Source organism: Canis aureus, chromosome 7, assembly GCF_053574225.1.
Source record: "Canis aureus isolate CA01 chromosome 7, VMU_Caureus_v.1.0, whole genome shotgun sequence".
NCBI classification, from domain to species: domain Eukaryota; kingdom Metazoa; phylum Chordata; class Mammalia; order Carnivora; family Canidae; genus Canis; species Canis aureus.
Window position 1 is genome coordinate 68,896,314 of NC_135617.1, and position 285,980 is coordinate 69,182,293.

At 44.7% G+C, this 285,980-nt stretch overlaps 4 protein-coding genes, 1 long non-coding RNA gene and 1 other non-coding gene across 15 annotated transcripts; 4 read left to right on the forward strand and 2 right to left on the reverse strand.

The window, feature by feature from the left end:
* The first annotated feature begins 29,930 nt into the window (after positions 1 to 29,930).
* Positions 29,931 to 36,221, forward strand: RPS10 (ribosomal protein S10). 2 transcript variants are annotated; one of them, XM_077904379.1, is made up of 6 exons: positions 29,931 to 30,090; positions 30,887 to 31,036; positions 31,264 to 31,435; positions 33,240 to 33,317; positions 35,281 to 35,336; positions 36,130 to 36,221. In XM_077904379.1, exons 2-6 carry the CDS (start codon positions 30,887 to 30,889, stop codon positions 36,169 to 36,171), a joined length of 498 nt encoding a protein of 165 aa, XP_077760505.1. In that variant the 5' UTR covers positions 29,931 to 30,090; the 3' UTR covers positions 36,172 to 36,221. The 2 variants fall into 2 exon arrangements, with proteins under 2 accessions (XP_077760505.1, XP_077760506.1); XM_077904380.1 differs by lacking the exon at positions 29,931 to 30,090 and adding an exon at positions 30,112 to 30,322.
* Positions 36,222 to 63,698: 27,477 nt separating this feature from the next.
* NUDT3 (nudix hydrolase 3) lies at positions 63,699 to 191,130 on the forward strand. 3 transcript variants are annotated; one of them, XM_077904374.1, is made up of 5 exons: positions 63,699 to 63,832; positions 125,583 to 125,693; positions 173,957 to 174,001; positions 179,493 to 179,577; positions 182,729 to 191,130. In XM_077904374.1, exons 1-5 carry the CDS (start codon positions 63,734 to 63,736, stop codon positions 182,905 to 182,907), a joined length of 519 nt encoding a protein of 172 aa, XP_077760500.1. In that variant the 5' UTR covers positions 63,699 to 63,733; the 3' UTR covers positions 182,908 to 191,130. The 3 variants fall into 3 exon arrangements, with proteins under 3 accessions (XP_077760500.1, XP_077760501.1, XP_077760499.1); XM_077904375.1 differs by lacking the exon at positions 63,699 to 63,832 and adding an exon at positions 64,174 to 64,282; XM_077904373.1 differs by lacking the exon at positions 63,699 to 63,832 and adding an exon at positions 98,457 to 98,504.
* Positions 90,270 to 108,624, reverse strand: LOC144317663 (uncharacterized). Its single transcript, XR_013383668.1, has 2 exons — positions 107,940 to 108,624; positions 90,270 to 90,832 (listed from the first exon to the last, which is right to left on the reverse strand). It is a non-coding gene; the product is annotated as an uncharacterized LOC144317663 (long non-coding RNA).
* A 12,592-nt stretch (positions 191,131 to 203,722) lies between the features above and the next one.
* LOC144317974 (U6 spliceosomal RNA) lies at positions 203,723 to 203,824 on the forward strand. Its single transcript, XR_013383837.1, has one exon. It is a non-coding gene; the product is annotated as a U6 spliceosomal RNA (small nuclear RNA).
* Positions 203,825 to 210,154: 6,330 nt separating this feature from the next.
* On the forward strand, positions 210,155 to 212,954 carry SMIM29 (small integral membrane protein 29). Of its 3 annotated transcripts, none has more exons than XM_077904377.1 (5): positions 210,367 to 210,505; positions 211,580 to 211,763; positions 211,961 to 211,986; positions 212,324 to 212,429; positions 212,585 to 212,954. In XM_077904377.1, the coding sequence occupies exons 2-5, from the start codon at positions 211,653 to 211,655 to the stop codon at positions 212,648 to 212,650; spliced, it is 309 nt and encodes a 102-aa protein (XP_077760503.1). In that variant the 5' UTR covers positions 210,367 to 210,505; positions 211,580 to 211,652; the 3' UTR covers positions 212,651 to 212,954. The 3 variants fall into 3 exon arrangements, with proteins under 3 accessions (XP_077760502.1, XP_077760503.1, XP_077760504.1); XM_077904378.1 differs by lacking the exon at positions 210,367 to 210,505 and adding an exon at positions 210,512 to 210,781; XM_077904376.1 differs by lacking the exon at positions 211,580 to 211,763 and having other exon boundaries at positions 210,155 to 210,505.
* A 178-nt stretch (positions 212,955 to 213,132) lies between these two features.
* HMGA1 (high mobility group AT-hook 1) lies at positions 213,133 to 222,653 on the reverse strand. 5 transcript variants are annotated; one of them, XM_077904370.1, is made up of 6 exons: positions 222,495 to 222,653; positions 222,135 to 222,248; positions 218,412 to 218,557; positions 216,538 to 216,621; positions 215,899 to 215,953; positions 213,133 to 214,512 (listed from the first exon to the last, which is right to left on the reverse strand). In XM_077904370.1, the coding sequence occupies exons 3-6, from the start codon at positions 218,511 to 218,513 to the stop codon at positions 214,205 to 214,207; spliced, it is 549 nt and encodes a 182-aa protein (XP_077760496.1). In that variant the 5' UTR covers positions 218,514 to 218,557; positions 222,135 to 222,248; positions 222,495 to 222,653; the 3' UTR covers positions 213,133 to 214,204. The 5 variants fall into 5 exon arrangements, with proteins under 5 accessions (XP_077760496.1, XP_077760494.1, XP_077760495.1 ...); XM_077904368.1 differs by having other exon boundaries at positions 218,379 to 218,557; XM_077904371.1 differs by having other exon boundaries at positions 214,324 to 214,515; positions 215,903 to 215,953; positions 218,379 to 218,557.
* Between the last annotated feature and the right edge of the window lie 63,327 nt (positions 222,654 to 285,980).

The window sequence follows — 285,980 nt, forward strand, 5'->3', positions numbered from 1 at the left end:
TCCATTTAGTATGGAAGCCTTCAAGGGGGAGGTGAGGTTTTGAGGAGTTTCTCTACACTCACCACATCTCTAGTTGGAAAGGAAGAACAGGGAGTGTGTCCCAATTTTGGCAGAGCAGGACTCTGAAGCCCAGAGAGGAAAAGTGACTCGTCAAGGTCACACAGCACATTGGTGACAGAGCTGGGCTAAAAACAGATCTCTTGACTTCTGGTCAGGTGCTGTTGTCACCAGATGCCTCTACCTCCCCCGCAAGGTTGCATGGAGGTGGGGCAGGACCTGACGGGGAAAGCCATTGGCCCAGTAGCCCATGGTGTTTTATTTTCTGAGCTGCCTCCCAACAGCATGCATGGAGGTGAGCAAGAAAGCCCAGAGGGACAAAAGTACTTTAAAAACAGCCTCACAGCCCCCTTCTGCCCTCTCCTTATCTTCTCACCAGCTGGCTTCACACTTGCAAATTGGTTTCTGTCACCTGCCTGGTGGACAGAGGCTGTTTGTTGCCAGCTGCACCCTGAATCCAGAGACCAGGGTGTCGGGAGTTTTGGAATTGTAGCTTTCTCTGTCCATGACTCATGCCTTGAAGACCTATTGTCTTGACAAGGTACTCAATCTTGGGAGGTGCCCAAATTTAAGACCTAGACTATACATGAGAGAGGGTTCGCCCTAGGACATATGTAGACAGTGGCAAACTCAGAGCACTCTTCTTGGACCAGGTGCTTTCTAAGCATTTTAAGCATATGAACTATGGGGATAGGTATGACTACTAGCCCCATTTACAGACAGGGAAAATGAAGGCCCAGAGAGGTTAGGTAACTTGCCCAAGGCCACACAGCTGGTAAGTAACAGAGCTGGGATTCAAACCCAGGCAGTCTGGTTCTAAAAGCCAGATTCATGTCACTTAGCTAGGAAAGAAGCAAACACTTACTGAAGGTCTTTCTGTGCACAGGAGGATTTTACGTGAACTCATCTAGTGCTAGTATCCCCATTATACAGATGAGGAAACAGGCCGAGCCCGGTCCTTCAGTGAGACCTCTCTAACTATTAAAAAGAACTTCCCAGATGGTCATTGGGGTTTGTGCTCAGAGCACACCGCAGTGGTCTGGACACCATCGCCACCTAGTGGCACTGTACCTTCAATGCAGGTAGACTGTCTAAGCAGATGCTGGGTATCGAGTTCAACACCCCACAAAGATTTTGTGTTGTGGTTTTTATTTATTTATTTTTAAAGATTTTGTTTATTTATTTGAGAGAGAGAAAGCGAACACAAGCAGGAGGAGCAGCAGGCAGAAGGAGAGGAAGAAGCAGGCTCCCCGTAGAACAGAGAGCCCGACATGGGGCTTGATCTCAGAACCCTGGGATCATGGCCCTAGCTGATGGCACTTAACCAACTGAGCCACCCAGGTGCCCCTTGGCTATGATTTTTAATTTCTGTGTCCTGAACAACAGAGAGATGTGGCTCACTAATAATCTTACATTGAAGATGTGGTAATGGGCAGAGTTCACCTTTTTTTTTTTTTTTTTTTTATTCATGAGAGACACACAGAGAGAGAGGCAGAGACACAGGCAGAGGGAGAAGCAGGCTCCCCTCAGGGAGCCTGACGTGAGACTCGATTCCGAGTCTCCAGGACCACACCCTGGGCTGAAGGCGGCGCTAAATCGCTGAGCCACCCCCCCACCCCACCCCACCCCACCCCACCCCCTCCACCCCCGGGCTGCCCGAGTTCACCATTTGTAATACCAGCCTCAAAATGAATACCTAGGGGAGAGGAATTTAAACAGTGTGTTGATTTTTTAATTTTCCAAGAGCTGTCATATAAATTATCTCATTCGACTCTTACCACATCTGGTAATTTTAATGAGGGAATGAGACCAGTCAAGGGTGCCTTGACTGAGCCTCCAACACTGAGTTAGTGTTGGAACCTATTCCCAGTGGCTCCAGAACCTGGATCTTGTTACTGGAGAGGCCCCAATAGGTCAAGCTCCCAACTTCTAGGCCCAGGGAGGCTAGGTGACTGGCCCAAGGATCCCATGAGTCAGTGACAGGCCTGGGTCTTGATCCCAGGTCTCCTGAATTATAGGACTGGGTTCCTCTCCACCCGGGGACTGTGTTCCAGCTTCTACTTCCTCCAAAGCAAACCCTACCTGAAGAAACAACAAGGCGCATGTAAGGGCTCTGCCATGAGGCTCGCTGCTGCAACACACCCCCTGCGGCCCATGATCTCTGCTTGGCTGCTTTCCACTCTGAGGTCTGGGGTTTTCCATCCAACCGGTTCTCTTTCAGCATGCAGCCAGTGTTAGGCCAAGAAAGAGAAAAAGACCACACTGATGGATTTGCCTGTGCACCACCCCCATGCTCCAGCCACCTGTCCCCTTCTATGCTGCCCACCGCCTTTTCGTCCCACCCCGATCCCAGAGCCAGGAGGCCCAAGCCAAGATGAGATGAGGGTGCAGAGCCAGGGGACTGGAAGCTGATCTGGTTCTGCCACCACCTGGCCTTGGGGCCTGGGCTGGGGACGTGCATTTTGCCTCTCAAACCTTGGTCTCCTCACCAACACAATGAATATGGATCACAGCACAGTGAGTTAGAGCTAACTACTGCAAACCAGCAAAGTGCCCTTCCGCAAGGAGTGCATTAGAAGCACCACGGCACAACCACACAATGAAATGGATTTTTTCTTTTTTCTTTTTTCTTTTTTTTTTAAGTAGGCTTCATGCCCAACGTGGGGCTTGAACTCACGACCCCGAGATCAAGACTTGCGTGCTTGGGGAACCTGGGTGGCTCAGTCAGTGAGCTTCCAACTCTTGGGTTTGGCTCAGGTCATGATCTCAAGGTCGTGAGATTGGGGACTGCGATGGGCCTCAGGTCAGCTCCACGCTCAGCATGGAGTCCGCTTGCAATTCTTTCCCCCTCCCTCTCCATCCCCCTTTGCTCCTACCCCTGCTCTCTCTCTCTCTCGCTCTCTTTCTAAAAGAATTTTTAAAAAGAAAGAAAATGGTGGTGGAAGACTATATACCCATGTTTGCTTATAAAATGGAGAGGGTATTTTGGTAGGACACAGGACCTGGAAAGAGTGGCTGCCTCCCTGAGAAGAAAGCAGGTGGCTGGATACCAGGCAGGGAGACTCCGCTCTGTGGACTCACATATTCCTTTTTGATGTATGAACTATTTCAGCATATCATCTATTTAAAAAATTAAATTGCAGGGACACCTGCGGTTGGGCATCTGCCTTCGGCTCAGGGCGTGATCCCAGGATGCCTGGATCAAGTCCCACATCAGGCTCTCTGCATGGACCCTGCTTCTCCTCCCTCTTCCTACGTCTCCAGCTCTCTCTGTGTCTCTCATGAATAAGTAAATAAAAATCTAAAAAAAAAAAAAAAATTCCTTAAAAAATAAATAATTAAATTACATATCTTAAAGATAGAAATAAATACAGTGGGGGAGTAATAATCATCATCACCACTCACATGGGCTTGCTTTCTCTTTGACACTATTCCAAGTGCCCACAGTTAATACCTCTCTTATTTCTCAAAATGAAGCTATAAAGCGAGGCATCCTTATTACCCATTTTGCAGATGAGGAAACCAAGGCTTAGAGAGGCGAAAGAGTTTTCCTAAGTCATCTTGGAAGAGCAGTGCTCTGGCCTTCGCTGCTGTACTGCCTCCCAAGCCCTGTGGTCCACATCCCCCACAGAAATCGTGATGGGCGTGGCCACGCAAGCTCTTTGAAGAGTAGAGAGTGCTCTGCTAAAGTGGGAAACTTCTGTTTATCTTGGCAGAGCCCCACCTCAATGTCTGAGGCTGTGACAGAGTGTATTTCCCAAAGATGGCCCCAATGGCACTTCCCACCCACGTGCCCTTCCACATGTCTCTCCAGGAAGAGATGGGGTCTGTTTCTCCACCAGCCTTCAATCCAGGTGCCCAGTGACTACTTGGACCAATATAATGTGGCAGGAGTGATGCTGTGTTAGTTCCCAGCATAGCCCTTCACCGACCTGCATCTTCTGATCCCTGCTACATGAAGGTGTTCCAGCCAACAGCATTGGCTGACAGCCAGCACCACCCAGCAGCTCTGAGAGAGAAAGCCATCCTGGACTTCCAGATCAGTCAGGCCTTCAGATGACTCCAACCCTAGAGCAATCTGACTGCAAACACCCAAGAGATCTCAAGTGAGTAAACCACCCAGCTGAGCTGAGTCAACCCACACACAGAGTTGGGAGAGAGAATAACACACTGTCGTTTGAAGCCACTAAGGCTTGGGAAGAGGTGGTTCATTACACAGCAATGAATAACCAGAATGGAGTCCCTAAGGGGAGCCTACTCGTTGTGGAGCCCAGTTCTTGACTGTGGTTCGGTTGCCCCATAGTGTTCAGTTGGCGGAATGGAGGGAGAGAGGCAAAGACCCTGGCCAGGCTCCTCGGTGACAACCTCCAGTGACAATAGCCATCACAAGATGTAGGCTCAGCTGCTGTCAAAGCTGCTGTCAAAGCTCCACCTCCTTGTCTCTCCTTTTGCCCTGATGGTCTGGCTAGCATCAGGGCAAAAGAGGGGGAAAGCACCATTTCCAGTCGTGCTGACACATGCCTTGCTGCCCCTAAGCCATAAGTCACCACTTGGAGTAACAGTAAATCAAACAGTGGAGCAGAGACTGCTTTGTTGGTTATCTGTCTCCCTAGCAAAATTGGAAGCTCCTTGGAACTTAGCTCATCCTCAGTAGAGTAGGATGGCTTGGCCGCATCACTGGGGCCTGGGACCCTTCTCAGTCCTGCACTGTTTCTCTCTTACCCTCTGCCTCTTTGTCTCCAAAGGTTCCCCATGGTTTTACTCATGGGTTATGAGACAAATACAGACCGGCAGTGTTCTATCCAAGCCATACTTCATTACTTCATTCATTCCAAGTATTGAGGGCCCTCTGTGTCCCAGGCACTGTTCTGTGTGCTGGGAATATAGCCGTGAACAAGTCGGGCAAAATCCTTGCCCTCATGAGGCTTGCAGCCCTGTGGGGAGAGAGATAATAAGCAGATAAATAAGTATACAATCATGTCAGGTGGTGATAATGCTACGAAGAATAACGAGACTCAAGAGAGTAACAGGGGATAGGGATAGTCTTTACGAGGGAGGTCAATGAACATTCCCAAGAAGTCATCAAAATAACATAAAAATGACCCAAAGAAAGAAGCAGAACTTCTTGACAAAACTCATATCTGTAAAATCTGATCAGGGAAATAATACTTGATAGAAATATGAGCACAAAGAAAACTCACAATCTTAGGAGCTCTAGACAGTAAAACTTGATATGTACTTTCCCTCCACAAAAGTCAATAAATCACATGGGATTTTTAAAAATTATTAGTGAAGAATTGATCCCAGTGGCAAAAATCTCAATAAGGTAAAAATTAAAATGGGCAAAATTTTACCATATATTTTAGAAAATTGGTCAAGGAATTATCTTCATATCATTCACTCCAGAAAACATTTTCTCAGTGAAAATTGATAATGGGAAAAATATGATTTAAATGTTATATTAAACAATGGAGTCCATAAGCGAATTCATGCAGACAAAAATTAGATTAGTGGTTGCCATAGGATGAGGAGAGGGATGAATGGAGAGTGACAGCTAATGAGTGCTGGACTTCTTTTTGGGGTGTTGGAGATGTTCTGGAACTAGATAGTGTGATGGTTGCACAACATTCTGAATATACAAAATGCTACTGAATTGTGTGCTTTAAAATAGTGAATTTTATGTTCTGTAAATTATTTCATATCATTCATTATATCATGTGAATTACATATCAGTAACAAAATTTAAAAAACAGAATCAGACTTTTCACTGGTCTCTTGATAAAGTCCTTTGATGCACACAATCTTTAATTTTTATGAAGTCCAATTTGTCCATTTTTTCTTTTGTTGTCTGTGTTCTTGGTCTTATGTCCAAGAGATCTTGCCAAATCCAATGTTGTGAAGTTTCCCCAATATTTTCTTCTAAAAGTTTTCTAGTTTTAGTTCTTATGTTTAGATCTTTGATCCATTTTGAGCTAATTTGTGTACATGGTGTGAGGTAGGGATCCAGCTTCATATGTTTGCATGTGGCTGTCCAGTTTTCCCAACACCATTTATTGAAGAGAGTGTCCTTTTTCCATTGAGTAGTCTTAGTACCCTTGTCAAAACTCTTTTGGCCATACACATAAGGATTTATTTCTAGGCTCTCTATTCTGTTGTATTGATCTGTCTTTTTGCCATTACCACACCATCTTGATTACTGTTTCTTTGCAGTATGCTTTATTTTTTTAAGATTTTATTTATTTATTAGAGAGAGAGAGAGAAAGAAAGCAGGGGGAGCATCAGAGGGAGAGAGAGAAGCAGGCTCCCCGCTGAGCAGGGATCCTGATGTGGGGCTCAATCCCAGGACCCTGGGATCATAACCCAAGCCAAAGGCAGACTGAGCCATCTAGGTGCCTCACTTTGCAGTAAGTGTTTTTTTTTTTTTTTTAAGATTTTATTTATTTATTCATGAGAGACACAGGGAGAGAGAGGTAGAGACACAGGCAGAGAGAGCAGGCTCCATGCAGGGAGCCCGATGTGGGACTTGATCTCAAGACCCCAGGATCACGCCCTGGGCCAAAGGCAGATGCTCTACCACTGAGCCACCCAGGCGTCCCTGCAGTATGTTTTAAAATCAGAAAATGTGAGATCTCCAACTGTGTTCTTTTTAATTTTTTTTAAGATTTTATTTTTAATTAATCTCTACACCCAACATGGGGCTTGAACTTATAACCCCAAGACCAAGAATCACATGCTGTACTAACTGAGCCAGCCCAGCACTCCCAACTTTGTTCTTTTTTAAAGAGTGCTTTATCTAACAAGTGACCCTATCTATTTAGGGTCATTTGAATTTGATGATGAGTTTTTCTATTTCTGTAAAAAAAAAAAAAAAAGGCTATTGGGCTCCTCATAGGAATTGCCCTGAATCTGTTCATTACAAAACCCCTTTTCTTACTTCTGAGGCTACCTGGCCTGCCCAGGGAAAGCCTGCAGAGCCTTGGGCCCAGGCATTCTTGAGCCCCGACCCAGGCTCTGCCACTTGCTGGCTATGTAAGAGTGAGGCTGGGCCCAGGCTGAACCCTTGGGCTCACCTTTCCCATCTACAACATGGAGCAAACAGTGGTCACTTTGGAATTGTTGTCAGAGAGACTACCAATAATGTGAGGACGTGGTGGTGCTCCATGAAGGGATTGGGGAGACTACTCCACTAATGGCATAGCGTGTCCACTTCTTGAAGGGAAGGATTTTTTTCTCCTGGAAAATCTGGATCTTGACTGAGAAAAAGAGTTTGGCACTTTTTCCAGAAAGGAGACCCTTCATTCTTCTCCTGCTCCTCTTTGGCTCTGGGTCCCCGTCCCAGAGAACTGAATCTGCATTTGCCCTGACAGGAGAAAGCTGGGCAGGCCACATCAGCTCTGAGCCCCCTTCTATCCCCACCACCCCACTCTGTCCCCTTCGCTCTGCCGGCAGTGGAGCAGGCCAAGGCAGGAGCTGAGGACCAGGTCTGCTTGTGAGCACACCCTGCCCCTGCCCACATGCCATGAACTCCATGAAGGAAGAAGGAAGAAGAGAGGCATGGTGACTGCGAGATGCTCATCCATGAGCAGAATCTCTGTCCCATCCCCCAAAGCTGCAACCTTTACTCAAATTATAATACAGCCCAACGCCCCAAGCCTCCCAAGCCCTGCCACAGAGCCTAGCTGGCACCCGGCCCCAGAGACAACACAGGGCCATGGACTGAGCCCCACACCCACCAGACCCCAGAGACCAAGCATGCCTCTGCGCCTTTCCACTTCCTTCATTCTGGAGTTGGGCCTCCTCATTCCTCACCCTGCACCAGGCTCCCTGGAGGGACCTCAGTGTATGCACATCCTTCAGCAAACTCATGCAACAGACACTGCCTGGCATCTTCACTGAATGCAGCCCCCTTGTTTTATAGTCTCTGTCATTATGCCCATTTCACACATGAGGACACTGGGACTGAGACAGTAGAACACCTTGTCCAGGATCACACAGCTAGTTGGTAACGACCTGAGATCAGAAGATAATAATGATCACCCACCTCACCCCTCCTTTCTGCTGATCTCTGTGGAGTAGGCAGAAAGGTGGCCACTTCACCCAAAGAAGTCTACATCTAAATCCTCAGAACCTGTGAATATGTTACCTTTTGTGGCAAAAGGAACTTTCCAGAAGTTACTAAATTAAGGCTGTTGAGATGGAGAGATTATTCTAGATTATTTGGGTGGACACAATGTAATCACAAGGGTCTTTCTAAGAGGGAGAGACTTCTGACTACAGAAGAGAGGAAGGCAGTGGGATGACAGAAGTAGAGGCTGGGGTGAGGTGGCCTGTGGCCAAGGAACACAGGCAGCCTCTAGGAGCTACAAGAGATAAAAAATAGATTCTTTCTGGGGCACCTGGGTGGATCAGTCAGTTAGGTATCTGCCTTCTGCTCAGGTCATGACCCTGGGATCCTGGGATGGAGCCCCTCATTGGGCTCCCTGCTCAGTGGGGAGTCTAGTCTGCTTCTCCCTCTCCCACTACCCCTCCCCCCACTCATGCATGCACTCTCTCTCAAATAAATAAGTAAAATCTTGAAAAAAAAAAAAAAAAAAGAATAGATTCTCTCCTGGAGCCTCCAGAAGAAATCAGCAGTGCAGTCATGTCTTTAGCTCCATAAGGTTCATTTTGGATTTCTAAGCCACTAAATTTGTGTTAATGGCAGCCATAAGAAATGAACACGCTCCACTTGGCCCTCACTCTTATATCAGCCTTACAGGATAAAGATCGTTATTGCCATCTGACAGATGGAGAAACTGAGTCTCAGAGAAACTAGGACGTTCCTAAGGCCATGCAGCCAATGAGAAACATAGCTGGGACTTGGACATGGTCTACTTCAACAGACCCCACTGGCCCTCTTCATGGAGCGAAGTGGGACCCAGACCCAGGGCTCTGTAACCACCCAGGCTACTTCCACTTTAACTGTGTGTCTCGGGATGAGTTAGGTAAAAGCTTGTATGTCTGTTTCATCATCTATAAACTGGGATCATAATCATAACAGAGCTAGGCACACAGTAAACAGGCAACCCATTTTCTCTGTCATCGTTTTTAGTGTTCTTTTTAAAAAGGGTTTTATTTATTTATTTGAGAGATGGAGTGAGAGCATGAGCAGGGTGGAGAGGGAGAAGCAGACTCCCTGCTGAGCAGGGAGCCCAATGCGCGGGACTAGACCCCAGGATCCAGATATCAATACCTGAGCCAAAGGCAGACATTTAACCAACTGAGCCCCTTAGGGACCCTCACTGTTCTTAGTGTTCTACCAAGCGGCCATTAGGTTGCATTTGCTGGTGTGGTCACATAAGACCAGGAACCCTCCCAAGATGCTGTGCTGTCCCATCCCCTGAAGCCAGGGAGTCAGACACAGAAAGCCCAGGCATTGATAATAGGGGCCCACTGCTTCATGCCAGCCCACCCACAGCACCCCAACCATGTGTCCATGCTTGTCTAAAACAAGCTCTCACTCTATCTGCCAGGGAAATGGAACAATGTGGGCTCACCTTGGAGGCATTCTGGGGAAACACAGTGGTGTTCGAGAAAGGGCTGAGTTCCTCTCTAGTCTGAATGTAGTGATCAATCCAGTCTCCTGGCCAAGCCCTCAGGGACTGAGATACAGGACAGCCCATCTGGCAGGTGAACGTGTTCGGTGACCTGAGAGGTGGCCCTACGTTGAGGACTAAGCTCAGACAAGGCCTCTTCCTTCTCTAGGCCTCACATCCACTTGGACAAAAGGAGGTGCTTGGCAGTCATATGTCCATGTCAAATGCTTTGTGACGGTTAACTAATTTAATTCTTACAGCACTCCTATCTGTGAGTAGGTGTCATCATTCCCATCATACAGATGAGAAAACTAACGCACTGAGAACACAAATTTTTTTTCTAGGGTCACTTTAGTTGCCAGGCAGTTTAGTTTCAGCACCTGTTTTCCTAATCATGTTATCTAAGACAAGAAAAGGTACTGGGTTTAAAAATTACCTGAGGACTGGGGTGCCTGGTTGGCTCAGTCAGTTAAGCGTCTGACTCTTGGTTTGGGCTCAGGTCATGATCTCAGGACTGTGAGGTCAAGCCCCACATTTGGCTGTACTCTCAAAGCAAAATCTGCTTGAAATTCTCTCACCCTCTACCTTTCCTCTGCTTTTGCATGTGTGCATATGTGTGTGTGTGGGCACTTGCACACACACTCTCTCTCTAGATAAATAAAATAAGATCTTTAAAAAAAAAAAAAAAAGAATTACTTGAGGGCTGCTTAAAAAGCAGCTTCCCACAAAAAAAGGGGGCAAAAAGAAAGGCAACTTTCTTTTTTTTTAATTTATTTATTCATGAGAGACAGAGAGAGAGAGAGAGAGAGAGGCACAGGCACAGGCAGAGGGAGAAGCAGGCTCCATGCAGGGAGCCTAATGTGGGACTCGATCCCAGGATTCCAGAATCACGCCCTGGGCCGAAGGCAGGCACTCAACCGCTGAGCCACCCAGGGATCCCTGAAAGGCAGCTTTCTGAGCCTCTTCTGTAAGGATTCTGATTCCAGAGGTCTGGCAAAGCCCAGGAACCTGCATTTTAAAAAATTGTTTGCATTTGCAAATGAAAATGAGTCCATTTTTTAAAAATTGTTGTTTAAAAAGAAAACATGCAGGAGTGCCTGACTGGATCAGTTGGTTGAGTGTCCAACTCTTGATTTTGGCTCAGGTCATGGGAACAAGACCTGACATGGATTCCATGCTTCATGGAAGTCTACTTGGGATACTTTCTCTCCTTCTCCCTCTACCCACCCCCACAACCTTGGTTCCCAAGAGTTTTTTCTCTCTCTCAAATAAATGAATAAAACTTAAAAAAAAAAAAAACACACAAAACGTTACATTTTCTACCTTAATTGGGGCACCTGACTGGCTCAATCAGTGAAGTATGCAACTACTGATCTCAGGGTGGTAAGTTCAAGCCCACATTGGGTGCAGAGATTGCTTAAAAACAAAATCTTAGAAGAAAATTCCATCTTAACTACTTTTAAGTGCACAGTTCACTAGTGTTAAGTATATATATATATTTTTTTTTTAAGATTTATTGATTTATCTTTAGAGAGAGGCAGAGAGAGAGTATGGGGGGTTACAGTGCAGAGGAAGAGGGAGAGAATCTCAAGCAGACTCTCCACCCAGCATGGAGTCTGACCTGGGTCTCGATCTCATAACCCAGAGATCATGACCTGAGCCAAAATCAAGAGTTAGATGCTTAACCAACTAAGCCACTCAGGTGCCCCAAGTATATTTAAATTATTGTCCATAGATGTCTAGAACTTTTTCACCTTGTAAAACTCTATATCTATTAAACACTAATTTTCCCTTTCCCTTCCCACAACCCTTGGCAACCATCTATTTCCTGTATAATATTTTTTAAAGATTTTATTTATTTATTCATGAGAGACACAGGGAGAGGCAGAGACACAGGCAGAGGGAGAAACAGGCTCCGCTCAGGGAACCCTATTCGGGATTCAATCCCAGGACCCCAGAATCAGGACCCTAGTCAAGGGCAGACGCTCAACCTCTGAGCCACCCAGGCGTCCTTGTTTCTATAATTTTGACTACTTCAGGTACTTCAGACCAGTGCAATCATAACATATTTGTCCTCTTTTGGCTGTTTTATTTAGCTTGGCATAATGTCCTTGAGTTTCATCCATGTTGTAGTGTGGGACAGGATTGCCTTCTTCTTTCAGGCCATGTACTATCCCTTGTGTGTGCATATGCCACATCTTCTCCACCTCTTCATCGAGCCATGGACATTTGAGTCACTTCTGCCCCTTGGCCACTGTGAACAATGCCTACAATGAACACAGCATGCGCAAATGTCTCTTGGAGACTTGGCTTTCAGTTCTTTTGGTTATATACCCAGAAGCGGGATTGCTGAACCTGCTTAGTTTAGCAATTCTTCTTTGAATTTTTTAAAAAAACTCCATAGCACCATTTTCCATTTCTGCCAACAGTGCACAGGGTTCCAATTTACCCATGTCCTTGCCAAGATATGTTGTTCTCTGGGGCTTTTGATAGTAGCCATTCTAATGTCTGTGAAGCATTATTTCATTCTCCTTTGATTTGGATCCTGACATTTTCTAAAGCTCCTCAAGAGACTCCCACGTGGAACCAGGGCTACACTTTGAGAATCAGAGCACTGAGATGTTTCCTGATGACACCAAATACGGGGCGGGGGACGGGGGGTGCAACCTACACCAAGACATGACAGTAGCAGGGGGCTCCACACTCAGCCTGGCTCATTTTGGCCCCCTCTGGTCCGCCTGACACCAGAGCTCACCGTTAGCCCCACAGCGAAGATAAGTGGGGCGTTCTGGTGGGTAGGACTCCCTGTCTCCGATTCTTAAGGAGGAAAGGGTCAGTCTGTAGAATCTGATGTGAGGCAGAAAGTCAAATCTTCCCCTGAAAGGGAAGAGCCAGGCACAGGAAGCAGCTGGAACATGGCTCGGGGCCTGCTCTCCAATTTGCAAAAACCTACTCGTATTGCTGAGGAAGTGGAACTGCCATATGGCATCAGCCTTGCTGGCACTCCCAGCCAGCCCCAGAACAAAAGTTGAAGCATCAGAGAGTAAAATGCCCTGCCCTCTCCTCCCTCAGAATGCCAGGGCTCCTGGCGGTGACTTGTCTTCACGTTCAGCCGGGAGGCTCAGTCCCACGCACAGAGGAGCAGCAAGGCAGGAACAAAATGATGACTTTGGGGGGTGGCCCTGACTTGTCACATTATCCGCCCTCCCCTTCAGCTGTCCTCGCCCTGCAGGCTGCAAGGAGCTATTGTGCCAAGCTGCTCCACATGCAGTCTGAGGCCAGAGGTGCTTCCAGGATACTGCAGAACCGCGCAATGGGCCTGCAGAGCAGCCACGACACCCAGGACTGTTATTTATGGTGCTGGCCATGCTGGCTGGTCGGTGCCTTCTTCCCGTTCCATCTGGCCCTTCCTGGCAGGGCTCCCAGCTTAACTTACTACCGGCAGGGCCATATGTCCTGCCAGCCCTCAGAGGGCCTATGAGTGCCAGGGGCGGGGAGGAGAGATGAGAGCTAATTTCTTCCCTTCTCACAGTGCTGGTCCCTGGAGACAGAGGGCTCACCCATCCTGGTGCCTCCCCAGAGCCCCGGGTGGAAACTCCAAACTAGGTGGAGTATGGTGGAGTTGGGTGGGACACCAAGATTCCCTTCTGGAACTGGAGGCCAGGAGCCCCCTTCCCCCAACCCTTCCCTTCTTGCCTTACCCCTTAGTGACAGTGACTGGCACAGGCTTCTGTGGGCCCCAGGGTTGGGGATGGTGCTTGCTTGGGCTCAGGGTCAGACAAGCTAGAATTGGGATCTCCAAAGATGGCCCAGTCCATCCCCTTCAGGGTGAAACTGCTGCTCCTCCTTTCATAAGGTGGCGTCTGTTTCTCTCTCCTTGCATCTGAGCGGGACTTGTGACCCACAGAATGCAGTGGGGGTGACCTTGAGGAGACCTAGCAGCTTTTTGCTTATGCCGATTGAGGGTTTTTTGGACCTTCCAACCTAACCCAGCCACCAGCTGAGTGAGTGACCCTAAGCTGTCACCAAAAGCCACAGACAAGGTTTACAACACAAGTGGTGACAAGCTGTCTCCACGGAGCCTAAAATGCAAGTGGATGAGGACAAATTGCAGACGGCTGCAAGACTCGCATCTGTGGGGGAAGAAGCAGAGTGAAGCAATCGGGGTAGCATCTGGTGACCTGAAAACAGGAGAACCCCAAAATAAGCAACAGATATTCATGGAAAGCACAGCATCCAATTTGAGAAGAGCAGCTGACATTAGAGTGTGACCAGATGCGAGGTGCTTGAAGGGGCTGGGAGGTGCAACTCCCATAAAGTCTTGGAGAGATTAGCCAAGGCTCCCTGCCCACGGGACGGGACCCCCACACTAGCGAGACACTGCTGGTCATGAAATTAAATTGAGCCATGGGACAGGGACATAGAAATGAAGGAAAGAGAAGGGCCAGGAAAAAGAATGAGTGTGCCTATTATTAATTTATTTGCCTCCCAGCAACAATACCATGCTTCTTCTCCATATCAGATGAGATCCCAAGGGATTATATAGATTTTTCTAGTCCATCCACCAAAAAGACCAGAAGCAGTGACCAACCAACTCAACAGCAATGAACTTCCTGAAAGCCCAGATTGTGGTCCTGAAATATCATTTCCCAAGAACATAAATCAAGCTTCTTGGAGAAATGCCTGGTTTCGAGTCTGGAGCAGGAAGGTACTAGATGCAAGGCACACAACAAGCCTTGATGCAGCAGCTAGCAGGAAGCTCTCGAAGACTAACAGGATCATGTCAAAAAGACTCAGGAGCCAGTTTGAAGAGGCTCCCACTGGATCCTGAGAGCTTCAATAAGGATAAGAAATGCAATGGATTCAAATCAATCAAATATGCTGAAATCTACGGGCTCACAAATAATTGGCCATGCCCCAAATCTTGGAACGACCTGACCTTGCAGATCTCCAGCCAGTTTGGGAAACTCCAAAACTATGCTGTTCCATTTCTCTTGAAAGTTTACGCCAAAGAGGGGTTGGGTTTTTGCCATTTACAGGGTTGGGACACAAAATAACTGAGTGGTAACAGCTCTGGGAATAAAAATGGAGTGCCCCCCCCAAAAAAATAATTGGCCACCTGGATAGGGAATCAATTTATTGTCTTGGAAATTGGTAAATAAAAGAAATGACTCAACCATTTATACTGCCTTCCCTATATGAACTATGCCACTGGATAACCAAGTAATAGATGAAGGAAAGAATCTCTTTATAAAAGTGTTGCAACCAATAAGTTCAATAGTAAAAATAGAACATCATCTTTTCACCACACCCTGTGAATTAACTGATGTAGGCATTGTCAATGACTGCTAACATCACAAAGAGAGACAGCCAGACATCATGTGCCTCCTGAGGGAATATCACATTGCCACCTAAATGTTGCCAAAGGGATCTAACCTGAGTCTGGTCAATCCTCTGAGTCCAGTTACCAGTTTGCCAGAAATACAGGAGACAGAAGAATATGTTGAACTGCACTGTGTGTGAAATCAGAATATCTAGACTGAAGTGAGCCTGGGTGGCTCAGTCGGTTGAAGGTCTGACTCTTGGTTTTGGCTCAGTTCATGATCTCAGATCGAGCCCTGCCATCAGGCTTCATGCTCAGCAGAGTCTGTTTGAAATTCTCTCCCTCTGCTCCTCCCCCTACTCATGCACACTCTGTTTCAAATAAATAAATAAATAAATAAATACATACATACATACATACATACATAAATAAATAATTTTGTGAAAAGAAGGAAAATCTAGACTAGGAAACTCTACAGTAACAGCCCAGTACCTTAACAAATTAACTCAAGAAAAAAGTGGGTGCAGGGATGCCTGGGTGGCTCAGGGGTTGAGTGTCTGCCTTCAGCTCAGGGTGTGATCCCAGGTCCAGGGATCGAGTCCCACATTGGGCTCCCTCTGAGGAGCCTGGTTCTTCCTCTGTCTATGTCTCTGCCTCTCTCTCTCTGTCTCTCATGAATAAATAAATAAAATCTTTAAAAAAAGAAAAGAAAAAAGTGGGTGGAGAGTGTGATGCACATATCCTAAGTGACTCCCCTACAAGTCATGACCTTGAACAATCCCTTCCTTGTGAGTGCAAGTGTGACCTGTGACTTGCCCCAAGCCAAGAGAATATGGCAAAGATGATGGGCTGTCACTACCATGGCTGTTTTGTTATGTAAGACTCCATCTACACAAGAAGTAGAAATTCTCTTATTCATTTGGAATAAGAAAACAGCCATGCTATGAACAGCCTATCGAGAGGGTCACATGCCAAGAAATTTGGGGCAGCTCTTAGAACCTAAAGGCAGCCTCACTCAACAGGCAGCAAACAGCTGGGGCTCTCAGTTATGTAACCGGAAGGAAATGAGTTCTGTCAACAACCTGAATGAGCTTAAACATGGATTCTTCCCTAATTGGACAACCAGACAAGAATGCAGCCTGGCCAACACATTAATTGCAGCCTATGAGACCCTGAGCAGAGGACCCAATGCAGTCATGCCCAGACCTTTGACCCACGAAAGCTGTAAGATAATAAATGTGTGTTCAAATTAAAATCACAATGGGAGGCCGCCTGGGTGGCTCAAGCATGATCCTGGGGTCCTGAGATCGAGACCCACATTGGGCTCCCTGTTCAGCGGGGAGCCTGATTCTCCCTCTGCCCCTTACCCCACTTGTGCGCATGTGCTTTCTCCCGCTCTCTTTCTCTCTCTCACTCGCTCTCACTCTCTTTCTCAAATAAATAAATATAATTTTTAAAAGAAAGAAAGAAAAACACAATGAGATTTCACACCTGTCAGAATGGCTAAAATCAAAAACACAAGAAATAACAAGTGTTGGCAAGCATGTGGAGAAAAAGAAACCCTCTTGCACTGTTGGTGGGAATGCAAATTGGTGCAGCCACTGTGGAAGACAATATGGAGGTTCCTCAAAAAATGAGAAATAGGGGCAGCCCGGGTGGCTCAGCAGTTTGGCGCTTACCTTCGGCCCAGGGTGTGATCCTGGAGACCCAGGATCAAGTCCCACATCGGGCTCCCTGCGTGGAGCCTGCTTCTCCCTCTGCCTGTGTCTGTGCCTCTCTGTGAATCTCTCATGAATAAATAAAGAAAATATTTTTAAAAATTAGAAATAGAAATATCATATGATGCAGTAATCAGACTACTGGTATTTACCCAAAGAAAACAAAAACAGTAATTTGAAAAGATTTATGCACCCCTATGTTTATTGCAGGATTATTTACAATAGCCAAGATATGGAGGCAACCCAAGTATCCTTCCATAATGAATAGATAAAGACTTGGTATCTATATATGATGGAATATTATGCAGCCACCAAAATAATGAAATCTTGCCATTAGCAACAACATGGATAGACCTAAAGAGTATAATGCTAAGTGAAATAAGTCCATCAGAGAAAGCCAAATACCATATGATATCACTTCTACATGGAATTTAAGAAATAAAACAATTGAGCAAAGGAAGAAAAAACAGAGAGACAAACCAAGACGCAAACTGATGTTATTAGAGTCAGTGGGGGAATGAGGGAAATAGGGGATGGGGCCTACGGAGTGCACTTGTGATAAAAAACAGTATGCTTGTCCTGATGAGCACTGAAAAATGCGCAGAATTGTTGAATCGTTGTATTGTACACCTGAAAGTAATTCAACACTGTATATTAATTATACATCAATTAAAAACATCTTTTTTATGATTTACTTATTTATTTGAGAGAGGGCGTGCATGAGTGAGTAGGAGGGGCAAAGGGAAGGATGCTTGGGTGGCTCAGGTCGAATGCCTGCCTTCAGCCCAGGGTGTGATCCTGGGGACCCAGAATTGAGTCCCACATCGGGCTCCCTGCATGAAGCCTACTTCTCCCTCTGCCTGTGTCTCTGCCTCTCTCTCTGTGCCTCTCATGAATAAATAAATAAAATCTTTAAAAAAAAGAAAAGAAGGGGCAAACGGAAAGAAGATCTCAAGCAGTCTCCCTGCAGACTGTGGAACCTGATATGGGACTCAATCCCACAATCCTGAGATCATGACCTGAGTTGAAATTGAGAGTCAGACACTTAACCAACTGAGCCACCTAGGTGCCCCCAAAACACAGTCTAAGATAATAATAATTTTTTAAAAATGTGCACTGTTTTAACCCACTAAATTTGTGACGATGCATTATACAGCATAGAAAAATGAATACACTGGGAAAACCTATAGATTAAAAGACAGTTTAGGGGCTCCTGGGTGGTTCAGTTGCTTAAGCAACTGCCTTTGGCTCAGGTCATGATCCCAGGGTCCTGGGATTGGGGCCTGAGTTGGGGGGTCCCTGCTCAGCAGGAAGCCTGCTTCTCTTTCTCCCTCTGTCCTCTCCCCCCATGCTCTCTCTCAAGTGCTCTATTTCAAAGAAATAAATAAAGCTCTAAAGATAAAATAAAATAAAAGAGAGTTAAAAGACATCAATTTTTTTCTTTCTCATTCTTTTTATTTGTGTCTGTTGTGTGTGTGTGCTACAACACAGATAAATATTGAGGACATTATGCTAAGTGAAATAAACCAGTCACAGGAAGACAAATACGGTGATTCCACTTATTTTAGATACTTAGAGTAGTCAAAACATAGAGACAGAAAATGAATGGTTGTTGCCAGAGGCTTGATGGAGGGGGCAATGGGAAATTATTGTTTAACGGGTATAGAGTTTCAGTTTTGCAAGATGAGAAGAGTTCTGGAGACGGATGGTGGAGATGGTTGCACAACAATGTGAATGTACTTAATGCCATTGAACTGTACACTTCAAAATGGTGAGGATAGTAAATTTTATGTTATATGTATTATACCACAACAAAAAAGTTGGGAGAAAAACATCTACCCCCAAAAGTCATATCCGGTTTTTTTTCTATCTCATCCTTTTTTATTTGCACCTTTTTCTCTTTTTTCAAAGATTGTATTTATTCATTTGAGACAAAGAGATACAGAGAGAGCATGAGCAGGGAGAGAGACAGAGGCAGAGGAAGAAGCAGGCTCCCCACTGAGCTGGGAGCCCAATGTGGGACTCCAGGATCATGACCCTCATGAACTGAAGGCAGATGCTTAACCATCTGAGCCACCCGGGCACTCCTCTTTTTTTCTTTTTTAATAGACCTTATTTTTTAGAGCAGTTTTTTTTTAAGATGTTATTTTTAAATAATCTCTACACCCAACGTGGGGCTCGAACTCACAATCCCAAAATCAGGAGTCACACGTTCCTTTGACTGAGCCAGTCCGGCGCCCCAGAGCCGTTTTAGATTTACAGCAAAATCGCACAGAAAGTATAGTCCTCATGTAGCCCCTGCCCCTCCCCCACCAGATTGGTACAGCTGTTACAATGAGTGTCCGTACATTTAAAAAATCTTTTTCAAAAAAAGATTTTATCTATTTATTCATGAGACACAGAGAGAGGCAGAGACATAGGCAGGAGGAGAAGCAGGCTCCTTGCAGGAAGCCCAATGTGGGACTCGATCCTGGGACCCCAGTATCAGGCCCTAAGCCAAAGGCAGATGCTCAACCACTGAGCCACCCAGGGGTCCCTAAAAATCCTTTTATTCTGAGCTAATTTGAGACCTGGAGAAAAGTTGTAAGAATAGTACCAAGAGTTGTCCTACAGCCTCCACTTTTTTCTCTTGGTGTTCATACCTTCTCACCAAGGATAGGAAGGTAACACAGGTACAACACAAATTAAACCACAGATCCGACTTTAATTTCATGAATTTTGTACTAATATCCCTTTTTGTTTCCAGAGTCTGATCCAGGATCCCACACCGCATTTAGTTGTTATTTCTCCTATTCTCATTCAATCTTTACATTTTTCCTTTTCTTTATGATGCTTATCAAAAAAACTTTTTTTAATGAGCAAACCAAAACAAATTAAAAAGAAAAAAGAACAAAGTTAGAAATCTTGCAGTATCTGATATCAAGACTTTCTGTAAAGCAACAGCATCGGGGAAGTATGGTGCTGGTGTCAGGAAGAACCACAGAACAGTGGAAAAGAAAAGAGTCCAGAAGCAGATCCACAAATTTATGGTCTATTGATTTTCGACAAAGGTGCCAAAATTGTTCAATATAGAAAGAATAGTGTTTTTAACAAATACACTGGAAGAACTAGATGTCCATTGGAAACAAAAAGAATCTCAATCCTTATACCACACACAAAATTCAATTTGAAATGGATCATAGATATAAGCATTAAAGTTAAAACGATGTATAAGACTAAGATTTTATTTATTTATTCATGAGAGACACACAGAGAGAGAGAGAGGCAGAGACACAGGCAGAGGGAGAAGCAGGCTCCATGCAGGGAGCCCCCTGTGGGACTCAATTCTGGGTCTCCAGGATCACGCCCTGGGCTGAAGGCGGCGCTAAACCGCTGAGCCACCCGGGCTGCCCCTTTTTCTCTTTCTTTCTTTCTTTCTTTCTTTCTTTCTTTCTTTCTTTCTTTCTTTCTTTCTTTCTTTTTCTTTCTCTCTCTCTCTCTCTTTCTTTCTTTCTTTCTTTCTTCTTTCTTGTTCTTTTCTTTTTTTTTTTTTGAAAGAGAGAAAGCAAGAGCAAGGAGAGGATCAGACGGAGAGGGAGAAACAGACTCCCAGATGAGCAGGAAGCCTGACTCAGGCTCCATCCCAGGACCCTGAGATCATGACCTGAGCTGAAAGCAGATGCTAACCAACTGAGTCACCCAGGTGCCCCCACGACAAAACTTCTAAAGGAAAACATAGAAGGCTATCCTTGTGCCCTTCAGGTGGACAAAGATTTCTTAGATGGGAAACAAAAAGCATAGTTGTTAAAAAATTAATAAATTAGGGACGCCTGGGTGGCTCAGTGGTTGAGAGTCTGCCTTTGGCTCAGGATGTGATCCCAGATCTGGCGATCAAGTCCCACAACAGGCTCCCTGCGAGGGGCCTGTTTCTCCCTCTGCCTACATCTCTGCCTCTCACTGTGTCTTTCATGAATAAATAATATCTTTTTAAAAAATTAATAAATCAGACTATTAATAATTGATTAATTAATTTAAAACTTCTGGTCTTCAAAAGACATTGTTTTTGGTTTTTTTTTTTTTTAAGATTTATTTATTTATTCAGAGAGAGCGAAAGAGAGGCAGAGACACAGAAAGAAGCAGGCTCCATGCAGGGGAGCCCGACGTGGGACTCGATCCAGGATCACACCCCGGGCTGCAGGTGGCGCTAAACCGCTGTGCCACAGGGGCTGCTCCTCAAAACACATTGTTAAAAAAATGAAAAGACATGCCACAGAGTAGCAGAAAATATTCATAATACATATATCTGAAAAAAGTACTGCCATCCAGATTATATAAATAACTCCTACAATTCAATAAGAGGAAAAGTGATCCAGGTTTAGAAATAGGTAAAAGACTGCCCATATACTTAAAAAGTAGTTAAAATAGTAAGGTTTTTTTTTGTATAAATTTTATTTATTTATTCGAGAGAGACACACAGAGAGAGGGGCAGACACACAGGCAGAGGGAGAAAGGCTCCACGCAGGGAGCCCGACATGGGACTCGATGCTAGGTATCCAGGATCATGTCCTGGGCTGAAGGCGGCGCTAAACCGGTGAGCCACCGGGGCTGCCCCTAAAATAGTAAGTTTTATGGGATGCATACTTTACTGCAAAAAGAAGGGGTTAAAAAAACCAAATGATTTTATATTTTTAAAGATTTTATTAATTAATTAATTGATTGATTGATTTGAAAAGAGAAACAGAGTGTACCAGCGGTGAGGGTGGGGGGCAGGGGAGAGAGAGCAGAGGGAGAGGGAGAAGCAGGCTCCCCACTGAGCAGAGAGCCCACAACACTGGGCTCCCAGGACCCCGGGATCATGACCTGAGCTGAAGGCAGCTGCTTGAGCAACTGAGCCACAGAGGCGCCCTTCATATAAAATTTAACACAGCTCTTTTATTTATGTAACCTACCAATCCCACTCCTGGGTGTTTACCCAAGAGAACAAAGGCATACATCCATACAAAAACCTGTATACTAATGTTCACAGCAGCTTTATTCATGATAGCCAAAAACTGCTAACAACCCAGATGTCCATCAAAAGCGGAGTGTAGGGGCAGCCCCGGTGGCCCAATGGTTTAGCGCGGCCTTCAGCCCTGGGGTGTGATCCTAGAGACCCTGGATCGAGTCCCACCTCGGGGTCCCTGTGTGGAGCCTGCTTCTCCCTCTGCCTGTGTCTCTGTCTCTATCTCTGCGTCTGTCATGAATAAATAAATAAAATCTTTAAAAAAAAAAAACCCACAGAAGCAGAGTGTATAAACATCCAATATATTTGTTCAATGGAATACTACATAGCAGCAATAGGAATAAAATACTGAAACAGGCTAGAGTGTGAATAAATTTTAAAACCATTATGCTGAATGAAAGAAGCTATTCATTAAAAAAGAATATACCATATGATTTCATTTACACAGAAGTTTAGAAAAGGGAAATTTAATCTGTAGTGACAAACCAGAGCAGTAGGGATGCCTGGGTGGCTCAGCGCTTAAGCACCTGCCTTTGGCCCAAGGGCCTGAATCCTGGAGTCCTGGGATCGAGTCCCACATCGGGCTCCCTGCATGGAGTCTGCTTTTCCCTCTGCCTATGTCTCTGCCTCTCTCTGTGTGTTTCTCATGAATGAATAAATAAATAAAATCTTAAAACAAAAACAAAGCAGAGCAGTAGTTGCCTGGACTCAGGAGTAAGGGAGGAGGGTGGAGTGTAAAGGAGCACAAGGGAATTTTTTTAGGTGATACAAATGTTCTTATATCATGATTGGTGGTTACATGACTGTATATATTCGTCAAAACTCATCAAACTGCACACTTAAAATTGGTGAACATTCTTGCATATAAATTATACCCCATAAAGTTAATTTTTAACCTGGGCGAGACTGAACTACAGTGTCTAGAGATGCACACGTAGGTGATAAAACTCCATGGAAGTGAATACTATGAGCCAGGCTGGTGGTCACTGTGGGAGAAAGCCAGGAGCTGTACCTGGGATGGGGTGGTGAGGAGGGGCTGCTGGTTACAACAAAGTTCTAGTTCTTGACATGGATGGTGGTTACAAGTGCATTTGCCTTATAAAAATTCACGAAGCTATACTTTTATTTTCTGTAATAATAAATAATTAAAATAATGATAAATATTAAATAATAAATAAGTACAGTTAATAAAAATAAAATATGATTTTTTAATTTGTTTTTTAAAAGATTTTATTTATTTATTTACGAGAGAGAGAGACAGAGACACAGGCAGAGGGAGAAGCAGGTTCCATGCAGGGAGCCCGATGTGGGACTCGATCCTGGAACTCTGGGATCACGCCCTGAGCTGAAGGCCAACACTCAACTGCTGAGCCATCCAGGCATCCCAAAATACGATTTTTTTTAAAAGATTTTATTTCTTTGAGAGAGAATTTGCACAAGCAGGGGGAGGGGGAGAGGGAGAGGGAGAAGCAGACCCCTGCTGAGCAGAGAGCCCCACTCAGAGCTCCATCCCAGGACCCTGAGGTCACAACCGAAGCTGAAGGCAGATGCTTAACCAACTGAGCCACCCAGATGCCCCTGTTTGATTTTATTTTACAATGAAATAGTAAAATATAAATTGAAAAAATTTAAAATGACACTAACATTTCTTGAGTGCTTCTCATGTGCAAGGCATTGCTCCAAATGCATCACTTGTATGAACTCTTAGAATCCTTCCCACAATTTCACAAGGTTGGTACTATTATTATTTCCAGAAGACAGATAAGGAAACTGAGGCATAGAGAAGCTAAGAGATAGGCCCAAGGCGCCACAGTGATAATGGGAGCACTGGGATTTGCAACAGGCTGAGTAGGAGTCTGTGCTCTCAATTGCAGAGGTAGAGAGAGGCTCCAATGGGGGCCAGAGAGGAACTCTCCAGATAGGGGCATGGCTATCTTGCTTGTCCTGGTGGTCTGTGCTGAGGAAGGAAGCTCATTAGGGAGAGGATATTGAGCTGGGAGTTTCAAAACCAAGATGCATCACCAGCTTCATTTATTAAGAAATCTTTATCGAGCCCCTCATGTGTGCCAGGCAATGTCCCCGGCTGCTGGGATACCCGCTCACCAGCTTCACTTACTGCTGGCAGAAATCCCTGCCCTCGCAAGCGTCAGGTTGTCCACCTGTAAACAGGTACCCAAAGATGTAATTAGTCAGCTAAAAAGAAAAGGAAGTATGAAAAGTGCTCAGAGGTTTATGGGTGACGGGGGATGAATCAGACCTTGACAGCAAGGTAAGATCATCTCTGCAGCAGCAACAAGAGCAGGAATGCAAGGCAACAGATCCAACAGCCTGAAAAGTGTGGCAATCCTTGAACTCTGTCTACTGTTTTCGCCTCAACACTGATCATTATCAAATAAATTGGGGAGGGGCGCCTAGGTGGCTCAGTCAGTTAAGCTTCTGCCTTCAGCTCAGGTAATGATTCCTGAGATCAAGCCCCACATCGGGCTCCCTGCTCAGTGGGGAGCCTGCTTCTCCCTTTCCCTGTGCCCCTTTCTCTCTGTCAAGTAAGTAAAATCTTTTTTAAAAAATTTTTAGGGTTGCCTGGGTGGCTCAATGGTTGGGTGCCTTCAGCCCAGGGCATGATGCTGGAGTCCCAGGATCAAGTCCTGCATTGGGCTCCCTGCATGGAGCCTGCTTCTCCCGCTGCCTGTCTCTCTCTCTCTCTCTCTCTCTCTCTCTCTCTCTGTGTCTCTCATGAATAAATAAATAAAATCTTAAAAAAAAAAAAAAAACTAAAACTAAAAAAGAATTTTTTTAAATGAAACAAATAATTTGGAGAAATAATCATGGCCGCTCCAGGCAGGTGAGGTCCGAGGAGCTGCTCCAAACAATGACAGGCAATAAGGTGATAGTCACTGAGGGAGAGGTTTCCATAATACAGTTCGCCCATGTGGAGGAGATGGTCAGGTTCCACTTAGAGGAGAAATTCCACCGTCAGCCCCATGGCACCAAATGTGGGTGACGCATGCATGCATGCATGCATGTATGCATGCATGCGTGTGTGTGTGTGCACGAATGTGCGTGTGCATGCATGCACGTGTGTGTGTGTGTCCAGGAATGTATCAGCAGCCATTTACCTACATATCACAAACTCACATATGTTGTGGGAGCTATAAATGAAAAATCACAGCACAGATGGCTCTTTTGAGGAGGTTTCTTCAGGAGTGGGAGGAAGTAACAGGCTACAGGATTAGAAAGCTATTCTAGACGTGGTGAAGGGAGATGTGGGGAAATGGTGAGGCCCACGGTGTCTGCTGGGGAGGTGTGATTCTCTGCTGTTACAGCCAGTGCCTCACCCTACCTGGGCCATGAAAGGGCATGTCTGCCCTGTTCCCCGATACTCAGAAATAGAGGCCACCATGCTGGCCATAGAGGGCACTGCTCCCCAATCTCCCTCCATCCTTGCAGCGACACAGATTCTGCTAAAAACTCCAGCACCTCAAAAGGAAAGGAACTGCAACTAGAAAATCTTTACAAGCCATAGTTTACTTATTTCCAACGTGCAGCTCCCAGGGGGCCCCAGGGCCCCAACCCTGACTTCTGCAAGAGTACTCAGGAGTTTAGAGATTTCTCAAAGTTGGCAGTTCTCAAGGCTGGCTGCTTCAGAAACTGCTGCTGCCCCACACCCATGTCCACCAGAACATTCTCGGCAGTTTTACTTACAGTGGCCAAACACTGGAAACAACTTAGATGTCCATCAACTGGTAAGTGAGTAGGCAAATTGTCATATAACTATACAGTGGAACATCACTCAGTAACAAAAAGGAACAAACTGCTGATGCCTGTGATACGGCTTCTCACAGACCTAATGAGTCACGAGAGGAGGGGTAGCCAGACACAAGCAGATACATCGTTGTGCTATCAGGTCAGAATAGGTGGCCCTGGGAGTGGACATGGTGAGTTGACTGGAGACTTCTGGGGTCTGGTCACATTCCATCTGTTGATCTGGATGGTAGTTCACGTGGATTTATCTACATTTATCTACATTTATCTTCACACACACATTGAAATACATTGAGCTGGAAGCTTGAGAGCTGTGCATTTTACATCTATTACACATCAAGAAAAATGGAAAAATAAAATACTGACCCCTGGGTTCCACCCCCAGGGCAACTGACTAAATTGGTCTAGGGTGAAGCCTGGGTGAATGGATTTTTAAAAACCTGCCAAGGGATTCTAACAGGCCACAGGGGTGAGCCCCAATCCCAGGAAGGCCAGAGTCCTTCCTCTCACTGCACTGAGTTCTCCACTCCCTGCCTCTGCCCTTGGCCCCAGCAAAAAGTCCCCATTGCAGAGAGGCAGCCTAAGGCAGCAGTCAGACTCCAGTTCTATCACCTCTTACCTCTGTAACCTAGCAAGAAATATCTATTTCGCTAAGCCTCAGATTCAGGTTTTTGGTTCTTTAGGGTTTCTGCATCTTTAACATGTGGCAAGAGACAAGCTTATACCTTATGCACAATATTGCATGGGAGTAATCAAACGGTATAGATCTTTATAAAGTTAATCTCCTTAAAACATACATCTGATCCTGTCACTACTTTTTAAGATTTTATTTTTATTTTTAAGTCACCTCTACCCTCAATGTGGAGCTTGAACTTAAAACTTTGAGATTGAGAGCCCCATGCTCAACTGACTGAGCCAGCCAGGCGCCCCCTGTCACAACTTCTTGAAACCTGTGGCTTTTTCATTACACTTTAAATAAACTGCAAACTCCTTTCTGAGGCCACTTTAGCCTGTCGGGGTGTGCCTTGTTCACCATGTCCTAGCCACGCTGGCTGCCTTTCAATCCAAGCACTTCTCTGCAGTACAGCCTTTCATAGGAGGAGCCTGTCCCCAGCCTGTTCTCAACTCAAGCTCAACTTCTCCACAGGTTTCAACCTCCTCACTCCCCATTACCTTCTGTCACCACACCCTGGTCATTTTCTTCATAGCTCCCAGCACATAATAGAGGTTGTGTTGCTTGGTGTGGGACTCGTGTGTGCTCCTGCCCCCAATGCTTCCCTACCATCTGGCCCAGCACCAGGTGCTCCATGCCTAACTGCTGAATGGAATTCAAGTGAACCCAAAGATGTACTGTCATCAGAGAAGTCTTCTGTGAAGTCAGAGAGTATTACTGTTCGTCCTCCTTCCCTACTCAATAACCTCTAATCTCTTCTGCTCCCCATGAGGTTGCTGTTTATTCTGGAAACATTTATTAAGTATACCTAACGTGTGAGACATTGTGCTCACTGCTGTAGAGGACACAGAGAGAAAAGCATGGTCCCTGCCCATCAGCAGGCCCTATCCAGGGAAGGAGACACCCACAGGAATACCATCTAAGGTCCCTCCTCACCCTCTTCTCGTTCCACACCCTCTCTAGATGTTCTCATATCCTTACACGTTCAGTTGATCCCTCACCTAATCTAACCCAGCTCTGTCCCACAGGACAACTCCTGAACTCTTTTTTTTTTTTTTTTTTTTAATTTTTATTTATTTGTGATAGTTACACAGAGAGAGGCAGAGACACAGGCAGAGGGAGAAGCAGGCTCCATGCACCGGGAGCCCGACGTGGGATTCGATCCCAGGTCTCCAGGATCGCGCCCTGTGCCAAAGGCAGGCGCCAAACCGCTGCGCCACCCAGGGATCCCCAACTCCTGAACTCTTTATCTAAAATTATACTGGGGTTGGATCACTATACTGCACATCTGAAACTAATATAATACTGTAGGTTGGGGATCCCTGGGTGGCTCAGCAGTTTAGTGCCTGCCTTCGGCCCAGAGAGTGATTCTGGAGTCCCAGGATCGAGTCCCGCATCGGGCTCCGGGCAGGGAGCCTGCTTCTCCCTCTGCCTGTGCCTCTACCTCTCTCTCTCTCTGTGTCTCTCATGAATAAATAAATAAAATCTTTTTAAAAAATACTATAGGTTAACTAACTGGAAATAAAAATTTAACTTTAAAAATAAAAAAATAATACTGGTATTTTCACCAGTGTGTCTCATAGGCACTAATGCAACAAATTCTAAAACTGAATTCATCTATCATAAACAATTTACTGGTATTTTATAGAAATAGAAGCTTAGGGCAGCCCGGGTGGCTCAGCGGTTTAGCACGGCCTTCGGCCCAGGGTGTGATCCTGGGAATCCCCGATCGAGTCGCGCATTGGGCTCCCTGCATGGAGCCTGTTTCTCCCTCTGCCTGTGTCTCTTCCTCTCTATGTGTCTCTCATGAATAAATAAAAAATCTTAAAAAAAAAAAAAAAAGAAATAGAAGCTTAGCTTATTGAGGAAATGATGTTGAGATAGCAGTTAACATTCAGAGGGGGAAAATTTTACATCAGAAAACACTCTAGGAAGATAAAAGATCTAAACATAATTAAGTCACAAAAAAGACAATATTTTTGAAAGTGAACAAGGGAGTCATTGGAGGTTTTAAGCAGGGGAATGACATGGTCTGATATTGTAGAGGGATCACTCTAGCTGTTATAAGGGAAGAGACTTGAGAGATTCAATTTCAATCGAGGGCATTCCATTATTGCTGCTAGGAAGAAAGAAATCCTACCTGTCTTTTGCTTTTTAGATCTTCTCTTTATTTTATTGCTGTTTTTCTCTTTTGTTTTTTGATATGCTGCAATTTCATCATGATGTTTAGGCATAAAGTTATATATATATTATTTTTATGTTATTTGGCAGTTTTTTCTTTGTGGGGATGGATATGTTTTTATGTAATCCAACTTGGATTTGGTGAGCTCAGTGAATCTGAAATGTGCTGTTTTCTAATAATTCTGGAAAATATTCTGAGGGTCTCTCTTATATTCTATATTACTTACATTCTCTATTATTTCACTATGAGACTTCACTTAGACATACAGGAGACTTTGTCTATCATTCGTATCTCTTACCCTTTCTTTCAGATATTCCATCTCTTTTCTTTTTTAAGATATTATTTATTTACTTGACAGAGAGAGAGCCCATAAGCAGGAGGAGCAGCAGGCAGAGGGAGAAGCAGGCTCTCAGCTGAGCAGGGAGCCTGACATGAACTGGATCCCATGACCCTGGGAATCTGACCTGCCCTGAAGGCAGACGCCCAACCATCTGAGGCACCCAGGAACCCCCAAATATTTATTTCTATATAGTAAGACCACAAAAATATTTGAAGAAACTAGGTTAATATTTACATAATCTTGAGATGGGTTAAGTGACTTTTTAAGCATTGTACCAAAGTCTGTAGCCATAAAGATTTGGATATGAAGGAATGTGAAACTTCTACTTCAAAATACCATGAAAATCAAGACAAATGAAAAAATGGGGGAAATTTTTGGAAAAGTATGTGACAAAGGATTAATAGCTTTCATATGTAAAGAGTGATTTCAAATCAGCAGGAAAAAACTTTCAGTAGGAAAACTGATCGTGGAAATGAACGATTTATTAAAGAAGGAATACAAATGCCTAAAAAGAAAAATGTTGAGCCACAGATGTAATCAAAACAAGTAAATTAAAAGAGCAACGAAATTAATATTTCTTATTTATCAGACTGGCAAATATGAATAAGAACATTATCCAATCCCAGCAGGGTTAAAAGGGAAGTGAGCCTTGTTAATAACTGCTGACTAGAATGAAATGGATGATGCCTTCTTGGAAGTCAATGCGGAGTGTGTAAAAAACGTAAAAATGGGTGCTTTGTTACTCAACAATTACAACTTGCAGGAATGCATCCTAAGGAAAATATATTGGGGCAGTTGTGCAAATATGTGTGTAGTATTGTCACCTATAATAGTGAAGGGTCTTAAAATATGTATCCAGTCATAGTGTTGATCAAACTATCCACCAGTGGACTCCTGTCATTACAACCGTAGGCATTAACACGAAAAGACATTCATGAGGTATCGGGAAGCGGAAAAGCCAAGGTCACCAACCACACCTTACATAATGTACGCGCGAAACAGCCCGTCTTTGTTAAATACGTACATGTATGTATTTGCGCGGGTGCATCTGAGTTTGGAAGAGCAGATACCAAAACGTTAAGAGCCATTACATTTGGCCCATAGGATGCTGTTTTCATTCTTTTATTATTGTTATCGTTTTTTGTCTGTCCTGTCTCCGTTCAAAGAACATCACTTCCATAATCACAGGTCATCGGTGGGAGGTCAAGGAGCAGCGCGTTTCCGAGGCGCCAGTCCCAGCACCAAGGCAACCGCCTTCCGCCCGGCACCAGGCTCACGGGTGCCAGCGTCCGCTCCACGTACGCGCGCCGCGGGAGCGCTCAGGGTCCGCGGCGGCCTGTCAGGCACCGCCGAGGCCACCCCAGGCAGCCCGCGGGTCCTCGCGGGGGGGCGGGGCACGCCAGCCCGGAAGAGACGCCGCGCCGCGCCGCGCATGCCCCTTCCTTTCCAGCCCCGGTCCGGGTCGTAGCAGGCGCCAAGGTGAGTTTCTCCGTGGTCCGGCTCGCATCGGCGTCCATCCTGGCTCTCCGGCTGTCGCAGTCGCTGCTCCTCCCCGGGGACGGGGCGGGGGGCCGCTCTCCCGCTCCTAGCACGCCCGTTTTTGAGTAGTGAGGGGGCCGGGGGGCTCTAGTAGGAGAGGACTGGCGTCCCGTCGGCGGAGGCCGAGGAGGGGAGGTGTGAAGCCCTTGTGTCGCGGCCAGCCTCAGGCGAGGTGAGGGAAGCTGCGCCTTGTTTGCCCGCTCGCCGCGGGCCGCCTCCTTGCCCGGCCCTGGAGCTCTAGTTTGAGGGAAGAATGGAAGGGGGTGAAGGTGCGGGCCTCCTTGCTCGGCCCTTTGCTTTTGGGTCCGCGGCCCGCCACGAACGGAGGGCCCTCCAGACCCTCCCTGCGTCCCCGAAAGTGTGCCGCGCCCTTCCGCGCTGCGTACAGTTGCTGATCCTCCCCAAGTGCCCCGGGGTGCGGGGTTTGCGCCCGCGCCCCCCTGGCCCGTTACTCCTCCGTGGGTCTGGAGCGTTCGGGAGCCCTGCCCCTGTTTCTGCTCCAGTGTCACGGCAGCTGTCTTCTCACGCGCCTCTGGGGAGTGGAGGAGGGTCACTGGCGGCGTTCCGTTTTGCAGGGTTTCAAGATCTCCCTGCATGTTTTCTGTGCTGTGGTTTGAGGTTTCAGCCCGTTGGACGGGGTTCGGGGTGGTCGTGCTGGGGTCTTGCACGTAGCTCACCCGGCTGGCCCCTAGCTGCACTGCTTAGAAACGCTCCGGATGATTTTGCTTCATTCCAGATGTTGATGCCCAAGAAGAACCGAATCGCCATTTATGAACTCCTTTTCAAGGAGGGGGTGATGGTGGCAAAGAAGGACGTCCACATGCCCAAACACCCTGAACTGGCCGACAAGAATGTGCCCAACCTTCACGTCATGAAGGCCATGCAGGTAGCCTGGGGGCTGCTGGAGTGGGGTGCAGATGGAGGGATTTTCCACTAAACTAGAGGCAGATTCCAAGGAGAGGTCAGGACAGCCAAGCAGCTTGCTGCCTCCAAGGGCGCTGAGGTAGATACACCGTGAAAACTTGTCTATGCAACGTAGCTTCCTTTTGCACTGAGTTGCTAGATTGAAGTCTCTGCTTGTGTCTTGACGGTGGTTTTCTTTCTGTCTTACAGTCTCTCAAATCCCGAGGCTACGTAAAGGAACAGTTTGCTTGGAGACATTTCTACTGGTACCTTACCAACGAGGGTATCCAGTATCTCCGTGATTACCTCCACCTACCCCCCGAGATTGTGCCTGCCACTCTGCGCCGCAGCAGACCGGAGACCGGCAGGCCACGGCCCAAAGGTATGTCGCCCGAATAAAGACCTGCTCTGCAACTGCTCTTTCTCAGGAACGGTGTATGTGAAACTGCAGAGGGCAAAGGAGGCCTTAGGATACACCATTGGGGTCGGCGTTAGAGGAGCCCTGCATGCAGGACCTAGGCCTCGTCCTGGAGCCTCTGTCCCCTGACATGGGACTTAGACTTGTAATGGAACTGCAGTCAGGTCAGGTCTTCAAACCATCCCAGGAGATCCCATTAAGCACAGAATATAGTCTGTGTCCAGGCACATGTGGTAGAGTATTGAGTAACTGGCAGGACGGGGCAAAACTGTTTGCCACATGTGAGAGAAATGGAATGGAGAATTTTCTAGAATTTCTTGGCAATGGGAGCAAAAATAATCAGAAATCAAATAGGGGAAAACGGATGTGTGTATGATAGTGTGAAAGGATGTGCTTGTGGGGGGATGGTGGATTACGTTCTGGCTCAAGACCATTGCTGGCTCACAATTGTGTTTTCTCAAGGTTATGGTTCTCTTTCCCTAGTTTCTGAAAGAACTTGTTACAGGAGCTTGGTAGTAGTAGTCTGTGGGCTTGGGTGATGAAGTGCAGAGATCCCTAAAAACAGATGATCACCAAGACTGTCTGGGTCCCGTAGGGAGAAGCTTGGTAGCTCAGGAATCTGTATTTTTTATGAATTCTCCTTAGGGGATTCAGGTGGTTAGGTGGTGGGGTTATGTATCTGTAGAGCAGAGGTTCTCTGCTGCATCTTGGAGTCTCTGGGGCAGTGGGATACCATTGTCTGTGCCCCTACAGATTCTGATTTTGTTGGCATAGATGGAACCTGGCATTTATTTTAGGTTCAGTCTTCTTGGGCTGAAAAAATAATAACATAATTGACCTTTGAAACAGCTCAGGGCCTGGGACACCTGTGTCGTCGTCCGTCTCCCCCAACCCTACCCGCCTCATAGTCCAAAATCCATGTATAACTTGATTCTCTGAAAACTACTAACAACTTGCTATTGACCAGAAGTCCGTCTGATAACAAATAGTGGATTGGCATACAGTTTGTACATCTGTTATATACCCTATCCTTATAATAGAGAAAACATTATTAAGAAGATCATAAGGAAAATAGATTCGTTGTGCTACTATAATCTCATTGATCAAAAAGATCATGAACCCATGCATTTCAAACCTGTCTTGTTCAAGATCGACTACAGTTTATGTTCTAATCATGTGGACTCGAAAGTAAAGTTGGCAAGTTTGCAGGGTAACTAGGAAAAATACCAGATTAAATTTCTAGTGTTTATGATAATGTTTTAAAAGTAGTTTATATGTCTGCCTTCATATATATCCACACCCTAGTGAGGTGTGTGGAGAAGCCCAGGGCAACTGGAGGATTCTTGGTGGCCTCTATATTTATACACTGACTACTGGAGTTGGGGCTTTGCTGTTTGCACAAGAGATTTTCCACTTCAGAGTTGAGTCAGGTTCAAAATTTGGGCTATTTAGATGTTTGTGGAAGTGGTTGGATTGCTTAATTTGCCAAGTAATTGGAAAGGGTGTGTATGTTGAGAAACAGTAGAAAAAAGGCAGTCCTTTTGCAGATGGATGGCATTTTCATTATTAATGTCCTCGACCTTTGAGGAGCTAGGGTCAGTGATTGACATTTCTAGCAGACAGCTCAGGATCTAAGAGTTGTGTCCCTTTAACCCATCATAACTAAGTTGCTGCCAGTGAGCATAAGGAGAGCAATTCCACTTTTCTTGGCCTGAAGGCAACAGAGTTCCCTCATCGCCTTACATTCACAGTGTGGTTTAATTTATAGGTCTGGAGGGAGAGCGACCTGCAAGACTGACACGAGGGGAAGCTGACAGAGACACCTACAGACGAAGCGCTGTGCCCCGTGAGTAAAGCATCTCTCTCAGGGGCTTTGGGGGAGAATCTCTGGGTTCTCGGTCACCCTGGCTGGGGTTCAGCCCTTGGAAATGCCAAGGTGACCAGGAAGGATTCGTAGTCTCCAGGCCATCTTTAGCTGGAGTCCTCTATGTCTCTTACCTGGTGCAGGTATTTGATGGATGGGATTAAGAGACAAGCCCCCTCACTGGGGATACCAAAGGCTTGAGTTAAAGACCTTTAACTAGAGCAGCACTGAAAACTCAGGAGAACAACATGCTTTTCTTTGTTTTCTGGTTGTATTCCTGTGTCCCAAGCTCGTTGAGGGCAGGGCCCGTTTACGTTATCTTTGTTGTTTCCTTTCCTTTCCTTTTTCCTTTCCTTTTCTTTCCTTTCCTTTCCTTTCCTTTCCTTTCCTTTCCTTTCCTTTCCTTTCCTTTCCTTTCCTTTCTCCTTTCCTTTTTCCTTTCCTTTCCTTTCCTTTCCTTTTTCCTTTCCTTTCCTTTTTCCTTTCCTTTCCTTTTTTCTTTCCTTTCCTTCCCTTTCCCTTCCCTTTCCCTTCCCTTTCCCTCCCCTTATTCACAAGAGACACAGAGAGAGGCAGGCAGAAGGAGAAGCAGGCACCTCGCAGGAAACCCGATGTGGGACTCGATCCCGGAACTCCAAGATCACACCCTGGGCTGAAGGCAGGTGCCAAACCGCTGAGCCACCCAGGCATCCCTATCTTTGTTTTCTTAATGCGAAAATAGTTAGAAATCTTGTTCTTAAGTAGCACGTGTTTGTATTGACTTGGAATAACAGATGTTTGTTCTTCAGTCAACACGTACTGAGTGTCTGACTTGCCAGGTTGTGTTCTAGGGGTTGGAAAGGCAGTAGTGTGCATAACAAACAAAAGACCTTTCTCGTTGAAATTGTAATTTAGTGGTAGGAAACTGGTAAGCAGAAATGAGTATATACTATGTCCATGGTGTGGGTGCTCCAGGGAAAAATTCAAGTGCAGATGGTGCAATTTTCAGTAGGGTTTTCAGGGAAAGCCACAGAAATGTGATTTAAACACCTGAAGGAAGGAGTCAGCCAGTGGCTCTCTGGGGAAAGAGCATTAAGGCACCTGGCTTGTTAAACCAGAAGACAGCAGGAGAGCAGATGGAGATACAGGTCCCTAGCTCCATGGGCAGACTTGGGATTTTAGAGTCTGTGTCTTTGTTGAGAAGCAGTTAACTGTGTTAAGAAAGCAAGGTATAAAATAAAAGTGAGCACTTGACTATGTTACTGGGTAGTGAGAACAAATTTCTCCAACGATCAGACTAACTTGAGAGAAGGTTAACGGTGGCTCTTACTAGAAGTCCCACATGGGAGTTAGAGAGTGGTTCTCCAGAGAATGTAAGATTGGACCTGAGCCTCAAAGTTCTAAAATGTTATTTCAGTATGTAATCTATAAATACTAAGATACTTCCCATCCTCTGAAGTCTTGAAATGTTAGATGTATTTTCACACACCTCAGTTTGGACTCTTGCCTGCCATACAGGTCAGGGCAGCACTGGGTCTTTCATCTTACTTGTTCTCTGCTGTCGTCACCACAGGGTTGCTTTTGGCTTCTGTGGGCCTTTTTGTCCTTTATCTCTTCCCCTGTCGCTAGATGCTTATCTGAAGCATGTAAGTAACTCGATGGAAGTGAGGGTCTTCTTGGGCCACATAGAAGGGCATATAATCTAGGCTTTGTGGTCTGGGCAGCCTTCCTGGAGGTGAAGGTTTGCGGGTAAGTTTTGAAGGATGACTTAAGGGAAGCTGCCGGGGGTGGGGGGGGCAGAAGTGGTTCATGGGGTGTTTCCCACCCCTGGGTGTAAGTTACTTGTACTTCATGCAGTGTATTTGCTGACATGGCTTTTTCTGCAGAATTAGGCCAGAGGCTTATCTTCGCTTGGTCTGTAATAGATGATATCATATGATGACTGAATTGGTATTTCTCCTTCCAGCTGGTGCCGACAAGAAAGCTGAGGCTGGGGCAGGGTCAGCAACTGAGTTCCAGTTTGTGAGTATATCCCTATTTGCTCTCCATAGGTGGTCACTGTTCTGGTCTCGGCCCTGGGGTCTGCAAGTTCTAGGGGTATGGTATGGTGTGCTGGATCCCACCCCTCCCCGAAAAAAAACCATGTTTCAAGAGCTTTTACATTAAGATACAGTATGCAAACTTTTATAAATACATAAGTTACTAAAATGAGTCCCCCACATCAATACGCTGCGTAGTGGTAGCTGCTTCATTAATGAGCATCATAATTGTAACTCTTAATTTCATGAACTAAAAATTATAAAAATTAGGGTTATGCACGACAAGCTGGAAATTTGAGTGAGCTCTAGGTCCAGGATGGTGTGGGGCCAGGTCCTTCATCTTCTTCAGGGCTCAGCCCCTCCGTGCTGCAGTTTCCTCATCCTGATCGTGGTAGCTCTCTTGAGAACTTGTGATATTAATTATATAGGGTGAGGCATATCACTGTTGCAGCAACAGCTGTCCTGTGGCAGGTTTCAGAGCACACCAGTGTTGTCTGAGGCCTCATTTGTGAAAAGATGTGTGTGGCAGACGGGGACTCGTCCTGTGCTGGGGGTGCGTGCGTGTGTATATAAACACTCTTGAGTGGGTATCTATATTCCCATTTTACAAATGTGGAAACAGGCCTAGAAAGTGAATGTAGCCTCGTAGCCAGTAAGAGGCAGGACTGGGATTTATGGCCTGAACTCATGAGCCCCTATATTCAGGGCCATGTCCTGTGAGAGTGAAGCCTGCTCCCTGGCATGCTGCTAATGCTGATGTATGTTTTTTCTTGCAGAGAGGCGGATTTGGTCGTGGACGTGGTCAGCCACCTCAGTAAAATTGGAGATTGTTTTGTGTTGAATAAATCTATAGCCAGAAAAACATTAATCTTGTGTGTCCTGTTTGGTTTGCATTTTGTGGCCTGAACAGGAGTAAGGATCAGAATGTAAATGGGGCAAGATTGGATCCATTTAAGGAGTTGCCTTCATCCAGGGTGGCATCACTTGGCCACTGTGAGAGCTGCAGGACTTGGCTCAGACGTGGGCTCTCTGTTCCAGCACATGCTGCCCTGTTGAGTCTGATCCAGTGTGGTTACCATCTGGGGGGTGATTGGGGAGAGCAGGGCATCCTCCACTAGGCAGACTGCACTTGTCCAGTGTTCCTGGAGGCTTTTTAAGTGGGAGCCCTGCATGTGACATTAAATGGATGAGCAGTGACATTCCCCAGTGGGGCCAAGTGCCCCCAAGGGCTTTGCTGGGACCGTGCTGGCCCTGCACCACAATAAGCCTGACATGGTGTCTGGAAGTGGCCCTATGGGTGTAGCCCCTGAGAAGTTCAGGGACACCATCCCACAGGTTTCCTGGGTCAGATGCTGGCTTTGGCTTGCAGATCAAACCACAGATGGTGATGGTTACAGTAAATACACAGGACAGGGTCAGCATATGAGGCAGTGGCTCTGGGCCAACTAGTAATGGGACATTTCTGCCAAGTAAGGTTTTTTTTGGTCAGCAAAACTGGTAACTGGATATTAAGGGGATGCAGGGCTTGGGAGTCCTATTTATGGGTTACTTCAGTCCAAGCATTGTGCAGATAAGTAGCCAAGTGAGGTTCATAACATTAGAATCGCAACAGGTGGTTTTGTGCTGGTAGCCACCATGATCCTAGAGTCCTGGGTTTGATCGTTGTAATTTGGACCACAAGGTGGCAGCCGACAGCAACTCCCAAGTGTGCACTTCATACTTCGTTTTGGGAGATGAGCTTTGTATTCTGAGCCACCAGTAAGTAGAAGCTTGCTTTGGCAGAAAGGTGGTGTTTGGGGAAGCTGTTTCAGTGCGGCCTTGGCTGCCTTGTCAAAGATTGCTTTTTATCCAATTTTTCTGCTGGCTCAAGTGATGTCAAGTGGTTTGCCCGTGTTCACACGCCTTGTGATTGTTTAACCTGGATTCCACTGTGAAATGTTAGTAGCTCCTGGCCTTTCTGTTTCCCACCGAAGCCAGCAAGCAAGCAGATGGGTTTCCTCTGTAGCCTTGCTGATTTTTCTGGCAGTAAAAAGTAAGTCTTTTACAAAAAAGTAAAAGTCACTTTTTTGGCTAAGGCTCTTTGCCAGCCCTTTCCTTCGTGATTTAAGTTAGTTCCAGGAGGTATTCTCCAAAATCCCATGGACTCTGGGAAAACCCAAGGAATATACAAGGTAGAGTCATTGCCTGTGGATGCAAGCCAATGGAGGCTGCTCTTCTGCCCGCCAGTCCCCTGTCCTACCTGGGCAGATTGAAAGCCCACTGCCAATCAATAACCATGGATTAGTTGTTCAGGGATCAGTGCTAATATGTGCTCTGGGAAACTGAAGCCTCAAGATCTGCCTTAAAAGACTTCACAGTCTAAGGAAAAAAAAAATAATGCTACACAGTAAAGTTCTGCTTGCCAGGAGCACAGGCTGGTTCAGTCTAGAGCATGTGACTATCTTGGGTCATGAGTTAAAGCCCCATGTTGGGTATAGAGCTTTTTAAAACTCATATGCCAAATACTATATAAGTGATAAATATGTCCAAAGTGAATTTTTTTTAAGATAGTTACTTGAGAGGGGTGCCTGGGTGGCTCAGTTAAGCATCTGCCTTCAGCTTGGATCATGATCCTAGAGTCCTGGGTTTGAGCCCCAGATTGTGCTCCCTGCTCAGCGGCGAGCCTGCTTCTCTCTCCATCTGCTGTTGCTCCCCCTGCCTGTGCTCCCTCGCTCTCAAATAAAACTATTATTATTTTTAAAAGATTTTATTCATGAGAGACAGCGAGAGAGGCAGAGACAGGCAGAGGGAGAAGGAGGCTCCATGCAGGGAGCCTGATGTGGGACTTGATCCTGGTCTCCAGGATCAGGCCCTGGGCTGAAGGTGGTGCTAAACTGCTGAGTCAGCCAGGCTGCCCAAAATTAATTATTTTAGAGCATGAGTAGGGAGAAGGGGCAAAATGAGAAAAATTAAGGGTTTGGGGGATAAAGGTAGATGTTGACTATTATAAGCACCCAGGAATGTTACCCGAAGTGGCTGGTTACAAGGGGCAGTGAGAGGCCTGCATGAGCACAGCCATCAATGGGTGAAAACTCTGGGACAGTTCATCTCTGATTCCCTAAAAGTCCCAACTGTAGATCTTTAAGAAGCTGCTACCATATGCCTATGTTAGGTGCTGGGAGACAATGTTGAGAAGGATGCATCCTCTAGCCCTGAACATGAGGGTCCCCTGGAACACTGCTTACTCAGTGCCTGGCATGGGCCTCCAAGCAGGGCAGCATGGGCTCATCTGGCTAGAATCCCCCATCTCTTGTTTCCAGAAGCCAGGCCAGTTGAGAACTAAAATGCCCACTATGCTCAAACTGTTCTCCAAGGTTTGGGAATACAGCCAGTAGCAGCCCCATAGCATTATTGGGGTCATGAGCTCCTGCTGCTGCTGTATTGCTGAACCCTTAGAATAGATTTATCCTTTTCCTTCCTGGACCTTGGAGAAAGATGGGGAAAAGGAGTCTTATTGATAGCACTAATTAGGACACTCGTTTCAAAGCCCACGGGTGAGGGAGATCCTGATTTGATCACTGTCTTGGGGACAAGGTTTATCTATTTCCAATGAGTGTGAAGCACTCTTGGCTCTCAGAGGAAGTATCAATGACTGGTGAGAGCCTTTTTTGGTTAAGCTTTCAGGACAAGGACTTGGTCTTAGGATGCTGTGGAAGGAAGCTGATGGTCTACTGGCCGGTGGGTGGCTGGGCCCAAGGTGAGAGCAGAAGTGTAACAGATCTCCAGTTTCAAGAACTTCCCTCCCTGCCCATGCCTCAGGCAGCTGATATCTTCCCCAGAACCACTGCAATCCTTTCCTAAGAGGTTTCCTGTCCCCAGCTTTGCCCCGTCATATTTTAGAAACACAAATGTGACCAAGATATTCCCCAGCTTAAAATCTTTCAAAAGTTCTATGTTGCCTTCTAGAGTCTTCTAGAATCTGAACGAATGCCGAACTCCTTGTGTGGCCAGACAGGTCCCTCACAACTTCTCATCTGCCTACCAGAACAAGGCTCCAAATTCCAGAATCCAGCTAACGCAGCTCACTCCCTTGGCTCTTTGCATGCTGTGGTCCATTTATACCTGGAAGCTCTCCCACCCCAACCCACTCAGGGCTCTTCTTCATTCTTCATTCTTCAGATTAAATATCATCTCTGGGAAGCTGTTCCTGACAGAACTCACTCCTACTTCAAGTTAGGCTCTCCTTGTTAGAGCCTGCAGCATCTCTGGCTTGCGCAGGCTGTGCTGGAATGCTTGAACAATTGCTCATTTCCTCTCTGATGCTGAGCCTTGCTCTAGGGGCCTCGTTTAGTGCCTTGTATGCAATGGCTCCTTTTTAATTGTTAGCTTTGTGAATGATGTCCTTAAGGAGTCATCTCTGAGATGCTGTCCCCTTCTGTGGAAAAGAACACTTGTAAAATTAAAAGAAAAAAAAAATCCCTTCAAACCTACATTGGGCCTATGAAAGTAACCGAAACACATCCTTACTACCGAAACTAAGCTCTGCCAGCATAAGGGAAGGCAGACCTGGAAATACATACTAGATGGTAAGTGACCTAGTGGTTATGGGTAGTTGTCTTGGTGGCTTTCTTCAGGGAGGAGGGAGCAATCAGCTCTCCAAGGGAAGGCTACTGAATCTTTGTGATCAGTGGTTCACCATGACCATCTGCACTAAACCTTCAAGTCTGGACTTGTTTTAGTCCAAACTCAAAACAGCATGAGGCAATAATGTGCCTGGCCCAGGCAGTCCCCGTATCAGAGTATCAGAGAGTATCTCAGAAGGCTGGGGCTTCCTTGGCCAAGTCTAGGAATTGTCTTATTTTCCATTCTTTTCTTTTTCAGCTTTATTGAGGTGTCATTGACATAGACTAAAGTGCATGTATTTAGACATACAATCTGATCAATTTTTACATATGTATGTGCTTATGAAATCAAGACACTAAACATATCCATCACCCCAAAAGTCTCCTCCTGTTAGTTTGTAATCCCTCATCCTCCTCCACGCTCATCTCCAGGCAAACAGTGATCTGCTTTTTGTGATACAGAAAAGTTTGCGTTTTCTAGAGTTTTCTAAAAATGGCATAAGAAATCCATTCTTTTGTAGTCTGGGTTCTCTTACTTGACATCACTGTTTTGAGATTCCTTGGTGTTATTCCTTGCCTCAGGAGTTCTTTATTGCTGCGTGTATTCTGCTGTGTGGATATACCACACATTTTTAAGGAATGGAGGCGCTGGGTCATGTGGTAATTCTGCGATTAACATTTTGAGGACTCGCCAAACCGTTTTTCCAGGGTGGCCGCACCATCATCTCACCTTTCCCATCAGCAGTGGACTACTTTTCAGTTGCTTCTCATTTTTACCAGTACTGGGTCTGCTCAGTCTTTTTATTGTAGCCATTCTAGTAGTAGATGCGAAGAGTTTGGATTTTATCCCGGGAGTGCTGATTAACAATATAAAGGTGAGGATTGATGCGACCAGGAGTGCTGGCTGCTTGGGAAATACTTGAACCCCTGCAGCAGGAAATAGTAGGCTGAATCTGGGTCTGCACAGTGACCACACTGGGGCACTGAGTGGTCATGGGTAAACCACTCAGTCAATAGTGACCACAATACACATTCAGCCTGCTAACGGGAAAGGGAGGGGGCAAATCCATCATTTAATTGCTCAGTTTTAGAAAGGGAAACTAGGACAGAATGAGGGCATTAAGGGGGAGAAATGAAAGGAATTGTTTAAAAAGTTACAGCCCATAGAAAGCCTGGAGCCTATTTCTTTTTAAAAGTGCTTTATTGGAAGCCCGTGATAAATGCATGGCACAAATCCAAAAGAACAGCCACTTGAAAAATAAGCCCTGCATGGTTTACTGACCTATCAAAGAGGCCATTGTGAGGGAAAGGGCATCTTTAAAAATAAATAAATATTAAGTGGGAGAGGATACCCAAGCGCAGGGAATAAGGAGAACTTAGAGGGGAAAAAAATAATTGTAGAACCTAAGAATCAAATGGCATTAAAAATTTTTGAGGCATACCAGCAAAAAATGTCAAAGCAAATAGCTCTAGCTTATTTAAGTGCATGAAAAGGAGGAAGTCAATTTGAGACTCCAGGGGCATTGGTTCATTAATGTGCAAAAAGCATCCTGGGGGAATGAGCAGTCAACTGACTCTGTGACATCTCTGCCTCCATCACACAATTTCTCTTTCTATCCAAATTAACAACTTATGGAAAATTTCAAACACATATAAACGTAAGAGAACAGACCACCATACACCAACCACCAAGTTTCAGCAGTCCCCAGCATTCTGCCTCTCGTCATATCCAACCATACACCCACTCCCCACTCATCCCTAACTCAGTTATTTTTTTTTTAAGATTTTATTTATTCATTCATGAGAGACACAGAGAGAGAGGCACAGACACAGGCAGAGGGAGAAGCAGGCTCCATGCAGGGAGCCCGATGCGGGACTCGATCCCAGGACCCCAGGATCCCACCCTGGGCTGAAGGCAGGCGCTAAACCGCTGAACCACCCAGGCGTCCCTCAGTTATGTTTTTAAAGTCAGGCTTATTGAGAGGTGCCTGGGTGGCGCAGTCGGTTAAGCATCTGACTCTTGATTTCAGCTCAGGTCCATGATCTCAGGGTCATGAGATGGAGCGCTGTGTCAGGCTCCGTGCTCACCACAGAGTCTGCTTGAGATTCTCTCTCCCTCTGCCTGCCCCCAGCCCACCAAATAAGTAAAAATCTTTTTTTTTTTTCTTTTTTTTTTTTTTTTTAATTTTTTTATTTATTTATGATAGTCACAGAGAGAGAGAGAGAGAGGCAGAGACTCAGGCAGAGGGAGAAGCAGGCTCCATGCACCGGGAGCCCGACGTGGGATTCGATCCCGGGTCTCCAGGATCGCGCCCTGGGCCAAAGGCAGGCGCCAAACCGCTGCGCCACCCAGGGATCCCAAATCTTTTTTTTTTAAATGAAAAATAAAGTCAGACCTATTGAGGTATAATTTACATGCAATAAAATTCATCCTTTATATGGATACAGTTTTGAGTTTTGATAAACAGGCATAGTTGTATATCCTACACAGTTGTGTTATCCTGTATTGTGGGGGGGGGGGGAGTGCAATCTCAAGGGTCCTTATAAGGAAGGAGGGAGACAGGAGAGTTAGAGATGTGATGGCAGAAGCGGAGAGCAGAGAGAGAGAAGTGGCCAGGAGTGCTGGTGACGTGGTAAATACATGAACCCCTGCAGGAAATAATAGACTGAATTTAGATCTGCACGGTGACCACACCGCCACAGTGTGGAAGACTTGCCATCACCTTAAAGAGATCCCCTGTGCTGCCTCACTGTGGTCCACACCTTGGCAACCACTGTTTTGATCTCTATTATTTTGCCTTTTCCAGAATACTAGATAAATAAATGGAACTATTTATAGTTTTCTGTCTGGCTTCCTTTGCTCAGCATCATGTTTTGAGATTCATCCATAATGTTGCATGTATCAGTAGTTTGTTTTATTTTTGAGTATTCCATTGAGTGGATATATTGCAGTTGGTTTAGTCATTGTGGTTGTTTGTTTTTGTTTTTTTTTTTTTTAAGTAAACTCTATGCCCAATGTGGGGCTTGAACTCATGTGGGGCTTGAACTCATGACCCTGAGATCAGAAATCACATGCTCTGCTGACTGAGCCAGCCAGCTGCCCCAGTCATCTTAATTTTCTTTTTTATGCAGGCATGTTTGGGTAAAGTTGAAACATACAAATTTTAACTCCATCTTTTTTTTTTTTTTTTTTTTTAAGAGAGAGAGAGTGCAAGTTGGGGTAGGGGCAGAGGGAGAGAGAGAATTTCAAGCAGATACTCCACTGTGTGCAGAGCCTGATAGGGGCTCAATCCCACAACCTGAGATCATGACCGGAACTAAAATTAAGAGCCAGATTCCCAATTTAATGAGCCACTCAGGCACCTCCCCATTCTTTTTTTTTTTTTTTTTATTCATGAGAGACACAGAGAGAGAGAGAGACAGAGACAGAGACACAGGCAGAGGGAGAAGCAGTCCCCATGCAGGGAGCCCGACGTGGGACTCGATCCCGGGTCTGCAGGATCACGCCCCAGGTTGCAGGCAGCGCTAAACTGCTGAGCCACCCGGGCTGCCCTCTTTTTTTTTTTTTTTAAGATTTTATTTATTTATTCATGAGACACAGAGAGAGAAACGGAGACATAGGCAGAGGGAGAAGCAGGCTCCCTGCAGGGAGCCCAATATGGGACTTGATCCCAGGACCCCAGGATTATACCCTGAGATGCTCAACTGCTGAGCCACCCAGGCATCCCACACCTCCCCATTCTTTTGATAAATGGGTATAACCATATAACTCACACCCCTAAGAAAGAGAAAAGCAGCCCCTGACATCCAGGAACTGGCCTCACCCTTACAGGTAGGTCTTAGTGTGTTTGAAATTGGCCTGGGAGATACCTGGGTGGCTCAGCGGTTGAGTGCCTGCCTTTGTCCCAGGGAGTGATCCCGCGGTCCTGGGATTGAGTCCTGCATCAGGCTACCTGCATGGAGCCTGCTTCTCTCTCTGCTTGTGTCTCTGCTTCTCTCTCTCTGTGTCTTTCATGTATAAATAAATAAAATCTTAAAGAAAGAAAGAAAGAAAGAAAGAAGAAGAAGGAGAAGGGGAAGGGGAAGGGGAAGGGGAAGAGGAAGAGGAAGAGGAAGAAGAAGAAAGAAGAAGAAGAAAGAAATTGGCCTGGCACTCATAGTGAGGCCTCACCATTTTCCTCTTGGACATAAACAATGCCATCAAACAATAACACCAGACAAGGTCACTTTATGACTCTGATGATGTATACAAAAAAATCAAGACTTATTTTTTTAAGATTTTTTTTTTTAATTTTTATTTATTTGTGATAGTCACAGAGAGAGAGAGAATGAGGCAGAGACACAGGCAGAGGGAGAAGCAGGCTCCATGCACCGGGAGCCCGACATGGGATTCGATCCCGGGTCTCCAGGATCGCGCCCTGGGCCAAAGGCAGGCACCAAACCGCTGCGCCACCCAGGGATCCCTATTTTTTTAAGATTTGAGAGAGAGAGAGCACACATACGGAGGGGTCAGAGGGAAAGAGAGAACCCTCAAGCAGTCTCCATGCTGAGCACACAGGGCTCGATCCCAGGACCCTGAGATTATGACCTGAGCCAAAATCAAGAGTTGGTCACTTAACTGACTGAGCCACCCGGGTGCCCCAAGACTATTTTATAATCTTATCTAAGAACATAAAAACAAGTTCATTGTGAAAACCACCAAAATACCAAAGATCCCCTCTCCCAGTTCATAGGAATAGACTGCTACTTCTCTACCAGTTATAAGTTAAGCCATGTTCATTCCAGACTCTTTCTAAGTAAGATTTTTTTTTTAAGATTTTATTTATTTATTCATGAGATACAGAGAGAGAGAGAGAGAGAGAGAGGCAGAGAGGCAGAGACACAGGCAGAGGGAGAAGCAGGCTCCATGCAGGGAGCCCGACATGTGGGACTTGATCCCAGGACTATAGGATCAGGCCCTGGGCTGAAGGCGGTGCTAAACCCCTGAGCCACCTGGGCTGCCCCTAGGTAAGATTTTTGAAGATACCCAATCACAGAATCACAGAATCATCCTGCTTCCTATTAGCATCCAATCCAGAGCAAAGCCCTGCTTCCTGAAAACCTCCCCCAAATCACCCAACACAGGCCCAAATCCTGTAATAAGTCATTCTTAAGATCTTCTTCCCCAGATACCCTATGCTTCTCCGTGGGAGGTATCCTCCCTCATTTCAATCAGCAAAAAAAAAAACAACAACAACTTTGTTCAACTACAAGTGTGTTCTTGGTCTTTGCCTGGAGGGCATTAACAGCCCTGTCAGATACAGAACATTTCACTTTCTTGTGGACACCTGTGTTGTTTGGTTATTATGAATAAAGCTGCTGTGGAACATTTTGTAAAGTCTTTTCATGAACCTATGTTTTCATTCTTGCTAGGTATATTAGTTTCCCATTGATGCTAAATGAATTATCACAAACTCAGTGCCCTGAAACAACACAAAATTACCTTACGGTTTTGGTGGTCAGAGGTCCAAAATGGGTCAGCAGGGCTGCATTTCTCTGGCAGCTTTGAAGAGAATCTATTTTCTTGCCTTGTCCAGCCTCTAGAAGCCACCTGCAAACAATGGCCCTTCCTCCATCTTGAAGCCAGCAGGGTAGGTAGCATCTTTAAATCTCTCTCTATCTGCTCCCTACTTTGGCCACCACATCTCTCTCTCTGAATCTCCTGTCTCCCTCTTTAGGGACCCCTCATAAGGACCTGCATTGGGCCCAGAAAATACATGATTATATTCCCAACTTGACATCTCTCTCTACTTTACTTCTGCAAAATCCTTTTCCCATATAAGGCAGTGTATCCACAGGTTCTGGGGATTAGGATGTGAACAATTTTGTTGGGGGGGTGGCGGGGGGCTATTATTCTATCACACTGGATAGATACTCCCAGGAGGGGAATTGCCTTGTTATTAAGTAGATAATATGTTTAGCTTTATAAGATACTTTCCTCCAAAGTATTTGTACTATTTTGTGTTCTTGACAGCAGTGTATGAGAATTCCAGTTAATTCAAGATCCTTATCATTTGATACTGCCAATCTTTTTAATTTTAGCTATTCTAATAAATTTATTTTTAAGATTTTATTTATTCATGAGAGAGAGAGGCAGAGACACAGGCAGAGGGAGAAGCAGGCTCCATGCAGGGAGCCCAATGTGGGACTGGATCCCAGGACTCCGGGATCACGCCCTGGGCCAAAGGCAGGCACTAAACCACTGAGCCACCCAGGGATCCCCATGGCCATTCTTTTTTTTTTTTTTAATTTGTTTTTTAAATTTTTATTTATTTATGATAGTCACACAGAGATAGAGAGAGAGAGAGGCAGAGACATAGGCAGAGGGAGAAGCAGGCTCCATGCACCGGGAGCCCGACGTGGGATTCGATCCTGGGTCTCCAGGATCGCGCCCTGGGCCAAAGGCAGGCGCCAAACCGCTGCGCCACCCAGGGATCCCTATTACTATCGATAATAAAATGTGAATATTTTCTCATATCTGTGGCTTGGCTATTTTCTTTCTTTTCTTTCTTTCTTTCTTTCTTTCTTTCTTTCTTTCTTTCTTTCTTTCTTTCTTTCTTTTCTTTCTTTCTTTCTTTTCTTTCTTTCTTTTTCTTTCATAAACTGTACCCTCAACATGGGGCTTGCACTCATAACCCTGAAATCAAGAGTTGTATTCTCTACCGATTGAGCCAGCCAGGCAACCCATGGCTATCCATTTTCTGATTAGCAGAACATTAAAATTTTGATGAAGTCTAATTTATCATTTTTTTTTATTGTTATTGCTTTCTGGGTCCTACTCAGAAATCTTCATTTAACCTCAGGCCCTGAAAATATTCCCTATGATGTCTTCTGAAAGTTTTAGGGTTTTAACTTTTACATTTAGCTTTATGATCTACCCCTTTTTTTGATCCACCTTTTTTTTAATTTTTAAAGATTTTATTTATTTGTTAGAGAGGGACAGAGGGGGAGGAAGAGGGAGAAGCAGACTCCCCATGGAGCAGGGAGCCCAACACGTGGCTTGATCCCAGGACCCTGAGATCATGACCTGAGCTGAAGGCAGATGCTTAACCAACTGAGCCACTCAGGTGCCCCCTTTATGATCCATCTTGAATTAATTGTGGTGGATAGGGGATCCCTGGGTGGCGCAGCGGTTTGGCGCCTGCCTTTGGCCCAGGGCGCGATCCTGGAGATCCGGGATCGAATCCCACATCAGGCTCCTGGTGCATGGAGCCTGCTTCTCCCTCTGCCTGTGTCTCTGCCTCTCCCTCTCTCACTGTGTGCCTATCATGAATAAAAAAAAAAAAAAAAAAAAATCAGTCACTTTAAAAAAAAAAAATTGTGGTGGATAGTGTCAGGTAGGTATCAAGGCTCATTATTTTTCATGCAAATATCCAGTTATTCTAGGACTATTAGTTGAAATATTTCCCATTTCATTGAAATCAGTTGATTGTATAAGTGTGAGTCGATTTCTGGACTCTATTCTATAAAATTTCATGTCTATCTTCATCAAAATCATAGTCTTGATTACTATGGCTTCAGGGTGTTAGATAAGTCCCCCATCATTTTTCTTTTTCAAGATTGTACTGACATTTTATTTTATTTTTTAAAGATTTTATTTATTTATTCATGAGAGACACAGAGAGAGAGAGACAGAGACATAGGCAGAGGGAGAAGCAGAGGGATTCAGTCCTGGGACTCCCGGGATCACACCCTGAGCCAAAGGAGCCTGCTTCTTGGGCAGGCTGAGTGGGCAGCCTGGCTTGGGGCTTGATTCCAGGACCCAGGGATCATGACTCCAGCAGAAAGCAGATGCTCAACCGATTAAGCCATCCAGGCTCCCTGAGAAGTGACTTCTTAACATTGTCAAGCCTCTTAATCCATTCACATGGCATATCTCTGCATTTATTTAGCTCTTCAATCTCAACAAAATTTTTTAATTTTTAAAAAAGATTTAATTAATTTATTTGAGAGAGAGTGAGCATGAACAGGGGAAGAAGCAGAGGAAGAAAGAATCTTAGACTCCACACTGAGTGCAGAGCCCCAGTGTGGGGCTCGATTTCACAACCCTGGGAACATGACCTGAACCAAAACCAAGAGTCAGATGCTTAACTGACTGAGCCACACAGGCGCCCCCCCAAATTTTGTAATTTTTAGGGCAAAGTCTTTTGCTAAATTTATTCCTGAGTCTCTTTGTGATATCTTAAATGGAATTGTTTTATTTTATTTTCCAATTGTTTTTTGCTAGGATATTAAAAGTGATTGACTTTTAGATCTTTTAATTAAGATGTAATAAACATACATAAAATGTACAGATCTTAGATATTCAGTACAATGAGTCTGACAATTGCTCACACCTGTTGAAATACTTCATAAAATGAGAGATACATTTTCAACCCCCTGGAATGTTTTCTTTTGTCTTTTTCCAGCCAATTCCTTCTCCAACCACCCTACAACTCCTATCAGATTTCTTTTTTTTTTTTAATATTTTATTTATTTATTCATGAGAGACACACACAGAGAGAGAGGCAGAGACACAGGCAGAGGGAGAAGCAGGCTCCATCCACGCAGGGAGCCTGACGTGGGACTCCATCCCGGGTCTCCAGGACCACGCCCTGGGCTGAAGGCGACACTAAACTGCTGAGCCACCCAGGAATCCCTCTTTTTCTTTTCTTTTCTTTTCTTTTCTTTTCTTTTCTTTTCTTTTCTTTTCTTTTCTTTCTTTTCTTTTCTTTTTTCTTTCTTTTTCTTTCTTTTTTTTTTTTTTTTTTTTGGTGCCATCACTTGGATACGAATTCTTTTTTTTTTTTTTTTTTTAAGATTCTATTTATTTATTTATTCATGAGAGACACACAGAGAGGGGCAGAGACACAGGCAGAGGGAGAAGCAGGCTCCCTCTGGGGAGCCTGATGTGGGACTCAATCCCAGGACCCCGGGATCACAACCTGAGCTGAAGGCAGACGCTCAACCACTGAGCCACCCAGGCGCCCTCTGTGTTTGTTTCTATATATTAGGTAAATCAGCTATGTCTCTTGATCTTGAAGAAGTGGCCTTATATAGAAGATTTCCTGTGGGGCTCAGAAGTTCAGTCCTTCCTGGTTACCAGAACCAGGTGCCCTAATAAATAGTCAATCCCTTGTGGCTGGGCTGCAACTGCTGCGGGTGCTCTGGTTCGTGAGACTGGCCCCCAGCTGGCTGGCTGTGATGCTTGGATGTAGGTGTTAGAGTGCACTGGTGGGAGACTGGCCCCCCATCCCTCCATGGGAGCCAGTCCAGGCTGAGGCTGTCCACTGGCTGCAGCAGAGTGGAAGCCATTTTGAAGAGGCATCTGCTGGGGTGGGCAGGTTGGGTAGGACAGGTCTGCAGTGGAATACCTGGCAGGGTGCTAGCAAGGTAGATGGAGAGTGTCAAAAATTATGCCCACCAGTGCCAAGCCTGCTAGGTAGAAAGAGGGTGAGATTAACAGTGACTGCTAATGCTTTTATTCCCACAGAAAGTTCCTACAGATCCTTGCCCCTCTGGCACATACCCTAAAATTAGTCAATAAATTTCCTTCTTATATGGCCCAGATGCTTTTTAAATGGCTGTCTCTGTGCTGGATTCAGAGCCAGTAAGTTTGTGCAAGTGCCCTTTAAGAGCAGAGTCTTGGCTTCTTATGGCCCTCTGCTTTCCCAGAGTCAAGCCCTGCTGTTATTTCTGAGTCAGGTATTTTGTGGGCTCATCTTTCTGGTGGAGATCTTCAGGGCAGAGGCGCCTGATGTGGGACATGAACTCTTCACTCTTCAGGGAGGCCCTCTGCATTTGTGATGATATCACTCCTGTTTGTGGGTCACTGCGCTGAGGCTGTGGGTCCCGACCAGACCACATCTCTGCCCCTCCTCCCTTTCCATGTGTCTTTTTCTTTGTATCTTTAGCTGTGGAAGAGTTGTTCTGCTAGTCTTTGGGTCATTCTCAGAAAGAGTTGCTCTACATGTAGCTGTAGCCTTTATCCTGTCTGTGGGAGGATGTGAGCTCACTACTCCATCATCCTGCTCCTTCTCTCTAGTTCATTTTATTTTATTGTTGAGTAGAATTCCATTGAATAAATACACCTCAATTTTTCCATTCTCCTACTGATGCACAGTTGGGCTATTTCCAGTTTGAGGCTGTTACAAATAGGGCTGCTACAAGCATCCCTACTCAAGTTTTTTAATAAGCATTTGTCTTCATTCTGTTGGGTAAATACCTAGGACTAAGCATGTTTTTAACTTGCTAAGAATGTTCTAAATAGTTCTTCACAGGACACCTGGGTGGCTCAGTAGTTGAGCGTCTGCCTTTGGCTCAAGTCCTGATCCTGGAGACCCGGGATCGAGTCCCACATCGGGCTCTCTGCATGGAGCCCTCTTCTCCCTCTGCCTGTGTCTCTGCCTCACTGTGTGTATGTCTCATGAATAAATAAGGTCTTTAGAAAAAATAGTTCTTCAGTGTGGTTGCTTCATTGTACAACCACTATGCAACAATAGTGTGACTGTCTCAGTTGCTCCATATCCTAGCTAGTCAGTATTTGCTGTTGTCTTTTTTATTTTACTTGTTCTAGTGTGAACTTGTGTTTTATTGTAGTTTTAGTTTACAGTTACCCAATAACTAATGATCTTAATTAAGCACTTTTTTAAAAAAGATTTTTATTAGGGGGTCTGGGTGGCTCAGTGGTTGAGAGTCTGCCTTTGGCTCAGGATGTGGTCCTGGAGTTATGGGACTCTGCCTATGTCTCTGCCTCTCTCTGAGTCTCTCATGAATAAATGGATAAAATCTTTAAAAAAAAAAAGATTTTTATTTATTTATTCATGAGACACATATAGAGAGAGGCAGAAACACAGGCAGAAAGAGAAGGCTCCCTGGAGTAAGCCCAATGCAGGACTCGATCCCAGGACCCCAGGATCACAACCTGAGCCAAAGGCAGATTCTCAACCGCTGAGCCACCCAGGCAACCCATTAAGGACTTTTTTTTTTTTTTTTTTAAGATTTTATTTATTCGTGAGAGACAGGGAGAGAGAGAAAGAGAGGCAGACACAGGCAGAGGGAGAAGCAGGCTCCGTGCAGGGAGCCCGACGTGGGACTTGATACTGGGTCTCCAGGATTATCCCCCCGGCTGAAGGTGGCGCTAAACTGCTGAGCCACCCGGGCTGCCCATTAAGGACTTTTTAATGTGCTTGTTGGACTTTTTTTTTTTGCTTCTAAGATATTTATTTATTTATTTACTTATTTATTTATTTGAGAGACAGCATGAGCAGGAGCAAGACCAGAAGGAGAGGGAGAAGCAGACTCCTCATTGAGTGGGGAACCCAACATGGGGCTGGATCCCAGGACTCCAGGATCATGACCTGAGTGGAAGGCCTGCTTTTGGACATTTTTAAAAAGATTTTATTTATGTATGTATTCAGAGAGAGAGCGAGAGAGCAGAGAGCTGGGGAAGGGCAGAGGGAGAGAGAATCTCAGGCTGACTCCACGCTAAGCAGAGCCCAATGTAGGGCTTGATCTCACAACCCAAAGATCATGACCTGAGCCAAAACCAAGAGCTGGGAGCTTAAACAACTGAGCCACCCAGGTGCCCCTAGTTGGACATTTTTATGTCCATCTGTTTAATTATATTTTCCATTTTTTAAGAATTGGGGTGTTTGTTGTATTGTTGATTTGTGTACATTTTAAAATTATTTTTGGATACCAAACATTTGTTACATTTATATATGTATTACAAATGTGTTTTCCAGGCTTGTCTATTTGTTTTCTTAATGGTGTCTTTTGATGAGCAGGCTATAACTTTGGTCAAATCCAATTAATCAGGGTGCTTGGATGGCTCAGTTCAAGGAGTGTGTGACTCTTTATCTTGGGGTTGTGAGTTCAGGCCCCATGTTGGGTATAGAGATTACTTAAGTAAATAAAACTTTTAAAACTCTAATTAATCAAGTTTTTTTCTTTTATGGTTTGTGCTTTTCTTGGCCTCTAAGGCATTTTTACTGACTTTGAGGTCACAAAAATATTCTTCTCTACTTTCTTCTAGAAGTTTTATGTTTAGGTCTATTATCACCTCAAATAAATTTTTGTGTATGGAGTGAGATTGAAGTCAAGGTTTATTTTTAACCAGCATTTTATGAAAATCTAGCCATGTACTGTTAAGTTCTTTATTGAACACTTACATTCCCACCACCTTGATTCTACCATTAACACTTTACATAATTTCTCACTTATCTGTCTTTCTATCCATTCATCCATATATCCATCCATTAACACAACCCACTTTTAAAATACATCTCTGGGGCTCCTGGCTGGCACAGTTGGTGGAGCATGCAGCTCTTGATCTTGGGGTTGTGAATTCAAGCCCCATGTTGGGTGTGGAGATTACTTAAAAACAAAAAAATATTTAAAGAAATAAAAACATGGGCGCCTGGGTAGCTCAGTCAGTTAAGCATCTACTTTTGGTTCTGGTCATGGTCCCAGGATCCTGGGATCAAGTCCCACATTAGTCTTTCTGCTCAGTTAGCGGCCTGCTTCTCCCTCTCCCTCTGGCCCTCAACCCCAAACCCCCACTCATGCTCTCTCTCACTTGCTGTCTCTCTCTCAAATAAATAAAAAATCTTAAAAAAATAAAAGTAAAAATAAAATAAAATACGTTTCCGAATAAATTGCAGACAACAGTACTCTATCCCCTAAAAGTTTTTTTCCCCTAAATGTTTTTGTTTCCCCTAAATGTTTTAGCAAGGATATTATTTAGTTATAGGTCAATATTATTTACACAGATAAGAAACACAAATCCTAAGTGTGCATTCACTGGGTTGTGACAATGTGACCTGTGTAACCCTAACCTCTAAGATATAGAATTTTACCATTTTTTTAGAAAGATTCCTCATTCTTCTTCCCAGTTAATCCCCATCACCCATACCCATAAAGCAACCATTGTTCTCTTGTTTTTTTCCTCACCATAGATTAGTTCTGCTTATTCTAGGACTTCATATAATGGAATTACACAGTATGATTCTGTGTAAGGATTATTTTACTCAGCATAATGTTTCTGAGATTCATCCATGTTAACATGTCTATTAATAATGCATTCCTTTTTTGTGGATGAATAATATTCTATTGTGTAGCTTTACCACAATTCATTTACCCATCCTTCTACTGATGGTTATCAATATCCTTCTGGAATGTTGCTAAGTTTTACTTGATGGATTTACATGATGGATTCTCATGAATGAATGAGAATGAATGTCAACTCTTTGAAAAACACACACACAAATATTTGGTGAATACATATGTATTTTTAAAATTCCCTTGGGTAAATACCTAGAAGTGGAATTATTGGATCATATGATATGTATATTTTCAACTTTTTGAGAAACCATCAAACAGTTTTCAAAAGTGGTTGTACCATTTTACATTTCCACCAACAATGGATGAGAGTTGCAGTTGATCCACATTCTCTCAACAACATATGTTGTCAGTCTTTTTCATTTAAATATTTCAAAATTTAGCCATTCTGGCATATTGCATATGGTTTTATTTTCTTAATTTTTTAATTTTTAAAGATTTTATTTATTTATTCATGACAGACAGAGAGAGAGAGAGAGAGGCAGAGACATAGGCAGAGGGAGAAGCAGGCTCCATGCAGGGAGCCTGATGCAGGACTTGATCCCAGGACCCAGGATAACAACCTGAGCCAAAGGCAGACACTCAACCACTGAGCCAACTAGATGCCTCTGTTGAACACTTTTTAAGGTACACATTGGCTATTCCTTATATATTTTTTTGTGAAGTGTCTGTTAAATCTTTTGCCCAATTTTTAAAACATTAAACTTTTTTCAATTGTACTTCCACAAAGCTGGAAAAAATACAATTGAACATTCAGAAAAATTAATCTTTTAATTTTGAGATATTTGTAAATTTGTATGCAGTTGTAAAAAATAGTGCAGAGTCTGTTTGCCTTCTACCCAGTTTCTCCTAATGGTAACGTCTTGCGAAACTATTATTTTGAAAGTAAAATATCGTAAAACACTATCGCCACCAGAATATTGCTATTCGTGAAGTCAAGGTACAGAGTATTTTCAATACCATAAAGCTCTCTCATATTGCCTTTTAATGTTGCCCCACCCCAATAGCCTCCTGAACCCTTGGCAACTGCTGGTCTGTACTCCATTTCTACAATTTTGTTATTTCACAAATGTTATATAGATGGAATCATACAATATGTAACATTTGGGGATTGGCTTTTTCACTCAACATAAAATCTGGAGATCATCCTAATTGTGTCCTTTTTTCTTTTTTTTTAAAGATTTTATTCATTTGGTTTTTTTGAGGGGGGAGGGGCAGAGGAAAAGCAGGGAGGGAATCTTAAGCAGACACTGAGCCTGAGTGCAGAGCCTGACATGTGGCTTGACCTCACAACCCTGAGATCATGATCTGAGCCAAAACCAAGAGTTGGACATTCAACTAATTGACTGTGCCACCCAGGTGGCCCAGATTGTGTCCTGTTTTGATAGTTTATTCCTTTTTATTGCTTAGTAATAGTCCATGGTATGGATGCACCACAATTTGCTTAACTATTCTTCATTGAAGGACAACTGGATTGTTATCAGCTTTTGGCTATTACATATGCAGCTGCTATAAACATTTATGTACATGGGGCACCTGGGTGGCTCAGCGGTTGAGCATCTGCCTTCCGCTTAGGGTGTGATCCCGGGGCCCTGGGATTGAGTCCCACATCAGGCTCCTTGCATGAAGCCTGATTCTCCCTCTGCCTATGTCTCTGCCTCTCTCTATTTATTCATAAATAAATAAATAAATAAATAAATAAATAAATAAATAAATAAATAAATAAATCTTTAAAAAATTTTATGTACAGGTTTTCAAGAAAACATAAATCTTCATTTCTCTAGGATAAGTCCCAGGAGTATAATTGCTGGGTTGTATGATTGTTGCATGTTTAGTTTTTTTAAGAAACTGTCAGGCTGTTTTCCAGAGAATTTGGTAAAATGTACCAAATTACATTTCCATCAGCAGCATACGAGTGTTTCAGTTTCTTTGCATCTTTGCCAGCATTTACAATTAATCCCTATTTTTAATTTTAGCCATTCTCAGAGGGATGGAGTGAGATTTCATATGGTTTTAATATACATTTCCCTAATGGCTAATGATGCTGAACATCTTTTCATGCACTTATTTGCCATTTGTATATCCTCTTTGGTGAAATGCCTATTCATGTCTTTTCCCCATTTTCTAATCAAATTGTGTGTGTTTTTTAACCAGTGTGTTTTGAGAACTCTTTATTGTAAATACTAGTTCTCTGTCATATATGTGATTTGTAAATATTTTCTTCCAGTGTGTAGCTTGTCTTTTCATTCTCTTCCAGGGTCTTTTGCAAACAAAAATATCTAAATTTTTATGAAGTCTGACTTATTATTTTTTTTATTTTATAGAGCATTTTTTAATATTTTATTTATTCATGAGAGATACAGAGAGAGAGAGACAGAGAGACAGAGACACAGACAGAGGGAGAAGCAGGCTCCATGCAGGGAGCCCGATATGGGACTTGATCCTGGGACTCCAGGAACACGCCTGGAGCCAAAGGCAGATGGTCAACCCCTGAGCCACCCAGATGTCCCTAAAATTAAAAAGTATTAAAATTAAAATATAAATCCCCTAATTCTGTTCTTAAAGACTTTTTTGGCTGTTCTATACCCTTTTCATTTCCATGTTTATTTTAGAATCACTGTGCCTACTTCTTCCAAATAATCTGATGACTTTTTTTAATAGAAATTTCACTGAATATGTATATCAACCTAGGGAGGATGGATTCTTTTCAATACTGAGGTTCTTCATCCACAAACATGGTATATGTTTACATTTATTTAGGTCTTCTTTAATTTCTCTCAGCAATATTTGTTTTCAGTATACAAGTCTTGTGCAATTTTTCTTAGGTTTGTTCCTAGATATTTGACATTTTTTGATATTATCATAAATTATATTTTGTTTAAATTTCATTTTCCAATTATTCATTGATGGTTATACAAATATACCTGATTTTTATGTATTGACCTTGATTCCTTTCACCTTGCTAATTTCATTTATTAGTTCTAATATGTATTAGTATTTGGGTGTAGCCTTTTTTTTGGATTTTTTTACATATACAATCATGTTGTCTACGAGTAGTGATGGTTTTACTTCCTTCCCAATCTTATGCCTTGTATTTATTTTTCATGTTTTATTTCACTAAGTTCTCTAATATAATATTTACTAGTAGTGGTGGTGAGATAGTCTTGCCCTGTTTCTGATCTTAGTGGAGAAGCATTTATTCTTTTACCTTTAGGTATAATGTCAGCTGTTGTTCAGGGATATCCTTTATCAAGTTGAAAAAATTCATTTTTCAAAAAGATTTCACTTATTTATTTGAGAGTGAGAGAGAGTACAAGTAAGTGGTAGGGCAGAGGGAGAGGAAGATATAGGCTTCCCTGCTGAGCAGAGAGCCAACATGGGTCTTAATCCCAGAACTCTGGGATCATGACTGAGGCAAAGGGAGATGCTTAACTGACTGAGCCACCCAGGTGCCCCTTACTTTTTTTTTTAAGATTTTTTTTAAAAGTAATCTCTACACCCAATATGGGGCTTGAACTCATGACTCCAAGGCCAAGAGTCACATGCTCCACTGACTGAGCCAGCCAGGTACCCCCAAAATGTTCACTTTTATTCCCAGTTTGCTAATAGTTTTTATTATGAAATAATAATTTATTAAACATTTTTCATCAAATACTTTTCCTGGATCAAGACGATCATACAGTTGTTTTCTTGTATTATGTTCAGGAGGTTCATGTTATTGTTTGATTTTTGTAAAGTTAAACTCACCTTACATTCTTTTTTTTTTTTCCAAAGATTTTATTTATTTATTCATGCTAGATATATATATATATAGAGAGAGAGGCAGAGACACAGGCAGAGGGAGAAGCAGGCTCTATGCCGGCAGCCCGACATGGTACTTGATCCCGGGACCCCAGGATCGCGCCCTGGGCCAAAGGCAGGCGCTAAACCACTGAGCTACCCAGGGATCCCCTAACCTTACATTCCTGTATTAAACTTCTTTGGTCATGATATATTTCACTGTATATGTAGGTGGATTCTATTTACTGATTTTTTGTTCAGGAGCTTTTTTGTATGTATCTATATTATTAGGAATATAGGTTTGTAACTCTTTTCTTGTAATGTCTTTATCAGATTTTGTAATCAGGGTTATTTTTGCCTTATAATGCAAGTTGGGAAGTAGTCTTTCCTCTTCTATGTCCTGGAAGTTTGTGTAGGATTGGTATTACTTCTTCTTTGGATATTTAATGGATTTCACCAAAAATATCCCAGACACTAGAGTTTTCATTGTAGGAAAGCTTTTAATTTTTTATTAATTTATTATTTTTTAATAGACTTTTTATTTTAGAATAGTTTTAAAGGTGCATGGGTGGCTCAGTCAGTTAAGTCCAACTCTTGATTTCAGCTCAGGTCATGATCTCAGGGTCCTGGGACTGGACCTACACTGGGCTCCTCAATGGGCTAGGCATGAAGCCTGCTTGTGATTCTCTCTCTCTCCCTCTCCCTTTACCCTTCACCTCATTCTCTTTCTTTTTTATCAAAAAATAAAATAATATAAAAAAATTTAAAAAAGAATAGTTTTAGATCTACAGAAAAGTTGTAACAGTCGCTATATAACCCCACTGTTTCTCTTATTGTTGGCATCTTACATTAATATGGTACTCTTGTTGGGGCACCTGGATGGCTCAGTTGGGTGTCTGCCTTCAGCTCTGGTCATAATCCCAGGGACCTGGGATCGAACCCCATGTTGGGCTCCCTGCTCGGAGGGGAGCCTGCTTCTTCCTCTTCCCCCTGCTCCTGCTATCTCTCTCTCTTAAATCAATAATATTAAAAATATATATGGTACCCTTATCACAACCAATATCGATACATTGTTATTAACTAAAGTTGTGAGAAGGCTTTAAGCAAATTCAATTTGTTACATAGATAAGGATGTTCCAACTTTCTATTTTGTTATTTTTGGTAAACTGTTTTTCTAGGAATTTGTCTAATTCCCCTGAAATTGTTGAATTTGTTAAAGTTTTTCATGATATTCTCTTATTACTCTTTTGATGTCTATAAGATCTGTAATGGCATCTCTTTTTTCATTGCTAATATTGGTAATTTGTTTTTCCTCTTTTCCTTTGTATCAGTCTTCCTTATGATACGAACTTTATCAGTATTTTCAAAGAACTAACTTGGTGTTGTTAATTTTCTCTTTTGTTTCTTTTCTATTTCATTGATTGCATCTCTATATCTTCTAATTAAATTGGGTTTAATTTACTTGGTTTTTTTCTAGCTTCTTAAAGTTGGAACTTAGATAATTGATTTTTTTGTCTTCTTTTCTAATATATGTGTTTAAAGCTATATATTTACTTTTAAGCACTGCTCTAGTTGAACTCCACAAATTTTGATATCATTCAGTAATCTCTACCCCCAATGTGGAAGTCAAACTCATGAGGTCAAGACTGGCACACTCTACCAACTGAGCCAGGTAGATGCCCCAGTATCATTCATTTAGAGATACCTTATAATTTTTTCCTGTGATTTCCTCTTTGTTTTATGGGTTATTTAGGAATAGAATGTTTAATTTACAAATATTTGGAGTTTTAAAGATATCTTAGTTATTCTTTAAGTGTTTTTTTCCAAAAAAACATATTCTGTAAGATTTTGATGTTTTTCCCAAAGATTTTATTTATCCATTTGACACAGAGACAGAGATAGCACAGAGAGAGAGAGAGAGAAGAAGACTCCTGGCTGAGCCTGAGAGCAGGGAGCCCGATGGAGGGCTCCATCCCAGGATTGTAGAATCATGACCTCAGCTAAAGGCAGACACTTAACCAACTGAGGCACCCAGGCACCTCAGATTTTGATCTTTCAAAATTTATTGAGTATTGTTTTACACCAAGCATGTGGTCCATCTTGGTGCATGTTCTATGTATACTTCAGTATTTTATTTTATTTTATTTTATTTTATTTTATTTTATTTTATTTTATTTTAATTCTTTTAAATTTATTTATTTTTTATTTATTTTTAAGATTTTATTTATTTACTCATGAGGCAGAGAGAGAGAGAGAGAGGCAGAGACGCAGGCAGAGGGAGAAGCAGGCCCCATGCAGGGAGCCCGACATGGGACTCCATCCCAGGTCTCCAGAATCACACCCTGGGCAGAAGGCAGCACTAAACCGCTGAGCCACCCAGGCTGCCTGAGCCACCCAGGCTGCCCTGCTGTTTAAGTAATCTATACTCGATGTGGGGTTTGAACTCACAACCCTGAGATCAAGAGTTGCACTCCATCAACTGAGCCACCCAGGCACCCCAGTTCATGTATTTTGAAGCTGTTTCATATTTATAACTGTTAGATTTTCCTTAAATGTTTCTCTTTCTCTGATGGTATTCTACTTTTGAAGCAAACAGGGAAAAAAGCTTGGTCAGGTGAGATGAGCTACAATCACATAGTGATAAATATAGTAGCATCAAAATAGATGGAAAACATGGGCCAAAATTTGTCCCTATGGAAAGGATGAGTAAATATGGTCAATTTTGTAATCCTATTAAAAATTTTCCCTAGACTTGCCCTGGGACTTGAAATGTTATTTACTAGATCTTTACCTACAAGACTTTTGGAAAATTGAACATTTTTAGAATTATGTATTTGTTAATTTATTTGAGGGGTGCCTGGCTGGCTCAGTTGGTGGAGCATGTGACTCTTGGTCTCAGGATTGTGGATTTAGGCCCTACATTGGGTGTAGAGATTGCTTAAAAATAAAATCCTTTCTAAAAAAAGATTATTTAAATCTATTATCACCCACTATCATCCTTGGAAGGGTAGCCTATTCTCAAGCATTATCTCTTACCTCCTTCCCCTCTGTTAGGTACACTGCCTGGGATATATGGGCAATGAATGAATGAACTAGAGACCAGGTAAATTTTATATGAGGTGTGACAGGCAGCTTTAACTATGGACCCCAGTGATTTTTTCTTTCTTTTCTTTTTTTTTTTTTTGAAGATTTTATCTATTCATGAGAGAGAGAGAGGCAGAGACATAGGCAGAGGGAGAAGCAGGCTCCCTGCAAGGAGCCCAATGCGGGACTCGATCCCAGATTCTGGGATGAGGACCTGAGCTGAAAGCAGACACTCAACCACTGAGCCATCCAGGTGTCCCGACCCCAGTGATCCTTGCCTTCTGGTACAAGGTATAATCTTCTCCCACACTAAGTCAGGCTGACTAATGTGGTCAATAGAAAGCTGTGAAACTAACAAAGTGTGACTTTCAAGGCCAGTTCATATAAGGCATTGCAATTCATTCAGTTTTTGAGTCTTGCATTGTTTGCTTTTAGAGGAATCTGACCACCATGTTGTGAGGATGCTCAAGTAGCCCTACGAAGTTCACATTAAAGGGCACAGAGCCTCTTCTACCTGTCAGCCATGTGAGAGAGCCCCCCTGGACGCGGGTCCTGCAGCTCGTCAAGTCTTCAGATGACAGTGGGACCAGCCAACACCAGCTTGCTCACCTTATAAGGGACACAGAGCAGGACTGCTCAGTCAAGCCACTCCAGGATTCTTAACCCACAGAAATCATGAGAAATAATAACTGATTCATGTTCTAAGCCACTAAGTTTTGAGGAGATGTGTTATGCATTAATAGGTAACTTGTACAAGAGCAAAGATCAGACCCAGTAGGTGCTCCTGGGGGACTTGAGGGGATGGACAAGGTAGTCCTGGGAGGGAGGAGAGAAAGGCATGTTAAAGGAACAAGACAGAGTAAGGCACTTGTGAAAAACAATTTTCTGGGGATCCCTGGGTGGCGCAGCGGTTTAGCGCCTGCCTTTGGCCCAGGGTGCGATCCTGGAGAACCAGGATCGAATCCCACATCGGGCTCCCGGTGCATGGAGCCTGCTTCTCCCTCTGCCTGTGTCTCTGCCTCTCTCTCTCTCTGTGTGGCTATCATAAATAAATAAAAATTAAAAAACAAAAAAACAAAACAATTTTCTGTATTTTGTTTAACATTTTACCCAAGATCACACTAAAAGTTATTACAGATGATTTCTGACATGTTGGGCCAGGATAATGTTATGTGATCTTCATTCAGAGGACCAGATTTTAGGTGTGTCGTGTGGGGTGTTCCTGTGGACAAGTGATTAAGCTTTATACTCAAGATCAGGTTCTGGACGGGCAGTAGTTGTTCTTTCACTAATAAAATGTTTTCAAGGTTGATTCTGTTAGGTCCTGGGAAAATTGCTGAGTGAAATAAGCAAGGATGAGTGAGACACAGACTCTGACTTCAATACATTTGAAATATGAGATTGGCAAAAAAGAAAGTGACAATGCCATGTGACAATGTGATAAAGCAGGACAAACTCAGGCCAGTAGGAAGCATAGAGGCAGTTATGCAGTCAGAAGGAGGGAACTTTTGAGTTTTATTTATTTATGATAGACATAGAGAGAGAGAGAGAGAGAGAGAGAGGCAGAGACATAGGAGGAGGGAGAAGCAGGCTCCATGCTGGGAGCCCGACGCAGGACTCGATCCCGAGACTCCAGGATCGCGCCCTGGGCCAAAGGCAGGTGCTAAACCGCTGAGCCCCCCGGGGGATCCCCAACTTTTGAGCTTTAAAGGATAAATATAATTTGGCTTCTTCTCTGGGTACGTGGGGAGGGATAATGGAATAGGTGAGGGTATTGGAAGAAGAGCCTAGAGCCTTCTGGACACCAGGGAAGCATGTTCAAAGGCTTACCCTGGTATACTGAGACCTGGAATACCATTTGCAATTCTGCTCTCTCAACCCTAACAAAGTGGCAGATAGTACCATGTAGCTGTCTAGCTGCTGGAATGATTGTACTCAGACAACTTTTCTGGGAAGGCTTTGGCAAGAGGTAGCAAGAGCCATAAATATGTTCCTACCCCCTTGATCTGCCTCTAGGAATTCATCCTAAAGGAATATCTGAAATAGGGACAAGGATTTATATACAGGGACATTCATTACTGTTCTAATGAAACAGAGGACACCATCTAAATTTCTAACAATGAGGAAAATATAAAATAATTGATGGTCATCCCTATGATGGGCTATCAGGTAGTAATTAGAAAGGTATTTTTTTTAAAAAAAAGATAGCATAAGGGGAAAGACGGGGGGGGGGACAGGCTACAGATCTCTATAGAATGTGCTCAAAGATACATGATTTAGTTTTTTATGCCCTCTGTATTTTTCAAAATTTTGACAATGATCATGTTACAGGATTTCTACAGCCAGAACTTTTTTTTTCTTTCCTTTTAGAGACCTAATGGCAGAAGAGAAAATTAGAAAAGCAACCAAAATGACCAAGATTTTGGGAATTCTATTGCATGAAGATTGACCCAAATTAACTGAAATTCCACATTTTATGTGGCTAGGATTAGGTGAAATGCCATTGATATTATTTGCAATGTATTAAGTGACTAATTGCCAGACAAAAAATAGAAGCAAATAAAACATGTAACCGAGATTCCAACAAAGGCTTGGTTTCAAAACCTGATTTTTTTATGTGCTAAATACAAGCAAATTAAAGAAGGGCAATAAGCAACTCACAGACAAATCCCGCACAGGTTTTACACCACGTTCAAGGAATGGGCATGGTATTATGTTTGGTCTGGGCTGCTGGGAATATTCACAGGTTATATTTCATTTTCCCTTGCTCCTGTGTCTTGCTATATATTTTCTCTGGAGAATCTGACGTCCACACTATAAAGTCCTCGTTTAGTGCCAGAAATAAGGATGTTTTACAATTTGCATTATGTGTGTAGAGCACATACACATGTATCTTCCTTGTCTGGCCCTCCTGTTTACCTTAACAGGAAGCATGTGTCTTTGCACCCGTCAAGGGCTGCGGGATGAATACGTTGGTGCCCCGGTGCTCAGGACTCCCAGCGCTCTGGAGGTCCAGGCTCTGTGCACAACGCCCCTCCCTCCAGCCTCCTCTCGCCCGGGGCCGCGCAGTGCCCGATCCTGGGTAAATCCCGTGGACGCTCCACAGCGTTTAACCGCATCCGGCTTTTTCCTCCAAACCTTCCCCTTCCCCGCTCCCAGAGAACCGGCAAGGCCAAGGCGGGCGGCCCGACCTTGGGCAAGTCCCCGCTTCCCCCTCCGCGACCCCGAGGCTAGAGAGGCACCTCTCGGCGGCCCCGGGCGACCCCGCGCCCGCACCCCGCCCTCCCCCGACTTCCTCCGCGCGCGCCCCGCCTTCCCCACCCCTCCGCTCCCGGCGTGGCGGCCGCCTCCGTTCGCACGGCCCTTTCATTCCAGACGCTCGTTTACGCCGCGCGGACTGGGAGGGTGCGATTCCCGGACGCCGCCTGCGCTGCGAGCGCGCGGCCGTCCCGCAGGCCCGCGCGGCCTTACGCTGCTGACGCAGCGCGCCCAAGATGGCGGCGCGGTCGTCGTCGGGGGTGGCGGCGGCAGAGGGGGCGGCGGCCGTGGCGGCAGCAGCGACGGCAGCCGTGACGGCGGCGGCGGCGCGGGGCCTGGGCCGGGGGGAATGAGGCAGCCGTGGCGGGCCAGCGGCCGAGCCGTGTAGCGGAGAAGCGGCTCCCCCTCCCTGCTTCCCTCGGCCGAGCCGGGGACGCGCGCGCGCGCCGCCGTCCGGAGCGGGCTCCCCACCCTCGACTCCCGCGACCCGCACCGCACCCCCACCCGGGCCCGGAGGATGATGAAGCTCAAGTCGAACCAGACCCGCACCTATGACGGCGACGGCTACAAGAAGCGGGCCGCGTGCCTGTGTTTCCGCAGCGAGAGCGAGGAGGAGGTGAGGCTCCGGCCGGGCGGGCCGGGGGTCGCCGGAGCCGGCCGAGGTGCGGGGGGCGCGGCCGCGGGCCGGGGGTGTGCCGGGCCCCGGGCAGGACTGCCCCTCCCGGCCCGAAGGAAGTGCCGCCGGAATTCCTTGAGCCGGAGCGGAGGAGGGAGGAAAGAGGACGGACGGTGGGCGGAGGGGCAGCGGGTCCGAGCGTGGCCCCGCGCGGCCTGAGCACGGGTCAGGCCGGGGGAGCGTGAGAGCCGACCGCCTGTCACGGGGCCGGGGGCCGCCGGGAGAAGGCGGTGGGTGCGGGACAGCGTGTGGCCTCGGGGCCGGGCCTCCGGCGTCGGCTCCAGGAAGGGCGGCCCCGCACTTGTCAGCCCGCACATGTGTGCAGAGGCCGCCGTGCACGAGGCGCAGGCCGGCCCTTTGTGCCGGAGAAATAGTCCACTACCGGAGCAGGTTTGGGGGTGGCCGAGGGGTTACGTGTGTCTGTGAGCCCATGGGGGTGGTTGGGGAGATTTAGGGCGTTGTACAGACGCCAGAGCCAGTTGTTTGTTTATTTTACAATGCGCTGGGTAGCCTTTCTGGTGTAGCTGAGAAGAAAGGACGTTCGATAAGAGAATCTTTATGACCTGAAAATACTTCATTTTAATTGGGAAGCCCAAAAGCCATGTTTAAGATCTGTGCCCTGACATTGCCCTATCGGAAACTCTTAAGGATTGAATTTGCTAGCAAAATGGACATGCTTAGAATCAGTTTCTTTTTTGCATGGAGTACCTAAAAGAAAAAAAAAAAAAAAAAGAAAGAAAGAAAGAAAAGAAAATCTCAGCTTGCCAGAGCCGTTTTTGTGGTGATAAAGGGAATTTAGAGAAGGCAAACGTTTTTGTAAATCCACAAAGAGTAGCTGCTTTGGAAATTCATAAGATGCCTGTGGGAAAGCGTTTCTCTCCTGTGCATGGTGGTAAAATGGCAGTTAAACTGGAAACAATGAAGGACAGTGAAATTCAATATGCTATATTCTGGCATTCAGCAGCGGGCTATAGTGGCAGGGCTGCAAGTACAGTGCATCGTGTTGAAATGGGGGGAAAGGAACTTGACCCGTTAGTTATGAAAAGAAGCTGTGATGAAAGAGACAGATGGATTGCCAAGAGTTGCTGTCCAGAGATGTTTAGGAGGAAGTGGGACTTTAAATTATTGCCTGAAAAAAATTAGTCAAGCAGTAATTGTGCTGTTGAGGGACTATGTGTGTGTGTGTTCCCTTTCAGCAAAACAGAAGGAGAGGGAATTTGGAAATGTATACTTCGTGTTTTATCATATATTTTAAAAGTCCCCAAAACAGATGCATTGTAATGGGGTACTAAGCAGGGCCATGCTGTGAATGATGCAGTTTTGGAATATATACTTGAGTAAAGTAAAATTTTTGGTGGTGTTTACTGCTCCAGAGGCTTTGTTCTTTTCATTATCATATCATATTACAGGAAATCAGATGGGATCACAGTCTGTTTTAACTGGAGGGAAAATTAATTAGCATAATAACATGTCTTACTACAGTACTGTGGTTAAGTCTGTGAGCACCCCAATTATAAGTAGAAGGGTGTATAATTTAGTTGTATGAATGATGCAAGACTATTTGTTTAAAAAAATCATACTGAAATTGAGAACATGTGAGTATTTTGGATAAATTGGAAACTTCATAGATCATAAGCAAACTAAGACTTGATTTTCTATTTTTTCTTAGTTTTGTTATTTACTAACATTAACAGACTTAATGTTAAGACATTTGGCTGATTGTGGAGTTTTCTCTCTTGAATTTCTTTTTGATCATTGGTTAATGAGCAGAAGATTCATGCAAATTTTTAAATTTATTTTTATTTATTATTTATTTGTTTCATGCAAGTTTTTAAAAAATAATCTGAATTTTATTTTTTTATTTTTTTATTTTTTATGATAGTCACACACAGACAGAGAGAGAGGCAGAGACATAGGCAGAGGGAGAGGCAGGCTCCATGCACTGGGAGCCCGACATGGGATTCGATCCCGGGTCTCCAGGATCACGCCCTGGGCCAGAGGCAGGTGCCAAACCGCTGCGCCACCCAGGGATCCCTCATGCAAATTTTTAATTACAGATTCGGTGGATGTTACAGCTAAAGCCCAGAAAGGACAAGAAAATTAATGAAATGCACCCATTTTAGACTTGTTCAGTTCAATTAAACAAGTATGTGTTAAGAGCCTACTATGGGTGCAGCATTCTATAATGTGAGATTTAAAGATAAATATCCCTTTCTGCCCAAAAAAGTTGAGTACTTTTTGATGGGATTCCTTAATTGGGAGGGATTTTGGACCACAAAATAATCTCTAGGGTGCCGTTCAGCTCTCAGATTACATAATTGTGTTAGAAGGGAAGTAATTTGTTAGTTCCGGGAGAACTTTTATGTTCTCAATAGAAGTGCCAGAAACTGGAAGTATTAACTGCCACACATTGTGGGAATGTGAAATTCAAATTCAATAGGACATTCAACCCAATTTTATTTTTTAATGGGAAGCAATGGCTTTAATCAAGATAGAATAGCTTACAGAATACTGTTAGCATGAATACAATAGTAATGTAAGAATAAAGAGAGCCTGGTTAATAAACTTAACTAACCAGTGTCAGGAAACATACATACAATGTAAAGAGAAAGAGATAGAAAATATTGGAATCAAACCTTCGAACATTCTGTTTTTTCAGCCCCAGAAGATTTTATATGCCAGCAGTGACAGTTGAAACACTGATCCAGGTTAGGATGTGTGAACATATTTGGCAAGTTGGCAAGTTTACAGAGCAAGTTTATTGAGATACTGTTACATATAGGGAGTTTAGAGTCTAGAGGGGGCAACAGAAGAACAGGCCCAACAGCATGAACAGAGTGTGTTCCTTTCCGTCAGACCTTGGACTGCTTTTCCTGTGAGTAAACAAGAATCAATAGCAGGAAACTCCCCCCACTTCAAAGTTTTACTAATTGTAATCAACATTTTGATAAATTAAAACCTTTAGGTTTAGGGCATTCATGATAACATATTTATTACTGTACTTTGAACCTACTGATACACAGTAGACAGTCTCTTACCCAATCTCCATTTAAACCAGCTTGGGGGATCCCTGGGTGGCGCAGCGGTTTGGCGCCTGCCTTTGGCCCAGGGCGCGATCCTGGAGACCCAGGATCGAATCCCACGTCAGGCTCCCAGTGCATGGAGCCTGCTTCTCCCTCTGCCTGTGTCTCTGCCTCTCTCTCTCTCTGTGTGTGACTATCATAAATAAATAAAAATTAAAAAAAAAATAAATAAATAAACCAGCTTGGTATACTGAATACCCTTGTTATTCTGTGAGCCACTGGGTCTCATATACACCCCCAACCCAATCAGTCCTGTGCTTACATAGAGTCAGTTGTATTTATTCCTGTATTTGTGTATGTTCATCTTACTTGTTATTGTAATTATGTAGTGTAATTAAATATGATATAAGCATGTGAGATTTGAGTTCAAAAATAATGGTTTTGTGAGTATTCTAAATTCTTTGGAATGACTCAATAATTTCAAGTCATTAAAAGAAATTACTGCTCAATTATATGGATAAGCAAACTGCGAAGGATGGAGAAGAGTCTTAAAAGTCTAAAAGGACTCTGCACATAGATCACTTCATGAATGTTTTCAGGTTTTCGTTTTTCTTTATAGAAACCTGGACCAGAGAGGGCACCTGGGTGGTTCATTCAGTTAAGCGTTTGATTCTTGGTTTTGGCTCAGGTCATCTCAGGGTTGTGGGATCAAACCCCGTGTCTGGCTCAGCAGGGTGTCTGCTGGAGATTTGCCCCCCTCCCCCCATGTTCCCCCTATCCCCTGCATGTGTGCATGAGCACGCTCTTGCTCTCTCTCTCTCAAATACATGAAAATCTTAAAAAAAAAAAAAAAAAAAAAAAACCTAAAAACCTGAACTGGAAAACAGGTCATGCATGATGGGTGTGGTATATGAAAGACAACTCAGCCGTCCAATGATAGATTCAAGACAAGATCTTAGACCTACAAAGATTAGCAAGTAAGTATACATTTGTATTTTTAGTCTGCCTTATCTTCCCAGTTAATGTTTTATCATAAGCAGTATACAAGACTGAAACTGGCTTCTTGAGTAAGATTTTATTCTTCTGGACTGGGTGACAATAACAATCAACTTTGTCATATTGTTTGTCTTTGGTTCTCTGAAAGCACTTCCGGTTGAGATTTTTCCCTTATCCCTCTTTTTTTGAGGCTCTGTGATGACAGGAGGTGAGGGACACTAGAGGTGGGCTTGCTTGTGTTCTTGTACCCTCCCCAGAGTGGAGTGGGGGAGTGGAACAGGCATTTTAGACAGTTGAAATATCTAGCAGTGTGAAATACCCTCCTAGAAAGGCCAGTGACACAGTCTGGACACCAGATGATGTCACAGTGCTTGGGAAAGTTAAAGCTGCGCCTAAGGGTCTATTTTTACTCAAGGTAAAACACGAGTATTGATAGGATCATCTTAGATTTCTCTGTGTATTAAAACTGCTTTTAAAAGGAAAGGATAGATATGCCAGGGTAGCTCAGCTGTTGAGCATCTGCCTTAGGCTTAGGGCGTGATTCTGGGTCTGGGACACTGGGCTCTCTGTGAGGAGCCTGCTTCTCTGTCTTTCTATGTCTCTGCCTCTTTCTCTGTGTCTCATGAATAAATAAATACATCTTTAAAAAATAAAAAATAATAGAAAGGTCAAAACTGTCCTTAAGGGTCTTAGGTTTGTTGGTTGAGCTTTTCCATCTCTTGGCAAGGGACTGCTGCTTCGCACTTTCTCTGAACTCACGAGGGTGGGTGGGGAGATGACTGACATTGAAGATCCTCAGTGGGCAGGGACTCTGGTGGCCTGAGTGTTTGTTAGTAAGAATGTCCCAGAGGAGCAGGTGGACGTCATGGCAGACCACACCTTCTCCTGGGCTCTAGAGAGGAGAGTAAAGCACAGGCAGCAATCCCAGAGGCAATAACCATGACAAAGAGCTTTCAGTAGATCCCAGGCTGGTTGGAGAGTCTTTTTGTAACATATCTCTGGTCATTGTCCAGTATTACATTGTTCTAAGATCATGATGAGTGCATTGATCCAGTCATCTGATTGGACATTACTGATGCTCATTTCTCTCATTCTTTTCCTGGTGGCTTCTTGTGTGTGTGCTCTCTCGTGCTTACGTAGTAATACTGGTTAGTCAGTTAAACATTTTTCCCATTACCTCCTTTTCTATTTCGCTTCCTGAGATGTGAATTCTGGTCTGAAATCATACTGCAATCTCCATTCTTCTTTTCTATTCTTTGCCTTAACCTTTTTTGCTCCTGAGTGATTCTCATTTCTCAGTAAATATCGGGTTGCATATCTACTTTGTATGAAGCAATCTCTCATTTTCTTCATAGCCTAGTCCAAAAAGGAAGGGCCCTTGTTCAAGAATACATTAGTTTACTCATTTTTTGAGGGCCCTATTGTGGACTAGTCTCTGTGCAAGATCCTGCAGTGTATCTTTACACTGGTAAATAAGTCTATGGTCCCTCATAAAGTCAGCTTTTCTATCTGCTATGTATTTGTGCCCATCCCCTCCTGCCAGCCCAGCAGGGGTGGGTGTCCTATGGGCGTCCTGTCTTTCCTGCTTCATTACCAAATCCTTCTCTACTTTATCATTCCCAGCTGAGCAGGGTAAAGTATTTTCCATCTTAAAAGAAATGCTCCCTTACCCCATGTTCCCTCCAGCTACCATCCCATTTCTTTCTTCCAGTTCCCAGCAAAACTTTTCTGTATTCCTTGTCTCCACTTTCCGACTTCCCATTTCTCTTGAACTCATTCCAGTCAGGCACTCTTTTTTATGATTATGCTGGAATCAGTCTTCAAGATAACAAGTTAACAAAACCAGTGGCCAGTTCTGAATCCTTGCTGCCTCATCATTACTTTCTTCTTGAAATACTTTCTTTACCTTGCTTCTAGGACATCTTTCTAGTTCTTCCCCTTCTTATTGGTTATTCCTTCTTAGTGTATTCCTTCTCATTTTCCCGAATTCTTTTATTGTAGTGCACAAGGACACAATCTTTGAACCGGTTCCACTCCCCATACTTCCTACACATGCTCATACAGTAGGTGATCTCATCCAGTCCCATCTTTAACTACTGTATTTATACTGATAACTTTCAACTGTATTTTTAGCCCTAATTTCTCTCTTGAAATCAAGGCTTGACTATCCTGCAAGCTATTTGGTGTTTCCATTTGGATATCTTCTCGGCATCTCAAACTTAGAATACCCAAACTGAATTCTTGATTCCATCCACCAAAAACCAAACAGCAACAGAAACCTGCTTATCCTAATTAGTTGTGCCTCTTTCAGTAAAGGAAATATCCATGCTCCAGGTTAGAAACCTTGGAGCCATCCTTGACTTCTCCCTTTCTCCTAAACTACATCTAATCTTACAGCAGATCCTGCCTAACCTTCTCTCTTCCACCTCCACTGTGCTATTCTAGCCTAACCCATTATTGCCTCTTGCCTGGACTACAGCTGAATCTTCTTAACTGGTTTTCCTGCTTCTGCTCTCACTCTTCTAGTCTTGTCTACCATAGCTGCTGTAGTGATTCTTCCAACATAGATGTCAGATCATGTCACTTCTCTGCCCCAGTGGTATTCTCAGTGAATCCAGTGTCTTAATCATGACCTATTTATTTATTTATTTATTTATTTATTTATTTATTTATGATAGTCACAGAGAGAGAGAGAGAGAGAGAGAGGCAGAGACATAGGCAGAGGGAGAAGCAGGCTCCATGCACTGGGAGCCTGACGTGGGATTCGATCCCGGGTCTCCAGGATCACGCCCTGGGCCAAAGGCAGGCGCTAAACCGCTGCGCCACCCAGGGATCCCTTAATCATGACCTCTAAGGTTCTGGATGTTTGGGTCCCCTGCCATGTCTCTGACCTCATCTCTTATTACTCTCCCTCTTACTCATCCCTTTCTTGCAACCACATTGGCCACTGTGCTGTTTCTCTGTCATATTATCGGTCCCTTTTCTTTGCTTGGTTTTCACCTCATCAGACAAGTCTTTAATGATCATGTTATAGAAAATAATACCAGTCCATTGTCACTGTATCTCCTAGGCTTTTTTCTTTCTGGGCAGCACATATCATGAAGACATGTTATATTCCCATTTGTTAGTTGTATTGTTTTCTCTCACTAGAATACAAGTTAGTTTATGAGGATAGAGATTTTTGTCTCTTATGCACTCCTGTATCCTTGGTGATGAGAACATAGTATATGCTTAATATTATTTCTTGACTATGTGAATGAATGAATGAACACATTGTCCCTGAAGAAGTTTATAGTCTAGGGATACCTGGATGGCTCATTGGTTGAGCGTCTACCTTGAGCTCAGGGCATGATCTCAGGGTTGTGGGATCTTTACAGCTAGTAGAGGAATTGAAAATACCCCCAATACACTGAATGCTAGTGCCTACCAGTAATGGGTTTCAGGGAAGTCTTCTAGCTCTTATTTCCAGTGTCTTAGTGACAGGGTGTTTGATAATAATGTTGAGTATCAGCCCAGTGGGAGTGTATGTGTATTCGGTTGTAAATCTTTTGAGTCTCAGTGGATCCTTTTTCATAATAGGACACTTAGGATTTCTTTTACATGTTGAACTTGTGAGTCTGTGCCATCTTGCAGGATTTGTGTTGGGTAGTTGATAAAATGTACTGATCCTTAACCGTTAGTGATGCAATACCTGAGGAAAAAGGATTTTCATTTTGCTGATAGCCTTTTACTAGTAGATAAGAAAATACATCAACAAACTACCATCAAGTAGTAGATACTATTTTAATGACTTGTCCATAGTGGTTGTAGCCAACCAACAATGTATATCAAATCTGGATTCCAAAGTTTAGTTAGTAGTAATCAATTTGCAAATGAAGGTTGATAAGGATGGTCATAAAAATGTTTTCTGTTGTCATTATTTTATTCTTTATCTAGGTCAAAGTGAAAGAGACACGATGTCAAGTTTGTGAGTATGGAGTCTTGAAGCATTTGATTTATGGTGGTTAATGTATGAAATGGAACAAAGGATCCATCATAGGCGAAGAAGATAATATATAAATAAAAGAAGAATAAGTAATTGAATTTAGAAAAAAAGTCCCCAAACTTAAAATTTAGTAATAAAACATATGCATCCAAAGTCAACTTGCTAAAAAAAAAAAACAAAAAAACAGAAAAAAAAACAAAGTCAACTTGCTGAGTAACACCTTCCAAATACCCAAGAAAACTTCTTGAATCTAGTTTGAGAATTTCTGTCCTAAAATAACATGGAAGCTCAAGGATGTCAACAGTTTTTCCCAGTCTTCTTGAAATCCTTGCTTCCTAGCTTACTAAGCCTTTGAGTGAGGAAAACCCTTCATTTTTTAAAGGTTTTATTTATTGTGAGAGAGAGCACGTGTGCACATGTACAAACAATGGGAGGGGCAGAGGGAGAGAGAATCTTAAGCAGGCTCCATGTGGGGCTAGACCCCATGACCCTGAGACCATGACCTGAGCCAAAATCAAGAGTTGGATGCTTAACTGATTGAGATACCCAGGTGCTCTGAAAAAATGTTCATTCTTATAGTCATTCATTCATTTATTCATTGGTTGTACAAACTTTTTTTTTTTTTTTTTTTTTGGTTGTACAAACTTTTATCGAGTACCTGCTTCTAGGCCAGTTGCTGTTTTTGGAATGCAGTGGTGAACAAGACAGGATGGAAGCTCTTGCTCTTGTGAAGCTTCTGATATCAGATGCAGGGAGATGGTAAATGAGCAAAAATATTAGTGAACTTGATTTTAGGCAGTGGTGATACTGGGCAGGAAACAAATATGTGATGGGACTGAGACTGGGGGTGGGGGTGTTGGCAAATTGGGGTCCAGTAGTCTCTGAAAAGCAAGGCAGAGGGAAGAGACCCCTAATGGCAATGAATTTGGCAAGGAGGAAAAGCAGGAAGCTGGCCAGAGTGGCTGAAGGCCAAGTGGAGGAGAGTGGTGGGAGATGTTGCAGAGGTGGGAGGCTACCATTTCCTGTGGAGGTTTGTTACTCTTCTAGTTTTCCTGGTTCTCCTTTACTCTGCCACCTACAGCAACCCAGCAAACAAACTAGTAATATCCATGAAACCACCTTCTTTCCCTTGTATGTGAGGAATAGAAGTGATGGTGACAGGATGGTAATAGAACAGTAAGAGTTGATTAGAAAAAAACTTGTGCTTAAGAAATGTACAAGTGGAGATAAAAGTATTGTTCTGTAATATTTTATTTTATTTTGTTTTATTTTATTTTATTTTATTTTATTTTATTTTATTTTATTTTATTTTATTTTATTTTATTTTTTTAATTTTTATTTATTTATGATAGAGAGAGACGGAGAGAGGCAGAGACATAGGCAGAGGGAGAAGCAGGCTCCATGCACCGGGAGCCCGACGTGGGATTCGATCCCGGGTCTCCAGGATCGCGCCCTGGGCCAAAGGCAGGCGCTAAACCACTGCGCCACCCAGGGATCCCTTGTTCTGTAATATTTTAAAGAAATAAATCTGAAAGGACCCAAAGACAAATCCCTAAAGTTTCTTTACACTTTATTAGGGTAGTTAGTCAGAAAGGCTACTTTGAATAGGTAGTATATGCACACAGTACAAAATTCAAATGGTACAAAGGATATGGAACAAAAGATTCAGGTAGTTGTTAGCTTATAAAAGATATACTGCAGGGCATTACAAGTGAAAGAATGGGGGGTATTTTTGTTTAATAGAGGTTTTTGCCAGTTTTTCCTAGAAATATATATTTTTTTAATGGCAAATTTTTAACTAACATCTTTATTAGAAATATGTTTTTTTTTTAAAAAGATTTTATTTATTTATTCATGAGAGAGAGAGAGAAAGAGAGGCAAGCAGAAACATACACAGAGGGAGAAGCAGGCTCCCCACAAGGAGCTTGATGCAGGACTTGATCCCGGATCCCGCCCTGAGCTGAAGGCAGATGCTCAACTGCTGAGACATCCAGGCATCCCTAGAAATGTGTTTGAACCCAGGCCATTTAAGCAGTATAGTTTTTGAGCACTTACCTAATTTTATTGAAGTTTGGTTACCTTAAGTGCTGGGGATCCTTCTGGAATGCGGAACTGCTAGGAATGGAGTGGTCTGCATGTGTGCATTAGAATCAGTGTTGGCAGTGGGCTGTGTGTATCAGGAAAGTGCTATGATGTGGAAGCTGCTTGTCTAACTGGCCTTCAAGCCCCTGAAAAGCGGCTTAGCAGTTGTCTGGGTCAAACTGGGCTTGCTGATTTCTAAACTCTCGCTGTTTACACTACGCAGAGTCGACCTTTCAAGCCAAAGTACCTTCCTGGTAGTAGTAGGAAACAGTTCACTTTTAGCCATATGCTTTTGTCCCAGCTGTGGAATGAGTAGGAGGTAGAATTCTGAGTGGAATGGTGACTTTTCAGCTCTTCCTGAGAGACTTGAGGTAATAGAAGGCATGTATTGGTCTCTGCCCCTGGTTCCTGGCACAGAGCTCCTAATATTCTCACTATGTCGGAAGTGATAAGAACACGAGAGCATCTCTTGTTCTAATATTGGTCTTTGACCTCTATTCCTGACACAGGGCTCCTGATGTAATTTCCTGGATGATAGGAGTGTCTTTTGTTCCAGTGAGGCAACTCTGGGTGGGTTCCTGGATGGCTCCGGGATGAAGGCCAGTCACTAGAAAGACCAAGCCATGATTAGCAGCTTGGAATTTTGAGCCCTGCCCCTCATTGCCTTGAGAAGGGAGAAGGGCTGAAAATGGAGTTAATGACCCATCATGCCTACATGATGAATCCTCCATAAAAATCCCAATAGTACAGGGTTTGGAGAATTTCCAAGTTGGTGAACACATTCACACTGGGAGGATGACACACTTCACCTCCATGGAGCCAGAAGTTCCTTGCCCTATGTAGCTCTTGATCTGGCTGTTCATCTGTATCCTTTATCATATTATTTAATAAATTGGCAAACATGAATTGTTTCTTTCAGTTTTGTAAGCCACTGGCAAATTCATTGAGCCCACAGAGGGGGCTGTTGGAACCTCTCATTTGTAGCCAATTGGTCAGAAGCATTGGTAGTAATGGGGGCTTGGGACTGGCATTGGGAAGGGTGGTGGTGGACTTGTGGGACTGAGCTCTTAACCTGTGTGATCTGACTCTGTCTCTGAGTAGAGAGATGATGGCATCCAGAGATAGCGTCAGGATGGAGTAAAATTGTAGGACACCCAGCTGGTTTTGCAGAGACCTGTTTGGTGTAGAGGGAACCCCACACATTCCATGACCAGAAGTATCAAAAGTGATGTATGCTTTGTAAGTAGTGATGGAGGCTCTCAAGAAGGAAGAAAACGAAGATTTTTCCTTCTCCCAGCCTGTGCCTTAACCTTCTTTTCTATCCCCTTGCATCAGTCCCCTAAAATGCCATCCCAGAGCTGGGTATGGGAAACTTGATTGAAGAAGATCATCACAGTGCAACCTCCTTATTTATGAAATAGAAAAGAATTACTAGAATGATACAACCATATTCCAATGTGAGCACGAAAAGTATTTGCAAAGCAAACATGAGTGGGTTGTTTTTTTCTGCTTCTCGACATTTTATCATGCATGTTGTGTGTGCTGCTGCCTGCTGCTTTCTTAGTGCAGTTAACCAGAAGTGGGCTGTGTGCAAATCTGGTTACATATCTGAGGCAGGTAAGATCATATCTTTTGTGTGCTTTATCCAAATATACTTTTAAAAATTCCTAGGCAGTTTAGGACAGTTTTTAATTCTTTTTCAAAACGGGAAATTAATAACTTGAGTAGCATAAAACATTATCTTACGTCTGTGTGTTTTGTGAGCATTTCCAAAAGGAGATAAAGCAGGTGAATTTCAGCTCCACGTAAAGAAAATTATTATAAGGGACGCCTGGGTGGCTCAGTGGTTGAGCATCTGCCTTCAGCTCAGGTCGTGATCCTGGAGTGCTGAGATCGAGTGCCCCATCGAGCTCCCCACGGGAAGCCTCCTTCTCTCTCCACCTATGTCTCTCTCTCTCCCTCTCTCTCTCTGTCTCTTATGAAAAAAGAAAATCTTTTTTTTTTAAAAAAAGAAAATTATTACAAAATAACAAAAACTTAAATCTAAAGCAAGCGGAAACAAATCTGTACAGAAGACAAGACTATTATATACATTAAAAAGAAATGGTCCCTTAAATAGACTTTCTTTGTGTACACTTAGTTCTCGTTGTTCATAGAACAGTAAAGTCCTTTTTTTTAAATTTTATTTTTAAAAGATTTTATTTATTTATTCATGAGAGACATATAGGCAGAGACACAGGCAGAGGGAGATGCAGACTCCCCACAAGGAGCTTGATGTGGGACTTGATCCTAGGACTCTGGGACCATGCCCTGAGCTGAAGGCAGAGGCTCAATCACTGAGCTATTCAGGCTCCCCACAGTAAAATCCTTTTAAAGAACTGCCTGAAGGGGCACCTGGCTGGCTCAGCAGTAGAACATTCTACTCCTGATCTTGGGGTCGTGAGCTTAAGCCCCCCATTAGGTGTAGAGATAACTTTAAAAAAAAAAGAAAGAGTAATGAAAGGATAATGATTTTTCTTCGAATATTCAGGAATTCTAGTGAACTTCTTGAGGCAAAATACCTGCTTTTATAAAACACTTTGTAAATGTGAGTAGCTTGAATTAATGTTTTGAATAATTGGAATTTTAATTACTTAATGTTTCATTTTCTTCCTCTTGGAATAACTTGGTTGTTAGACTTAAAACAATTTAGTAAATTAGCGCTTACTAAATGTGCTGAGCCCTGACTCAGGGCTTTTGCACCTCTCACTGCAGTGCTGATTTTTTTCCCGGGAGGTTTTGCAGTTTAGGTAGACTGCTTTTAATAATAATGAGATGAAACTTTTAGATTTTATTGGTAGAATGAGTCAGAAAAAATAATCCAGAGAGTTTCTGGATTAATTATTAATTATACTTCTATGGTGTTTTCAAAGGTTCAACAACTATTTAATAAGGACATAGCTTGGGGTCATCCTTCTGCCAGATACTAGAGTGATTTTTTTTTTCAAAAAGGAATTTTTTAAAAAAATTACAGAAGTAGTGTGTCTCTAAAGAATACTCCGAACTGAGGAGGTTAAGATGTATGGAATAGGATGTGAGCTCCTGAGGAGCTGTGAGCTGTTGGCAGGATACAGTGTAGAATGTAAAATGCAAGCTAATTAAAGAGGCGATGGAGAGGAGTGTTTATGAGTATTTGGAGGAGTCTGTGAAAATGAACTGGAGTGTCGGAATCGTTTTAGGGAGTTTGTAGGGCCACACCTAGATGTCTTGGTTAGATTTGGGTAGCTGACAAAACTGTATTCTAGATGGAGGACTTTGGGCCAGGTGGGTGACCTCATGGAAAGTCAGAGGCCTTTGGAACCCTGTTTGCCTTGAAGTTTTGTGTGAGGACCACATACTGATGGCTCATGGCTGTGTGTGGGATGAAAGATGATAAAAAGCAATTTAAAAAAATTAGTTGCCAACATTTTAATTTGAAAATTTTTGAATAAGGAATCTGGTCTTTAGTTTTTTTCTTGAAAAACCAGAGGATCTGGCCTCATTACACCAGCTTCCCTATGTGAGGACTGCAGCCAGAGCTGATTGGTGGCCACCCTTATGGACTGACTGCCCACCCCTCTTCAGTGGGCCACAGTCCTTACCATTCCCTGTGGTCCCCTAGATAGAGAGGCCCAGTGACCGCTAACATTTATTGGGGTGGCTGAGGTGTTACCGCCTTCTCAAGGTAGAGTTAAGAGTAAGGTCAAAGATTTCTTGTACCCATGTAAATTTCAAGAAAAATGGGGAGAGTGCATATTTCTTTGTGGAGATGGAAATATTCCTACCTCTTTAGACTAGTCAGTGTCAGAGATTCCGACTGATTTCACACTCTTGTGCACCCTGCCCAGGTCCCATAAAATGGCGTTTGAGTCTCCATGTCTGTAGTGTTGAAGAGCTTAGGCCCTAGAGTCAGACATACCTGAATTGGATCCCTGGCTGTCACACTCACTTGTCTGGTGATCTTGAGCAAATTACTTTACATCTCTTTGCCTCATTTTCTCACTTTTAACAATAATAGTACCTCTCTATTTTATTGTTGTTGGAGGACAAGTGAAATCACTTAATATATAGAACATTTAGTCCAGTGCCTGGCACAAGTTAACATTCGGTGTCAGCTATGTAAATATAAAGCTAAGGAAAAGGCAATTTCTAACTTTATAGCAACCTGGGCTTATAGCGAATTGTGGTAGGAAGAAAGTTATGGGAATTTGTTTGTTAATTAAATCAGTTTGTATCTCTTGAGCTGTGGGTTCTGTGCTGCATTACAGTGAATGAGGTGAACACAGCCCCTGCTTTCACGTTGCTTACGATCTGTGGTGGAGATACATAACTAAGCCAGCAGTTGCAGTACAGTGTGATATTTGAACTAGAAGGCCTTAGAGGACTTCAGTCATTCTCTGTTTTCATCTTTTATGACAATTATAGTGTTAGGAGGGGTGCCAGACAGGGCAGAGTACTTGGTGATGGTGGGCCCTGTTTGTAAGAGCTTGGCACTGTTAAGTGGTCCACCATCTTTCCTTCCCCTTTCCTCAGATCATCATTTATGGAGCATCTACCATGATTTGGGCAAATGTCCAAGCCTGACAGAGAAAACAGAAAGAGAAGCCTTTCTCTGGATAAAGAAAGCTCTTATCCTCAGCTTGCCTCCCCCTCACACTGTCCCAGATCTGTACTTGGAGAAAGAGAAATTAAGAGGGTCCAACCCACCCAGTGTCTGGGAGAGGAATAAAGACACTTCTCATCCTCAAAGACTTGAAAACAAGAGGCTCAAGAGAGAACCCTACCAGTTTGAAACCTTGGAGCTGCCACTGGAACCAGGAAAATCCTTCAGAATTGAACTTACTTTTTATTTCATGATATTAATACTTTGTACCATTAAAAAGTCGTACTTTATAGCATGTCTAAGAATTTTTTTTTTTTTTTTAGATTTTATTTGTTCATGAGAGACACAGAGAGGCCGAGACACACGCAGAGGGAGAAGCAGGCTCCATGCAGGGAGCCAGATGTGGGACTCGATCTGGGGACTCCAGGATCATGACCTGAGCCAAAGGCAGACGCTCAACCGCTGAGTCACCCAGGCATCCCTAAGAAAATATTTTAAATGCATAAAATAAAAGTGATTTATTTTAACACCTTGAATTTTACTTAAAATAATCCCTGTAGCTTGATTTTATAATAAAACTTAAAAATTCTTTAAACTAGAAATATAGTGCTGTGGGAGAAAGAAGTGGGGAGATGAATTCTTTGGCTTAGTAAGGTGCATGTCTGGGAAGGACTTGGCATAGGACCTGGTCAAGGGACCTGGGGGAGGATCTGCTGTGGTCAGATGGGATAGAAGAGGCCAAGGGCAGCTGAGGCAGTGGCATACACATTAGAGTCTCTGGAGAACAGTTTGTGGGCTATGGTGTAGGGATGTAGAGTCTACCAAATGATTGATTTTTCTGGCAGAAAATCAGGGCATAGAATGTTTGTGGAGTCATTCTGTGAGTGACTTTGCAAGTGGGTGCATATCTGTGCGAGGGATAACTGCTTTTTATTTCTAGGGTCTCTGGTCAGCACCTCTTTCCTCAGAGCATTCTTCTTTTATTTTTGGAGAAATCCTCCTTTGGAGAGGAGGAAGGGCCCACCCTAGCATCCCAAGAACTGAATGGGCCAATGTGCTAGCTTCCTTCTCTGGTGTGCCAGTGTGGATGCAGGACTCAGGCTCCATTAGTTGGTGGCTCGGTGCTTTGAGTCTGGGTCCTGAGGACGCCAAAGGGAGAGCAGGGGAAAGACAGCGGCTGTATGCTAACCAGATGTTTGTGTTTTAGTTTCAGGCTGTGGCTTTTGTTTCCAGCCCTGGCATGCCATGATGTGGGCCCATCTTCCAACCCTGGCCTTCCTGTCCCTGCCACTCCAATTCTCTGAGCCTTTGATGTTTCTTTCAGTACATCCCCTTTGGCTACACATGGCCAGTCTTGGTTTCTGTTGCTTGTAGTCCAAGAACCCTGTCTACTGCACCCCCTGGGTAGTTTTTAAGGTAACCTCCTCACTAATGCATTGTGCTAGAAGAAATGTATATGTGTGGAGTCCCGAATTTTTTTTTTTTAAGATTTTATTTATTTATTCATGAGAGACACACAGAGAGAGAGAGAGAGAGAGAGAGAGGCAGAGGCATAGGCATAGGCATAGGCAGAGGGAGAAGCAAGCTCCATGCAGGGAGCCCGATGTGGGACTCCATCTTGGGACTCCAGGATCATGCCCTGAGCCAATGTCAGGCGCCAAACTGCTGAGCCACCCAGGGATCCCCGTTTTTAAAAAATTTTTAAGTAATCTCTGCGCCCAACATGGGGCTTAAACTCCTGACCCCTAGATCAAGAGTTGCGTGCTACACCGACTGAGCCAGCCATTATCCCCAAAAATGTTTTTTAATGATGCAAGTTTATGAAAACCGCAGGATGCTTCTTGAAATACACATTATAGTCTCCTATAAGAGTTTATGGAGTCCTTACCTATATAAAGTACTATTCTAGATGCAGTGGTGATTTTTAAAATGGGATGTGTTCCCTGGTCTCCAGGAAGAATGCTTTTCTAAATTGGTTAATTTCCTTTAGCCATTTCAGTGCAGTTGAACAAGCAACTCTTATGTGTCTTATGTGGGGGCAGATTGAAAAATGGAAGAAATAGGACTTGAAGTACATGGAGCAGTTAGAGAAAGTGTAGAGAGACTGTACTTTGGAGGGACTTCGTGTTGAAGACAAAACACTGAAGTAGTCAATCTTGGGTTTTAGGAAAGGATAGGATTTAGATAGGTGGGAAGGAGGGGAATGGGTATGTGTAGAAGGGGATCCAGCATGGATTTGGGTTGATTAGGATAGGTTTTTAGGAAAGAAGTACATTTTCATCTGAGATTAAAGTGTGGATAAAAGAAAAAAACCTAGAGCTTGAGTTATATTGATGTGAATTTGAGAAAACTTCTAGGTGGCACCATCTTTCTGAGAAGTAAAATGTATATACTGAAAGTGGTCTGGTCATAGGAGTTTCAGAGGCAAGAAAAAGTCTGGCAGACTGGTGGGGTTGGGATCAAAAGGATAGTTTTATAATGTTGGAGGTCGAATGGTGTGTATCCTCACAGGCAGTTGTGGGCCTGCTTGTGTGTAGAGCACTACAGAGGATAAACTATAAGCAGGAAAGTGTTTTATTTTTTTTAATATTTTAATTTATATTTTATTAGCAAGATAAACTCAAAGCAATTCATAAATCAACGTTTCTTTTTTTTTTAAGATTATTTATTTATTTATTTATTTATTTATTTATTTATTTATTCATGAGATACACACAGAGAGAGAGACAGAGAGACAGAGAGACAGAGACACAGGCAGAGGGAGAAGCAGACTCCAGGGAGCCCGACGTGGGACTCGATCCCAGGTCTCCAGGATCAGGCCCTGGGCTGAAGGCGGCGCTAAACCGCTGAGCCACCCAGGCTGCCAGGAAAGTGTTTTAGAATTCTGGAAACTTAAATTCCATCTTCAAGAGAGAGGATAGAATTTATAGTGCTTACATTTTCTGTATTTCCCTATTGCTTTGCATGTAGGAGCTGGAGAGGAAATGAAACAGGAATGTTTCAAGGTTGGGGACTGATTCAGGAGCTATAATGCTTATATAATAATAAGGTCAGGGGAGTAGGAAATTGACCAAGAGTCCGTTTTTTCAGCTGTAAAGTGGGAATATATGGTACCTAATTTATGAAATTCTGTGGAACTTGTATGAGGGAAGATAGCCCTTCCCAGGTACATATTGAGTACTCAAGAATCGTTAGCCATTGTTACTAAGACAGGAACCACTGAAGGAATCCCAGTGGTCAACAGATAATTATGATGTAGTGAGAAAAGTGTTATAAAAGAACCTGGTACAGGGATCCCTGGGTGGCGCAGCGGTTTGGCGCCTGCCTTTGGCCCAGGGCGCGATCCTGGAGACCTGGGATCGAATCCCACGTCGGGCTCCCGGTGCATGGAGCCTGCTTCTCCCTCTGCCTGTGTCTCTGCCTCTCTCTCTCTCTCTCTGTGTGACTATCATAAATAAATAAAAATTAAAAAAAAAAAAAGAACCTGGTACAGAATGCTTAATGAACGAGGTGACTAATGCTGAATCGGAAAGTTGGAAATAGTGGGAAAGGAGTAAATCTGGGTGTTGATGGGTGAGTAGAAGTTTACTGCATTAATACAGATTGTGCAAACCTTAAAAAAAAATCAAATCCTGCTCATAAGGGCCTAATACAGCTGCACAAAGATAGACTTCAGTATGGCATGTGATCCAAAAACCTAGGAAGTGGGAAAGAAGGAATTTAATGGAATAAACTTTAAAAAGTATTTAAATGCAGTAAATGGACCTGTGTGAGTGTACTTTGAAAGGGCGTTATGGAGAGAGGTAAGACCTAAGGTTATAGAATCTTGAAATTTGTAAACCTGGAAGTAACCTTAGGCAGAACCTATCCAACCTTAGGCAGAACCTACCCAACCACTTCAGTGAGATAAGGGAACTGAAACCGAAAGGGCATCCAAATCTGACTACTGTGCTATTTCTGGTGAAATGCGTACAAAGGTAGAAAAGAACACAGGTTTTTTTTTTGTTGTTGTTGTTGTTGTTTTTTGTTTTTTTTTTTCCCTGACAGATCTACAAGAAGGAGTTAAATAAGTGGAAAGGAAGAAATTTGAATAAAAATACATTTCTAAAGCTGACTCCCAGCACCAGCATTCAAAACAAAATAAAACAAAGGTGGATTGAGAGGCTGTGATACAATTATAGAAACATAATCTATACTGACTTTAGCAGCATCCATTGCTTATTGTCACCGTTGGGTGCAGCTGATCACGCATCACAGAGCCAGCACATATGTGTTGTGGGAAGAAAACTGAATTTATCAGAAACATGGATATTTTTGGCAAATTTTGAATGCCAGAGACATTTTTTTGAAGGCAGTTTTATTAGTCTTCTTTCCATTATAAAGAAAGTTCATGCTCACAGTAGTGAATTTGGAAAACATTCCCTCTTTTGCTCCCAGTAGGTTGTAAGTTATCAGAGTTCTAATGTGTCTGTCCTGCTCATAGTTCATCTTCCCTGGTGCCTAGATGGTGCTTTATACATAGCAGGTTCATGGTTGTTGGGAGGTTAAATACCTTCAAATAATTTCTAAAACATAGGGAGGAAATTCTTTAATCGTTATGGTTTTCGGTTCTTAACAAAAATGGTAAAAAAAAAAAAAAGTGATTGACAAGTATAGTTTTATAAACTGTTTTTTCACGTATTTTTAAAGATTTCATTCATTCATTCATTCATTCATTCATTCGAGACAGAGAGAAGGCAGACATAGGCAGAGGGAGAAGCAGGCCCCTCACAAGGAGTCTGATGTGGGACTCGATCCCAGAACTCCAGAATCACTCCCTGAGCCAAAGGCAGATGCTCAACCACTGAGCCACCCAGGCGTCCTGTTTTTCACATTATTATAAACAAATTTTTTTCCTAATCTGAACTTAGCGTAAACATTTTAATGACTATGTGCCCATTGAATGGATGAAAGCATTTACTTAATGTTCTCTGTTGTAAATGATATTGTTAAATCACAGAAGAAGGTAATATTGGCAAACACAGTAATTACTGTTTTATCTTTCTCTGGTTTCAAAAAGTACACATTTTAAAAAATATGACCGCCAACCATCTTAAAGAATTACTGCCCTCAAAAAAAAAAAAAAAAAAAAAGAATTACTGCCCTCCATTTGCTACCCTCTTCCCCCAGTGCTCATTAATCAAGTATTTAGTGAAAAGAGTGGTGGTATTTTACCTTTTTACAAATCTCCTAAATTTACAAATCTCCAAATACCCTTAGATAATTGATAGCTTAGTTTTCATATATGCTATTCAGTACAGATTCTGTGTCTTTTGATACGTTGTTTTGAGGTAGCTGAAGAAAATTGAGTCCCATAGAGAATATGTAGTGAAGTATTTCGTAGATGTTCCTTAATTTGGGTCTCATGGTTTCTCATGATTAGATTGAGGCCATGCATTTTTGGCGGTAATATCACAGAAGTGCTATGTCCTTGTCAATGCATCATAGCATCATACCAAAAGGTACCTGATATCAGTCTATCTTATTACTGGCGATGTTAACCTTGATTGGTTAAGGTGATGTCTGTCTTGTTTCTCTGCTGTAACATAATTACAAATCTTTTTTTCTGATATTGAGAACTTTTAAAATTTACTTTCTTAGCAACTTTAAAATAACTGTATACAATAAAATACTGTTAACTGTAGTCACCATACTGTACATTACATCCCCAGAACTTATTTATATTATAATATAATTATAATATATTATAATTATAAAGTTTGTAGCTTTTGACCTTGTTCACCTTCCCACAACCACCTCTGCCAACAACTACCAATCTGTTCTCTGTTTTTCTTTTTTTAGGTTCCACATGTGAGATCATACAGTATTTGTTTTTGACTTATTTCACTAAGCACCATGCCTTTAAGGTCTGACCACGTTGCAAGCGGCAGGCTTTCCCTTTTCTTTGGCTGAATAATATTCCTCTTTGTGTGTGTGTCATGTTTTCTTTAATCATTCATCCATCTGGTGAACACTTAGGTTGTTCCCATGTCTTGGCTGTTGTAAATAATGCTGTAGTGAATGTGGGCATGCAGATATCTCTTTGAGGTAGTGATTTTGTTTCCTCGGGATATATACCTAGAAGTGCGATTGCTAGATCGTATGGTAGTTCTATTTTTCATTATTTGAGGAACTTCTTTTTTTTTTTTTTTTTTTTTTATGATAGGCACACAGTGAGAGAGAGAGAGGCAGAGACATAGGCAGAGGGAGAAGCAGGCTCCATGCACCGGGAGCCCGACGTGGGATTCGATCCCGGGTCTCCAGGATCGCGCCCTGGGCCAAAGGCAGGCGCCAAACCGCTGCGCCACCCAGGGATCCCTATTTGAGGAACTTCTGTACTGCTTTTCATAGTGGCTGAATCAACTTACATTCTTAACAGCAGCACACAAAGTTTCCCTTTTCTCCACATCCAACACTTTTAATGTCTTGTCATTTAACAGCCATTCCAACAGTTGTGAGGTGATATCTCATTTTGATTTTTCTGCCCATTTTTCTTTTTAGATTATTTATCTGAGAGAGAAGGAGCAAGCACAAGCCAAGGTGGGGGAGCTGGGCAGAGGAGAGGGAGAAGCAGACTCCCGTTGAGGAGGGAGCCTGATGCAGGGCTGGATCCCAGGACCTCATTATCATGATCCAAGCTGAAAGCAGATGCCCAACTGACTGAGCCACCCAGGCACCCTCTTCTACCCATTTTTAAATCCTATCTTCCCCCCCCCTTTTTTTTTGGTTTTTGTGTTATTGAATTGTATGAGTTCCTTGTATATCTAGGGTATTACCCTTATCAGATATCCAATTTGCAAATATTTTCTCCCATTTGGTAGGTTCCCTTCTCATTTTGTTGATAGTTTCCATTGCTCTGCAGGAGCATTTTTTTAGTTTGATGTAGTCACATTTATTTATTTTTGCTTTTTTTTTTCTAAGTAATCTGTACACCCAATACAGAGCTTGAACTCATGACTCCCAAGATCAAGAGTCTCATGCTCTGCCAGCTGAGCCCGCCAGGTTGCCTGTTGCCTTTGCTGTAGTGTCAAATTAAAAAATCATTGCCGGACTGACCGCCTGTGCTTTCTTCTAGGAGTTTTCTGATTTCAGGTCTCACGTTAAAGTCTTTAATTCATTTTGAGTTGATTTTTGTGTATAAGGTAGTGGTGCAGTTTCATTCTTTTGCATGTGGCTGTACAAGTTTTTCCAGCACCATTTATTGAAGAGACTGTCATTTCCTGTTACAGATTTTTGGCTCCTTTGTCATAAATTAATTGATCATAAACACAAGGGTTCATTTCTAGGCTCCCTATAATGTCCTATTGATTTTTTATCTGCCAACAGATTGTATTCTGTCTTATTGATCTTTGTATCTGCCAACAGTTGATGGTAATATCATACTGTTTTGATTAGTATAGCTTGGTAATATAGTTTGGAATTGGAACATGATTTGTTCTTCCTAAGATTGCTTTGGCTATTCAGGCTCATGTGAATTTTAGGAGTATTGTCTTATTCTGTGAAAAGTGTCATTTGGAATATTGGTAGGAATTGCGTTGAATTTGTAGATTGCTTTTGGTAGTATGGAACATTTTAACAATATTCTTCCATCCATAAGCATGGAATAACTGTCCATTTATTGTGTCTTCACTTTCTTTCATGAATGTCTTACAATTTTTAGCGTACATATCTTTCACCTCCTTGGTTAAATTTATTCCTAATTCCTAGGTATTTTATTCTTTTTGATGCAGTTGGAAATGGGATTTTTCTTTCACAATTTCTTTTTCTGATAGTTCATTGTTAGCGTATAGAAATGCAGCTGATTTTTTTTTTTTTTTTTTGTATATGGTGTTTGTATCCTGTAGTTTCACCAGATTTATTAGTTCTAACTTTGGTGTGGAGTCTTTAGGGTTTTCTTTTAAGATTTTATTTATTTATTCATAGAGATGCAGAGAGAGAGAGAGAGAGAGGCAGAGACACAGGCAGAGGGAGAAGCAGGCTCCATGCAGAGAGCCTGACATGGGACTCGATCCAGGGTCTCCAGGATCACGCCCTGGGCTGCAGGCGGCGCTAAACTGCTGCGCCACTGGGGCTGCCCAGGGTTTTCTTATATATAAGATCATGTTATTGGCAAATAGTGTAGGTTTTACTTTTTCCTTTCCAAATTGGATCCCTTTTATTTCTTTTTCTTGTCTAAGTGCTTTGGCTAGGACTTCCAGTACTATGTTGAATAAAAGTGGTGAGAGTGAGCGTCTTTGTTCTGTTCCTAATTTTGGAGGAAGAGCTTTCATTTTTTACCTTTGAGTATAATGTTAGTTGTGGGCTTGTCATAATATGGCCTTCATTATGTTGAGGTATGTACTTTTTTTACCCACTCTGTTTAGAGTTTTATAATGAAATGTTTAATTTTGTCAAGTGCTTTTTCTGTATCTATTGAGATGATCATATCACTCTTATTTTGTTAATGTAGTGTATTACATTGATATGTGGAACTATCTTTGCATCCCTGAAATAAATCCCACTTGATTGTGACATATAAAATATTCAATTCTTTTTTTTTAAACTTTGATTAGTCTCAGAATGATATTTTAGTAATAATATTAGAAAATAGCTTCTTTGTGCGGAGCCATCTGGCTGGCTCATTCAGTAGAGAGTGCTACTCAATCTCAGGGTCTTGTGTTCAAGCACGTGTTGGGTGTAGAGGTTACTTAAGGAAATTTACAAAAAAAAAAATGAAGCTCAAGAAAAAAAATACCTTGTTGGGGCATCTGTCTGGCTCACTCAGAGAATGCTGCTCTTGATCTTGGGGTTGTGAGCTTGAGTCCCACATTGGGTGCAGAAATTACTTAAAAATAAAAAATCTTTAGAAGAATACCTTGTTGCATAAGATATAATAAGGTAAATTACTAACATCTATAAAGCTAGAGGTAGGAAGGCTTCCATCATATTTTTGTTTCTTATTTACAGTTTCATCCAGTTTCCTTGGAGTAGACTCCTCCCTTTCATGAATTCGATAACTCACTGATGTGGTCAGTTTCATCATTTTCAGCATCTTTAGACACGGATGGTGCAACTGTGGGTTGAGAAATCAAATCTCCTAGTCTTTCCTTTTTAAAGAAATGATCCATTCTTAAATATAAAAGAATTATACATTTTCTTTTATTTGAGAATAAAATATTGTTAAAGTCATGTTTATTATTAAAGGCTGTTTAAGTTTTAGATACAATTTAAAAATTTAGAAAAATTTGAAAATTTGAAAAGTTGTATTATAAAACAAGACCACAAAAGGTACTGCTTGTGTTTTTGTGTAGGCATAAGCAAAGCTTCAGAATTAATGAAGTAATAGTAATGGTATATAGGGCAATATTCAGGTTACAGAAATTTAAAGCAAGTGTAAATGGTAATGACTGGTAAAAGCACAGAATGGAGATCAATCTGAGTTAATCTCTGAAAGACATATTTGTACCCTAAAGCATCATTATCTTAGAAAATCTGGATAACGCAAGACTATACAAGCACACATTCCATTAGTGGTTGGAGTGATGGCTTTGTTACCAGTCACGTAGCCTCTGGAAAAATCCACTGTACGCATATGAGAGAATAGGAGTGGAAAGGGCAGATAACATCTTAGTTTTTTTTAACATCTTAGTATTAAGATGACAATAGTGTTGGCCCCTCTGGGGCCTGTGATCCCCCAGGAATCTTTGAGAACTGCTGTTTCTAAGTGATTCTGACTACAGCCTGATGTGAAACTGGTGGAAGGAAAGGCATTAGTCAAGTGCTTTTTGTGCCAGGCACTGTGTTAGGATCTTCACAAGATACAATCTTATTTAGTCAAGGTCTTTGTAATGGTGGCAGTGAAAGTGATATGAGGTCACAGTTGGGTTATATATGAAGATGGGATTTTGTTGAGTGTAAGATGCAAGTCAGGTCAGGGGTGGCCTTTAGGGTTTTGACCAGAGTAACTGGAAGGGTAGAGCTGCCATTTCCTTGGCATGAAGAAAAGTACTGAAGGAGCAGGTTTGGGATGGGGAAGAGACCCACTATATACAGAAAATAGTGTTTAGGGGAGAGGAATGGGCTGGAGGTATAAATTTGGAAGTTGTCAGCCTATCAGTAGTATTTTAAGCCATAGTCTCGGACAGAGTCACAAAGAGCATAAGTAGCTATAGAGGAGAAGACACCTTAAGGACTAAGGCCTCTAACACTGCATGATTTAGAGGCTGAGGAGATAGCAAAGAGTAGCAAACAAGGGAGCAAGAAAATCAGAAGAGTATGTATTCTGGAAGCCAAGGAAAGGTTGATTCAATGCAGAGTGAATGTTACTATGACAAGGGCTAGTGGGTCAAGTGGATGAAGACTGAGTTGACTATTAGATGGGGCAACAAGAAGGTAATTGGTGACTTTGATAGGGGGCAAAATTCTGTTTGCAGTGGGTTCAGGACTGAGTGGGAAAAGAATATATATTAGTATAGACAATTTTACTGAATAATTTAGCTATAAAGAACAGTAGATAGGATATGGAGTCACGAGAGGGTTTGGTTTTCTTAAGGGAGAAATACAGCATGTTTTATGCTAATGGAAATGATCTGATTTGGTAAAGAGGTGAAATGTTAAGATTCAGAAGAGAGAATTGCTGGAGCAGTGTCTTTAAGTAGGACAGAGAGAAGATCTTGTGCACAAATGGAGGGGTTGGTTTTCACTTGGAGCACAGATAGTGTCTTTGTAGGACTGGGAGGAAAGGCAGGGTTTATGGACATGGATGCAGATAAGTAGCTAAGTTGTAGGATGGAAACATGGATATTCTTTTTAGATTGTGTCTATTCTCAGCAAAACAAAAACCAAGAGAGTGAGGGTGGGGCAGTTAAGGGTAATGTGCCACATCAAGTATAGCTGTGAAATGGCAAAGAAGCCATAAAAGGACCCTCTGGGGTATAACAAGAAATAGGCTAAGTGTGAATTTCACATCTGATTATCTCAAGTGAATTCTAGGATTAAGTGTTACAGAGCTTCCATTTTGGTTCCATAGTCTCACTAAATAAGATATATTTACATTTCTTTAAGTTTCTAATGTGTTACCTTTCTTATCAAGGAATATTTTTAAAGTACTGCCTGATTAGTGTATGATATTTTATTTGTACTCAAAGGATTAGCTTTTGCAGTCAGGTTGCCTTAGAATTATCCTTGTTTTAATGGTTATATTATACTTCACAGTTCTTGTAAATAATATACAAAGATGTTAGAAAAACTTAATATTGGGAAAGCAAAAGGACAAAACCAGTTGATTACATCAAATCTATTTTATATGCTAACAACACTAGTGAAATAACATCCATTGGTTATGTAAAATGTGTTTTGAACTTTGATACACAATACAGATCTATGAAACCAATGGCCAGTTGCTTTCTAGTGAAGGAAGAAAACAAATCCAAAAAAACAAATCACATTTTTTCAAGTCGTCCATTCCTAGAACTCTTAAGGACTTTGCCTAATCAGAGTGATTTATTATACATTTGAAAGTATATTGCTTAATAGTTACTCTTTTGTGTGAAACCTAGATTCATTTTCATTATTAAAGTATATAATTGAAGCTTTTAAACAGTTAACTTTAGGAGAAGCAACAAAACAAAAACCAACCATACATCATTAATGTTTTTGTAATTCTTTCTTTGTTCTTGATCCTTAGCGTGGCATATGTATATCGTCATTTTTTTTGTATTTTCAAATGATGCTGTAAACTGGTGTCGTCTTGTATGTAAGTTTGAAAAGACAATACATAGGTGAGTAGCCATTTTCTCACTCTTAATGTGGATAGACTTTGTTGCTATGTGACTGAGTCCAGGATTTGTGGAGTCATCTCTTATTGGTAGCATAGTCCTTCTGAAGTGGTCAGGCTGATCAGCTGTCGTGTTTTTTTCCCTGCCTGCCACAACTCTTAACATTGCTATAGGTCTGAGTTTCAGTGCCCTTAACATGTTTCTTTTGCATCCTGGATTAATGGTTCAGGAGTTTCTTGAGAATGATGATTGCCTTGGTTGTGTATAGGAAGATGACAGCCCATAGTACAGAATTAACACTATATTGTGGACTGACAATAATCCTGAAGATTGCTAGCTGAGACTTACCCGGAAGAATTATGTGTACAGGCAAAGCTTTTCATTGAGAGTATGGAAGATCTCAAAGCTGTCCACCTAATTCCACTTGTAGGCAATAAGCTGAAAGATAAAGAAGTAGAAGACTGATCAAAAAATCTATACACAGGGTGCCTGGCTGGCCCAGGAGTGTGCAACTCTTGATCTCAGGGTCGTGAGTTCAAGCCCCACATTGGACATGGAGCCTACTTTTTTTTTTTTTTTTTTTAAGATTTATAGATTTATTTTAGAGAGAAGTGGGGGAGAGGCAAGCAGGGGAGGGGTAGAGGGAGAGAGAGAGGGAGAAAAGCAGACTCCCTGTTGACTACAGAGCCCAGTACAGGGCTTGATCTCACAACCCTGAGATTGTGAACTGAGCCGAAATCAAGAGTCGACATAACCAACTGAGCCACCTAGGTACCCCTAAAACATAGCTTTTATATACATTGGGAAACCAAAAAACTCATTTGACTCATTTTATGGAAACATTTGCTTTATTTCATGGTCTGGAAACCACACCCTTGATACCTTGGAGATGTACCTGTGTTATGGAGCTTTCTTGATGCATAGATAGATACATAGCATTTGAGTATTCCTAGTGAATGAAGGCCCTCACTATCTAGCTGCAATTGGCAAGAATGATTAGTAGTTAACATGGATTATTTTCATATGAACAAGTGCTTAAGGGTGTTTAAATTTATTTGGACCTTACTGTTGATTTACTTAGCAGGTCATGTGAATAAAAGTTAAATTTGTAATCAGCTCCTCAGTTATAAATTTGGATTAACGTTGTCTGAGTTAATTGGTGAAGTCTGTTCTACATGCTTCATGGAATTTTTGTTTAAAAGATACTTTGATGGGGCACCTGGGTGGCTCAGTGGTTGAGTGTCTGCCTTCAGCACAGGGCGTGGTCCCTAGGTCTTGTGATTGAGTCCCTCTCAATCTGGCTATGTCTCCCTCTGCCTGTGTCTCTGCCTTTCTCTCTGTGTCTCTCATGAATAAATACATAAAATCTTTTTTTTTTTTTTGTTAAAGATTTTTGAGGGCAGCCCTGGTGGCTCAGCGGTTTAGCGCCGCCTTCAGCCCAGGGCGTGATCCTGGAGATCCGGGATCGAGTCCCACGTCAGGCTCCCTGCATGGAGCCTGCTTCTCCTTCTGCCTGAGTCTCTGCCTCTCTCTCTCTCTCTCTCTGTGTCTCTCATGAATAAATAAATAAAATCTTTAAAAAAATAAAAAATAAAAATATTTTTGATAATTTAGTCTCTTGGCCATTTATTTCTTAGGGTCCTAATAGCACTGTAGTTCTAAGAAGTATTGAAATTAATGTTCAAGATGTCACTGTCTAATTATATGAATTGTTACATTAAATGTTAACATGTTCTAATAGAATTATTTAAATCTGATTTAATTTCTAGTTTATTCTGCTTTCTGCCTATCACCCAGAAGTTTTAATAAAATAAAAACATAAACCATATCATTTAATGTCAGTTTACCACAGAGTGCAAATGAAATGACACTGTGATGATGGTTGGATTATATTGCAGAAGGAATGTTAGTGGTGATCACAAGGGAAGCAGAATGGAGTGAAGTCCTGGGGCCTCTGCTGAAGCATTCCTAATAGAAATATGCTTGTCAGCCATCTGGAGCAGGACATGAAGGGAAGTTCCTGGGGTCTGAGAGGGAATTTATCCTCCAGTCCTTTGATCTTGATTTTGGGGAGGGAGGACAAGCAACTATACAGAAGAGTGAAAAAGAGACCAGGCTGTTGATTTATGTGGTTATTTTTGGTGGGTAATCATGATACTTCCATCACAGGAATGTTAAGGACTCCAATATCTCAAAGGAAAGACTCTGCAAAGGGAATAAATCAGAGTGATTTCTCTGTTGCCACTTGAGGGAAACTGAGACCAAAATAGCAAATGATTTTTAAAAACTTTAGAATGTGTTTTGTTATAGGAAGTTTGAAAGCAGTTCCCTTGATAGTCTTAGGTGGTAAAATAGATCATTCACCAACTACCGCTAAAGCATTGGCTGTTCTGTCTGCCAAGTCCTGTACTAGATGCTTGGTATTCAACGATAAGCAAAAATATGGACTCTGCTCTTTGAACTTTAGAGTTAATCACACTCAGAAACGTTTGATCACAAACTGAAGTGGCATTGTCTAGGAAAAGAACATCATTAGTCAAGTGAACCCATTTGACAGAAAACCTTGATATGGACATGGTGGGCAGGCTGCCCTGATCTCTAAAGAATGAGTAAGAGTTAACTAGGGAGGGCTGCCCTGATCTCTAAAGAATGAGTAAGAGTTAACTAGGCATTGGGCAGGGCATTTCAGATTGAGGGAACAACTGTGCAAACACTGTATCAAGAGGGAGTGGAGTGTTTAAAGAATTGAAAGTAGGCCAATGGTACAGAGGTGCAGAGTACAAGCATGAAGTGAAGTCAGTGGGGCCAGACCGTAGAGGTCCTTGTTAGCCTTGGTCTTTGGCATTGGGTCTTTGTTTATTTGCTTCTTGGTGGATATTTACTTTTTAACTTTTTTACTGTGGAAAATTATGAACATACACAGAAGAGTGACAAATATACACTACTTAGTGTAGTTATCTAGCTTTAATCAGTACTTGACCAATCTTGTTTAATTTATATTTTCACCTGATAAAAGTTGTGATTCTTAAAGTAATGGGAGGCATTAGAAGAGGTTTTTTTTGTTTTGTTTTGTTTTAAATATTTTATTTATTTATCCATGAGAGGTATACAGAGAGAGAGAGAAGCAGAGACACAGCAGAGGGAGAAGCAGACTCCATGCAGAGAGCCCGATGCTGGACTTGATCCCGGGACTCCCGGATTACGCCCCAGGCTGAAGGCAGGTGGCAAACCACTGAGCCATCCAGGGATCCCCACATTTGAAGAGTTTTAATAAAAGCAGGAGTGAGTCAAAAACTGGACCAGATTTTTGTTTTGAAAGATAATTCAGGCTGTGGGGTGGGAAGAAATTAGAGGGGGAAGAGCACAGGCAGACTGGTAGACAGGTAGACAGTTTACTGTAGTGGTCCTGTCATGTAAATACCTTGAATCAAATTAGCTGTTGTGGAGCTGAGAAGAGTGGACAGATTTCAAAAATGTCAATGGGAAGATCCTCTGGATTTGGATTTGGTAGGAGGTTGGATATAAGGGATAAAGGAGAGGGAGAAGGTGGCCCTGGTAACCCCTTGGTTGCTGACTTGAACTTGGGATGGATGAAAGATCCTGAACTTAAAGGATGGTTGGTGGCACTGCAGTGTGAAGACCAAGTACAGGAAGAAAGCAGGCACCTAGTTTTGCCATCTTATCCCCTCCTCAAACCTCCAATGCTCTTTCTCCAGATGACATGGCAGTTTGACCTTTCATACTGAGGCCAAAGAGCTAAGATGAATTTGAGCTGTGCACTCTTTTTTTTTTTTTTTTGTAAGATTTTATTTATTGGGCACCTGAGTGGCTCAGATGGTTCAGCGCCTGCCTTTGGCCCACGTCATGATCCCCGGGTCCTGGAATCTGGCCCCATGTCGGGCTCCCAGCTTGGTGGTGAACCTGCTTCTGCCTCTGCCTCTGCCCCTCCCCCTGCTTATACTCGAGAGCATGTGTGCTCTCTCTCTCTCTCTCTCTCTCAATTGGATAAATAAAATTTTTTAAAGTGTAATTCATTCATTCATTCATTCATTCATTCATTCATTCATTCATTCATTTATAGAGCAAGCACAAGCAGGGGGGAGAGGCAGAGGCAGAAGGAGAGGGAGAGGCAAGCTCACTCCTGAGCAGGGAACCCAGTGTGGAGCTTCATCCCAGGAGACCTGAGCCGAAGGCAGATGCTTAACCATCTGAGCCACCCAGGTGCTCTTTTAATAGTTCTCTGGAGCAAAGGATATGGTCATATTTGGGTTCAAAGGACATCCTGGAAATGCTTTGTGGATTGGTGCTAAGAAGGCAGCAAAACCAACTTTATCTACCAGGGCAGATACAAACTATTAGAAATAGTCCATAAATAATCCACTTGGATTTTTTTTTTCTACTTGGATTTTGAGTAATATTTGCACTATTTTTTTCAGGAGTCGCCAATTCTTAAAAATAAACCAGACCAAAAAATGTAACACTTTCTAAATAATATGTTTCAGGCCCTTATGCAGGTAATTAATTTATGATAAACTGCCTCTAGGGAATCTCAGATTTGTCTCCAAGAATCTTTTTTTTTTTTTTTGTCTCCAAGATTCTGAATAGTATGTATTTTAACACAGGTGCCTGTGTTAGTCTTTCCAAGAAGAGGATGGGGTTAGTCTCCCCACTTTGGAGTTGCACCAGCTAGCTGCTCAGTAACTCTGTGAGGTTCCTGAGAAGACCATTTGGACACCTGTTCAAGTCATGGCTAGCTGTAAACCTCTGTAGGAATTCTTTTTTTGTTTTTTGTTTTTTTTTTTAAGATTTTATTTATTTATTCATGATAGTCACACAGAGAGAGACAGAGAGGCAGAGACACAGGCAGAGGGAGAAGCAGGCTCCATGCACCGGGAGCCCGACGTGGGATTCGATCCCGGGTCTCCAGGATCACGCCCCGGGCCAAAGGCAGGCGCCAAACCGCTGCGCCACCCAGGGATCCCTGTTTTTGTTTTTTTTGTAGGAATTTTTAAAAATCTTTTCACCATGCTGAGGTGGGATGTGATGAATAAATAATTTTAAGTAAAAGATGAATCTCTTTATATCAGTCTCTTGGTTTTTCTGAGAGGTCTTGCCTGGGTCTCTTTCATGTACCTCTCCAAGTCACACACTGTCACATCATGCTCTTTTTCTTTATGACGCTTATCACTGAAATCACCTTGTTTACGTGTTTTGTGACTCCCTGCCTTAACAGTGACTCCAGAGCTGCAGTCTCCTGTTGGGTTCATCAGTGTAGCTCTTGTGCCTAGACAAGAGCCCAATGTGTGCACATTCTCAAGAGATAGTTTTTGAATGAATAAATGAATGCTAATATATAAATATATTTCTGTCTTCATTTGCTAGATAATTCACATTGTTTAGTTTAATCATTATGAATAGTGTGATTTCTCAACAAATAAATTATTTGGTACCTAATGCATATTGAAATGTACACTGAGATGTAATTGTGCATTATGGTTTACAAAATAGACAAAAGTTGCTTATATGATGTGATGTCTGGAGTTTTTACCTTTGATTTTTCAAAAGCTACTGGTTTATTTTATATTTTTAGAATAATTTTATTTCTTTTTTTTTTTTTTAAGATTATATTTATAAATGAGAGACAGGGAGAGAGGCAGAGACACAGGCAGGGGGAGAAGCAGGCTCCATGCAGGGAGCCCAATGTGGGACTCGATCCCGGGACTCCAGGATCATGCTCTGGGCCGAACACAGCGCTAAATCGCTGAGCCACCGGGGCTGCCCAATAATTTTATTTCTAAATGATGAGAGAAAAGAGATTTCAGGATGCCTTTTGCAAGTATCTTTCAGTAACATGAAAGTATGAATAACCCTTAATTCCCACTAAGAAAAAGTCCAGATGGACTATTTATCATTCTGTCTTCTTTTGCTGTTAGCTTTTGAAGTGTGAGAACCTAGCCCAGTTATATATAATGATTTTGATCAATTGAGTGCAACTTGCACATCTGATAAGAAATTGTTGTGAAAGAATGTTGCAGACTTATCTGCCTTAGAAAGTTACATTTTTATGCTAGTGCTCCTTCTGTCTTCTGTATTCAAATGAATGTTGGTTGTGACACTTGTGACACTATTATTGGTTGTGACACTTGTGTTGAATCTTAAAGGATGGATAGAATTTATATAATGATTTCTGTTATTTAGAAACTGTTCTTAGCAGTTCATTTAGAAATTATTAGTAAAAACAGGGACGCCTGAGTGGCTCAGCAGTTGAGAGTCTGCCTTAGGCCCAGGGCGTGATCCTGGAGTCCCAGGATCGAGTCCCACGTTGGGCTCCCTGCAGGGAGCCTGCTTCTCCTTCTGCCTATGTCTCTGCCTCTCTCTCTGTGTCTCTCATGAATAAGTAAATAAAATCTTTAAAAAAAATAATAAATTGGGGGTCCCTGGGTGGCCCAGTGGTTCAGCGCCTGCCTTTGGCCCAGGGCATGATCCTGGAGTCCCGGGATCAAGTCCCACATCGGGCTCCCTGCATGGAGCCCTTCTCCCTCTGCCTGTGTCTCTGCCTAATCTTAAAAAAAAATTATTAGTAAAAACACAAGTATTTTAAAATACAATGTACTGATTTTTTATTATTTAACAATTTTTATATTCAAGTGTAATTTATATAGTGTTACATTAGTTTCAGGTGTGCAGTATATTGATTCAACAATTCTCTACATTACTCAGTGCTCATCATAATAGGTGTACTCTTAATTTCCTTTGTGTATTTTATCCACCCACCGCCCCCCCTGGTAACCATCAGTTCTCTGTATTTCAGAGTCTGTTCTTTTGTCTTTTTTCCTTTGTTCATTTGTATTGATTGTTAAATTCCATATGCGAATGAAATCATATAGTATTTGTCTTTCTCTGACTTACTCCTCTTGGTATTATACCCTCTAGATCCATCCATGTTGTAAATGGCAAGATTTCATTCATTTTTATGGCTGAGTAACATCCATCGTGTGTATACATAACACACACACCAGGTCTTCTTTATCCATTCATAATGCCACACTAAACATAGGGGTGCAGATACCTTTTCAAATTAATGTTTTCATTTTCTTTCGGTAAATACCTGGTAGTGGAAATTCTGGATCATATGATAATTCTATTTTTAATTTTTTAGGAGCCTCCATACTCTTTTTCCATAGTGGCTGTACCAGCTTACATTCCCACCAACAGTGCACACGGGTTCCTTTTTCTCCACATCCTTGCCAACACTTGTTTCCTGTGTTATTTATTTTAGCCTTTCTGACAGGTGTGAGGTGCTAATCTCTTTGTGGTTTTGATTTGCATTTTCCTGATGTTGGGTGATGTTGAGTATCTTTTCATGTGTCTGTTGGCCATCTGGATATACTTTGGAAAAATGTCTCTTCAAGCCCTCTGCCCATTTTTTCCTTGGATTATTTGGTGTTGAATTCTATAAATTCTTTATATATTTTGAATATTAACCCCTTATTGGACATATCAATATCTCCTCAGTAGATTGCCTTTTTGTTGATTTCCTTCCCTATTCAAACAAATACTTGTTTTTGTTTTTGTTTTAAGCTTCTATAGAAGAGATGCACAGGTTGAGCTGCTATTGGAAATAACACAGGAGTTTTTTCAGTGCTAAAGAACAGAGACTGAGCTTTTTAAATGAGAGCATTTAAATAGAGTTGTATTTGCAATGACAGTAAGGGCAACTTACAAACTGTTTCTGTTTCCTATGTCAGTCTTCTTTTCTGACTTTTTAAAATCTTCTAAAATATGTCTGTTGTTTCTTGATGTCCAGCAGAGGTAGATAAAAACAGCCATTGTGATATAATAATTTGACAGCGACAGAAAATACCAGCTGAGAAATGTGTGACCTAAGACAATGTATGGTCAAGTCGGGTCTTACTTGAGAGCTTGACTCAATCTGGTTAGTTAGCAAATAGCTTCCTTGTTCAGCCTCCCGAGGATGAAGCCAGGAACAGATGCCTGTTCTAGGTGGCTGACACCTAGAAGTCTCTGCCACATTTCTTTTCCTTTCCTTCCTGCTTTCCTTTGGCTGCCCCCCATCATGCCCACCCACAAATCAGATGTGGAGCATAGAGTAAGTTCCGTTGGACTGGAGGCAGGGGTGTAGGGTAAGTGAAGAGGAATGGTGGGAGTGAATGCTGTACCTGTCAGGGTGGCTTTACAAGGTCACAGGGCAATGGCAGAATCAGTGTTGTGTTTCTGTTTTGTTTTGTTTTTAAGATTTTATTTATTTTTTTTGAGAGAGAGCACAAGCTGGGGGAATGGCAGAGCGGGAGAGGGAGAAGCAGACTCCCCATGAGTAGGGAGCCCAATGCAGAGCTCTGTCCCAGGATCCTGGGATCATGATCAAAGCCAAAGGCAAGTCACTTAACCAAATTGAGCCACCCAGGTGCCCCAGTGTTGGGCTTTGGTCTTGTAGTTATTTCCATTGTGAAGATGATTGTGGGGGTAGGAATAATTTTTCTGGCATTTTAGAAGACTGCTAGCTAAACTAATTTTGAACTGGACATGTGAATGTTGTAAATGTGCAATTACTAAAAATATGTGCTGATCAGAACTCTCACCTTGCCATGTTTAATACATCTATTTTGGGCCATCTTTTCTCACTGCCAAGACTCCCTAATCTCCCACGACTGCTGAGTTTGCTTCTTACCCTTAAATGACAAGCCTGCTTCCCTCACTCCTCTTAATGGGCAAGGATAAAAACTGAGTTATTTTTTGGGGCTGAGGGTGGATAAGGAGTTCAGTCTGCTCTTTGTGTTTTCCTTTTTCTGGTTATTTGCAATTTTGGCTGATCTGTCTTCGGTAGCTCCCTTCCTCTAGTGGAAGTGATGAAATGTCAGTACTTGTTAGCTTGCAAAGGAACCCAGATAACCCTTTATCCTTGTTAAGGTGAGTCTGTGGATCTGGAGGACTCCCAGGCTCCACTGGCTTAGAACAGAATGAGTCTTGGTCTGGCTGTTAACATGTAATGCAGCCGCATAGCTCATAAACCAGCTATGAACATGTCAGCTTTTGGTTACTCAGAAAAGTGGAGAGCAAGAGGACACTTGTACTGGTATTTTTTGAGTATCGTGATTAATCATTATGATATACTGAGGATGTTTTGCAAATTGAGACCATGTGCTATGGAACCAAAGTTCCAAGTGTAATTTGCTCTTTCTACAGACACAGACTCCCAGGATTCTCATTATGAGTGTTAGCTCATGGTGGGTAGTGCAATAGCATTCAACCAGAGTCCGTGTGGTGGAAAGAACATGGTGTTAGAGTCAGGTCTGTAGTTCAGGTCTGAGTTACTCTTCTTAAACCAGTTTCTTCAAGTGTAAAATAGAAGTGCTAAAATAGAAGTGCATCCACTAACAACATCTTAATTCCTAGGATTATTATGAGAATTAAGTTAGATTATATTAAAAGCACAGCAAATAAATAAATATGAATATATTTAAGACATTTTAAATTGCTATACTAATAATTCTGTAAGCTTAGATTGAACCTTTACCGTTCCTTTAAAGTAGTCCAGCAATTGTGTTTTAAAATATACTAGTACCTTTAAAAAATATTTGAAAGCTTTTTTAAATAGACTTTGTTTACCAGAGCAGTTTTAGGTTCACAACAAAATCGAGTGATAAGTACAGAAAGTGCCTGTATGCCCTCTGCACCCACACACTTAAAACCTACCCCATTGTCAGCATCCCCCACCAGAGTGGTACATTGGTACCACTCAATGGTACAGTGGTACAGTGGTACAAGGCACTGATCCTACCTTGCCACATCATTATCACCCCAAATCCATACTTTATATGAGTGTTCGCTCTTGGTGTTGTATATTCTGTGGATTTTGATATATGTATAATAACATATATCACCATTGGAGTGTCATACAGAATAGTTTTACTGCCCTAAAAATCCTCTGTTCTCTGTTTCATCCTTCCCTGCCCCCAACCTTTAGCAACTATTCATCCTTTTTTTTTAAGATTTTATTTATTTGACAGTGAGAAAGCACAAGCAGGGGGAGTGGCAGAGGGAGAGGGAGAAGCAGACTCCTCATTGAACAGGGAGCCCGATGTAGGGCTTGATCCCAGGATCCTGAGATGACCCAAGCCGAAGGCAGATGCCTAACAGACAGAGCCACCCAGGTGCCCCAAAAAAACTAGTTTTAAAAAGTATTCTCTTAAATGTTTTTCTTATAGAATGTTCTGTTATTAAATGGCAACTTATAATTCATTATGATTTCATGGATAAAAAGGCTTTGTTTTCTACATACTTCATCAGGTGGGTGTTGTGAGGATATTTCATTCTCCAGATGCTTTGAAGTACAATTGAGAGACAAATTTAGGATCACATTGTTAAAGTAAAAGTTTTAGAGGAATTACAAAAATGTGGCCAAATTAATTGTTCAGGAATAATGCTTTTCTCAGGGTAGGACAGAGTAATTTTTAGTTTGGTCTCCTAATGGCTGAATAAAGGAATGTCAAGAATATAATTTTGGGTTTCTTTATTTTAAGAAAATAATTTATGAGAGTTTGCATTAAAAATATATGAAACAGGGGCTCCTGAGTGCCTCAGTCAGTTAAGCATCCAGCTCTTGATTTTGGCTCAGGTCATGACCTTGGGGTTATGGGATCAAGCCCTGCATTGGGCTCCGTGCTCTTTGTGGAGTCCACTTGAGATTTTCTTTCTCCCCTTTCTTTGGCCCCTCCCCTTGCTCGCACGTGTGTTCCTTCTCTCTGTCTCGTTCTCTCTCAAACAAACAAATAAATAAATCTTTTAAAAAATATATGAAACAGAACAGGTAAAAAATTTAAAAAGATCAATAGAAGAGATATTCCCAGAATGGGCAGTCATCCACTAAATCTAGATCCCTTATGGGTTAGCTAAAAAGAAAGGAAAATGTGATAGGACTAATGGCTTTTTAGAGACTGACAAAGAACAAATATAAATTAGTCTAGAAATAGACTTTTCCTGACATTACATTTTAAGATGTATTTATAGAGTAATTCTCATGTATAGGGAATTTGAATGTTATAGTGGCAGTATCTTTGAATGTGTTTGGTTTATTTTTTTTTTTTAAGATTTCATTTATTTATTTATTTATTCATGACAGACACAGAGAGAGGCAGAGACATAGGCAGAAGGAGAAGCAGGCTCCATGCAGGGAGCCCGATGTGGGACTCGATCCTGGGACTCCAGGATCGTGCCCCAAGCAAAAGGCAGACGCTCAACCACTGAACCACCCAGGCGTCTCTTTTTATATGATTTAAAATTCAAAAGGTGCAGGGTGCCTGGGTGGCTCAGTTGGTTAAGTGTCTGCCTTCAGCTCAGGTCATGATCCCAGGGTCCTGGGGTGGAGCCTTACATCCAGGTCCCTGCTCAGCCTGAGAATCTGCTTCTCCCTCTGCCCCTTCCCCTGCTTGTACACGCACATGCATTCTCTCTCTCTCTCTCTCTCTCTCTCTTTCTCCCCTCAAATAAACAAAATCTTTAAAAAAATAAAATTCAAAAGGTACAGTTGGGATTCAGTGAAAATTCCCCTTCCCATACTTGTCCTCCCAGTTACCCAGTTTCCTTCCTTGCAGTCAACCAGTCTTAGCAGTTTCTTATGATTCCTATAATAGATGTTTGATTATAGAAGATTCATTTATATTAACTTTTTAAAGGTTTTATTTATTTGACAGGGATAGCACAATTTTAAAGCAGTTGCTACCCATTTTTTTCTGATTTCTAGTGACACTCTCCATCTTCCTAAATAGAGTAAATGAAGTATAATTTGTGGTAGAATAAAATAGTTCAACAGCTTGATTATGTTAGAAACAGAAATTTGTGAAATAATAGTATTTGAAATGACATAAAATCTTTTCATCTTAATTTTCTCGTATATAGTTAAATATTTGGTTTATTCTTGGAGCACCTTATATGTTTGACCTCTTTTGTGTTTTCATTTTCATAAGAATGATAAGCTGGAGTTCACACATATGCGGTCAGAGTTGCAAAAGAATAGTTATTTGTGACCTGCCTGCCCCCTACTTACTGCTCATCTGACACTACCATAAAGTGTGGCTTTCCGGTACATCTGCTCGTGGCTATAACTGGGCAGGCTGTAGCCATGGTGTAAACCATTAGGTTTATAATACATTGGTGTAAAAAAAAAAAAATAATAATAATAATAATACATTGGTGTAAAGTTAAAAATTGCTTTTTTTACTAAAAATAATTTCCTTTTATTTTATATTTTTTATTAATTTCCTTTTAATCATTTGATGTGCTTATGTGTGGATTTAATATTATTTTAATAGTAATCTGGAAAATTTTGGTGTGATTTCTTTGAAATAATAAGCAGCAGAATAGTTAGGAGCCCATTATAACAGTGACAAAAAATAATAAACTGAAGAAATAGGTAAGATGTGTGCAAAGAAAACTTCTAAAATGTCACTGAGAGGATGGAAAAATGTACCGTTTTCCTAGGTAGGAAGGTTCAGCATCACAAGATGTCAGTTCTTGCTAAGTTAATCTACAAATTAAACTTGTTTCTTGTAGAAATTAGAAATGTCTTATTTAAACAGCTCAAGCAATTTCTGAGGGTCAAATCGATAAATAAACATGGAAGAATAGCCAGTAAAATTTGGAAACAGAAGAATGAAGGGTGGTAGTGGTGATATCTAGTCCAATTAAACCATGTTGCAAAGCTATGTTACGTAATATAGAATGCTTGGAAATTGGATCAGGAGTAGGCAAATGAATCAATGCAACAGAATAGGTAGTCCAGAAATAAATTGGCAAGTCATCTAAAAAATATAAAGTTGGATTTTTATGTTTATAGCGGAATAGCTTCCATTGTAAATAGGAAATATAAATAAGAAACTAAAACCATAAATTTCTGTAAGAAGACATAAGGTCGTTTTGTTACAGTCTTGGACTGGAGCAGGACCTTCTAATTATGCCATTTAATTCCCAAATATATATGGAAGTATATGGCTAAGAATAACCAAGACATTAAAAGAATGTTACTGAAAATTTCAAATCTTGACTCTTAATTTCCCCTAATTTCAGGGTAGTGAGATCCAGCCCTGAGTGGGGCTCTGAATTCAGTGGGGTATCTGCTTCTCTCCTTCTCCCTCTTTTTCTCTGCCTCTCATGTGCCCACCCATGTGTGCTCATGTATGTGTGTTCACTCTCTCTCAAAAATAAATCTTCAAAAAAAAAAGAAAATTTCAAATCTGTACAAATGTACACTAGATAGTATAATGAACCCATACGTATCTCTCTGTCAGTTTCAGCTGTTAGCAACTCATAGCTGGTTTTGCTTCATGTGTATTCCTAACCACTTCTCTCCTCCTCTGTTATCTGATCAAATCTTAAACATCATATAATTTTGTCCATAAATTTTTAGTAGGTACTTTTTTTTTAAGATTTTATTTATTCATGAGAGACACACAGAGAGAGGCAGAGGAAGAAGCAGGCTCCCTGCAGGACCCCGGGATCATGACCTGAGCCAAAGGCAGACACTCAACCACTGAGCCACCCAGGTGCCCCTAGTAAATACTTCTGAAATAGAACTCTTTTAGAACCCCATCCACAATATCATAATCATACAGTAAAAAGTTCATACAGGAAAGGTAGGTTTTCCCCTTAGTGTAGCATTATTCCCCAAATTAATGAGTACATCACCTATGGTTCAATCCATGAGTTCATCATATTGATTTTTGACTAGTAGGAGTCTCTTCAAGTTAACTCCTGAGTCCCATTTGTATTTATTTAACTACATCTTAGCAACTTGAGTCCACCAATATACAAAAAGAGTAATAGATGATGACAATCTAACCACATGAATTCCAGAAATGCAAGGCTGATTTAACATTTGAAAAATCAATCAGTGGGAATGCCTGGGTGGCTCAGCGGTTGAGCATCTGCCTTCAGCCTGGGGCGTGATCCTGGAGTCCCGGGATCAAGTCCCACGTCGGGTTCCCTGCGTGGAGCCTGCTTCTCCCTCTGCCTCTGCCTCTCTCTGTCTCTGTCTCTGTCTCTGTCTCTCTCTCTCTGTCTCTGTCTCTCTGTCTCTGTCTCTCATTAATAAATAAATAAAATCTAAAAAAAAGAAAAGAAAAATCAATCAGTGAAATCCACTACATTAACAGACTAAAAAAAAGAAAAACCATATCAATATCAGCAGATTTAGAAAAAGTCTTAGACAAAATTCAATATCCATTTATGATAAAAAGCCTCAGCAAACTAGGAAAAGGTAGGAACTTCCTCAACATGATAATAGCTACTCAAAACAACTACCATTATGCTTTACTATATCTATATATTTAATATTTTATTTATTTTTAAGAATATGAGCCAGGGGAGGAGCAGAGGTGGAGAGAGGTAGAGAGGGAAAGAGAGAATCCCAAGCAGACTGCCCTGAGCACGGAGCCTAACTTGGGACTCAGTCTCATGACCGTGAGATCACAACTTAAGCCAAAATCAAGAGTCAGACACAACCAACTGAGCTGCCCAGGCGCTGTATACTTTAGTATTGAAAAAAATACATACATTCTCCTTAAGATGGTGAACCAGACAAGGATGTCTGTTCTTACCACTTCTGTTAATCACTGTTCTGAAAGTCCTGTCTAGTACAGTAAGGCAAAAATAATGAATGATATGAGAGGAAGAAGTAAAACTGTCTTTTTTTTTGCAGCTTACTTGATCATCTATGTAGAAAATCCTAAGGAATCTATCAAAAAGTTACCAGAACTATTTTTTTTTTTTTTTGAAGATTTTATTTATTCATGAGAGACCTAGAGAGAGAGAGAGAGGCGGAGACATAGGCAGAGGGAGAAGCAGGCTCTTTGCAGGGAGCCTAATGTGGGACTTGATCCCAGGACTCTGGGATCACGCCCTGAGCTGAAGGCAGATGCTCAGTCGCTGAGCCACCCAGGCGTCCCAGTTACCAGAACTAGTAAGTGATTTTAGTGTGGAAAAAGGATAAGATCAGTATGCAGAAATCAGTATTTTGTGTATACTAGCAGTTAACAGAAATTGAAATTTTAAGAATATCATTTAAAAGAGCATCAAGGGCAGCCCAGGTGGCTCAGCGGTTTAGCCCTGTTTTAGCCAACAGCCCTCCATTTTCCTAGAGTTAAGGGTCTCTTACGGTTTGTCTCCCTCTCTGATTTCGTCTGGGAGGGAGAGGATCTTAAGCAGGCTCCCTGCCCCATTTGTGAGCCCAGCATGGAACTCAGTTCCATGGCTCTGAGATCATGACCTGAGCCAAAATCGAAAGTTGGATGTTTGACTGAGCCACCCAGGCACCACTGTAAATAAAGTTTTCAAGAATCATAGCCACATTCATTTATGTATTGTCTCTCACAGCGTCTGTGCTGCAATGGTAGAGCTGATAGTTGCAACAGAATATACAGCCCACAAAAAAAAAAAGAAAAGAAAAAAAAGAATATACAGCCCACAGAGCTGAAAATATTTACTACCTGGCCTTTTATTGAAAAAGTTTGCCAACCCCTGATGTAGAAGAGCTTTATGATCTCAAGGAAGGGGCGGATTTCTTAGCCAAGAAACAGAAAATACTAACCATAAAGGGGAAAAAAGTGTATTCATCAAAGTTAGTAACTTGTGTTCATCAAAAGATACGAAAGAATGAAGAGAGTCCTCAAGAATGGGAGAAAATATTTGAATGTATAACAAAATCTGTAAAGAACTCCTACCAACCAGAAAAGAACACAGTAGAAAAATGGACCCTAAACTTGATCAAGCCCGTGATAAAAGTGGAAACCCAGATGGCCTGAGAACATTTTTTAAAGTACTCAGCCTCATTAGTAATCAAAGAAATGCAAAACCCCCCACAATGACATACTGTTAAACTATCAACCAACATACTAACTAAACTAACATACTATTAAACGCTCTTACCAAAGAGAATGTAAATTGGTACAGCCATTATGGAGACCAGTTTGGAGGTTCCTCCAAAAATTGAACTACCCTATGATCCAGCAGTCCTATTTCTGAGTGCCTCTGAAGGAAATGAAGTGAGTATCTCAGATAACTGCACCCCTTTGTTCCTTGTGGCATTAATTCACAGTAGTCAAGACATGGAAACAACCTTAGTGTCTGTTGATGGATGAATGCATAAGGAAAATGTGGTGCATCTGCACTCACACACAGATATTATTCAGCTAAAAAAAGAAGGAAATCCTACCTTTTTAAGATTTTATTTATTTATTAATGAGAGACACAAACAGAGAGACACAGGCAGAGGGAGAACCAGGCTCCATGCAGGGAGCCTGACGTGGGACTTGATCCCGGGTCTTCAGGATCAGGCCAGGCCCTAGGGCTGAAGGTGGTGCTAAACTGCTGAGCCACCTGGGCTGCCCAAAATCCTACCATTTGTAACAACTATGGGTAAATCTTGAGGGCATAACGCTAAGTGAAGTAAGTCCAACATAGGAAGACAAATGCTCTAACGATCTCACTTATACGTAGAATCTAAAAGAGTTGAACTCAGAAACAGGGTAGAATGGTGGTTACCAGAGTCTGGGGGATGGGGAAAATGAGGAGATGTTGATCTAAGGGTATAAACTTCAAGTTGTTTTTGTTTTTTGTTTTTTTAAGTAACTTTTATCCCCAACTTGGGGCTCAAAATTCACAAACCCAGAGAGCAAGAGCCCCATGCCCTACTGACTGAGCCAGCCAGGTACCCGAACTTGAAGTTATAAAATGTAGTTCTGGAGAGCAAATGTATACAGTGGTGACTGTAGTTAGTAAATACAGTGTTGCATACTTGAAATTGGATATTCTTAAAAAAAAAAAAAAAAAAAAAATTGTTGGATATTCTCACCAGGCACACAAAATGGTGACTATATGAAGTAATGGATGTATTAACTAACTTTATTGCAGTAATCCTTTTACAGCATATTATGAGTATCAAGTCATTATGTCACACCCTGTAAATTTATAATTTTATTTTTTAATAAATAGTAAACAAACAATACCTCATTAAAGCTGGGAGGGGGAACACATCTGACTGGCAAAAAAAAAAAATATATATATATATATATATATATACAATTACAGAAAAATAGAAAGCTTCTACATGGCAAAATCACCATAAAGTCAAATTGACAATCACCAGGCTAATTTACTTAATATTATGTGAAGAGCTTCTCCAAATCAATGAGGAAAAAACCAATAACCCAATAGAAAAATTGGCAGAGGGTATGCAAAGGAAATACAAGTGACTCTCAAATATGTGAAAGATGCAACACCTCTCTTGTAATAAGAGAAATGCAAATTGAAACTAAAAGGAGATGGCCATGTTTTACCTGTGAGATCGGCCAGTGTCAAAAAATAGGATAATACCACATGTGATAAGAACGTGAGGGAACAGTGAGCCTCATACACTACTGGCAGGCATGTATAAACCTGTAAAACCTCTGTGGGAGGCAAAGTATCAGCATTTATTAAAATTACAAATGTGTCTTATCTTTATAGCAGTTCTTAGATTGTATAAAGAAAATACCTTTATCTTGATCCAAATGACCTCTATGTTATCAAATCAAATGCTCCATTCTTATTAGTCTTCATCTTTCTTGACCTCTTAGTGGTGTTTAACTCAGTTGGTCGTTCCTTCCTCTTTCAAACACTTTTCTTGGTTTCTTGCATGCCTTTTTGCTTGATTTTCTTTCGCACTCACTATTTGTTCCTTCTTGGACTCCTTTGTTGAATCCTGCAAAACATTGAAGAGCCCCAGGGCAGAAGCTAGGAGTGCTCCAGATTTTCTCTCTAAATAATCTCGTCCAGCCCCAAATTCTGCACACTGCTAGATGTTAATCTCTGTCTCTGACCTCTTTGTTGAACAGCAGATTCATCTCTCCAACTGCCTTCTCAGCAGCTCCATCTGTGTGTTTGATAGGCAGCTCAGACTCAACATGCGCAAAGCTGAACTCCCGGTATTACCTGCCAGACCTGCTCCTCCCATTGTTTTCCCATTTTGTCCATTGGCTCAGGTCCAGGAACTGAAGTCATCTTTGACTTCCTTCTTTTTCTCATAGCCCATATCAAGACTTCTCTTGGCTCTACCTTTAGAAGAAGAGTCAGAATGTTACCACTTCTTTCTCCCTGTTATCCCTTTAGTCTGAAACCATCTTCACTTCTCTCCTTGGACTAGCATAGATCCTCCTGTTTTATCCCACCCTTGTTCAACCTTGCAATCTATTCTCCAGTAACTGTTCCAGATGTTTGCTTAGAACCCCTCAGGGGCATTCTTCTTCACTTGGGATACGATCCCAAGTCCTTACCTCCTTAACTTGTGATTCCCTCTATGACCTGTTCCCCTCCTCCTACTTTTTTCCTTACTTATTCTGCTCTAGCCATGCTGGCTTTCTTACCTAGACCTTGCGGCCTCAGGGCAGGAACTTTGTTTCTGAGGGTACCTTTCCCTAGAGAGCCAAAGGCTTGTTTTCTTCACTTCAGTCAGATCTGCGCTCAAACATCCCCTTTTAGGAGAGACTTTCCCTGACCTCTCTGTCTAAAAGAGTACTCTGTTAATTTCTACTTCCTTTTTTGGTCTTTTTTTTTTTTTTTTGAGATTTTATTTTATTTTATTTTTTATTTTTATTTATTTATGATAGTCTCACACACACACACACACACATACACACAGAGAGAGGCAGAGACACAGGCAGAGGGAGAAGCAGGCTCCATGCACCGGGAGCCCGATGTGGGATTCGATCCCGGGTCTCCAGGATTGTGCCCTGGGCCAAAGGCAGGCGCTAAACCACTGCGCCACCCAGGGATCCCTGAGATTTTATTTATTTATTCATGAGGGACACAGGGAGAGATGCAGAGACACAGGCAGAGGAAGAAGCAGGCTCCATGGAGGGAGGCTGATATGGGACTTGATCCTGGGACTCCAGGATCACCCCCTGGGCCAAAGGCAGGCACTAAACCACTGAGCCACCCAGGTGTCCCTGGTCTTTTTCTTCTTATTAGTATTTCTGATCACCTGACTTTATTTTAGTTTATTGTCTGTCGTCTTCCATTAGATTGTACATTCCAAAAGAACAGGGCTTTTGTTATGCTTATTGCTGTCTCCACAGTGCTTAGACAGTGATTGGCCCTGAGTAGATATTCAATGGCTGTTAGTTTAATGAGGGAATGAATTTATGAATTCTATCAGTATATTCACATTTGGAAAGTGATTTGTGTATAGGGCTGTTTATTTATTTATTTATTTATTTATTTATTTATTTATTTTTTTGTATAGGGCTGTTTATTGTAGCATTGTTTTAATAGCAGAAATTGGAAATACCCAAAATGTCCGTCAAGACGTGTGATTAAATAAATTGTGGTACAACCATATCATAAAGTCCCCAGTTGGAGATATGTATGATTTCATTTATATGAAGACCCAGAACAGGCAAAACTAATCTATGATGGTATAAATCACAATGGCGATTGTTTCTGGGTTGGGGGCATTGACAGGAAAGAGTCACAGGGAACTTTCTGGGAAGATGGAAACATGTATCCTTATAGGAATGTATATGGGATCAGGTGCATGCATTAGTCAGACTCATTGAGCTGTGCCCTGACAGTCTGTAAGTTCCAGTGAGTGTGAATAATAATTCAGTTACAACAAAATGTATTTCCTATAAATGAAAAAACGAATTTGTGTATCAAGTTAGTGGCATAATTGTACAGAAGGTAAATCTTTCATGTGACTTTAAAACAGTGTTTTGATTGAACATCTCTAGTAGGATCTATCCTTAAGCTAAGAAGAACTACAAAGAACCTTGAACTGTAGTTAGTGGTTTTATAGCTAATAGTGCTATTGATTTGAAACTATTATATTACAGGACAACTCAGATAATTATATTAATGTTATCTTTTAGGGTAAAAAATATATGTAAGCATAAAATCCAATTAGTTAAAAGCTCAGTAAACTTTTTAAAAGATTTTAAGTAATCTCTACACCCACCACGGGTTCAAACTCAACCCTCTGATCAAGAGTTGCATGCTCCATCATCTGAGCCAGCTAAGTGCCCCAAAAGCTCAGTAACTCTAAATCTGAAATGGAAATATCAGCATAACCCATAATTCATTTTTCTCTTCAATTATCCTATTTTCATTTTTTTTGTAAAAAGTATTTATTATTTGAGAGAGAAAAAGAGTGAAAGCACCAGCCAAGGGAGAGGCAGAGGGAGAGAGAGAGAAGTAGACTCCTCGCTGAGTGGGGAGCCCAACATGCGGCTCGACCCCAAGACCCTGGGATTATGACCTGAGCTAAAGGCAGACACTTAACCGACTGAGCCACCCAGGTGCCCCTATTGTTTTCGTTCTAATAATACATATTTCCTATCTGCCATTGAAAATGAAAGGCTTTAGAAACAATGACAACACAACAGTGCCAGTACCTAAATTGAGGCCTCTAAATATCATTTCCCACTAAGAACCAGCTAAATTCAGATTTGGGGCAGGCAGTGCTTACAATGACCCTGAGATGTGACAGTGACAAAAAAGCAAGACAGCTATACAAGATTAAAGACTTATGTCAAAAATATGTGAGATAAACAAGATTTGTAAAACATTACTGTTAGGATATATGTGGTAAGCCTGTGGGTGGCTACCATATGGTTCTTTCAACTTAACTGTATATTTGAAAATTGTTATAATTAAGTGCTAGTTGAAAAAGACGGAATCCAACCTGAAGCAGCTCTTGCTAGACTAGCTAGAACTAGCTCTTGCTGGTTAAAGGTGGGAGAACCAAAAAACTAATGACTACAGGGCAGCCCTGGTGGCTCAGCAGTTTAGCGCCGCCTTCAGCCCAGGGCTGGATCCTGGAGACCCAAGATTGAGTCCCGCGTCTGGGCTTCCTGCGTGGAGCCTGCTTCTCCCTCTCCCTGTGTCTGCCTCTCCCTCTCTGTGTGTCTGTCATGAATAAATAAATAAAATCTTAAAAAAAAAAAAAAACTAATGACTACAATCGATTGAAACATAGGAAGTATTAACACAGTAACAAGAGTAACAACAAAATATTTGGAGGTAGCTTGGACACTCTCATTTTTCTAAAAATTAGTGAATTAGGAGGAGGAAAAAAGCATTTATCTTACCTTTCCTCTGTTAGGATAATCAGTCAGTGAAGAAGTTTCTTCTTTGTGGAAATTTCAGTTAATATAAAAGGGATGATAGAATTAGAAAATTATCATTTGTATTCCCTAATGCAGTTATGGATATAGAATGGGTATCATTAATAGATGCTACAACCAGTCAAAGAAAGGCTGACGGTGAGCTCTGTCATGGATAGATCACATGGGAGCTCTTGACACCAGTTTCATCTCATCATTAAAGCTGATGTCAAATCTTATTGTCTGACAGTGCAGTGCTATAGCAAGTATGTGGCACTGGCAGTGAAGTTTTCTTGCCAAAATAAAAACAAACTTGATTAGGCTTCAAGATCTTCCCACCTGAGTACAGGAACTGTGGGAGAGAGAGGACCAAGTTGAATATTACCACAGAGGGAAGGCACTAGAAAAAGCAGGAAGTTGGGAAATCCTACAAGATAAATGTTTTCTACAACAAATAAATGGTTTGAAAACCATGGGCCAGGAGGGGGAACTGCTTTAGACTAAGGCTTATGAGTCATACCAACCAAATGCAATGATTGGACTTCTTTGGGATCTTTATCTAAATAAATCAGTTGAGGGCAGCCCCAGTGGCGCAGCGGTTTAGCGCCGCCTGCAGCCTAGGGTGTGCTCCTGGAGACCCTGGATCGAGTCCCACGTCAGGCTCTCTGCATGGTGCCTGCTTCTCTCTCTCTGCCTCTCTCTCTCTCTCTCTCTCTCTGTGTATGTGTGTGTGTGTCTCTATGAGTAAATAAGTAATCTTAAAAAAAATAAATCAGTTGTAAAATAACATTTTTTAAACGATTGGAAAAATTTGAATATGGCCTGTTTATTAGATGATTATAAGCAATTACTCATTTGCTAGGTTTAATAATGACATTGTGGTTATATATTTTTTTAAAGATTTATTTGAGAGAGAGAAAGAGAACAGAATGCACACATGCAAGAGTCGGGGAAGGGACAGGGAAGAGGAGAAAATCTCAAGCAGACTCTTTGCTGACCTGAGGAGATAGGGTGCATGATGCGGAGCTTGATCTCCCCACCATGATATCATGAGTTGGATGTTTAACCAACTGAGCCATCCAGGCGCCTCATGATCATATTTTTTAAAAGTCCTTATCCGTTAGTGATAATGTAACTGGAGTATTTAGTGATGAAATATATCGATGTCTGGGATTTGCTTTAAGCTACTCTGGGAATGGGGTTTAGGCAAATAAAACATGATAGGCAAAATGTTAATAATTACTAAAGCTGGGTAATGAATATGTGGAGATTCATTATATTTTTCCTCTACTTTTGTGTATGTTTGGAATTTTCTAAAATAAAGCAGTTTTTAAAATTACCGCATGGCCATTAAGAGAAAAAAAACAGGAGGGGTACCTAGGTGGCTTAGTGGTTGAGCGGCTGCCTTTGGCTCAGGTCATGATCCTGGGGTCTTGGGACTCCCTGTGGGGAGTCTGCTTCTCCCTCTGCCTATGTCTCTGCCTCTTTCTGTGTGTCTCTCATAACTAAATTAAAAAAAAAAAAAAGGAGTTTCTTTGGTATGTAATGATACGATGATTTCTGCGATTAAAGTGAAAAACTAAGGACAGTGTATGTGATGGCTTACTATTTGAGGTAACAAAGAAAAAAATAATATGTATCTATTTATACTCATATATGCTAAGATATCTCAAGAAGTCTTCATAAGAAGTGCCTCTGGGGTCAGATGTAGGAAAGAAGGCTTACTTTTCACGGAATGTCCTTTTGTACTATTTTAACAAGTGTAGTGTGTACCACTAAAAAAAATATATTATAAAAAATAAAAAGAATTAGGAACCACTCTTCCAGGCACACACACCTGTGTAAATTTAGAACAATGGAATGTCAGTGCTGGTGAGGATTTTGAGATTATTTGAACAACCTCATTTTAAAACTGAGAAAGTTGAAGTCTGTGGGGTTTTGTTTTGTTTTGTTTTTTTTCAGTCGTGTGGCGAATTGGTGTGAGGCCGATTTATAAGCCAAGTCTCTGACTGCCCTCCTCTATAAAGTAGACAGCATACAAGTATGGTTTTAAACTTTGCCATCTCAAGTTAGATTGAAATGTGATTGATACATTCCTGCTACTCTGGGGACAAGATACATACCTGCCTTTGAATCTGCAGGAGCATCGTTTTTTATGAACCTGCATTTTGGAAGACATCATTTGTGTATGGCTCAGCAAAATCAGTGTTATTGATAAACAGTGATATTACAGTGTATTCCTACAGTTCTAAGATCGTGTGTGGGAAAATAATGCAGCTTATGGATGTCAGGAATGTTGTTGCTGTGGCTTTGTTTGTTTTAATGACCTCAGGAAACTTGAACGTTCTAAATATTTCATTCACTCTTATTTGGTTTTCAGAAATTTCCTAGGGAATAATGCTTGGCATTCTTCTTGGCCAATTATAAAAATCTTAAATGCTTGTTCTAAAATATTCAAGCTGTACATGAGATTTTAAAGAAATGCCTTTAAAGAAAATGCCTTCTCCTCCTTAGTGCCACCAATTGTACTATACAGAGGCAGTCATTGTTTCTGGGGTGAATGCTTTCAAATGGAAAAATTTTTTAATTTTTTTAAAGATTTTATTCATTTATTCATGAGAGAGACATAGAGAGAGAGGCAGAAACATAGGCAGAGAGAGAAGCAAGCTCCATGCAGGGAGCCCAATGTGGGACTTGATCCCGGGACTCCAGGATCATGCCCTGAGCCGAAGACAGACACTTAATCACTGAGCCACCCGGGCATCCCTCAAATGGAAATTTAAATTGAGGTTGTGAAGTTCTCATCACATGGAGTACAGGAAACTTCTCCTAGTGCCTCAAATTTTTTTTCTTTTCCCATCTGCTCCCCTCCTGTGTTTCTGTCTCTTGAAAAATGGGTATCTCTGTCTGCCTGTTGACTCCAGTAAAATGCCTTAGCCTCCACATCCCTTTCACAGCACCCATATTTCTGATTAGTTAACAGCCCCTGCCGTCGCTCACCCCTAAATATGACTTAGCCACTTGCTCCCCGTCTTCAAGGATGCTGATTACCAGACCTCTCTGTTTCGAATAGCCCATCACTCATTACCTTTCAGATTCAGTAGGCTTCTCAAACAAATGAAATTGCCATTTTCCTCTTCAAAAACCAAGGAGGATTCCCAGTTGCCTTCAGTTGCTGTAACTCTTTGGTAATGCAAAAATGGAGTTTTTTATATGGTTCCAGTCTAATTTATCAGTCTCCTCCATTCCTCTCTTTTTCTTTCCCATCATGCACCCTATACCATTATCAAACTACTCGGATTTCTCAGCATTCCTGGGATATAACACACTGTTTCCACAACTGTGCCTTGGCAGTTGCAGTCCCCTTTCTGGAGCACCTCTCCTTCCTGGGCTCAGGAAAGTCCTCTTGGCCCAGTTCACAGGTTCCTTTTGGAGAAGTGTTCTGGGACCCTCTCAGAGTCTTCTCTCCTCTCATAAGCCTTATCAACATGATGTTGTAGCTATTGGGCCCTTCATTAGATCAAGGCTTGGCAGAATTTTTCTGTAAAGGACCAGATAGAAAATATCTGTGCTTTGTGCACACCTGATTTTTACCAGGACTACTCAGCTTTTCCCTTGTAACCTGAAAGCAGCCATAGACTGTAGGTAAATGAATGAGCATGGCTATGCTCCAGTAAACTTTATTTATGGACACTGTGATTTGAATTTCGTATAAATGCACATGTTCCCAAATACTCTTCTTTAGACTTTTTCAAACATTTGAAAACCATTTTTAGGTAAAGACCATTCATAGGTCATGGGCCATACAAAAACCATCAGTAGGCTGAATTTGGTCCATGGGCCACAGTTTGCCAATCCTTGCATGAGAGTGGGCTGTTCAGAGGTAGGCTTTCTATATTTTTATACATCTCTGCCTCCCACTCACCCCCCCCTTTCTCCGTGCCTCACTTCCTTTATAAGCAAGTGATAACTGGACAATAGTTTGTTTTTGTTTTTGTTTTAAGGTTTTATTTATTTGATAGAGCATGAGCGGGGCAGAGGGAGGGCAGAAAGATAGGGAGAAGCAGACTCCATGCTGAGCAGGGAGCCTGAGGGGATGCAGAGCTTGATTGCAGGACCCTGAGATCATGACCTGAGCTGAAGGCAGACGCCTAACCGGCTGAGCCACCCAGGCGCCACTGGACAAAGTTGTTTATTTTATTTTATTTTTTTGACAAAGTTGTTTATATAGTATATGTGCTGTCGAAGCGAGCACAACAGTTGTTTATAGAATAAATGCTTTAGTGATGAATTACTTGGATTATGGTGGTATCTAAACATGTGAAAAATTACAGAGCATCATATTGTGAATTAGTAGCCATTTTTTATATTTATTTTTTTTTAATTTTTATTTATTTATGATAGTCACACAGAGAGAGAGAGAGAGAGAGAGAGGCAGAGACACAGGCAGAGGGAGAAGCAGGCTCCATGCACCGGGAGCCCGATGTGGGATTCGATCCCGGGTCTCCAGGATCATGCCCTGGGCCAAAGGCAGGCGCTAAACCGCTGCGCCACCCAGGGATCCCTTTTTTTTTATATTTATTAATAAACATTTTTAGAAAAGAAAGTGTACAGAAGTTGCATAATTAGAGGAATTCACAGGTCTCCTCTATGTAGAAAACAGCTCTGGCCTCCAGAAAAGATATAATAAACAAGCAAATAGTCTCTGCTCATAAAACTGGTCCAAATCCTTGTTTTGTGGGTTTTGTTTTTTTTTTTTAGATTTTATTTATTTATTCACGAGAGACACAGAGAGAATGAGGGGGGGGGGCGGGCAGAGCCACAGGCAGAGGGAGAAGCAGGTTCCATACAGGTAGCCTGACATGGGACCCGATCCCGGGTCTCCAGGATCACACCCTGGGCCGAAGACAGGCACTAAACTGCTGCACCACCCGGGCTGCCCCAAATCCTTGTTTTGAATTCAAGATTAGATCAGGATGCCTTCTTCATCTTTTCCTTTTATCTGATGGCAGTTTTCAGAGGGTTTTTCTTACAGGGCTAGCTAGCTATATCATGGGGATAACAGGCTCTAAGTGGCCTGGTGGTCAGAGTCAGGCATGTAGACTGTGTTTTGAATCCTGGCTCAGCACTGACCTTTTTTTTTCTGTGCCCTTTGCCACATCACCAAATCATCTAAGTCTTGGCTTCCTCATTGCTATAATGGCAGGTACTGAAGAATACCCAGCTTGTATGGTTGTTTGAAATTTAGGAAGAGTATATTAAAAATAGAATATGTAAAATGCCAGCACCTGGCACAAAATTGGCACTGAATAAATACTACCTGCTGTTGTTATTATTTATTTCCCCCCAGGATTAGTCTGTTTTCGTTCAGCATAGACAAGGCCTGTGGGAGTGGGGGAGATTTACAGAAATACCCCGGTTATATTGAAACATTGTAATCCAACAATGTTTAGTCTCTGTTTTTTTCATATAACCTGCCAATACAGCCAAGCTTATTGGTTTCTTTAGTCTTCTTTTTTAAAATAAAGTCGTTGACTACCAGGCAGTATAAATGCTTTGGTATTTTAACATCAACAGTAACTGAGGAAGATCGTGCAGACCACTCTCTCACTTAGAAGACCAGAGTATGCTCTGTACCCTGGGACTCAATACTTAAGAATGCCGTGCAGGAGAGTTTGTGTTTCTGACTACCTTTTCATATTCTTAAAATACCTCTTTGTTTCCAAGGTAAAACTGTCAAAATATCTATTCACAGCACAGTATGATGTTTCTTTGTACTAGACAGAGAATTTCCTTTCATTAAATAAGCAGTCTGATTAGCTAGATAAAGAGATGTTTATAAGGCATTTTGTAAACTGACTGTTTATGTCCCCTTGAGCAGTATTTTGAGCTCCTGTGTTGGAAAAAAATAGAGGGTAAAATGGTTTCAAAACTCTAGGAACTGATACTACTAATACTTGGCCCTGTGATTACTTATTGATTTAACTTGAACAAGTTATTTGACTTCTTGCTGAGAGCTTAACTCATCTTTTTGATATTTTTATAGGGTCCTTCTACACAAGAACTTGTAGCAGCTGTTCTCGAAAATATTGTGTTATAGGGCAGCTGGGTGGCTCAGTCGGTTAAGTGTCCCAACTTTTCATCTCAGCTCAGATCTTGGTCTCAGGGTGGTGAGTTCAAGCCCTGTGTCGAACTCCACACTGGGTGTGGAGCCTACTTTTTAAAAATCTCAAATATTTACACACATACATAATACATTCTGTAAAAAATAGTAACATTTCTGTTTATCTGGAATCCAAGCAGATAATTATTCACTATTATTTTGGTCTTATTACAAGAAGGAGCACAGAAATGATTACAAACTACTCTGTAAAGTAGTTTGCAGAGCATATCACAGATTTGGTAGGGTGCAGCCCTTGTGTCATCTAGGATACCAGCAAAGTTCTCTGGCAGTAATGGCTGTGCTGAGGGGCTGTCAAATGTCAGGGGCATTGTATTGTTGGAAATGATATCATGTTGGGTGTATTACTGAATGTAGTTTTCTGGAAATTAGTAATATATCTAAGATCTATAGCTTGTTAATCAGGATTTCCTGTGATGTAGATTATCAGCATAATCTTTTTTTTTTTTTTTTTTTTTTTTTTTTAAGATTCATTTATTTATGAGAGACAGAGAGGCAGAGACACAGGCAGAGAGAGAAGCAGACTCCATGCAGGGAGCCCGATGCGGGACTCAATCCCTTGTCTCCAGGATTACACCCCTAACTGAAGGCAGATGCCCAACCGCTGAGCAACCAAGGCATCCCTTTAAAAAAAAAAAAAAAAAAAAAGGAAAACATTTCCAGAACTTTAACCTAGGATATGTGGAATATATTTACCCCCACTGTGGTCTTGGTGATGGGAATAGAAACTTTTCTGACACCAAGAAGGGTGAACAATAGGTAGAGCTTTGCAAATATGTAAATTCTCTCTTGTGTTAGTCTCATCCTGGCTCAAAGAATCTAAGACCATTTTTTCCCCCAAATCTCTTCTTCTCTCTTACCTCCAGTCCCACATTTATATGTTTGTCCACTAGAAAATATTCACTAGAGGGATGCCTGGGTGGCTCAGTGGTTGAGCATCTGCCTTTGGCTCAGGTCATGATCCCAGGTCCTGGGATCGAGTCCCACATCGGGCTCCCTGCATGGAGCCTGCTTCTCCCCCTGCCTGTGTCTCTGCCTCTCTCTCTCTCTCATGAATAAATAAATAAATCTTTAAAAGAAATATTCACTAGACATCTCATTATATTTTCAATTCATATGTTCAGAGGATATCCTCCTTGTGGTTTGCTCCTCCACTGACCTTTCACATTTTCCTTGGAGGGCAGCTCCACCATTGACCTAGCCCATAATCTGTCAATCATTTGGTCCTATGGAAGCTTCTTTCTGTTTATCTGAGAACTTGTAATTTCCCTCCCACTCTCACTTCTGTCCTCCTCCTTTCTCAACCGGAATTAAATGTGTGAACCTATTCTGCTTACCAAGCTTGCCCACGTCCAGCTCAAGTCAAAGTGACCTTTCTAAAACCCAAATTGGAAGAGTGCTCCTAGCCACTTCTAGTTTGGTGCTGCCCAGAAGGCTTTAGTTTTTGTTTAAATAAACTCTTAAAATTAAAAACAAAAACAAATTGGGTTATGTTATTTCTTTGCTTAAACAACTTGCTTGATTTACCCATTGCCTTCAGGTTTCAATCCAAACTCTTGATAATTAGACCCCTGCCTTTTGTTCAGCCTCCCTGAGTAACCCCTTCTATATGCTTTCTGCACTCCTTTTTTAAAGCACTTGTTTGTTCATTCAGTCATTGGACCATTCTTTGATTTGCTCATTAAACTTTTATTGGACACTAATAATGGGTCAAGCTCTGTGCTTAAGGTTTGGGTATGAGGCAGTCAACAGAAGAGATCCTTAGACATTTCACTGACCTCTCACACTGTTAATCAGGATAAACTAGGTTATGCTGTAATGACAGATTAACCCCCAAATCTCATTGTTTTAACACAACACAGTTGTATTGCTTGTTACAAGTCACTTTTCAGAGGCTGTGCTCTACACAGGGTCTCTTCCAATCAGAGGCCCCATCTTACAGCTACACCAACTGGAACTCACTATGTCCTTGGGCACTGTGACAGAGGAAGAGAAAAGAGACTGGGTGGGTTTCTCCCTGCCTTAGCCCAGAAGTGAAGTGTGTGTCCCTTCTGTTCACATTTCCTTAGTCAGAAACAGTCAGGTGGCCCCACCTAATAGCAGAGGGGCTTCAAATACCATAAACAAGCACATAAAATATCTGATGAACATTATGATCTCTGCCACAGTTACTGAAATAGAAACAGTTCCTGACTTCTTGTCTGTCTTATCCACTGGACTTTAAATTTCTTGAGAACTGAGATTGTATCTACCTTGCTTTTATGTCCTAATAAGCACATGGGCACACAGTAAGCTTCTGATTTTTGTTGAATAAATGTCGTTCTTGAGCTTGGATTTACCTCAAGTCACTCCCTTTAAGAAACGTCTTATCCCTCTACTGCCTTCCCCTCCTCCTGCCCCAAGCCTGGGTTAGGTGTCTCTTTTCAGTCTTTGTAGTATCCCGTGCCTACCTCAACCAAAGCATTCCTCACCCTGTATTATTACTTTTTTGTCCCTTCCTCTCTCCACTAGATACTCATTTCCTTTGGGGCAGGGGCTATGGCTTTCTTTTATGTATATATATTTTAAGATTTTATTTATTAATTTGGGAGAGATAGAGAGCATGCATGAGGAGGAGCAGAGGGAGAGGGACAAGCTGACTCTGTGCAGACCCTGGAGCCTGATGTGGGGCTCAATCCCAGGACCCTGAGATCATGACCTGAACCAAAACCAAGAACCAGAGGCTTAACTGAGCCACCCAGGCACCCTCTTTTATATTCTTTTGAAAATTTGGGGACGCCTGGGTGGCTCAGCAGTTCAGCATCTGCCTTCGGCCCAGGGCGTGATCCCAGGATCCAGGATCCAGTCCCACATCGGGCTCCTTGCATGGAGCCTGCTTCTCCCTCTGCCTCCGTCTCTCCCTCTGCCTCTCTCTCTGTGTGTCTCTTATGAATAAATAAATAAAATCTTTTAAAAAAGAAAAAGGAAAATTTGTATTAAGCATTTTTAAAGCAATTTTTAAAACCTTAAGAAATAAAACATTACTATTCCAAGCTTAAGTAAGCCCTTTATGTAACTCTTCCCCCATTAGGTTTATCATTCCCATAGATTTCTTTAGTCTTTCATTGCATATTTGTGTCCCTAATCAATATAAGGATTTTCCTTTGTGTCCATGTGGATAACAACCTATCCCCCAGCCCTACCTGTTGATCTCTCCCTGCTCTATAGGACCACCTGTACCATAAATCCAGGAGTTGGATATGGTGTGTTCTCTAGGTACATTTATCCATCTCTGCACTGATAATCACCTGTCTTGGTGATAACAGTTTCATGAAAGGTGTGATACCTGGTTGTCCAGTCCCTTACTTTGAACTGCCTTAAAATTGCAGAGGTTTTAAGCTGCAACTGCCATTCCTGGTTTATAATGATGCTTAATGAATGTTGAATAAATAACAAATTGTTTTTTTTTTCCTTAGTATGTCATTTATAGGTTTAATTTTGTCATTTAATTTTTTCATTTAATTTCTTTTCAGATAATTCTGTACTTAAAAATCAAGCTTCAGAATCAGAATTTACTGACCAGAAACACCATTTAGTGTTTTCTAAGATAGGAAGGAGTAAAGCCTGTAGCTAAAGTAAAGAATGTTTTGGGTTTTTTGCAGTAAGTTTTCAGTGGGTTGTCAAGGAAACTAAGCCAGGAGAACTGTTTACTGGTAATGGTGTTTGCTTTGAAGAGTGACTACAAAGTAATGAGGCTTGTTTTTCCCAGTGTCACTATTATATGTAGTATTACCTCACATAGCCATGCTTTGAATGTGCAAGGTAATAACACTTTCTAGATTTACTAATTAATATTTCACAAGGATTGAAATTTAGAAATTAAATTATACTTTATGTTAGAGGTTTTCTTTGCTTTGGCTTGCAATTGTCCCTTTCATTTGGACTATAACCTAATTGGATGGCCCTAGTCAGCTTTTCAAGCAAACGCTTAGGTTTAGAATGGCTGTGTAACACTTTGCCAAGTGGGAAAACTCTAGGAAGAAAGACTATGTGTTGTTTATATAACAAATCAACGAAAGATTAACCAATTTTTCTACTCTTTCTTCTTGAGTTTTCTTTGCAGATTGGATTGATAGGACTTAAATGCCATTATCTAGAAAGTCTTTGGAAGACTTTTTTTAAAAAGGTGCTTAGGGGCACTTCGGTGGCTCATTCGTTAAGTGTCTGCCTTTCTCTCAGGTCATCATCCCGGAATCCTGGAGTTCTGCATCCAGCCCTCTGCTCATCAGGGAGCCTGCTTCTCCCTCTCCCACTGCCTGCCGCTTTGCCTATTTGTGTGTGCTCTCTTTCTCTCTCTGTCAAATAAATAAGTCTTTTTTTTTTTTTAAAGCTGTTTAACTGAGACACCTGGGTAGCTCAGTGGTTGAACGTCTGTCTGCCTTTGGCTCAAGGCGTGATCCTGGATTCCCAGGATCGAGTCCCGCATCGGGCTTCTTGCATGGAGCTTGCTTCTCCTCCCTCTCCTGTGTCTCTGCCTCTCTCTGTGTCTCTCATGAATAAATAAACAAAATATTTAAAAATAAATAAATAAAGCTGTTTAACGTAAATTAACAAACATGATTATGTTTGGATTTTATTTGTATATTTATTAAGATTTTATTTATTTGGGGGAGTGAGCGAGAGAGCATAAACAGGAGGAGGGGCAGGTGCCCCTGTTTTTATTTTGATAAGAAAGTTTTTCTGCTTCTCCCTCTGCCTGTGTCTCGGTCTCTCTCTCTTTCTGTGTCTCTCATGAATAAATAAATAAAATCTTAAAAAAAAAACTTTTAAAAAGTTTTTATTAAATTCTAGTTAGCATATAGTATAACATTGGTTTCAGGAATAGAACTTAGTGATTCATCACACATACAACACCCAGTGTTCATCACAATAAGTGTACTTGATAAGGAATTTTTTAAAATGTAAGATTAGCCACAATTATAAGATGGGAGGAGTATGGCAATGATCTCCCTCTTCTTTTATGGAAATAGTATATTATTTCAGCTTTATGATTTAATATTATATGAAACTAAGGATAACTTTTGGGAAGGCCACTCCCTTGGAGTGTAAGCTCTGAGATAGAAAGTAATAGCACTGACTCCTAAATTTAGCTTTTAAAAATTTACTATGATTTTAAAACCAGTTTTATTTTATTGGAAGGAAGTACACATAACATGACATTAACTATTTAAAAGTGAACAAGTCAGTGGCATTTAGTTCCACTAATTCAGTGGCATTTAGCAACCTTTAGGTAGTTTCAGAACACTTGGATCACTCCCAAACAAAATCCTATACTCATTAAGCAGTTACTCTCTGTTCTTCCCTTCACCCCAACCCCTGGCAACTACCAGTTTGCTTTCTGTCTCTGTGCATTGACCCATTCTGCCTATTGAACATAATTGGGATCTTACAATATGTGATTTTTTGAGTCTAGCTTTCACTTAACATAATGTTTTCAAAGTTCATCAGCTGTGTGTTGTGTATCAGGGCTTCATTCTTTTTTTTTTTTTTTTATTTATGATAGTCACAGAGAGAGAGAGAGAGAGAGGCAGAGACACAGGCAGAGGGAGAAGCAGGCTCCATGCACCGGGAGCCCGATGTGGGATTTGATCCCGGGTCTCCAGGATCGCACCCTGGGCCAAAGGCAGGCGCCAAACCGCTGCGCCACCCAGGGATCCCGGCTTCATTCTTTTTATGGCTAAATACTCTTCCTGTGCATGTGTATGCCACATTTTGTTATCCATTCATTCATTGATAGACATTTGTTTCTACACTTTGGCTACAGTGAATAATGTACATTTATGTGTAAGTATTTAAGCACCTCTTTTCAGTTCTTTTGGGCATATACCTAGGAGTGGGATTGCTAAGTCATATGGTTTTTGTTTGTTTTTTTGAGAGCAGGGATGGGGGTGCAGAGTGAGAGGGAGAGAATCTCAAGCAGACTCCCCACTGAGCATAGAGCCTAACACAGGACTCATTTTCACAACCCCGAGATTATGACCTGAGCCAACATCAAGGGTTGAATGCTTAGCTGACTGACACCCAGGCACCCCTTATGGTAGTTTTTATTTAGTTCTTGAGGAACCACAAACTTTCCATAGTGCCTGAACTATTTGACATTCTTGTCTTGTGTTTAAGGGTTCCAATTTTTCTACATCCTTGCCAGTTCTTGTTATTTTTAAAAATATAGCCATTCTTGTGGGTGTAAAGTCACATCTCATGTTGGTTTTACTTTGTACTTTCCTAGTGACTAATGAGGTTGAGCATCTTTTCATGTGCTCCTTGGCTATTTGTAGATCTTCTTTGGAGAAATGTTGCTTGTCTTTTTGTTGTCATTGTATGTATTTTTATGTATTCATATTTTGGATAGCAGGCCCTTGTCAGATGATTTGCAAATATTTCCTCCCATTCTGTAAGTCACTTTTTCATATTCTTAATGCTCAGAAGATTCTAATTTTAATGAAGTCCAACTTATCTAATTTTTGTTGTTCATGGTTTTGGTGTCATGTCTAAGAATTCAGCATGTCTTACCAAATTCAAGGTCATAAGGATTTATTGCTGTTTTATTTATTTTTGTTTTTTAAATTATTTTTTAAAGTAAACTCTACCCCCAGAGTGAGCTCAAACTCATGACCCCAAGATCAAGAGTCACATGCTCTACCGACTGAGCCAGCCAGGTATAGACTGTATATTGGTGACTGTATATGGATTCACAGATTTCCTTCCTCCATGGTCCCCTGAGTCAGCAGATCACAGGCTTTATAGAGGAACATCAAGAGAATCTATCATGACATGAAGAAAAGGGATTAAGGATGAGAAAAAGGTAGAATTTCCAAGGGCTCATGTAGTTGCAGAAGCCTCAAGGGATAGATGGAAGATGACCAGAAGGAAGGTCACCAGAAGTCAGTAATGGAATCTACAAGCACTACAGAATACATAGCATTTTCTTTCAGGCAACAAGGATGACTGCGGAGTAGAAGTGAAGTGCACAGGTGGAATAGGGATGGAGGGTCAAAATTGAGACTTTGTCAGAAAGGGATGGTGTAGGGAACTATAGAGGATTCCTTTCATTTTGGAAGTAATGCCCACCCAATTCTACCTCCAAAGGAGAAGTCTAGCTAACTGTTTAGCATCTGTCCTAGAGAGGGGTAAGGAAAAGGAAACTGAGACCTTCCAGGATTTTATTTCATCCATAACTAGGATGCTGGTTAATTTTGCATTAGTAAACCATAGTCTCTATCAGGATTTTATATGTGTGTTTGGTTGGTCTTCTCTCCTTTCTTAATAAAATTCCCTAGTAAGAAGAGTTCTAGTTTTATCTCAGCTGAAAGCATGATGAAGATTTTGACTTCATGTAGATGAGGGAGTTGGGTTCTCAGTGCACACTTAGAACTTAGGGGTGGTGTGTGGTTTTGGTCTGTAGCCATCTGATGGACCAGGAGTGAGGATCTGGGAAAGAAGGTATTGGGACGATGGTACCAATTAGGGCTAAGGACTTCTTTCCTTCTGGCCAGCCCTCACAGCGCTCATGGGCTTTTTTTCCCCCCAGTCCTTGTCAACTCTGTGTTCAAAGGGCTTTAAAGAAAGGAACAAAGGAGAGGGTAGATGGGATAAGTGACTGAGAGCCTGAGGGAAGGGAGAGGTACTGGACACTAGGTCAGATGCCTTTCTGCTTTTACCAGGTGGACTATCTTACTTTTTCCAATAGAAGCAAAAGCTACTCTACAAGAAGTGACCTGGAGAGGTATAAACAAAAAATGGGTCTCAGGTCCCAGAGTCTGAGTTTGTACAAATAGTGTCTTTTATTTTTAACTACCCACGTGACCCCTGTGACTTTCAGGTGCTGCTTGTGAGCAGTAGTCGCCATCCAGACCGATGGATTGTTCCTGGGGGAGGCATGGAGCCTGAGGAGGAGCCAAGCGTGGCAGCAGTCCGTGAAGTCTGTGAGGAGGTACGCACTGAGGAGGAAAGGCATGGCTGTACCTCGTAATCGTGAGTCTGTCATGTCTGTGTAGTTCCTTATCACCACTCACTGAGTAAGCATACTCGTGATCACAGAAAGAAGGAGTTTACCAGTTACCTTGTGCTTCCTTGATTAAAGGGATGGTCAGGTTGTGACCTGGTAATGTTTGTTGGGCACTCTGTGTAGGGCGAAGGCTCTGGTAATGACCATATCTAACCATACCAGATAGTCTTTTGTGATTTCCCCATGGAGCTCTTTCAGCATTACCTCTCTTACCTGTAGCAGAAGATCAAGAACAAGTAGTTCATCAGCCCTAAGAAATAAGAGGGACAGGCAGTATTGATATATGGCTTGTTCTCATTAATGAGATGGAGGAAGAGGCTGTTGTTCTCCTCTGCTTCCTGGATCCTGGCTATACAACAGTGGCTAAAGCAGCAATTCTGTTAGCCAGAAAGTGTTACTAATAATGCCATTAAAGAGATAATAGAAAAAAAAAAAGAGAGATAATAGTTTGTTCTTTGTTATTTAGTCACAAGTTATTCAGCATATATGTCCTGAATTCCTGGACCACACCCAGTATATTTTACTAGATAATCTAGAGTAAGTAGTCAAAAGAAGTACCTTAGTTCCCTTACTTCTAGAGTTTACAGTTTGGGCAAACTGAGATACAGATTGCAGTTCAAAGCCAGGAGGAAGGAACTAACATTCCTCCATAGCCTGCAGTGGTGATGCCATGCTGTTCCTTGCCTTGCTTATGTTATTTCACTTAAGACTCCTAACTTGGTGATGTAAGTTTTATCACACCCATTAACTTGCCCTGGCCATATGGCTAGTGCTTTTTAGATCCATTTCTTTGTTCCAGAGGGAACTGAAAACTGATGCTAAGGACATCTAAAATAGCACTAAGAACAAGTCTCCTATATTTCTTTTGGGTTCAGCCCTTGCTGAAGTGCCCTGAGACTAATCTTACCCATGGAATATGTAAGGAATTCTTTCCTCGCTCTGAACTCCTACAGGCTTGTGTTGACTTGCAACTCTGTCATTTTATCATTTATCTGGAGTCCATAACTAGACTATAATCTCTGAGAGCATAAAGTATGTTTTGTGGTTTATATCCTCCTTGCATGTGCACAGTACACAACTAGGTGAACAGAAATTTTTTTTTTTTAAGATTTTATTTATTTACTCATGAGACAGAGACGGGGGGCGGGGGGCGTGCAGAGACACAGGCAGAGGGAAAAGCAGGCTCCATGCAGGGAGCCTGATGTGGGACTCTATCCCAGGTCTCCAGGATCATGCCCTGGGCCAAAGGCAGGCGCTAAACCACTGAGCCACCCGGGCTGCCCGGTGAACAGAAATTAACGAATACATGCTTCTGTGACAGGTGGAGCAAGGGATGCAACAGTAAAAGTCCTGAAGGGTTACCCCAAATGGAAATGATCAGAGTGTAGGGGAGTGATAGATACTGTCCGAGAGGATGTGAGAAGGCCTTCTCACAGTAGTAAGAATTGGTGTCCCCCGTTCTTATCAGACCTGAGATAATGGGGAATGCATAGGGGTAGGGTGGCCTGGACGGGCAGATGTGATTCTGTACTCTGCCTTTCTAGGCCTGAGGGCACCAGAATCTTTTTGCCTTTTGGCTGCTGTAGGTTCCACAGTACCTAAAGCAAAAGTGATGTTTGACAGAGCTTCTGTGGCAGTTGTAGATTCAGAAATGTGGTTGGTAAACCTGAAATGGAGTGATGGTTTTAGAATACAGAGAAAGGGAAAAAGTTCAGAGACTTTGTGCAAAACTTGCTACTTGGTTTTAGGAGTTGTGGGGGCACATCTGACCACTATACCTTTGTGGACCATGTTTGGATTTGGCATCTGTCTCAGGAGAGCATATATCAGTTGCCATTACTGTTGTTGGATTCTGAGTGTTATAGTTGAGTCATCTGTGGGTTATACACATGCAGTGAAGATGGAGAGAACTAGGTGATAAGTAGAAATGTAGTGAGGGGCAAGTAAGGGTGTAGGGTGCCCTGCTCACTCTTTTGTTTCCTGGAAATGCCATTCCACAGGTAGTGAGAATGAGTGGGGATGGGGCATAGTGCTTGGATCCTGTCCTCAGATATTCAGGATCTGCACTCCCTCCTGTCTGCACAGGGTCCTGAGCTTGAAATTAAACCCTGCCTGACTCTGAGCAAGTCAGAGGAGAGTCATACCACACCCTGTACTTTGTTCTAGCATTATTGAGAGGATAAATGTCTGTGAACTCTAGAATACAATACAGAATAAATCAAATGTTTGCACAAACAATAAAAATTGGTGAAATGTCATTGTGAAAACAAACATTCCAGTACTTCTGTCAAAATAAAATAGAGGGGATGGTTCTTCCAATTCCACATCCATCAACAGAGCATAAGACTTGGAATCAGAGAGGATATAGAAAGATTTTTCTTTTTTTTTTAAGGGTAGCTTTTATGAGCAGAAATCACTATTCAGGGGTTTGTTTAGGTTTCAAAATGATACAACTTGGGCAGCCCGGGTGGCTCAGCAGTTGAGTATTTGCCCTCGGCCCAGGGTGTGATCCTGGAGACCCAGGATCGAGTCCCATGTTGGGCTCCCCGCATGGAGCCTGCTTCTCCCTCTGCCTGTGTCTCTGCCTCTCTCTCTCTCTCTGTCTCTTTGTGTCTCTCATGAATAAATAAAATCTTTAAAAAAAAAAACAAAAAACAAAATGGTACGACTTTTGTAAAGTACACATTCAAAAAGTTAATTTTTTTCATAATGCTTACAGCTCTGATTGTTCTCTATATAAACGTAGGAGATTTTACTGGTCACTTTTGGATAGTACTTAGACCAGTTAATTCAGAGTTTCAAATTGGATTTATAGAGCTAAATAGAAGTACTTTCTAAAGAACTTCAGTTGTCTGACTTAAAAAATAAAAACCTTATGAAGCTCTTCAACAAAAAAGTCCTGTGAATCTCACGTATTAAACGTCGTGCGCCTGACTGGCTCACCCAGTGGAACATGCGACTCTTGATCTCAGGGTCTTGAGTTTTGAGCACTACATTGGGTGTAGAGATTACTTAAGTAAATAAATATTAAAAAAATTTTTTACAAATGAGGTGAGTCTTAGAATCTTAGATTCTTAAAATATTCCCATAACATATGTAAACTGAGATTTTCAACTTAAAAAGACAAATCAGAAAAAAATTATTCAGTTATATTTTGAAAACCAAGGTTATACTCTAATAGGCCAAGTTCTTTTTTTTTTTTTTTTTTTAAGTAATCTCTGTGCCCAACATGGGGCGCAAACTCATGACCTTGAGATCAAGAGTCACATGCTCTGCCGACTGAGCCAGCCAGGCGCCCTAGGCCAAATTCTTTTGCACATTACAAAATTATAAAATATCTCTGGTTTCCTTCCTAACGTAGAAATATATTACAATTTTGATTCTCTTAAATATTTCTGTATTTCATTCTCAAGATTTCTAGGATTGAAAGACACCCACCCACCAAAGAAACCAAGCCCTCCCTGTTAAGTGAGGCCAAGACTCTTAGGTGGCCTGGTTGGAAATGCTGATCTAGTCCACTTTTGCTCTATCAAGATTCTAACTTGAGAAGGCTAATGGTTGTAGATTCTACACTGGGCAGGAATGTGTACTGAGTGAACACTGCAGTATCTGGCATGCCTGGCTAACTTTGTGCTTCAACCTGAAGGCTCCTTCCTCCATAAAGTCTTTGTGATGCCTCCCTGTAGACTCACTGCTCTTTCTGTGTGTTTCCCTTGCAGTTTATACTTCTAGCATCATGATATCTGTCATCTTTGTTTAATTGTCTGTCTCTGTGTAGTTGGGCACCATTCCTTTTTGCTCACTATTCAGTCCCCAGTGCTTAACACACAGCAAGTACTTAACTCACAGCAAGTACTTAACAAAACAAGTGTTTCAGTTATTGACAGGACTACTTAGAGCAGCCCCATAAATACAAGGTAGGCCCTTTTGAGTTGTCAGGAGTAAACATACTGGCAGGTCTCAGTTAAACGAAGAAGAATAGTTCAATGTCACAGTAGCTGTCCAGCCAGGCACGCAGGACTGGAAACTTGGGTCACAGGGTGCAGACAGGCCTTGCTCACAGTGCCTGGAACGGCGGTGGGAATGCAGTATGGCTCCTGGAACCTAGTCGCTGTCTTCTGTAGATGAGCTGCTTCTCTAATCTCTTCTCAGCCTCCTGGTTTCTGCTCACCTGCATCTCACATTCAGCTTTCCCAGCAGAGATGACCTGACCCATGGGTGCAGCTGCCAGGTGACATTATTAGCTCCTGGACATTTTGAAGACATTTGCCTTAACTTTGCTTTGATTGCTGATTTCTTATTTCTCTTGCTGTGTTCAGAGTGTCAAGATATCATGTGCTATAAAAGTATGGCCGCTCATGCTTCAGAACATCTGCAGCAGCTTTACTGGCAGGATCCTGTGTATGTGGGGAAAAAAAATATTTACTAACACAGGAACATGTTTGCAGCACATTCCTAAGTGGTCAAAGCAGACTATGAAACAGTATTTATGATGTAAAACCATTTAGTGGAAAAGAAATGTGTGTGTCTATTTGTGCGGAAAAAATAACATTGCTTGCACATCTACTATGTGTCAAGCTCTGTTCTAAGCATTTTGCAAATATTGCCTCATTAAATCCTCTCCAGACCCTATGAGATAGTGGAACTGTCACAGTCTACATTCTGCGGGTGAGAAAAAAAACAGGTTTGAGCCAGCCAAGCGCACAAGATTAAGTAATTTGTCCAAACAAATTGTGCCCAACCAAGTGTGCTCAAGGTAAGATTTCAACCCAGAACATCTAGTCTCAGCACCCACATGCTTCTATGCTGTGCTCATTGAAAGAATGTCTGCCAAGATGTTCATTCAGGTTATCTTTGGATTAGCTCAGAGATTATCATCTTCTGCATTGAACATATATTTATTACTAGAAAAATATTCTGTATAAACATGAATGGAATAGAATTACTAAGTAGCTGTTATGGCCTTGTTGTTGGGCCAAGATACCATTAAACTCAGTCTGTTTGGGGTGCCTGGGTGGCTCAGTTAGGTAAGTGTCTACCTTCAGCTCAGGTTATTTTTTTTTTTTTTTTTTTTTTTTTTTTTTTTTTAAATTTTTTTTTCATTTATTTATGATAGTCACACAGAGAGAGAGAGAGAGAGAGGCAGAGACACAGGCAGAGGGAGAAGCAGGCTCCATGCACCGGGAGCCTGACGTGGGATTCGATTCCGGGTCTCCAGGATCGCGCCCTGGGCCAAAGGCAGGCGCTAAACCGCTGCGCCACCCAGGGATCCCTTCAGCTCAGGTTATAATCTTAGAGTCCTGGGATTGAGCTTGGAATCGGGCTCCCTGCTCAGCTGGGAGTCTGTTTCTCCCTCTCCCCCTGCCTACTGCTCCTCCTGTTTGTGCGTGTTTATGTGCGGTCGCGCGCACACGCTCTCTCTCTCCCTCTCTCTCTCATAAATACATACATACATACATACATACATAAAATCTTTTTTAAAAAAGAAAAAGACAACTGAATCTATTCAGAAGCTTTGTTTAACCCAGCTTAAACATTTCAGCATGTTGGCTGAATTTCAGAAACCAATAAATCTGTAGCACTTGAAACATTAGCAGTCACATTTCAAGGGCTAAAATACTCCCTTTTGGAAACTGGCCTCCGTTTTTTAGCTGCTTATGGTCAGAATCCTATTAAAGTGACCCCCATTGAGTGGGAGGGCTGGGGCTCTCTCCCCAGGCCCCCCAGGAGCTTTGGTAACAGTGCATCTCCAGCCCAGGGCAGCAAAGGCTCGTGTGAGCCAACCATGAGACACCCTCTGTAATCAAAAAGAAAAGCACCTCTTTGTGTAGTTTTCAGAGCTATTCTTTCTTGCTAATTCAATAGGAAAGGTAAAACTGTTGGCTAACAGAGAAAAAAAAAAAGAGAAACTGGATCTGAAACTGTTGTGTCTTCTGTTGATGTTTCATCTCTCTTCTCACCTTGAGCGAACCAAGAGCGTTATCACAAAAATAAAAAACATCTGAAAACAGAATTGGGAGAAAGATACGTGCATACCTTCAACTGTGACCTCTTCAAGGATGTTAAAGATGGGGATCCCTGGGTGGCGCAGCGGTTTGGCGCCTGCCTTTGGCCCAGGGCGCGATCCTGGAGACCCGGGATCGAATCCCACGTCGGGCTCCCGGTGCATGGAGCCTGCTTCTCCCTCTGCCTATGTCTCTGCCTCTCTCTCTCTCTCTGTGACTATCATAAATAAATAAAAATTAAAAAATAATAAATTTTAAAAAAAAAAGGATGTTAAAGATGGGTGCCTTCTGCTTTTATAGAAGTGTAGTCTGTGGTGACAATTGAAAATATGTGGCCAAATGCCAGTTCCTTTTGTCTGCTGCTTCATGTCTGGACAAGGCCTATGTCCATGGAGCCATTTCCAGCATACCCAACTATAAAGTATTTGTAGGCAGCTTGATCATTAATCTATGACATAGGTACAGCTTTAAAAAAAAAGGTGTAGCTTGTTCTCTGACTTCCTCACTTGTCTCATGATACCACATTTTTCTGCTACTCCTCTGACTCTTAACCACCTGTTGCTTTGCCATATAAACTCACGATCTTAGAAATTTCTTTAATGAGGTCTTCTTATACTTCCCTGTACTTCTTGTACAGGGAAAAATCTCAAGTTTTTAATACACTATACAAAACGTAAAAGTGTCACAGAACGTTTGATTTAATTCACCTTCATTTAGGAGTTTTTTGAGCGTCTAGGTGCCTTAGTATAATATCAAGGGTCACAGTTGCCTTAGGAGTGGAGAGGTGTTTGTTGTTATCTCTAGCTTTCCTAATCTTACATCATCCCATCAGGAATCTATTATAACCCTTCATGATCTCATTTTCAGATAAGAGCGTGGAAGATACTATAGTGGACTTTATTTTCAAAATCTGTATCATCATCATCATCATTGTCTTTTTTTGAGAAAGCATATGCATGAGCCGGGGGCAGGGGTGTGGGGAGGGCGGAAGAAGAGAATCATAAGCAGGCTCCACACGCAGCAGGGAGCCCAGTGCAGGGCTCAGTCTCACAACCCTGAGATCCTGACCTGAGCTGAAATTGAGAGTCTGACTCTTAACTGACTGAGCCACTCAGAGGCCCCATTTTTGTCTCGGGCCCCTGGGTGGTTCAGTCAGTTAAACCTCTGACTTCAGCTCAGGTCATGATCTCGGGGTCCTGAGATTGAGCTCCACATTGGGCTCCCTGGTCAGGGAGTCTGTTTCTCCCGCTCCCTCTGTCTCCCTCCTTGCTCTTTCTCTCCCTCTCTCTCTCAAATAAATAAATAAAACCTTTTTTAAAAATCTATATCTTCTTATCGAACTCTTGTACTCTGTGTTCCCTGTCTCTGCCAAAAAAAGAAAAAAATAGTTGTACTCTAATATATATGTCCTAGCGACTAGAAAGCTCCATATGGAATCTCAGAACTGTCTCTAACAAAGAAGCAGTCTTTCACAGCTCTTGTTATACACAAGTAGAACATTTAAAAAGCCTGTAACTATTTGGGAATAATTTAAGATACTACTTTGTCACCCTTTCTTTTTAGGTCATAAGTATTTGACTCTATTTGAAGTGGAGTAAAACGTAAAGGCTCTGTGTGACTACATTGTATTTTCATCTTTATTTTTTGGCCTCAGCCTGAACAGTTGTGTCCAAAAGGTGGGGATAGGGAATCACAGAATTTGTTAGAGAAATAACATGATTCTTTTAAAATCCCAAAGTTTAATCACAAAATAAGTATCAGAATATATTACAAATATTTTTAATCAGATTAATATGATGGGGAAAAGGTGGGAAGTAATGTCATGGCTAGGGGTCCTCCAGCTTATAAGCTTGTATGTAGGGAAGTGGACAAGCAGTTGATAGTGGATGTAGTTCTAACCATATGGGGAGAGCCTGCCCTGGTCACAAGGCAATTCCTACTCAGGCCTAGCTGTTAGTTGTCATGTGGCAATCAAGACCCGATATGGTTCTGATGTTTCAAGAGAATCTTGAAAGCTAGAGTCTCATGTGAGATCTGGTCTTTTAATATAGGCAGCTAATATTTTTTAGAGAAAAAAAGGCACACAAGGTTGGGAGGTGGGGGGAGGAGGGGAGGGTGAGCAAGAGAATCTTAAGCAGGCTCCAGATCCAGTGTGGAGCCTGAAGTGGGGCTCAGTCTCACAACCCTGAGATCATGACCTGAGCCACCTAGGGTACCCCTAGATAACTAATTTTAAAAAATTTTTTTTTCAAAAATTTTTTTCAAAAATGTTAAAATAATACATGCATATGGGTTTAAACAACAATAGTAATACTAAAAGGTCCATATGAAAAACAACCAGGGGGGCCTGGGTGGCTCAGTCGATTGAGTGTCTGACTCTTGGTTTTGGCTCAGGTCATGATCTCAGGGTCGTGGAATTGAGCCCCACATTGGGCTCTCTGCTCAGCAGGGAGTCTGCTAGAGATTGTCTCCCTCTCCCTCTCTCTAAAATAAATAAATCTTTTTTTAAAAGTAAAAAACAAAACAAAAAAACAACCAAAATGTGTTCTTAGTGAGGTTGATGAGCTGTGTTTCAGATTTTTACTTTATTTTTAGCTGTAAAGTGATGAGCTTCAGCCTCTTTGAAGAAGACAGTTTTTTATTTTTCAGTCTTCTAAATGATAAGTGAAAGCAAATAAAGGTTTTTAATATTGGCAGCATTTCACTGTTTAATGGAAATGTTAATATGAGGAAATATATCCATATATAAATTATTGTAAATCAAGAGAGACCATAAATCAACCTAAGATGTTGAAAAGCAGTTTTCATTTAAAGACTATTCTCTGGGGGGATCCCTGGGTGGCCCAGCGGTTTAGCGCCTGCCTTTGGCCCGGGGCGCGATCCTGGAGTCCCGGGATCGAGTCCCACGTCAGGCTCCCGGCATGGAGCCTGCTTCTAAAAAAAAAAAAGACTATTCTCTGAATTTCCAGGATTTAATTTTTAAGAAACTTTAAATTACATGATTTTGAGTTATTAATAATAAGGTATATGCATGGCTATGTGCACCTACAGATTTATCTTAAAAATAGGGACAAAAATAGGCAAAGAATTTTTCTGTATATTTGAACCTTTTCAAAATAAAAAGTTGGTCAGAAAATAACCGTAAATGCTTATTATGCATCAGCTATATTCAGATCTTGAGGAGGAAACTATGAAGTAAAATGATATGCTGGATTCTACTTTCCTTAAGACAGATTGTGTTTTGTTAAGTACTACTGAGTCCTTATTTTTACTTGGGGAAGGAGGTATTTTTAGCTCATTTGGTCACAGCATTATAGAATGCAAGAAGCATCATGTCTCTTAAAATATCTTATTCTGATAGTTAATTCCTTTTAAAGAATTTGTTTTAGAGTCAGAGGCGAGGGAGAGGGAGACAGAGAATCCTAAGCAGGCTCCACACTCAGCACAGGAGCCTGATGCAGGCTGCTATCTCATGACCCTGAGAGGATGACCTGAGCTGGAATCAAGAGTTGGATGCTTAATCAACTAAGCCACCCAGATGCCACCCCATCTCCCTTTAAAGAACGTAATAGGAAATGTGGTTCAGTGATGAAAAAATATCAGGAAATTTTTGTTTACCTAACATGGACATATTTTTGCATGTGGAAACGTCTTTATTCTGACCTCCTAAGAAAGCTTACGTGCAAAAATATCAAGAGAAAAGACATAGCAAGAGAAGAGCCTTTTCCTTAGAAACAAATAACTTCAAATCTGTAAGATGAACAGAGAAAGCATACCACGTTTTAGTGTGGAAACGTGTGTGAGGCTGTTTTCTGTTAGTGGGCGGAATGAGTCCTGCAGATCGCTGGCAGAGGCCCGTAAGTAAATCCGTATTGAATCTCCTGTTTCTGGCAGCTGAGAACTTGCAAAGGGCCTTTCCTCCCAGTTACAGTTCAGGGATGAAAGGAGACCTTGGCATAGACACCACCTCCAGTGAAGGGCCTGGCTGAGGCGTATGGTGCTAATCCTCGTGCTCAGCTTTTGCTCTACACTCACGTGGCCAAGAGTGTAATTCAACTCTGGCCCTAGAGCAAGGAAGCCTCTCTTTCCTTTCAGAGGAAGGCACCTCTCCTCTGTTACGAAATGGGAGATGGCTACTCCTGGATTACTTCCATGGTTACTTCTGGAGTCCACCTTAAAATGATTGACAATTTGTAGGACTATCATTTTGACTTTTGCAAAATTACTGAGTAAATACTCTCAGCTTTGTGAATTTGACATATTCAAAACGTTATGTTACTACATATTTGTGTTAGCATTTTAGTTTAAATATATAGGTACTTTAGACTATAAATCTCCATGAGTGGTTTTAAAAATGGAAACAGTAAAAAAAAAAAAAAAATGGAAACAGTATAATCTGAGCAGTGCCCAGGGGGCACCTGGCTAGCCTAGTCTGTGGAACATGTGGCCCTTGATCTTGAGGCTGTGAGTTAGAGCCCCATGTTGAGTGTAAGTATTACTGAACAGTACTCTTAATCTGAGGGCTTTTGTGTGCTCCTTGCAGGACTTACTGATGTTGTTAGCAGAGCAGTTTGATTACTTGATTAAACTGGTGACTACTATAGCTCACCATTTTTCCTGATTATAAAAATAATTTATGGGATGCCTGGGTGGTTCAGCGGTTGAGCATATACCTTTGGCTCGGGGTGTGGTCCCAGAGTCCTGGGATCAAGTCCTACATCAGACTTCCTGCATGGAGCCTGCTTCTACCTCTGCTATGTCTCTGCCCCCCCCCCCCCATATGAATAAATAAAATCTTTTTTAAAAAAAATTATTTAAAAAAATTTATGTTCCTAGCAGAATGAAAATCCAGAAAGCACAAAGAAGACAGTATATTACCATAATTCCATGGCTGGCTCTATTTTCCTCAGTGTTTTAATCATTTCAAACATATAAGAAAAAAATTTTAAAAGTGAAACAAATACTATATTCTTCTAGATATATCTGTTGGCTTTTTGCTCTATCTCTATACATACTTTTTTTTTTTTTGCCAAGCCATTTGAAAAGAAGTCATACATATTATGACATATCACCTCTAAATTCTGTCCTTTATGGCAGCCCTGGTGGCTTAGCGGTTTAGCGCCACCTTCAGCCCCGGTGTGATCCTGGAGACCCGGGATTGAGTCTGACGTCAGGCTCCCTGCATGGAGCCTGCTTCTCCCTCTGCCTGTCTCTGTCTCTCTCTCTCTCTCTTCTGTGCCTCTCATGAATAAATAAATAAAATCTTAAAAAAAAATTCTGTCCTTTAGCATGCATCTTTTTAGAATAAAGCCAGTTCCCTACATTACCACATGCCATTGTCACACCTAAGAAAATTCATAATTCTATAATCTCTTATCCCCACCTAAAAAGTCCAGGATCATTTTCTAATAGAATATCTCACATTCTGATTTTCTTTGGTTGTTTCTTCTTCGTGTCCTTTAACTTGTTTCCTTATCCCGTATTTCTAACAACTTCTTTTAGAGCAGTGCTGTCCAGTAGAACTTTTCGGAAGTTATATATATGCACTGTCTAGTGTAGTAGCCAATAGCTATCTATGGCTCTTTAAGTTAGTTAAGATCAAAATTTTAAATTCATTTCCTCAGTTATGGTAGCTGCATTTTAAGTGCTCTTTAGCTGCTTGTGGATAATGGCCATCATATTAAATAAATAGCACAGGGCTGGAGGCTTGTTTAGCTTTAGGATAGACATTTTTGATAGATTGCTGCATCAGTGATGCTGCATGCTTCCTAATATTTAACATTAGGAGATGCATAATGTCAGGTTGCCTAGCCATTATTGATAAAATGTTTGATCATGTTGTTACTGACTGATCTCTCCATTGTAGCAGTGCATGTCTGCCTATGCAGCAGAATACCTAAATAATCTATTGAGTAATGCTTCTACACTATATGAATATCCTGTCTCCCAGCAATCTTTCAACCCGTATTAGCATCTTCTGATGATCCTTACCAAATAGATCCTTACAGTAGAGACTGAAATACAATGATTTTCTGATATTTTTTTAATTAGCTGAAATTCTTCTGTAAGAGAAAGCTCTTTTCCTTGTTCCTCTTTCATGCTCCTTGCCTTCCCATGTTTTTCTTATTTTGTTTTTAAAGTAAGCTCCATGCCCAGTGCAGAGCCCAGCATGGGGCTTAAACTCACCACCCTGAGATCAAGACCTGAGCTGAGATCAAGAGTTGGACACTTAACCCACTGAGCCACCCAGGTGCCTCTTTTCTTCTTATTTTAAATAACCTCCTGGGTTCATAGATCTTAATTTTTTTTCATTGTGTTATAGTCAGTTACAGTCGTTATTCTCTTTAATTATCTCAGATTTGGTCAGCGTGTACCCTTTCAGGCAGCCTTCTGTATACTTTTGAGTCCTTCCTTGCCCTGTAATGCGATAAAGTTATGCATGGAGCCTGCTTCTCCCTCTGCCTAAGTCTCTGCGCCTCTCTCTCTGTGTCTCTGTCTCCTTCTGTGTCTCTCATGAATAAATAAATAAAATCTTTTTGAAAAAGAAAAATCATGATTTCACATTAATATTTCCACTTCAAATTTAACATTACAAGGTTTTTTTCCTTTTATTTGTATCTCTTTTACTCTTAAGATACTGGTTTTTAATAATATTCTGATACTGTTATTAGTTTCTAATAACATTATTTGCTTTTTTATATTATAAGATAGTATGAATGAATTTGCATCATTGATACTTTCACATCACTGGTACTTTCATTGTTAATACTTTGAGGAGTCTGACAATGTGTTCCAAGCTGGTTAGTGTGAACCTGTTGATTTTAGGGAGGAGTACTCTAAGGGGTAGAATTAGCCCTTGGTGCTAATTTGGATTATTTAGGGATTGGATCTGGGTTGTTTTGAATTGGTAGTAAATGACAAGACGATATTTATTTAAAGAGGAAGTAATTGGCATCAGCAAGGAGGTAATCACTTTTCTTTGTAAACCTGGGTTATAGTTTCCTTTACTTAGGAACAGTATACCTAATATAACCCTTCTTTACCCTATCTGGGGGCCACTTTCAGGCATAGAAATAGTAAGATAGGTTATGAAATATAACCTAAGAACTGAGTAGGAGGGTTTGTATTGCTTTTGTGTAGTAGATTTTTGGTCTGTAGATGTCCTTCATTGTGTGTGTTGATGAGGTTATAGGCATGGAGTAGGGCCTACACTTGTACCATTCTCTACCTGACCTCCTACATTTGCAAATGATTGTTTAGATTGGAGTAGTTCTCAACCTTGTCATTTGGATTCTAGGCTCAGAGAGTTAAAAGCGGGATTCCCACCCGACATAAATGTATGGTAGGAGTTTGAAAATTCACACAGGATAGTTCTTGAGTGAGACCATCTTTCATGGCAGTTTGTCCAGCATTTCTGGTCCCATCTTACTAAGTACCAGTTGTGCCCTCCAGTCATCATGACAACAAGAAACATGCATTATCTCCACAATGCCCTTGGAGACAGTCGCACTTGTAGAAAACCTCTGTTGAATGTTCTAGAGAGTTCCTTTTGTCCTCCAGATCTCAGTTGCTTAATTACTCATGCTTAGTTGGTAACTATTTGTCAGACTCCTGCTGTAGGCTCGGTTAGGGTTAGGACTAGTGTCCTGAACATGGCAGATGATGTAGAAGCAAAGAACAGGTTATGAGTGCAGCATGGTGGAGAGCCTTGACATCCTGGCAGAGGGATTCACAGTTGAGAAGGTTCTAGGACTTGGGTATCTTGGTGAAAGTGTAGTACTGCTCATTGACCTGCAAACTCAGAATAGAGAGAGAAAGATAATGATTGAAGAAAAGTAGTTCTTCCTTGTGTATTCCCACTTTTTAGTGGAGAGGTAATGATAAATGAAAAAAATATATATATTCCATCTCACTAGTCATCAGATAAATGCCAGCTAAAAAAAAGCTGGTATCTTGGCTTCTACCAAATTAGCCAAGGTTTAAAAAACTATTTCTACCCAAGATGATGAAGGAGGCAACATGTACTAAGAGCCTTAAAAATGTCTATACTGGGGGTGCCTGGGTGGCTCACATGGTTAATCATCCAACTCTTGATTTTGACTCAGGTCATGATCTCAGGGTCGTGGGATCAAGCCCGACATTGGGCTCTGTACTCAGCGTGGAGTTTGCCTTGTCCTTCTCCATCTGCTCCTCCTCCCACTGTCTTGTGCTCTCTCTCTCTAATAAATCTTTAAAAAAAAAAAAAAAAAAAGTCTACTGTTTTCAGGGTGCCTGGCTGTCTCAATCGGAAGAGCATGTGACTCTTGATCCCCAGGTTGTGAATTCTAGCCCCATGTAGGGTATAGAGATCACTTAAATGTCTAAACTGCTTTTGGACACTGTACACCAGTCATTGCAAGTGCTCTCCATTTCAGGACATACCACACACGTGACATCATGTGATTCCCTCCAACTAGAAAGCTTGCCCTGTTCCCTTGCCACCTAGCACACTTCTTTGAGTTTTCAGTGCAGTCATTTCGTTTTATGGAAGCTTTCATGACTTTCAAGGCTGATACATAGGTTCTTCCCCCACCATCCCATTGTAATTGTTATTTATTCATGAGAGAGAGACAGACAGAGGGAGAAGCAGGCTCCCTGTGGGAACCCGACATGGGACACTATCCCTGAGATCTTGGGATCACACTCTGAGCTGAAGGTAGATGCTCAACCACTGAGCCACCCAGGAGTCCCAAAAGGGACAAATTTAAATTTCTCATACTCCCCACTAGGAACATTTTTCTGTATTTCATGTGTTTTTGCCCATCAGCCATCATCCAACTTGACTGTAAGTTTCTCAATAGTAACCTCATACATGGGACATGAAAGAGCACTGGGAGCTCATAACAAATATAAAATAAAAAGGAGGCAGGGGTTTTCTGACTTTAATCTTTGCTCTCATTTTCTGTTTTCCTACCTCTCCTCCCCTCTCTCTTACCGTAGGCTTGGAGACCTTGACCAAATCTTGTGACTTTTTGTGCTTTTTGGTTCATATTTGAGCCCAGCATTTTTCACTTCTGAGTATCTGTAGAGAAATGCTTATTCACAGGCAGAAAGAAACATGTACAAGAGGTTTGTGCCAGCTTCAATGTGTAGTAGCAAAAACTGGAAATAATCCGAGTGCCCCTCAGTAGGAGAATGACTACTTCAGTTGTGAAATATTCATATTACATATTATCCAACAGTTTAAAAATAATAAAGGAAATGTATATATCCTAACACATAGAGCTATCAGAAGCATTTAGTGAAATGAAATGGCAAGTATGATTGATTTGTGTAAAATAAAATGTCCTAAAACATATTTATGTATGTGCATATATATGCAAATACTTAGAATGGAGGCTGGAAAGAAAACCACTAAACTGATTAGAATGATTACCTTTGGGGAGGGAAGAGGGACTAGGAAGCCTATGGGAAATTTTGCTTTATCTAAATGGGGGGGGAGGGTTATAACTCCATCACTTTTTCCAGAATCTGGGTAGAAATGTGAAGCCATCAAGCAGTTGTAAAAGTCAGTACTTAAAATGTTTAACAGTATAGCCAGAATCCTCCACGGAATTCTAAAGGCAATATATTTAAGCTCAGAAAGATTAAAACTAGACTTGCTGAAATTCTGTACTGTATTGTCTTCTGCAAGAAAGTGCCCTCTCTGGTGGTAGTCAGCAAAGCTTCAGTTAGGTTTTTGTTTTAGTCTTTGATGCAAGCTTATTTTTAGCTTTGCAACCTGATCTTGCTATGCTATTGTTTCCTTTTTTTTTTCTTCTAGATTTGAATTAAATGATTACTGAAGATAAGATAGTTGAGAAAGGGATGATTCACATGGAGTTTGCTGTTTCCAGATGACTAGATTAATCTTTAATGGAGTATGAGTAGAAGTGATCCATGAAAAAAACATCAGTTTTGCTCATCAGCCTGAGAACTAAGAATATTGCTGTTGGATATATTTATGTGAACTCTTTCTGTTGGTTATGCAGACAATTATGACTTTAGAAACTGTTATATAGGGATCCCTGGGTGGCGCAGCGGTTTGGCGCCTGCCTTTGGCCCCGGGCGCGATCCTGGAGACCCGGGATCGAATCCCACGTCGGGCTCCCGGTGCATGGAGCCTGCTTCTCCCTCTGCCTGTGTCTCTGCCTCTCTCTCTCTCTCTCTGTGACTATCATAAATAAATAAAAAATAAAAAAAAAAGAAAGTCTTTAAAAAAAAAAAAAAAAGAAACTGTTATATAGAAAGGAAAGAAGAAGGAAGGAAGGAAGGGAGGGAAGAAAAGAAAAGAAAAGAGAAAAGAAAAAGAAAGAGAGTTATTTACTGCTGTCTCACAAAACCTGAAACCAGACTAACTCAGTTTCTCTGAGACATGAATTCAGACAAGGCGCTGCAGAGACGGCTTATCCACAATGACTGGGGCCTTAGCAGGAAGAATCAAAGGCTAGGAGCAGAACACTGTTGGAATAGAAATCTTTTTTTTTTTTTTTAAGGTTTATTTATTTATTTATTCATAGAGACACAGCTAGAGAGAGAGAGGCAGAGACACAGGCAGAGGGAGGGGCAGGCTCCATGCAGGGAGCCTGATGTGGGACTCGATCCCTGGTCTCCAGGATCACGCCCTGAGCTGCAGGCGGCGCCAAACCGCTGCGCCACCGGGGCTGCCCAGGAATAGAAATCTTGAATGACTTTTTCTCCTGCATCTGAGTGTCTTTGCTGTTTTGGTTGGAATATCCTAGAGTTGTCCTTTTTCATTTCTTTCCTTGTCTGTCTTCCATCTCCGCCTTGGTGATCCGGCTCAGTCTCAAGGTTTTGAATATGGGAGATGGTTAGTCGGTAGGTAGGTAGATGCACTTTCATCCTCAACCAGAGCTTTCCTTAACCTGCCTACTTGGTATTTCTATTTGGTTCTCAGACTGGCAGCTGAAACTTAATATATATAAAGCTAAACCTGTGATTCCAGTACCTTCTCTCAAACTTGCTCCCCCAGCAGTCTTCCCCAGCTCCATAAGTGTAACTCCTTACTTTTAGGTGCTTAACCCAAAAAACTAGGAGTCATCTTTAATTTCTTTCATTTCTCACACCCAGTGTTTAGTTTACCAGCCAATCCTGTTGACTTTACCTTCAGAATGCATTTATATCCAGAAGCCAACCACTTCTTACCAATCTCTGTTATTACCACCTTGGTCCATGTCACTGTCATCTCTCCCCTAGTTCTTACTTCTTCGGTCTGTTTTCAACACAGCAGGTGAAATGATCCTGTTAAAAGAAGCCAGGTTGCAGTACATCATGTCACTGTGTAAGCTGAAGCCCTTAGAATGGCCTATGATCTGGCTTCCTCTGGGACCTCACTTCTCACTTCTCTCTCTTGCTCACTTTGCTCCACCCGTCCTAGTAGCCCCCTTGCTATTTCTCCTGCTTCATCATCATGGTATTGACACAGTCCCTAGAGACTGAATCTGGAGGAAAGAGACCATCCTGCTGGTTTTTCCTAATGGCTTTTATGTATGGCGATTGCCTTTTATTGGTGATGAAATGTCATGGTATTGAGGATGGGAAATTAACAGTTTCAAAAAAACAGATGTAATCTATACTGTAAGTAGCAGGCCCATGCATTTACATCTATGCCGAACGAAATGCTGTTTTTCATCCATACCTGCTGTTCTTGCTCAGCTAGATCTTGCCACACTGAACAGTCCTCTCTGGCCGGTGGGTTGAGGAGTGACTTAAGGGCCTCCATGGGCAGTCTAGAATGCCATCTGAACAGCCTGTCCCGTCCATTGAGAGAGCTGATGGGGCTCCATGTCAGGCCTCAGAACAGATACGGTTTTGGTTTCACAGTATGCCATAAAAACACACAAAAGGGCTTTTTAGTATGGAGAGTGAGGCACTTAAAGTAGGGAAGAGTATCGTTTTCAACCAAGAGTTCCTCTGTGACATGCTTTCACTGAGATTTATGAGAGCCAAAGGAAAGACGATCAGCTATTTATGGCTGTGTGAGCTGCAGAGGTCTGGGTGCAAAACTGAATGAGGACATCTCCGAGAAGATGCACAGGCTTGAGAAACCCGAGGGAGTGTGCCTGTCTATATGGGGACTATGATGTGAGGTAGAAATTATTTTTATAGGCCCAGACAATCACGTTGTTGAAAAGGATATCAGGAAGTTATCTGGTTTAAACCTGCACTTTTGGGACACCTGGGTGGCTCAGCAGTTGAGCGTCTGCCTTCAGTTCATGGCGTGATTCCAGGTCAGGGATCAAGTCCCACATCAGCCTCCCCGCGGAGAACCTGCTTCTCCTTGTGTCTGTCTCTGCCTCTCTCTGTGTGTCTCTCATGAATAAATAAGTAAAATTAAAAAAAAAAAAAAAAGGAAAATTTAAAAATAAATATAAATAAACCTGCACTTTTGGTCAAGCAGAGCTAAACATCTATACCATTCAAGCCATTGGGTTTTTCTCTTTCTTTTGAATATATATTTATGAAAGTAGGGATCCCTGGGTGGCGCAGCGGTTTGGCGCCTGCCTTTGGCCCAGGGCACGATCCTGGAGACCCGGGATCGAATCCCACGTCGGGCTCCCGGTGCATGGAGCCTGCTTCTCCCTCTGCCTGTGTCTCTGCCTCTCTCTCTCTCTCTCTCTGTGTGTGACTATCGTAAATAAATAAAAATTTATTTAAAAAAATAAAAAATAAATAAAAGCTACTAACTTTTATGTTATTTAAGTGAGTAATTTCTTAATGTCTAGTTTTTAAAAATTACTTTTAATGCCATCCAACAATGAGAAAACCACTGTATATACCTATCAGTATAGCTAAAATAAAAACTTTATGGTACCAGTTAGCAGCAGATTGAGGGTCAGAAATGTAATTGTAGTTGCTCGGTGCTTTCAAATAAACTGTTTATATCTGCTAGGCCACTTGAGAACATGAAATAGTAAATACTCAGAGCAAGATTGCCTTTATGGTGATATTTAACAATATTGAATTTTTTTGTCATCTCAAACTGAAATTGCCAATTCTGCCTTTAAAATGAAGGTTAGAGGGCAGCCCCGGTGGCGCAGTGGCTTGGCGCCGCCTGCAGCCTGGGGTGTGGTCCTGGAGACCCAGGATCGAGTCCCATGTCGGGCTCCCTGCATGGAGCCTGCTTCTCCCTTTGCCTGTGTCTCTGCCTCTCCCTCTCTCTGAATAAATAAATAAATCTTTAAAAAAACAAAAATAAAATAAAATAAAATAAAATAAAATAAAATAAAATAAAATAAAATAAAATAAAATAAAATGAAGGTTAGATTATTGTTAAGAAAACCTTTTTAAAGCTGGTCCTTCACACTTATTTTCCAGAATTTTCAGTCTAGAATGCAGATTTATGTAATACCCCTTCAGTAATTATAAATTCAAAAAACAATTGAAGGTTCCATTTATATAAGCTTGCCTGCCCTCCAGAAGGTGTCTTAATTTATTTTCTCCGCAGCAGGGATGAAGAGGGCATTAATACATTTGGTACGTGTGCTGGCTTTAGAATTAGTCACCTACATTCAAATCCTAGTGCTGCTGCTTAACAGAACAGCATGGTATTGGCAAATTATTTATCATCTCTAAGCATTGGTTTTCTTATCTAGAACATAAGAACCATGATAATACTTGCTTTATAGGTAGACATTTTAGTAAGAGCTCAAATACTAGCCATTATCGTTGTTGTTGTTGTTGTTGTTGTTGTTATTAGAAAAGAGGAATAATTTGTCCTGAAATCACACAGTGGATCATGACCTGACCACACAACACTGTTTCCAAAAGCCCTGGGCTCTTATATCTCTCCACTCCTATTCCATCCTATTATCTTCATCCAGAGGATGCTAGTCAGGTTAATGAACTGTTGTATGAGCCTTTTAGGTTACTTTTTTTTTTTTTTTTTTTTTGATATACCACATTTTGTTCATCTGTCAATGGACAGTCTCACTGTATTTATTTATTTATTTATTTATTTACACAGGAAAGAAACTAGATTTATATTTTTGGCACTGGGTCCATTTAATTTTTTGTTGCTTTTTAAAAAAAATGCTCACATAATTGAAAAAAAAAGCTACTCCTCCCATTTTGCAGTGTATTCTGTAGCATATTTTGTGAAGCTCAGAAAAATTGATATGGAAATGAGAGTACCTTATTTTTAGATTTTTTTTTTTTAAGATTTTATTTATTCATGAGAGACACATAGAGAGAGGCACAGGCAAAGAGAAGAGGTTCCCTGCAGTGAGCCTGATGTGGGACTCCATCCAAGACCCCTGGATCACAACCTGAGCCAAAGGCAGATGCTCAACTACTGAGCCACTCAGGAGTCCCTCATTTTTAGATTCTAAAATAATTTTTTTTCTCCAAGTTTTCAGGGTTGAAGTTTTTTCCCACATTATAAAAATTTTCAAACTCTAACTTATTAACAGAATTATTTTTTTTTAAAGATTTATTTTTTTTTTAATTTTTTTTTTTAATTTATTTTATGATAGTCACACAGAGAGAGAGAGGCAGAGACATAGGCAGAGGGAGAAGCAGGCTCCATGCACTGGGAGCCCGACGTGGGACCTGATCCAGGGTCTCCAGGATCACGCCCTGGACCAAAGGCAGGCGCTAAACCGCTGCGCCATCCAGGGATCCCAACAGAATTATATTGTAAATACCCCACATACGCCTGCCACCTACATTCTGCCATTAGCACTTTTCTATATTTGTGTTATCACAGGATCTGTATCTGGTACTGAAACCTTAAGAAATAACCAATACTCAGCAACAAAATTCATTTATATTGCCATCACCTAAAGATAACCTTTGTTAAAAAAAAAAAGATAACCTTTGTTAACATTTTGGTAATTTCATGCCTTTAAATATATATATATAAAAACATACATATAAATATATATATAAATATATATTTAAAATAATATAGGAATTTAACCATTTCATTGGCTTATTATATTGTGGAAAGACATCCTTTTGTGATGTCTTTTATAGGCATGTATGTGAGTGATTATTTTGAAAGACCTCGAGTCCAGGTATAAATACGCCATACTTGTGACTTTTTTTTTTAAGATTTTATTTATTCATGAGAGAGACACAGAGAGAGAGAGGCAGAGACACAGGCAGAGGGAGAAGCAGGCTCCATGCAGGGAGCCCGACGTGGGACTCCATCCCAGGTCTCTAGGATCGCACCCTGGGCTGAAGGCGGTGCTAAACTGCTGAGCCACCCGGGATGCCATTGTGACTATTTTTTGTTGAAGATTTAGTTCGATGCTAATTTTTCATTATTCCAGGCAACATTGAGAAGGATATCTCTGTTGTTTTTTATTTTTTGGTATTTGCCCAGTTATTTCTTAGTATATGTGCTGCCGAAGTGAGCACTGCCCAGTTATTCCTTAAGGATCAATTTCTTGAGGCAGAATTGTTGGTAATATATTTAAGTTTTGTTTTTAATTATCCAGTTGCTCTCTAGGAAGAGTACCTGTCTACAGCCCAGCACCATGAAAATGCAAATTTCTTCTACATATTTGCAAGGTATTTTTGTTTTTTATCATAGCCACTTTGAGACATGAAAATTGTATCTTACTCTGCTGATTTCCAAATTTAATTTGGGAAACATTAAACACCTTGAAATAGGGCAGCCCCGGTGGTGCAGCAGTTTAGTGCTGCCTGCAGCCCAGGGCGTGATCCTGGAGACCCTGGATTGAGTCCCACGTCGGGCTCTCTGCATGGAGCCTGCTTCTCCCTCTGCCTGTGTCTCTGCCTCTCATTCTCTCTCTGTGTCTCTATGAATAAATAAATAAAATCTTTAAAAAATAAAAAATAAACACCTTGAAATAACTCCTGAATCCAAAAGAAATCAAAACTGCAGTCTCAGATGATTGAGTAATTATGATGAAAGTGATGGAAGAAGTGGCCTATAAGATTCTCTCAGGGAATTCATTAAGAAAATATTTTTTGCCAAGTGTATTTAAGTTTGTATAAATGTTTCATTTTATACACAAAGATTATATATAGTCTTTGTTCATACATACAGACTCTTTATTCTATAGGTTTAAGTTTTGAAATTCTGAGATGTTATATTGTAATTGTGATTTTTGTTTGTTTCTCCTTATATTTTGCTTTGTATTTTTCTTTATCTGTTTATGTAATTCAGCATATAAAGAATGATTGTTCGGTCGCCTAAAGAGTTAAGCTTCTGCCTTCAACTTGGGTCGTAATCTCAGGGTCCTGGAATCCGAGCCTCCCTCAGCAGGGAGTCTGCTTCTCCCTCTCCCTCTGCCCATGCTCACACACTCTCTCTCTCACTTGCTCTATCTCTCAAATACAGTCTTTAAAAAAAAGAATGATGATAGTTTTATTTCCATAATGGATCATACCATATCATCATAAAATTACCTTCTTTGTCCCGTTTATTCTTTTTACTCTGAATTTTAGCCTTTTCTGCTTTTTAAATGGTGATGCGGGTAACCATTTTGCTGGTATCACTTAAGATTCTATTTTTAAGTAATCTGTACACCCAACATAGGGCCAAGGTCAGGAGTGGCATGCTATACCGACTGAACCAGCCAGGCATCCCTAATTATGATAATTTTTAAAAAGTGTATTCTTGTCATCTTTTATGCTGTGTTATTCTTATCTGCTTTTCTTATGACTAGTCTACATTTTACTATATTGATTGTTCTTCCTTTATTTTCTCTAGCGACATGGAAATTACATATACTGTCTCTTTAATGCAGTGGTTACTTTCTTTTTAAAATAGATTTAATTTTTCCCCTTTATTTATTCATCTCTTTGTTTGAGAGAGAACCGGGGAGACAGGTGGTCAAGAGGGAGGAGGAGAGAGAGAATGTCAAGCATACTGCATTCAGGAGCCCAATACAGGGCTCGATCTCATGAGCTTCAGATCACGACCTGAGCCCAAACCAAGAGTCAGATGCTTAACTGGCTGTGCCACCCAGGTGCCCCTAAGATTTAATTTTTTTTCAGATTTTATTTATTTATTCACGAGAGACAGAGAAAGAGGGGCAGAGACACAGGCAGAAGGAAAAGCAGGCTCCATGCAGGGACCCTGATGTGGGACTCAATCCCAAGACCCCAGGACCACGCCCTGGGCCAAAGGCAGGCGCTAAACCACCAGCCACCTAGGGATCCCCTAAGATTTAATTTTGTAGAGCAGTTTTAGGTTCACAGCAAAATTGAGTAGAAAGTACAGAGTTCCCATATAACCCATATCTCTGCACACGTGCGATATCCCCAACCATCAGCACCCTGCACCTGAATGGCTCATTTGTTAAATTGCTGGTCCTATATTGACACATCATTATCACCCCAAATCCATAGATCATATCAGGGTTCACTCTTGTATATTCTGTGGATTTCAATAAATGTATAATGTCATGTGTCTACTATTACAATATCATACAAAATGGTTTCACTCTACTAAAAATCCTCTGTGTGGTGCCTGTTCATCCTTTCTTCTCCCCTAATCCTCTGGCAACCACTGATCTTTTTCCTGTCTCCATCGTTTTGCCTTTTCCAGAATGTCATATAGTTGGAACCATACAGTATGTGGCTTTTTCAGATTGGCTTCTTTCACCTAGTAGTATGTGTTTCAGATTCCCTCATGTCTTTTCAAGGCTTGATAACTCATTTCTTTTTAGCACTGAATGATCTATTGTCTAGATGTACCATAATTTATCCATTCACCTATTGAAGGACACCTTACTTGCTTCTAGTTTGGGTAATTATGATTAAAGCTGCTATAAAAGTTGTATGCAGGTTTTGTGTGGACATTAGTTTTAAACTCCTTTGGGTAAATACGAAGGAGTGTGATTGATGGATTGTATGGTAGAGTATGTTTAGCTTTGTAAGAAACCCCCAAAATATCTTCCAAAGTGTCTGTCAACAGTGACAGTGAATGAGAAGTCCTCTTGCTCCACCACCTCCTCAGCATTTGATGTTGTCAGTGTTCTGCATTTTCACCATTTAATAGGGGTATAATAATATTTCCTTGTTTTAATTTGAAATTCCATAATAACACATGAGGTTGATCATCTTTTTATATGCTAATTGGCCTTCTGTATATCTTCATCGGTGAGGTGTTGGTTCAGATCTTTTCCCATTTTTTATTTTTATTTTTTTTTTAAATAATTTTTTATTTATTTATGATAGTCACACAGAGAGAGAGAGAGAGAGAGAGGCAGAGACACAGGCAGAGGGAGAGGGAGAAGCAGGCTCCATGCAGGGAGCCCGATGTGGGAGTCGATCCAGGGTCTTCCAGGATCACGCCCCGGGCCAAAGGCAGGCGCCAAACCGCTGCGCCACCCGGGGATCCCTTTTCCCATTTTTTAAATCAGGGTATTCATATTCTCATTGTTGAGTCTTGAGAGTTCTTTGTTATTTGGATAATGGTCTTTTATCAGATATGTGTTTCTCAGTCTGTGGCTTGTGTTCTGATTCTCTTAACACTGTCTTTCACAGAGCAGAAGTTTTTCATTTTAATGAAATCCAGCGTATCAGTTCTTTATTTTATGGATTATGCCTTTGCAATTTGTTGAAAATACTCTTCTTACCATCGTATTGCCTTGGTCATTGTCAAAAATAGATGACCATATTTATAGAGGTCTATTTCTGGGCTCTGTATTCTGTTCCTTTAATATATTTGTCTCTTCTTTTGTCAAAACCACACCATCTTGTTCACTGTAGTTTTATCATAAGTTTTAAGGTTAAGTAGTGACAGCCTTTTGTTATTTGACTTCAGTATACAGTTTGGCTATTCTGAATCTTTTGCCTCTCAATATGAACTTTGGAATCCCTTTGTTGATATCCACAAAAGCTTGTGGGATTTTGATTGGGATTGCATTGAATCTACAGATCAAATTGGGAAGAACTGACATCTCGACAACATTGAGTTTTCCTACTCATGAATATTGAGTATCTGTCTCCCCATTTATTTAGTTCTTTGAGTTCTTTCATAGAGCTTTATAGTTTTCGTTTAGATATTATATTTTGTTAGATTTATGCATAAGTATTTCATTCTTAGGAGTGCTAATATAAATAGTATAGTGTTTTTTATTTCAAATTTTCATTGCTGATACCTAGGGAAACAGTTGGCTTTTGTACCTTGTATCCTGTAATGTTGCTATCTATAATCACTTACTAATTCCACAAGTACTTTTTTTTGCCATTTCTTTCAAAATTTCTACACTCAATGTCATCTGCAAACAAAGGGTTTTATTTCTTCATTCAATCTGTATACCTTTTATTTCCTTTTCTTGTCTTACTGCATTTGCTAGAACTTCCAGTATGATTAAAAGAAGTGATAAGAGGCACTTGCCTTGTACTTGACCTTAGTGGGAAAACTTGAAAGTTTCTCATCATCAAGTATGAAGTTGGCTGTAGGATTTTTATAGATATTCTTTATCAAGTTTGAGGAGGTTCCCCTCTATTCTGATTTTACTGAGCATTTTTTCATCAATAATGTGTGTCAGATCTGGTCAAATGCTTTTTATGCATCTATTGATAGAATCTTGATTTTTTGTTTTTAGCCTGTTGATGTGGTAGATTACATTAATGGATTTTCAAATGATGAACTAGTTTTGCATATCTGAGAAAATCCCGTTTTGTCCTGATTTACAATTCTTTTTTTACATATTGTTGGATTTGGTTTGCTAATATTCTGTTGAGGTTTTTGCATCTGTGTTCATGAGAGATGTTATCTGTAGCTTTCTTGCAAGTCTGTCTGGTTTTGGTATTGGGGTAATGCTGACCTCATAGAATAAGAATAGTTGCCTCTGCTTCTATCTTCTGGAAGTGACTGTAGAGAATTGGTATGATTTCTTCTTAAATGTTTGGTAGAATTCACCAGTTAACACATTTGGACCTGGTGCTTTCTGTTTTGGAAGATTATTAATTATTGATTCAATTTCTGTAATAGACATAGTCCTCTTTTAGATTGTGTATTTTTGAGTTTTTAGCAGATTGTGTTTTTCAAGGAATTGGTCCATTTCATCTAGGTTATTGAATTGGTAAACATAGTAATCATTGATTCATAGTGTTCCTTTTCTATCCTTTTGATGTTCGTGGGATCTGTGGTGATGGCCTCTCTTTCATTTCTGATATTAGTAATTTGTGTCTGCATTTTTTCCTTAACCTGGAAGAAACATTTTATTTATCTTTTCAAAGAACCATCTTTTAGTTTTGTTGATTTTTCTGTTTTGAAATTCATTGATTTTTGTGGGGTTTTTAAAAGATTTTATTTATTTATTTATTTGAGAGAGAGAAAGCAAACATGAGCAGGGGTGAGGGGAGGGAGAAGGGGAAGCAGACTGCCTACTGAACAGAGAGCCCAATGCAGGCTCCATCCCACTGACCCTGAGATCATGACCTGAGCTGAAGGAAGATACTTAACTGACTGAGCCATCTAGGCACCCCTGATTTCTGTCCTACTTTTATTATTTCTTTTCTTCTAATTTCTTTGGATTTAATTTGCTCTCTTTTTCTAGTTTCCTAGGTTGGAAGCTTAGACGATTGATTTTAGATCTTTCTTCTTACCTAATATTTGTATTCAGTGTTATAAATTTCTGTTGAAGCACTATTCTCACTGCATTTCACAAATTTTGGTAAGTAGTGTTCTTATGTTTATTTAGTTCAGGGTATTTTTAAATTTCTCTTGAGATTTCTTTTTTGACCTATGTGTTATTTACAAGTATGTTGTTTAATCTCCCAAGTATGTTGGATTTTCTGTCTTTTCCTGATTGATTTCTAGTTTTGTTTCATTGTGATCTGAGAACATATGTTATATGATTTCTATATTTTTTTCTATATATTTAAATAGGTATGTTTTATGGTGTAGAATGTAGTCTGAATGTACCATGTGAGTTTGAGAAGAATGTGTATTCTGTTGTTGGATGAAGTAACCTATAGATATCACTTAGATCTGATTTCTTTTCTGCCTGCTGGAACTGTCCATTTCCAATAAAAGTTGTTGAAGTCTTCAACAGTAATGGATTTATTTGCTTCTTGTAGTCCTATCAGATTTTGCCTCACATATTTGGATACAATTTGGATACATTTTTGTTTGGTGCATACACATTAGGATTATTATGTCTTCTTGGAGAATTGATCATTTTATCATTATGTAATGCTCTGATGTAGCACTATGTAATATCCTTTCTCTCGGATAATTTTATTTGCTCTGAAATCTGTTTATTCTGAAGTTAATATAGCTATTTATGCTTTCTTTTGGTTTGTGTTGGCATGGAATGTCTTTCTCCATCCCTTTCTTTTCCGTCTGTATCTGTTTTTATATTTAAAGTGAGTTTCCTTGGAGACACGTATTAGTTGGCTCTCATTTTCTGATAGACTCTGACAGTCTTTTATTTGGTATATGTAGACCATTGATGTTCAAAGTGATTTTTTTTAAAGATTTTATTTATTCATTCATGAGAGACACAGAGAGGCAGAGACAGAGGGAGAAGCAGGCTCCTCACAGGGAGCCCGATGTGGGACTCGATCCCGGGACTCCAGGATCACTCCCTGAGCCAAAGGCAGGCGCTCAACCGCTGAGCCACCCAGGCGTCCCTCAAAGTGATTATTGATATACTTGAATTAATAGCTACCATGGTGGGACACCTGGGTGGCTCAGCGGTTGAGCGTCTGCCTTCAGCTCAGGGCAAGATTCTGGAGTCCCGGGATCAAGTCCTACACACATTGGGCTCCCTGCGTGGAGCCAGCTTCTCCCTCTGCCTGTGTCTTCTCCCTCTCTCTCTCTCTGTGTCTCTTGTGAATAATAAATAGATAAAATCTTTTTTTAAAAAATCGCTTCCATGTTTGATACCATTTTCTATTTTGGTGTGCTCTTGTTCTTTGTTCGTATTTTTGTCTTCCACTCTTTTTTCTGCCCTTTTGCTTTCAGTTGAGTACTTTATATGATTCCATTTCTCTCCTTTCCTAACATCAGTTTTTGCTTTTTTTTTTTTTAGAAGTGATTTTTTTGTAAGATTGCAATATATATATGTACAACTAATGTAAGTACCTTTTAATAACAAAATAGTCCTTATTCCTCCATCCCTTCTATCATTTCTATCATTCATTTCATTTATGCATAAGTTTATGTACATATAAGTTGAATATAGAGTTGCTATTATTTTTTAAACTATTATCTGTTAGATCAATTAAGAAAAATAAAAGTTTTTATTTTTCCTTATTCTTTCTCTAGCACTCTTTTTTACATAAACCTGTCTTTCTGACCTATTATCATTTTCCTTTTCCCTAAAGAACTTATTTTAACATTTTTTTTTCAAGCCAAGTCTACTGGCAACAAATTCCATCAATTTTTTTTTTTTTTTAAGAAAGTCTTTCTCGGGGATCCCTGGGTGGCGCAGCGGTTTGGCGCCTGCCTTTGGCCCAGGGCGCGATCCTAGAGACCCGGGATCGAGTCCCATCGGGCTCCGGGTGCATGGAGCCTGCTTCTCCCTCTGCCTATGTCTCTGCCTCTCTCTCTCTCTCTCTGTGACTATCATAAATAAAAAATAATAATAAAAAATATATATATATAAAAAGAAAGTCTTTCTCCTTCACTTTTAAAGGATAATTTTGGGGCAGCCCAGGGGCTCAGCGGTTTAGCGCTACCTTCAGCCCAGGACCTGATCCTGGAGACCCGGATCAAGTCCCGCATCAGGCTCCCTGCATGGAGCCCACTTCTCCCTCTGCCTGTCTCTCTGCCTCTCTCTCTCTCTCTCTCTCTCTCTGTCTCTCTCATGAATAAATAAATAAAATCTTAAAAAAAAAAAAGGATAATTTTGCAGGCTGCAGAAATCTAGGTTGATTGTTTTTCTTCTCAACACATTGTTTCCTTATCTTTAATTTTCTACACTTCGAATATGACATGTCTGCATGTAGTTTTTTTGTATATTTATCCTGCTTGGTGTTGTTTAAGCTTCCTGGATCTAAGCTTTGTATCTGACATTAATTTGGAGGAAAATCTTAGTTGTTACTGCTTTAGATATTGCTTCTATTTCTTTGTCTTTCTTTCCAGTATTGCCATTATGCAGTGTTACACCTTTTATAGTTGTCACAGTTGTTGGATATTTTGTTTTTGTTTTTCAGGTTATTTTTAAATTTCTTTTCAGTTTTGGAAGATTCTGTTGATGTATCCTCAAGTTCAAGGATTCTTTCCTCAGTTGAGGAATGAGCTGATCAAAGGCATTCTTCATTTCTGTTAACTGTAGTTTTTTTTTTTTTTTTTTTAGATTTTATGCATTTATTCATGAGAGACTCAGAGAGCTAGGGAGGCAGAGGTTAGAAGCAGGCTCCATGCAGGGAGCCCAATGTGAGACCTGATCCCGAGACTCCAGAATCTTGCCCTGAGCCAAAGGCAGACACTTAACCACTGAGCCACCCAGGCTCTAGCATTACTTTTTGATCCATTCTTAGAATTTCCGTGTTTCTCTTCACAGTATCCATTGGTTCCTTTTCCATTAGAACCCTTAACATACTAATCATAGTTGTTTTATATTCATGGCTTATTAATTCCAGCATTCCTGCCATATTTCAGACTGGCTCTAATGCTTGTTTTGTCTTTTCCTTTTAGTATGCCTTGAAATTTTTTGTTGAAAACTGAACATCGATGTACTAGATGAAAGGAAGTCTGATAAACAGGACTTTAGTAATACAGTGATTAGGTGTGCAAAGAAGGGAAGCAGTATATAGTCCTATGATTAGGTCTGTGTCTTTTAGTGATCTGTGCCTCTGGGCTGTAAACTTCACAAGTGGCTTTTCTGTCATTCCAGCTCTTCTTCACATCTCCTCTCCACCCTTATCTTAGGTGGGAGAGGATGGCTGGAAGGTGCTAGAATTGGTTATTACCCTTCCTCCCCATTGGCTAGGCTCTGACAAAACCCCAGTAGGTTAGGCTCTCGTAAAATACTTTCTCTTGGGGCAGCCCTGGTGGCCCAGCGGTTTAGCACCACCTTCAGCCCAGGGCGTGATCCTGGAGACCCGGGATGGAGTCCCAGGTCAGGCTCCCTGCATGGAGCCAACTTCTCCCTCTGCCTGTGTCTCTGTCTCTCTCTGTGTGCCTCTCATGAATAAATAAAATCTTAAAAAAAAAAAAAAAAAAAACTTGAAGGCAAGCTTTTAGAGCAGAATGCTCTAGAGTATTTGATAATGGCTCTTTTTTTCCTTTCCCCAGAAGCAGGACAGGGGAGGTACCTGGAGGTAAAAACACAGAAATGTGGTGTGTCCACCACCCCACCAAAGTTTTGATTCTTAGACTTGTCCACTAAGCCTCTAGCAAGACAGTTTAGGTTTTCCTACCCCATTCCCTCCCGCCTCCACTGGTTCCCTTGATGATTTCTGCTCCATTAAGTTGTGACTTTCTGTATTTGCCTGTCTCTCCAATTTTGGAGGCAGTGGTTTGCCCTATTCACTTTTGCACAAAATCTAAGAAGAGGAGCATCTGGATGGCTCACCCAGTCATTTAAGCATCCAACTCTTGATTTCAGCTCAGATCATCTCAGGCCATGAGATCGAGCCCTGTGTCAGGCTCCACACTCCACCCACTCTGCTTGGGATTCTCACTCTTTCTCTTTCTCTCCTGCTCCTTCTACCCCTCCCCCTGCTCATGCATGTGCACTCTCTCTCAAATAAATAAATAAATTCGGGGCAGCCCTGGTGGCTCAGCAGTTTGGCACCACCTGCAGCCTGGGGTGTGATCCTGGAGACCCAGGATCGAGTCCCACTCGGGCTTCCTGTAGGGAGCCTGCTTCTCCCTCTGCCTCACTCTCTGTGTCTCTATGAATAAATAAACAAAATCTTTTTAAAAATAAAATAAAAATAAAAAAATAAATATTTGTCTCCCTATAAATAAATAAATTAATTAATTAATTCTTTTTTAAAAAAATCTTAGAAGAGTTGTTAATTTTTCGGTTCAGATTCTTTGTTGCTGTTAAGACAGAGTAGCAACTTCTAAGCTCCCTATATACTAGACCAGAAACTAGAAGTCCCTTTTAAATAGCATATTTGAACAGGTATTTATTTGTCCAAGCAAACAAAATAGTCTACATGCACACAGTGTAAAAAATAAAAACAATATCCCCTATTGCACAACTCTCACTGTGTTTAAATTTGTAACTATGTAGGTATAGATTATCATTATTATTAAGATACCATTCTTCAAAATACAAAAAGTTACCATGTATGATACTGAAAACAGTATCAGGGTGCCTGGGTGGCTCAGTAGTTAAGCATCTACCTTCAGCTCAGGTCATTGTCTGGGATCCTGGAATCAAGTCCCACCCACATCAGGCTCCCTGCTCAACAGGGAATCTGCTGCTCCCTCTCCCTCTGCCCTTTCCCCTGCTTATGTATGTGTGTGCCTGCTTTCTCTCTCTCTCTCTCAACCTCTCTCAAATAAATAAGTAAAATCTTTTTAAAAGAAAAGCGGAAAAAAAAGAAAATACTGCTTTAAAAAATAATTATTTAAATTTTAAGACAGTGAATTTTTCCCCCTTCATGTATTCCCTTTCTTCTGTTTTTCGTCATTTATTACTGGTTGACTATACTGGGTAATTACTATTTTTTTTTCTAAGATTTATTTATTTATTCATTCAGAGAGAGAGAGAGAGAGAGGCAGAGACACAGGCAGAGGGAGAAGCAGGCCCCATGCAGGAAACCCGATGTGTGACTCGATCCCGGGTCTCCAGGATCACACCCCAGGCTGCATGCGGCACTAAACCGCTGCGCCACCGGGGCTGCCCGGGTAATTACTTTTAAGTAAAGTATGTGTTATTACATGTTTTGAAAAAATGTTTCACACACAACTGGTTTGGCTGATTATAGACTTCTTGAATAGTACTCTTTGTCCTTAGAACTGTTGACTTGGGATCCCTGGGTGGCGCAGCGGTTTGGCGCCTGCCTTTGGCCCAGGGCGCGATTCTGGAGACCCGGGATCAAATCCCACATCAGGCTCCTGGTGCATGGAGCCTGCTTCTCCCTCTGCCTATGTCTCTGCCTCTCTCTCTCTCTCTGTGACTATCATAAATAAGTAAAAAATTAAAAAAAAAAAAAAAAACTGTTGACTTCAAGCATTTGGTGTTATTGAGGAAAAGTCTGGTATCAAATTATTTTTCCCTTGTGTAAATGCATGAAAATTTTTATCTGTGTTAAAACTCAGGAATCACTGGAGTCTGCCTCATGCTTGGTGAGCTCTTCTGATAGGAAGGCTCATAGTTTAGCTTCAGAAGCTTTCCTTCTTTCTTTCTTCAATTTTCCCACCTTCGTCAGTTTTATTTTCTACTGCTGAAACTTTGACGTAATATTGTATTTCTTAATCCTTTCTTATAATTTTGATCTCCACATTTTTACTTTGTGTGCTGGGAGAATTCTTCAAGTTTTGGCCTCTAAAATCTCTACTTTTCTGCCGTATCTAATTAGCTATTCATTTGCCTTCTCTGGAGTTACTGGTTTGTAGTAGTAGTAGTAGTAATAATAATAATAATAATAATAATAATAATGGTAATGCTATTTAGGAATTCTTTTCTGTTTTCACATTGCTCCATATTTGTGACAGCCTGCCGTTATTTTAGAACTGTAACGTCTTCTTTGGTCTTACTAAATAAGAATTCAGTTTTTCTTGTAATGACGGTTGCTTGAATTATCAGATTGGTTCCCTTGTTTTGAACTGTATCTTTTCATGTATTTGACTTCCTCTGAGTGCTCATTCTTAGACTGAAGTCTGAGTTTGCTTAGTAATTGCAACTAAAATAAACACTTCTAATGATTAATCTTTTCTTCAGGGACAGTCTTTTTATTTTTTTTTTCTAAGATTTTATTTATTTATTCATGAGAGACACAGAGAGAGAGGCAGAGACACACAGGCAGAGGGAGAAGTAGGCTCCATGCAGGGAGCCCTATGTGGGACTCAATCCCGGGTCTCCAGGATCACACCCCGGGCTGAGGGTGGCGCTAAACCGCTGAGCCACCCAGGCTGCCCCGACAGTCTTTTCTTTACACCTCTCTTTGTTTTTCCACAGCTCATCTGCCTCAGCGCTCATCCCTACTCCACTAGCTTGCCAACCTTACTCCTTATAAACTGATCAGTCTTGCAGGGCCTTCATTCCCATACACCACAGAATTAGAGTTCTCCTGACTATTCAGTCCCTGCTCCGTGCATGCAGTTTAGTAGAACTCTTTTGTGTGTGTGAGTCAGGGGCAATTCCAGGGAGTATCAGAGCCTAAGGTAAAAGATTCTTTACTTTCTTCATAGGTTTCCTGTGTTCTTGATGCTTTTCTCTTCATTCCATTCTTACTGGCCCAGTCATCTGCCAAGATTTTAAGTTCCATGTGTGTTGGTTGTTATGGAAGGAATTTAAGACAGTGAGTCAAATATATGGGCATAGACCTGTCCATCTAAGAATGTTTCTTTTTAAAGATAACCTTTTCCCCTGAGTTCTAAAACTGTATCAAGATAATATTTTTGTGTGGTCCATGGTTTAAAAATAAAAAGGACTGGAAGACTTAGAAAAGAAACATTCCTTAAGAAATTCCCTAAGAAAAACCACACAATAAGTAATGTCTTATTTCTTGCCTTATACTTTCATTATCTCATTCTCCAGAATCTGCCCTGTTACAGAGTATAGTACTGTATTTGAGCTGGTTTGTGTTGGAACCCTGAATAGAAGCTGAATTGCTGGGATAGGAGCCAATAGCCTTCAGCAAATATTAAATGCAATTTTTGCTTCTGGAGATTCTATAATCCTTAAACCACCCAACAACCACTGGACCCAGGTAGATTTAACTGACCCGGCTAAGGTGGCACTTAACCAGCTTCCTCTTAATTCAGTGAACTTAAAAGTGCCAACTGCCTATCATAGAGCTTGTCACACAGGAAGTGTCTAATGAATGTGTTATATCAGCAGTCACATTTCTAAGTTCTACAATTCTATTTTCATTCTTGGTTGCGTTTACATACATTTTGTTCTTTTTTTAGGATGCCATAGCCTCTCAAAGCTATGAGGGTAATAACTAATCTTCCTTAAGTTTTCTTCTGTTCTTTTTTTTTTTTTTTTTTTTTTAAATCAGAGCTAGTTTTCATTTGTTTGTTTTGATCTTTCCTTCCTTTTGGTGATGCCCTTTGGGATGTCAGGTGATCCCATGGTCATTCTGTCCCAGTTAGACTGAGGCAGTAGCAGCACTGAATGGGAGCCCTATGTTAAGTGGGTGGGGTAAAGAGTGATGTGGAGGGAAGTGGGGCTGTTTTTCCAGGAACCAGCTGAAAGAATGCCACAATAGGTGGACTTTACTGGGGCGGAGGGCGGGGGTGGCGGGGAGTACTTATATACACTACAGTAGTTCTTCCCAGTGTTTCTATTTTTCTGTTTGGGATTAGAGCCCTCAGAGTTGTCTAGATATATGCTTGGCTCCAGGCCATTCTCCATGTGTGGGGATAGCTATTTGGTATGTAGACATTCAACTTTCTAGACCCCTTCTCACTTCTACTCCGTGTCCCTGCCATATGCTATCCTGGAACCTCTCCAGAGTCTGGAAGTTGAGCTGACTTTTCTTTGCTTTTCTTGGTCTTTCAACCCTCATTTATCACTTTGCATCTTCCTGGAATTTTTTTTGAGGTCTCCTTTCTTCTGATAGCCCCTTTCTATTTTTACTTTCATATTGATGGGGGTCTCAGGAAGAGGAGATAATGCTTAGTCTACTACTAAGTTTTTTTTGTTAAAATTTTTTTTTTTTTTTTTTTACTTTGTAGAATTAGGTCTTTTTTTCTTTCACTCTTAAGTAATGTTATAAATATTTTTTTAAATTTTTTTTAAGATTCTATTTTTTTTTTAATATTTTATTTATTTATTCATGAGAGAGACAGAGAGAGGCAGAGACACAGGCAGAGGGAGAAGCAGGCTCCATGCAGGGAGCCCAACGTGGGACTCAATCCCGGGACTCCAGGATCCAAAGGCAGGCGCTAAACCGCCAAGCCACCCAGGAGCCCCTAAATATTTTTTTCTTAAGTAATCTCTCTGCCAGGAGTGGGCTCAAACTCACAACCCCAAGATCAAGAGTCACGTTCTTCTGACTAAACTAGCCAGGCGCCCCTAAATATTTTTGTTTCTCTAAGATACTAAAGACGGATTTCTTGCTTTCAGTGGATAAAAAAATTCCAAGTAGGTCGTGATTTTGTAAATTGAGCCATCTTTATGTATAATTTACCTTAAACACTAGCAGCTTTTTAAAAGAACCCATTCTTTAGTCACAACTGAAATTTTATTTATTATTTATTTTAAACTCACTAGGAGAACCTAAAAGTAAAGTTAGCTCTTTTACCTGCAAATAATTACTGAATTATTTTCAACCACTTTTAAAAACTAGAATAAAAGAAATCTCTTTAATTTATCTGTTTATATTATGAGATATAATTGAATGCTACCCATTGATGAATAGCTAATTCAGTGGTTTAGTGTAGAGATTAGAATCTGCCCTGTTACAGAGTATAGTACTGTATTTGAGCTGGTTTGTGTTGGAACCCTGAATAGAAGCTGAATTGCTGGGATAGGAGCCAATAGCCTTCTGCTAAATGAATTGAGTCCAGATGACTCTTCCAAACCAGTTGTACTTGCTTTCCTATCCAGCTCCACATTCCAGGAAAGAATTTTTGGTCATTGGGAAGTACATCCACAGTGTACTTTCCATTGACTCCGATACAATTCACCCTGGCTTCAGCAAATATTAAATGCAATTTTTGCTTCTGGAGACTTTATAATCCTTAAACCACCCAACAACCACTGGACCCAGGTAGATCTAACTGACCCGGCTAAGGTGGCACTTAACCAGCTTCCTCTTAATTCAGTGGACTTAAAAGTGCCAACTGCCTATCATAGAGCTTGTTACGCAGGAAGTAAATTTAAGGACTCTGATTCTAATTCACCTTGAAGGGACACCATGTAGCTCAGAAAAAGCTATGTTTCCAGGTTAAATGTCACAGTAAATGTAACTTGGTTACACTTTAAACTTACTAATAGATACAAACTTGTATTAAAAAGAAAGTAAAACTTGTCATATGTTTTCAAACACAGTAAGTAGTACTGAATGACTAAAAATGAAAGGATGGGAAAAGGTATATCAAGCAAATACTAACCAAAAGATACTTGGATAATAATTACAATTATTTTTTTTATCCAAAAAAAACAAAGTAGAATGTAAATGAGGGACATTTAAAAGGGACAGTCTGCCAAGACATACAGCGGTCATGAACTTATATATACCTAGCAAACTTCTATATAAAGCAAAATTGATAGAGTTGGGAGGAAAGTTGACCAATCTGTAGCCACATTGGAGACTTTAAAACATCTCATTAAGAAACTGATAGAAAAAGTGACAGACGGGAGGAAAAAAATAGGTTGAATGATACCATTAGCAAGGTTGATCAAATAGCTATATTGAGAGAAAAAAACCTTGTATTCAACCAAGAATATGTAATTTTTTCAAGCACACATGGGAGTATTATAAAAACTAACCATATATTAAGCCATAAAGTATTAGAAATTCCAGAGCATCAGTAACACAAACTACAGATCTTCCTCAGCCTATCATGGGGTTATATCCTGATAAACTCTCATAAATCGAAAATGCACTTAAAATGTTGAATATCTCGTAATTTACTGAATATGATATTGAAAGTGAAAAACAGAATTGTTGAACAGGTACAGAATGGTGTGATTGGTCATTTGCCCTTGTTACCAACTAGCCAACTATAGTCATGACCACTGTCCAGCATCACAAAAGAGTATCCTATCACATTTCACTAAACCAGAAAAGATGAAAATTTAAAGTACAGGTTCTACAGAATGCGTATTGCTTTTGTACCATCATAAAGTCAAAAAAATCATAAGTCAGGGGTCATCTGTGTATATACTTTTGACATATGCAGTAAAATTAGAAATCAACAATAAAGCCAGTTTGAGGGACGCCTGGGTGGCTCAGCGAGGGGTTCAGTGTCTACCTTTGGCTCAGGGCGTGATACAGGATTCCCAGGTTTGAGTCCTGCCTCGGGCTCCTTGCTTGGAGCCTGCTTCTCTCTCTGCCTGTGTGTCTGCCTGTGTGCCTGTGTCTCTGTGTCTCTCATGAATAAATAAATAAAATCTTTAAAAAAAGCCAGCTTGACAGAGAAATACATATTTAGAAACAAAAAAGTGTACTAGGGGGTGGCTCAGCGGTTTAGCGCCGCCTTGGCTCAGAGCCTGATCCTGGAGACCCTGGATCGAGTCCCACATCGGGCTCCCTGCATGGAGCCTGCTTCTCCCTCTGCCTGTGTCTCTGCCTCTCTCTCTCTTTCTCATGAATAAATAAATAAAATCTTAAAAAAAAAAAAAAGTGTACTAATGGAACCTGGGTGGCTCAGTGGTTGAGCATCTACCTTTGGCTCAGGTTATGATCCCGGGGTACCAGGATTGAGTCCTGCACTAGACTCCCTGCAAGAAGCCTGCTTCTCCTCTGCCTATGTCTCTGCCTCTCTCTGTGTGTCTCTCATGAATAAATAAGTAAAATCTTTTTTTAAAAAATGTACTAAATAATTATTGAGTTAAAGCACAAATCACAATAAAAATTAGTAAACATATAGAACTGAGTAATTGAAAGCACTTCATATCATGATTCATAGGTACAGCTCCTTCAGGTTTTTGAGACTTAGAGGCTTGTATTAGAAAGCAAAATAGACATTAAAGAAACTAAGTGATCCATCCAAGAGACTAGTAAAAACAAGACAAACTGAACATAAAAGGATGGAAATAACAGGGCAGCCTGGTGGCACAGCGGTTTAGCGCCGCCTGCAGCCAGGGGAATGATCCCAGAGACCCAGGATCGAGTCCCACGTCGGGCTCCCTGCATGGAACCTGCTTCTCCCTCTGCCTGTCTCTCTCTCTCTCTCTCTCTCTGTCTATGAATAAATAAATAAAATCTTAAAAAAAAGATGGAAATAACAAGGAAAGGGGCAGAAATTAATAGAGGAAAATAGAAATGATCAATAAAACCCAAAGTGGGTTACTTTTATTTTTCTAATAAAATAAACAAGCCTCTTGCAGGACTGATAAAGAAAATGAGAAAAGGCAACAAATAAAATAAGAGATAACCACAGAATATAATAAACACAAAAATTAGAAAACTTTGATTAAAAAAACTTTCTAGATAAAGCTACCCAAATTTACATAGAAATTGGAAAACCCTGGGGCACCTGGGTGGCTCAGTCAGTTAAGCATTTAACTCCTGATTTCGGCTCTGGTTATGATCTCAGAGTTGTGAGATTCAGCGTCTCATTCAGCTCCACGATCAGCGTGGAGTCTACTTGAGATTCTTTCTCTCCTTCTGCCCCTCCCCCTACTCACACATGCTTACTCTGAATAAATGAATGAATGAAATCTTAAAAAATTAGAAAACCTATGTACAGATTATTAACCCTTGTCAAAATTGTTAATCACTTGCTGACAAATTTACTCAGACTAATTGAACTTTGCCAAAATTTCCAAAAATATATTTTTACTTTAAAGAACTATTTCAGGGACACCTGGGTGGCCGAGCAGTTGAGCTCCTGCCTTTGGCTCAGGGTGTGATCCTGGAGTCCCAGGATTGAGTCCCACATTGGGCTCGCTGCATGGAGCCTGCCTCCCTCTGCCTGTGTCTCTGCCTCTCTCTGTGTGTCTCTCATGAATAAATAAATAAAATCTTAAAAAAAGAACTATTTCAGAAAAGAATAACTACACCTGTAAGGCTGGTGTAATCTCAGATCGGTGATCAGCAAACTTTCCTGTAAAGGGCCAGATAATAAATACTTAGACTTTAGAAGCCATATGGTATCTGTCACAGATACTCAGTTCTGCTGTCATAACATGAATAAACCCATACAGAGTACTTCAGTGAATGAGCATGGCTATGGTCCAGTGCAAGTTTATTTATAAAAATTGATGGCAAGACAGATTTGGCCCATGGGTTTTTTGACCCTGATAATTAAAAGTAGAAAGGAACGATAAATTCTCACTTATGAACACAGATATAAAAATCCCAAGTAAAATAAGAGCAAATACACTAAATTATCCCAAGAATACAAGTCTTAGAAAATGTTTACATAATTTACTTCATTAAGAGATTAAAATTATCATCTCAGTAAATAAGGAAAAATTATTTATTAAAGTTCAGTATCCAGGGTAGAGCATGAGACTCTTGATCATGATGTGATTCATGGGTTGTGAGTTTGAGCCCCCATGTTGGAGGTATATTGTACTTAAAATTTTTAAATCTTAAAAAAAAAAAAAAATTAATCTTTAAAAAAAATAGATGATAGATAAATATCTTTAAAAAGAAAATAAAATTCAGTATCTGTTCATCTTGAAAGTTATTAGGAAGCTAAAAATAAAAATTCCTTAACCTGATAGTGTATCTGGTAAAACTTACAGTGAGCATCATATTTTTTAAATCTTCTAGGTATTTCTAACAGGAAAAAGGCAGTTATGTTTGCTATCATGCTACCATTTAATATTAAGCTGGTGGGGTCCTAAAAAATAAATAAACTGGGGGTCCTAAACAGACAAACAAACAAACAAACTGGGGTCCTAGCCACTGCAATAAGACAAAAATAAGTACAAATTATAAATATTCAAAAGGAAGAAACAAAATTGTCATTATTTGCAGATGATTCAATTACTAACAAAAAAACCCAAGGAGGGGATCCCTGGGTGGCTCAGCGGTTTAGGCCTGCCTTTGGCCCAGGGCGCGATCCTGGAGACCCGGGATTGAATCCCACGTCGGGCTCCCGGTGCATGGAGCCTGCTTCTCCCTCTGCCTGTGTCTCTGCCTCTCTCTCTCTCTCTCTCTCTGTGTGTGTGTGTGTGTGACTATCATAAATAAATAAGAATTAAAAAAAAAAAAAAAGGAACACAACAGAAACTGGTAGAACTAGTAAAAGCACTTAGAAAGGTTGCAAACATAAGATTAATATGTAGAGGGATCCCTGGGTGGCGCAGCGGTTTGGCGCCTGCCTTTGGCCCAGGGCCCGATCCTGGAGACCCGGGATCGAGTCCCACGTCGGGCTCCCAGGTGCATGGAGCCTGCTTCTCCCTCTGCCTGTGTCTCTGCCTCTCTCTCTCTCTCTCTGTGACTATCATAAATAGATAAAAAGAAAAAAATTAAAAAAAAAAAAATATGTAGAAACCATGGGGCGCCTGGGTGGCTCAGTCGGTTAAGCGTCTGACTTCAGCTTAGATCATGATCTTGGGGTTCCAGGATTGAGGCCCATGTTGGACTCCCTAATCAATGGGAAGTCTGCTTCTCCCTCTCCCTCTGCCTCTGTCCCCACTTGTGCTGTCTCTCAAATAAATAAAATGGTTTTTAAAAATATGCAGAAACCAGCAGTTTCTTTAAAAGCAGTAATGGATTAGAAAATACATAACCTTTTAAGATCTAGACCATTCAGGGACGCCTGGGTGGCTCAGTGGTTGAGCGTCTGCCTTTAGCTCAGGGCATGATCCTGGGGTGCCAGGATTAAGTCCCAAGTCCCACATCGGGCTCCCTGCATGGAGCCTGCTTTTCCCTCTGCCTGTGTCTCTGCTTCTCTTGTGTCTCTCATGAATAAGAGAAAGTACAAGGCCTCTTGAGGCCCTCCTAGTCTTGGAAAGGTATACCATCCTTCTGCATTCTGTTGGCCAAAGTAAGTCACTAGGCCAGCCTCATAAAGAAGTGGGTAAATAGATGTCTTGATAGGAAGAGCTATAAAATCACATTTCAAAAGACATGGATACAGGAAGAGGTAGAGAACTGTAGTCATTTCTGCCTTTGAAGTATGCATAGAAGAACTTGAGAATATGTGGGGAAATTGAAGCTTTTATCCTGTGATTCAGAAATTTAATCTTAAACTTGTACACATTGTAGGTTGTAACAAGGATATCTGCAAGAGAAGTTTTGGGTTTTGTTATTGTTTTTTGCAGTGTTTTTTAATAATAGCAGAACTAAATGTCTACAAGTAAATGGATTAATTGTGGTAAATAAATTCCTAAAGTAGGGTGGCCCGGGTGGCTCAGCGGTTTAGCGCCTGCCTTCAGCTCAGGTTGTGATCCTGGGAACCCGGCACTGAGTCCTGTGTTGAACTCCCCGCATGGAGCCTGCTTCTCCCTCTGCCTGTATCTCTGCCTGTCTTTCTCTCTCTGTCTCTCATGAATAAATAAATAAAATTTAAAAAATAATAATAAATAAAAAGTTCCTAAAGTAGAATTCTGTTCAACAAATAAAATGAATTAATTTGAACTACATGTTGCAATATATCTTAAATTTAGAAGCATGATATTGAGAGGACAGGGTTTCAGAAGGTATAATCCTTTTTTTTAATCAAATAGAGAAACATTTAGAAAATACTATTTACCATGAATAGTGGGTAGATAACTAAGTAGTACAGGTATAAAGCCATGCAAGAGAATGATAAACACCAAATTTGGTTGAATAGTTAGTTAGTTCTGGCAGAGCTGGGGAATACACAAGGGTCTTCAGTAGTATGAGTAGTTTTATTTCTTTTTTTAAAATGCATAGTCTTTAATTAATTGATTAGCTAATTAATTAAAATAAAAATTAAACATATTTTTAAAAAAATACACAGGGGTTGCCTGGATGACTCAGTTGGTTAAGCATCTCTTCTGCTCGGGTCATGACTTGAGTCCTGGGGTTGAGCCCCATTTCGGGCTCCCTGCTCAGTGAGGAGCCCGCTTCTCCCTCTGCCCTGTCCTCTCCCCTTGTGCTCACTTGCTCTCTTTCTCTCTTAAGTAAATGAATAAAATATTTTTTAAAAATAAATAATAAAAAAATATACAAAATGGTACATTACTATTTGACAGAGCTGGCTGGTTACTACTTGAATGTTTATTTTCTTTACTTTTTTGAAATTTGAAAGATTTCATTTAAAAAAAAAAAACTGGGCAGCCCCGGTGGCTTAGCAGTTTAGCGCTGCCTTCAGCCCAGGCATGATCCTGGGGACCCGAGATCGAGTCCCACGTCGGGCTCCTGGCATGGAGCCTGCTGCTCCTTCTGCGTGTGTCTCTGCCTCTCTTCTCTCTCTCTTTCTGTGTCTCTAATAAATAAATAAAATCTTAAAAAAAAAAAACCTCTGGGATGGGATTTCACTGGACTTAACTACAATTACTTCCCAAATCTCCTTTCATCTGTCTTCACTGTGACTCTTTCCTGCTGTTACTTAAGTTTGTCCGGTACCAGAAAGGTATGTGAATTGAAGACCACATATTTTTATTCCTGGCTTTCCTCATAAGATACTTGCATGAGAGTTGCTCCCCTGAGCTCCTTTGGGGTCTGGGCTTATTGCTTTAATAGAGCAAGCTTTAATACTACAGTTCCCTTGGATGTTCAGAATTTTTGTTTTGGGATATTCGTCTTCCTATGAGAGCTACCATTTTTTTTTTTTTTTTTTTTTTGAGAGCTACCATTTAAATCAAAGGAAGTAGCAGGAAGTATTCTGATACAGTACCAGAATACCTGACTAAAAGGGGCTTCAACCGTACCAGTTATTTTTTTTCACGTAGGAAGTCCAGAGGTTTGGGGATCCCTGAGTGGCTCAGCGGTTTAGCCCCTGCCTTTGGCCCAGGGCGTGATCCTGGGGACCCGGGATCGAGTCCCACGTCGGGATCCCTGCATGGAGCCTGCTTCTCCCTCTGCCTGTGTCTCTGCGCGCCTCTCTCTATATATATCATGAATAAATAAATAAAATCTTAAAAAAAAAAAAAGAAGAAGTCCAGAGGTTGGACATTTACCACATTGCTTCAACAGCTCAGCCACCAGGACTTCCATTCAGCTTCTCAGTGATTCTCTTGCCCTTCCCCTTACGATCACAAGGTGACTGTAGCAGCTCCAAGTTTCAGGTCCCCACTTGACAAGCAAGGTGTAGGATTTCTTTTTATCATGGTGGGAAATCTTTCCCATAAGCCCACAAGAGACACCATCTCAGAAGCCATTGATCCAGAACTGGGTCACAGCACACCCGAATCTGTCACTGCAGAGGGGAACAGAATTCCCAGTGCCATTCCTGGTGTGCCATAGCTCTTACCTGAACAGAATCCAGATCTTCCTGGTAGCAAAGTGGAAGGAGGAATACCTGTGGGCTAGGCATCCATCGTGTCTACCAAAATGTCTACCTTAGAGTAAAAAATAAGTTTTAGAAGGTGATGACACATTTTGTACCCATCCAAACTAAAACAAAGCCAGGGTTCTTTGTGGCAGCAGATCATTTTAGGGGCATTCTCAAAGACCCATCCATATTAGTGCCTTTGCCCAAGTCTCGTGTACATAGTGTGAGAGCTTTTTACAAGAGGAAAGGATGGGATCACTGAAGTCTCAGTGACTGCTACTTCCAATCTCAGCAAAACACCCCAAAGGAAAAAAAAAAGACATTTGTGGAGAGATTTTTCTTTTATAAAGTAGACAGTTGCTCAAATTATTTTTGTTAACTAGTCCACACGTGCTAGAATTGGTGTATATTACACCTTGAAGTTCAAGGAAGCACTCACCTGCATATTGTTGAATAATGAAGTGCAATAGATCCTCTATTTAGAATTCTTACCACTACCTAAGATGAGCTTTTAAATTAAGACTCCACCAGATTAGGGGTTTTGAATATATAGATTGAAATTGTAACTGCTTTTATGTGATTTGGAGAAGAACAGGTCATACCAGCACCCTGACTAGACCAAACTTACATATACCCTGAATCAAATCTTATCCCCAAACTGAGCCAGCTGTCTGATGTGACCCTGACACCTACCTCGACCCACATGCAAGAATCATGTGAAAGATAAAAATAACTCTCTGCTGTTGCTTGTGGCAGCAGTTGAGAGGGAGCTAGCTCAAAGCTAATTGGACTGTGGGGAAGCATGAAAATGTAAAATGGTTGCAGTGAACTCTGTCTTAGAGGACATTTACCTCTGAGGATTCTTCCTCTTGATCACTATGCCTTTAAAGAACTGAAATCCTCTTGCTTCCTAAAGAGGCACCTCCTCCTAAGAAAACTGCTAAATCTCAATTTAGCAACTGGTAAATATAAGAATATTTCTTTGCTTTTCACAATAGAATCATTGGCAGGATCACCTTAGATAGAATTCTGCAAAGTAGATCCCATAAGTATTGATATAAAACTTGAAATGTTGAAGGATGCCTGGGTGGTTCAGTGGTTAAGCGTCTGCCAGTGGCTTAGGTCGTGATCCCGGGGTCCTGGGATCAAATTCTGCATCAGGCTCCCTGCAGGGAGCCTGCTTCTCCCTCTGTCTGTGTTTCTGCCTCTCTCTCCCTGTATCTCTCCTGAATAAATAAATAAAATCTTTTTTAAAAAAATTGAAACTTTGAGACAAAGCTATTGTTAATTTCTACAACTTATTTTTTTCTATTGAAGATTAATTAGAAGTGAAAATATATGCTACTGAAATTCTTTGTACAGATGGCAATGTTATGTAATTTACACTAGACTTTATAAGAATATCTGTTTTATAAAGAAAATGATTTTATGCTTTCTTCCAACTGCCTTTGTTACAGTAAATCATAGATATATGTTGGTATTGAATGCAAAAAACACCATTATTAGACAAAAGTTTAATAAAATTATATTGAGGGGGATCCCTGGGTGGCTCAGCGGTTTGGCGCCTGCCTTCGGTCCAGGGCGTGATCCTGGAGTCCCAGGATCAAGTCCCACGTCAGGCTTCCTGCATGGAGCCTGCTTCTCCCTCTACCTGTGTCTCTGCCTCTCTCTCTCTCTCTCTCTCTCTCTGTGTCGTGAATAAATAAATAAAATAAAATAATAATAATAAAATAAAATTATATTGAGCTGTCATGATATTATGTTAATTGCACCCTTAAAAATTGGAGATAGGGGATCCCTGGGTGGCGCAGCGGTTTGGCGCCTGCCTTTGGCCCAGGGCGCGATCCTGGAGACCCGGGATCGAGTCCCACGTCGGGCTCCCTGCATGGAGCCTGCTTCTCCCTCTACCTGTGTCTCTGCCTCTCTCTCTCTCTCTGTGACTATCATGAATAAATAAATAAAATCTTTTAAAAAAAAAATTGGAGATTGAGGTGCCTGGGTGGCTCAGGTTGTTAAGTGTCCAACTCTTGACTTGGGCTCCAGTCATGATTCTCAGGGTCATGAGATGGAGCCCCGCATCAGGCTCTGAATTCAGCTTGTAGTCTGCTTGTCCTTTGTCCCTCTCTCTCTGCTCCTCCACCCACCCTTCTACTTCCCTGTGTGTGCACACTCTCTCTCAAATATTTTTTTAAAAAGCTGGGGATCATTTTCTTTTCTAAACTTTTGGGTTCTTTAAGAAAAAAATTGAACAGTTAGAACTGTAAAAGAGAACTCTTTCTTTACTTTGCAGAAGTGAAATGTGAATGATGGCCTCTATGAATCTCCTTACTTCCCTCCCCTCGCAACCAATCTGACAGCTCTGCTCATAGGCTCTGTCAGTGGGGACCACAGGCAGGAGCACAGATACCACATCTCAAAAGAGTTGATCTGAGTGTTCAGGCTGCCTATGATTGGGGTACAAAATTGGTTTTCTAGTCTAAGCTGGCCTGCCAGCTCCCACTTGTTCAGGCAGCTACATTGGTTAATTCACAAAGTACAATCTAACTAGTCTTAGCTAGCCATGGAGTGCAATTATCTCTAAAAATGTAGAGAATCAGTTTAGGGCACCTGGCTGGCTCAGTCAGTGGAGCAAGTGGTTCTTGTTCTTGGGATCAAGAGTTTTTGCCCCACATTGGGTATAGAGAGATAACTTTTAAAAAATTCAAAAAAATTATTTAATATAGAGAATTATTTTAAGGAAAGGTCAACATTTCCATTTGAGTAGACCCAAAAGCCACATGGGGAAAGAATGGATGGGAAATGAACAGGCATGTTGGCAAGAGAAAGGAAAAGAATTCTTTGATAGATGATTAGAAAAAAATTTTTTCAAAATATAGCTCACCTAGGAGTCTAGGCCTATAAATTTGCTCTTATTTTAAATATCTCTAAAGAGGGGATCCCTGGGTGGCTCAGCGGTTTGGCGTCTGCCTTTGGCCCAGGGCGCGATCCTGGAGTCCCGGGATCGAGTTCTACGTCAGGCTCCCGGTGTGGAGCCTGCTTCTCCCTCTGCCTGTGTCTCTGCCTCTCTCTCTCTCTCTCTCTCCCTATGTCTATCATGAATAAATTTTTAAAAAATCTAAATATCTCTAAAGAGCTTTTAGAGTACTTTTTTTTTTTTTTAATTTTGCTCATTCTCTACAAACTTTTTTTTTTTTTTAAGATTTTATTTATTAGAGAGGAAGTGAGAGAGCATGAGCTGGAGGAGAGACAGACTCTCCGCTGAGCAGGGACCCTGATGCAGGTCTGGATCCCAGGACCTTGGGATCATGAGCTGAGCTGAAGGCAGACACTTAACCGACTACTAAGCCACCCAGGTGCCCCCATTCTGTACAAACTTAATGAGTACCTACTGTCTTTAGAAGGTATTTTTGCCTTAATTTTTAGTTTATTATACAAATAACATGGCAGTGGTAATAGAAAACAAGTTACAGCATTTCCCAGGCATTTCCAGGGATTCATCCTTCCCTTACCTCTCCCCACTTCTAGCAGAGACAGATACAAAATATAAAAGCTAAAAAGACATAGCTTAGTTCAAAAGCAAGATGGGTACCATCTCCATAGATCAGAAACAGGGTTAGAACTGCTGAATGTCATTGGAAACCTGCAGCCTGCCCAGCCTTGAGTGGCTAGTGTTCAGACCCCTTGGAGTAGGGGGAGCCCAGGTTCCCGGTGGAAAGGACACCAGGAGCTGAGACTTTTAGAAAGATAGGGGCCTAGGTAGGGAGAGGACATAGATGCGGTGTGCAGTAAAAGATGGAGCCAAACCATACCATGGCTCTGCCTGCAATATTCGCTGCATCACCTTGGAGCAGGAGTCCTAAATGGTCACTTTAAGAGCAGTCTTTGAAGAGCTTGGTGGAAGAAGCCTCACAAGTAAGCCCTTTACCAGTTGGAACATGAGTTTACTTTTCAGATGAAGCGAATTTTATAGCCTGGTCTGACAAAGAACTTAAATATGTTTAGGATGTTCAAAAGTAAATTAAGGAATAACTTTTTAATTTAAAAAACAAAGGCAACTGGGTGGCTCAGTTGGTTAAGTATCTGCCTTCGGCTCAGGTCATGATCCCGGGGTCCTGAAATTGAGCCCTGCATTGGGCTCCCTGTTAAGCAGGAGCCTGCTTCTCCCTCTGCCTGTTCACTCATACTTGTTCTTTCTCTTAAATAAAGAAATAAAATCTTTTTAAAGTAAATAAAAGATTGTAAAAATCATGGAAACAAATGCCTACATAATGGAAATGGGATATCTAAAGAACAGGTAGAAATGAAAAATAATCAAATATCAAATGACTAGAGGTGGAATAACCTTAGTTTTCATACAGCTGAAAAGAAAATTAATCAATTGGAATAAACTGAGAAATTCGCATGATGCATCAGAAAGATCCAAAAAAATTACCAAAGGGCCGATGGGTGATACAGAGTATATGCATAAAGGCCTAAGCATTGTATGATCCCATCCCCCTCTCTCTGTCCATCGCATCATTTGTGCATCTCTGTCACTAGCAGAATCACCTGGTTTATTTGCTTGCTAACTTAAGCCTTCCTGAGCTGCTTCTACAAGATGCTGAGCTCTGTTGTGGGCATACTGTATACAGACAGCCAAGAACAAGTCAGATGAGGATCTTGTTCTTGTGGATCTTGTATTCTAGCCTATTCATCACTATACCTCTGACATTTATCAGGCAGTCGGTGTATTTATTGAATGAATGAATGAATGAATGAATGAATGAAGTTAACACCTCAGAATATCTTCTTTGTGGCTTCATGGCCTTGATTATCTGTTATGTTTGGGCAGCTTTGCAGTGGGGAGAGAGATGGGGAGGAGATGAGAGGAATCCTTCCTCCTCAGAGCACACCCTGCTGTCACTGGTCTGTGATACTCGAGAAATACTGGTGTGACCTCCAGAGACCTGGATTCCACCTAAGGTGCTCCTCTTGGGCTTTGATTCAGAATAAGACCAGCAATGTAAACAATATTAATGTGTTGATTTTTCTTCTTTACTTTTCAGGCTGGAGTAAAAGGGACATTGGGAAGATTAGTTGGAATTTTTGAGGTAAGTCTTAAAATCTTTGGTGCATTTGGTATCATATAAGTCACCATGCTATGTATACATGTATATCTTTGTCTCAGTCCATTTGGCTGCTATAACAAAACTGAGTGGCTTAGAAACAATAGAAATGGATTTCTAGTTCTAGAGGCTAAGAAGTCCAAGATCAAGGCACCAGCAGTTTCAGCGTCTGGTGAGGACCCACTTCCTGGTTCATAGTTAAAGATTTCTCCTGCTGTCCAAAAGTAGGGTGTTCGTATGAAATCTTTTTAAGTTGAAATGGGAGAAAGTGAAGAAGCAATTAATTTATATGGAAAATGTTTTTTAGCATTTCCATAAACCAAAAAATAACCTCTCTCAGGTTTTTCTGGTACCTCAGGATACATCTTGTTAACAGATGCATAAAATAAATCATAAAATAAATCAAGGTAAAGCACAGATGTTCACAGCCACAGTTCAGAGCTTTGGCTGCTTGATGAGGAAGTGCTGAGTGTAGTTCCCAGGGAAGGAGTTCAGTCCTGCCACTCTTGCTGCTCCAGGTGTGCACTGCCTCTTTAATGGCTCACTGCAACATAAATGCTGAATGCTGGTTTTGTCTTCCACCTTTTTTTAAATAAAAGCAAAATCCTTTTCGGATTTCTTTCAGTTACCAAAAACAGGTACTAATGTAGATCTTTCGTTAAAGTGAAGTGGCTTACCTAGAACTTTGGAAAAGCAGGGGATACCTGTAGCTGTTTCTTTCTGTGTTCTCACACGGCAAAAGGGGGATGGTTGCTCACTGGGGTCTCTTTTATCAGGTCACCAGTCCTGTCCTGTTCATGAGAATCAGCCCTTATCACCTAATCACTTGCCAGAGGCCCCATCTCTTAATACTGTCCCATTAGGAATTAGGATTTCAACATCTGCATTGTGGGGAGCATAAATATTCAGTCCACTGCAGTCCTAATCTAGGATAGACACCATCACTAAGGTTTCCAAACAAAGCAGCACCAGCAGAGGATAGCTTACTTTCTTTTTTAAAATCCCATAGTCCCTGGCAGCCGGGTGGCTCAGGGGTTTAGCACCGCCTTCAGCCCAGGTAGAGACCCAGGATCGAGTCCCACGTCGGACTCCCTGTGTGGAGCCTGCTTCTCCCTCTGCCTGTGTCTCTGCCCCTCTCTCTCTCTCTCTCTCTCTCTGTCTCTCTCTGTGTCTCTCATGAATAAATAAAATCTTAAAAAAAAAGAATAAAAAAAGCAAATCAAATGTTTCTTTGATTTTTGTCAGTGCATGTGAAACATATTTATATTATATTGTAGTCTGTGAAGTGTATACATACACTTAAGTGTCTGTATTAATGTATATGCCATAATTTAAAAGTACTGGGATCCCTGGGTGGCGCAGCGGTTTAGTGCCTGCCTTTGGCCCAGGGCGCAATCCTGGAGACCCGGGATCGAATCCCACGTCGGGCTCCCCGTGCATGGAGCCTGCTTCTCCCTCTGCCTATGTCTCTGCCTCTCTCTCTCTCTGTGTGTGACTATCATAAATAAATAAAAATTAAAAAAAAAGAAAAAGAAATAAATTTTAAAAAGTACTTTATTGCTAAAAAATGTTAACTGTCATGAGCTTTCAGATGTTATTTTTTTGCTGGTGGAGGATATTGCCTCCATGTTAATGGCTACTTGACTGATCAGGGTCATGGCTGCTGAGAATTAGGGTGGCTGTGGCAATTTCTTAAAATAAGTTTGCTGCCTCAATTGACTCTGTTTCATGAACAATTCTTCTGTAGTAGATGAAGCTATTTGATAGCATTTTACCCACAGTCAAACGTCTTTTAAAATTGGGACTCTGGGACCACCTGGGTGGCTCAGTAGTTGAGCATCTGTCTTTGGCTCAGGACAAGATCCCAGTCCCAGGATCAGGACCTGCGTCGGGCTCCCCGCATGGAGCCTGCTTCTTGCTCTGCCTGTGTCTCTGCTTCTCTCTGTGTGTGTCTCATGAATAAATAAATGAAATCTTTTAAAAAAACAACAACAACAAAAAAAATTGGGACTCCGTTCTCAAACCCAGCTGCTGCTTTATCAATTACATTTGTGGAATATTCTAAATCTTCTGTTGTCACTTCAATAATCATCATAGCATCTTCACCAGGGGTAGATTCCATCTCAAGAAACTACTTTCTATGCTCATCCATAAGAAGCAGATCCTCATCTCTTCAGGTTTGATCATGAGATTGCAGCAGCAGTTCAGTCCCATCTTCAGGCTAGACTTCTCTTACTTTCTTTTCTTTCTTTCTTTCTTTTTTTTTTTTTTGAGAGCAAGATAGTGAGCAGGGGGGCAGATGGAGAGAATTTTAAGCAGACTCAGTGCTAAGCACAGAGCTGGATGGGGGGCTCAATCTCATGACACTGAGATAATGACATGAATCAAGTCTTGAATCCCTCAAAGTCCCTCATGAGAGTTGGGTCAACTTCTTCCAAACTCCTGTTTGTATTGATATTTTTTACTTTTTTCCATGAATCACCACTGTTTTTAATGGCATTTGGAGTGGTGAATCCTTTCTAGAAGGTTTCCAGTTTGCTTTGCCCAGATCCATCAGAGGAATCACAATCTATGGTAGCTGTAGTCTTATGAAATATATTTCTTAAATAATCAGACTTGCAAGTTGAAATGACTCCATGATCCATAGTCTGTGAAATGGATGTTGTGTTAGCAAGCATGAAAATATGAATTTCATTGTCCCTCTTCATCAGACCTCCTAGGTGACCAGGTAGACTGTCAATGAGCAGTAATATTTTGAAAGAAATCTTTTTCTGAGCAGGAGGTCTCAAAAGTAGGCTTTAAATATTCAGTAAACCATGTTGGAAACAGATGTGCTATTATCCAGACTTTGTTCCATTTATAGAGCACAAGCAGAGTCAATTTAGCATAATTCTTGAGGACACTAGGACTTTCATTGAGCATTGGCTTCAACTTTAAATCACCAGCTGCCTCTAACCAGAGAGTCACTGTCCTTTGAAGCTTTGAAGCCAGGCACTGACCTTTCTGTGAAAGTCTTAGGTGGCACTTTTTTCCAATATAAGGTTCTTTTGTCTACACTGAAAATCTGTTGTTTAATGTAGCCACTTCATGGATTATTTGAGCTGAATCTTCTGGAAGCTACAGCTTCTCCACCAGCACTTGCCACTTCCCCTTGAACTTTTGTGTTACAGAGATGGCTTCTTTCCTTAAGCCTCATAAACCAACCTCTGTTAGCTTCAGACTTTTCTCTTGCAGCGTCCTCACCTCTTGCAGCCTTCACAGAATTGATGAGAATGAGGGCCTTGCTCTGGACCAGCCTTTGCCTTAGGGGAATGTTGTGGCTGGTTTGATCTTCTATCCAGACCACTCAGACTATCTCTATATCAGCAGTGAGCCTGTTTCGCTTTCTTGTCATGCATGTGTTCACTGGAGTAGAACTTTTAATTTCCTTCAAGAACTCTTCCTTTGCATTTTCGTCTTGGCTAACTGGCACAAGCAGCCTAGCTTTCAGCCTATCTTGGCTTTCAGCATGCTTTCCTCGCTAAGCTTAATCATTGCTAGCAAAAAAAAAAAAAAAAAAAAATCATTGCTAGCTTTTGATTTAAAGTAGAGTAGGAGGGATCCCTGGGTGGCGCAGCGGTTTGGCGCCTGCCTTTGGCCCAGGGTGTGATCCTGGAGACCCGGGATCGAGTCCCACGTCGGGCTCCCGGTGCATGGAGCCTGCTTCTCCCTCTGCCTGTGTCTCTGCCTCTCTCTCTCTCTGTGTGTGTGTGTGTGACTATCATAAATAAATAAAAATTTGAAGAAAAAATAAATAAAGTAGAGTAGGAGACATGCAACTAACTCTTCCTCTCACTTGAACATTTAGAGGCCACTGTAGGGTTATTAAGTGGTCTAATCCTTTTTTAATAATTTTTTTAAGATTTTATTTATTTGGGACACCTGGGTGGCTCAGTAGTTGAGCAGCTACCTTTGGCTCAGGTCGTGATCCTGGGGTCCTAGGATCGAGTCCTACATCAGGCTCCCTAAGGGAGCCTGCTTCTCCCTCTGCCTATGTTTCTGCCTCTCTCTCTCTCTCTCACTCTCTGTGCCTCTCGTGAATAAATAAATAAAATCTTAAAAAAAAAAAGATTTATTTATTTGAGAGTGCACAAGCAGGGGAGAGGAAGAGAGAGCTGGAGAAGCACACTTCCCACTTAGCAGGGAGCCCCATGCTCAGGGCAGGGCTCCATCCTAGGACCCTGAGACCATGCCCTGAGCCAAAGGCAGATGCTTAGCTGACTGGGCCACTCAGGCACCCCTAATTGACCTAATCTTAATTTTGTTGTCTCTCAGTGAATAGGGAGAATGACAGGGAGAGATGGGTCAGTGGAATTTATTTGTTAATTTCACTGTCTTATATAGGTGTCGTTTGTGGCACTGGGAAACAGTTATATTAGTAACATCAAGGGCAGCCCCAGTGGCGCAGTGCTTTAGCGCCGCCTGCAGCCCAGGGCGTGATTCTGGAGACCCAGGATCTGCAGCCCAGGGCGTGATTCTGGAGACCCCAGTCCCGCATCGGGCTCCCTGCATGGGGCCTGCTTCTCTCTCTGCCTGTGTCTCTGCCTGCATCTCTCTCTCTCTCTCTCTCTCTCTCTCTCTCTCGGAATGAATAAATAAATAAATCTTAAAAAAAAGTAACATCAAAAATGATTGATCACAGATCACCGTAACAAATATAATAATGACAGAGTTTGAAATACTGTGAGAATTATCAAAATGACAGACACGAAGTAAACAAATGCTGTTGAGAAGATTGCACCAGTAGATTTGGTTGACACAGCACTGCCACGGACCTTTAATTTACAGCAAAGGCAGTGGCTATGAAGCACAAACAAGATATCCCTGGATGGTTTATCCCATCCCCACCTCTCTTCCTCTTCTCCCAAGATTTGAGGAGGGGAGATGAAGTGTAGAGAAGATTGAAGGAAAAAGAAGATCAAGTAACTATCTTGAAAGGCGGAAGAAACAACGAAGTGAAGTAGGCTGGGATAGAAGTTTGGAGGAAAGTGGAAGGTAGTGAGAAATGGGGAAATAAAGATGAGCAAGGTTAGTAGAAGGGGAGATGCATGAGATAATGAGCTTGCTTGCATTACTGGAACACCCACCCACCCACAGCCTCCTCTCTTTCTTGTGTTTTAGCGAGTTACATTTACTGGGTGCCTTTTTCTTGAGTGGTCGCAAACTTCCTTCTCACAGCCTTCCTGTGAGGGGAAAGAAAAAAGAGATTAAAGCTTGGGCTTTAGAAGGCCAGCCAAAGAGCGCAACCTGAAATGCAAGTGCAGCATGTTTCAGATAGGTCATCTGGTGCTCTTCCCTGTGTGACTATAAGACGACTCAGAGTAAATGGAATGCCTGTGTCTGAGCTCTCTGGACATATGGCTAAAAGTGTGTTTCACTTAAGTAATCTCAGCTCTCTAAGGGAAAGCTCTTCCTCTGTCCTCTCTTTGCCCTTCAGAACCAGGAGAGGAAGCACAGAACGTATGTCTATGTGCTCATTGTCACAGAAGTGCTGGAAGACTGGGAAGATTCAGTTAACATTGGTAAGTTGTCCCCAGATAGCCTCCACAATGCTCCTCACCACAGGGCCCTTGCCACACAATAGGTCATGACCCAGAACCAGAAATGAGCCAGATAAAAGAAGTCATAGAAGGACATGTTTAATGAAAGAAGCATGTCCATTTTGAACTTAATGAAAATTAGTGTTTTGCAGTGTCCTAAAGGAAGCTGAAGGTGGGTACATGGTCAACAAATAGAAACGTGTCGTGTAAAAATAAAAACAGTTGTTTCCCAAGTCAAATTGGACCCTCCTCAGCAGATACTGACCATCTTCCACCATGCTAGGGCTGCTGCTGGCCACAAAACCCCAGCTGAGAGCAGGATCTTGGTTGTTCCTTGTGGCGTTTATTCATATTGTTGGAGAAAGCTGCTGACCTGGTGGGGTGAGCTGTTCTCTCCAGAGCCCTTTCGTAGATACAGAGTAGTGGGAGCAGTTTCCAGTTCAGCCGTGTTCCCCTTCGTGTGCCCCTCCCTTTCTCCTAAGGAGCCACTCTCTTTGCTCTCTCAGATTACTACGGAGTGTGTGTCTTTAGAACTAAAAACCTCAATGATTTCATGTTTAATCTTTTACCTCTGTAGGAAAGTATATTCTAGAAAAGTTTAATATTAATTTAAAAACTGGTTATGAATTGGCAAATGGGATAAAATCCATTTGCTAAAACCTTTTCCTTTATTGTGTGTATGTGCTTTGCCACCATGCCCCTCACACTGCTGATCTGGGCATTTTGTGGCCCTTCAGCTTTTAACAGCTTTGTATCTGGTAAGAATGCAATATGCTTAAGTAAACAAATTCAGAGGGGTTTATTAAAAATAGACTCCTTGACAGCTAGTGCTAAAACTTAAAAAGGAGACAGAGATGAATGTGGCATGGCCCTGTCCTCAGAGCACTCTGTCAGGCGGGAGTCACACACTTGTGATATGAATTTTCAAGGTACCATTGCTCTATTAATATCCAGCAAGCCTTTCACCTTATACTACTTCCAAGAATTGAAATATTGAAATAATCTAAAATATGGAGAATAAGCCTATGAGCCTTCCTGCAGATGAGCCCTTTTCAGGTAGAAATTGGGTCTCAAACATTTGATGCCTCAGTGAAGGATAAGTGTTCTGGAGTACATTCATCTGATGGACTGTTACACAACTGTTAAACACGTACTTATGAAAACTGATCTACCATGGCAAAGTGCTTATGAGTCAGTGTTGGTGAATGAAGAAAGCAGGGTACATACACATACACACACACACACATATGTATATATACACACTAATTAAAGCTACATGAAAATAAATTTGAAATGAAAATTTAAAAAGTTCTCAGTTTCACCTAAAGAATTGGCAATGACAAAAGAAAAGGTAGCAGTGCTGGCAGGTGTGGTAAAAATGACATTCCAGCACACACAAGCAGGACTGTGCATTGGGATGGCCTCTCTGGAAAACAGTTTGGCATTATATAACACGAGGCCTTCCGAGTTCAGTGTTTTATTCCTAATATCTCAGTTCTAGGCATCTTCTGGGAGGTTAAAAGAAAGAAAAAACAGGGACGCCTTGGTGGCTCAGCAGTTGAGAGTCTGCCTTCGACTCAGGACATGATCCTGGAGTTCTAGGTTCAAGTCCCACATTGGACTCCTGCATGGAGCCTGCTTCTCTTCCCTCTGCCTATGTCTCTGCCTCTTTCTAGTGTCTCATGAATAAATAAATAAAATCTTTAGAAAAAAAGAAAAGAAAGAAAAAGCACATAAAGCTTTTTTATTTTATTTTTTTTAAGAGAGTGTGTGTATGCTGGGGGAGTGGGAGGATGGGGGAGGGAAAGGGGGAGAGAGAATCCTAAGCAGGCCCCATCTGCCCAGTGCATAGCCCCATCTCACAATCCTGAGATCAGGACCTGAGCCAGAATCAAGATTCAGATGCTCAACTGACTGATCCATCCAGGCGCCCCTCATATTTTTTATAACTTAGAAGAGCACTTAAGAAACAGTGTGAAATAGAAAGAAGGAATAATAATAATAAGCAGACTCATAGCATGTACTATGGGCCACATATGGTTCAAATGTCTTACATATTAATTAATCCTCACAACAGACTTGTGAGATAGATACTATTTATTATCTCTATAGATGAGGAAGGTGGGGCACAGCTCAGTACCTAGTTCAGTAACTTGCCCCAAACTGACCAATATGATTGGAGCCCAGGATATTAGCTCCAGCGTCCAGGATTCTAACCACAACACTCTTATTAGAGCTTCTCGGGATTTAAAGCATCTGAAAGCATGATCCCAGTTATAGCTGTTCAGTGCAGTGTTTTTTTCAAATGTGATGAAAGAAAAAGGCACAGAGCTATTGAGAGTAGTCATTTCTGGTTTCTAATGTTGTGTTAATCATATTCTTTACACTTTCTTCCATTTTCCCAGTATTAAGCAATGATCTTTTATTATAAGAGAAAAAAATAAAGGATCTTAAACACGAAAAGGAAAGAAAACAGACTGAAAGGGCACTTGGGTGGCTCAGTGGTTGAGCATCTGCCTTCGGCTCAGGGCATGATCACCAGGTCCAGGGATTGAGTCCCGAGTCCGGCTCCCCACATGGAGCTTGCTTCTCCCTCTGCCTGTGTCTCTGAGTCTCTCTATGTCTCTCATGGATAAATAAATAAAATCTTTAAAAATATAAAATAAAATAAAATAAAATAAAATAAATAAAATAAAATAAAATAAAATAAAATAAATAAAATAAAATAAGTAACTGATTATAAAGCAGCCATCCTAGTAATTCTAGAAGCTCACTCTTGTGTTGATTTATGCAGAAGATGGGGGGTGCTGGCTGGGCTTCAGGTGTTGCCATACAAGCCGGGCAAGGCTCAGAGGCGCAGGAACTCAAGAGGAAACCAGGAGCAGTGGTTCTCCCTGGAGGGCAGATTTCACACAGTTCACTTCTCAGATGTCTTCCTTTCTTGGGCATTGGCAGCTGTATGGTATTTGAAACATATACTCTTGTGAGGAAAAATACCTTTATGATGCACGGTTTTAAAGTCTTGATGATGTTGCCTTCTTGTTTTCATCGACACTTTCTCCCAAGTTGTAAGATTAGAATCATGCCACTGCTTCCCTTTTGCCCTCATTTCTTTTTCTCTCTGCCCCCACAGGAAGGAAGAGGGAATGGTTTAAAATAGAAGATGCCATAAAAGTGCTGCAGTATCACAAACCAGTGCAGGCGTCGTATTTTGAAACATTGAGGCAAGGCTACTCAGCCAACAATGGCACCCCGGTCGTGGCCACCACGTACTCGGTTTCTTCCCAGAGCTCCATGCCAGGCATCAGATGACTGAAGACTTCGCGTAAGAGGAATGGAAATTGGAAACTAGACTGGAGTGCAGATCTTCCCTCCCTTGCTCTTTTCACCTCTCCTCACAGGCCTCCTCTCCAAATAAGGCATGATGGGCAGCAGAGAAAGGGGTTCTTGATGGTGTTGCTGTTTGGTGTTAAGTGGGCTTTTTCTTCTCTTTTTATGGAGGGGGTGGGGGGTGGGTATGTAATTTGTAAGTACTTTTGTGCATGATTGCTCCCTTCCTTTTCACACCCCTACAATTGTCTAAAGAGACAAACAGCCTTCCCTCTGGCTTGGATTCTGAAGTGTTCCTGTTTGTCTCACCCCAGCCCTGGCCAGACATTTTTTCTTTGATTTTTAATTTTTTTTATTAAAAGATACCAATATGAGATGAAACCTTTCAAGAATTTGTCCTGTAATGCTCTATTGAGTCCAGTAGGTTGGTCACTTCCACCATAGGATACATTTATCTACACATTATATACTGGGCATATAATATGTAAATAAATGACTTTTAGAAGAGGAATTTAGCTGTTTAATTTTTCAAGGTTTTGTTTTTTAAATTCGGGTGTTTCTAAAATGGAGAGCCTCACAGTTAACTTCCCTTTTTGTTTTTGATGCTAGTGTTTAGGTAAGCTTTCCTGTCCTCCCTTTTCCCAGTCACTGACTGTAGTTACATAGGGTACGGAAAGAGTGTAGCTACCTTCGTAGCAGTCCCAGGACTCATGGCCTTCTCTCCTGAAAGCTGTGTTTCCATGCCAAGAAAGAAACAGGAAGAAACCTATTTCCCTTTTTATTACCAAGCCAGCAAATGGCCTCAGCTCAGACCTGGAGAAACAGTGGTAGAAATTGAATTCCTTCCCTACGTGTTGACAGTAGGGATTTGAACTGGATTCTTGGGATTACTATCTAAAAAACTGGAGCTTCAAACACTGTTTCTGTCCTGCTGGTGGGAATTTTTTCCATAATACTCCTTGTCACCGACAATGGCCTCTCCTTGTGCATACATGCCTTACACCGTGCTGAGCTGGATATTGTCCTTGTGCTGAAGCATCCAGCTTGTACTTGGCAAGTGTGTGCGTATGGTCCTTTCCCCATCCTGGGTAACCATGTTAAGTTCCTGAAAAGTACACAGGAAGAAAATTCAGGTGTTTGCTTATCTTTGTAATGCTACAGCACTTGGAATTGCACCATGGAGCATGCTCAGAAATACTTAGTTTGTCTCCTGCTGGGATGCAGAAGGTCTCGATGTCTGCTGAGAAGTGGTATGGGAAAATGCTCAGTCGTTTAGTAGAGTAGCGACATAAGCATTGGTCACTAGCAACTGTCGTGTTGGTTTTTGATACAGGCTTCATGCTGGCTTCATTTGCCAGTCGTGTTGTTTAGTTGGGAAGTAAACAGGAAAGGGTCTTGAGATGGAGGGCTGGGGCCAGTTGGTTTGACACTGATCAGTCCCTGGCTAGGGCAGGAGTTTGTTGCTGTACTCTGAGTGGCATCTCCTTTGTCAAAACATAGCCAAGATGTGAAATTAAGATTGTGGTTCTCTTTATTTAAAAATTCTAATAAATACTCAAATTTTGAAAAGCTTTTGCTCTTCCCTCCCACTAGAAGATATATGTGTATGCATGACGTAGGCCTGTGTCATTCAGTGTTTAACATTTTGGGGGAATCTTGCGGTGAACTTTAAATCTTGCTGTCTGCTGTGTTTCATCTTCTCTCCCAGTCTTGAGACACAGAACCAACAAATAGTGCCCACAGCTTCCTTAGGTTACTGTCCTACCTCTGGGAAAGGAATTTGTCCCAAGTAGGGTCTCAGTGGACAGGAACAGCACATGGGACTGGAGTCTAAATACCAGCCCACTGTTCGCATGTCCTGCTCAGAAACAAACATCCTGCTGCTTGTTGCCCAGTTGAGAGCATTTGGAGTTTCTGTCCATAGGAGTAAAGGAGAAAATGTAATAAATTCAACCAAGCACTAAGTATCCAAAAAACACATCCTTCCAGCTCAATTCTACCTTTACGATCTGTTTCAAAAGTACTTTGCAGGAAAACAGGCAGTGCTCCTAAAAAGAGAAGTGCAGTGTTAATAGTAATTCGTGCATTTTTTCATGATCTAAAGATGTTTTTACTGGGCTGGTGTCACAACACATTCCCCACCGAGTCCAGTTTGGATTGATGTTGGCGTCTTGGGTCAGGAAAGTGAACTGTGCCAAGAAGTATTTTTCAGTGACATGAATGGATCCTATTAATGCAGTTAACTGGGGAGATTGTGCGGATGCTTTCTTAACTGACAAAAAGAGGCTTTGTCCAACGCCAGAATTGTTGAAACTGGTGCTATTTTCTGTTGCACTGGGATCCTGATGAGTGGGGATTGGTGTTTTTCCCTCCCTGGCACCATAACACCATGGCTATCTTCACTGATGTGTAGTCATCGCCCTTTTGTGATGGATTACTTAGACCACGGTTGCGGTAGCCATTATATGCTTCCCCAAAGAAAGCAAGGAGAAATGGAAGAAAGCACAAAAATGATCCCACTTGCGGAGTATTTCTTTGACACCGATTTACCATGAATTCTGCAAGTACTCCCCTTATTCAGGCTTGACACAAACAGCTTCTGGGGTACAGGGCAGATAAAAAGTTTCTTTTTTTTTTTTTTTTTTTAATTATTTATCCATGTGCAACACAGAGAAAGAGACACAGGTGGAGGGAGAAGTAGGCTCCACGCAGGGAGCCCGAAGTGGGACTCAATCCTGTGTCCCCAGGATCACGCCCCAGGCTGCAGGCGGCGCTTAAACCACTGCGCCACTGGGGCTGCCCATAAAGTTTCTTTCTCACAGTGAATTTGCCTGTCCTGGATTCTGTTTATTTCTAGGGTGTCCATCACAGTCCAACATGCTCAGAATAGAGAAAGATAGCATTGGATATTTTTAAATGAAACTTTGTTTTTAGTTTATCAATTTGCAGCCACTGGGAATGCATCAGTGAGGTCATGCCGTCTTTTGGGACCAGGACTGTGTGTGTGTGTATGTGTGAGAGAGAGACAGAGAGAGAGAGAGAGAGAGAGAAGAAAGAGAAAGGACTACCAGGAGTCAGCTCTATTCGACTTTTTGTAGCCTTCCAGAATGGTGTAGCACATGAAATAGGAATCTTGATCTTTCTTGTAGCTAAACTAGCAGGATGGAAAAGTTAACAAATTGACAGTTTTGTTTTTACAAGTGTCTGCTGCCCCATCTGCCCTGCATAGAAAAGGCTCCCGCACTGCTGAGTCTGAGCTGAGGCCATCTGGAGGGATCAAAGAGTATGGAAGTAACACCCCTGTGAGGCCACAGAAGGCCTGGAAGGTGGCTTCACTGCAGGATTTCCACCCTCTGCGTGGCCGGATACAGTGCACTCTAGCTCTAGGCCTTGCCTCTCGCAGGCTCTAGGGAGGAGAGCAGGCTACTGCCCTCTGGGAGTCCTGCAGCAGTTTTGTAAACACGTTGCTATACAGTCAAGTTCCTTCGTTACACATATTTTCTGTTTTGATGTTAGGAGTCAGTCCACATAAGGTCCCTTGACTAGCTTAGAAAAAAAAAATCACCTTTTGTTTTGAAAAGAAGAAAAAAATGTCCACACAGAACCATTCTTCCTCTTCCTTCCCCTTTCTCTTGCCCACATGCAGTGCTCATTGGAGCAGCCCCCCAACTCCAAACCTCTCTTCCAAGGAGTAATGTGTCTTCTGCTAGATCCGGATGTGCAGCTCACACGTCGTGCTGGATGTGCTTGTCATTTCCACTTAGTGCTGGAGTAATGCCTCTGCTGGTCTCCCCACCTGATCTTTTTTTAAAACAGCATAGCCCAAGCTACATTTCTTTTGGTTCCCAAAAAGGATTTAATAATCACAGCGGGATCTTTGCCACAACTGTGTGAATTTGAGTATTCCTGAATTATTCTTGAAGTCCAGACTAGTTGAGAGGAAATTTAGAATAAGAAGAACTACCTGGAGAAGTCACAGAGGGCCGAATTTTTGCTTTAAGGGAAATGGAGATTAGCTGTAACTGATGATCAAGCCTCGTCCTGTTCCATCTGCATTTGAGAAAATACCACATGGGTTTATAACAAATAGGAGGCATGTTTGCTCAAGAGGCTCTGGGGTGAAACTATCTAATGGTGATGAAATAGTGCAACAGCCCCTGTGGTTCTTATTCTTGAAACTCTAAGAGGTCAGACCTGAAGCTACATGGGTCATACTGCCCAGTTGAGGCGACAGTCTTTCCTTCTGAGCCCTGCTGGAGAGGAACCCATTTCCTCAAGGCGGGGGGGTAGAGGGTGGGGGTGGTGGGGCTTCCAGGCTGTGCAGTTATCCATGTTAGTGACCTCATCCCTGGTCCATCCGGGCACCCATTTCACTTGGAATAGGCCGGAAAGCAGCCCAGGGCCAGCTTCTGTCCTCTTGGGAGTGAGCCTTGCAACAGAGACCTCGCCATCCTGGAAGAGCTGTTTTTTCCATGTCACTTTAGATGTCACCTAAAGCAGTGAGACACTTGAGATGTTCAGGTGGTAAATTGGGAAGCATTGGCTGCAGTCCATAAAAGCTACTGTTGTCTGTTGATTAGGTGGCTTGAGATCACCACAGTCCCTGGCAAGCTGAAGATTTTAGGCTCTCCTTTAAAGGCCAGAAGCCTTCTACTTCTGCCCCTACAAAGGCAGCTGCACATTTTGGCCATAGCTGATAACCTTTCGGGGATGTGAGAAGCCTAATCAGAACATTTGAGAAAATGATACCTCTCACCTTCAGATTCATCAAATAGTTTGTCCTCTTAGTCCCCTTAAAAAATTAACAAACAAACAAAGAAAGAATGCCATTTGGTTGGATTTGGACATGCTCCTTGAGCTGAGGCTACAGTCACATGATTATGAGTCTGCAATATGAAGCTTTCTAAGTGGAAAAAGCATGTCTCTCCCCTGAAGCTTTGTTTATAGTGAAGATTTATGGAGCTTTAGTTGTCTGAAAAAATGAGACGGTCCACTTGAAGGGGAGCTCAGAGGGATGCTACATTAACTCAGAATTCACACCAGGAAAGATTCTGCTGGAGAAGAAAGTGCCTTTCGACAAAAAAAGCAAGATTAATATCTAAAAGGTAGACAGGCATTTCTTCTGTTCCTCCACCAATCAGTTGTTTAATAATTCTAGGTTTCCTTTGGTTTACAGTCTCAGTTCTTAATCCCACAAAGAGGTCCCTAGAACACCAAAAGTGTCTAAAACCCTGGAGGTTGGCTTTAAAAGATACAAAATCGGTAGCATTGTTACTTTCCAAGTTCACCATTTTGATGTGCTGCCCATCCTTCCACACACTTTGCAGCCAGGCCAGATGTGAAGACTGTATTCATTGACTTAAGGAACATAAATTCTGGTTCTGGAACAATTACCTGCCAAATCGCCTACTGCCTGTGGAAGTTATCTTTGGGGTATACCTTTCAGAGAACATTTTGACAATTTAGTAAAATTGTTGTGGGCTTGAGGGCCCAATCAGGCATTTAGATCAAAATTGGAAGTCTTTGGGCCTCCTTAGGGAAATAGCAAGATGGCTAAATCCCAGTGCTCAGCCTTGAGACTGTATGTCCCAGCCCCCACCCCCAGTATGGGGTGAAGTGCCACCTTCAGGAAACCACTTTTCCAGTGAGATTGTCTATAAATCCCAACTTGAAAATGGTAGCCTCTGTCACGCTCTTTATTGTCCCGTTGTGGGGGAGAGAAAAAAAGCTTTTCAGGGTTAAACCTTGGCCTCTAACCTCTTTGTTGGGGAAAATGTATCACTAACAAATTATCTAAAGATCCAGCGGCGTAACAGATAATGACTTGTGCCTAGGAAGGTAGAGGCTGATAGTCAAGACACCCACAAACCAGAAGGGTCTGTCCCACATACAGCCTCCACAGGGAACAGATCTGAAGTTAGGTTTTGGAGAACTTCCAAGGCATTGAAATGAAGGGAGGACTTCAAGGGCCTTTGCTCAGGCAAGTGGGCAGCTTGTATTCCTCCCAAGAACGTGAAGCTCCAATGGGAATGGCAGCCATTGAAGCCACAGCCTGCAGACAGACCTTCCCTTTTGCTGCTTCTCACATAGCTTATGCATTTTTTGCTCAGAATCCAAGGGGACCTTCCTCTCCAAAATCTCATTTGCTTCAGGTGTTTTGTTTAGCCCCTGAGAACCTCCCCCTGTCACTCCCACCTACAAATGGACATAGATGTTTTGCTCGGGACACAGATGCATGAGTGAGTCCAGGGCCCAGCAGCACACGGTTGTGTTTAGTGGTTAGTAAAACACTTGGTCCACTCTATAACAGTATGTGGTGCAGTTTTTTCACATCAGGTCTGTTTTTATTATTTTGTGGTCTGAAAACTTTCAAACTAGTTTATCCAAGAAAAGGCAGATGGTTAGAATAAGTAAAATTTAGTTAGTTCCTAAGAAGGAAAGATAGCTGCCAGTTTGCCATGTGCTTAAGGAAGTCAGGAGCATTTGAGGATGTTGGGAACTGTTGTAAAAATAAAGCAAGTGGCTCTAGCCTACCCAAGTGTATCAGAGAGAATATGGAAGCCGGTTCATAGCATGTTTAAATTTGCTCTGGCCAACCCCACCTTCATTTCAAGGACCTTACCTCCCCTCCTCTACAATGACATTGGTAGAAGATGATCTCTGAGGAGGCACTGAGGCCCCAGCTCCGTTTGCTGGGCTGTAGGATGTGGCCTCTAAACAGTCTGAGGGTTTTGTTGTTTTTTTTTTTTTTTAAGGGATTTCCTCACTGTGATTCCCTCCACGTCACTCATCTACCATCAGCATCCGAAAGGTGAAAATCCCTGGGACCATTCCAGTTCTGAAACAGATGAACTAGATGTGCTTCCTCCCCTTTTGCAAGTGTATTGTCCAGATGCAGTCTCCCTTTGGCCGAGTTCAACTGGTATTTCCAGAGAACCCCCCTAAATTGAGGCATGTAGCTAAAATGTTTTGACTTTTTTCCCCAGAGGACATCGTCTTTGTCCCTTCCCCCTAGTGCTCATACATTTTAGCTGAGTCTTAAAACATCAAGTCTGATAATGTCTCCAGAAGTGAGATAAGAGCTGGGGGCCCATGCCCCCAGGGACCAGTCCCCTGGGGGAACCCACATGCTCTAACCAGACTGTTTTGATCCTACCAGAAGTCTGCTGTTGTCCCCTTCCATCAGGGCTGCCTAGAAAAGCAGACGACTTACCCTTCCTGTCATTAGGTCACCGGAGTCCTTTGGTGACCATTCTACAGAGTGAGTGTATGTGTATCACCTGCGTAGGCGGTGTGCCTCCTGTTTGTTAGAAAGGGTAGAAAGTGGAACACCCAATGGGCTGAGTATTCATATCCTTGGCAAGGTTGGCAGAAATAACCCCCGTGAGCTCAACAAAACTGAGGAAACTGAGGGACAGCACTTGTATGGAAGGAGTTGGTTATGGTCCTTTTACCTCTTGCGACCTGATGCTGCAGCTTGAAACTGGGGTTTGGAATAATATCACCCTTAGCCCAATCCAAATGCACTCCAGGACTTTGAAGCTTCCAACCCATGGCTGTAGGGACTTATTTTCCATTTTTTGTTTCCAAAACAGCCTTGCTTGGTATTGCATGGAAAGTTCCAGTTTTCCTTCCTGCCCACTTGGGGCCACCTGCCCAGGCCTGGCCTCTTCCCCAGTATCTTCTCTTAGGAAGACCCGCATAGTGCCATTTTGAGTTAAGGGCAGTGGAATTTGGTCCAGAGAAGGCAGCCAAAACTGAATTTTCTTGTTTCCTCTTCTCAAGGCGGGTGTTTTTAGGCTTCCTTCATGCCTCGCTTTCCTGTGGGGACAATCAGGGCTGTGGAGGAAGGGCTGAAAAGAAAAGGAAACAGTCCAGCCAGGAGCACAGCTGATGGGAGTCCACTTTCCCCTCCATAATAGGCCAGTTGTATGTAGCAATTCTCCTGTACTAAGGTGTCTGCTTCTGTGGTGCCAGCAACGGTCTGGATAGAGTCTGGATAGAGCTTTGGTATTTTCCCTAAGGTTCCACCATTCCCATATCCCACTCCTTTTTATAAAAACAAATGCTTAATCCTGTGAGCGTGCTGTTCCTTTCTATGTGTTCATCAGTTTCCTTCCATTTGAACTGTGTGGGAGGGAAGGGCATTGGAATTGTAGGTTGTAATCTTGTGCCAACCAATAAAAACCAGTATTTCACACACAACCTTGCTTAGTGTCTCTTCTTTCTTGAGGTTTTCCTTGAGCCTTTCACATCAGTCTGGTTTTGATTTGACAACCCCCCCCCAACACACACACACACACACTTTCTGCCGAGGTCTTGAGAGTTGCTCTGGAAGTCAGAGGTGCCTGTGGAAGATGTGCTGTCTGGGGACTTCAAGTGAGAAGTGAATTGGAGAAGCCCGTGGCAGGCAGTGAAACTCCGCGTTTTGTCTCCGCTTGCCAGCACTGCTGAAGGTGCCCGGGGAGATTTCTTGGGTGGACTGCCAGTGCCCAGCGCTGAGAGGGCCTCTCCCCCTAAGCCAGCGAGGCTTTCCTAAGAGCCCAAAGGGACATGAAAGGGACAGAGGTGAGCCACATACAAGACAATACAAGAGCACAGCAGGGTGTCGCTTTCCTGTGTGGGAGCAAGAGGTGGATGTGGTAGGGTCAGGAAACCTTTATTTCAAGAACCTTGTCTCCCATCCTTTCCAATGACTTTGGTGGGGGATGCTGATGGGCGGGGACCGTGTTTTGAAGATGTGTAGTGATAGGAACTTGCAGGCAGAGAAGGCAGGGTACCATCGGTGAGAGAGCGACACTGAGTGACCTGGGAGACAGACGAGGAGCATTTTGAGCTGTCATGAAAAAGAAAGCATGATGAGGCTAAATTATGGAAGACAGCAAAAGCCAGGCCAGGGAATTTGGCTTCATACACGTGAAGCATTCTTGAACAAGATAAAAATAGTCCTGTAATAACAACCATGTTTGAGGAGGAGGCAGCAGGAAAGGTTGGAGAGAAGTGGTTTGGAAGCTTATGATATCCCATACATGAGGTGATTTGGACTGGGGGTGAATGAACCTGGGAACGAAGAGAGGGATAGAGAAGCAGGAGTAAACAGCGTATCACAATCACGTAAGCCTGTCCATCCACTGAGGCAGGCTGGCCTCCCTGGGAATCTGGCGGCATCAGCACCGGCCAAGTTTTGGTAAGCCAACGAGCCTGATATGGTCCGTGTACCCAAAGGGTCACTACCAGAATGAGACTCTCATGAACCGAACTCATAAAAAGACTGAGATGGATGTTCCTGGACGGCAGTTGGCTCTTTTGTATGATGATAAATGTCAAACCAAGTTAACCTGGCTAGTGCACACTGGCTATCTATATGAGTAGCCAAAAATAGGAAGTTGGTTGCTGAACAATAGTAACCCGATGATTTCATTCCACCACAGGGCAGATGCCCTACCAGCTGGTCAGGGTGCCCTTTCTCCCTAAACTCTGATTCTGTAGGCCTCCTTTGTCCATCCTGTGATGATTACCCCTCCTTTATCAAAGGATTCTTTCTTTTGCCAGATTTAGTGTGCATAATGAGGCCATGAGCTTATAAACGCTGACACAAGTGATGTGCTATACTTAGGAAACTACCAGATGGCAATCTCTAATTGGGATCTGGGGTTCCCGGAACTCTCCACTCACCCATGTCCAATTATGATGGGCCATTGTGCAGGTGTCCCATCACCATCACATTACTACACGTTGATCGGTCTGCATTGAACTCAGAGGGTAAATGCAAACTTTAGTAGTATCTTGCTGCAGCCCAGTCTTCCAATAGCCTGTAGGACTTGTGGCTACTGAGAGGTCTAAAGAGTCCCCAAAAGTTTGAGTATGGGTGAGCAGAGGAAATTAGCTCAAAGGACACCAGTGCAGCTCTGACACTGCTGGAACCAGCACCAGGAACAGTGTGCCACAACATGCATTGCAATTCCTCTGCCCTTTGTTAGGCAGAGTGGCAGCTCTGAGCATCCAAGCCAGACTAAGCTGACACAATTCTTGCTCATCCCTGAGTCAGGCTGGTTCCACCATCCTCTCTAGAGACCTGGTAGTTGTGCCCAAGAAAGCCTGCCATTATAAACCATGGCCTTGTTCGCTTTCTGATCTCAGACAACATTTGGAGTGTGAAAGGGGTGTCTCTTACCTCCTACGTCTTGTGACACCCAGCTAACATCTCTGCATCTGAGGATGCTGTCATGTGGCTCCATGTTCTATGTCCTGAATACCAGCAATGTACTAAACCCAGGACATGCAGTCCTCACAGAGGCACCTGCTTAGGTGACAGATGGCATGAAATAGGAGAGATGACAGCCTTGGGAGGTAAAAACACTAGAGGCGGGTTTGAGAGGGGACGCTGGGGAGAGCTCAAGAGGGGGACCATAGGAGTGTGGGAAAGAGTAAGGGAGGAAGGACTGTCGAAAGGCCGCCTGCTGGAATAGCAGTTGTGAGCATCACAGTTAGACCCCGGTTCAGGTTTCGGCTCAGCTTCTTGCCATGCTCTGGGATCCTGGACAAGTCACCATCCCTGTTCCCTCCTACTCAGTGGGGGAGAAGTCTACTTTTCATGCTTGTTGTGAGCGTCAAATAAGTGGAGGAATGTGTGTGACGTCAAAGTTGCCGTGGGATCACTCAGTGGTAGTTGTGAGCAGACACCTGCTTGGAGATGGCCGAGGGCTGTGCTGAGTTCACGAAGTCACAGCAGATAACAAATAATCACCATGCAGAGTGACAAGTGTGATCAAAAGGAGGCTGAGGGAGGGACTGTCTCCTTCCCAGAGGAGCCATCATCATAAGAGATGCAGAGGGATGAAGGGGACAGCAAGTGGGGCTAGAACATGACACCAAGAGTGGGCGGGGATGAGAAAGGCAGGAGATGCCACAGGAAAGGTCAGCCGGGGTCAGGTGGCTTTGCAGGCTGTTTGAACTTTACTCCGCATGACTGGGAAGCCAACAAAGGTTTTAAAACAGAGCAGTGACTGCATTGGGTTGGACAGTTGAGGAAGATGATGCTACTGTGTACCAAGTGGCCCTCGTGCTCCAGACCTTAGCACCAAGCAGCATGTCCACGGCTTTACGTTTAGTCTCTGCATCCCCACGGTGCATAGGACCTGTGATCATTACCATTGTCTGATAACCAGAACAGAGCCTTAGGGAAGTAGACTACTTTTGGAGGGAATTGAACAAACTAATTTGAAAAAATCATAGGGTAGGGCACCGTAGATTGAGCATCTGCCTTCGGCTCAGGTCATGAACCCAGGGTCCTGGGATCAGGTCCCATGTCGGGCTCCTTGCTCAGCGGAGAGCCTGCTTCGCCCTCTCCCTCTGCCCCTCACTCCTACTCATGCTCTCTCTCACTCTCTTTCAAATGAATAAAATCTTAAAAAAAAAAAAAAATCATAGGGTAAAGTACCAAGGATGTCTAAAGATAACGTTGAAAAACTACAAGGGGGCAGCCCTGGTGGCTCAGCGGTTTAGCGCCGCCTTCGGCCCAGGGCGTGATCCTGGAGTCCCAGAATCGAGTCCCATGTCAGGGTCCCTGCATGGAGCCTGCTTCTCCCTCTGCCTGTGTCTCTGCCTCTCTCTCTCTCTCTGTGTCTCTCATGAATAAATAAAATCTTAAAAAAAAAAAAAGAAAGAAAAAAAAAACTACAAGGGAAAATACAGGAGGACTACAAGGAAAGGCCTATGTTCTATCAACACTGAGACAAGATTGGGGGAGCCTGACTGGCTCCGTCTGAAGAGCATGCGACTCTTGATCTCAGGGTTGTGAGTTCGAGCTCCATGTTGGGTGCAGAGATTACTTAAGTTAAATAAACCTGAAAAAAAAAAAAGAAAGAAAGAAAGAAAGAAATCAGGTGCCAAAAAAAAAAAAAGACTTCATATAGAGTCATAGCAACTAAAACGATGTGATAGGGAAATAAAAGAGAAAACAGAACAGGGGACCAAGAAGCCATGCACATGAGGGAATACAGTAAAAGCCAAAGGAGCTATGCAGCAGAGTGGGGAAAGACCGGGTTCTTCGGTACATGGTGTTAGAACAACTGCCTAGCCAAATGGAAAAAAATAAAATTAGCTCCTTACAACATATGTAAAAATAAGTTCACAAATGTGGAAAATGAGTCCTAAATCTTTTAAAGACAGATTGATTGATTGATTGATTGATTGATTGATTTTTGAGAGAGAGCAAGGGAACCCACTTGCATGAATGGGGGAGGAGCAGAGGGAGGGGGGGAAGCAGACTCCCCGCTGAGCAGGAAGCCTGACAAAGGGCTTCATCCCAGGACCCCAGGATCATGAACTGAGCCAAAGGCAGATGCTTACCCCACTGAGCCCCCCAGGTGCCCCAAGTCCTAAAATGTTTAGAATAGAATATAGAAGTAATGTAATATATCTGAGGTTACGCAGGTAATAAATGGAGAAACCAGAGCCTGTCCTCTCACCCACTCAGTAGTACTCTGTCCTGGTCACTTCAGAGTGTACGGTGGACCAGTGCAAGCAGACACTGAAGGTAGGAGGTGGTGAATGAAGGCTGGATTTGTGTCTGATCCACAGATACCCCATGAAGGATCATCACTGGGGAGGCAGAGGGAGAGTGTCTCGATACCAGTGTCACTCAGTCAATAGGTTGGGCACTGATGGTGTGCCAGGACCCTGCCAGGTGTCCATGTGAGAGATGCCATCAGGAACTTAACATTGGGCACCTAGGTGGCTCAGCGGTTGAGCCTTTGGCTCAGGTCAAGATCCCGGGTCCCAGGATCAAGTCCCGCATTGGGCTCCCTGCATGGAGCCTGCTTCTCCCTCTGCCTCTGTCTCTGCCTCTCTCTGTCTCTCATGAATAAATAAGCTCTTAAAAAAAAAAAAAAAAAAAGGAACTCAACATCCATTGAGGGTGTAGAGGTGGTCATGACACTGGGCAGGTGTGAAGAGGATAAAACTAAGGCAACAGCAATGAATCATCACATGTAGGGCTAGGGAGGATTTTTGAGATCATCTGTCCAGGCCTCTCGTTTTACAGATTGGGAAATAGGCACAGTGAGAAAGGCCTTTCCTCTTTTTTCACCAGTGTGCTAGTCTGGAACTCTGAGCAGAGAATATACCTCCCTGGACGTGTCCAGTTCCTCTTGTCTCTGTTGACATGATGATATCTTTTTTAAAAAAGATTTTATTTAAAGATTTATGTATTTATTTGAGAGAGAGAGAGAGCAAATGCAAGCGAGCAGGGGGAGGGGCAGAGGCCGAAGTAGAGAGAGAATCCTGAAACAGACTCCATGGTGAGTGCTGAGCCCTACCCGGGGCTCCAGCCCAGAACCCTGAGACCATGACCCGAGTCAAGTCAAGCATTGGCCTCTTAACTGACTGCTCCACCTAGGTGGCCCATTTTATTTTTAAGTAATCTCTACACGCAACACAGGGTTTGAACTCATAACCCCGAGGTCAAAAGTCACATGCTTTACTGACTGAGTCAGCCAGGGGCCCCTGAAAATACCTTTTTTAAAAAATGGTTATCCTGCTCTGGCCACAAATCACTGTCCAGCCAGTGGCAGTCTAACCCCTGCTCATCACTTCATTGCTTACTCATCCACCATCATCTACTCCCAGCCTCCTCGTCCCCCTGTTCTTCCCCTGCAGCCTCGCTGTAGAACTGCATCCCTGAATTAATCCATTCATTCCTACCGCCACCATGCAAGAGCTATGCCTGCCCAGGGAAAACCATGTACCGTGGGCTCATGTCTCCCCTCCACTGAGCCTCCAGTACCACCCATCAATGGTCAGTGACTGTCACACTGACAAGTCCAAAGGCCACTTTTCTTCTCATCTGACGTCACTGGCCCCTCCCTTCTCCCACTGGTGTGCCCAGCAACACTTCTGATTCTCCTACCCATAGCTTTCAGAGTAGAGTTCCAACTCCTTAGATGAGCACCCAATATCTTTTGTGATTTGGCCCCTGCCCACCTTCACAGACCCTTTTTCTGCCACCAATCTTGCGCTGCTTCTCCTCAGATCTCATTGAACTGCTTGCGGTTCTCCAAATGCATCATACACCATTGCACTGCTTCACAGCTCACATGTGCCCTCCTTTGGGAAAGATCTCTGAGATCCTCTCCCCTAGGCGGAGTTGTGGAAATCCTGTACACGCCCTGACCCTGAAGGCACCCTCTAAGGCAGGGCGGCTATCTCTCTGTTCTTGGTATCCAGATGAGTGGTTCAGAGCAGGTACCTAAGAAATGTAGGTTGGAGGAAGCAAAGAGCCAAATGATGTTTTGGGAATGTCCACAACACAAGGAAATGCATCCCTAATGTCACCCTGTACTCTGGACAGCTATAGCAGCCACACACACCCCGACTGGGAAGGAAGTCCGTGCCGCCTGCCCTCCGGGATCTCGGGACGGGGAGTTTGCGGCAGGGAGAGGAGGAGCACCATAGCAGTCTCTTCCCTTAGGGTAAGGGTGATGTTCTAGCGGCACAGCACCCACGGGGCCTCTTCCGCACCCTTGAGTTTGTGGGTTAGAGGAGGGGAAAGGGAGAGGTGCTTCCTCACAGAGAGGGAACCCCCATTCCTGCTATTCCCCTTATGTCTGAGCTCAGGACCCTGGGAACTTTCCGGCCCCGGGGCAGGACCTAACAGAAGGCTGGTCCCTCCGGTGGGGCCTGTGTCTGAGACCAGCAAGGGGAGCCGCGCTGGAATTAAGGCCCGAGAAGGGCAGGGCACTGTGGGGATGTGCAGATCGAGGGGTGGCGTCAAGGGTAATTTTACTCGGTGGGGAGCTCGACCTGAGACAGGTACCGTCCGAGCCGCTTCCGAAGCGCTCCCCCACCAGTTCCAACCACCCCTGGGCCGCCTCCCCGCCGAGCCCGAGGCGTGGGCTCTTCGGGCTCCACGTCGTCGCTGAGGGAGCTGATGCCTGGGGCCCTGGAGGGCCCGGGCCAGGAGCCTGCGTGGGGGCCAGCCGGAGGGAGCAGGGACCTGGCCAGCCGCGCCTGCGCGCTGCGGGCGGGGCGGGCGGACGGCCCTCGGCTACGCCCCGCCCCGCCCCCGCCCGCGCCCCGCCCCCGCCCTCGACCTGCCCCGCCCCCGACCGCGCCCCGCCCCGCCCCCGCCCTCGGCTGCGCCCCGCCCCCGCCCCCGCCCCCGACCGCGCGCGTGCGCCTCGGGGGGCCGGCCGGGCGCGGGCCTCGGTCCGCACGGGCGCTCGGGTGCGGCTGCCTTTGGCGGGCCCTGCGGCGGAGCTTCCGGCGGCACCTGCGAGGCGGGGGAGCCCCAGCGGGGCAGGAGCCCGCCCAGGCTCTCCCGCCCCGCCCCGCCCCGCCCCGCCCCCCGGGCCGAGCGCCGGGCCGCGCCGCAGCCGCGTGGGGGGGCGGCTCGGGGTTCAGCTCGGGCGGAGCTCGCGCCCTGGGACCCGGTCCGCGTCGGGCCGCCCGGCGGCCTCTCCCCTCCCTCTCCCTCGGCCCCTCCCCTCCTCATGCTCACTCGCTCGCTCGCGCTCTCAAATGAATAAAATCTTTAAAAAAAAAAAAAAAGTGGGGGGCGCCTGGGTGGCTCAGACCTGCCTTTGGCTCAGGGCCCGGGGTCGCGCCCCGCACCAGCCCCGGCTCAGCGTGGAGCCCGCTTCTCCCTCCCCCCGCCTGCCGCCCTGCCCCCTTGCGCCCCACGCTCTCTTTCCCCTGTGTCAAATACATAGATGAATCTTTAAAAAAAGAAGAGATAAAAGAACTACTTAAAACAGGCGTGGAGCTGGGAACGCACTGGAGCTGCAGGCGGAACACCAAGTAACTTAACACAAGTGAGCCCATGTGAGTAAAAGCCTAGAAGGAAACACCCTCTGAAGCTGGGATTAGGAGTAATTTTACTTCCTTTTTTGTTATGTCGTATATTCTCCAACTCTTGAGAGTAACTTTTTTTTTTTGCAATCAGGAAAAAAAAATCAGGAAGGAAATGGGGTGCCTCGGTGGCTCAGCGGGTTGAGAGTCTGACTCTAGGTTTCAGCTCAGGTCATGATCTAGGGGTCGTGGGATCAGGATGAGCCCCGAGTTGGGGCCCACACTCAGCAGGGAGTCTGGGATTCCCCCGTCCTCTCTCTCTGCCCCTTCCCATGTTCACATGCACACGCTGTCTCAAATAAATAAATAAGTCTTTAAAAAAAATACGGGGTCAGGACGCCTGGGTGGCTCAGTGGTTGAGCGCCTGCCTTTGGCGCAGGCGGTGATCCCGGGGTCCTGGGATCAAGTCCTGCATCAGGCTCCCTGCGTGGAGCCTGCTTCTCCCTCTGCCTGTGTCTCTGCCCCTCTCTGTGTGTCTCTCATAAATAAATAAATAAAATCTTTAAAATAAAACAAAACGGTGTCATTATAAAAAAAAAAAAGGAAAGGAAATAGTCCCTTACATTTATGCAGCATCTTATTATTTACCTAATATTTAGTCCTTCTCTGTTATTTCTTTCAATCAACAATAATCTTATTTGTGAAGTGATTATTATTAGTTACATTTTGGAGGTAGGGACTCCATGAAATTCCATGGTGGTGAATGACTGACTTGAAGGCACAAAACAGTAGTGAGCAGTGGTGGGATCAGGGAAATTTGACCCAGCCTGGCCCTGAGCCTGAGCAACACGACTGTGGCTGATAAGCTTCTGCTACAGTCTCGGTTCCTCTTTCTTTTTGTGTCTCCCCCTTCCCAATCCTTGGTCCATTGAGTGACATCATTAACTCCATTAACTCATTTATAAAATAAATGTGCACTGATAACCCACTGGGCATTCCATTATTTTTGAGGCATTATTTACTCATATATTTTTTAGTTTTATTGAAGTATAATTAACATACAATAAATTACACATATTTAAGGTGTATACTTGGATAAGTCTCGACATATGTGTTCATATAAAACAATCACAACGGAGTCAATGGACCTGTCAATCACCCCCAAAAGTTTCTTTGTGCCTTTATGATCCCACTCTCCTGACCATCAGGCCTCTAATACCCAATCAAACATAAATCTGCTTTCTGTCATTACAGATTAGTTTGCATTTGCTGGTTTTTTTATATAAGTATAATCACACACCATAAACTGTGTATGTGTTGCGAAGTATAGATTCAAGTTGATAATTTTTGCACAGATATCCAATTGTTCCAGCATCATTTGCTGAGAAGGCTGTCCTATTCTTAGTTTGTTTAGTACTTTTATCATGAAAGGATGTTGAGTTTTTATCAGATGCTTTTCTGCATCTATTGAAATAATCACGTGGTTGTTTTCCTTTGCCCTATAAATGTGCCAACGTTTATTTTCATAGGAATTCACCCTTGCATTCCCAAGATAAATATCTTGCATAACCAAGAAATATCCCACTTGGTTACAATGTATAATCACTTTTAGTGGGCCATTGGATGTGACTTACTAGTATTTTGCTGAGAATTTTATATCTATATTTATAAGAATATGAGAATATATCTATATTCATTTTTTTCATAAAGAATATTGGTCTAGAGTTTTCTTACAGAGCTTTCTCTGGCTTTGGTAAAGAATGGTGGCCTCATAGAATGTGTTAGAAAGTGTTCTGCTCCTCTTCTGTTTTGGGGAAGAGTTTGAGAAAGATTGGTGTTAAATCTCCTTTCGATGTTTGGTAGACTTTACCAGTAAAGCCATCTGGTCCTGGACTTTTCTTTGTTAGGAGATGTTTTAATTTATTGTTTTGTGGGGACACCTGGGTGGCTTAGCGGTTGAGGGTTGAGCGTCTGCCTTTGGCTCAGGGCGTGATTCCAAAGTCCTGGGATAGAGTCCCAGGATCGAGTTCCACATGGGGCTCTCTGCAAGGAGCCTGCTTCTCCTTCCCTCTTCCTGTGTCTTTGCCTCTCTCTGTGTGTCTTTCATGAATAAATAAATAAAATCTTAAAAAAAAAAAAAAAAAAAAAAGGGCAGCCCAGGTGTCTCAGCGGTTTAGTGCTGCCTTCAGCCCAGGGCATGATCCTGGAGACCTGGGATTGAGTCCCACGTCGGGCTCCCTGCGTGGAGCCTGCTTCTCACTCTGCCTGTGTCTCTGTCTCTCTGTCTCTCATGAATAAATAAAAAAATCTTAAAAAAGAAAAAAAATTTTTTTTTTGTGGCCTAACACGGTCTGTCCTGGAGAATGTTTTATGAATACTTGAGAACAGCATGTTTCTGTCGTTGGGAATGTTCTGTATGTCTTTTAGGTCTAGTTGGTTTCTAGTGTTTTTTACATACTCTATTTCCTTATTGACCTTCTGTATAGGATATTTAGTCCATTATTGAAGGTAGGGTACTGATATCTCCAGCTCTTCTTGTAGATTTGTCTTATTTTTCCTTTCATTTCTGTTGTTTGCGTCATACAGCTCCTTCATGACTGACCCTTTTATCAGTATATAATGTCCTCCTTTGTCTCTTGTAACAGTTTTTTGTTTTTTTTTTTAAGATTTTATTTATTTATTCATGAGAGGCACAGAGAGCGAGAGAGGCAGAGACACAGGCAGAGGGAGAGGCAGGCCCCATGCAGGGAGCCCGACGTGAGACTCTATCCAGGGTCTCCAGGATCACACCCAGGCCTGAAGGTGGCGCTAAACCGCTGAGCCACTGGGGCTGCCCTCATGCAACAGTTTTTGATTCAACATCTATTTTGTCTAGGGGTGCCTGGCTTGCCCAGTCAGTAGAGCATGAGACTTGATCTGGGGGTTGTGAGTTCAAGCCCCATATTTGGGGTAGAGATTACTTAAATAAATCCTTAAAAATAAATAGGGGTGCCAGCGTGGCTCAGTCCGTTGAGCAACTGCCTTTGGCTCAGGTCCTGGGATGGAGCCCTGAGTCAGACTCCCTAATTCTCCCTCTCCCTCTGCCTCTCCCCCCACCCCCCTGCTCATGCTCGTGCGCTCTCTCTCTCTCTCTCTCTCTCATAAATAAAATCTTTAAAAATAGGGCAGTCCCGGTGGCCCAGTGGTTTAGCGCTGCCAGGGGTGTGATCCTGGAGACTCAGGATCGAGTCCCATGTTGGGCTCCCTGCATGGAGCCTGCTTCTCCCTCTGCCTGTGTCTCTGCCTCTGTGTGTGTGTGTGTGTGTGTGTGTGTGTGTGTCTGTCATGAATAAATAAATAAAATCTTTTAAAAAAATCTTTTAAAATAAAACAAAATAATATAAAATCTATTCTGTCTAGTATTAGTAGAGCCACCTTGGCTGTCTTTTGGTTACTCTTTGCATGGAATATGTTTTTCCATCCTTTCAAAGCTGTCAGCCTATTTGTGTCTTCGGGTCTAAAACAAGTCTCTTATAAGCAGTATATACTTGGATTTTTAAAGAATATTTTTGATCATTTTAAAGTGTACAGTTCAATGGCAATAAGTACATTATTGTGCAACCATCACCACCATCCATCTCCAGAACCTTTTCATCTCTCCAAACTGAAACTCCATACTCATTAAATAATTCTCCACTTACCCCTACCCCACCAGGCCTGGCAACTACCATTCTACTTTCTGTCTCTATGACTTTATTACTAGTGTATGTAAAGTACTACATACTTCATAAGTGAAATCGTAAGCATCTTTCCTTTATAACTGTTTTTTTTTTTTACTTTGCATAATGTCTTTGAGGTTCAGACATGTTGTAGATGTGTCAAAATTTCACTCTTTTTTAAGGATGAATAATAATATTCCAGGGACGCCTGGGTGGCTCAGCAGTTGGGCGTCTGCCTTTGGCTCAGGGCATGATCCCAGAGTCCCAGGATCGAGTCCCACGTTGGCCTTCCTGCATGGAGCCTGCTTCTCCCTCTGCCTGTGTCTCTGCCTCTCTCTGTGTCTCTCATGAATAAATAAATAAAATCTTTAAAAAACTCATAGTCGTAATAAAGTGATTACTGATATTAAAGGATTTACTTTTGCAATAGTGTTCTATTTTTTTTTAATTTTTAAAAGAGGGATCCCTGGGTGGCGCAGCGATTTGGCACCTGCCTTTGGCCCAGGGCGAGATCCTGGAGACCCGGGATCGAATCCCATGTCGGGCTCCCGGTGCATGGAGCCTGCTTCTCCCTCTGCCTGTGTCTCTGCCTCTCTCTCTCTCTCTGTGTGACTGTCATAAATAAATAAAAATTAAAAAAATATATTAAAAAGAAAAGATTCTAAAAAAATAAAATAAATAAAATAAATCCTTAAAAAAATTTTTTTTAAGATTTTATTTATTTATTCATAGAGACACAGAGAGAGAGAGAGGCAGAGACACAGGCAGAGGGAGAAGCAGGCTCCACACAGGGAGCCCGACGTGGGACTCAATCCCAGGTCTCCAGGATCATGCCCTGGACTGAAGGCAGCGCTAAACCGCTGAGCCACCGGGGCTGCCCTGCAATAGTGTTCCAGATGTCATCTTTTTTGTTCCTCAATCCTCCCAATACTGACTTCTCTTGTGTTTAATTTTTTTTCTAGTGTACCATTTTGATTTCCTTTTCTGTATATTTCCTACTTGTTTTCTTAGTGGTTACCATAAGGATGACAAGTAATACCCTAAGATTAGTAGCTAATTTTTCATCAGACACCATGAAGGTCAGAAACAAGTAGATGATATAAAGTACTGATAGGGGGCAGCCCTGGTAGCTCAGTGGCTTAGCGCTGCCTTCAGTCCAGGGTGTGATCCTGGAGACCCGGGATCGAGCTCGGGCTCCCTGCATGGAGCCTGCTTTTCCCTCTGCCTGTGTCTCTGCCTCTCTCTCTCTGTGTCTCTCATGAATAAATAAATAAAATCTTTAAAAAAAAAATAAAGTACTGATAGGGAGCTTGCTTCAGCAACAGATATATGAAAATTGGAATGATACAGAGAAGATTAGCATGGCCCTGCACAAGGATGACATGCAAACTCATGAAGCATTCCATATTTTTAAAGTTACACTTACTAAAAAATAAATAGCTAAAATAAAGTACTGATAAGAAGGGGGGAAAACTGTCAACCAAGAATTCTATATCCAGAAAAACTATCCTTCAAAATTAAGAAGACATCCTCAGATAAACAAAAATTTATGGAATTTATTGCTAGTAACCTGCCCTACAAGAAATGTTAAAGTGACTCCATCGGAGTGAAATAAAAAGGCACTAGATGATAACTCAAAGCCACATAAAGAAATAAAGATCACTGGTAAAGGTAACTACATGGTAAATATTTAAAACTAATATTATTGTATTTTTGGTATGTAAATCCTCCTTTTTGTTTCTTACATGATTTATAAGACAGATGCATAAAACAATGATCATAAATCTTTTTTAAAAAATATTTTTAGGGATCCCTGGGTGGCGCAGTGGTTTAGCACCTGCCTTTGGCCCAGGGCACGATCCTGGAGACCTGGGATCGAATCCCACGTCGGGCTCCTGGTGCATGGAGCCTGCTTCTCCCTCTGCCTATGTCTCTGCCTCTCTCTCTCTCTCTCTCTCTCTGTGACTATCATAAATAAATAAACATTTAAAAAATATATTTTTATTTATTTATTCATGATAGAGAGAGAGACTTTTTTATGGCTCCAAATATGGTCTGTTTTGTTAAATGTTCTCGGGGCACAAACCCTACAGTACATTATCTTTTTTTTTTTTTAAGATTTTATTTATTTATCCATAGAAACACAGAGAGAGAGAGAGACAGAGGCACAGGCAGAGGGAGAAGCAGGCTCCATGCAGGGAGCCCGACGTGGGACTCGATCCAGGGTGCCCAGGATCAAACCCAGGGCTGCAGGTGGCGCTAAACCGCTGCGCCACCGGGGCTGCCCACATTATCATTTTTTAAACACAGTTATCTTTTTTAAAGACTTAAGTGATAAGAGAAAAAGATGATATACTCAAGTAATTACCATTGCCAGAGCTCTCCATTCCTTTGGGAAGGTTCACATTTTTACATTTTCTTTTTGCCTGAAGAATTTCCTTTAACTTTTTTTGAAGTGCAGGTCTGCTAGTGATGAATTCTCTAAGTTTTTATATATCTGACGATGTCTTTATTTCACCTTTGTTTTTGAAAGATATTTTTTATGAAGTTTTAATTTGAATTCCAGTATAGTTAACATACAGTGTTATATTAGTCTCACGTATATCATATAGTGATTGAACAGTTTCATACATTACTCAGTGCTCAACACAACAAATCACTTCTCAATCCCCATCACCTGTTTCACCCATCCTCCTGCCCACCTCCCCTCTGGTCACCATCAGTTTGTTCTCTAGAGTTAAGAATCTATTTCTTGGTTTCTCTCTCTCTCTCTTTTTCCCTTTGCTCACAATTTTTTTATTTCTTACATTCCACATGAGTGAAATATTATATTTGTCTTTCTCTGACTTACTTTCCTTAGCATTTATACTAGTTCCATCCACATTGTTGAAAATGGCAAGATTTTATTCTTTTTTGTGGCTGAAAAATACTCCATTGTATATTTATACCATATCTTCTTTTTTTTTTTTTAATTTTTATTTATTTATGATAGTTACAGAGAGAGAGGCAGAGACACAGGCAGAGGGAGAAGCAGGCTCCATGCACCGGGAGCCCGATGTGGGATTCGATCCCAGGTCTCCAGGATCGCGCCCTGGGCCAAAGGCAGGCGCCAAACCGCTGCGCCACCCAGGGTATACCATATCTTCTTTATCCATTCATCTATCCACAGACCCCTGGATAGATGGTCTATCTATAGGTTCTTCCATAATTTGGCTATTGTATATTTTTGAAAGATATTTTTGCCTAATGTTCTACATTGGGAGGTTTCCTTTTGATGTTTTAAAGATATTGCTTCACTGTCTTCTTACATGAATTATTTTGGGTGGAACTTTAATGTCATACTTTGTTTCTCTGTATATTACATCTTTTAAGATTTTCTCTTTATTACTCATTTTAAGCAATTTGACTATAATATGCCTTCGTATAGTTTTCTTCGTGTTTCTTGTGCTTGGGGCTTACTGTGTTTCCTAGATCTGTGGGTTTATAATCTTCATTTCTTTTGGAAACCTTTCAGTCATTAGTTCTTCAAATATTTTTGTCACCTCACCCTCTCTTCTTCTGGGCCTCTCTACTTACTCATCTATTAGGCCACTTGAAATTGAATCCCACAATTCACTGATGCTCTTGTAATTTTATTCTAGATTCTTTTTTCTCTTTTTCATTTTGGATGATTTCTATTCTAATGCCTTCATGTACACGTATCTTTTCTTCTGCAATCCAATCTGCCACTAATCTCATTTGGTGTATTTTTCATCTTGGACATTGAAGTTTTCTTTTAAGATTTTTTTTATATTTATTCATTCATGAGAGACACAGAGAGAGAGAGAGTGAGGCAGAGACACAGGCAGAGAAAGAGAAGCAGGCTCCCCACAGGGAGCCCGATATGGGACTCGGTGCCGGGACTCCAGGATCACGCCCTGGGCCCAAGGCAGACGCTCAACCACTGAGACACTCAGTTGTCCCAGACATTGAAGTTTTCATGTTTAGAAATTCAATTTGGAGGGACGCCTGGGTGGCTCAGTGCTTGGGCATCTGCCTTTGGCTCAGGGCGTGATCCTGGCATCCCGGGATCCAGTCCCGCATCAGGCTCCCTGTGGGGAGCCTGCTTCTCCCTCTGCCTATGTCTCTGCCTCTCTAACACTCCATATCTCTCATGAATAAACAAAACCTTAAAAAAAAAAAAAAAAGAAAGAAAGAAACTCAATTTGGGACTTTTAAATATCCTTCTTGTCTCTCCTTAACTTGTTAAGCATAAGGAATATATTTATAACTGTTTTAGTGTTCTCCTTAGGTCTAACATCTTTCAGTTCTGGGTCAGTTTCAGTTGATTATAGATTGTGTTTTCCTGCCTCTTTGCATGTCTATTTATGAATCCATTTTTTTAGTGGATGCAACACATTAGGAATGTTACCTTATTGGGGGCTGGATAGCTGCATTCCTATACATCTTCTTGAGCTTTGTTCCGGAATGAATTTACATTACTTGTCAACAATTTGATCTTCTCCAGTGTTGCTTTTATGATTTGTTAGATAGGTCCAGAGCAGGGGGATGCAAGGATGAGTAAGGCATTAGTGAAAGGGGATACATAAGCCCACGCACTAACCATAGAAACATGGGTGAGGGAACAGTTCAAACTTTATCAGGGTGGCATGGTACAACCTCAGCTCTGCCCTATTTCTCCCTTTCCTTCATGCAACAGCATGATGAGAACAAGGAGGGCTGGAGTGTTCCCTGGCCAGGCTTGGGGGGTGCCCTCTTGGGGTTTGAAGCCTTATCACAGGAACAAACCAGGCTTCAAATACAGACATGGAGCAGCCACTGGCACAAAGCTGACCAGGAAGAGGGACCCACCTGTCCTTCCATTCTGCTTCACCCTTGCTGATCACGAGGGCCTTGGGAAGTCATCACACACTGCTCAGGGCTTCAGCTTACTCATTTGTAAATTGGGGTTTACTGAGTGACGCTGAGACCCCAGTCCTTTCTACACACTGGCTTAGCCAGTTGACCTCTAAGCCCACCCCTAGAGGGCCCTCAAGATATGTGGTCAGAAACTGTGGGGATGAGGACAGAGGTCATGTGTGTGGGCAGCCAGGGGGTTCTAAAACCAGTCTTTTGATCCTAACCTCTTGCAAGGTGAGGCAGGCCCTGCCTGGGGATGTGGCCTCCTCCCTCTGCCCTCAGCTCTGATAGAAGCCTGCGATGAGTGGTCTTCTTACTCTTCAGACTCAAAAGCCAGAGAACACCAAGGAATCCACCTGGAGCCTCCAGACCCAAGCATTTCTGTCATTCCTTTCCCCTTATCTCTGATTTCCTACCAGTCAGATGATGGTGTCTGAAGGCAAGAGGCCAGAGTTCCCAACTGCTCTCTGGTTCTAGATTGGGTCATCTCTGCATCAGACTTGCCCTGATCAACCTTCTTTGGAAAGGCCTGAGGAAACAGGCCAGACCAGACCAAATGGCTCAACCATGTCCGTGGCACTGGCTGTCTCCGGCAAGAATAAGGGGATCCAGTTAATCCCTCCATCTCCAGTAGCATCCAAGGACCCTGGAGGGCCTCAGCCTGGCTCAGCTCCCACAACTTTTATGTGGCTTTCATCCACTGCCAGCTGGAGTTTTCCTAACCGTGTGTGGATTGGGAAGAGAGGTTGGGAAGGTGTAGTACAAAGCTACACACGTACTTGAGGTAACATACGAGTGGAAGAAACAAGAGAGATGGGAAGCCTGGGTGGCTCAGCGGTTAAGTGTCTGTCTTCGGCTGAGGTCGTGATCCTGGGGTCCCAGGATCGAGCCCCGCATGGGGCTCCCTGCGTGGAGCCTGCTTCTCCCTCTGCTGTGTCTCTGCCTGTCTCTAATGAATAAATAAATAAAATCAGAAAGAAAGAAAGAAAGAAAGAAAGAAAGAAAGAAAGAAAGAAAGAAAGAAAGAAAGAAAGAAAGAAAGAAAGAAAGAACAAGAGAGATCCCTTGTATCCTTTGCCTAGCTTCCCTTTGCACAACTATACCAGAATATCACAGCCAGGGTGCTGACATCGGTAAGAATCCATCAATCCATCTCCAGTGTGTGGCATTAATGATCGCGCCAGTAAAGCTTCCGAATTTACCCACTTCTCAAGTTGCTGGTGACCCCGGGCGGGGACTGCACCCTGCTGTTGCACGTGGTGACCCCGGGCGGGGACTGCACCCTGCTGTTGCAGGTGGTGACCGGGCGGGGACTGCACCCTGCTGTTCCACGTGGTGACCCCGGACGGGGACTGCACCCTGCTGTTGTACGTGGTGACCCCGGGCGGGGACTGCACCCTGCTGTTGCACGTGGTGACCCCGGGCGGGGACTGCACCCTGCTGTTGCAGGTGGTGACCGGGCGGGGACTGCACCCTGCTGTTGCACGTGGTGACCCCGGGCGGGGACTGCACCCTGCTGTTGTACGTGGTGACCCCGGGCGGGGACTGCACCCTGCTGTTGTACGTGGTGACCCCGGGCGGGGACTGCACCCTGCTGTTGCACGTGGTGACCCCGGGCGGGGACTGCACCCTGCTGTTGTACGTGGTGACCCCGGGCGGGGACTGCACCCTGCTGTTGCACGTGGTGACCGGGCGGGGACTGCACCCTGCTGTTGTACGTGGTGACCCCGGGCGGGGACTGCACCCTGCTGTTGCAGGTGGTGACCCCGGGCGGGGACTGCACCCTGCTGTTGTACGTGGTGACCCCGGGCGGGGACTGCACCCTGCTGTTGCACGTGGTGACCCCGGGCGGGGACTGCACCCTGCTGTTGTACGTGGTGACCCCGGGCGGGGACTGCACCCTGCTGTTGCACGTGGTGACCGGGCGGGGACTGCACCCTGCTGTTGTACGTGGTGACCCCGGGCGGGGACTGCACCCTGCTGTTGTACGTGGTGACCGGGCGGGGACTGCACCCTGCTGTTGTACGTGGTGACCCCGGGCGGGGACTGCTCCCTGCTGTTGCACGTGGTGACCCCGGGCGGGGACTGCACCCTGCTGTTGTACGTGGTGACCCCGGGCGGGGACTGCACCCTGCTGTTGCACGTGGTGACCGGGCGGGGACTGCACCCTGCTGTTGTACGTGGTGACCCCGGGCGGGGACTGCACCCTGCTGTTGCACGTGGTGACCCCGGGCGGGGACTGCACCCTGCTGTTGTACGTGGTGACCCCGGGCGGGGACTGCACCCTGCTGTTGCACGTGGTGACCGGGCGGGGACTGCACCCTGCTGTTGTACGTGGTGACCCCGGGCGGGGACTGCACCCTGCTGTTGTACGTGGTGACCCCGGGCGGGGACTGCACCCTGCTGTTGTACGTGGTGACCCCGGGCGGGGACTGCTCCCTGCTGTTGCACGTGGTGACCCCGGGCGGGGACTGCTCCCTGCTGTTGCACGTGCGCCGTCAAAACCGACGGAGGTTCGCGGGGGATCTAACAGGGCACGGTATGTGCCAGACTCCTTATCCGGGGCATCGTGTGATCCTCACAAGGGCCGGTGTGGCAGACGTTAGGACCCAGGCGCAGAAAAGGCTGGAGGCCAAGCGCGGGCCAGGTCCCACGGCCAGGCAGGGGCGAAGCCGGGCTGCCTGTTCCATGTGCCTCCGAGCACAGCGCAGAGGGCACCCTGGGCACCAGGAACACTCGCGGAGTCCTTGCGGGCCCCGGGCAGGGGAGAGCAGCCCGCGCCTGACCTAAGCTCGGGAGCCGCTTGGCGGGACACCCGGGCTGCACCCAGAAGGACGAGGAAGCCCGACGCAGGGACCATGGCAGCCTCGCGGGCCGCGCTCGCCGGGCTCCGCCCCGGGGGACGCCGGGAAGCCGCCCCAGCCCCGCCCCCACCCCGCGCGCTCTCCTCCCCCCGCTGCGCGGCGCTCGGCTGCCCCCTGCCGCCGGGGGGTGGGCCCTGCAGCCTGGGCCCTCGCCTCCGGATTGGCCGCTCCAGAAGCCTCCGGGCCGTCCGCCTTCCGCCACCGGATTGGCTGCGTCCCGGCGCTGAGGCCCCGCCCATTTCCCCGGGTCCTTTGATCACGCGCCTGCCGGCTCTTCCGGGGCCTGGGAGCAAGGCGAGGGCGTTCCTGTCCGGGCTGCGGCGGCGGGAGGTAAGGCACGATCGGGTGGGCCGGGCTGCAGAGCGCCGGCGCGGGGCCGCATCCCGGGGGGCCGGATTCCGGGAGGCCCGGGCCCTCTGCGCAACCCCCAAACCTCCCTCCCTCGGCCGAGTCGCCCAGCGCCGTGGGAACGACCTCCCACTCGCCGATGCTGGTCCGCATCCTCGGAGCGGCCCGACACCCGCCCCACCTCGGCATGTCCCCTCGACCATGGGACGGTGTGCATGCGACTGTGCAAGCTCGCTGCCCCCACGGACACCGGGACAGGTAGTTCATACCTCGCCGTCCAGTGGAGACCCAGGCGAAGCGGGGTCGGGGACTTGGGGTCTGCGTGAGGAGCCCATGGACCATCTCCTTGCATCTCTCGACGGGAACTGACCCTCTCACCTCCGCCTGGCAGCCCAGGCTAAGAGGGGAGGGACCTGGGCGGAGCCCCGGGTGGGGACCAGAGGGAGGTGACATCACCTCGCAGATACAATCCAGCCCTGCCCACCCGTGTCCACCCTGGCACGAGACCAGTAGGGGAGAGGCTGTCCCGGCTGTGTGTCTGCAGGAACGCCAGGGACCAGCCCGGCCTAGGGAGGGCCTATTGCCTAAAGTGTGGGGATTGGGCGAGACTGAGGCAGGCTCCTCCAGATGCTCCTGCCTCACCCCCGCGGCCCCCCAGTGCAGGACCCTCATGCTTTTTGTCAGATCTTTCCTTTTGCTCCAGTGGATAGGTGCTGGCAGCCCAGTGTCCGGAGGGGTTGCTACAGAAGCCCAGATCATGTATCTAAGCTTTTCTTGGTTCAGATGTGCAGATGTCTGGCCAGCACCTGACTGGGGCCTCACCCTGATTTGGGGGGATAGGGGCTGGGCAGGACTCTGGGCCTCCCCTTGGTGTCTTCTACATTCAGGGTATCCAGTGAGTCACTCACTGTAAGGTTAAACCCAGCACACTGACTTGGAGGATACCTCGTCCCAGTGCCCGACCCAAGTTTTGATACATCACCAGCTCCTGGGGAGGGATCCAGAGCTTGGCTGTCACTCTGGGTGAAATTGATAACCTCCCTTCCTCCTCCCCAGGGAGCCCAGTGGAGGCGCCCTCCCGAGGCTCAACTGCCCATGCTGACTACCCAGCCCTCCGGCTGCCGAGGTCATGAGTAACACTACAGTGCCCAATGCCCCTCAGGCCAACAGTGACTCCATGGTGGGCTACGTGCTGGGGCCTTTCTTCCTCATCACCCTGGTCGGGGTGGTGGTGGCTGTGGTAAGGAGTCCCCTCATAGGCACATAAACACCCACACCTCTGCTGAGGCAGAAGGGGGCGGGGCTGGTCCAGCCTGCACACATGGTCTCAGCTGTCCTGCTCTTACGCAAGTGGAGGGGTACAGGTGGGTGTCTCACTTGTGGGCTGTGCTCACTTGTGGGCTCAGCAGCCTCCGCAGCTGTGTGTCTCTGTTACAGGTAATGTATGTCCAGAAGAAAAAGCGGTGAGTGTCTCTGCCCCTATTGTTACCTCCCCTGCATTCTGCTTACACTTCTTCCTGTAGGATCAGGTTCTCTACACACACGGTTAAGATGCCCCTCGGCTATCCTTATACAAGCCTGAAATTCCCTGCACCCCATTGTTAGGATTTCCTGCCCACCCTGGTCTTACCTACACGAGAGGCCCCTTATAAAATTGGGCTCCTATTCTTAGAACCCTAGTGTGCCCCTGAAGGCACCCACTGGAGGTCCCACTGCGTTGGGGAGTAGACACAGGGCTGTCAGGTGTTTGAAGGGAGTGGACACCCACCCTGGGCTGAGCTCCCCTCCCCTGCTCCCCAGAGTGGACCGGCTTCGCCATCACCTGCTCCCCATGTACAGCTACGACCCTGCTGAGGAGCTACATGAGGCTGAGCAGGAGCTACTGTCTGATGTGGGGGACCCCAAGGTGAGCACTCTGGGGCTCCGGGATAATTAGCCGAGGTCCAGCTGCTGCGTTCCCATCCATACTCCCCTCCCCCACGTGGGCCGGGCTAGTGGGGCATCCCCATGGTTGTGCTGAGGCCCAGGAACTCCACCCCATGGCCCCATCTCTCCCCACAGGTGGTCCATGGCTGGCAGAGTGGCTACCAGCACAAGCGGATGCCCTTACTGGATGTCAAGACCTAACCAGACCCCTCCCAGCTCATGGGATCCCAGCTCAGAACCATGGGATCTGGGGCGTGCCCTGGGCCTGCAGTCTGCTGCCTCCCTCTCCGCTAGCACTCACCCAGCTCCCCCTGCTGGGAACTATGTCTCCTCTTTCCACCCATCCCCAGCAGCACCTCACTCCCCCACCCTCCACAGGGCCCTGTGCAGCCAACCACCCACCGTCTCATGGGCACCACCTGGCTTTGAACGAGTTTCCACGGTGACAGGGCCTAATGTATAGTATTCAGTATATATATTTTGTAAATAAAATGTTTTGTGGCTAGGGGTATTTTTTTTTTTTTCCCCAAGAAAGGCTTAAATTACCTTCCCTGGAGCTAATACTTCTCTTCCCCTCTCCTGAGCTGAACAGAGCCCTTGGGTAAGCCACCCCCTCAACTAGATCTTTGGCTTCCACACACCTTTCACAACTACCCCAGGTGCCCACCAGAGGAAGACTCCAGTCCAGAAAAGGATATTTTTTTTATTCAAGTAACTGCAAATAGGAAACCAGATGGGGGGGCCCCAGGCTGGGACAAATAATGACTACCTCCTCCCCAGCAGAACAGGGGGAGAAGGTGGCCCCTACACCCTTGACGGTCTATACAGGCCCCCCCCCCTCACTCTGCTGCAGCATCCTAGGGGCAGAGCCCCACCTTCCCTGGGACTGGGGTAATCGGTAACCCAGCCTGCTCTGCCCTGGGGCCCTTCCCCTAAGAGTCTCGGAGGAGGGGATGTGGGCAGGACAGGAGGAGGCAATGAGGATGAACATTTGGCGCTGGTCACAGCAGCAATGACAGATGTCTAAGAATGGAAACATTGAACAAAAACAACACAACTGTCCAGAGGTAGTTTGTGAACAGAGGAAAAGATGGAACCAGAACCTTGGGGGGTGGGGAGGAGCAGAAGGGTGGGAGTGGGCAAGGCTAGCTCCTTGTTATCAGTGCCCCATGTAAGGAAAGGGGATACTGAGGCCGAGGGGGAAGCGCATGGGGTTGGGCAGGCGCTCTAGCCCACCTCAGGTGGCTGCCACAGGGACCGTGGACCTCCTGAGCCTCACCTGGATAAAGGGGGGGAATGCATTTCCCTCACTGCAACAGATTCCAGGAAGGAAGGTGGGCTGGAGCCCATTTAGAGTAGGGGGGGCTCAAACCCCTCCTGCCTTCCTTCCTGTGCCCAAAGGGGGCTGTCTGACCCAGAGCAGGGACCAGGCAAAGTGGGAAGGAAGAGAAGTGGGTGTGAACCGCACCTAGTGAAACACAGGTCAGTCGGGGGGCGTCTTGGGGCCGAGTGCCCCTCCCTACCGGCCATACCTGCTGCTGCCAGTGCTGTGGAGTGGGGCAGATCAGAATGAGATGGGCGCTTGGGCCCCTTTTAAGGCCAGGGGAGCCCTCCCAGGCCCCTTAGTGGGTAGCCAGAGGAAGAAAGGGGAAGCAGAAGGGATTCCCCCCCCCAAAGCCAAGAGCCCGGTCAGCGATGTCCCCACCACTGAGCAGGAGGATGCGGCAGGGGCAGGGCATACGGTGCAGTGGGAAGTCAGCCTTGTCTGGAAGGGCAAGTGTGCGTGTGGGTGGAGGGGTCACTGGAAACCAAGACCAAAGGAGACGGCTCCCCACTCGGGCCTTGGGGCCCCGCAGCGGCTGGTGTGCTGTGTAGTGTGGTGGTGAAGGCGCAGGGGGGTGGCGGGGAGGCGTGGATCTGGGGGAAGGGGCAGGGGCGGTGGGAGCGGAGCGGAGCTGTCCAGTCCCAGAAGGAAACTGCCCCTCGGTGAAGGAGCGGGCGGCACGGTGCGGTCACTGCTCCTCTTCGGAGGACTCCTGCGAGATGCCCTCTTCTTCCTCCTTCTCCTGTGAGGTGGACAGGGCAGTCAGTGGGAGGGCCAGGCCTGCCCCCCCCCACTGGGGGAAGGGGGCAGGCACAGGCCAGGATCGCTCCCACCCCTCCCCGGGCTCCCTGGCTCTCCAGAAGGGGGATGAGTCAAGGCTGAGTGTGTGAGTGACTCAGCAACCTCCACGGCCCAGTTTCATTCATAAAAAAGGAAGAATTTAGAGGGAGGGAAAAAAAATCCCCACACACATGCTGCTCTTGCACCAGGCCAGGCCCCCTAGGCCCCCGGGCCTGTGGTGGACATGGCGGGACCCGCAGAGCCCCGTGTGGCACTGAGCTGCAGCCTGAGGAAGTGAGTGGCTCTCTGCAGGAAGAGAAGGGAGAGGTGGCCAGAAAGAGGAAGCGGGAAGGGGCGGCTGCGGGGTGTGCTGGGTGCAGTGCTGGGGAACCAGGTGGCCTTGGCCCGCAGAGGCAGCTGATGGGCCATGGACTGACCCCGGGCCAGGGCGGGGAGGAAGGGGAAGTGTGTGCCGCCGGGGCTCACTCACTGGGCGGGAATGTCGGGACACCACATGGGCCTGCGGCCCCCGTGCCAGGCACAAACTCCAAAACAACTTGTTTCCTGTTACTCACTCCTGGGGCCGGGCCAGCACCCCCTAACTCCTTCTCCTCACCCTGGTGGTGGCTCAGCTCGAGGAATGAAGGCCTTGAGATCAGATTGGGGGGTGGGGTAGGTAGGAAAAGGCCAGAAAGAGCAGGCTGGGGTGGCCTTAACTTCAGTATAGGCCCTAGAAGCAGCCTCCTGGACTCCGCCTACCTTCTTTCATTAACAGGTGTTGGGGGCGGGTGGGGGGCTCAGAAACGGATGGTCCCAGTTGAAGTGCTGAGTGGGATCACCTCTCTGCTCCCACAGAGCACTACCCACCTGCCCCAGGGCTGAGCTCCTTTGCTGCTGCTTCCTTCGCTACCCAAGAGCGTGGGGAGGACAGACCTCACCCTATGCTCATAGTCTTCTTTCCTCATTTCTATAATGGGGCCCGGGGGTGGGAGACTAGATGACCTCCAAGTTCCCCCTAGAAATGGAGTCTGTTCTAGGAGTAGAGGAAAGAGAAGTAGCCCCAACCCACCAGGGCAGGGCAGGGGTCAGAGTCTGGTTTGTCCCCAGGACCCTTCACTTCTCAGGGACACAGCCCTTTAAAAGCCGTGGGCTGGGTGCCAGGACCCTGGGCCACACGCACATCCTCTCCCTCTCCAGGCCTGGGTAGAAAGAATGATGATGTCCCACTAGGATTCCTGGCTCAGGTTGGGCAAAGCCATCTTCCCAGGCAGAGCACGCAGGACTAATCTGTCACCCATTCTTAAACACCCTCCCAGGAAGTAAGAAACCGCCGCCATCCCTTCACCTACCAGTTTTTTGGGTCTGCCCCTCGGTTTCCTCCCTGGAGTTGTGGTAGTTTTCTAGATGGTCAGAGAAAAAGATCCACTAAGTTGAAAAACATCCCTACCACTGCTCACCGGATGCCCAGTGCCCCACCAGGATGGGGAGGGGCCGAACCACCTACCTCTGCTCAGGGCAGCCTGGGACTCCCTCAGCCTGCGGGCCCACCCGAAGCCAGCTGGTGATGACTGGCTAGCCACACTGCACCCCCCCCCCAATATACACACACGCCCCCCACTCCCTCCTCCACCCATGACTCAGAGGATATGAGTCGTGTCTCAGAAAAAATAAAATAAAAAACAAAACAACTTCTCTGAGAGACTGATGCCACTGTAAATCTGGCCTACCCTGCTTGGCCCCATTTCTCTGGGGATCCAGGGGACCCCGGAATGGAACGGAACATGGTCAGCCTAGGGAGTGATGGAACTACCCCTTCACTCTTCCCCATTCACCTTTCTCCAGACAAGGAGAGCTATGGGGCTTCTAACTGGATTTCCCCATCGTCCTGTGCAGGCCTGAGTGCCCACCAGTGAGGAGTCAGTCATTGCCCTGCTGTCCCCAGTTAGCCAAGACCCACTGCCACCCGTGCCTCCTTCATCCTTACCCGGGTCTTGGCAGCACCCTTGTTTTTGCTCCCCTTTGGTCGGCCCCGAGGTCTCTTAGGTGTTGGCACTTCACTGGGTTCCTTCTGCAAAGGCAGGTGGGATAATCGGACACAGATGCCATCTGCCCCACCCCTTTCGAGACACAGCTCTCCCCTCCACCCCAAGTCAGCCAGCCATCACCCTGACCCAGAAATCCACAGGCACCACAGCAGGCAAGCCCTCCAGACCCAGGTTCTCGCTCTATTTTGCAAAGCCCCTCCCGTGCTTCCCTGTGACAACAAAATGACAAGAAACCAGAAAAGGGAAAGGGGTCATAGGGCAGAAAAACCCATCCGGCAGCTCTGCCACCAATGGGCCCTAAGCTCTCAGGCAAGACCCAGAATGCTTGGGACTCAGTCTCCTCAACTGCAAATGGTGAGAAGACTTCCCTCACAGAGCATCAGAGCCTCAAGGAAGGGTGCAGAAGTGTCCCCCACTGGGCCAATACCACGCCCCAGCCCCTGGGGGAATGCAGAAGAGGATAAACACCCCCCAACCAGAGGGAGCCTCCAACCACTACCTGCAAACCAAACTCCCTCCAGGCTTTGTCCCAGGGAGGGAAATCAGGCCCGGATGTCAGAAACCAAGAGATCCCTGCCGTAGTCGCCGGTGAAATTTACTAAGCCTGACTAAGCCTGACGGAATAAAAAGCTGCTGCATAATGCACAGAAGCTGGACAGTAAAGGTCAGCTACGGTTTCGGGGTAGCTGCCCACAGGCTGTTTGGAACTATGGTCCAGTAACCCAAAACACCCCCCACCACCACCCAGACACCCGGCTGCAGACCCCAGCTACCTAGCAAGAGGTGGAGGCCGAGGGAATGAGACAAAAAGACCAACTCCCTCCACACTGTGGGCTGTGCCAGGGGCAGCTGAAGCCCACCACTCTGACTTCTCAGGGCTCATGTCTCCCCGCAGTCAGTACCTCCCGTGCTCTCCATCCTACAGGTAGGAGAAGCCTGAGGCCCACGGAGCAAAGAGCAAGGGTTGACCTGGACCCCTGGCCTCTGGCCCTCACCCCTGCAGCCCCTCCGAGAGAATCCAAGATCTCCACCAAGTGACAGGTGCTCCCCCGACAGCCTCACAGGCCATGCTCCCTAGGGTGCCCCAAGGGGCCAGGCTGGCCTTCTAACCCTGTGGAACCTCAGTGGTGGCCAGCACCAGGGTTCCCAGAGTCCCACTCCTATGACAACTTCCCCACATTTTCTGTTCTTGGGCTTCCGTTTCCTTTTACGGAGCCAGAGTGGTGCCTGGGCCCAGGGCCGCTTGAAGCCAGGCCTGTGGACAGGTGCAGCCCACAAGCTTTGTTATAGGTCTGGGATAAGGAAGTACGGAGTTGACAGTTAAGTATTTAGTAACTTTTATGGCTAATGGACAGACAAGTATGTGCCGTGAGCCTAAGGATTAGAAACACAGGACTTAGACATATATGTAAACTCCTCTTTACTGTGTTTTTGTAAACATGCTGGTCTATCCACAACAGCCTGGACATAAAGGGTGGGTAGTTTACCAGGATGTGAGCATGAGGTCACTTCTGGCTTGGATTATCTGGCATGGGCTCAGGGGTCACTCAAATTTCTCAGCCCCGCCCCCCCCCCCAAAAAAAATTTCTCAGCCCCCACTTCTCTCCTGGGGTCTCAGGAGCTGACCAGGGTTGGCATGTGTGGGGTGCATGTTTGGAGTGAGCGCACACCGACATGCAGCATGGATTCTGCAGCCCTCTACTCCAGCTGTCACTTGCTCAGACACGTGGCACCTCCCTAACCCAAAGGGGGTAAACCGAGCAAAGGTTTGGACACCCACCTGACTCCCTACCAGCGCCGTCCCGGGACTCACCGGAGGCTGCTTGCGCGGCCGGCCCCGCCCTCGCTTCTCAGTGCCGTCCTTTTCCTGCTTGGAGGCCAAAGGCTGGCTGGACTTCGAGCTCGACTCGCTCATCTTCCCTTCTCTCTGGAGCAGGTGGAGGAGCGACGGCTGGGATGCTAGGAAGCAGGAGAAGTTGTTTTAAACACGACATCTTGCTTCAGCCACCTCCTACCTCCTTCACCACTTCCACCCTCCAAATGCACTGTAGGACCCTGCCTACTCCTAGGGCTACCCAGGATTCCTGACATGCTGAGGATGGGATGAGGGGGAATCCCTGGGTTGCTCAGTGGTTTAGCGCCACCTTCAGCCCAGGGTGTGATCCTGGAGTCCTGGGATCAGGTCCTGCATCGGGCTCCCTGCATGGAGCCTGCTTCTCCCTCTGCCTGTGGTCCCTGCCTCTCGCTGTGTGGGTCTCTCATGAATAAATAAATAAAATCTTAAAAAAAAAAAAAAAAAGCCTTAAAAAAAAAAAAAAAAAGGATGGGGAGTTGGGGGGGGTGTCTACCCAGCCCGGGCAGGCTGCTACAGGGTGGGGCTGGGCCGTTGGCCCTAATCAGCTCCTTATCTCCTGCTCAGAAGGGTGCTTTGTTGTCCTGCCACCCCCACGGGGCCCAGGCTCAAGAGGCACAGCCAAGCTCAGATGTATTTCTGCAGGTGAGGCCACCTAGACGGAGGTGTAGGTTGGGGGGTCCTCACACTGCCCAAGGTCCCTCTGTCTAGCCAGCTGCCCTTTCTCTTAGAGAAAAGCAAGCCTGAATGGCTCACAGTCAACAGGGGAGGAAAGGGAAGCAGAATCAATCAGCCCCAGACAGCCAGGGCCATCAGTACCCCCCCACCTGGCCAACAGAGTTGCCTATCTGCCACGGCCCAAGCCTCAGGACCAACTGCGACACTCCACATCAATCACCTGGCCAGGGGTGGTGCCCACCCCACCACTTAGGTCTCCTCTCTGCTCTCCCTGGGCAAGAGCCTTGGGGATTCAAGGCTGGGAACAGTTTGGGAAGGGGGAAGATGGCCAAAATTGTAGTAGGAGAGGAAAACCCAAAGCCCTTTCCCCTTATCCCCACCCCACCCACCTGGAGTCAAATAAAATCTTCCTCTTTGATGCCTGCTTTCAGGAGGGGCAGAATTTCTCCACTGAGATGGATCCTTCTAGCAGATGCTGGCTGCCCTCCCTCCCTCCCACCCCCCCAGCCCTGGCAGAGCTGGTCCTCAAAGCTTCTTTTCTAGCATTTTCCCTCTTCTTAGAGGCCGTTTTGGGTTTAATCAGCCCCACTAATTTTGAGTTTACATAAAACCTCCCACTGCAAGGAGCACCTGCACCCCGGATTAGGGCGGCTCTTCCAGAGGCTTAAAACACAGTGAGGGTCCTCCCCTCCCCCATCCCATTTCCCCTCTTGTCTTTCCAGTTGCAGAGACAGGAGACCCGGGAGACCTAGGACTCTGTACCTCCCTGGTAACAGATCCCTGGTTGCCCTTGGGAAAGGGCGGGCCCACACAGCTACACTTCCAAAAGACCTCCATCTGTAAAATGGGGTAATGGGAAGACATCTACCCCAACTCCCTCTTCCAAACTGATGTCAAAGATTAAACCAGATCATAGTTAAATGATCATCATAGTCAAGATCATAGTTAAATGCGTCAACATAAAGTCCTCACTTCAATCAAAATGAGAACTAGAATATTCGAAAATGACTTTTCTTTCACCTATTTCAGATTTTCAGACACATTTCCAATTTTAACTTAGCCAAGAGAAAAGAAAGTTTTTTTGCAAACTTGTGATTTTTGGAGGGCTTGAGGCCCCCATCCTCAAGCATCACGATTCTCCAGACGGTGAGACTTTGGTAATTATTCTATTTTATAATATTTCAGACTTGAAGACCCTTTTAAACAAGGTGGTTGGTGATTTATCCTGCTCCGTCATTAGTGGCTTGGCCTGCTCTGTAATTACAGGCAGTGATTAGAATCTTATATTACACCACAGGTTCCCCTTCAAGCTAAACATCAAAATTAATCAGTCTAAATGAGCACTGACCTCACATGAGGTCTGCAGAAGGCCCCCTCACGGAGGGGGTTCCAGTTGGGCCAAGCCAGCCCCTAATCCCAGAAAGCCTGGGCCCAGCATGCCTGGGAATCCTGGTGGGTCTCCGGGAAAGTTCCTGCATCATCTGGAGATCCCCCCACCACCTCATACTCCTGGGGACCCCTTTAATCCACTCTCCAACTCCCTCCCCTTCCAGGCCTCCAGGAACTGAATGAAGGCCTGAAGCCCTCTCTCGGGAGGGCTTGTCTCTTCTTCCACCTGTTTCTGAATATCAGAAGCCTGGCTGGCGAAGCCATGTTTAGGGCCCAACCTGAATCCTTCTGTCTGTAATGAGCCTTTCTGGGCCTCAAGCTTGCCCCTCCACACACCGTGCATGCAATGGGTCTTCCACAAATGCACACGAGTCTACGAACACAACCCTAGGAAATCATCATGGGGCTCCCTTGTTTTCCGGAAAAAAAGTAGCCCAGAGAGGCCTGAGGAGTTGCCCAAGGTCACACAGCAAGTTGGTGAGGAAAGAGAGGTTGTTACCGGCGACCCCTCTAGCCCGGGACTTTTCTTTCCTTACCCTCCTGGAGACTGATTAAAGTCTCTGTCGCCCCCTGCTCCAGACCCGGCCCCAGGGTGACTCTGCAAGTGTCTGGGCCGGGCCGTTGCAGGTCAGCCAACGAAACTAGGGGCCCGAGCGCGCGGGGGGAGGGGCACGGGCTGCTCTCGCAGGCGCGGGAAACTGGTGCACCCCGACCGCATGCACCGCCACGCGGGTGCACCCGGCCCCACTTCCTGCCAGAGGGGGCACCCAAGCCCGCCTTGGGGCAGGAAACCTGGCGCGCGCGGGCGCGGGGTAGAGGAAGAAAGCCACCTCCCTCCGCGCCCTCCCCGCAAAATAAAGCTCCAGAAAAAAAAAAAAAAATTGAAACGGGGAGTCAGAGGGACTAGTTCCAACAGAGCCCTGCAAAGCAGAGAAACCTGTTTGTGGGGGCGGAGGGCAGGCCCGGCCCCGGGGGCTGAAGAGGCGCGGGCCGGGCCAGAGGTGGGGTCGGGGTGAAGCCCCAAACCCAGGGCCGCGCGGTTCGGCCTCCTCTGCGTAGGGGGGCACCAGGAGGAAGGCCGAGCGGGAGCAGAGCTGAATTGCGGGGCTCCCGCCCATCCCCCTCACTTCTAGAACTTCCCCGGGCTGCGGGGGTCGCCCGGCCCCCCACTCGCCCGCCTCGCCGCAGCCCGCTCCTCTCCCCACCCCCCACAGCCCGGGCCCCGGCTCGGGCTCGGGCTCGGGCTCGGGCTCCAGCGGGAGCGGCGGCCGCGCGAGGTGCACCGGGCTCCGCCGGGTGCACAACTCGCGCTCGCCGCAGCCGCGCGCCCCCTCCCCCACCGCGCGCCTTTCCCGGGTCCCCGCCCCCCGCAGGGCACCCGCGGCGCGGGGGAAGGGGTGCGGGCGCCCTCCCCGCGCCGCGGGGCCCCGCCGCCCGCCCCCGCGCCGCGCGGCCCTCCCCCGCCGCCGGCTCGCGCAGCCCCGGCCTGGGAATAAAGCCGGAGGCGCGCGCTGCAGCCCCGGGCGGCTCGCAGGAGGGGCGGCGTGCGGGCGGGGGCGCGGGCGCCCCCCTCCTCCTCCGCCGCCGCCGCCGCCGCGGGCCCCGGGGACGACTCACCGCGAGCTCGGCCGCCGGCCTGCGGTGCGCGCTCCGGGCTGCCGGGAGCGACGGTGCTGGGCGCTGAGGACCGGCCTGGCTCCGCCGCCGCCGCCGCTGGTAGCAAATGCGGATCTGAAACCGGGAGAGAGAGCAGAGGCGCTCAGAGACCGCCGCCGCCGCGTGCTCGCCGCCCAGGCCCCCGCGGGGTATTTATCTGTCACATTCAGGCGGGGGGACAAAAATATTCGCCCTCCCCCGAAGGATGGCGAGGGGCAGGAAGCTAGGCACGGCCCGTGCGCGGCCTCAATAAATAAATAATTTAATTAAATGATAGATACATAAAAAAAAAAGAAGCCACCGGAGGGGCCGCGAACTCACGCCTTCTTGGAGCCGCGCCAGCGCCAGAAATAGCCCGGGCTCGGAGTCCCAATTAGAGGAGCGCAGCCCCGGCTCAGGGGAGCTTAAAAAGAGCGACCCAGGGGCAGGGGGGACGGGCCCGCCCGCGCCAGCCGTGTCACTGTGGGGGGCGGGGCCATGCAAATGAGCCCGGGGATTTAAAAGGGCGGCCGCCCGCCAGCCGCCGCCGCCGCGCGGGTGGGTGCTGACGCCCGGGAGGGGTGCGCGGGAGGCCTGGGCTGGGAACCCGAGGCCACGATCCCCTCTACTGTCCCGGGCCGGGAGCCCGGGGAGGGTGCATAGAGTGGGAACGCCAAGGAGCTTTCCGCGGGGGGAGAGGGGAGGGCGTCCTCACAGCCTGGAACGGGGCGGGGGGGCGGTCCTGGGAGGATCACCTCCAGGGACCTTCCGGGCGCGTGGGCCCGGCGCCCGCGGGGCGCGCTGGGTGTGGGCGGGCGTTAGTGCCCGCGGGATCCGCGCGGGCGGGCGGGGGCGGGGAGGAACGCGCCCGGGAGAATTCCGCGGCCTACCCGCCGCCCCAGCGCCCAGATTCGCGGCTCGCAGATTCCCCTGGGCGGACAGGTGTCAGCATGTGCATTTCAGTGCCAACCTGCGTGTGGCTGACTGGTGAAATACAAGTCTTGTGAAATCCAAACGTGAAACTTGTGAAATCCCGAGTTCTCGCTTATTAATGGCCGCGAGTGAGCCGTCATCCAGGTGCAGCCTCCAAGCGAAGCAAACGATTGGCTCGCTTGCAGGTAAACCCGAGGGTGGACTCGTCCCTCCAGGGGACTCGCGTGGTGCTTGGAGATACGCCTACCCACTGGGTGCCCTAGCCTTCTCCGCTGCGAAGGAGAACGAGAAAGCGTGAGCCCACGGTCGCCTGGAAGCACTTTGAGGGCAGGGACTGGGTCGACGCGAGCCGTCCCCGCCACGCCTGGCCCGCCCGGCGCCACAGAGACTTGTTGCACCGACGAGGAGGAAGCCAAAGTCGAAAGATGGCGGGGAGGGCGGTGGGAGAAGAAAGGGCGCTGTCGAGAGCGGCGCGCCCTGCAGGCCGGGTCCGGGCCTCCTCGGGCGCACCTCCCGCCCCTGGTCCCCGCGGCTGCCCTCCACACCTCCCGTGATGCAGGGAAATGCAATGCGGCCCAGTGACACACGGCTGTGACTCATGTTTTTCTTTGCTCCCCTCCTTCCTCCCCGGCCGGCCGAGGCCCCAGCCCAGCCCCCTCCTCAGGGGGCGAGCGGGCGAAGGAGGGGGCCGCCAGGAAAACCCTGCGCCCGCAGAGGAGGCGGGGTGGGGAGCCGGAGGGGCCGGGCCTCCTACTTTCAGGAATGTTTCAGGAATGTTTCCGGTGGGGGTGGGGAGCAGCGCGGGATGGGCCCAGCCCCCACCCGGGGCGGCGGGCCGGCGCTCGGGGCCGGGGGCAGCACGTGCTCGGCCGGGTGGGGGCGGGGGCGGGGGCGCCCGGGCGGGAAGGCGCCGGCGGCCCCGGGCGCGGGTTCAGCCAGGAGGGCGCGCGGGCCTGGGGCCGCCAGGGCTCGGGGTGGGCCCGGAGGCCGCCCTGCGCGCGCCGGCTCCCCGCCCCGCGCCCAGGTGAAACGGAGTTCCTGCGAAGTGCCCAGGCCGCCCCTGGAGGGGAAAGGAAGTCACCGGAGGGGAGAGGAGGGTGGAGGGGAAGGCCTGGGAGAGGCTGGGGGAGGGGCGGCCTGCCCCTTTGTTTGGAGCCGGGGTGGGGGCGGGGCGGGGTGGAAGGCGCGCGGCTCCCTCCATCTTTGTGCCCTGCGTGCGGAGCGCGCGCTTAGTAGGCCGCGACTTGGGTTGGCTGGACGCCTTGAGGTGGCTCGAGAACCTCTGCAGCGTTGAGCGGAAGAACGAGCCTTCAGTTCTTGCCCCACTACCGTCAGGTCACGGTTCCCCGCCGGCGACGCGGGCCCCGCGCCTGGCCCGGGGGTGGCCCTCGCAGAAGCGCGCGCGCCCCTAGACGCCGGGCGCCAGGCCGAGCTCCGGGGCCCACGGCCTGGGAGGCCCCTCCCCGGGACGCAGCTTACCTGGGGCAGCCCTGCCTTGCGCGCTTGGCCGGTGTCCTGCGGCCTTCCCTGAGGGACCTGGGGAAGGGAGAGGGACTTCTGCCTCCAGGGGCTGTGGGAAAACTTGGCCAACTTTTTGGCCCACTTCTAACTAGCCGACTTGATCTTATTTTTCCTACCCTTATTTTTCCCCTCGTCCTGATTTTCTCACCGACTTGGTTTTTTACCTTGTCCTGCGGGTATTCTCGTCAGCCACCTCAAACCCTCCCTGGAAGGAGGCAGGTATAAATACACTTGGGGGCAAATACGATAGCTTGCTCCTCTTCAGGATTCCCCTCGCCCCTGCAATCCGCAGAACTACCACTGACCTCCTTGCCTTCTGGATTAAAGATGCCCTGAATTCCCTTCCTTTTCTGTCCTTCCTTTTTCAGTAAGTATTAAGCAGAAGGGTGAGTGGTCGTGAGAAAAAGATGAATAAGATATGGTTCTTGCTCCAGCAAGTTTCATATTTAGAGGAATCAGAACCAAGAACACACCAGAGAAAGCTGAGGAGCGACCCAGGAGATGCCATGAGGCCAAGTGCACTCTTTGATTCAGTCAGTATTTATTGAAAGCCTACTAGGTACTAAGAGCTGGTCCAAACTCTTGGGGTACAAGCAGTGAACAAAGTAAAATTCCCTGTGCTCTTGAAGCTTATGTCTAGGGAGTCAGGCCTTTAAACAGAGACTCATGCTACAGAGGGAGAGAAGATGGGAGCTCAGAATAGTCAGGGAAGTAAGTTGGCTGGAGGAGCTGGGCTGAAGTAGGCCTTGAGCTGGTCTTGATGGCATTTGGATAACTAGGGAATTAGGAGCAGCAAGAAAGAGCTATTCTAAGCCTGGGGCATCAACCTGGTTGGTCAAGGCCTGAGGAGTCCCAGGGGAATCCATCATGTCAGAACTGGTCTTCCCCTTAGGAAACATTTTCTTACTGTCAGAGTTGGGTTATGCAGTTTCCACAAGGACAACCAGCCAACTTCAGGAACCCAACAGGAATGTCCACGGAGTGAGGAGTTCCGATCAACTCTGTATTTCAGGACAGCTGCAGGTTAAGTTCATTTTCACCTGAGCTGTTGCAATTCCTCCTGATGGATGCCAGTTCGTCCCCTGCCTTGCCAAGTGGTGTAGCGGGAGACTGACAATCCCAGTCGAAGTTTGGAAATGCAGAGGTTGTAGTGGGTTGGGGTGTCTCTTAGCTTTCCCTGGGGATTCATGTCTCAGTACATCTCTCCAGTCAGCATATGCGCTTCTCAATACCTCTTCTGAGTCATCTACGGCTAGCTCTTGGAAGAGTAGAGGAGAAGACCACTGTCAATGGTTCCATGTAGTGTTTGGGTTAGTTGAGGTTTTCTAGAAGCCCGGGGGATGAGGTTTGATTAACATTGTATGTCCAGCCCAACATAAAAGGTAGTGGGAGGAGGCAGGAAGAAGAGAAACCAGAATAGTTTAACCATTGCCCAAACTGGGATACTTTTTAAAGTAAACATTTTACTGATGAAAACTGTATGTGCAGAAAATGCACAACCCTGTATCAGCTCAATGCATTTTTGTAGAAGGAACACCCTGTGTCACCAGCACCCAGATCCAGAAACCATCTCCAGCCCCACCACGTCACCACCATTGCCACTTCTAATAGCTTCCTGTACTTTCCCCTTTTGCATGCATCGCGTGGATGGAATCATAGGTGATACACTCCTGGGTTTGTTCAACATTATATCTGAGTTTCATCCATGTGGTAGCATGCGGCTGACATTCATTCTTCTTGCTGCATAGTTATATGGTGTGAATGTGCCACAGTTTATGTATCTGTTCTGTTGAAGGGCATTTGGATGGACTCTGGTTTGGGTTATTACAAATAGTACTACTGTGGGTGTTCCAGAATATGTCTTTGTGATTAGATGTGCAAATTTCTGCTAAGTAGTGCCTAGGAAAGGAATTCTTGGATTGTAGGATAGGTTTGTCCAGCTATTACAAGCAAGTAGGCCACTTAAGAGTAAAAGGGGGGACTTCGCGGTAATTTTGACCAGACAGCATAAAACTGGGATTGATCCCCGGCTGTATCAACCAGGATTGACCCACGCATGTCACATATAGGGGCGCCCTGGTGTACAGTGTTTGACCACTCCTGGAGAGTCACCCAGCTACTAGTACATCTGGTCATCTGGCAGGATCAGGTCTCCAGGCCCTGCTGACCACAAGCTCTGCTGCCAGGAGGCCTGGCAGGCCTAGAATGGGAGGAGAGCCTCTTCTGCTTCCAACTTTCGAGGGAAAATCTCTTCAACGAATTGGAAGGCCCAGGAGACAGGCACCCCCGTGCCCTGAGCCAATTACCCATGCTGCATGGCTGCAGGGCACCATGGACTTTGTCAGCTTTCTTCAAGGCTGAAACCCAGGTAAGCCCCACTCCTCAGCAGCCTCAGAAAAAAAATGAGGAAAAGGAGTTTATGAGCATGGACTAAATGCAAATGTGTTCTCAGATCCTTCAACACTCCTACCAGATCAGTGATGCTGTTGCCGCCATTATACAGGTGCTAAAACTGAGGCTCAGGAAGATTAAACAGCTTGACATTCTGCTTCTATGCCCAGGCTGGGTGGCGTTGCTGCCTTCTCCCAGCCTGGCCAGATGGCTCTCTCTAGGCACCAAGAGAGGCATAAGGGATGTGGCCTTGAACCAGGTAGCTACATTCCCTGTCTTTAAGTGGTGTACTTTGGGTGGGATGGGGGGCAGACAAGTACATGGCAAATATACTTTGAACAGTGTGATACCTGCTGGAATGGGGGCCCGAGGAAGCACAAGGCAGGGGCCCAGTGTGTGGGTGGAGCATCACAGGAAGGCCTGGGAGTGGGCAGGTGAGGCAGCAGGGCATCTGATGTGGGGATGGGCTCCGGGCTGTGACACACATGGGAGCTGGACACAGCACCATTCCCCACACAGTTTAGGATGTGAATTAGATCCCACCAAAGAAAGAGGAAAATTTGAAGGAAGCAGGGAGAGGGAAATACCACTGTGTGGGCTGTGGAGACTTGGGCTTTTCTGTAGCACATATAACATCCAGTTACCAGCTTTATGGGGATCAAGAGGCAGGTATGGGGGGACGGGCAGAAGGGCCTCCTATTCCTGGATGGCAGCTCAGCTACTCAGATGGGAGGGCCTCTTGATTCCCACCCCCATCAGAGCAGAGGGAGGCAGTTCAGTTGTGTTTTCCCAGGAGGCCCAGCCTAGAGCTGGCTCCTCCAGTTCTTCCAAAAGTTTTAAGAGCACCTAATTCCTGGTATTAAATCTCTTTCCACCTAAAACATAAGGCATGTCCCACCTCTGTTCAGAATCCTTCATAGATTCTCATCTCACAGGGTAAAAATGAAGTCTTCACCCAAACCCCAAAGCTCAGCAATCTCCCCACCCCTAACCCCATCACCTACCTGCCATTCTACTTCAGCTGCACCAGCTTCCTCCATGGTCCCCACACCTGCCAGGTGAGAGCTCACCTCAGGGCCTTTGTTGCACTTGCCATTCCCTCTGCTTGACCTGCTATTCCTATAAATATTCTCAGGGCTCACCCTGTCACCACCTTCAGGTCTCTGTTCAATATTACTGTCCATGCTATGTAAAATTGCACATTTGCCCTGCAATTCTTCATCTACTTTACCACGCTTCTCCCCCCATAACACTTATCAGTTGCTAACGTACTATATAACTAACTTTGTACTTAATTGTAATCGGTAAAAGTGGTACATTTGTTTCCTGTCCAACAGTGTCCATTGGAAGGCCAGAGGATTTGATGTGTGGTATTGACAGGCGGATTCCCAGGGTCTCACACAGTGTTCAAATCTAAAACAACTGTTGAATGAAGAATGTTTAGCAGAAGTGATTTCCGTTATCACAAAAGCCAACCCACAGGGCATTGGGTTGGGCAAAGGCCATCTGTCCCCAAACCTCAAGGCAGACAAAAGGGTGAGGAACCCAGCATATCATCATGGGAGTCACAAGATGGCCTAGCCCAAGATGCAGCTTCTACACCCTACAGAAACACCTGCTTTCTGTCTATGTTAAAGTCACTGTACCATTGTCATCTGCAGACTAATTTCTAGCAGGCACTACTTCTAGATCTTACAGTTTGCCAGCAATCAGGGGAAATTTTTTCCCTTTGGTCTCAGGTTTAGTCATCAGGAGCTGGCCGCCACCTGGCAACCATCTTGGCCCTTTGGCCAGAGTGGACCAGCCGGGTTGCTTTGCTTATTGGTGGCTGGGCGGTGGTGGCAGCTCTCCAGAGTGTGCTTTGAGTGAGTGTAAGATTTAAGCTTTGCACAGAACAGGTGTCCCTTTGCTCCAAGGAACTACCTGACAATGTCCAGTGCAACAGGCTCTGCAGGTACAATGCCCAGAACAGGAACGGCTGAAAATACACACACTTGAAAACTACGTAGTCTGTGAAAGCCCCATCCTTGCGAGCAAGTGGAAGGAAGTATTAGGGCCTGGGACCCTGTTCTCTGGGGGCTGAAGTGTAATTCTGGAGTCCGGCTTGAGGCACTGGGCTGGGTTTCTCCCCAGACCACATGCCCTCTGGGGTTGGATGTCCAGTCAGTTCAATAACCAGCTCTAGTTCTTGGGGACTCAAGTCCTGTAGCTTTATTTTTATTCTTTAAGATTTTATTTATTCACGAGACACTGAAAGAGGCAGAGACACAGGCAGACGGAGGAGAAGCAGGCTCCATGCAAGGAGCCCGATGCGAGACTCTATCCCTGATCAGCCCCTGAGCCAAAGGTAGCTCAACCGGCGAGCCACCCAGGCCTCCCAAGTCCTGTAGCTTTAGCCACCTGCTCCTACCTCCCTCACACTCTTTTGGGAACATGCCCCAAGCATTCAGGAGAATCTCCTGTGGTCTTTAACTTGTTTCTCTTGCTCTCTTCCCTAAGTGCTGGGTCTGAGGAAGGGGAATAGTGACCCCTGAAGCCTTCAAGAGTGACTATCCTTCACAAGTTGTGGGGAGGCTCCCTCCTACCCACTTGTCTGGGGTGGGGTGGGGCCCAGCTGGGTCCTTCTGCCTCTGCAGCGGAGGGCTGCTCCACTTGGGGTGTCTCCTGGGTTCCCCAGTGCTCTGTCTGCTCCAGGCCACCCTGCACCTTTCTTGGGGCTGACAGCGTGGCTCTGGGGTCTCCATGCCGGGGATGGGCTGGAGGGCGTGCTGCCTGCAGCCTGCCGGAGCCCAGTAGAGCCCAGTAGCACGTGGGATGCCTGGGCTGGGCTCACGGCCTGGGGCCGGCCAGAGTCTGCGGATAGAAAGGAGAGCAGGGTGGAGGTCGAAGGGCGGGGGCCCTAGTTGAGGAGGAGGTGGGCTGGGGGTGAGGGGAGGAGCCAACACCAGGCCAGGGATTTGTCGGAATCCTCCAGGGCTTTGTTTTGTTCTTCTCCCCACCCGCGAGCCTCGCACCAGGGCCTAAGGGGGCCTTGGCGCTCAGCTGAAGTTGGTGAATGGATGGATGAATGAGAGCCAAAAGGGCTGGGGGAGGGGCAGAGGAAGTGGGTAGCTGGGGGAGGGGAGAGAAGCGGGCTGGGGGAGGGGAGGTAGCCACTGGCGGGAGGGCGGAGGAGGAGGAGGAGGGAGGCAGGCGGAGCAGGGCGAGCCTGCTGGTCTGGAATCTGGCTAGGAGATGGCGGCGGGGACGGGCCTGGCCGGCTCCCCTGCCCACCACTCTGGCTTAGACCTCCTTACCCCCTGCTCACCCAGCCTCCCCGCCTCCCTCCCACCCTACGAGTCCTAGGGTCGTAGGTCCAACTAGGCCCAGCTCTTCACTGCCAATCGAGCAGCGCCCTTCTTTGTCTTCTTACTTTCTTACTTTCTAGGAACCCAGCCACTAGGGCGTTGGTGGTCCTCCAGGACCAGAGTAGCTGAATGGCCCTGGTGGGCAGTGTTAGTCTGATGGTAAACCTAGGTTTGGACTCCCCCCCCCCCCCCCTTTCCCCACTCTGAGGTCTGGATGACAGGAAATACAGAGAGTGGGATCTGGGCCACCTTGCAGAGTCTGGGATGGATCTCTAGGTGTAGAGGAGTGAGCCAGTGGGCAGAGAAAATCCAAGGGCTTGCCCCACTGACAGCTGCCAGAGACCCCTGCGGGAAGCAGTGGAGCTCCCCGTGGGCAGTGCCAGGCAGGAGCTGCTGACAGCCAGGTTTCTGGGTCACCATCCAGGGTGCCCTGCCAATTCTTGGGCTTTGGGGGTGGGGTGGGGTGAGGGGTGAGGGCCAGCTGCATCCGAAGCCCAGACCCGGCTGCCTTCTTTGTCTGGGCCACTTCTGGGCCTGCTCCCATCCCCCACTTCCAGCCTTGCTGGGGCCTCCTCCTGAGCCATGGAGGCCCCCAGGAAGGGGCTAATTGTTGATCCTGGAACTTCCCTTGGGCTTGTAGTTCTGCTGGCCTATCTACCTTGAAGGTAGAGTGGATAAAGGTGCTCAAGAACCCCTGCCATGGCAACCCCTAGGCTTGGGGCCCTCTCTCCTCAATCCCTGCTCCTGGGCTCTGCTCTCAGCAACTCTGCATCTCTTTTTCTGGCAGTTCTGCCCTTGGTGGGAGGAGGTTTGGGGAGCAGGATGTCTTTTGCGGGCAGAAATTCTTCTATGAGTTCTCAAAAAGGGATTTCACCTTCCCAGTATGATGAAGTTGGCACCTGGTACCCCCACCTACCTTGGCATTGGCCTGGGTCCAGCTTAAACCGTGGCTTGGTCCCCAGAAATCTACAATACTTTTTCTCAGGAGCTCTTAAGTATCCATCTTACAGTGAGAGCAAGGTCTAAAGAGGGTATCTTGCTGTAGCAAGGGGTAGGAATAGATGCAAGGTGGAGGGACTGCCGGGTGGGCAGCTAGGCCGCCTTTTGGCGGCCATTAAGTGTTGGGGGTGGAGGGATGTGACTGAGACTGGGAGCCTGTGCGCTGGCGGCTAATACAGACAGCTGGAGGGGTGGGGATCAAAATAACATTTAATGAGTGCTCATTACTCTCATCCACAGGGGAGGATTGGTCTCTCCATTTTGTAGATGAGGAAATTGGGGTTTAGCGAGGTCAGGTGACTGGGATTCAGTCTATCTCCAGGTCTCAGTGCTCTGAATCCTGCCCCGCCCCTTACCCTGCGCTACTTTTTTTATTCCATAGTCCTGACCTCACATCTAGACTGTGCTACCCATTACTGTAGCCACCACACACAGGTAGCAACTGAGCACCTGAAATGTGGGGAGTCTGAATTGAGATGTGCTGGAAATGTGAAGTACTTTGGATTTCCCAGACTATCAAAAAAAAAACCCACAAAGAAATACTAAGTTTTTATATATTGATTTTTGTGTTGATATGATAATATTTGGGCATATTGGCTTAAATGAAGTATATTTTCAAAGTTTATTTCATTTATTTCTTTTTTACCAAATGCCTCGCCTTCTATTTCCATGGACAGTGCTGATCTAGATTCTTTGCTTATTATTTATTGTCTGCCCCCAATATCTGCTCACGGAGGGTGGGAGTCAACATATTTTGTTCATGGCCTTTTTGGGCCTATCCTAAGTTTTTAAGGTCTGGCACTGGATTTTATTATAGGTGTTCAATAAAAAATTTGTTTAATTTAATCCAGCCAACCTGATTCCTGGCCAATCTGAGAGGGTTGGGCAGAGAGCCTGAGGGAGGATCCTTCATCCCCAGGGCCCATCTTCTCCTGCCACACAGCGGGGCCCCACGAGGCAAGCCGGCCGACCTGGACGGGGTCCTTCCTGACACCCTGCCTGCACCGGGTACGGGGGACGAGTGTGAGGTGGCTGCTGCTGAGCAATGCTGGCCCGGCCCTTGGGAAGCTGGAGGGACTGCCCGCCGGAGGCGCAGGGAACAGACGGTGCGCGGCCCCGGGCCCTGGCGTGGAGGAGGGGGCGGGGGTGGGGTGGGAGACAGCGCTCGGCACCCCCCGCTGGGACCCCGGCCGCGCACCCAGGGGTGGGGGGCCGGGCCGCGCGTGTCGTTGTCCGCGGGTAGGGTGTTGGGGGTGTGCCCGGCTCGGCGCACACAAGGTCACTGTGTCAGAGGAACGGCCGAACACTTTCTCTTTCCCTGTGATTCGATTGCGGCTCCGAAAGCCCCTTCCGTAGGGACTTCCCTCCGCGCCTGACTCACGCTGCCTCATGCGTGTGACTCAGGCCGGGCGCCGCGCCAGCCCGCTGTCCCCGCCCCCGGGCCCTGCCACCGAGCCGCAGGGGCGGGGCGTGCGGGCACCAGGCGCTCGCGGCGGGGCCGGGGGACGGAGCGGCACCGGGGACAGGCCAGGCGAGAGCAGAGGAGCTGAGGGGGCCGCGGCAAGCCAGCCGTGTGGGAGAGAAAGGCCGAGAGGAGTGCCAAGACCGAACGCCGGGGCCCAGAAGCTGACACTGGGAGGAGAAAGAGCTAAAGCGGAGCAGGATACGAGACCCAGGAGGGGAGAGCCGCAGCCTTCACGCAGGCCAAGGCAGACGAGCCCGAGCCCGAGGAAGGGACAAGTGACCAGTGGGAGGCAGCGAGGAGAGGAGGGAGGCAGGGGGCCTGGGCGCTGCCGCCGCCCTGCATGCTGCTGGCACCGCGCGCGGGGACCAGGGACCTAGGACGAGGGACGGTGCCTCTGAGCCTGCGGTCTTCTCCCAGCCCCACCTCACCTACTCTGTAACAGTGGCCAAGTTTCTTCCTGTCTCGGGCCTCAGTCTGGTCACCTGCAAGATGGGAGGTGTGGTGGACAGTAACACATCCCCCTGTGCTTGCATCCCCGCCCTTACCTCCCCATCCATCCCTGCCCTGACTGGCTCTGTGCCCGGGCCCCCTTGCCAGCTGGCTCTCTGTCGGGCAGCACCCACTCAAAGGGCATCTGAGGGAAGGAGAAGTCGGCATACTCCTGCCCTGGCCCCAGCCCTGCTTTGGCCCCTGGTCTGGCTGGGCTGTGTCCTTCCATGAATCCCCTTGCATCTTCAAGCTCCCGGTACCTCTGCCCCTTGCCCTTTCAGCCCTGGGAGTCACAATGACTTCCTGCCATTGCACATTGCAGGTGTGGGTGCTACCCCCCCACTCCCCCACCACACTGTTCCTCTTCCCTCCACCAGTGCCCTTCCATTAAAGCCTCTTGAAGCCCTTGGGTTGTGTTCCATGTCCTGCTAGGCTGCAGGGTGTGCCCTGAATGGGGCAGCACAGTGCTCGGCACCCAGGGAATTAGTGGTTTTGCCATCCTGCTCCCTCCTTCCAAGAGTAGGGGTGGGCAGACATGAATAACAGTAATAATAGGAATAGCTAAGATGTACTAATACTTTCAAAGTGCCAGACACAGTTCTGATATACTCTTTTTAACTCATGTAATCCTTATAACAACCCCCTAAGTGGCTGCTATTCTTCCTACCACTTCACCATTGCAGTAATGCAGGCACAGAGAGGCTGAATAACTTTCCCAAGGCCGCAGGGCAGAGCTGGGTTGGAACATGGTCAGTCTGGCTCCAGAACCAACACTCTAAAACCTCTCTTGTGTACCTTGGTGAGGGGCCAACAGGAGGAAAACACCTGCATTCTGGGCAGAAGGGATAGTATGGGCAGAGCCTTGGAGGGAAGGAGCTTTTGTAGTGGGTTTCAGAAATAACCAGCCATGCTGTAGTGTGAGTACAGGGTAGGAAAAGGAAGCCACAGAATTTGACAATGGAGTAAATGGGAGCTAATATTGGGGTGCCTACCTATAGCTGGGCCATGGGCTTTTTTCCAAAAGTAATAGGGAGCCATAGAAGGTTTTTAGCAGGGGTGGGACAAGTTGGCATTTTAGAAGGGATTACTTTAAAATGCAAGGGAAATACTGTCTTTCTCCTATCAAATGGCAAAACGCTTTAAAATGATAATTCCCAGTGCTGGCAACGTTTCAGCACGCTGAGTGCTCTCACATGTAGCTGTTGGGAATGAGTTAGTTGGACCTTTTTGGAAAGCAGCTGAGCCATGTGTAGTACTTAAGGAGGGCCCAGCCCTTGACCTGCTAATCCCATTTCTAGGAATCCTTTCTCACAGAGAAGAGGTCAGAGATTTATGTCCCAGAATCAAATTCATTCCATCACTAATAATTATAGTAATAGTAATAAAAGAAAACAATGTGAATATCCAACAGGAGGGAATTGCTAACATAAAGAGGGAAGAATCATGGAATTTTTTTTTTTTAAGATTTCTTTCTTTCTTTCTTTCTTTCTTTCTTTCTTTCTTTCTTCTTTCTTTCTTTCTTTCTTGATAGAGAGAGAGAGAGGCAGAGACACAAGAGGAGGGAGAAGCAGGCTCCATGCCGGAAGCCAGATGCAGGACTCGATCCCGGGACTCCAGGATCACGCCCTGGGCCAAAGGCAGGTGCCAAACCTCTGAGCCACCCAGGGATCCCCCATGGAATTTTTTATAGCAATATATTTTTTCAAAGAGAGTAAATGCCATCAGAAGTGCTCAAGATTTCTAGAACTCGAGGCACCTGGCCAGCTCAGTCACAAGAGCATGTGACTCTTTTTTTTTTTTTTTTTTAAGATTTTATTTACTTATTTATGAGAGACACAGAGAGAGGAGCAGAGACACAGGCAGAGGGAGAAGCAGGCTCCATGCAGGGAGCCTGACGTGGGACTCGATCCCAGGTCTCCAGGATCACAGCCTGGGCTGCAGGTGGCACTAAACCACTGAGCCACCAGGGCTGCCCAAGCATGTGACTCTTGATCTCAGGGTTGTGAATTTGAGCCCCACACTAGGTGTAGAGATTATTTAAAAATAAAATAAAATATTTTATTTTATTTTATTTTTTTAAGATTTGTGAGACAGAAAGAACATGAGCACAGCAGGGTGAGGCAGTAGGCAGAGGGAGAGGGAGCAGCAGGCTCCTCACTGAGCAGAGAGCCAGATGCGGGGCCCTATCCCAGGACCCCAGGATCATGACCTGAGCCAAAGGCAGATGCTTAACCAGCTGCCTTCAGCTCAGGCGCCCCCAAAATAAAATCTTTTTTAAAGAAAGTTTTCTAGAACTCTTACAAGTAGTAACTGAGTTCATTATGGCTGCAAGGCAAGATTAACACACAAAAATCAATCCTATTTCTTTATGCTCTCAGTCAACGCTTGAAAACAAATTAAAAAGGCAATACTATTATAATATTTCCAAAAAGAAAGAAGGAAAAAAAGAAACACTTGGGTATAAATCTAACATACACAGGTTGTCTATGCTGAAAACTCCAAAACAGTAATAAAAGAAACCAAGATCTAAATAAACAGAGGAGGGAATCCCTGGGTGGCTCAGCGGTTTGGCGCCTGCCTTCGGCCCAGGGCGCAATCCTGGAGTCCCAGGATCGAGTCCCACGTCGGGCTCCCTGCATGGAGCCTGCTTCTCCCTCTGCCTGTGTCTCTGCCTCTCTCTCTCTCCCTCTCTGTGCCTCTCATGAATTAAAAAAAAAAAAAAAAAAAAAAAAAAAACCTTAAAATTTAAAAAAAGAGAAAAATGATGAATTTTAAATGAGCAAAAGAGCTACAGACACTTCAAGAGGATTTACAGATGGCAAATAAGCACATGCAGAGATGCTCCACACCATTAGCCACTGGCTAAGTGCAAATTAAAACTGCCATGACCCAGCAATCCCACTCCTGGATATTACCTTAGAGAAATGAAAACTTACATTCACACAAACAGCTGTACAAGAATGTTGGTGGCAGCTTTGTTCAGAATCACCCAAAGCTGGAAGCAACCCAACCCAAACTGGGGGAGTGGGTAAATGAACTGTGGTTCACTTATGTAATACTATTTAGCAGTAAAAATGAACAAAACCCTTCCTTCTTTCCTTGCTTCCTTCCTTGCTTCCTTCCTTCCTTCTTCCATAACCAACATACAATATCATTCAGTATCAGGTGTACATCATAGTGATTCAGTATTTTTTTTTATTTTTTTATTTTTTTAATTTATGATAGTCACGGAGAGAGAGAGAGAGAGAGAGAGAGAGAGAGAGGCAAAGACACAGGCAGAGGGAGAAGCAGGCTCCATGCACCGGGAGCCCGATGTGGGATTCGATCCCGAGTCTCCAGGATCGCGCCCTGGGCCAAAGGCAGGCGCCAAACCGCTGCGCCACCCAGGGATCCCTGATTTAGTATTTTTATATATTATGAAATGATCGCCCTGATAAGTCTAGTTACTATCAACATACAAAATTATTATCATTGGACTATATTCCCTATGTTGTACATTATATCCCCATGACTTATTTATTTTATAACTGGAAGTTTGTACCTCTTAAACTCCTCCACCTACTTTGTCCATCCTCCCACCCCTCCCCAGTCAGGTAAGCAACAATTTGTTTCTTGTAACTGTTTTGTTCATTTGTTTTGTTTTTTTAGATTCCACATATAAGTGAAATCACATAGGATTTTTCTCTAAGTATTATCATGCCATGTTGCCACAAATGGCAAGATCTCCTTTTTATGGCTGAGTAATATTCCATTGCATGTATGTATGTATGTGTATATATATATATATACACACATATACAACATCTTTATCCACTCATTTATCGATGGACACAGGTTGCTTCCATATCTTGGTGATTGTAAATAAAGCTTCAGTGAATATATAGGGAGCATACATCTCTTCAAGTTGATATTTTCATTTTCATTTTTTGAGGAACTTCTACACTGTTTTCCATAGTGACTGCACCAATTTACATTCCCAACAACAGCACACAACATCCTCACCAACACTTGTAACTTATTGTCTTTGTGATAACAGCCAATCTGACAGGTAGGAGGTGAGATCTCAGTTTTTTGTGTTATTTTGTGTGTGTGTGTGTGTGTGTGTGTGTGTTTTAATTTTATTTATTCATGAGAGACACAGAGAGAGAGAGAGAGAGAGAGAGGCAGAGACACAGGAGGAGGGAGAAGCAGGCTCCATGCCGGGAGCCTGTTGTGGGACTCGATCCGGGACTCTAGGATCTAGGATCAAGCCCTGGGCTGAAGGCAGGCACTAAGCCTTTGACGCACCCAGGGATACCCTCAGTTTGGTTTTGATTTGCATTTCCCTGATGATGAGTGATGAGCATTTCTTCTGGTTCCTGCTGGCCATCTGTATGTCTTCTCTAGAAAAAAATGTCTAGCTAGGGCACCTGAGTGGCTCAGTGATTGAGTGCCTGCCTTTGGCTCAGGTCATGATCCTGGGGTCCTGAGATCAAGTTCCACATCAGGCTCCCTGCGAGGAGCCTGCTTCTCCCTCTGCCTATATCTCTGCCTCTCTCTCTCTCTCTCTGTCTCTCATGAATAGATAAATAAAATCTTTAAAAAGAAAAAAGAAGGCAGCCCAAGGTGGCTCAGCGATTTAGCGCCGCCTTGAGTTCAGGGCGTGATCCTGGAGACCAGGGATTAAGTCCGTGTCCGGCTCCCTACATGGAGCCTGCTTCTCCCTCTGCCTGTGTCTCTGCCTCTCTCTCTCTGCGTCTCTCATGAATAAATAAATAAAATCTTAAAAAAGAAAAAGGAAAGAAGAAAAGTGTCTAGCCATGCCTCCTGCCCATTTTGAATTGTTTGTTTTTTTAAATATTAAGCTGTATGAGTTCTTAATGTATTTTTTTTCTTTTTTTTTCTTAATGTATTTTGAATGTTAACCTCTTATTGAATGTATGATTTGCAAATATCTTCTCCCATTCAGTAGGTTGCCTTTTCAATTTTTTTGAAAGATTTTATTTATTTATTCATGATAGATATAGCCCTATGCGGGACTCGATCCCGGGACTCCAGGATTGTGCCCTGGGCCAAAGGCAGGCGCCAAACCGCTGAGCCACCCAGGGATTCCTGCCTTTTCATTTTGTTGATGATTTCCTTTACTGTGAAAAAGCTTTTCATTTTAATGTGATCCCATTTGTTTATTTTAGCCTTAGTTGTCCTTGCCTAAGGAGACTGGTCAAAAAAAAAAAAAAATTGCTAAAATTAATGTCAGATTGCTTACTGCCTATGTTTTCATCTAGGATTTTTATGATTTGGGGTCTTACATTCAAGTTTTAGTCCATTTGAGTTTATTTTTATTTCATTTTTTAAATTTTAATTTAATTTTATTTATTTATGATAGGCACACAGTGAGAGAGAGAGAGAGGCAGAAACACAGGCAGAGGGAGAAGCAGGCTCCATGCACCGGGAGCCCGACGTGGGATTTGATCCCGGGTCTCCAGGATCGCGCCCTGGGCCAAAGGCAGGCGCTAAACCGCTGCGCCACCCAGGGATCCCTCATTTTGTTTTTTTAGAAAGAGCAAGTGAGAGCATGAGCACAGGACGGGAACAGATGGAGAGAGAGAATGTTAAGCAGGCTCTACACACAGTGCAGAGCCCAACACTGGGCTCAGTTTCATTCATGATCCTGAGATCATGACTGGAGCCCAAAGCAAAAGTTAGTCGCTTAAATGGCTGAGCCACCCAGGAGCCCCTAAGATTTTATTTTTTAGTAATCTACACCCAATGTGGGGCCCGAACTCACAACCCTAAGATCAAGAGTCACACATTCCACTGACTGAGCCAGCTGGACACCCTTCCCCTCTTTTTTTTTTCCTTAATAAGTCTGGTTAGGGGTTTATTAATTTTGTCTGTCTTTTCCAAAAACCAGCTTTTAGGTTCATTGATCTCTCTTTTTGTAAAGTTTTTATTTGAGAGACAGTTGAGAGAATGAGGGAGGGGCAGAGGGAGAGGGAGAGAGAGAAACTCAAGCAGACTCTGTGCTAAGCTTGAAGCCCAATGCAAGGCTGGATCTCAAAACCCTGAGATCATGACCTGAGCTGAAACCATGAGTCAGACACTTAACTGAACCACCCAGATACCCTTCACTGATCTTTTCTATTGTGTGTGTGCATGTCATTCTTTTGTTTTGTTTTTTCTTTTTGCTTTTGTCTCCATTTCATTTATTTCTGCTCTGGTCTTTATTATTTCCTTCCTTCTGGTAATTTGGGGCTTTGTTTGTTCTTTTTTTAGGTGTAAAGTTAGATTGTTTGAGAATTTTATTTTTTGAGGTAGTCCTGAATTGCTATGAACTTCCCTCTCAAAACTGCTTTTGCTGCATTTTGGAAAGTTGTTTCCATTTTTATTTGTCTCCAGGTATTTTTAAATTTCTTCTTCGATTTCTTAGTTGACCCATTGGTTGTTTAGTGGCATGTTTTTTAGTCTTAGTGTATATGTGGTTTTTTTCCCAGTTTTCTTGTAACTGGTTCTAGTTTCATAGCCTTGTGGTTGGAAAAGATACTTGATATAATTTTCATCTACTTGAATTTCCTGAGACTTGTTTGTGGCCTAATGTGTCCTGGAGAAGGTTCCATGTGCACTTGAGAAGAATATGTATTCTGTTGCTTTTGATGGAAGTTCTATATAAATCTATCAAGTCCATCTGGTCTAATGTGTCTTTTAAAGCCAATATTTCCTTATTGATTTTCTGTCTGGATGATCTATTCATTGATGTAAGTGGAGTGTTAACGTCCTCTACTATTATTGTATTACTGTCTATTTCTTTTTTTTTTTTTAATTTTTATTTATTTATTTATGATAGTCACAGAGAGAGAGAGAGAGGCAGAGACATAGGCAGAGGGAGAAGCAGGCTCCATGCACCGGGAGCCTGACGTGGGATTCGATCCCGGGTCTCCAGGATCACGCCCTGGGCCAAAGGCAGGCGCCAAACCACTGCGCCACCCAGGGATCCCTACTGTCTATTTCTCCCTTTATGTCTGTAAAGATTGGCTTCATATATTTAAGTGCCTCCTAAGGAACAAACTCTTTTTTTTTAAGATTTTATTTATTTATTCATGAGAGACACACACAGAGAGAGAGAGGCAGAGACACAGACAGAGGAAGAATCAGGCTCCACACAGGGAGCCTGATGCGGGACTTGATCCCGGGGCCTCCAGGATTATGCCCCGGGCTGAAGGCAGGCGCCAAACCACTGAGCCATCCAGGGATCCCCAAGGGACAAACTCTTGCTACACATAATGTGACTGCAAAAAGCCAGTCTCAAAGGATACATGCTCTATGGTTCAATGTCTGTGGCGTTCTAGAAGATACAAAACAATGGTGCTGAGAATAGAGCAGTGGTTCCCAGGGCTTAGGGGTGGGGGGAGAAGGCATACCTACAAGGGGAGGGCAGGAGGGACTCATGTGAGGGGCACCTGGGTGGCTCAGTCAGTTAAGCATCTGACTCTTGGTTTTGGCTCAGGTCATGATCTCAGGGTTGTGAGATTGAGCCCTGCATTGAGTTCCATGCTGGGCATGGAGCCTGCTTAAGATTCTCTTTCTCCCTCTCCCTCTGCCCCTTCTCTCTCTCTCTCTCTCTCTCTCTCCCTCCCTCCCTCCCTCTCTTTTTTTCTCTCTCTTCCTCTCTTAATTTATTTTTTTTTTAAGAGGGAATTACTTGGGGATGATGGAACTGTTCTGAATCCTGATTGTGGTGGTTACACATGCCTATACATATAACATTCATAGAACTGCACACCACTAAACCAAAAGAGGTTACTATGAGTGTATGATAGTTTAAAAAGCTATCTGTGGGGATGCCTGTGTGGCTCAGCAGTTGGGCGCCTGCCTTGGCTCTGGCTGTGATCCCAGGATCTGGAATCAGGTCCCACATTGGGCTCCCTGTATGGAGCCTGCTTCTCCCTCTGCCTGTGTCTCTGCCTCTCTCTCTCAGTCTGTGTCTTTCATGAATAAATTAATAAATCTTTTAAAAAAATAATAAAAAAATAAAAAGTTATCTGTGACCAGTTGGGTAACTGCAATAAAGCAACTGGAGTACAATGTTAGTGGGAGGATCTATGGGGTGGGTATGAGTGGTCACTGAACAATTCTTTTAGCTTTACTATCTGCTTGAAAATTCTCATAATAAATCTTGGAAAGGACTATATCCAGAATGATCCTAAGTTAGGGGATTGAAGGCATCATATCAACATATTAAAGTGGGGCTCTCTCTGAAGGGATAAAATTGGAGGTCATTAAAACTGTCGTTTTAGGGACACCTGGGTGGCTCAGTGGTTGAGTATCCATCTTTGGCTCAGGGCATGATCCCGGGGTTCAGGAATCGAGTTCCGCATTGGGCTCCCTATGAGGGGCCTCCTTCTCCCTCTGCCTATGTCTCTGCCTCTCCCTCTGTCTCTCATGAATAAATAAATAAAATATTAAAAAAATAAAATAAAAAATAGTTGATTTAAAAATTTTTGTTTTATATATTTCTGTATTTTCTATAATGAGCACCTGTTATTTTATTTAGAGAGGGTATTGGCTATATTTGATTTCAAATGTCCCCCCCCCCCATTTTTATGTACAATCTATGCTTCTTGCAAGGTTCAAATGGTATAGAGATAGGTAACCCCACATAGAAAGTCTCTCATACTCAGTCCCAACACTATTAACATTCTGCGTATACCTTAAAGGATAACTCTTAAATTCACGTTCATTCCTTTTAGATTATGTCACCTTTTAAAAAAGAAGCAGCTTAGGTTGCCTGGGTGGCTCAGTGATTGAGCATCTGCCTTCGGCTCAGGGTGTGATCCTCAATCCCCAGAAGGGGACTGAGTCCCACGTTGGGCTCCCTGCAGGGAGCCTGCTTCTCCCTCTATTTCCCTGCCACTCTCTCTGTGTCTCTCATGAACAAATAAATAAAATCTTAAAAAAAAAAAAGGCAGTTCAAGTCTATTCCATTTTTGTTTCCCATGTCTATCCTCTAGCAATAATAGTTTTATATTTATAAGGAAAAAAAAAACAGGCTCTATTCTATAGGTTTGAGGCACAGAGCCTGAGGTACAAAGGAGGTGTGATCATTTTTCCTGATTCCAAGAACTCAGCCAGGAAGTTTGCCTCCTTTAAACATGGGGCCAGGATTCTTTGTTATTTTTAAAGATATAACTATAAATATTTTCTTTCAATTTCCTTTGTAACTTAGGTCAAAACTAGAATGCTCTTTTGTTGTATGTTTATGTGTTTCACTGCCCCAATTATAAAATAATACCTGCTGAGAAAACTGAGGACAGAGTGGAAAGGGACCACAGTTCAGGAGTCTGCTTCTGGCACAGCCACCAACTCTCTTGACCCATCTCCGGGCCTCAGCTTTCTATACTATATCATTTTTATAATGAAGGACAAAACCCAGAAGTAATAATAAAACCCTTTACGGGGCAGCAGCGGTGGAGGGTGCTGCAGACTGCTGGTTGTCCTATATGCCTGCTCTCACCTTCTTCCTAAGTACAAAATTTCTGTATTTTTAGCTGAGCACATGATGAACCTCAAAATAGACTGTTTCCTTGCCTCCCTTGCTAGATATGGTCAGTGGAAAATAAAAATGTTTTTAAAGGGAAGGGATTTGTTTTTCCAGTTCCACCTTTCTAATGTCTAGAATGTGGACATTATGGCTGGAGCACTAGCAGCTATTTTAGACTGTGAGGAAACTTTGGGAATGAAATCCATGTGCTGCTGATCATCAGATAGAAGGCATCCTGGGTTTGGGACGCCTGGATGGCACAGCAGTTGAGTGTCTGCCTTTGGCTCAGGGCGTGATCCTGGAGTCCCAGGATGGAGTCCCACATCGGGCTTCCTGCATGGAGCCTCTTTCTCCCTCTGCCTATGTCTCTGCCTCTCTGTGTGTGTCTCTTATGAATAAATAGATGAAATCTTAAAAAAAAAGAAAGAACCTGAGTTCTTGGCTCCATGGTATGCCATGCTAACTCTGGACTATCTGCCTTTGGACTTCTTGAGTGTGAAAGGGAAATACAGTTTTGCTTAGTTGTAATCTGCTGGTGTTTTGAGATTTTTTTTTTAATAATCTGAATTTTATTTTATTTTATTTTTATTTTTTATTATAGTCACAGAGAGAGAGAGAGAGAGGCAGAGACATAGGCTGAGGGAGAAGCAGGTTCCATGCACCGGGAGCCCGACGTGGGATTCGATCCCGGGTCTCCAGGATCGCCCCCTGGGCCAAAGACAGGCGCCAAACCGCTGTGCCACCCAGGGATCCCTGGTGTTTTGAGATTTTTAAAATTATTTATTTATTTATTTATTTATTTATTTATTTATTTATTTATTTATTTATTTATTTATTTATGATAGTCACACAGAGAGAGAGAGAGGCAGAGACACAGGCAGAGGGAGAAGCAGGCTCCATGCACCGGGAGCCTGACGTGGGATTCGATCCTGGGTCTCCAGGATCGCGCCCTGGGCCAAAGGCAGGCGCCAAACCGCTGCACCACCCAGGGATCCCTGGTGTTTTGAGATTTTTAAAAAATTAAAAATTCAGTGAAAATACAGTGTAATACTAGTTTCAGGTACATAAATAATGATTCAACACTTCCATACAACACCTGATGCTCATCACAAGTGTCCTCTTTAATGCTCTTCACGTATTTCATCCACCTATTTCACCACCTTCCCTCTAGTAACCATCAGTTTCTCTGTAGTTTAGAGTTTGTGTTTTTTTTTCTCTTTTTTTAAAATTTTTATTTATTTATGATAGTCACAGAGAGAGAGAGAGAGAGAGAGAGAGGCAGAGACATAGGCAGAGGGAGAAGCAGGCTCCACGCACCAGGAGCCCGATGTGGGATTCGATCCCAGGTCTCCAGGATCGCGCCCTGGGCCAAAGGCAGGCACCAAACCGCTGCGCCAACCAGGGATCCCTAGAGTTTGTTTCTTAATTTGTCCTCTATTTTTCCTCTTTCTCATTTTATTTCTTACATTCCACACATGAGTGAAATCATGTGGTATTTGTCTTTCTCTGACTGACTTATCTCACTTAGCTCTCTAGCTATTATACTAGATATTATACTCTCTAGCTCCATCTATGCTGTTGCAAATGACAAGATTTCATTCTTTTTTATGGCTGAGTAATATTCCATTGTATATATGTCACATCTTTATCCATTCATCAATCAATGGAAACTTGAGCTGTTTCATTAAGTTGGCTATTGTAGATAATGCTGCTATAAATATAGAAGTTTATGTATTTCTTTGAATTTGTGTTTTGTATTCTTTGGGTAAATATCTAGTGGTGTGATTGTTGGATCACAAGGTAGTTCTATTTTTAACTTTTTGAGGAGCCTCCACACTGTTTTCCACAGTGCTATGCCAGTTTGCATTCCCACCAACAGTGTAAGAGGGTTCTCCTTTTTCCACATCCTCACCAACACCTGTTGTTTCCTGTGTTGTTGAGTTTAGCCATTCTGACAGGTGTGAGGTGATAGCTCATTGTAGTTTTGATTTGTATTCCCCTGATGGTAAGTGATGAACATCTTTTCATGTCTGCTGGCCATCTGTATGTCTTCTTAGGAAAATGCCTGTCTTCTGCCCATTTTTTACTTGGATTTTTCATTTTTGGGGTATTGAGTTTTATAAGTTCTTTATACGGTATTTTGGGATTTTGTTATTTGCAGCCTTATACAAGACAGGAGAATCAATGAGGAGACTGTTTCAATAATTGAAGGGAGAGTCAGTGAGGGCCTGAGCCATGGTGGAAAGTGGATTAAGAGATATTTGAAAGGGGCAGCCCGGATGGCTCAGCGATTTAGCGCCACCTTTGGCCCAGGGTGTGATCCTAGAGCCCTGGGATCAAGTCCCGCATCGGGCTCCCTGCATGGAGCCTGCTTCTCTCTCTGCCTGTGTCTCTGCCTCTCTCTCTGTGTCTCTCATGAATAATAAATAAAATCTTTAAACAAAGAGAGAGGTATTTGAGATATGCTACGTGCCCACACCTGAAGGACCTTAATGGTGGTTGCTGATTGCATTAATCTGGAGTTTAGCAGAAAGGTCTGAGCTGGAGAAACCATATGCCCAGAGAGGTAAAGTTGCCCATGGTCCCACAGCCAGGAGGGGCGGGACCCAGATTGGAGTGTGCATTAGTTACCTATTGATGAGTAAGAAATCATTCCAAAATGCAGTGAGTGGGAGTCAGGAGTCTGGAAGTGGCTTATCTGAGTAATGCTAGCTGGGGTCTGCGATGAGATTGTAGTTATGACGTTGGCCAGGACTGCAGTCATCTGAAGGTTTGATGGAGGCTGGAGGAGCTCTTTCCAGGATGATTCATTCACATGGCTGCTGCCCTATGCGGAGGGTGTGCCCTGTGTTGAAGGATTTACGTCAGTAAAGACTGATGCCTCTTCCAGGAGTGGAGGGGAGAGACAGTGTAGCATAGTGGTGGCCTGTGACATATTCCAGCAAGGGTGGCTAGTTATGGGCAATGTTGTCTGTAAGGCATGTGGCCCAAACGTTAGCTCCTGCTGGGGATGGGGTCAGAGAGTCTGAGATTCAAGTCCCAGCTTTGCCACTTGGTGGTTGTGGTGCTTCTGTCTCTCAGCCAAATGGGATGCTCATATCCATCTTATAGGGTTGGCATGAGGATTTATTTATTTATTTTTATAAATTTTAATTTTATTTATTTATTCATGAGAGACACACAGAGACAGTAAAGACACAGGCAGAGGGAGAAGCAGGCTCCTCGCAGGGAGCCTGATGTGGGACTCGATCCAAGGACCCTGGGATCAGGACCTGAGCCAAAGGCAGCCACTCAACCGCTGAGCCACCCACCCAGGCGTCCCGGCATGAGGATTTATTTATTTTCTTAAGATTTTATTTATTTACTCATAGAGATGCAGAGAGAGAGAGAGAGAGGCAGAGACACAGGCAGAGGGAGAAGCAGGCTCCATGCAGAGAGCCTGACGCGGGACTCCATCCTGGGTCTCCAGGATCATACTCCTGGCTGCAGGCGGCGCTAAGCCGCTGCGCCACCGGGGCTGCCCACAGCATGAGGATTTAAAAAGGAAATACGTGGCTCAGTTGGAGTGTCTAACTCGATCTAGGGGTCATGAGTTGGAGCCCCACGTTGGGCATAGAGATTACTTAAAAAGAAAATAAAGGAAATATATGTAGAACATCTAAGCTGGTGTCTTGCACATCACAATTGCCCAAATAAAGCTTTATAGGCATACCTTGTTTTATTGTGCTTTGCTTTACTGCACTTCAAAGACATTGCATTTTGTACAAAGTAAAGCCTTGTTGCAGCAACCCTACATTAAGGAAGTCTGTTGGGATAATTTTCAAACAACATTTGCTCACTTGGTCTTTCTTTCTTTCTTTCTTTCTTTCTTTCTTTCTTTCTTTCTTTCTTTCAGATTTTATTTATTCATGAGAGACACAGAGAGAGGCAGAGACACAGGCAGAGGGAGAAGCAGGCTCCCTGTGGGGAGCCCGATGTGGGACTCGATCTCAGGACCCTGGGATCATGACCTGAGCTGAAGGCCTCAACCACTGAGCCACCCAGGCATCCGTCTCTTGGTGTTTCTGTGTCACATTTTGGTAATTCTCATAATATTTCAAACTTTCTTTTTTTTCCCAAACTTTTAAATTAGGATTATATTTGTTATTCATTATTATATCTGTGATCAGTGATTTCAACTCACTGAAAGCTCAGATGATGGTTAGCATATTTTAGCAATACAATATTTTGTTTTTAAAGTAATCTCTATACCCAGTGTGAGGTTTGAACTCATGACCTCGAGATCAAGAATCACATGCTGTACTGACTGAACCAGCCTGGCACCTCTGTGATAAATTTTTTTTTTTAATTATCGTATGTACATTGCTGTCTCAGATGAAATGCTACTGAACACTTAACAGACCTCAGTATAGTGTAAACATAACTTTTATATCACCAGGAAACCAAAAGATTCACTTGACTTGCTTTACTGCGGTGGTCTGGAACCGAACCCACAATATCTCTAGACGTGCCTGGATGAGGTTAATTTCCTGGCTCCAGCTCTCCAGGGGCTTCCCCGAGCTGTAGCGCTAAGGACATCTAAATCTTCTTCCATGTAACCTTGCCGCTGAGTCTTACGGGCCTTGCTCAGGGGCCAGCCCCCCTCTTCCTGCACCCCCACCCACAGGTCCGCTCCATGCCCCCCCCCTCGCCTCCATTCATCTCTTCCTGGAACCTAATCATCTGGTGGGCTCTCCCAGAGGGGGCTGCCTTCCTCCTTGCCTCTCGGGCATGCCCCCCCCCCCCCAGCTCCTGGGGCCTGGCATCGTGCTAGGCTCGGCCTAGGGGGGTGAGTGGGAAGATCCACACTGAAACAAGTTTGGGGGAAGGTGGTGGCTAACTGCTGAGTTGGAGGGCCTCCTGGGATAGCAGGAAGGTAACCCCCGCTGAGATGGCAAGCAGCGGGGTTGGGGGGGGTGGGATGTGGCTCTGGACCAGCTGCCTGGAGGAAACCAGCCTGAGCTGAGAGGTAAATGATAATCCCCTGCCGCCTCCAGATGTCAAGCCAGCAGTGAGTAGTCCTGTGTCTTTTATCTGCATACTTCAGGTGCTCAATAATTGCTTTTGAGCTTAATGGGGAGGAGGGTCGCTTGAGGATGTGAGGAGTGATAAAATCCCTGCTTTCCCCCCAAGCGTGCCCCACCAGTTTGCTCAAGGTGCTTGAAATCCCACCCCACTCCCCCAGCTAGATTCATGTTTGGCTTAAAAGCCTGTGTCCCCAGAAAGCTCCCTTTCAAATGTTCAGATCTGCACCCAGCATGTTCCGTGGGCGGTAACAGAGCAGCCCATTAGTCCCGGTGAACCCATCTGACAAACCGTCTGTCACCCGCAGCCCCAAGCCACACTGAAATTGCCGAGTGTGTCACCCAGCTACGCTCCTCCTTGGGGTCCCCTCCACCAACCCCCAGTAGCCCCATGGCGGTCTGAACTCCCCTCTGAACTGCCCTGTCCCCACGGTCGGGCAGCAGGGTCCCACTGGGGCTTCTGGTGGTGACCACCACCGTGAGGCAGAAGAAGCTCCCCTTGGGGCCTGGAGGGGAAATGGCCTCCTGCTCCTTCCCACTCCCACAGGTACTACCCCGGTGGAAGTGCAAGTGCGGGGGTCCCTCCCTGGAGCTTCAGGGGACGTAGGAGCAGTGTGCCGGGGTGGAGTGAGGTGGCACCAAACAACCCTAGACCCCAGAGCTGGAAGGGGCCCCAACAAGCCAGTTGGTTTGGTTTTCTGCTGGTAGGCCAGGGACTATTTAATCTGCAGTTTGGGAGGAGGAAAACCCCTCACTGAGCTGTCTCACCTCATCCCTCTGGTAAGTGGAGCACTGCCCCTCATGGAGAAGTACTTCCCACCTTGGCTTTTGTACTGGGTGGCCTCCCGACACTTCTAGGAGGGAGGCACGCTGCCCAGGAGCAGGATTCAGGATGCCTCCAGCTGACTCCTGACTGAGATGGCTTCAACAATGAGGACATTTCTGCTTCCTTGTAACAAGATGGCAAGAGGTGAGTGGCTCCGGTGCTGGTTGAGTGACTCTCCAGCCTCGGCCACTACTGAGGCTATTCTCAACCTTCAACCCTGCCATTGCCAGGGAGTCAGCCGTGTTTTTTATGGTCATAAGAGGGCTGCCTGATGTCAAGTGTCATGTCCAGACGTCAACAACATACAGTGAAAGAAGAGAGCCCTCCTGGAAGCTGCTGACAATTCCTCTTCATATCTCAGGGCCGTAATTACACTACTGCTCATTCAAAACCCAGTATTTTTTTTGTAAAGATTTTATTTATTTATTCATGAGACACACACACACACATACACAGAGAGAAAGAGGCAGAGACACAGGCACAGGGAGAAGTAGGCTCCATGCAGGGAGCCCGACGTGGGACTCGATCCTGGGCCTCCAGGATCAGGCCCTGGCTGAAGGCGACGCTAAACTGCTGAGCCACCTGGGCTGCCCTCAAAATCCAATATTACTGCAATGCTGGGAAATCATTAATTCTTGGTAGGTCCCTCAAGTTTCTGCACATCTCTCAAAGAAGTTCATAAAGCAAACAGCCTTAGAAGATAGTGTTTTCCTCCAGGTCAAAGGGCAAATTCGTTAAGATTCTGTTTTAAAAGATCCAGGTTGGGATCCCTGGGTGGCGCAGCGGTTTGGCGCCTGCCTTTGGCCCAGGGCGCGATCCTGGAGACCCGGGATCGAATCCCACATCGGGCTCCCGGTGCATGGAGCCTGCTTCTCCCTCTGCCTATGTCTCTGCCTCTCTCTCTCTCCTGTGTGACTATCATAAATAAATAAAAATTAAAAAAAAAAAAAGATTCAGGTTCCGTAAACTCAGGGTTCCCCTGCTGTAACACAACTCACTGTAGTCACATGACCACCCCTTACTGCAAAGGAGGCTAGGAAATGTAGTCTTTAGCCATCCAAAATTTCCATTTCTATGGAAGAACAGAGAATGGATATTGGGGCCATTGGCAGTTTCTGCCATAGTCTCTCCAATAAAACTGTGGTTCTGTTAGGGAATCAGGAGGAATGGTGTTGGAGAGGCAACCAGAGCGGCTATACAGTAGGGTTGGTGCCTTGACCCCATTTTACAGATGAAGAATTGAGTTCTAGGAAGAGAGGTGTCGAGGCCGGGTCTGCTGACCCCTGACCTGCGGTCTTCTCATTTTCCTGCCTCTGCATCAATACACGTCAGGGAAGGCCATGGCAGGGAAGGCCTTCTCTTCCTCCTGTAAATACTGAATTTAGGTCACCTGGGTGGCTCAGTGGTTGAGTGTCTGCCTTTGGCTCAGGTTGTGATCCTGGGGTTTGGGATCAAGCCCCACATCGGGCTCCCTGCATGGAGCCTGCTTCTCCCTCTGCCTATGTTTCTGCCTCTTGTGTCTCTCATGAACAAATAAATAAAATCTTAAAAAAAAAAAAAAAAAAACGAACAAAACCAAAAAACGTTCAATGGCTCACTATTGCTTTTAGGAAAAAGACCAAACTTCTCTTGATGGCACGGCAGACATGTGCCCTTCCCCCATTATCCATTCTTTCCTTCTTTAGAAAGAGTACCCCCTGTTAGTGGCAGGGCACAAGGCCATTTAAATAAAGACTCCATTTCCCCAGCCTCCCTTGTAGCTAGTTTGGGCCAAATGGTTAAATCCTGACTGACTGGATGCAGGCAGGTGTTGGGTTCTTCTGGGGGAGTAGGTGGGCTTCCTTTGCCCCTTGCTCTTTCCTGATGACTAGAAGGCATGCATGAGGGGCGCCTGGGTGGCTCAGCCGTTGAGCGCCCGCCTTTGGGATCTGGGGATCAAGCCCCACATCGGGCTCCCTGCATGGAGCCTGCTTCTCCCTCTGCCTATGTTTCTGCCTCTCTGTGTCTCTCATGAACAAATAAAGAAAATATTTTTAAAATAGAAAAATAATTAGGAAAAACCTTAAACATAAGGATAAGTTTGGTAGAGACTTATGTAAAAATCCATTTCACCATAAATTCCAGAAATTACGCTTCTATCCACATGTAGTTCCTCAGAGTCGATTCTAGCAGCTTTCAGGTATCTTCCCAGTTGGTAATTTTTAAACAAATAAGAACTCCAAATGGTCACGCAGAGGTATGCTCCCAATGTTTATTTCAAACTGCCTGTTTAAATGAAGGACAGTACAACAGGGATTCAGATTCAAGACACAACATTCCTCTGAAGTGAGCGTGAACAATTCTGCATCCACATGACCACGGATAGCTGGTGGGAGTGGCTCAATGACTGGGTATTTTCACAATTAACTTCTAAGCAGAATACAATGGTTTTTAAAGGATAAGCAATACAAATGTACTAATTTGAAATTTACACGTATATTACTAAAAATTAACAGGAACGGAAACAATTGTTGAGGTCTTAAACCAACAGAATAATTTTTTTGGGAGGGAGGACGCTGTTTAGAGTTGCTGGTATGTGGTGTTAATAAGCAGCAGACCAACTTTTAGTGGGTTCTTATTGTTTTAAAATTTGTTCCTGATGACACCCCCTCTTGTTGCCTGCATCTGGGCAGACGCCCCCACCCCCCACCCTCGGGGTGTCCTCGGCAGTACTGATCTTCCATTTCCCTTGTAGGCACTTACCTCAATTACAAGTGCATCCCTGTCTTGACTCCTTTGTCACCGGTTCCCCCCTAGCTTATCAGCTCCGCCTCCGTGCGGACACTTTCCTGCTCATGGCTGTGCCCCACGTCCCTGCACAGTACTTGGCACCCACTAGGGCTTCACTAAGCATCTGGGGAACGTATGTAGGTGAAGAACCTGGTGCAGAGTATAGAGTCAAAAAGGGTAGCTCCACTCTTTGCGGTGGCTTGTTTTTTAATCTATTATTTTATTTTATTTTTTAAAAAAGATTTTATTTATTTTTTCATGAGAGACAGAGAGAGAAGCAGAGACATGGCAGAGAGAGAAGCAGGCTCCCTGAGGGGAGCCCGATGTGGGACTCGATCCCAGGACTCCAGGATCACACCCTGAGCCCAAGACAGACACTCAACTGCTGAGCCACCCAGGCGCCCCTCATGTTTAGAGGCTGAAGGGTTACAAATGTTTGAATGCCACCACATTTAGCATCAGGAAAATGCTGCCTGAATTTTGAAGCATGAGTTTTATTTTGCCCAGAGGGTCATTCCTGGAGGGCTGCAGTTACATCTCATTCAACTCTGGATTCCCTTGAACCCCAGCAGAGGGCCTGGCATAAAATAGGAGTCCATGAATATCCAATAAGCAGAGTTTGTTTATTTATTTATTCATTTATTTAAGTAATCTCCATAGCCAACGTGGAGCTCAAACTCACAGCTCTGAAATAAAAAGTCACACGCTCCTCCTGCTGAGCCAGCCAGGCGCCCTCCGATAAGCTGACTTTGCTGAACACTCGCCCTACACCGGGAATATTCTTTCATGGATATGGTTTCTTTAAAAAAAAAAAAATTAATTAATTTTTGACTTTTTAATATTCATGGGTATGGTTTCTAAAAGTTACAACCTCCCAAGGTGGGTATGAGTGCTCTCATTTTACAGATGAGGACAGTGAGACCCAGAGAGGTTAGATGACTTGCCCAAGATCACACAGCCAGTAAATGCAGAGGGAGCTTTATTCCAGGTCTGCATGGGCTCCAAAGCCCGGGTTCTTTCCAGGCCTTGTGATTACGTCCCCTACAGGGCCTGTGGGCCTCAATGAAAGAGACTGCAGTTCAGGGGTGGGACTGGGTGGGGGTGGGAGCCTGGCCTTGGGACCCAGCTTCCTCAGGCTGTAGGAGCCTGGGCTTCGGGGTCTGACAAGCGCTGTGTGCCTGGGATGACTCTGACCCAGCACAGTGGTCAGCACCCTTGGCCGCGAGGTGGCAGGTGCAGATGTGAGCTCCGCCAGCGAGAGCTGTGCAGCCTGGGAAGCGGATGGAGTCTCGTCGGGTGGTGGGGAAGGGTCAGCGCTAGCAGCAGCCCGGCAGAGCCTGGAAACACTAGGCTGGCCAGAGCCAGGCGCAGCAGAGCTGGGCGCAGGCGGTGCCCTGCCCCAAGGTCTCCTACTCCCGTGCTCTCCCTTTACGATGCAGGAGGAGCAAGGCTCCCGCGAGGGCTCCCGCAGGGAAGGTGGGCTGCACACCTGACGCGGCACCTCCAGGGTGTCGCTGGTGCAGTCCAGCCTCCAGGTGGCCCTGGACCGAAGCGGTCCCTAAGCTCCTTCCACGACGACGTCCCGGCGGCCGCTCGGCTTCCCCCTTCCCCTCCCCAGCCCGCCGGGCTGCTCGGTGAACTAGGGCCCGGGGGCGGGCGGCGGGCGGAGGGGCTGGGCCCGCGGGAGAGAGGAGGAGCGAGGAGCCTGGATGCTGGGTTTGGGCGCCTCCCGCGGTTTCCTGGCGCCACCTCGTGGCCGTGCTCGGCGTTGCCGCGCCTGCTCTCGGGCTGCGGGCGCGGGGCGCTCGGCTTGGGTTGGGCCGACGTGAGCTCTAGGGCGGTGACCTTGCGACGACCCCCCCGCCCCGCCTCTCTTCCTGTCCTTCGAGGTAAAACCGAGGCCCCGAGGGCCCCCGAGACCTGTGGCGGTCCAGCCCCAGGAGGAGAAAAACACCCCAGTACCCACATCATGGCTCTCTTGATCATAAATCGAATCCCGGGACGCCCGGGTAGCTCATGGGCTCCTGCCTGCGGCTCGGGTCGTGATCCGGGCCCGGCTCGCTCGGGGTCCAGTCCCGGGCCCCACCCCCTCCCCGCGTCGCGCTCCCTGCGAGGAGCCTGCTTCTCCCTCTGCCTGCGTCTCTCTCTGTGTCATCAAGAATAGATGAATAAAATCTTTAAAATAAATAAATAATGACCGAGGGGAGTAGTGGCCGAGGGGAGATGTGGAGAGCTGGGGTCACAGCCCAGGACGGACCCCGCGGTGCGGCCCGGAAATGGAGACCAGCCGCCTGGGCCAGCCCTGCCCACCTGCGGGGCTTCCAGCTTCAGGGCGGCTCGAGGCCGAGGCCGGGCAGCGGAGGGCAGCGAGGGCAGCGGTGCCGACCCTGGGCCCCGCAGGACTCTCGCCGGCAGTGGCCAGGGCAGTCCAGGGATGACCCTCGGGAGCACGTGTCCCCCTGCGGGCCTGCCCTAATGGCCCCCCGGGCCCGGGGCTCAGTCGGCCAGCTCAGCTGGCTGGCTCGGCTCCTTGCAACCTCCGGCCTCAAACTTTGCATTTCACTTGTATTCCTTTGCTTCTCTGACTTCATGACTTCTGGGCACACTCTTCTCTCCACTCTATTTTCTTCCTCAATCAAAAGAAAATCTTAGGAAATTTTATAAGGCAGGACTTGCCTATAAATGAATGAAAAGGGTAGTCAATGAACACACTGGGTGGAAGCCGCAGAAGGGCTGTCTGTTACTGTTGGGTGAAGGCTGCCAGGGGTCATCTGAACAGAGCCTCTGGTCCCGGGCTGCCTTCAGCTTTCCGGAGAGGGGACTGGAGCCCCCTCTGGAGAAGTCTGTAAACTTATGAGTAAGTCCTGAAAACTTGGTGCTCCCTGCAGCTCTATGGCAAGGCCTGTGGCTGGGGGTCCAGCAGGACTGTACAGGGGGGAGCAGGTTCCTCAGAATTTCTGCTTCTCAGTTATCAGCTGTCAAAGCATGAGGGTCCCCAGTGGACAGAGGTGGCTGGACCTGGGGGGCACAAGAGGAACGTCATCAACAAGTGATTGAGAGCGGATAGGAGCTCGGCCAGGCTGCCCTTTCCCGTACAACATATCTTTCTTTTTCTTTCTTTCTTTCTTTCTTTCTTTCTTTCTTTCTTTCTTTCTTTCTTTCTTTCTTTCTTTCCTTCCTTCCTTCCTTCCTTACTCACTTGACGAGCACAAGCATGGAGAGCAGCAGGCAGAGGGAGAGAGAGAAGTAGGCTCCTCACTGAGCAGGGAGCCTGATGTGGGGCTTGATCCCAGGACCCTGGGATCATGACCTGAGCCAAAGGCAGATGCCCAACCGACTAAGCCACACAGGTGCCCCCATACATCCTATTTTTTATAATCAGCCCTCATTATTTTATCTAGGGGAGTATAGACTATATTTTATTTATTTTAAAAGACAGGGCAGCCCAGGTGGCTCAGTGGTTTAGTGCTGCCTTCAGCCCAGGGCATGATCCTGGGGACCCGGGATCGAGTCCCACATCAGGCTCCCTACATGCACTCTGCTTCTCCCTCTGCCTGTGTCTCTGCCTCTCTCTCTGTGTGTCTCTCATGAATAAGTAAATAAAATCTATTTTAAAAGACAGCATGGTCTGGCTGCCCCCTCTGCCTGATTCTTGGCGGGGACCCTAGGCTCTCCCTTTTCCATCCCTTCCTGGTGTTCCCTTCCCCTCTGCTGTGGTTGATGCCCCTCCCCTGTAACCCATGGTGTACCCCTTCCTATTGATGGAATACATCCTCTAACTTTCTGAGAAGGGCTGGTGGGAGAGAACCCTTTCAAGACATGGCAGGTCCCTGAATGTCCTTGGTTTATCCTCACATTTGATTGCTACTCTCTGCCTGGCTTAGGTGTCTGGGTGGGAAATCACTTTTCTTCAGGATGTTGAAGGGCTGATCCATTGGTTTCTTGTTTCTTTTTTTCTAAATGTTCTGGAGCTGGAGGCACTCTTTAAAAAAAAAAAATTTATTTGAGAGAGTGTGTGAAAGCGAGAGAGATCACAGAGGGAGAGGAAGAAGCAGACTCCCCCCTGAGCAGGGAGCCCAATGTGGGGCTTGATCCCAGGACCCTGAGATCATGGGGCTCGATCCCAGGACTCTGAGATCATGACCTGACCTGAAGGCAGACACTTAACTATCTAAGCCACCCAGGCTTCCCTGGTATCTTGTTTCGAAGGTTGGAGCAGTTGGGAGCCGTTCTCAGTCCTGACCTTTTTTAGGAAAGTGACCTATTTTTCCTCTTCGAAAGCTTGTAGAATATCCCTGTCTGAAATTTCACGATCATGGGCTCTGGTGAGGGTCTATTTTTGTCCATTGTATTGACACCTGACAGGCCATTTTAGTTTGGAAACTCATATCCTTCACTTCAGAGAAATGTTCTCTTTTTTCCCCCCACAAAGATTTTATTTTTAAGCAATCCTTACACCCAATATGGGGCTTGAACTCACGATCCTGAGACCAAGAGTCACATGCTCCACGGACTGGGTTAGCCAGGCACCCCTGGAAAAATGCTCTTGAGTGCTTGTCTTTTTAAGGGAAAAAATTTACAAAAATTTTACAAACAACTTTTTTCTTTTTAATATTTTATTTATTTATTTGACAGAGAGAGAGAGCACAAGCAGGGTGAGAGGCAGAGGCAGAGAGAGAAGCAGGCTCCCCGCTGAGCAAGGAGCCCAATGCGGGACTCTATCCCAGGACCCTGGGATCATGACCTGAGCTGAAAGCAGACGCTTAACTGACTGAGCCCCACAGGCGCCCTACAAACAGCTTATTGAAATATAACTCACATCCCATACAGTTCACCTATTTAAAGTATACAATTTGGGATGCCTGGATGGCTCAGTGGTTGAGCATCTGCCTTTGGCTCAGGTTGTGATCCTGGTCCTGGGATCGAGTCCCACATCGGGCTCCCTGCAGGGAGCCTGCTCCTCCCTCTGCCTGTGTCTCTGCCTCTCTCTCTCTCTCTCTGTGTCTCTCATAAATAAATAAATAAAATATTTTTAAAAAAAGTATGCTACAATTTAATGGCTATAGTCAGAGTTGTGCACCGACCACCACATTTTATTTTATTTTATTATTTTTTTAAAGATTTTATTTATTTCTCATGAGAAACAGAGAGGCAGAGACACAGGCAGAGGGAGAAGCAGGCTCCATGCAGGGAGCCCGACGTGGGACTCGATCCCGGGTCTCCAGGATCACGCCCTGGGCTGAAGGCGGCGCCAAACCGCTGCGCTACCCGGGCTGCCCCGACCAGCACATTTTAGAACATATTCATTTGTCCAAAACAGATGCATACACTGCACCCCCTCTTTAGCTGCCACTTCACCCCTCCGCCCTCGGCAGCCACTCGTCTACTTTCTGTTTCTATAGATTTGCTTCTCCTGGATATTTCACATAAACGGGACCATACCCTATAGAGTGTGTCTGGCTTCTTTCGCTGGGCATGGATTCAAGGTAGCATGCTGGTGTTCATTTCTTTTGATGGCTGAATTATATTCCATTATAAGGATAGACGATGTTTGGGGCACCTGGGTGGCTCAGATGGTTGAGCGTCTGCCTTTGGCTCAGGTCATGATCCCGGGGTCCTGGGATCCAGCCCAACATGGAGCTTCCTGCTCAGTGGGGAGCCTGCTTCTCCCTCTACGTCTGCCCCTCTCTCTGGTCAGGTTCTCTCTCTCGATATCTCTTTATCTCAAATTAATAAATAAAATCTTTAAAAAAAAAAGGATAAACCATGTTTTATTTACTCATTCATCAGCTGATGGACATTTGAGTTGTTTCCACATTTTTGCTATTATGATTGAACAATTTCCATCCTTCTGCTTTTTGTTTTGTCTGCTCTCTGCTCCACACTTCCTGCAATTTGGGTGCTGGCTTTCCTGAACCATCCTCCCTCTGAGCAGGAGGAGATAAAAGTTGGAGGGGCTGAGAGAAGGGGCAGCCTGCCCTCCACCGTTTGGCAAAGATGTGTGTTTGCCATGCGTGGACTCAGGAGTCTCACAGAAGCCTCTACGGGCAAGGGGAGTCTGGCAGCATGGGGGCCTGGGACTGGAAGGGGCCAGCCTGTGTCGGGCACCAGGGCACCAGGAAATGCGGAGACTCCCAGCAGCACCCCTGAAGAAAGATCGCCTGCCCCAGGACAGAGTCATGTCTTCTGGGACATGGCAGTCTTGGCGTGCCATAACTGCACCCCTTGGGAGAAAGGGCTTGTCCCTTTGCAACCCCTCACCCCCTCGTCCTGTTCAGGTGGTTTGGGGGATGGTTGCTTGCTGATTGTTGAGCTGCCCCTCCAGGGAAGGAGACACTTGCTAGGTTCCCCTTTTCGCGGGGCATCCCTCCCAGGTCCTGGGAGCCCTTTTCTTGCCTGGCCTGGGGTGGGGGCTAGTGGTGGCGGGTGGGGGCCACCAAAAGGGAGAAGCCACAACACTCCCACTCTGCTTGGGAGCCCTGCCGTGGTTCTGTCACTGAGGCTCCTGGGAAGCTGGTGGCAATGATGGCAGCAGGCCTGTTTGCCCCGGGAGCAGCTTTAGAACAAAGGAGCATGCAGCTCCCAGTGTTCCCAGTTTTGCAGCTTTAGCAGCTCCATGGCAACAGGAAAGTCCCTCTCGGAATCCTAGCCCTGAAGCTGGGCTCCTCACCTTCCAACATATAGGTATAGGTAAGTGTCTGGGATCTTGCCTGAGATTCTGCATGTCTAACAAGTTCCCAGCTGAGACCCGTGCTACTGGTCCTTGGACCACACTTTGAGAAGCCAAGATCTCTGAGGGGAGGCGTGGGGCATTCTGGGAAGAGTGGAATTACCGCAGTCCCTAGATTAGTAGTGGCTTACACAAGACAGAATTGCTTTCTCTCAAATGTCAGTGAGACAGAGGGGGGCTTTTTAGGGTTGGTAGACCAGCTGCACAAATGTCAGGGACCCGGGTTCCTTCCCTCCTATTGTTTTATCACCCCTGACATGAAGTCAAGGGACTTGCCCAGGGTCGCTTAGCCAAGGTGTGAAAGAACTGCTGTTTGAACCCAGATCTTCGGGCTTTAAACCCTAGGGTCCCTGCTCAGCCTGTGTGATGAGGAGTGATGGTCAGCCAACCGGGATGTGCATCTACTCGGAGATCATGGTGGTGAGTGGGGAGGTTCCTGCAGGAATGCAGGGGCAGGTGACGGGGCCAGGCGGTGCCAGCAAGGCCTATGGTCAGGTGCGCGTGGTGAGTCCTGGGATGGTGTGTGTGGGGGTGGTAGTCCGAGAAACTGGAATTTCTGGGCAGGGACAGAAATGGTGACCTCTCGCTGTCGTGCTCCTGCTCTGCCTAGCGTCACGATGGGATTGTAGCACCCTTTCTTTGTACTTTGCATATTTATTTCTAAAGATTTTATTTATTTACTTGAGAGAAGAGAGAGCAAGGAGGAGGGGCAGAAGGAGAGGGGAAGCAGACTCCCCACTGAGCAGGGAACCCGACAAAGAGCTGCATCCCAGGACCCTGGGATCATGACCTGAGTCGAAAGCAGACAGCCAACTGACTGAGCCACCCCAGTGCCTCTTATTTTGTTTTTATTTATTTTATTTTTAAAGATTCTATTTATTTATCCATGAGAGACACAGAGAGAGAGGTAGAGACACAGGCAGAGGGAGAAGCAGTATCCCCGCAGGGTGGGACTCGATCCCGGGACCCCAGGATCATGCCCTGAGCCAAAGGCAGACACTCAACCACTGAGAGCCACCCAGCCATCCCCTTTATTTTGTTTTTATTTTATTTTATTTATTTTATTTTGTTTTTAATTACAAATTTTGAAATATTTGAAACATACAGAAAAATATAGAAAATGAATAACAAATACCTATCACTCTCTAATGAGACTATTTGAAATGTTTTGGCTCTTTTCCCCAGAATATATATGTGTGTGTGTATATATATATTTTTTTTAAAAATATTTTATTTATTTATTCACGGAAGACACGCACACACAGAGAGGCAGAGACACAGGCAGAGGAAGAAGCAGGGTCCATGCAGGGAGCCTGATGTGGGACTCGATCCCGGGTCTCCAGGATCACGCCCTGGGCTGAAGGCGGCGCCAAACCACTGAGCCACCCGGGCTGCCTTATTTATTTATTTTTCTTTTGAAAAGAAAAAATGTCATGGAAAAAACTAAAAGCCCACCCTTGACCTCCCTCTTTCTCCCCTCCTTGAAGTATTCTTTCATTCACAAACATGCTTGGCAACTTACCAAATAAGTATATATCCATAACAATATTGTTTTGTGTTCTAAAATTCTGCATAAATGGTATCATAACGTTACATATCATTTTGCAAATTACTTTATTTTTTATTTTTTATTTTTTTTGCAAATTACTTTAGCTCAACACTATGGTTCTGAGATCTATCAGTGCTGAAGTATGCAACTCGAATCCATTCATTGTACTCTCTCTGTGTCTTTTATCTTATGATGACCACAATTTATCTACCTTCCTGCTAAGAATAGTTGCTGGTAATAGTTTATGATTATAATCAACGTCACAGAGAACCTTCTTGAACATGTCTCCGTGGACATGCAAAGAAGAGTTTCTCTGCCGTTGTCATCTGGAAGTAGAAATTTTGGGTCATAATGTTTATGCATCTTCAGCTTTACTAAGAATTATCAAACTGTTCTCCAAAGTGGTAGCACTGATTTGCGCTCCTACAGCTAACTATAATTTCTGTTTCTCTGCATGCTCCATGAGGTGTATTAGTCTTCGCCAATCTGTTGGGTATGGTATTTTATTCTAGTTTTAATTTGCATTTCCTTAATTACTAGTTAGACTCAACAACTTCTCATGTGGATTGGCCATTGGCAGTTACTTTCTTTGAAAGTTCTCATTAGATCTTTTGCCTATTTTTCTTTTAGGCCATTTATGTTTTTCTTACTGATATGTAGGTGTTCTGGGTATGTTTTGTTGGTTATGCTGATTGCAAACTCTGTTACAGTCTTCTTTTCATCTGATCCTGGACAGGGACTGAGGACTGGTGCTGGGATGGATTAGTGATGTCTGCTACAGGTGTAGGGGAGGAAGCCAGAAGGATTTTGGGTTAAGGTTACAGTGTGGAGGCCCAGTTGTTAGAGAAGAGCCATCGAGGAAACTCCATTGCAGGCACAAAGCTCAGTAATGAGGCCAGAGCAGGTCTGTCTAGTCAAGTCAGGCCAGCAGGCGAGGCCCTGGTCACCGAGTTGAACCTCTAAATCTTTCTGGGAGACCTCTGAGGAGCCCATGGCTAGACTTTCTCTAGCCCCTTAAAACTTCGCTCATTGAGTTGAGTAGGATACATGTAGCTTTCAGCAAGGGATACCTGGGGAGGAGTCACAACAGACCTACTGTTGTATTTGTGGAAGGGATATTGTTGAGGATGCTTTCACTACATCACATGGTGTTCTCCCAAAGAGGACCAGGGAAGAACTCTCTCTCCATGTGAGTAAAGGAATGGACAACTTTCTTCTGAATAACCATGTTGTATTTATGCTTTGGATCCGATGATGTTATTGCTTCCCCCTTTGCCCTGGCCACCAGGAAACTCAGGGCCCAATCCAGAAACCCGTGGAATAACAGGGTACCAGATTAAGGCCACTTTATCCCAATTTTGCCTCTTATTGGATTTAACAAATCTTGTCTTGCATGTATTTTTTTGGTTACCTAGAATCCTTTTGGGATGAGATGGGGTAAAAATAAATAATATTCCCCTCACTCTGCCACTGCTCTACCTGTCTTGGGATAGAAGGAGGTCAAAGACTTGGAATGGGGCTGGAGCCAGGAACAGATGATGGGTGGGCCACTGTGTGGCCTCAGAGAGAGAGAGGGGACAGGCCATTAGACAGAGGTGGGAACTGTTTCCAAAACACCTAGGCCTGAAGTGTCACATTTCTTTATTTTTCAAAATAAACTTAAAATTGACTCCCTGCCGGGTTGGCAGGACAACGGGCAGCAGCTGATATTGATTCTCTATCCCCATTATATTGGCTCACATAAGAATCTGAGATTCCCCTGGTCCCAGGAAAACATGAGAGGGGCCTGGTCCTTGCCCTTGCCCTTGTCGTTGTTCTGCTGCTGTGGGACCTGGTTCTTGACCATGTCCGGCCCTGCTTCTCTGAGAGCCGCTGCTTGCAGTGCCCTGGCCTGTCCTACTCTTGAGTTCCACAACACACACACCTTTGTTCTGGACAAGGGATGTTTATATATGGAACAGTCTTGGAAGATGGAGATAACAGCTATCTCCAGAGCAGAGGGTAGGTTTACTGTCCCATATAATAATATAATAATGTCTTCTTTCAGGGCAAAGGTTGGGCAGATTTTCTTGTAGTTTCTTTAAAAAGGCTTGAGTTCACTGAGCTCCTCAGCTGTGATGCAGACCCTCTGTGTACTGGCACAACATACCTGGCCTTCATGCCACCCCATGGGATTTGTGAGGCAAGAGGAACAACGCAAACATGAAACTCAGGATGCCCACTGTGCTTTAAGCAATAAAGCCCTAAAAGAAGAAGTAGTAAAGTCCTTTGTCTCTGACCCACGAGTCCCCTGTCTTCTGTGAGTACCCATGAAACTGTGGCAGACTAACTTGTTAGCTTGCAAGTAAGGCAAAACCTCAGACTTAAAAAATTTTTTTTTAATTTATTTGCCATGGAGAGACAGAGGGAGAGCACAAGCAGGGGGAGTGGCAGGGAAAGAGAGAGGGAGAAGCAGGCTCCCCGCTGAGCAGAGAGCCCAAAGCAGGGCTTGATCCCAGGACCCTGAGATTATGACCCAAGCCAAAGGCAGATGTTTGACTAAGGCACCAGGTGCCCCTCCTTTTAAAAAAGATTTTATTTATTTATTTATTTATTTATTTATTTATTTGGGGGAGAGAGAGAGAGCTGAGTGTGAGGAGGAGCAGAGGCAGAGGGAGAGAGATAAGCAGAGTCTGCACTGAGCGTGGAGACTGACATGGGGCTCATTTCATGACCCTGAGATCATGACCTGAGCCAAAACCAAGAGTAGATTGCTCAACTGATTATGCCACCCAGGTGTCCCCTTTCTAGCATCTTTTGACCACACTCCCCAAATGTGGAAACGTCTGCTTGATCACAGAAGAAGGTAGAACCATGAGTCTTTCTCCCACCTAGAGCACAGGCTGTGACCAGGCTCCACCTCTCAGACACTTGTGAGGAGCTGTGAGTGGCAATACGGTGGGGGGCGGGCACTAGTGGTTTCTTTCTCGGTGAAGATGGTGGTGAGCTGGGCTCGGGCTCTCTGGAACATGGTTGTAAGTGGCTGAGGTTCTGATGCTCCACCCCAGGGCCAGCGGAGTGACCTTGGGTACCTCACCTGAGCTGACCCAGACTCTACCTCTCCCACCCGGGGTCCACAGGTGTCCACATTTCCTTCATCCTTTCCTCCCACTGCTGGGTAGGGGGCTACCTATTTGGTGTATTCCTCATTGTTTATTTGTGACTTCTCCCTTTTTCTCTCAGTCAGTGTCACCAGAGGTTTGCCAATTTAATTGGTCTTTTCACAGCACCAATTTTCGACCTCATTGATTTTCTCTCTTACATTGTTTTCTGTCTATTAATTTCTTTTCTTTTTTTTGTATATTTTTATTGGAGTTTGATTTGCCAACATATAGCATAACACGCCGCGCTCATCCCGTCAAGTGCCCCCATCAGTGCCTGTTACCCAGTCACCCCATCCCCCGGCCCACCTCCCCTTCCACTACCCTTTGTTCATTTTGTCTATTAATTTCTGCTCTTATCTTTGTCATTTTCTGACTGCTGCTGTTTTTGAATTTATGTGGTTGTTCTTTCTCTAACTTGGACAGTTAACATGTTATTTTCAGACTTTCCTCTTTTTTAAGCTTTTAATGTGATATGTTTCCCTCTACTCATTGTTTCCATTGTAGCCACCAAGTTTTGGTGTATTTTCATTAATGTTTATTGTAAAATATTTTAAAATTACTTTTAATTATTTGACACATACATGTTATTCTTGAGTATTTTTCTAAAAACTTTTTATCATGGAAAAAATATATATAAAAGAGAAGAGAATACGTAAAGAGTCCCTAGGTATCTACAGCCAGGTCCAATTATGAACATATGGCCAGTGTATTTTCATCTATATGCCCATGTGCTCTCCTAACTCAAACCTAGTTTATTTTGAGAGTGTGTTTTAAATGTACAGAAACTTTGTATTTACCCTTTTTGTTGATGCCTGATGACATAATCACATTGTGGTCAAAGACTATGGTCTCCATGATACTGAATTGTTACTATTTTTTGAGACTTGCTCTGATTAGCATGTGATTGTTTTGTGTGAGTAGTCTAACATTTTTTTGTCCTGCAGGCTTGTTTACATGTCCATTAGATTGAGTTTGTTAATTCTGTCATTCAAATCTATATCTTTGCTGGATTTTTTTCTTCCTGATTTGTTACTAATCGGAAAAGGTTTATTGAAATGTTCTGTTAAGATGGTGGATTCTTTACTTGTCTCATGGTTCTGTCTAGTTTTTGCCTTTTATATTCAACTGTTATCTAATTAGACATTAAATGGGGCACCTGGATGGCTCAATGGTTGAGCATCTGCCTTTGGCTCAGGTTGTGATCACAGGGTCCTGAGATCGAGTCCTGCATCGGGCTTCCTGCAGGGAGCCAATTTCTCCCTCTGCCTGTGTCTCTGCCTCTCTCTGTGTTTCTCGTGAATAAATAAATAAAATCTTAAAAAAAATAGGCATTTAACGTTATATTTTTTAACCAGTTTGACTTTTGTCATTATGTAATGACTTTCTGTATCCCTGATAATGCTTTTTATCTTAAAACTGGTTTTGTCTGGGGCAGCCCTGGTGGCGCAGTGGTTTAGCGCCGCCTGCAGCCCAGGGTGTGATCCTGGGGACCTGGGATCGAGTCCCGAATCCGGCTCCTTGCGTGGAGCCTGCTTCTCCCTCTGCCTGTGTCTCTGCCTCTCTTTTTCTCTCTCTCTCTGTGTTTCTCATGAATAAATAAATCTTAAAAAAAACTGGTCTTGTCTGATATTAATAAAGGTATGCTAAGTTTTTGGTGGTGGGAGGATGTTAATATTTGCCTACTATATATTTTCCATCCCTTTACTTTCAAACTTTCTTTGTCTTATGTCTTGGATATGTCTTTTGTAAACAATATGTAGCAGGATTTAAAAAATCCATATGTAGCTTAAGAAGATGTACCATTGAGCGATATATTAATATCCTTCTTGAATAATGCAAGAAAGACCTCAGAATCCTTGGATGCTGGTTATACTCTCCTGCCTGACTTATTTTTGTTCTGCATTTTAGGTCTATCCTTTTTGGTTTGCACCTTTAAATTCTACCTTATTTTATATAATAGGATTTGTTTGTTTTTTTCTCACATGGTCATCATTTGATTCACTTACTGTTTCCTTATGCCTTTCAGTCTCATCTTCTGGAATTATATTCCTTTCTCCTGAAGTATTTCCTTTAGTGTATGTTTGATAATGGTTTGAACTCCCAGTTGTGTTTTGTTTGGAATTTTTAAAGATTTTATTTATTAATGAGAGACACAGGGAGAGAGAGGGGGGAGAGAGAGAGAGAGGCAGAGACACAGGCAGAGGGAGAAGCAGGCTCCATGCAGGGAGCCCGACGTAGCACTCGATCCTGGGTCTCCAGGATCACGCCCTGGGCTGAAAGCGGTGCTAAACTGCTGAGCTACCCGGGCTGCCCTGTTTGGAACTTTTGAACAATTATATAAAATATAACAGATGTACACAAAGGTGCCTAAGACAAAAGTGGACAGAATAATTATAAACTGAACACTAGATTCCCAATATGTTCCTTTTTAAATCATGACTCAGTAACTGTTCTTTTATGTTAATCATACCCTTGCTTTTCTTTTTAGTTTCATATATATATATATATATATATATATATATATATATATATATATATGTTTAAAGATTTTATTTTACATGAGAGTTTTATTTTTATTTTTATTTTTTTTTACATGAGAGTTTTATTTACTCATGAGAGACACAGAGACACAGGCAGAGGGAGAAGCAGGCTCCCTGCAGAGAGCCTGATGTGGGACTTGATTCCAGGACTCCAGGATCATGCCCTGAGCCAAAGGAAGATGCTCAACCATTGAGCCACCCAGGCGTCCCAGTTTCACCTATATATAATCTGACATAACAGAGGTTAGTTTTGCTTGTTTCGGACTTTATGCAGGTGAACCATATTGCACGTGTTCTTGTGTGTTTCCTTCTCTTAGCATAAACGCTTGTACAGTTCATTTAGGTTGTTGCATATAAGTACGATTCACTCACTTTTATTGCTATATCGTATTTTATCATATTGATATGTTATAACTTATTTATCTAGTCCCCTGCTGATGGGTGTGTGGATTGCTAGTACATGCAAGGCTGCTATGAGCACTTTTAGTACATCTCCTCTGTGTATGAGTGTATATGCGTGTGTGTGTGTGCATGTACACATGCCTGTATGTGTGCATGCATTTCTCAAGTCCAGTGTAATTTACCCAAGAGTGGAATTACTGACAGGTGGGTTAGGCATTTTTTCAGTTTCACTAGATAATGTCCTAGGTTACACTCATTTACACTCAGGCACCCACTTACATTCCCACCACATCCTTGACAACTCTTGGGCTTGTCAGATTATAAAACTCTCCCTGTTTTTGTTTATATGTAAATGATCTTATTTAATCCTGGTTCTTCTTTTCTTTTTGATTTTTATTTATTTACTTAAGTAATCTAAACACCCAACATGGGCTTGAACTCTTGACCCAGAGATCAAGAGGGTGACATGCTCTACTGACTGAGCCATCTAGGTGCCCCTCATCCTGGTTCTTGAAAGGTGATTTTCCCAGGCACATAATTCTAATCTGACATTTATTTGCCCTTAATATTTTACTGATATTATTCCACTGTCCCTGGCATCTGTTGTGACTCTCAAGTCTAGGTGGATCTGTCTCTTTTTTTCTGGTTCTTTTAAGATCTCTTTGTCTTTGGTGTTCTATAGTTTTACAATGAGGCAGCTAGGCGTTGGTTTCTCTTTATTTGGTTGGTTGGACTGTATGCTTTCTTAGTGACTTTATGTTATCTATCACTTCTGGAGCCTGCGAAGTCATTATGTCTTTTTTTTTTTTTTTTTTTCATTATGTCTTTAAGTATTTCATTTCCTCCTTTTCTCTATTCTCCTTTTCTGAGATTGTAGTAAATATATGTTAGATTTTCTTACTCTATCCTCCACATCTCTTAAAATCTTTTTAAAAATTTTTTTGAAAAGATTTTATTTACTCATGAGAGAGAGAGAGAGGCAGAGACACAGGCAGAGGGATAAGCAGGCCCCATGCAGGGAGCCCGATGCGGGACTCGGACCTGGGACTCCAGGATCACGCCCTAAACTGCTGAGACACCCAGGGATCCCCTTTTTTTAATTTTTAAAAGGTTTTATTTATTTATTCATGAGAGACACAGAGAGAGGGAGAGACACAGACAGAGGGAGAAGCAGACTTCATGCAGACTTGATCCTGGAACTCCAGGGATCATGCCCTGAGCTGAAGGCAGACGCTCAACCGCTGAGTCACCCAGAAGTCCCTTAAAAATCTCTTTTTAAAAATATTTTATTTAGGGATGCCTGAGTGGCTCAGTGGTTGAGCGTCTGCCTTCAGCTCAGGGCGTGATCCCAGAGTCACGGGATCGAGTCCCACGTCAGGCTCCCTGCATGGAGCCTGCTTCTCCCTCTGCCTGTGTCTCTGCCTCTCTCTGTGTGTGTCTCTCATGAATAAGGAAATAAAATCTTCAAAAAAATATTTTATTTATTTTGAGAGAGAGAGGGAAAGTATGCCCACATAAGCAGGGGGAGGGGCAGAGGCAGGGAGAGAGAGAGAGAGAATCCCAAGCAGACTCCATGCTGAGTGTGGAGACCAACTTGGGGCTGGATCCCACCTCTCTAAGACCACCACTGAGCCAAAACCAAGAGTCAGAAGCCCAACCAACTGAGCCACCTAGGTGCCCCTTAAAATCACTCTCTCTTTCTTTCTTTCTTTTTTTTTTTTGAAGTTCAGAACTTTTTGTTTTAAAGATTTATTTTTATGAATTAATTACTAATTATTTTATGGCGAAAAGCATGTGCATGCAGGGCGAGGGGCAGAGTGAGAGGGAGAGGGATGAGCAGACTGTGTTGATCACGGAGCCCAGAGTGAGGCTCCATCTCACAACTCTGAGACCGTGACCTGAGGCTGAAGTCAAGAGCCAGATGCTCAACTGACTGAGCCACCCAAGCACCCTAAAATCCCTTTTACACTCTTAATTTTCTTCCCTCTGTGTGTTGTTTGCCAGATGATTTCTTTGGATGTGGTTTCAGCTCATTGATTCTTTCTTTGGCTGTCTCTAATATCTAAGTGAGGTTTTAAAATTTTGTTTATTATTTTTAAAGGTTTTATTTATTTATTTGACAGAGAGAGAGCACAAGGAAGAAGAGTGGCAGGCAGAGGGAGAGGGAGAAGAAGCAGGCTCCCCACTGAGTAGGGAGCCCAATGCGGGGCTCAATCCCAGCACACTGGGATCATGACCTGAGCCAAAGGCAGATGCTTAAGTGACTAGGCCATCCAGGTATCCCTTCAGTAAAGTTTTTAATTTGAACCATTATTTCATTTTTTGAAGTTCTATCTTAAAATCCATCTGTTGATTCCTAATTTTGAATGGCTTCTTCATGACTGCATCTTTTATTTATTTATGAAAATTTAAAAATATTTTACTTTGTTTTAAAATATTTTATTTATTTATTTGAAAGAGAGAGAGAGTACATGCCAGGGGAGAGTCAGAGGGACAAACAGACTCCCTGCTGAGTGCAGAGTGGGATGTGGGGCTCAATCCAGGACCCTGAGATCATGACCTAAGCCCCTCCGATGCTTAGCCACCTGAGCCACTCAGGTGCCGCAATAGATTTTATTTTTCAGTGGTCTCTATACCCAGTGTGGGGCTCGAACCCACAACCCTGAGATCAAGAATAGCATGCTCCAGGGCAGCCCCGGTGGTGCAGTGGTTTAGCGCCACCTGCAGCCCGGGGTGTGATCCTGGAGACCGAGGATCGAGTCCCACATCAGGCTCCCTGCATGGAGCCTGCTTCTCCCTCTGCCTGTGTCTCTGCCTCTCTCTCTCTCTAGCTGTGTCTCTATGAATAAATAAATAAAATCTTAAAAAAAAAAAAAAGAGTAGCACACTCCAGCAACTGAGCCAGCTGGGTGCCCTGCATCTTTTATTTCTTTAAGTCTTTCATAAATGTATGTTCTATATTTTGTATCTGAAAATCCTTCCACCTTTGTTCTTAGGGATCTAAACCTGCAACTCATTGTTTCTGCTGACTCACAGACGTGGTCACTTGCTTCCTTGTGTTCCTGTCATCTTTGTGAGTTTATTGCTGGTTTAAAATTGGTAGGAATCCTGTGGGTCTCAGTTGAGGATTGGGGGAGCAGTCCTACAGATAGCGTTTGTTTTTCTACTTCCGCTGGTACCAGGAAGCACCATGATATGGGGTTACTTCATCTTGCCTTGAATGAGGGACCCCAACACTCCCCTTCCCTGTTTTGGGCTTGGCTCAAGGCTCAGTTTCCCAGGAAAAGAAGGAAATCTATCTGGCTGCCTGCCTGCTGCCCCAGCCCCTGCCAGGTCCAATCCCTTGTCCAGAAGGCGGTATGCTCAGGGACATCCCTTACCTCTTGTCAGATTGGCTATATTTCAAATAAATATGTTTTTCAGAGTTTAGTTGTTCTCCTCAGCCCGGATGCTATAATGCCAGAAACAGAAGACTCTTTATATTCTCTAATAATTTCCTTTCTATACAAACCATCCTGCATGGGTTCTGTTGCCTGCACTGAAGGCCAGATATTAAAAATGATTTCCCCCTGGTGGTATAAAGTGGTCATCTAATCCTTTTGTCTGCAAGAAGAACAGCCCCTTCTCCTGGAGAACTTCTGGTTTTTCCCCCAGCCCAGTCACATGACTGGCAATTACAGAGCTCCATCCTTCAGACTGCAGGTTGGGTCACGAAACCCAAGATGTCCAATTAGAGCCCTGCCCTGGGGAATTCTGAATTTGAGTGGGAAGAGGCGCTTCTTCCACTTGGGAGCATCATAAGGGTGGGAGCTCAGTGAGGCAGCAGTCTTACTTCCGACACATGGGGAGAATGCCTGCAGAGCATGGAGCCAAGGTGCTGGGAGACCAAAGAAGATGCAAGAGAGGGTGGGGATTGCAGGAGTCCCGAGCTATCTGTGGTCTGATCACGTGCGCCTGCACATCCTCCCGTGCTGCTCAGCTCTCTGCCTTTTACTGTCTAACCTCTTACACGGTGAGATGATAGATGGTTATTATTTTGTTTTCTGCCTCCTTGTATTTTATTTTATTTTTTTAAAGATTTTATTTATTTATTCATGACAGACAGAGAGAGAGGCAGAGACACAGGCAGAGGGAGAAGCAGGCTCCGTGCAGGGAGCCTGACGTGGGACCCGATCCTAGGTCTCTAGGATCACACCCTGGGCTGAAGGCGGCGCTAAACCGCTGAGCCACCGGGGCTGTCCTGCCTCCTTGTATTTTAAAAATGTTTTGCCATCTAGATATTTAAAAAAATAAAACAAATGTATTATTTAAAAATCCTGCATTCACTTTTTTGGTGAAGCAAATAACCTCACCTTAATTGATTTTTTAAAATATTTTATTTATTTATTTGAGAGAAAGAAAGCATGGAATGGGCACAGGGGCAGAGGGAGGGAGCAGACCCTCCACTGAGCAGGGAGCCCGATGCGGGGGTAGGTGGGGTGGGGGGGTGGGGCTCCATCCCAGGACCCTGAAATCATGACCTGAGCCGAAGGCAGACGCTTAACCGCTGAGCCACCCAGGTTCATTGGTTTTTGTTCTTGTTTTTGTTTTTAAGATTTTATTTATTTATTCATAGAGACACAGAGAGAGAGAGGCAGAGACACAGGCAGAGGGAGAAGCAGGCTCCACGCAGGGAGCCCGACGTGGGACTCGATCCAGGGTCTCCGGGATCACGCCCTGGGCTGCAGGCGGCGCTGCGCCACCGGGGCTGCCCCGGTTCATTGGTTTTTGTGAAATGAAATCTCCACGTGTTGGATTTGGCAAAAGCAGGGACCCGGTGAGTGGGTGAGGAGTCTTGCCTCTGCTCTGGTAACCGTGAGGGAAACATGTACCTTCCCCAAGAAAAGCAGCCTGGCCTTGCTGTGCAGAATGTCTGTGGTGGCCCTGATGGACGACGGGGCAGTGGCTCTGGAGTCCCCACACGGGTACCATCCTCTGCCTCTGCCTCACTGCCCTGTGATGTTTCAGGGGCTGCCTCAGCACCCAGCACTCACCTGGCAAGAAATGGTTTGAATAAGTGACTCAAGCCAGGCCTCAGATTTAGAGTCAGGCATCCCATATCCTTCTTGGACTGGTCCTGATACCAGCAAGCTGTGTGGTCTCAGGCGAGTCTCAGTTTCCTCTTCTGTAAAATGGGCTCCGTGCAGGGTTGTAAGGATTAGACAGGCCCCAATTATAAGGACGGGCATCAGTGGCCATCTGTGCACATTTGCAATGGCCCAGACACCCAGTCCCCAAACCTGACCTTTGCACTGTGAGGTGTCCCAGCTGCCAACACTCACTGAGCTCACTTGAGCACAAACTCAAGATGCAATGTGTGGTCTTGGTGGTGGAGAAGGAAAGGTCAAACGGCAGGTGCTGGCCAGCTGTGAAAAACAATGCTGGAAGACCCTGTTCCTGCTGTTACTTAGGAACCAAAGCTGGGACAAAGAGGCATTTGGATTCACATTCTGGAGAAAGAAGACTCTGCCCAGGCAGCAGACTTGCCCCTCCAGGGGCTGCTGGAAAGCGGCTGAACTTGTTCTGCTTCAGCCCACAGTTCTGGTACCAGCAGGGATGGTGTAGTAACAGAGCCAGGGAACTGGGGACCTACTGAACTTCCCTGGACCTCAGATGCCCTGTCCGCGAAATGGTGCCCACCTTGTAGGGTTGCTGAGGACTAACAGGCAGTACATGTAAAAGAGAACAGTGACCAGGACCTAGGAAGCGGTATATATCTGCTATTATTATTACTTATTATTATCACTATTATCCCAACCCTTACCTGCCCCCCAACTCCCACCTGGGTCTTTATGGGCAAGAGCCTAGGAAGTCCAAGAAATCACATGAATCAAGGGCATAGGGGGGAGGGCCAGCCATGAAGATGAACGCCAGAGATTCCTCTCAATGGGCAGGGTGCCCGTGGGGAGTGGAGACTGGCATCTCATTCTCTGGCTGGACATCTGCTTTCTCAGTGGCCCAGCTGATCTTCCTCATGCCCACCTGAGCAGTGGACAGGGGTGGGGGTGGAGTGGGGACATCTGCAGGCAGGAATAGGATGAGGGAGTCTCCCCTGGACCCCGAGTAGACCCTGTGGGAGTGCTAGGGCCATTTTGTTTGTCATCCCCTAGGAGGGCTGGCCACGGGCAGAGGACCCTCAGCAGCAGCAGTGGTGGGATGGGCCCCAGGGGGCGGAGGCGTGCACAGGGCACTGAACAGACCCAGCCAGGCCTCTGCCACCCACATGCATCCTACAAGAGGCACTGCTCTGGACACCAGCCACAGGGAAGGGAGACATTGACACCCCAAGGAGGAGATAATGCCAGGGGGCAGTGAAACATAGAGCTCCTCCCCATCTTTTTTCTCTTTCCCCCATAGCCTCCCCCTACCCCACCATGAGGGCAGAGGGAGCGTCTGATTAGCTGAGAGGTAGAGTTTAAGTTGGCACTAGATGGGACTGGGCTTTTTTGTATCTGAAAATCACCAGGAAGCCACAGGATCTGCCACGATGGTGGGAAGGTATGGGAGGGGAGGCTGAAGCTTGGATCTGGGGGGAAACTGTGATAGAGTCCCACAGAGCTGAGCGCCTTGGGATCTAGTGGCCAGAGCCGCCTCGCCAAGAGTACCCATTCTGTGCCCCCAAGTGCCCAGCTCAGCTAGAGGCCCTAGGTGAGGAGTGGCACAGAGTCTAGGGGATGAGTGGCCCCAGAGTGAGGCTGAGCCCCTGTCCTTGCTGGGCTCCGTGTGGCAACTGCTAATGTCATCAAGGGAGCTCTAGGCTGGCAATCCGTGCCCCACTGGAAGTCGTATCCTGGGGGGGGGGGGAGGCGCTCTCCCTTCTGCCCTCCCATCCTCTCTCTGGGGGTCATGCCCAGGAGAGGGGGAGCTCACAGCCAAGGTCCTTGGAGCCCAGAGGAGCAAACCCTTGGACTCAGTGAGGAAGAGGGAGGCTGGCCAGGGCAGAAACACAGGTGGCGGTTCCCGGGGGTGTTCTGAGCCCAGGCCTGGCTGGGGGCACATGATCGAGAGGCAGCAGGGTGGTTCCCCTTACTGCTTTCGTTAGGCCTTTTCACCTAAGCCCCCAGCTTGCGGAGTGAGTGAGGGTGGACCTTTCTCAGGAGCTGTGTACACCTGATGGAAAATGTCCCTGAAGACCATCTTCCTGAGCCCGTCTCCTCCCTTGTAAATGGGGCAAATGAAGTGTGCGGGATAGTGAAATAGCCCGCAGTGCCTGGGACACGGTAGGTGCTCAGTAAGTTATTCTACTTCCTTCCTTCACACCTGCCAGGGTCCTAGCACCCTTATAAGGAAGGAATTGATAGGAGAAAGGACGGGGCTTGAAATGGCCAAAAGGGGTGTGGGCGCGCCCTCTGCTGGTCACTAGTGATCAGAGGCCGAGCTGGAAGCTGCCAAGGTGAGAGAGGGGCAGGGAAACCCATCAGGACTCCAGGGCCCCGTGTGGGGCCCCCTGAGGACAGAGCTGTTCCATCCACTGTCCTGAGAACTCTCCTGGGGAGGAGGGAGCAGCTTCTGTCCCTGTAGGGACAGGTATCAGTAGCCACATGTGCACATTTGCAATGGCCTGGACACCCAGCCCCCAAATCTGACCTTTGCACTGTGAGGTCTCCCAGCTGCACTCACTGCAGGTGTGGGTGGAGGAAGGGGAGGCGGGAGGTGAGAGAGGAGGCTCCACACGGGTCTGGAATGCCCATCATAACAGGCTTCTCCAAGGTCTGGAAGCCTCCTCCAAATGCCCGGGCAGCTCCCATTCGCCCCCTTGCCTCCCGCCCCCCCGCCACCCTGGGCCCCAAGCCTGGTGCTTCTCCTCTGGGTGCCCAAGATATCCTGCGTTTACCCTGCACTGTGGATAATGTCTGCTCAGAATCTCCCCTGTTCTGAAGATCCGTTCTGTAACATAGACAGCAGCCACGTTCTTATAGGACCCAAACCCCCGGCCACAGGTGGCTGGTTCTGGAGGAGGCACCTGGTCTGGATTGGTCCTGTCATATCACCTTAACCCTGGCCAAAGCTAGCTGGATCCAGGAGAATAGAATAAATCCCTTCCCTGTGGATTTTTTTTTTAAGAATTTTTTAAAAAATTGTATTTATTTATTTATTTTTTTTTTTTTAAATTGTATTTATTTATGATAGTCACAGAGAGAGAGAGAGAGAGAGGCAGAGACACAGGCAGAGGGACAAGCAGGCTCCATGCACCGGGAGCCCGACATGGGATTCGATCCCGGGTCTCCAGGATCACGCCCTGGGCCAAAGGCAGGCGCTAAACCGCTGCGCCACCCAGGGATCCCTCCCTGTGGATTTTTTGAAACTAGAATCCAGGGAGCAGTGGTCGAGCCCCTTTTCATGTGGGAAGCAGTAAGAAGTTAAACTCAGAAGCTTGTGCAGTCCATGTGGGTAGAACATCCATGGTTTCTTCCCTCATCTCCAGCTAATAACCTCCTGATTTTTTTTTAAAAGAATTTATTTATTTATTCATGAGAGACACACACACACACAGAGGCAGAGACACAGGCAGAGGGAGAAGCAGGATCCATGCAGGGAGCCCGACATGGGACTCGATCCCGGGTCTCCAGGATCAGGCCCTGGGCTGAAGGCGGTGCTAAACTGCTGAGCCACCCGGGCTGCCCTAAATAAAATATTTTTTAAAAATAAAGATTTTATTTATTTATTCATGAGAGACATATACAGAGAGAGGAAGAGGCAGAGGGAGAAGCAGGCTCTCTGCGGACTCAATCCCAGGACTCTGAGATCATGACCTGAGCCAAAAGCAAAGTTTAGCTGCTTAGCCACCCAGGCGCCCCCAAACCTTGTAAATTTAAGGTCAACACAGTAATATTACCTAAAACACAGTCTCTATTTAAACTTTGTCCCAGTAATGTCCTTTATAACTCTTTTCTAAAAATCCAGGAACCAATCAAAGGTATGTAGTGCACTGAGTTGTCATGACTCCGCCGTGTCCTAGAATGCGCCCCGTGTCTTTTGTCTTTCATGATGTTGCCGATTTTGAAAAATCCAGGGGTCTCTGCACAGTATCTTCCAATCCATATTTATCCAGTGGTCTCCTCATGAACAGATTCAGGTGAAAATATTCCTGGCAAGAATGCTACCTGGAGGGCACGGCAGGCTCCCTGCACCACACTTGGGGCACCCACATCAGTTTCTCTCTTCTTCCCTGGGAAGGCTGAGCTGCCTCTGGTTAGGGTGGGGCCCACCATTTTTTTCCCAGTAAATGGGAGAAATTTATTAAGATTTACCCCAGAGACAGCCATTCCATGTCAACATTTCTAAGTATTTGATATGCCCCTTCAATGTGTAGATTTTGTTGTGTATTTCTAGAAAGTTCCTTCTTTTGGGGGGTGAGGGAGCTCTACTTTTGTTTGATATTAGTTCTTTTCAACCGTTTGGTTTTTCTTTTTTGGGCACTCCAGTGGTTTGCATGATGTATTCTCTTTGTATATCTTCTTCAGCCATCTCTTTCTCTCTAACACTTTTTTTTTTTAACTTTGTTATTGATTTTTTAAAGCTTCATCTACTTATTTAAGGGGTGGAGGGGCAGAGGGAGAGGGAGACAGAGAATCCTAAGCAGACTGTGCTGAGTACAGAACCCAACGTGGGACTCGATCCCGTCACCCTGAGATCATGGCCTGAGCCAAGATCAGAAGTCAGACACCCAACTGATGGAGCCACCCAGGTGCCCCTACATTATTATTGATTTTACTTTTGTTTTCTTGGTTCTTTTAATTCCTTCTTTGATATGAATGCCTCTTATTATATTTTCAGTTCAATTTAATTTCTCTTAAGTATCTTGCCTTTTAATCATCACTTCTGAGAAGACTTCGACTTTCTTTTTTCAATTTCTTGATTTTTGTTAACTCTTATTTCTGCTTCTAATTTTTTGGCCCATTTCTGCTGGATGTTCCAAAATTTCTGATTTAAAGTGTTTTTTGGGGTGTCTGGGTAGCTCAGTTGGTTGAGCATCTGTCTTGGGCTTGGGTCATGATCCCAGGTTCTGGGATGGAGCCTTGCGTTCGGCTCCCTGCTCATCGGGAGTGGGCTTCCTCCTCTCCCTCTGCCTGCTGCTCCCCCTGCTGGTGCGCTCTCTCTCCCTCTCTCTCTCAAATAAATAAATAAATAAATAAATAAATAAATAAATAAAATCTTTAAAAAAAATGTCTTTCATCTCTGCAAATGGTTGTTTAAGAATATTTAGTCCAGGGTTACCTGGGTGGATCAGTGGTTGAGCGTAGGCCTTAAGCTGAGGTCGTGATCCCAGGGTCCTGGGACCGAGTCCCAGACCCACATCGGGCTCCTGCAGGGAGCCTGTTTCTCCCTCTGCCTGTGTCTCTGCCTCTCTCATGAATAAATAAATAAAATTATTTTTTTTTAAAAAGAATATTTAGTCCAGGTTGAGGTGTTGTGTCAGAATTGTCCTCTGCCTGGTGTTATTTTTCTGGAGGAGACTTCTCATCAGATGAAATATTTTTCTTTTTTTTTTTTTTAATTATGCAGGGGCGCCTGGTTGGCTTCGTTGGTGGAGTGTGCGACTCTTGATCTCAGGGTCATGAGTTTGAGCCCCACATTAGTTGTAGAGATTACTAAAATAAGTAAATAAACTTTAAAAGTTATTGAAGTATAGTTGACACAAAATGTTCTACTAGTGTTAGGTGTATGACAGTGATGTGACAATTCTACACATTCCTCAATGCTCACCATGGTAAGTGTAGTCACCATCTGTCACCACACAACATTACTCCTTTAGCACTGGCTGTATTCCCTCTGCTGTACTATTCATCTCCATGACTTATCTATTTTATAAGTAGAAGTTTCAGCTGAAATGTTTTGATTCTCATTTTTTTTTTTTTACAGAGTGGATTTGTATAAACGTCTTCTTTTCTCTGTTCTTCCAGAGGTAGCTTCTGTTTATTTTGTTTGTTTTGTTTTGTTTGTTGTTGTTTTTAAAGATTTAATTAATTAATTAATTAATTTATTTATTTATTCATGAGAGACACACACAGAGAGAGAGGCAGAGACACAGGCAGAGGGAGAAGCAGGATCCCTGCAGGAGCCCGATGTGAGACCTGATCCCTGGACTCCAGGATCACACCCTGATCAAAGGCAAATGCTCAATGGCTGAGCCACCCAGGCGTCCTACTTCTGTTTATTTTGACCAGCAATACTAGGCATTGGCAGACCAGGTGAGAAGTTTGGGTGACTTACTTTGTTTCTTAGTTCAGGAGCACTGTCTTCTGTTGCAAGAGTGAAGTGACATTTTGGGCAAACCGATGACACCTTTTTGGGGGTGGGGAGACTGAGGCATTTAATTTACTGGATCTTCTCGTTTCTGTAAACTTAATCCCTTACTTCACTGACAGTTTATGTCTTTCCCTCTGTTCACCAGCAAGCCTCCCAGAGCCACCACCCTCCCCAGTCGTCCCTGTCACCCAGAACTGGTGCCTTTTTAAGACAGCTACTCCAGCTGCACACATTCAAAAAAACACCTTCCTTCCTTTCTTTCTTTTTTAAAAAAGATTTTATTTTTAAGTAATCTCTATACCCAACGTGGGGCTCAAACTCACGACCCTGAGATCAAGAGTCTCATGCTCCTCCGACTGAGCCAGCCGGGTGCCCCCAAAACACCTTGCTTTCAATTCTGGCAGCAGCCAGCGCTCTGATCTACTGGGCATCAGACCTCTTCGCAGTATTTTCCCACCAGGGCAGGGTTCACTCTCTCTCAGGATCATTTTATTTGTGTCCCCATCCAGGCTCTTGCTGCCTTCTTTTTCTTTTGCACGGAGTCTCCACTTGACCTTCTCTACTCGGTGGGGTCCAGGGCTTGCTCTGCTGCTTTCTTTCTGTACTTAGCTATAGACTGAAGTTCGCAGCACTCTGATTCCTGGTAACGCTGAGGGTAGGGGGCCTGGGTGCCTTTATCACTCTCCTCGTTCTTCTGCATGGCTTTGGGGGGATATGTGCAGGGATCTGGATTTAGGCTGCTGCTGTTATCCTAAGGCGGCCTGAAACCCAGCCTGGGTACTTTTACAGAACTGGCAGTGACCACTGGCAAGTTACACATGAGTTATCAAGTCAGTCCCCATTATTTTATTTTTGTTTAAGTTGACCAGAGTTGTCCTATTGCTGGCAACCAAAGAATCCTAGCTTTGACACCAAGTTTCCGGCTACCCTGGATGGAGCTGGGTTGCAGGGAGAGGCAGATGGGAGCTGGGGAGAGAGGTGGAGGAGCTCTGGACCTGATTTTAAGCGATCCTGAGGCCCAGGGGGCATTTCTGGGAACCGGGCAGCTTCATAATTCTGTGTATTTTTTTAAACTTTTACTGAAGTAAAACACACTTTCACAGAGTGAACACACCCGTGCCATTAACATCCAGACGAAGGAGAGAACCTAGAAGTCCCCAGAAGTCCCCTCATGCCCCTTTCGGTCACTACCCCCTCAAAGATTACCAGTACTCTGACTTCTCTCACCATAGGTTATTTATTCTGTTTTTATACTTAGCATGAATGGAATCACACAGTATGTATACTTGGGTCTGGCTTCTTTCTGCTCAATATTATGACAGTGGGTTTCACCCACGCTGTTGAGTAGACTTGGCATCTATTTTGAGGATTCATCCAGTGCCCCTGGAACCACTCCCTTTGTCTAACAAGCAGAGCTGTGGCTCAGAGCCCTGGAGCTCCATGGGCCCTCATGGGTGAAACACATGCACCTCTCCACCCTTGGGCCCTTTGCTGTTTACACTTCCAAATTTGGAAAGAGCTCTTTTCCAAGAGTGCTCACCTGCCCTGATCTCCAGTCTGTCCCCTCAGAATGCAGTCCTCGGGGCCCCTGGGAGGACATGGTTATTGGCACAGGCATGACACAGGGGGTTCCATACCAGCTCTCTGTTAAGCTCTGCGGGGATGGGGACTACTCCAAGTGCCTTTCAGGACCATGGTGAAGATAACCGGCTACCCCCGACAGAGCTTGTCAATGCTATCGGTGATGCCTGAGGTGATGCCTGACACTGAGGCCGTAGACATGTTTGGACTGTGCATCACCTGAGATGACCACACAGGGGCTGATTTAATTGGTCTGGGATGTGCCTGGACATTGAGAGTTTTATTTTTTTTTAAGATTTTATTTATTTATTCATGAGAGACACAGAGAGAGGCAGAGACACACACAGAGAGAGGCACAGACACAGGCAGAGGGAGAAGCAGGCTCCACGCAGGGACCCCGACGTGGGACTCGATCCCGGGATTCCAGGATCACGCCCTGGGCCGAAGGCATCGCTAAACCGCTGAGCCACCGGGGCTGCCCACATTGAGAGTTTTAAAAGCTCCCAGGTGGGATCCCTGGGTGGCGCAGCGGTTTGGCGCCTGCCTTTGGCCCAGGGCTCGATCCTGGAGACCCGGGATCGAATCCCACGTCGGGCTCCCGGTGCATGGAGCCTGCTTCTCCCTCTGCCTGTGTCTCTGCGCCTCTCTCTCTCTCTCTGTGACTATCATAAATAAATAAAAAATTTAAAATATATATATTTAAAAGCTCCCAGGTGACTCCAGTGGTCAGTAAGGCTGCCAGCCACGGGCCTGGCACATAGTGGGAGTGCAGCAAATGTTGACTTTGGGCAGAGAGAGAAGTGAGGCTGGTTTGGGAGGCTGGAGTATGCAACCTCCTGGGGCTGACGCCCCCCTCGCTCCCCTTTCATGCCTCCTCATCGCACTCCGCCCCCCCCTTACACTGCCTTCTGCCCACCTAGGAATCCAGGACATCCCCTCACCTACCGCCTCCTGCCCCGGGTCTGCCCGGCTCCCCCTGGACTTGGCGGGGCATCAGAAGGGGCCCCCTCCCTCCCTGCCGTCAGAGCAGGTGAGCTGGGCTGCGCAAGAATCCGAGGGGGCGGCGGCCCAGCTGGGAAGCAGCCTTGAAATAGACCCCTCGCCGCCCCCGCTGCCTTGTCCGGGAATCTGTTCAGGTGAAAAACAGGCCTCTCAATCGGGGCGTCGCACCCGGCGTCGGAGGGAGGAGGCGCCGAGCGCTCTGCGCCGCGCAGCCGGGGCCTCGGTCCAGCCCAGGTCCGGGCAGAGCCGCCCGGGGCCGGGCCAGCGCTGCAGTGAGGGCGCTCGGCCACCGGGAGGCGCTGCTGTCCGCACTGGGGCGCCTTCGCGGCGACTGGGGCTCCCGGCCGGGCCTGGGAGAGGGGAGGGAAGGCCCGCGGGGCCGCTCTCCGGAGAGGAGGCTCTTCGCGCCCCTTCCCGATCTGGAGCGCCCTGAGATGTGGTCTCCCTGAAATTCTGGGGTGGAAGGGGGCTGAATGGGCCCTGCCCGAGGAGGCTGGGGCGCACCCCCTCCTGCAGGAGCCGGCAGAGGAGCGGGGCCACCAGCCCTGCGCTCCTGGTTTTCGTTCTGTCCGTTTCCCACTGGCTTCCTGAATTCTGAACTTTGGGACAGGGGTTGGTGGTGGAGGTCAGGACCACCTGTCCATCTAACCGTTTGTCTGTGTGTCCATGCACCTGTCTATTCAGGACCCTGGTGCTCACAGGCTGTACACCCACCGGGCACAGGAAATAGAGGGGCAAGAGATGATCCTTCCCCATGGGGGATGTAGACTGAAAGCTCGGGAATTCTCCACAGGGGTAGTGGTTAAGCTGGGGCTTGGAGGTGGGCGACTGGGGGGGGGGGGGTTGTTGGTGTCTCGGGTGGAGAAGAGAAGGTGATCCACCGTGTAGGTGAGACAGAGAAGGAGGGCCCAGGGTCCCACTTGGGCTGGAGGCTGCAGGGGAGGGAGGAGCAGTGGGAGGCCTGGTGCCAGCAGCTCTACTATCTCTGGGGCCGGTCATCAGAGCAACCTTGCAAAGGGAGCTGTGTCAGCCCCTCTTTATTAGTGAGGAAACTGAGGCTGGAGAGGTCAAGTGACCTCCTGTGGCCCCACAGTGACACAGTGAGTGTCGTGGCTGGGGCTGAGAGCAGGTGTCTTAGGCTCAGGCGGAAGAAGAGCCTGGCCTTTAACCACAGAGTTCCTTAATCTGAGCCGCCCCAAGGTCAGCCGGTGTCAGCTTACACCCTGATGCCCGCCTGCCAGAAACAGAGGGTGTCTTTCATGCCCCTGCTTCTACTTTTGCGCCTCTGAAGCTCCCCCTACTCTTGGGAGAGGGTCTGCCGTCAGCCCCCACCTCTGCAGTGTGTGGGAAAAGCCTTTGCCCCTGGAGAGGTGAGTTAGGCTCTGTCAGCAGGTGGGGAACGCTTGGTGGGACCAAGCCAATGCCTCAGGGTGCCCACTCCTCCTGTGACCCCCAGGGACTGGGGCCAGGGAGGCCTTGGGTCCAGAGGTCAGGCTGAATTCTGTGGTGAAGCTGACGTGAAGCACTGGCCTGGTGGCTCCCCCTTTCTGCGCCTCAGTTGCTCAGGTGTACAGGCCCAAAGGGGTGGTAAAGACCCCTGAGGCGGTGAGGGCTAGGGGAGGCCCAGGTGAGGGGATGTTTGGGTAGGACTTCGTGCATGGGGTGGGAGGGTTGGGAGGGCTGGGAGCCCTGGGTCCTCTACCCATTCCCGCGCCCAGCCCAGCTGAGAGGCCCCTCCTTCCCACCTAGCCATCTCCCACCTTGCTCCTGCGCAATCCTCGTCTTCAATTGTGGGGGGTCTCACACCCCACTCCAGCTGGTTGGTGTTCTATTAATATTTCAGTTTGATGAATTAAAGATTCTTTCTACCCTCCTTCTGATGTCCCAGGAGGGAATTAAAAGCGCATCCAATCCAATCAAATGCCATTAAAATGCAGCCCACGAAGGGAGGAGCTGATGGGTGTGGGCTTTTCATTCCCAGCACTGCTTTGTCCTCTTGGAGGGGGGGGAGTCCTGTGTGATGGGTTGGTCTTTGTGAGGCAGGTGCAAGAGGCAAGAGAAAATGGGCGAAGGAGGAGGGCAAAGGGTGTTTGCAGGAATGCCGCTGCCTTAGCAAGGAATCGGATCCTGCATGTGGCTTAGATTTCCAGGATAACTGAGGGTGTGGGGTGAGGAGAGGCCGTGGGGTTGTGACCCCAGCCCTGTGATCTGACTATGACTGCCCCACCATGGGACAGTGGAAGCCTCCCTGGCGCTGCCTCGAGGGCTGAGTTAGAGACCTCAGCAGTGAGGACAAGAATCTTGGAGACAGCACGAATGCAGAGAGATGCATCCGAGGCTCTGATAGTGGGAGGTCTTGGGGGTCATTTCCAGCTTTCTGTCCTGTTAGCTGTCTGGGTCCTCCTTCAGAGGGAGCAAATGCTGGGGCTCCCTTCTAGCACTGTCTGGGAGGTTCCTAAGGAGGACCAAGGCTGGCGTGTGTTGAGGGGGCAGCAGGGATTGACAAAGGGGCTTGCTGGCAATTTCTAGCCCAGCTGTCAATCGGTCGGCCAGTCTGTGTGGCCTGTGCCTCTTCCCAAGGGCCTGGGGCCCATTTGGAGGACAACCTAAGGCTCTAATCGCAGTGCCTCACAGAGCCCCAGCAGCATCACGATCCACATTTGGCAGGAGGGACACTGAAGCTCCAAGTAGGGGAGTGGCATGGGACTGGATTAGAGCAGCGTTCCTGGGGTCTATCTGCCCTTGGGCTGCCCATGGAGTGTGTGATTGGGACTGGAGAGATGTGTTGGGGAGCAGACCTGGAAAAAGACCCTGTGAGTGGGGTGCAGCCGAGAGAACACATGCCTTTTCCAGCTTGGGCCTGTCCCCCTCCCACCATGGCCAGCTGGACTGTGTCCCCTCCTGTGCCTGTCACCTGGCTGGTCCCCCTGGCACCCAGAGCCCTGCCACTCAGCCCAAGGAGCAGGCTGGCCACAAGGCCTGGCAGGCGGGAGGGGTTTTTAAATGTTAATTGTATTTTGACATCCCGGCCTGTGACATCCATCCTAATGACATTTGGCTTGCAGCTGACAGCCCCCGGACATGTGGAGAGAGAGGGATGATAAGTAGTTTTAAATTGCAGTGTGGCAAAGAGGCTGGAAAATCCTGAGTCTTAAGAAAAAAAAGAGAGAGGGAGGGTTGCTGGAGAGAGGAGGAGGTGAAAGTGGAAACTAGGGAGGAGAAGGAGGATGCCTAGGGACTGGGGGGGGGGGGGGTCAGCCCTTCATCTGTTTAACAAGCGAACATGCACCTACTGCATGCTCTGCACTGGCTCAGCTGTGGAGGATCCAAAGCCCAGTTGGGCCGTGCGCCCCACTGCCCTGTGCATGGGGCCAGAGTCTCTCAGCTCCTCTGTCAGAGTCTAAGTGACACTAGTCCCTGACCTCCCTTCCTGGCCACCCTTGAGCTTGAGACAGCACGGATGCTTCCCCTCCTTTACCTTTCTCCTCTCCCCTCCCTCTTTTGCCCTAAAGGTGGGGGAAAGTGAGGCTGAGGAAGGGAAGGGGAAGCATCATTTTTCAGGCCTCAGAGCTGAGGGGCAGAGGGAAGCAGCTAAAATTGACCTTAGACCATTTCTCTCCCTCCATCCGCCCCACCCACCATGCTTCCCCTGCCCACCCACCAGATGAACTTCCTCTCCTTCCCAGCTGGCTTCATCACCACACAGGCAGGGAGGGTCCCCCAGCATCTTACCTGTACCCCCATTCTTGTGGGGTGCTCCTGCAGCCTCTGTTAACCTCTCTCCAGCAAGATGCTGCTGAATGTCCCCTGAATCCTTGCATATCTCGTCTGGCTTTTGCCTCTGGTCCCAAGCACTTGGGTTTAGCAGAGCTGTATTCAGAATTTGCTCTTTTTTGCTCTCTATTCTGTTGGGTCCCCTCTCTCCCTTCACAAGGCAGGTGGCAGGTGGGAGGGCCTAGGTGTGACCATGCTGTGTAACCTGGAGAGTCCTTGGTCCCAATTGGATCATTCCAGGGGAGCAGACCCTTGTCAGAAACCTCAGTTAGATTTTTTTGGAATTTAGAAGAAAATATGGCACAAATATTATCTATTATACAATACCCCAGGAGGCCTTGGAGCAGTATTCCCCAAAGGAATATGCTGGCTCCTATGCCTGCGGTGAAGCAGAGTTATCTCCCACCAAGGGAGCCAGATGTGGCAATGACTCGCTCTCACATCAGCTTTTGCAGCCAGAGGAGTTTGTGGAATACTTATGGACCAACTTGTGGCTTTCAGAGCATTCTGGACTTTGGAATTGTGAAAAGGGGATCATAGCTTTAGCCAGTTCACGACTCCTGAGAAAGTCCCAGAGCTCATTGAAGTGGAATGTCCTGGAGGTTGGACCCACACTGGCCTAAGGGAAGAGTAGATCCTCAGGTCCCTCTTCTGCTAACCCTCGGCAGTGTCAGGAGGGGGTCGCTCACACCTTGTCCTGGCTGGGGGAATTTCAGAGTCCCCATGCCCATGCCCCTGAGACTCAGTATCTCCGTGGGGCAAAGGAGAGGGGCTGGTGTGACCCCAGGAGGCAGAAGAGGACTGATTGGCCTCAGGATTCTTAACCCCAGGGTCCTGCCTCTGACACCTGCTCTCAGCCAAGTGCCAGCAGAGTAATTTAGGCCCCTCCCAGAGAGCCTGGAACCACTGCCTTCTCTAGCAGTTAGCTCTTCACCCTGGAAATGTCCTGCTGGGGGACAGTTATTGTTTAAAGGAACTCCTCCATCAGAGGCATTTTCATCTAATGGCCTGGTTTAGGGGAAACCAAAATTGAAGCCCATCAGACATGGAGGTTGAGACGGTGGTCAGGTCAACTGGACAAGGAACCATTTATTAGGTGTTCTAGGCCTGCCAGGCTCTCCTCTGGCCCTGGCCACTTTCAAGTTCACTCTGATTTATTTCAACAAATTCTAAACTTCACGATTTTCAAAGGCAATCAATCACCCTTTCCTATTTGGCATCCTTTGAAATGAGGAAGTCAGAGGAGTAATTTGGATAGAGTTGCCAACACAGTGGGTGGGAAGGGGCAGGGAAGTTGTTTCCCCATAACAGGGAGGTCAGAATCAGAGCCCAAAGGAAGTCTCTGCTGCAGCATAAGGGAGTTAGGTCAGACTTCGGGAAGAATTTCCAGGTCACAACGACATGAAGCGCAGGAGTATTATTATTTTCTCTAGGACTACCTGTCTCTTTTTCCTCCTCCACCAAGCCCCTACCCCCAATGCTGAGATGGTGTCTCCTTTTCTCTGGGGAAGCCTGTGCCCATGGGATTGGTGGATTAGAACAACCAGCATGCTCACTCCCCCAACACCGCCCCCCTGCCCCCCCTCATGTCAAGCAGGTCGGCCTTTTTTAAAGATTTCCGAGTGAGATGCAACCCTGAATCCCAGCATGCTTAGAGAAACACCAGCCTGGCCCCTCATCTCACTGGTAAGGAAACCAATGCTCAGAGAGGCTGGGCAACCTCCCCCAGGTCACACAGTCTTACACAGAGGACCTAGCCTCTTGCTTCCAGTCCTGGGCCCTCTCCCCCCACCTCAGCCCCTAACAGTCAGGGTACAGCTTGCTGAATGGGGCATCTGGGAATTCAGGCCTTTGTGTCCCACCTGGCCCTAGGCACCAGGACCCTTGTTCCCTGACCCCTTGAGGTCACTTCTGATCACTCTTCCCCTATAGAGGTGGCACTGTATCTCCCTTGTTTCCACATCATGCCCAGGTCAGGGACACCAACTGAAGTTCCTTGAGGTGTATGTGTGTATCCGTGTGTGTGTGTGTGTGTGTGTGTATGTGTGTGTGTGTGTGTCTGAGGGTCTCCGCAGGTGTGTGCCTATTTGAATATCTGTATATATGTGTGTGTACCTGTGTGTGTGTGTCTGAGGGTCTCTGAGGGTGTGTGCCTGTCTGTATATATGTGTGTTTCCATGTGGGTCTGGGTCTGAGGGTCTCCGTGGGTGTGTGGCTGTTTGTATATATATGTGTGTGTCTGTATATCTGAATGTGTCTCTATGTGTGTATGTATGTCTGTCTCCATGACAAGTCAGGTCAGCCAAAGCCAGCAGGTAGGAGAAGGAGGGTGGCCCAGCTAGACCAAGCTGGGGCTCACCGGTGAGAGTGGGGGGCTGAGTGCTCTGGGGGGGTGGAGGGGAGGGAGGCCCCGGAGTGGCCCGGGACGGCTGCCCAGAGCGAGGCTTCAGGCTGGGCATCTTCAAACTGGACAAGTGCACACTCTCAGCTATCTGCCA

Coding starts and splice junctions, on each gene's coding strand:
- SMIM29 (XM_077904376.1), top strand. CDS start 210,170: ATGGCAGCCTCGCGGGCCGCGCTCGCCGGGCTCCGCCCCGGGGGACGC. Junction 211,987..212,323: donor TATGTCCAGAAGAAAAAGCG/GTGAGTGTCTCT, acceptor CCTGCTCCCCAG/AGTGGACCGGCTTCGCCATC. Junction 212,430..212,584: donor CTGATGTGGGGGACCCCAAG/GTGAGCACTCTG, acceptor CTCTCCCCACAG/GTGGTCCATGGCTGGCAGAG.
- HMGA1 (XM_077904368.1), bottom strand. CDS start 218,513: ATGAGCGAGTCGAGCTCGAAGTCCAGCCAGCCTTTGGCCTCCAAGCAG. Junction 216,622..218,378: donor CGGCGCTGGTAGGGAGTCAG/GTGGGTGTCCAA, acceptor CTGCCTTTGCAG/AAGGAACCCAGTGAAGTGCC. Junction 215,954..216,537: donor AGGGTGCTGCCAAGACCCGG/GTAAGGATGAAG, acceptor CTGACCATCTAG/AAAACTACCACAACTCCAGG.
- NUDT3 (XM_077904374.1), top strand. CDS start 63,734: ATGATGAAGCTCAAGTCGAACCAGACCCGCACCTATGACGGCGACGGC. Junction 125,694..173,956: donor TCCGTGAAGTCTGTGAGGAG/GTACGCACTGAG, acceptor TTTACTTTTCAG/GCTGGAGTAAAAGGGACATT. Junction 179,578..182,728: donor GGAAGATTCAGTTAACATTG/GTAAGTTGTCCC, acceptor CTGCCCCCACAG/GAAGGAAGAGGGAATGGTTT.
- RPS10 (XM_077904379.1), top strand. CDS start 30,887: ATGTTGATGCCCAAGAAGAACCGAATCGCCATTTATGAACTCCTTTTC. Junction 31,037..31,263: donor ACGTCATGAAGGCCATGCAG/GTAGCCTGGGGG, acceptor TCTGTCTTACAG/TCTCTCAAATCCCGAGGCTA. Junction 33,318..35,280: donor CAGACGAAGCGCTGTGCCCC/GTGAGTAAAGCA, acceptor TTCTCCTTCCAG/CTGGTGCCGACAAGAAAGCT.